The sequence below is a fragment of the Aulonocara stuartgranti genome (assembly GCF_965226115.1).
Source record: "Aulonocara stuartgranti genome assembly, chromosome: 19".
NCBI classification, from domain to species: Eukaryota; Metazoa; Chordata; class Actinopteri; order Cichliformes; family Cichlidae; genus Aulonocara; species Aulonocara stuartgranti.
The window spans coordinates 16604063-16892420 of record NC_138955.1 but is presented as its reverse complement, the minus strand read 5'-3'; the positions used below and the strand labels follow the sequence as shown (position 1 = coordinate 16892420).

At 40.6% G+C, this 288358-nt stretch overlaps 8 protein-coding genes and 2 long non-coding RNA genes across 19 annotated transcripts; 5 read left to right on the top strand and 5 right to left on the bottom strand.

Annotated features, from left to right (window-relative positions):
• Positions 1–15367: 15367 nt before the first annotated feature.
• On the bottom strand, positions 15368–21261 carry LOC309695912 (histone H1-like). The gene has a single exon (XM_082516915.1). It carries the CDS (start codon positions 20666–20668, stop codon positions 20192–20194), a length of 477 nt encoding a protein of 158 aa, XP_082373041.1. The 5' UTR covers positions 20669–21261; the 3' UTR covers positions 15368–20191.
• Positions 21262–69862: 48601 nt separating this feature from the next.
• Positions 69863–73421, top strand: LOC309694851. Of its 2 annotated transcripts, none has more exons than XR_014272967.1 (5): positions 69863–69972; positions 71090–71237; positions 71337–71425; positions 71596–71903; positions 72587–73421. It is a non-coding gene; the product is annotated as an uncharacterized lncRNA (long non-coding RNA). The 2 variants fall into 2 exon arrangements; XR_014272968.1 differs by lacking the exon at positions 69863–69972 and adding an exon at positions 70133–70205.
• A 43347-nt stretch (positions 73422–116768) lies between these two features.
• Positions 116769–135242, bottom strand: LOC309695830. 4 transcript variants are annotated; one of them, XR_014273241.1, is made up of 5 exons: positions 134577–135242; positions 120035–123755; positions 119853–119919; positions 118431–118677; positions 116769–118348 (listed from the first exon to the last, which is right to left on the bottom strand). It is a non-coding gene; the product is annotated as an uncharacterized lncRNA (long non-coding RNA). The 4 variants fall into 4 exon arrangements; XR_014273242.1 differs by having other exon boundaries at positions 135129–135144; XR_014273243.1 differs by lacking the exon at positions 134577–135242 and adding an exon at positions 126370–126431.
• A 3784-nt stretch (positions 135243–139026) lies between these two features.
• On the top strand, positions 139027–153966 carry fbxo33 (F-box protein 33). Its single transcript, XM_082516732.1, has 6 exons — positions 139027–139854; positions 142489–142599; positions 144312–144472; positions 144558–144766; positions 144871–145168; positions 145655–153966. Exons 1-6 carry the CDS (start codon positions 139421–139423, stop codon positions 145918–145920), a joined length of 1479 nt encoding a protein of 492 aa, XP_082372858.1. The 5' UTR covers positions 139027–139420; the 3' UTR covers positions 145921–153966.
• A 6993-nt stretch (positions 153967–160959) lies between these two features.
• Positions 160960–165929, top strand: pnn (pinin, desmosome associated protein). The gene is made up of 9 exons (XM_082516715.1): positions 160960–161113; positions 161524–161604; positions 162642–162713; positions 162987–163062; positions 163170–163264; positions 163412–163487; positions 163624–163779; positions 164028–164166; positions 164276–165929. The coding sequence occupies exons 1-9, from the start codon at positions 161001–161003 to the stop codon at positions 165430–165432; spliced, it is 1965 nt and encodes a 654-aa protein (XP_082372841.1). The 5' UTR covers positions 160960–161000; the 3' UTR covers positions 165433–165929.
• Positions 165930–167434: 1505 nt separating this feature from the next.
• On the bottom strand, positions 167435–170884 carry gemin2 (gem (nuclear organelle) associated protein 2). Its single transcript, XM_082516736.1, has 10 exons — positions 170586–170884; positions 170350–170434; positions 169656–169745; positions 169439–169498; positions 169174–169290; positions 168708–168752; positions 168545–168613; positions 168199–168309; positions 167975–168033; positions 167435–167790 (listed from the first exon to the last, which is right to left on the bottom strand). Exons 1-10 carry the CDS (start codon positions 170708–170710, stop codon positions 167751–167753), a joined length of 801 nt encoding a protein of 266 aa, XP_082372862.1. The 5' UTR covers positions 170711–170884; the 3' UTR covers positions 167435–167750.
• Positions 170885–170959: 75 nt separating this feature from the next.
• mia2 (MIA SH3 domain ER export factor 2) lies at positions 170960–191325 on the top strand. The gene is made up of 29 exons (XM_082515051.1): positions 170960–171429; positions 171520–171653; positions 172114–172200; positions 172327–176326; positions 176455–176703; positions 176948–177048; positions 178854–178961; positions 180596–180727; positions 180885–180906; positions 181072–181160; positions 181417–181488; positions 182038–182148; positions 182256–182327; positions 182455–182559; positions 182711–182833; positions 184211–184390; positions 184539–184629; positions 184784–184851; positions 184943–185013; positions 185104–185205; positions 185291–185387; positions 185523–185590; positions 185905–185990; positions 187693–187806; positions 188246–188407; positions 189126–189410; positions 189553–189602; positions 189683–189839; positions 189927–191325. Exons 1-29 carry the CDS (start codon positions 171309–171311, stop codon positions 190160–190162), a joined length of 7293 nt encoding a protein of 2430 aa, XP_082371177.1. The 5' UTR covers positions 170960–171308; the 3' UTR covers positions 190163–191325.
• An 831-nt stretch (positions 191326–192156) lies between these two features.
• Positions 192157–197997, bottom strand: brms1la (BRMS1 like transcriptional repressor a). Of its 2 annotated transcripts, none has more exons than XM_082516737.1 (9): positions 197840–197997; positions 196711–196872; positions 196394–196484; positions 196173–196300; positions 195157–195236; positions 194845–194941; positions 194636–194725; positions 194435–194499; positions 192157–194052 (listed from the first exon to the last, which is right to left on the bottom strand). In XM_082516737.1, the coding sequence occupies exons 2-9, from the start codon at positions 196847–196849 to the stop codon at positions 193954–193956; spliced, it is 789 nt and encodes a 262-aa protein (XP_082372863.1). In that variant the 5' UTR covers positions 196850–196872; positions 197840–197997; the 3' UTR covers positions 192157–193953. The 2 variants fall into 2 exon arrangements, with proteins under 2 accessions (XP_082372863.1, XP_082372864.1); XM_082516738.1 differs by having other exon boundaries at positions 197927–197997.
• Positions 197998–198276: 279 nt separating this feature from the next.
• On the top strand, positions 198277–280552 carry ralgapa1 (Ral GTPase activating protein catalytic subunit alpha 1). Of its 5 annotated transcripts, none has more exons than XM_082516717.1 (46): positions 198277–198669; positions 205320–205430; positions 205507–205556; positions 207476–207533; positions 207716–207759; positions 207962–208139; positions 208284–208399; positions 208789–208927; positions 209557–209765; positions 209883–210200; positions 210286–210465; positions 210610–210681; positions 210790–210938; positions 211061–211184; positions 211574–211720; positions 211867–211957; positions 212229–212393; positions 217248–219080; positions 222584–222708; positions 222788–223025; positions 223388–223582; positions 225208–225378; positions 225512–225705; positions 225787–225885; positions 225967–226122; positions 226387–226515; positions 226609–226734; positions 228282–228340; positions 230179–230287; positions 236433–236543; positions 236770–236838; positions 236924–237061; positions 237779–237962; positions 239961–240079; positions 240199–240318; positions 240554–241196; positions 241276–241391; positions 242874–242998; positions 247487–247558; positions 247693–247816; positions 248660–248815; positions 251844–252002; positions 253048–253175; positions 273086–273210; positions 277051–277162; positions 277996–280552. In XM_082516717.1, the coding sequence occupies exons 1-46, from the start codon at positions 198564–198566 to the stop codon at positions 278081–278083; spliced, it is 8280 nt and encodes a 2759-aa protein (XP_082372843.1). In that variant the 5' UTR covers positions 198277–198563; the 3' UTR covers positions 278084–280552. The 5 variants fall into 5 exon arrangements, with proteins under 5 accessions (XP_082372843.1, XP_082372845.1, XP_082372844.1 ...); XM_082516719.1 differs by lacking the exon at positions 277051–277162 and adding an exon at positions 275266–275298 and having other exon boundaries at positions 198282–198669; positions 277996–278128; XM_082516720.1 differs by having other exon boundaries at positions 198288–198669; positions 217248–217451.
• Positions 280553–280630: 78 nt separating this feature from the next.
• insm2 (insulinoma-associated 2) lies at positions 280631–287342 on the bottom strand. Its single transcript, XM_082516491.1, has one exon. It carries the CDS (start codon positions 283521–283523, stop codon positions 281595–281597), a length of 1929 nt encoding a protein of 642 aa, XP_082372617.1. The 5' UTR covers positions 283524–287342; the 3' UTR covers positions 280631–281594.
• Between the last annotated feature and the right edge of the window lie 1016 nt (positions 287343–288358).

Here is a 288358-nt window from a genome sequence, read left to right as displayed (position 1 = left end):
GTTCATCGGTTATAGTCAGAGTTTCTGTAATTTCCACTTTTTTACAGTTCTTTTCTTGAAATACTCTCCTGGTTCAGTAAAGCTAATTTAGTGTAGGAAAACATTGTCAACATGCCAGTAATTACTAATACCACCACAATTTCAAGGGAATTTGCAAGCATTCAATAGGAAATATGAAAATGCCTATTTTATTCTTGGTCCTAATAAGTTGTCAATTCTGTTTTACATGGTTGGAACTGCAGCTAGTAGAACATAAACAAATGGATCGGTTTGTGTTGTGTGTTGTTGAGCTAATTATCAAAAACTATATTCACTCAAAAAATACATTTTAGTTTAATGCGAAGTGATTTCCACATCTTCTTCATTAGACTGTGGAATTCACATGATTAACATTTAATTTCTTGTGGAGTTTTTTAAAAATATATTTATCGCCTGTAACTAATGTGAGCGCACGCAGAGCCAGAAACAGAAAGTCTGAGTAAACACTTCACATGAACATGCAGAAATTACTTTTCAGGAGACACAATTGTAATTTATAATAGAAGCATACATTTATTATAGAAACAGCTGATGTAGGATATGTTACACAGCAGGTATGGTCATTCAGATCTGTGGGCTGTCCTTCCCTCCTAATAAAAATGCTTTCTGCTCTTTGTCTTCAGTGTGTTTTTCTGGCTTCTGTGGTTTGGATACAAAAGTAAATACTGGATAGGAAATATCAGAGCAATGCTCTGAGGCAGAATCCATTATCACAACACAGAGTGGGGTCTTGCATCTGAGAGTTTAGTCAAAAACTGCAGATGTAAAATTGAATGTAAAATCATCTGTTTTATTTGGTCATCACCTTATGTTTTCCATCATTTAGAGAACAACTTATATATTATAAGAATTGATACCATCTGTGCCAAATAAAATTACACTGATTGCAAATTGATTTTAAAAATTTTAATGCCAGACCACATTACTGCGTGGACAACCTGTTTTTCTTGCTCTGATGTGCTTAATCTGCTTTACTGCAATAACTAAGTTTGGATACAAAAGTTGAGTGGAATCCATTTTTTTATATTTTCTTGCATTAATCTCGACTGCAAACCAGGAAACCTTAGCATGTCTCTGTGTGAAACCTTTAAGTTTAGGCATCAAAACAAACTGGTTCGGTTTAGAAATAGGTTTTGGAGTTTTTTTGGTTAAAATGTGCGAGGTAACACCTCTGACCTTGCACACTGGAGAATGACCCTAAAGGGTACACACAGCCTTTTCAAACGTGACGCCAGAAGGGCTTGACCAAGCGTAAAAATGTGATGAGTTGGGATTGAGATTGAGCTCGTTATCCAGACAAACATAATGCCCCTCTAACACACACACACACACACACACACACACACACACACACACACACACACACACACACACACACACAGTCTGAGTCGCACCTTGAAGGTCAGCGGGTCATTTTAACCACTGAGAGGATAATGAGAAATCAACACTGAAACAAATCACCGCTGCTTCCAACCTGCAAGCCTCATTATGAATGTTTGTGTGTGTTTGTGTGGAAGTGAAAGTGTGTGAGAAGCACAGTAATGATTTGGCGACCTTGAGTTGCTCAGCAAGATATAAGGCAGTTGACTGCAGCTGGACTATCATTATGCTTTTTGGGTGGTCACCGCATAGGAATACGCAACTATCAAAGTTAGGAACAGTTAAATTTATATGTATTTGACACTATAGAGTGATACAGATTGTATATCACCACATGCTATACACTCTATAGATGTGTGTGTCACACAACATATATTTAAGTGTGATCAAGTGTTAATATCTAGTTGATATATTCTTAATAAAAAATATCAATAAAATAAAACCTTTTATCTAGTTTCTTTATTGTATTTTTTATTTATTATCATTTCATTTCATTTATTTATTTATAAAGCACATTTAATAACAACAGGGAGTTGACCAGAGTGGTGTACAAAATAACAATTAAACAATGACATTAACAACAACAACAACAACAACAAGTAATAAAATTAAAAGAAAATTAGGATAAAAGAATTGGTAACTCTCATACAGTTTCGAAAGCCAGAGTAAAAACATATGGTTTTAAGATGCGATTTAAAAAGAGTAACAGTTGGGGCCTTTCTAATGATGAACACTTTAAAACCCAAGCACTGACTCCCAAGTTAAAATTTGAAAAAAGAGTGCATCCTTACAGCATCTCTCAGATTCAAAGCTAAAAATACAGGAGCCCTTTTTTCTATTTCTGTACACAAATCAGGAAAGGCCAAGTTTAGTTGAGAATCTCTCTAAAGCTCCTTTAAGTCAATGAGGATAAGATCTTTACTCACTGTTACCAACTAGACAGGTGCTATTTCACTCTGAGATAGTAAAAAAATAAATAAATAACCTGAGCTTTGACATTAAAATAAGAAGTAACTGTTATTTGAAAACAATAAATTAATTTAAAAATATGTTTTTTGAAAAAACCTTAATCAAATTTTTGTTTTACAAAGATCTGAGTGCTTTACACACACTGATCTGCCTCAAGGCAGGCTGGATTCATGCAGTGTGATGATTTTATCATACGTTAACGCCACAGCCTCAAAAACTTCTAAAATACATGCAGTTTCTATCCATCTGTATCACACATACACACACATCTCTCTCCACACTTGGTTATCCACTCAGTGACCTTGTTACAGCCTCGTTAATAGAAATAATAATTGCTCCCTAGTCTAATCTCAGCATTCCTCTGGGATTATGGGGTTTAATTTAGCCTGGCTTCTCAATCTTGACTTTCTAAATGGGAGATTGTTCGAAATAATGAGATATGCTATAAGCCATCATATGTTAATTATTTAAATCTCACACGGGTTAACATTCTGAGGCTATGATAACAGTGCCTGTTTGTGTGTTTAATGAGATAAAGGAATCCATAGCACAACCAACTAAATGTCTTAATTAGTCCTGTGTCTTAAGGGATTAGTGATATCCAGCGCAATGTAACTTACACTGCAATGACATGTTGTTATGATGTCATAATTATTCACAGTAATGCCAATCAAAACAGGTGCAAAATTATTTGTGGTGTTTTATTTTTATGTACTTGTCTGTCAAATTCAGTAAAGATGCCCACGTTGATTTTGTGATTTTGGGTGTGCTTTCTATCCTTGCAAGAGAAGAAACCCATCATTTGAAGACACAGTAACTGGATGTATTGATTAATTTTTAATTATTTTAAATAGATATTTACTCCATCTTCTTAATCTTAAACACATTTTTAAAGCAAAGCAACTCTACAGGTCAGTTGAACCTATTCTCTGATATAACCTAGAGCAATGATGTCAAACCCATTTTAGATCTTCGGCAACATGCAGTCCAGTTTAATATTATTGAGCAAAATGTATTATTGTAGCAAAGTTGCACATATAATCAATAGTACATATCAGTGGCTCTAGTAAATGCAAGAAATCTGTCAGCACAAATAAATAAATGTGCAAATTTACAGAAAAAGTTATAGTATCCAGTGTAGTTATAGAAGATTGGGGGGGGAAACGAATTTCTGTGACTTAATTGTTGTTTTTATCTAATAATTACTTTGGTCAGATATGAATGGCAATAATAATAATAATAATAACTTATAAAGTGCTGAACAGTGCTGAACAGCTATTTGAAGATAAAAAGATAAATAAATAAATAAATAAAAGCAACACAAGAAAAAAAATGGTGGAGGTGTTTAGGGAACGTTGTAAAGCCTATAAAAAAATACAGTTAAAAGCCTCCTTCACATCTTCCAAAGTCATCCAGTGGTCCTTGAGAATTGTGAGATAAAAAAGTTAGAAAATCTATTTTGTTGCCATGTTTACAAAAAGAAACATGAACTATATCGTTTTTAGAATCTACTTCAAGCCTCAAGTCACAGCCCTACAACTCTTTACATTATATCAAATTTATGGAGGTGTACAGGACATTTATTATATATATTATAACTGGGCAGTATTTATTTACTGATCATGAAGCAGATCTGTTTTTCAGAGCATGAATAGTGTCTTTGTGCCAAGAGTTGCATCAGACACTCCTCAGTTGTATTGTAAAGGGTAGCTGTGAGATGTATATTGGCTAACATAGTCTAATGGAAATATTTCCAGCTAGAAAAGTGTTGCTTCTTTCTTCTTTGTCTGTTTCCAACTGGCCTTTAAGGCAGGACACTAATCTTTGAGTCTGTATTTTCTGCAATAAATCAAGCAATACTTTTCATGCAAGCTCTAGGGTTGTTATCTGTGAGAGCTAACAAATGAAAGTTATTGTGAGCTAAAATCACAGAGTGGTAATATTTGCAATAAGCAAACAAAGTTGTAAATAAATATGAATATAAAATATAAATAACCAAATAATAATGATATGATGGGCACGGTACTGCCTGTTATGTATTTTAAATTAATAAAATCTAATGATTGTTATGGTACTAATAAAGCCAGGTAGAGCGAAGGTGGAAGACTTCTGACACCGACTGAAATCTGTGGTACTTGAGTTGCAAACTCCATTTCCTCCTGAATCATTTTGAATATCGTTCCTTTTTCTTTTGTATCAAAGCCAACAATGGCAGTTTAATTAGTCCCAGAGCTGGCCAACTCTCCCTATCACCATCAGCCTGTACTCGTTCCACTCTCCATCTCTTTGACTCTGTGTTTCTTCCCATATCTCTGCCTGTCTCATCTGTCCTGTTACAACACAATAAGTCTGTGAACTTGGCAGTCAGATCCACTTTTATGCTCATTTCATCATGCAGTCTCTCATTCTTTTGCCACATATCTACTCGGGGAGGGAGAGCACTGATACAGAGAGAGCTATGGTGAGCACAACCTATTCTAGCACTGAGACAAATTAACTGCCATTGTTGGCTTTGATACTGGGGTGAAGGGAAATGGTGTTGAAAGGGATTCAGGGGGAATGGAGCTTGAGAATAAGAAACTGTAAGCACAGTAGGAGGGTGAAGGGAGGGAGACGGATAGACAGCTTCAAAGCAAATACCGGGGTCTGTCTCATTCCTGTAGTTTTTCTTCTGATCCAAGTTGTTCTGAGCATACAGCGGTGGCAGAACCTTATTAGATCCCAAACCTTGCATTCAGAAATATAGACTCTGTCAACATGCAGCTCTGTGCTGACTGTAATTATAATTCTAATTCTGGGTTTTTTGTCTTTTTTTTTTTTCACCGCAAGCAATTCAACAAACCCCCAGGCATGTGTAGAAACACTATTACTTCTTTGTTAGACATTGGTACGGCCATTTAAAAACTCACTGTATTGGGAGTTGTTGCAACTACAGTATATTCTGTAATTATGTACTTTTGAAGAAAGTTTAATGTAAGGACAAACAGTTTTGTAAAGAACACCACAGACATCTCAGTCCTTCAGTGAGAGCATGTGTTTTATCTGAGCTGGATAATCTGAACCCTGTGTGAAACTTAATGTTACACCTATATTATTTTTACCCTAACTTTAATATTTCTCAAACGTTAACATGGTTGGTGAAGAAAGCAGGATTTTGTAGCAGATAAAACTTTTAAAGGACAAATGGCTAAAAGAGTTTATTGTCAGGGGTTAGGGTGATCAATTCAGGGTGCCAAGAGATCCAAATGGTCCACAACGGCAGACTGCATAATGCTCAATATTGCCATGGGGAACTAAGTTTGTGAGTGACACTTTTGCAAGTACAGTACAAATCGAGTTTACGCTGGTACTTACTACCTCCAGCAAATACCCATAGGGCACCTTACACTCCACAAAAGCTCCACTATATTAACACTTAGCATTCAATAAATATGAAATATAGACTTGAATGCATAAGATGTTATTTTAAACACCGCACAGCCATTTGACCCAAATCTTTAACAGTACAACTGTTTTCAGTCATTAAATAGAAAATATTCCTCTCTCTAGTACCCATGAGACATGTCCTTAACAGCCCTTATTCACTACTGTTGTTGTTCAGTCTAATGTTGAGCACTTTGGTGGTTGTTAAAACCAGCTGGATAGAACAGTCGTTTAATTTGATCGTTGTAGCAGGAACAAATAGAAAGTCAGAAGCCACAATAACTGTAGAAAATACTATTCACAGGGGTGCAATACTGAAATGACGACTCTTAAACTGTAAAAAATTTCTCCCACCAATTGTCACCACAGCTGGGAAAATCTGCAGTAACACACAAAACACTTCAATCCCAACACGAAATTGGCTAACAAGAAAACAATTTCAGGCAGAGTGAATGAAGTGAAACAAAATGGCAATACACTCTGATAAGTGGTCGTGTCTGGCCACTGGGGACTACTGGAGGAAAGGAGGTGCTGGCAGGCACTGAGAGGCATAATAATATAACAGGGTGATACCACATCAGCAACACTGTAGCCCAGTAAAGCTTTCAGTTAAAGGGAATTTGCCTCTGATCTGGAAAAGAGTAGTATAGCATTGGCAGAAAAGAAGCTCCCTAACAAAGAAACTATTCATTTAAAGGGTTGATGTGGCTGAGGTGTCTGATGGTGAAGGGCAAAGATTATTTAATAACCTTGAGCTCATGACGGCTGTAAACATTTACAAGGTGCTTTAAATTACCACCTTTAAGCTTCTGGCTTCTCATCCACCTTTTGAGGAGAAAAATGTGCCAACTCAAGTCACCGCTAAGCCTCTTCATCATCCATCAGGTCTCAATGGAAAACTATTAGCACTGGCAAACAGCAACAGCTGGATCATGTAGCTATGGGCAGAAGAAATGGAACTTTGATATAATGTCCATTAGCAGTAGATGTGTTCACATGTGTTTTATGGGACAGATGAATCTGTTGGTGTCAGTGCAGGCAAGATAAATCAGACTTTGTAGCACATTGTACATTAGATGGGAAAACACAAACAGAGCAAACTGAATTCGAGTCATCTGGGTTTTTTCTCTATAGAATAAAAAGGTGTTTCTTAATGAAAGGCATATTTCATATTAATATTTCAAGTGTTGTGTTTTAATTGCTTATAGCTCTTGCTTTAAAGGAGTAGTGGGCAGGACGCTTAACCCTTGAGTTTTTACAATTTTGAACTCCTCTGTTCATGGTGTTTTGAATTCTTTTTGAGTTTTGTAATCTCTTTCTATAGCTGATGTTTCCTGGTTCATTTCTTTAATTATAGTCTCTCCTTAGATTTTATTTGTCTGATATTGTGATGGATGCAAAGTATATGCTAGAAGAGCATATTTTAAAGCAAACACTCCACAATAACCCTACTACAAATAACTTTCAAAACTGTTGATGTGGCGACAAATGCATTTTTAAAGAGATCCAAGATTATCCAAGAGATTCATTTTACCAAGAGCCACATGACATTTTTTACTTATAGGACATGCACAACTTGGTAATTGTAATCAGAAAATCATATAACTATACACACAGGTGTATATTATATAGGCCCACGGTGGTGGGCTAACTGAGTGATACTGAAAACTATTTCTGAACTGTATTTTTCTACTGTTTATATTTATATGAACCATATGAAAAAATTTTATTTGTCTTTTAAATATAATGAATTTAAATGCTGAATTCTAATGTTGCATCCATTCTCTCCAGTATTTCTTGCATGTAATAGGTTGTTTGGCCTGTGATCACTGACTGTGGATTGTTGAGCAGAAACACTTCTTGTGGATTGTCTATTGGCCTAAATGGTGACAACACATTTATGCTGGTCAGGGTTACACATTATAACAAACATGGGACAATAAGCAATGTTGTAGAAATATTTTTTTTCTATCATTACCTTATGTGACAAGTCTTAAAATATAGCATAATTTCACCTGAAACACACACATGCAGTTGCTCAGGGTAAAATCTAACTGCTTTGTTTCATTTCTTGCTCAGTTTTCTGGAAGGAAATAATAGCTTTCACCTGCTCTGTGTCAGCTTTGTGAGAGGCTCAAATGTCACTGCTTCTTCAAAAGAATTGGCCATTTGTTATTATCCCAACAGCAATGAGAATTACCTCAGCTTCTGAGTCACTGAACATCTTCTGTTCCACTTGATTCAGTGTGCTACTTGATGATGGAGGTGAGCGCTATTGTGAAACATGGAATTGCTGAGGCAATGCTATCACATAAACTCAAGATAAATAAATTTCAAAGAATAACTGAGCGATTTTTGCTGTGAGGATTTCAAGAACGACACCTCTTTTTCATTTATTTTGCCTTTAAATACTTAATACTGCAACAGATTTAGGTTATGAAAATTAAGTGAAGAAGGTATTGAAATGAAGGCTCTTTTATTACACTGCTCAAAAAAATTGTAGGAACACTTTGAAAACACATCAAATCACAAGGGGAAGAAATCCTAGCAGATATCTACACAGATATGGACTGAGTGGTGTGTTATAAATAAAAGGATGCCACATTGTTTGATGGAAATGAAAATCATCAAACTACAGATGGCTGAATTCAACAACACCATGAAAACCAAAGTGAAAAAATGATGCGATAGGCTAGTCCGTTTTGATGAAATTTCATTGCAGCAACTAAAGCAGTACTCAGTAGTTTCTTTGGCCCCCATGTGCTTGCATGCCTGACAACATCACGGCATGCTCCTAATGAGACAACAGATGGTGTCCTGGGGGATCTCCTCTGAGATCTGGACCGTGCCATCACTGTACCTCTGAACAATGTGTGGTGTAACCTGCTGGGTCAAATGGACCGAAACAAAATTTCTCAGAGGTGGTCTATTGGATTTACTCAATGATATCAATTCACATGTGGCCGGGCATCGTCATGCACCAGGAGGATTCCAGGACCCACTGCACAAGTGTAGGGTCTGAAAATGGCTCCAAGGATTTCATCCCAATACCTAATGGCAGTCAAGGTGCTGTTCCCTGTAGATGCAGCAAACCGTTCTCTACAGCTTCTCCAGATGTTTTTACCCTTTTCTGGCACATGTGCTCAGGATGAAGCTGATCTATGAAAAACACAGGGCAAAACACATGACAAGTATTCTTTCCTCCTCTCAGGTATGGGTGCGATTGCCTTAAATGTCAATGGCACACCTGATTTTACTTGCTTGTCTCCTGCTGTGTATAAAACCATCCTCCTCCCCATTCTTCCGTTAATATACAGGGGGGGCATTTATATGGATACACCATAATAAAATGGGGATGGTTGGTGATATTAAAGTCCTGTTTGTGGCACATTAGTATATGTGAGGGGGCAAACTCCTCAAGATGGGTGGTGACCGTGGTGGCCATTTAGAAGTCGGCCATCTTGGATACAACTTTTGTTTTTCCAATAGGAAGAGGGCCATGTGACACATCAAACTTATTGGTAATGTCACAAGAAAAACAATGGTGTGCTTGGTTTCAACGTAACTTTATTCTTTCATGAGTTATTTATAAGTTTCTCTTTGTTCACAGCCATTGACATGTCGAAGAGGTTAACACGTGAGGAGCGGATCGAAATTGTGTTGATATCTGGTGAACGCAGTAACCGGGTCATTGCAGCAGATTTCAATGCAAGACACCCTGCGAGACCACCCATCTCCCATGCTACAGTTAGCAAACTCCTTGCTAAGTTTCTTGGAACTGGTTCAGTGTTGGATTTGCCAAAATGTGGACGCAAGAAAACTGTCACTAATGAAGAAACATCAGTGGCTGTCCTAGCTTCATTCAGCAAGAGCCCACAGCGCAGCACTCGCCGCATGTCACTGGAGAGTGGCATTAGTCGAAAATCCCTTTGGCGGATATTAGCTACTCACAAATGGCACCCTTACAAACTCCAGCTACTGCAGCATCTCAACGAGGATGACCCAGATTGGCACACAGAATTTGTACTGAATTGTTCAGTGATGAGGCAAACTTTTATGTGAATGGTGAAGTTAACAAACAAAACCACCACTATTGGTCTGACACTAACCAACATTGGATGGATCCCTCCAAGACTGTTGGAACAACAAAAGTGATGGTTTGGTGTGGTATATGGGGTACAACGATAGTGGGTCCATTCTTCATCAATGGAAACCTCAAGGCCACTGGATATTTGAAATTGCTACATGATGATGTGTTTCCCTCTTTATGCACTGAAGCTGGCACGTTCCCTGAGTTTTTCCAGCAAGATGGTGCACCACCACATTATGGGTGCCAGGTCCGAGCATTCCTAGATGAACAGTTTCCTGGAAGGTGGATTGGCCAGTTGAATGGCCCCCAAAGTCTCCCGATCTGACCCCCTTAGACTTTTATCTTTGGGGTCATCTGAAGGCAATTGTCTATGGTGTGAAGAAACGAGATGTGCAGCACCTGAAACTACGGATACTGGATGCCTGTGCTGGCATTTCTCCTGCGGTGTTGCTATCAGTGTGTGAAAAGTGGGAGAAGAGTAAGTAAGTAAGTAAGTAAGTAAGTAAAATTTTATTTATATAGCACATTTCTAGATAAAAGATCACAAAGTGCTTTACAAGGTATAGGAACAGATTAAAAAGACAAAGTACAGTCAAAAGTTAACAAAATGCAATTTTAAAAAGATGTGTTTTTAGCTGTTTTTTAAAAGTAATCAGTGAATCAGCAGATCTTAAGTTCTGAGGAAGAGAATTCCACAGTCTGGCGGCCACAGTAGCAAAAGCTCGATCACCCCTAGTTTTCAGTCTCGTATACTGAATAACAAGTAGGGCCTGACCACAAGACCTCAGAGACCTACTAGGGGCATAGGGCTGTAAAAGTTCAATGATGTATGATGGTGCTTGTTCTTGAAGAGCCTTAAATGTCAGAACCAGAATCTTAAAGTGGACTCTGAATTCAACAGGGAGCCAGTGTAACTGTATAAGCAACGGTGTTATATGTGAGTATTTCGATGTTTTCGTCAGAAGCCTTGCTGCAGCATTTTGGACAGTCTGCAGACGCTCCAGGGAACTTTTGTTTAGACATGTGAACAGTGAATTGCAATAGTTCAGTCGTGATGAAATAAAAGCATGAATAACAATCTCCAGTTCAGTATGAGATATTATGGGGCTCAATTTAGAAATATTTCTTAAATGATAGAAGCAAGACCGAACCAGAGATTTGACGTGAATATCCAATGTAAGAGCAGGATCGAAGGTTATCCCTAGGTTCCTGATAGATGGTTTCACAAACGTTGAAAGGGGACCAAGAGCATTCATTATGCTGGGTACATGTCTGTCTGGAGCACATAAAAGGACTTCAGTTTTATTTTCATTTAGTTGGAGGAAATTGTCGGCCATCCAACCTTTGATGGTTTCCAAACACACATTTAAAATCCGCAGCTTAGAAGCATCTTCAGGTTTAAAAGATATATATAGTTGGATGTCGTCTGCGTAGCAGTGGTAACAAATATCCTCAAAAGGGCTCAAAATATGCTGGAGAGGAAGTAAATAAATTAAAAACAATAATGGCCCCAGCACAGAGCCTTGTGGCACACCAAAGGACAGGGACGTAGAAGATGACCTGTACTTAGAAACTGCCACAGAAGAGTATCGTTCACAGAGATACGAGGAGAACCACTCTAAGGCAGACCCAGATACACCGACCCAGTATTTCAGCCTATCAAGCAAAATATAATGGTCAATGGTGTCAAAGGCCGACGTGAGATCCAACATTAAGAGAACAGAACACTTACCTGCATCGTTTTGCATCAGAATGTCATTGGAAACTCTAAGAAGGGCTGTTTCAGTAGAATGAGCTTTACGAAAGCCAGACTGAAATTTGTCAAAGATATTATATTTGTCTAAAACTGCTGTAAGCTGCTTAGCCACAATTTTCTCTAAAATCTTAGCAATTAACGGTATTTTTGAGATCGGTCTGTAGTTGCTAGTGAGAGATGGGTCCAGCATAGGCTTTTTTAACAGGGGGTATATAAGAGGGTTGCATTGACAATCCAACACAATGGGCAGCACATTGAACACATTTTATAAGTGGTCAGAAACTTGTAAAATAACTCATGAAAGAATAAAGTTACGTTGAAATCAAGCACACCATTGTTTTTCTTGTGACATTACCAATAAGTTTGATGTGTCACATGGCCCTCTTCCTATTGAAAAAACAAAAGTTGTATCCAAGATGGCCGACTTCTAAATGGCCACCACGGTCACCACCCATCTTGAGGAGTTTGCCCCCTCACATATACTAATGTGCCACAAACAGGACTTTAATATCACCAACCATTCCCATTTTATTACGGTGTATCCATATAAATGGCCCACCCTGTACACTTTTGTGGTAGTGTGCTAGGACTCATAGTTAGGAAGCTGGTTTTTTGTCATTAAACTGAGCCCCAAACTTACATCTCTTGTTTTTTCTCCATTGTAGAATCTGTTTGGTGTAACTGCCTGACCCACTGTCTGACCCATACGATGAGTCAATTAAATCAGTTCCAGACTATTTGATGCAGGACCTGAGAAGATGATATCACTAATCCTTTTTTGTGGTTTGAGGAAACCAGTCTGAGGAGACACAAAGTCTGGAAATGTTGTGTTTGATCATTTCTGCTACTCCTCAAGCACTTCCAAGCGAGTTTTATTAATTAAAACATTTTAGCCTTTTCCAGTGGGTAATGCATCTTGAGTCCTTTGTGTAACTGTCACATTTTACTGTTATTTTAATACATTCACAGTATGCAAGAGTTTAACCAGTAGATTGATGTTTAATTTGTTTTTATTGGACTGACTGGAAAGTGCACTTGCATAATGATTACAAAGAGCTCAGGTTTGGGTATTAATCAAAGTACATATTGTGCTCTTTGTGAATGAATAAGCCCTACAGGCCTTTTTGTACCCTTTTGCTGAACCTGCAGGGTTAATCATATGGAAAGCACAAATAAATGTAAAAATAATGATTTACATCCCCGCAGAATTGCAACACACCTACAAGCCGCTTTGCAACCCAGCTCCACCTCAGCTGTACGTGACCTGTCGTGTGTTAGCCAGAACAGAGTTCTACTATACATGGCAAACATAAATTACTTTATAGGGAAACATAATGTTAGCAGCACAGTTTTTACTGTTTCATTAAAAGTGTGAAAAGGATACAGAGACAAGAGTTTGAAAACACATGCACAACCCTTCAATAAGAAGAACAAATGTGAACTTTAATAACATAGCTTGAGAAAAATGTGTTTTTTCTATCCGTTTGGCATTACGACTTGCTATTCATGCAAATGTAGCATAATGTGGTGTATAACAAATTACCAAACATATGTATTTCTAAAGTGCACTGCTTTATTAAATGAACAGTGTTTTACTCTACTGAAAAATGTATTCTTTAATTGGCTCATAAACTCGCAGAACAGCTTTTTAGTAATTACACATTGGGTTGGGAGCAGTTGTAGAGCTGCATATGGTACCAAGAAAACATGGCTCAACAAACGTAGTTTTTAATCAGGAATAAAATGTAACATTCACTGCCCCACTCTTTTATCACACATCTCACCTAAAGGTCAGTACTGGAAAATGTGCTCACTGCTTGTCTTGTTAAATTTAAATATAACACCTACATCTCTTCATTAAGTAGCTACTGCTTGCAAACAGGCTCTAGGAGAAGGGATGAATGTCTCATCCTAGTATTACATAGGTTGTCTGACTGGACAGTGTAACAAGCTGTCTGATGGCTTCCACATTGCTTTGTTTCACTTTGTTGTTCATGTGAAAGCCATATTGACAGCCACAGAGATGAAGGAGTGAGATGGAGAAGGTGACAGAGGACAAGAAAGAGAGTACAACAAATGAAGAAATGGAAAATGTACACATTAATGGCTTAAGTATTCAGATGGCATTTATGTACTAAAGACATTTCAGTTTTGATTTCTACGTGTTAGCATTATCTCCATTGTCTAAGACTACAACTATAAAGTTTAAGCAGCCCTGAGTTACACTATATTCTGGTGTGTGTAGTAGTGTGGGTGGTGACATGCAGTGTAGTTATGTGAAGAAGAAAGCACTCCCTCTTTAAATTCTAAGATTTTACATGTTTAAGCCCATAATAAATCATTTTTAAATTAGGTAAACTTCAGATCAACAACTTTGCATGACATACTATACCGTATCATTATTTATTTATTTATTTTTTATTTATTTATTTATTTATTTATTTTTTATTTATTTATTTATCTTTATTTATTTAAAACTAAGAAAAATGTGCAACCAGTCCTGGAAAAAACTAAGCACAGACACACATTTGAAAGTGAGTAAAGGGGTTAGTAGCAGCTAGGTGCTGTTACTATATACATTTGATTAACTGATGATATGAGCACCTATAAAAGCTGAAGTTTGGGCAGTTTGCTGGTTTGGAACACTCAGGTGTATGTGGCCATTTCCAAACATTTTAAAGTCCTTTACTGTGAGCAAAATATGTCATTGTTCAGAAGTGTCACATTTAAGCTGCCAGTCTGACCAGGAGTGGATGTACCAGCCAATTCAGAACAATGTCAGGCCATGCAATACTCAGAGAAACTGCAGAGAACCCAAGAGTCACTAGTCAAACTCTAGAGGCATTAGTAAACATGTTAAATATTAAAGGTGATGACAGTACGTGTTTGGAAGAGTTGCCAGATTAAAGCCTCTTCTCTCTAAAAGGGGCATGATAGTGTGGCTTGAGTTTCCCAAGTTGCATTTGAAAAAAGCTACAAGATTTTTTCCTTTGGACAGACAAAGCCAAAGTGGGAATGTGTGGCTATAATGCAGAGAGAGAAAAAAAATATCGTTTGGCATCCAAGGCATCTTTGTCAACCATGAACCCTGTATACCAAAGTTTCCTGGGGTGCTTGTCCGACAGCTAAAGCTTGGCCAAAACTGTATGATGCAACAGAAACAGTGACAATGAGCACAGCAGCAAATCTACAACAGAATGGCTGGAAAAAAAAAAAAAAAAAAAAAAAGAGTAATCAAGAGGTTACAACAGCCCAATTTTCAGAGCTCAACCTGACTAAAATTTTGTAACAGGGCCTTAAGCAAAACAATGATCTGAAGCAATATTAATCCTATTGCTTCAAAATAGGCGTACTTATTTGTTATTTTTTGTTAAATGATGACAGCATAATTATTATTTGATGTGTTGTCTTCATCGCAGGTTTTATTTAGATCGTTTTAAAAACCTGCAAAGGACCAGATGACTTTTTACTATGCCCTGCATAAAAAAATAAATAAAACCAAGGACTGAAAGAGGGTGTACTTTCTCCTTCACTTGGCTGGAAGTTGTATCCCTTTTGGTATACCGTTATCAGTGAGGTGTGTATGATCTAAGAAGATTACAAAAGAAAAATTCTATTTCACATTGTTCCATAATTACCTTCCTCTTGAGCTTGAGCCCGCCAGTCATGATTAAGCACTTTTTTTTAAATAAGCCCAGTGATAGGTTTGTAGCATAAACCTATTCGCTGGAACGTTAAGACAATATAATTACACTGCAAGCAAGACACAAGTAGGCAAACTTCTTCATGGTACTCGTGCACGGGAGAGAACCGGACAGAGCGCCGTTCCTTCGCTTGACCCCAGTAGCTCTCGTCCGTTCTCCCATACACTGTCCTTTTATTGAGGTTACATGAATATGCATAGGTTCATTAACATACGACGTCTACATACAAACAAAGAGTACCTTGCCTGTGTGTGTGTGTGTGTGTGTGTGTGTGTGTGTGTGTGTGTGTGTGTGTGTGTGTGTGTGGGGACTGCTGATCAAAGGGTCAAACATCCTTGGTCAGGAAGAGGGTAGCCTCCCCCTCACCCTAGATGGTTCATCCTAGATAACACGGTGAGGAAGTCCTGCAGTTCATCTAAACAAAGAGCACTTAGACTAGAACAGACGCAACTACGTTAATCCTACCATAAAACAATAAGACACGGTATGACCTCTCATGCTCCCAAAGTGCTGTCTAATACACACAAAGTTTGCAGACTATCAAGGATCAAAACCTCTACCAATCTACAACTAATTACAAAACTCTAAGCATATATAAGTAAATATTTCTAAGCATAAATGACAATCAACAATACAAATCTAACATTCCCCCGTTTTTGACCTTTATGCTAGAAAGTTCCCAGTTATGAATACCTCATGTCTAACAGTTTCAATGCAAACATTTTTTTACTCAGCATATGTCAAATCACCCTAAATTACTGAAAAGGTACACAGTTTAATAAATGTATTAGCAGTTACCCCATTCATTGAGCTCATCTCATGGCAAACTGCATCTTACGAGCAACCAAAGAAATTGTTAATTTAATAGTGAAAATAAAAAAGTAACATTTTCAAAAACATCTCAGCTTGGTAATGCTTCCTCCAGGTGTGCACATCACATGTCTCTCTGCAGAGTGGTTTGAGTTCTGCAGGGCGTCATGAATGTCTCTTCCAGTTGTTTCCATCGTTGTCCATAGGACCAGAGTCCAAATGTATGTAGAATAGACATTCAAACATACCAGTTGGTTTTGTTGTTTGTCAACATGGTTCTCAGCTATTTCCAAAGCTGCAGACCTCTCAGCACTCTAGTTTTATGGCCTCTTACCAGCCCCCATCACCTGACTTCAGACCTTCGTCTTGTGAGGGGGATATTTATGACTCCTTAATTGTCCACGCTCTGCAGAAAAAGCTCTCTGTGGAAAGGGTGCTGGGTTCCGTCATCTTACTGCTGTTATGATCCCAGCAGCCTTCAGAGTGTCATCGTATGCACAGTATAGTGGCACAGCGTTAGGTGATGTTCATAGGAAACTGCTGTCATCACCACCATAGCTTCTGGTTCCTGTGCTTTCACAGAATCATGATGTCATCCTCGAACTCCTTCTGCGCTGTCGATGGAGCTTGGCACGCTCCCCTCATCCCACGAGTTTTCATGTTCCAACGCTGCTGAAGGTTTAAGGCAGAGCACGTCGTACACCTTAGTCGTCTTCCTCAGCGTCAATATTGAATCTTTCATTTTATTTAAAATCTCCTGGAAGCTCAGTAGCACAGCTCTCTGTGTGATGTCTGCTGTACTGAAGATGATCTCTGATCCTCCTGAAGCCTCTCTCCTGGCCTCAGCTCCCATCTTGTGGACGATCCTCTCCTCTATTTTGCAGGCAGTTTCATGGTCCTTGCTGTGGCTCCAAGGTCTGATCTCATGATGGGCCCCAACCAGCTTGACCTTTGACCTCAACCACTGCCTGGCTGTCAGCTATGCCTGGAATGGTTCACGCTTCTCACTGGGCCTCTGAAGATTTCTCAGGAGATTACTGCTGCACCTGTATTTCCTTGCTAAGAAGAAAAACTTCTATTTGGAGAGCATGTCAACAATCATCAAACCACATTCTTTAGTTCAGTGAACTTCACTTATAGGCCATCAAAGCCTCATCTGAACATGGATGCACCACTTGCATAGGTTTAATACTTGTAAATAAACGGCTAATCACACAAATCACTGCAACAATAATAAAAAACATTGTTTAATGTTAATCCTTGCACTCCACCTCTTGACGCATGGACATTCCCATGCGTCAACTCACCAAACCTGGATCCCTGTCTTAAAGAAAAAGATTAGCTAGATCATGTCCCAGGCAACATCAGGGCATCTCCTCTGGAGTAGCTCCGTAACCCTGCAATAAAAGATGTTAGCGTGTGTTGCATATTAAGTTTGCTTAACACCTGGCTCTCCCAGGAGCCTGCATACACACCATCATGGCCTGGAAAACAAAATCTGGAAGTAAAATCAAACTTCATACCTGTAAACAATTGTATCATAAGGACAAGAAGCATTCAACATCAGCAAGACAAGTGTCATGTGCAGGTTTTCTCAAATCAGTAAACTACAATCATTTTCATAAGTCGCCTCAGACATGGATCATCCCATGTACTCAGGCAACATCAATGTAATTGGTGACTGCTCTTAAGCAAAGTCACTCCACTCATATATTATTTATTATTATTATGGGCTCAAAGTGGCCAGCAAAGAGCCCACAACAAACTATTCCATAAACACGTAAACTCTTATTTGTTTCACTCATGTCACTTGTCCGTTTCAGCTGAATCTTCCACAGCATTCTCAAAGAAACTAACATTAGCAATACACATTGACTGTAGTCAGACAGAGGTCAGACACAGGTCAACAGGTTCCAGAGGTGCCATAAAAACACCATAAAGTTAGCCATCTATAGCTGTGGAAAGAAGTAACACCAGTTCTCAACACAGGAAATTTCACACATGTTATTCACATTACCAAAGTACCCTTCACATTTTCCCATCAACACAATGCAACAGCATCACCACTCATAACCTGTAAACACAGTTTTCCTCACACATAAACCCAGAAATCCTGTAGTAGGAAAAAACATCAACCAGTTGTCCTGGTATAAATCGCATCATCAATTCACATGAAGAACTGGCATGCTGTAAGAAAAGAAAATGCAAATATTAACGCTTGCGCAGGCGTATGCATACTTTGTCACAGTTATCTCTGTGAGCAACACAAGCCTATGAATAACACACCTGATAAATGCACAGACACAGAAAATGGCATTTAAAAGGTTAAATCATCATGCAACCTCGAGTGTTGCTGTCATCTTTCTGCTCCTGTAAAAGGAAACACATGGGTTCATCTGCACCTTTGTCAGGTGGGGGTTAGCTTCACACAATCATGTTCAGTCAGTCAGTCAGTTATTTTAAAATTCTTACTCATTCACTCAGTGGTTCCTTCTTTCTTTGCTGATAGTGGAACCTATCGTCGCATTTAGTTTCCACTCTCAGCAAAATGACGTCATTTCAAAAAGAAAAAGAAGAACTTTAGTTTGGATTACATCGCTGAATCCTTTTGGACTGGGACTGTCATTTAATAATTGTCCCAAATAAGTGGCTTTCTCCAGAGTCCATTTAAATGTGGAGAACTCACTTGGCACAATTTTCTCGACGACGTGTAGCGCTTTTAATTCCCGACGTGCAGATCTGCTTAAAGAACAGAGATTATCAAACAAAACTTTCAGTGCACTGTGAAAGTATCAAAATAAAAAGGCCTTGTTAAGTCATGACACAAGCTCCTCATCTCAGGAGGGTAAATCATACCATTAGCATGGTTTATCATACCATCATACTAATCGGCAGGCTCAGCTTCACAACAAAAGAAAAATCATCAGCTAGATTCACTCCAAATCAACCATCAGCTGCACAACACACAACATAACCCTAATGTCATATTAGCTATGAGTTTAATCACCCGGTCTGTGCTCTTCACTCATTTAAGCCACAGATCTATTTTATTCAATTTTTCCTTTTTCCCTTTATCATAAAACATGTGACATGCTGTCATGCACTTCACAAAACAGTCTGTTCTGACGTATTCAGAGTTGTGTATCTAAATACAGGATTCACTCGCACATCAAAGCAGGAAACTCAGTGTTTTAGAGTCTCCACTCAACACACAACAACTCCAACACATCTCATTCACTCGTACTAGAATTCAGTCACCTTTCATTAATCTAAAACCGATCAACTAATTTGCATATCAGCTATTAACCCACTAAGTTGACAGGACGACAGAAAAGCATGTTCAAAATAGTATCACAAAAGACAATTTCCCTCATACAGTAAATTACTTATGCTGCCTCAATCAAGCAGGAAGCTTCTCCCAATTTACCATTTTAACACTAAATTTATTGTCTGATCACTGATTTATCAAACCAGGATTTTTTTTTTTTTTTTTTCCCACAAAAGTTAAATTGTTGTCCTGCAACTTGTAGAGTCAATTTTTTTCTTTAGGATAAATTCAGTATTTGATAACAAGTGTCTGCTAAATTGACACTATTGTAACACTGATGAAAGATAACAAGCTAATTTTCATTGCATGGGTTTGTGTTATTAGGCAGGTCTAATGCATGTCTGTGGAGCTGCATCTCCAGCAGAGCATGTTCTTAAAGCTGCCTTTCCTACACATTTCTCTGCTATTATTTAATCATTTCTTAACTAATGTGCTATGAGTCTTCATGAGTCATTTTGTGTTTGGAATTGTTAGTAGGGTTAATGCATGTTCTGCTTGTGTGTGTGTGATTTTGTATGTTTCTATTTTCGCAATGTTTCAGACTCCGTCTCAGTTTTCCAACTTAAGCAGTCAGTTTTCTTTTCCCCAGGTTTGCTAACCCAAATTTTGATTTCCCACATTAAATAATTCCTATGTGTTCTCACCTAGTCTTCTCACTCTGTTGTCCTCTCACTCTTTTGTCCTCTCCCACTTCAACAGTCCCGGCAGTTCTCCTTCAGCTTTGTCCTGTCTAGTAGCTGAAGTGCTGCTGCTGCCTTCTTGGGCGACTTCTTAGCAGCTGCTGCCGGTTTCTTGGCTTTGGCCGCGGCGGGCTTCTTGGCTTTGCTCTCAGTAGCCTTGTTCATCTTGAAGGATCCGGAGGTCCTGGTGCCCTTGGTCTGCACCAGAGTGCCCTTCGCCACCAGGCTCTTGATGGCGGTCTTGACACGGGCCTTGTTCTTGTCCACATCGTAGCCTCCGGCAGCCAGAGCCTTCTTGAGAGCGGCCACAGACAGGCCGTTGCGCTCCTTGGAAGCGGCCACGGCTTTCACAATCAGCTCGCCCACGCTGAGGCCGACCTTCTTGGGCTTGGAAGTCATCGTCTTCTTCTTCTTGGCCTGAACCTCGGCGCAGGGCGTGTTTATGATGGAGCCTTTCCCACCACAGCGCTGGCACGTTGAACGCATCATGAAGGGTCCATTTCTTTCATGTCGCTAGCCGCATGTGGCTTGCCCGAGTCACTCAGTCCTTTTTGAGCATTTCAACATGCTGCCGCCGCAGACCCTGGCCTCAGATCCAGCAAGTTTAGCGCGCTGATCTCCAAAAAAGTCCCGAAGGCCAGAAAGACATCAAATAAGTGTCTCGTGCTGAGAACTCAAACAAAAACTCCTCTTCCCGCTGCCATCTTGCTCGCCCCTCCGTGAAATTCAACCAATCAGACAGGAAGATGGGTTTGCTTTCTTCTTCTGCTGCTGTTTATCCACATTGCTGCTGCTTTGCTGGGACTTTTTGTGCTCAGGACTTGCTGCTGTCTCTTTATCATGGAGCTGCATTCCTTATCTTCAGGGAGGAGTGAGCTCGCTTGTGAGGTTGAGAAACACATGGCACTGTAAATAAGTCAGCCAGAAACTTGGCCTGCATGTTTCCAATGATGTTAAACTATAACTTTCTTCCGACTGTTGCATGTGGAAAATTGATACAGGTCTGCTTTTCACCTGAAAGTGACAAACTAAAACATGTTCATTATTATCATCACTGCTTAATCAACACACATCTCTCTCTCTCTCTCTCTCTCTCTGTTTGTGTGAACAATCCTTTCTTAAAAGCAGAAAATGACATTGTAGTTGTTTTTCGGCTGATCAACACAAAACCTTTTTCCTATGATTATTTCTCTTCGTCTACAATGTAGTAATTTGTCTCTTTCTCACTCTTTTTTTTTTTTTTTCTTCACAATAGCTGGTGGTCTGCAAAATCACCGCTCTCACTCACAATCAGAGGCAATCACTTTTGCACAGCGCACAAAAACACTGTGATGTCAGACACATTCACACTCACTTTTTCATCTGCATAAATAAACCATATGGCTGGAGATATGTGCCATGGTGATCCATAAGCATGATCACCAGTTTATTTAATTATTTTTAATCCAACAAAACAAATAAACAAAAACATGATGCTGATGCTACACACACACACGAGTCAAGGTGCAGAAAAACTGCTCATGGAAACGCTGCACACTCTCTGTTTCCCTCTCTTTGAGTAGTTCTCAGACAGCTCTTGATCTGATAATGTGTAGCTTGCTCATCAGCTCAAAAAACAAAAACAAAACTGCAACGCGACATCACACAGTAGTTGCATGCTCTGCCCACAGTGGCAAAGTCTTACACTTACATATTCAACACAGCTTCTCCATCATGTATTTTTAGATGTTTCATACAGGGTTGAGCATATTAGTTGTTTTCACTGATGTGCTCTATATCTCAACAATGGCTCATAATAAGACGACAGTCTTCCACACAGGTCAAGTGCCTCTATGCACTTCATGAGTTTAAATATTTATCTATATCACTTCACCTCACATGTCATTGTACTGAATTTAAGCAACCACAAGCTTAATGTAGATTACTTTTAACAACTATCCACCTCAATTAAATCTATGGTCTGGCACACAGGCTGCTGTCGATCAGGGCAAGCTAAAGAATAAACATTGTGTCAGCAAGGGGTGGGGGGAAAGCCATTCACCAGAGCATATCTTAAGTGCTGCTGATGTGGGCTGGCCTTCTCCACAGCTCTCCAAGGCTGGTGTGTTTTCTGAAAACTTCTAACATTTGAATCTCTTCCATTTATAAGCCTGCGATTAACCGCACGGCTCAGGTCCGCGTAACCGCGCTCGCGTGAACCCGCGCAGCTGTGGAGCCGTCGCTCTCTCTTTTTTTTTTTACATAAATACTTTGTGCTGCCAGGAGCAAAGTCCAGCACAAACGTCTGTCTCCCTCCGACTCACTCTTGGTTGCTTAGAAACCCATGATAACAACAACAGTCGGTGTCACAGACCACATGTTCTGCTCCGCACACACAACAACAACAACAACGACGACGACAATGACAACAACACAAAATAGGCCTACTGTCCAGCACAATCTGGACCCCGCGGAACTTCTCAACACCCCACTGAGCGGTGGAGAACTCACTACAGTACCCCACACAGCGGTCTGTATTTCGCCCCACTAAGACGGCGAACCAAAAAAAGTTCGAACTGCGCAACTCTGCGACTTAATGCTTCTGTACAAAAAACCCCACTGAGCGGCCTTGTACATCGCCCCACTTAGACGGCGAATTTTAGCCCCACTAAGCGGCCACGGACAACGCCCCACTGAGCGGCGAAGACGTAATTTTAGCCCCACTAAGCGGCCACGGACAACGCCCCACTGAGTGGCGAAGACGTACAGTTATAGAGTTGGACTCTAAACTTACTCGGTGTTGCTTAGCGTGTAATATCAGCCTCGAATCCCGCCAATCGCCATTCATCGAGGAGAAAAGACATACAGCGAATCCACAGGAACTTCCTGGCTGACGTCAGTCTTTCAGCGTGTCCCTCCTCCCCTCGGTGAATGCGATTCCAGGGCTCCGGCATCGAAGGACCAATTAATGATAGGTTTGTAGCATAAACCTATTCGCTGGAACGTTAAGACAATATAATTACACTGCAAGCAAGACACAAGTAGGCAAACTTCTTCATGGTACTCGTGCACGGGAGAGAACCGGACAGAGCGCCGTTCCTTCGCTTGACCCCAGTAGCTCTCGTCCGTTCTCCCATACACTGTCCTTTTATTGAGGTTACATGAATATGCATAGGTTCATTAACATACGACGTCTACATACAAACAAAGAGTACCTTGCCTGTGTGTGTGTGTGTGTGTGTGTGTGTGTGTGTGTGTGTGTGTGTGTGTGTGTGTGTGGGGACTGCTGATCAAAGGGTCAAACATCCTTGGTCAGGAAGAGGGTAGCCTCCCCCTCACCCTAGATGGTTCATCCTAGATAACACGGTGAGGAAGTCCTGCAGTTCATCTAAACAAAGAGCACTTAGACTAGAACAGACGCAACTACGTTAATCCTACCATAAAACAATAAGACACGGTATGACCTCTCATGCTCCCAAAGTGCTGTCTAATACACACAAAGTTTGCAGACTATCAAGGATCAAAACCTCTACCAATCTACAACTAATTACAAAACTCTAAGCATATATAAGTAAATATTTCTAAGCATAAATGACAATCAACAATACAAATCTAACACCCAGTTTCTCTAAAAATAATGTTTCACATTTAATGAGTCCCATCCAACAAGTGGATGATGGCCTTGAGTGACTACAAAATACTGACTGTAACACAGACTTTTTTAAAATCATCCAATTCTTGCTAGTCTTGGTAGCCGGGGGTCGCTTCGCCAGGGGCTCCACTCCTGGCACCACCAGGAGTGGTGGGCCTGCAGGAGGATATGCCCATGTCCCTTTTTTCTGGCTGTGCCTTGCCAGGCCCTATGGACTAAGGCCCGGCCACCAGATACTCGCCCTCCAGCACCCTTCCCGGGCCTGGCTCCAGAGCGGGCCCCGGTAACCCTATCCCAGGCAGTGTGAACTGTTCCCTTGGTGTTCTACTCATGGAAAGTAGAACACCATGGTGAGGTGTGGAGTGGGTGAGGTGTTCCAGGAATGTCCCACTGGGAGCAAACCTTGAGGCAGACCCAGGACACGCTGGAGAGATTATATCTCTCAGTTGGCCTGGGAATCGCTTTGTGTTCTCCCAAACAAGCTGGAGGAGGTGGCTGGGGAGAGGGAGGTCTGGGCTTCTCTGCTTAGGCTGCTGACTCCGGATAAGCGGAAGAAGATGGATGGATGGATCATCCACTTTTTTTGTTGCAGTTGTATATTGTCATAAAAAACAAATGGTTGACATATGGTTGGATGGAGCATTTTAAAAACCTGCATGCTAATCGGAGCCATTGTTTACGCCGTTACTTTGTATCCTGCTGCATAGAGTGCACACTACACCAGGCATTGGCATTGGACATAAAACTGGGATGCACTGAACTTTCACTGTGGATCTAATTAAAAGTGCTGAGCAATCAACTTAAATGTCAACCTGCTACTGTCAAAATTAACATGACACATGAGTGTACCGTAGGATGAGTAAGGAGACAGCACGTCTGTGCTCCAGAGTTAGAAAAAAAATGGGAAAAGTTATGAGTGAGATTTTCAGACACTTGTTCCAAAATGTGTTAATTCTCCCATTAATAAAAGCACTTGTCATATCCCTTGTTCTTTGGCAGAAATAAAAATAGAAACTGACAGGATGAGCAGTGGATAAAGATTAAAATGTAACTAAAACACAGGCTGGGAAACTGGCAGAGAATAAAAGCTTCTTTTTTCATTATTAGAACGATGTATTACAAGGAGAGAGAATGTGCAAAATAAAACAACATTTCCTTGTCCTGTTATTAAAAATGGGAAAAGAAACAGATTCAGACTTCTTGAAAATGTATTTGTATGATCTGCTACTTTCTTCCACTGTCTCCAATTACAAATGCCTACTGGGTTTTAAATGAAATCATTAGATCCTAGTCTCTTTTTAATTCACATTTCCAAAACCTCATCATGTACCTATGAGTCATAACAGCCTCCTCATTATGAGAACAAAACCACTCCTGCAGTCTTCAACAGCAGTCATTCACAGTGATTTTCACCCAAGAATAATTTACATTTTCAGTTCCCTCAGTTCCACTTACATTTGTCAACATTGTTTCCCCCTCTCTCTCTCTCTCTCATACACACACACACACACACACACACACACACACACACACACAACATTACATTCATTAGGGAGAAAAACAACTATACAGCTATGGCTTTTCAAGTGTCAATCACTGGAAATAGGGAGGAGGGGAGCTGAGAAGAGGACATTAAAAAGTCTTATTGTGTAAATAACCAAAAATGAAGGAGACTGAAAAAAAAAAAAAAAAAAGAGGAAGACGGGGGGAAAAAAAGAAAAGAAGAGACGACAACATGACAAAGCCACAAGAGAGAGTTTCTGGTGTCAATTACCACAAGATTAAAAAGAGAATAATGGAAGCAGAAGGGTGCAGCAAGACGTGTTTAACATTCTCTGTCCATCATCTTAAAATGTGCTGGATGAATATCTTCTTGCTGCTTAAGTGTTCGTAGGAGATGAGGAGCAGAGAGTTAGGGACCAAAGGAAAGATGTGGAGAAAAATGGCTGCTTAGGATCGAAAATTAGATTTGTAGTCACTTGATAATTTCATGGCAGTATTACCTTGTTGGACTGGAAATATGACAGATGGATTTGGCAGAAGATTAACACACACTTCCAACATATTTACTGGAGTAATTACTTCAATTCAGCAGTCTATATCTGTGTTTCTTGTGTGCTTTTTTGATTATTATTTTTTTACAACAACCAGCTGGGATGATGTTATATCATCGGATTTTTAGTATGATGGTTGTGGCAGAGGGTTTTTCTTCTTCTTCTTCTTCATCTGCTTTTGTTTGTTTGTTTTGATGTAGGGGTAGGAATCTCCTATTACAGGTTGGATGCAACATAACGTATCTCAGTGTGGTTTCATATGTCTAATGTTCCGTCATTAGAAGTCTAATTTGGGTTGATAGATACAGCTGAGCTCACATTTCTACAGTATCAAATAGTTCTGGGATCTTATAGCTATGCACAAGGTAGACTTTGATATTGGTGTTGTGACATATCATCTTCCTGTCATGACTGTGTGCAGACAGGAAGGAATGGTGGACCCAAGAGCAGGAGCAAAAGTGAACTTAAACAACTCCGCTTTATTGCTGGACAGGGGGCAAAACAGAAAACTTGCAAAAATGGGAAAGTAACTAAACTAAACAGGTAGACAGAACACACGGGGGGGGGACGAGAAGACGAGCAGGGAAAGACACAGACACTAAATACAAGAGGTGAACAGGACTAAGAGGAAACAGCTGGGAGACACAGCTGGCACTGATTACACAGATGAGACGGAGGAGCACACAAAACTGAAAACACTGACATAAGACACAGACCTTCAAAGTAAAACAGGAAACTCACACATGAAGAGACAGACTCAAAACTGACAGAACAGGAACAGAGGGAGTACAGAACCGAAACCTAATAGCAAATCTTAACAAATAACCAGAATACACGAGAACGGTTTCAATTGTAAATCTCAGAACTTTCACAGAGCCACCATGACTCAAAGAAGATGTTTCTTTAATGGTTTGACTAATATTGAAATGAAATGTTCCAACAGCTGTGATGGTGCTTAGTAGTTAATTAGATAGAGAATGTTTTATAACAGATCGATATGACTGCAGCCTTTATAGGATCCCACATTACGTTAGTAGTGTTGTGGTCTGAGAGCACTGATAGTGTGCCATTGTGTGTTTGTATATCCAGGTATGCTTTTCATTTTCGTCCTGCTCAAATATGAAACTATTGTCAATCAAACACTTTCCTCACAATACTGAAACTGGTCAGGACTGAAATTTCATGTTGTGCTGTGTGGCAGGCAGGAGATTGGACCCAAATGCAGACTTCATGAAAAATGTAAACTCAAAAAGAGTTTTATTGCTGATCCAAGGGGAAAATGATAAAAAAAACTAGTCTCTGGAATAAAGTAAGCTAAACACACAGAGAAGCTCACAGGGAAACACACAGCAAGAGGGATGATGTGACAACAAGCAGGGAATGACAGAGGACTAAAATACATGACGAAGTAATCAGGAAACAGGAGACAGAAGGGAAACGCAGCTGGTACTGATTACACAGATGAGACAGGAAACAGAGTCTAAACATAGAGAAGAACTGTCAAAATAAAACAGGAAACATGAGACAATTCACAAAGCTGCAGACACTAAGACATGCAAACGTGACAGACCTAACAGAGGCAAGACCAAGACTAAATACAGTATAAAATTACTGGGCTAGGAAATATAAAATACACAGAGAACCTATAGACAATGTCTAAAGAAAAACTTTGGAAGAGCTTCAGGAGAAATATTTCTCATTACCACCTACTTTACAATAAAATATTAAAATAGAATATGACTCTCTCTCTCGGAAGTACAATATGGAGAAATGAGGGGGGACTCGAGACAATGCTGCACCTGTTAAGTGTGAAAGTACAGATTGTAATTTTATCTGAGCCTGACAGAGAAAATCAGACATATCAGACAAAATGGCACAGTTGCTGTTTTGTCACATGTGCAAAAGGTCAGAATAGCTTTCAAGACTTAACGCAGCTGCTGTATGGAAAACAAGAAGAAAACTTTCTAAAGCTGTCAACAATATATCCATCTGGAATAGGTGTATATATGTAGAACAAAATCTGTGTTTGCGCCAGTGTGAAATAAAAGCCACATCACACTGTGTCTTTCCTGTTTTTCAAAAGTTTTTACTGGTGGTCCTAACAGTCCACCAAACTACAGCATTGCTAATAATTTGATTTTTCTAAGCAAAGTTTCATGAGATACATAAGCAATCAACCATTGTGTTATGTTACAGCACTGATTGCACTGAATGTCATAAAAATGCTCAGTTTAAATCAAGTAGCACAACTGTCACAACTGTCAAATTACATTTAATGTTATTTAAGTCTCACTGACTGACACGAGGAAGCCCTCATTAAATGTAAAACTTTGACTGTTAACTAAATTTGACCTTACTTATGCACAGCAGTTCATTTTTTTTTTTGCACTGACAATGCTGCTTCTTAACTGGCAAGCTTAATATTCAGGCCCTTATTGCCAGTGGCATATATAACACATCACTGACATGTGCAGTTAAACTGCAGAAGTCCATAAGAAAAGTAATCAATTTTGAGAAACTTATAGAAATTAACTTCTTTGCATTATCCCCAGCTTGTGTGCATGGTGTGGAACAGTTAAAGTAGCAAAGTTGGATTCTCAGGAGGAAATCCCTGTTCAGCAATAAAATGACTAATGCTTAACTGCTACTTAAGCATCTGCTATTAGGGTGGTCTATAATGTGGGAAATTAACCTCCGAGTTCCCTCGGGAGTCCTTCTTGTACTCGATGTAAATGCATTTAACCTTTCCTCGCCATGTGACCACTTTCTGCAGGCCTCTGAGAACAGACTGCTCGGTTCTGAGTCAATATGGTTAAAACATAATATAAATTTGGATTTGGAACAGTGCTTTAATTTTTAACTTTAAGACTGCTGTTTCCTCAGTACAAATAAACTAATCATTTAGCATCTGTTCAGCTGTACCAGTCCATTGAGGCATTTTAAACAAACATTGCCCCTTGAACGCTTTCTAGACACAATAAATAGCACTGCTTCCTTCACATGTGTTGATTTAAAGCAGCTAATTCTCTTTCAGATATTTCTGTATCTCTGTGATGTAATCAATCAGTGTTAAAATCCTTAAAAATCAATCATGATCAGACAAAAAGACCATATACCTGTCACTGCATTTAATGCTAACACTAAAAAGAAAAGTTCAGTTTATTGAGAGCAAATGTGGTATAGATCAGCTACGGTACTTAAACACATGGCAGAAAAATATTGATTATGACAAGACATCTAACCACAGAGCATCCAAATAAGCTGCAAACAAGATTTTAAAGCACACTCCTGGCACCGTGTCAGACAGCTTTAACAAGGTTGTCATCTCTCATGGTTTCCAGTTAATAGGTGCGCCATGTCATAAGGTTTCATTTATTTTTGTCTTCTCAATATGTTATGAGATAACACCAGGTTGCAGCTCTATGCAACTACCTAGTCACGCAGTAATGCATTTTGTGAGGGAGAACAGTCAATCTCTACATTAGGACATGAAGCCTTGTGAACTCTGGCCCATAGAAGTAAAAGATTTATTATAGTGCCTCAGAAATCACTACTCAAATGCCAAGCAGTGCCTATGTGCTCAAAGAGCAGACACATCTTAACATAAGGCATTTAGAGGAGACTGAGTCAGATCTTCATGGTCAAAGAATAGGATCTGAAGGTGATCAGTGATGAAAAGAAGACTCGTTGTGCCAAGAAACACAAGGACTTGATATTAGACGGGAAATCAGGGCTTGAGTACATTTTCTGCTGCTATGACAGAAAAGGTCAACTCATGGTATCTGCACAGGTTATATTTAGCTTAATTCTGCCTTTTAAATGGTGTAATATTTTCTTTAAAATGACTTGATTGATAAAAGGAATTCACAAAATCTTGCTTAAGAGATTATTTAAGAAGAGCACAGTCGGTTCCTTCTTGGGCGTGGTCTAAGGAGCTTGGAAAGAAAAGCGTCTGGACTTCTTTAGGGTTAAACAGGTCCAGACGCTACGGATTACCACACAAAGATCACTACTCTCCTCAGTGACAACAATACCTACGAAGCCTTAAAGCGAGACCCCACAAGCAGCTACAAAAAGAAAGTTATAGCTTGCCTTCAAGACCTTGAAGAGGACAAAATCATTGACCGCTTTACATATCACGGCCTTTACCCAAGGGATGCCATACCCTGCATTTACGGACTTCTAAGATCCACAAAGGTGTTCCACTCAGACCCATTGTCAGTAGTATAAACTCAGCCACTTACAACATTTCGAAACACCTTTCTACCATCCTAGCACCTGTTGTGGGGAACACCCCACGTCGCATCAAGAACTCCACCGACTTCACTGACAAGGTCTAGAAACTTATCCTGGATCTAGATGAAACCATGGTGTCCTTTGATGTAGTCTCTCTCTTCACTTGCATACCCACCACGGAGGCCGTGGAGACTGTCAGAAAATGACTACAAGAAGACAGCTCCTTGGAGGACAGGACCAACTTCACACCCGATCCGATTTGCACACTGTTAGACCTCTGCCTCACCACTACATATTTCAAATACAACGAGGGTTTCCACAGACAACAACATGGCTGTGCCATGGGCTCCCCCGTGTCACCTATTGTAGCCAACCTTTACATGGAAGAAGTGGAAAGGAAGGCTCTTGGCTCTTTCAAAGGAAGAGTACCCAGCCACTGGTACAGATGTGTAGACAACACCTGGGTCAAAATCAAGACACAAGAACTGGAATCCTTCACTGCGCACATTAACGCTGTGGATAAAAACATCAAGTTCACCAGGGAAGACACAAAGGACAACTGTTTGCCTTTCCTGGACTGCGCTGTGCACATTGAAGAGAATGGCAACCTCAACATCGAAGTTTACCAGAAGCCAACACACACAGACCAGTACCTCCTGTTCGACTCCCATCACCCTCTGGAACACAAACTTGGAGTAATCAGGACCCTACACCACCAGACAGAACATGTTCCCTCTAAGCCTGAAGGAAAAAAGAAGGAACACACACATGTAAAGGAAGCACTCAAAACATGCGGTTATCCTAATTGGGTGTCTATAAAGTCAGCAAAGATGCGCAGAAAAGAAGATCAGACACCAGCGAGGGAGGATAAGAAAGACAGACGCAACAACATTGTCATCCCCTATGTAGCCGGTGTATCAGAGAAACTCAGGAGAGTTTTCTTCAAGCACGACATCCCAGTGTATTTCAGACCCAGCAACACGCTCAGACAGAAACTGGTTCACCCGAAAGACAAAACTCCAAAACACAAACTTAACAATGTGGTGTATGCTGTACAGTGCAGCGAGGAATGCCCAGACCTCTACATTGGAGAGACCAAACAGCCACTTCACAAGCGCATGGCACAACATAGAAGAGCCACCTCCACAGGACAAGACTCAGCAGTCCATCTGCATCTAAAGGATAAAGGACACTCTTTCGAGGATGCCAATGTTCACATTTTGGACAGAGAGGACAGATGGTTTGAAAGAGGAGTGAAAGAAGCCATCTATGTCCACTGTGAGCGACCATCTTTGAACAGAGGTGGGGGTTTACGACACCAACTCTCTGCCATCTATAATCCAGTTTTGAGATCCCTTCCCAGACGCCTTAACGGGGGTCCTTTTTCCCCTCTTTGGGGTGATACTCCCACGGGATTTAAATCTGGGACTCTCCACCATTTGAGTCTAGAACTGAAGAAGCTTCTAGGATGAGAGGTGAAACGTCTTCAAGCAACTTAAAGAAGTCCAGACGCTTCTCTTTCCAAGCTCCTTAGACTACGATGACCTGAATGACTGAGAACCTTCGAAGACTTCTTGGGCATGGAACGATGTAGCGTCTCTTTACCCTTGCAAGGTTACTAGAAAGGTCATGACAGCATATATGTGTTTTGCGGCAGCCCTGTGGGGGTACTGCAGAATTAAAGAGCACTGACACCCTAGTAACAAAGTGAACCAAAGTCAGCTATATGTCTGTCCATATAGCTGACACAGTGTCATCAAACATATCTATCAAACATATTTTACTATGTGTTGCCTTGTCTCAATTTTCTGCTTTGAAGTAATATTTTTTTGCACATGGTTCTTTGGCCTTTATGGGAGGGTGGCATTTGAGGTAGTTTAAGGCCAGTGAGAGGCAGACAAGAGGAAAGACAGCACCTTCAAGTTTAAGTTTGAGGTTAGTTTTCTGCTGGAAAACAATGTATTGCTCCCTTTGGGTTAGAGGAGAGTTGCTGCCTCAAGCAACGAAATGCAATTATTTCAGGATCCTGTGCTTAATGATGATAGAATGTGAGAAGGACAGGTAGATTGGTGGAGTTGGTACAGTATCAGCAGTAATGCTGATGTTGTAGTGGATGTTTTGGTGAACTGGGAACTGGGTTGTGCCTCAAGGCAGAGGTTTAGATTTACCAGTGGGTCTATGCTTCACCTATAATCATGAGCTCTGGTTAGTGACTTAAAAACTGCATTGGTGGATACAAGTGGTCGATATGAGTGAGCTCAGAGTACATACACTGTTCCTCCATGTCAAAAAAATTTGACCTGAGGTGGTTGAGCTATATCGTGTGGATGCCTTCTGAGTGATTTTATGGACATGGCTAGTGTAGACTTTGCAGAGAATACCATGCTACTGTAAGCCAACTATCACTGCAACCTCCAAGAAATCCAGACAAGTGGCTATGTTAATGGCAATTTTATTAATCTCATGCAAAAAACTTTTCCAACAGTGTTACAAAGGAACAGGACACCCCTGATGTGTGAAGAGCAAACTTATCAAATATCTCTTTTATTGTTGTACTTTGTAGGTGGCTGCTGTGAACTTGTCTCACAGCCGGCTGCACTTAGAAACTAATGTTAGTTGTACAGCTCAGGGGAAAGCATGTTTGATGAAAATTAGGTTGTAGCTCATCTACCTTACAATGGTTGGAAAGAGTCATTGTTTGTGTATCAACAACATCTTCCCTAAAAGTTTCTCGCTATAAGCTACACTTTGTGAAAATGTTTCCAGTGAAGTATTTATTGAGATGTTGAAGTGCATCTCATGCTTCAGGGATAAAGGTTTGGTCTGTTGTGCTTCTGACGAGGAACTGATTTAAGTTTTAAATCGAATCAACTAAAACATTAAAATGAATCAATCAAAATGTGGGAGCAAATTATTTTTGTGCACTAAATGCAGCACAGTTGAGCCTCAGTATGCATCCCTTATTTCCAGCCTCTTGAGATAATTGCTATGTACAGTGGGGCAAAAAAGTATTTAGTCAGCCACCGATTGTGCAAGTTCCCCCACCTAAAATGATGACAGAGGTCAGTAATTTGCACCAGAGGTACACTTCAACTGTGAGAGACAGAATGTGAAAAAAAAAATCCATGAATCCACATGGTAGGATTTGTAAAGAATTTATTCGTAAATCAGGGTGGAAAATAAGTATTTGGTCAATAACAAAAATACAACTCAATACTTTGTAACATAACCTTTGTTGGCAATAACAGAGGTCAAACGTTTACTATAGGTCTTTACCAGGTTTGCACACACAGTAGCTGGTATTTTGGCCCATTCCTCCATGCAGATCTTCTCGAGAGCAGTGATGTTTTGGGGCTGTCGCCGAGCAACACGGACTTTCAACTCCCGCCACAGATTTTCTATGGGGTTGAGGTCTGGAGACTGGCTAGGCCACTCCAGGACTTTCAAATGCTTCTTACGGAGCCACTCCTTTGTTTCCCGGGCGGTGTGTTTTGGATCATTGTCATGTTGGAAGACCCAGCCTCGTTTCATCTTCAAAGATCTCACTGATGGAAGGAGGTTTTGGCTCAAAATCTCACGATACATGGCCCCATTCATTCTGTCCTTAACACGGATCAGTCGTCCTGTCCCCTTGGCAGAAAAACAGCCCCATAGCATGATGTTTCCACCCCCATGCTTCACAGTAGGTATGGTGTTCTTGGGATGCAACTCAGTATTCTTCTTCCTCCAAACACGACGAGTTGAGTTTATACCAAAAAGTTCTACTTTGGTTTCATCTGACCACATGACATTCTCCCAATCCTCTGCTGTATCATCCATGTGCTCTCTGGCAAACTTCAGACGGGCCTGGACATGCACTGGCTTCAGCAGCGGAACACGTCTGGCATCAGATTTGATTCCCTGCCGTTGTAGTGTGTTACTGATGGTGACCTTTCTTACTTTGGTCCCAGCTCTCTGCAGGTCATTCACCAGGTCCCCCCGTGTGGTTCTGGGATCTTTGCTCACCGTTCTCATGATCATTTTGACCCCACGGGATGAGATCTTGCGTGGAGCCCCAGATCGAGGGAGATTATCAGTGGTCTTGTATGTCTTCCATTTTCTGATGATTGCTCCCACAGTTGATTTTTTCACACCAAGCTGCTTGCCTATTGTAGATTCACTCTTCCCAGTCTGGTGCAGGTCTACAATACTTTTCCTGGTGTCCTTCGAAAGCTCTTTGGTCTTGGCCATGGCGGAGTTTGGAGTCTGACTGTTTGAGGCTGTGGACAGGTGTCTTTTATACAGATGATGAGTTCAAACAGGTGCCATTCATACAGGTAACGAGTGGGGGACAGAAAAGCTTCTTACAGAAGACGTTACAGGTCTGTGAGAGCCAGAGATTTTCCTTGTTTGAGGTGACCAAATACTTATTTTCCACCCTAATTTACAAATAAATTCTTTACAAATCCTACCATGTGGATTCATGGATTTTTTTTTCACATTCTGTCTCTCACAGTTGAAGTGTACCTCTGGTGCAAATTACTGACCTCTGTCATCATTTTAAGTGGGGGAACTTGCACAATCGGTGGCTGACTAAATACTTTTTTGCCCCACTGTAGTTGTTTGTGTGCTGCATGAGGGCCTATCAAATACACATTAAACTGGCATTATATAACACTGATTCGTGCTTGTTCAGCTGCAAGACTGGCATGTAAAACTGTGATTGTGCATATCAGATGGGGTTTTCATGTGAACAATGTTCAAGATGCCATTAAGCATCGATGAGGTTTTTCTTCTTTGGGGAATTTTTGTTGCCTTGATCACTGCAGCAATATCTCCTGGTTGCCAAGTTTGCATTTAATAGCTAAATCATGTCACTACATGTATTTATTATTAATATTTTTTATGATAGCGCTATATTTTTAAGTATGGAAAATAAAAAAAATAATGTTTTATATTCAAATAAAGCCCTTCTTCAGGTCATAGTTGAAAGAAATCTCCGTCCCGGGTTTCTCCGTGGATCGGGTTTCCTCCGAGGCGTGGGCACCTATAAGCAGAGTTTTGTCTTTTCCCTATAAGATTCAAAATTATTCAAAGTAACACTCAGGTATGCCGTTCAGCAGGTTAGTTACAGCGCCGGGAGTAGCTTGGGAGAACAAGGAAACACAGACTGCTTCAGGTTGCTTTCCCAAAATCAACTCAAAGGTTTATTCATCATACAACAGTTTATATAGAGGAAAAAGGTTCGTGTGTCAGCAGATTCTCAGTTCAGACCGGTACAGACCAAATAAGGAAGCGTCTTCCTGCCCTCTGAGCAAAGAAGTATCCTTTGTATAGTTTATCAGTTCAGCTACAATTTATGATCATCCCAGCGAAATACACTCCTAGACATAGAATACAGAGTTCTTTCATTAGTGAATTCTGAAACAAACCACCTGGCCTTTAACAAGCTCTTTTCTAGGAGATAAAGAAGGGAAGATGGGAGTAAGGGAGTGATCTCTGTGGTGTTTTCGACCTTGAGGTACCAGCCTGTGATTCTTACACATTAATTCTTGGGTCACAGAGAAAGAGAAAAACAACTAGTAAATGGGCCTTATTGAGTAACAGTTTTCCTGTATAATATCACTATAAAACAATATCCTGTAAATGCTACCATGGTATCAAAATATCACAACAATAACTAAGAAACATCTCTTGGTTTTTTTAATTAATTCAGCATTTTAACTCCAAAACAACTATTTTCAGTTTTTTGGGGTTGTGCTCACACATGCTGCAGGCCTATATTATCTTCTCACTGCAGGGACTCCGAGAGGATTTAACAGCATAAGAAATTCAACACTTTCAACACAAAATGAAACTTTCCTTGTCAAACCATTCCCAGAATAAGTGGCCCAGTTTAATTTTCTCACCATTTGGCTTCAGATCCTATAGCGCAGATTGTTCAGGGAGAGAATAATCTTAAGCATCAATGTATAATTAACTCAAAAGGTCAAAGGATCCATCTGGTTTTCAATTAAACTGTTATCTCCTAAGGAAGGAGCTAGTATTTGACTTCTTTCTATAGGATGGGAGCCGCAGAGGTCAGCGAAATTAATGTCTCCCATGTCTACAATCCAGCGAGAGTTTTCATCCTCACTTACTCATTAGGTTGGATATGACATCTTTCCTATAGTAAAGTTTCTTCAGTATTACTTTTACTTCTGAAAATCCCTCCTCCAACTCTGTATCTACACAATTTATTGCGTATGAACATATTTGATGCACTGAATACTTAACAGCTGTAACAGACATATTATCTGATAAATTAAATAGCTTAAGAAAAAGGTGCCCACCATGATAGCAAAGTCTTCACTTTGTGATTGGTTTCACTTTGTGAGCCTGTCTGTGTGTGCACTTGTGCTAACCAGTTTTTGGGCTGTAGAGCATCATGCTGTATATTCTATAACAGTGAGGACATTTTGGCTAATGTCTTAGTATCTCAAGCCCCTTGATAAGCTTGTTTATTAGTTAAGGCATTAAAACTATAGGATAAAATTAGGCCAGGACATCTGTGGACACATTAGAAGTGGTTGTTCTTAATACCATGATCAGTCCAGCTGGAGTCCTCTTGCACTGTCTTGTCTTCACCAACAAATAAACACAATCATAATCAAATTTCATGGCATGCAGGCAGTTTGGGTTACAGACAGACTTTGTCTGTGCAGCATCTATGAATTATTTACAGGGGAATAATTACTGCATGTACATTCTTGCCAATTTGTGTAGTAATTATGTCTTTTTTTACTTAACTGGAAGACCTATATTTAGATCTGCCTACAAGTCTCACTGAAAAATCATATATTAGCTTCAGTTGTTTCTTTTCTGGGGGGAAGTAAATGCTTAATTTATTTGAGCTAGACTGAAAAGCTGTTATTCAAATCCCTTGGTCCATTTAACAAACAAATATGAATACTGCTTTAAACTTGGTTTCCAAAGTCCACACTTGATTCGTTATAAGCATGTGTACTGCAGTTCTCTTGGAGGTTTACTGCCCCCCTCCAAAAAAATAAATAAATAAATAAAATCTAAGCACTGGAAATAGAAATTGGCATTTAAAGTGTTTCTGTCCATCCAGCTTTCATAATTAACTGTCGAGCCACTGGCTAGTTTGATTGTTTCATCGATTCTGATTGGCCCGTATACCCATGGGTTTCCTCTAATAGCCCTCTTTCTCTCTTTGTCATCCAATTGGCCTATCTCGTCTACCATCACCGCAGGCTGGTTGGTCATTTTGGCATTTTGAGCTGTCTGTGAAGTTAGTCTTTGTAGCCACTGGCAACTGCATGTAAGTGTTTGTGTAATACTGTGAACTGAGACCAGGCCCAACAACAGTCCTCAGCAGACCTCATCGCTTCTGCAGTACTGCACATGCACACAAATCATACATGCACACAAGCATCATTTAGCTTTACTCCAGGCTAATGGCAGAGTGTGGCAGATGACACTAAAGTACACCGGCTGGCTCACATAGCCTGGAACACAAACCCTCATCTACACTCTGGACACGGGGGATGAAAAATGCATCTCTGACACACAACAGAGTTGTGTATCAATGGCTTCAGAGGACATTGCATTATTTTGTGGAGGGCTTTTCTAACCACAAAATATTACTATTTGTTCAGTCAAAACCCTGACCCAATCCTATCAAACCTTGTACTCTCGTCACTATAAAATCCAGTAATTTACTTAATGCAATCTTGCCTTTCTGCCCCCGTAATGTGCGCAGAACATGAGTTGTGACATTCGTTTCTGGACAATCTCTGACTTTACTGACAGAGTGATGTTAAACTCATATCTCACTGATGACTCAATGATAGCAAGTTACAATTATATAAATCACAAAGGTTTAATGTCCAAAATCCCATCAAATAAGTATCTCCTAATGAAAGCAGTGTCAGGGTTTGGAATTTAGTTATAGTTATGGATCTGCTCTTTCTTCCTCACGTCTCCCAGTTGCTTTTCAGTGTATTATTTTTCCTTTTTTTTATCATTTGGTCCCCAAGTTCAGTTTGTTTCAGTCTTATTGCTTCTAAAACAAATTCTATGCTAGCTGTCCTGTTTGTAACTATGTTCAGATACAAAACCAAAGTCAAGATGCTGAAGTAACCAGGTGAAGCAAAAGAAATAAAAAGTAGTTCATTTTTTCTCTACCTAAGATTGTGTATGAAGAAAGTCCAAAGACCTAAAAATGGATAATATCCTGGAAAATTTAAAGAGAAGTCTGCACTTCAGTTGAAACCAACACAAAATTACGTTCATAAATATAAAACTATTGTTTATAAACACGAATGTTAAAACATAATATCAAATTAGAAGGTATCACCTAAATAGCTATCCTTTACCTCGATAGCACGATAGCAGTAAAAATGATTTTGAAGTATGAGAAGTTTATTCTTCAGAAAGTTAACAGGATGACTTACTGAGTGCCTCCTCTGTGGTCTGTACGAGGTTATTTTATTCTTCTAGTCCTCAGCCATGCCTTTCACCACCATAAACAAAACTCTCTTCTGTTCAATGCACTGAAGTTTAGGAAAAAATTATGTTGCCCCAGATAGCAATGCCTGCCTTGCTTTTTTTGCTCTTCTTGAACTACATTGTAACCAGAGACCACAGAGGAAAGTCAGCAGATGTGCTGTATCACAGAGGTTAATGGTGGCATGGTAGTAGAGGAATTCATGGTGCCAGATTATTTTATCATTCCTTCTGTGCTGGCCGGGGACTTGCCCAAAGCCCCTCTCATTTGGTAAGGTTAAGTCCTGCCTCCAAACAGGAAATGTCATGTTATTCCTGTCATAGATGGTTAAATGAATCTTTTTATTATCCTTTTTGCCTTGGTTATGTCTCCCTGAGGCTCCGCAGCAGCAATTAAACGAGCAAACTGTACATCATTAGAACTTTAAGTATATGGTCATCAGTGAAGATGGCTTGGGTTGAGGTTCCACCGATTATTTTGGTCTTTTTTCCTTTTCTGAGCATAGATCAAAGATACTATTAGGTTGGGACATGTTGTATCCAGTTTTCCTACGCACTTAAAAATGAAAGCAAAACAGAAGCAAAATTGATATAAGACATGAAAGAAAGCAAACACTCAAAGTAAAATGGGAAATAAAAAGATATGAAAGAGCATGCACAAGAAAAACAAAAGAAATTGGTCAAGGAATAAACAAAATATGATATGAGACAGAGGGAGGGATAATTTCTAAATAATGAAAATAATAATAAACCAGACATAAACCCAAACAAGCTGTTCACTGGAAACAGTAACAATATGAGATGGTATACAGACAGAACTACTAGAATAAAACCGTACTTAAAAGAGGACTCCAAGAAGTAAAATAACAACAAAAATCTAAGCTGCACACTGGACCAGTCCAAAGGATCCCGACATGTATAATACAAAGATCCAGTAAATTCTTCATCATTGGGTTTAAACTTACTGCATATCATTTTGGGTCGAAAATTAGCTGACGTTGCTGAAAATATCAAATTTATTCACTCCCTAACAGGCCAGAGAAAAATATGTTCCATTTATTTTGACTTATAACATTTTCAGTCATACTTTTTCCCCTGTGCAGCTTACAGTGAATAGTAAAAACACGATCCAAATTTTAAAAAAGAAGAAAATGGAATAACCACAAGGACGTGGTCAAATAAGACATAAAATACATAAGAGCGCACATCTGACAGCAAAAAGGTGTTCTCTGTCATCTGAACTCAACCGTGGCTTTTTTAATTCCTCCTGATGTTGTGTCGGCTTTGCGAACAATTTTTCTTATTAGTGCTTGTGCCTTGAGAATTGTGTGTTAATTGAGTTCAGGTAGCGGTGCTGTGAGGTAATTACAATGAATGCCAGCGTTTTCTAAATGAGCATCTGTTGCAACCTGCAAACTGAGCTTTCCACAAAAGGTCTCACAAAAATGCAGCACATGTAATAATAGGTAAAAAGGTGTTTTTAAGCCAAGGGAAATAAGACTTGTTTGGCTGGATGGATTATTAGGAAGACAGCTTAATATTCAAACTGAAACAAAAATTAAGAAGTAAGGAAAAGAGACAGCAAAAGAGAGCAACGGAAGAATAAGAATATGAGTGTTTACATGCTAACACTGCAAACTAATGGTATAACCAGTGTGTGGCATCAGTGCCTGACTGTGTGTGTATGCGTGCCATTTTGTGTGAGAACGAGATAGAGAGATACAGACAGAGAGACAGCGTGTGTGCATGAGCTTTCAGAGCTCAAAATGTCAACATCATGGCATGAGGGCAGAGACACCCAAAGCTGTTTCTCTAATGCCAGCGAGATAATGCTAAGTGTGCATGTGAAAGAGGTAAAACAGCTGTTTGAAAGGTCAGAATTTCTACAGAGAGACAGGCTACAAAGATGGGAGCAGATGGCCAGATGATGGAAGGAGTGAGGGAGTTAAAAAGGGAAGGACCAAGGCATAGTTGGATCAGTCTGTGCATGAAAGGGGAAGAGAAACGAAAATGTGGATCAAATGATGAGCAAGCTTTTATTTTCCCTAAATAGAAGCTTTCATTCTTTCATGTAACTTTCAGCACAAAACAGGTTCTTAAACTCTGTAAAACATTCATTGTTTTTTTTTTCTTCTTCTTCTTTTTTAACTAGAATCCAGTTTGAAGGAAAGTAAATCATTTCTATCTTATATCATACTCCACCCCTGGATTTGATGTTGCTTCTTGGTTTAGTGTGAATGAAATTTGAATCTGGCATTCAGCATAAGTATATACCCTTTTAATTAGCTGATGCATTAAAGTATTTTAAATGTCTTTATATTACCTGTATAGCTATTTTTATTTATTTATTTTTTAGAAAGAGGGGCAATACATATTAATGAACATTTTAACAAATGTAAATATCCCAGATTATAGCCTTGGGCTAATTTCAATCTGCAGACTCTCTGGCAGGTTGGTGTTAAACACAAGTTAGTAAAAACATACAGAGACACTATTTACAGGTCATGTGACAAGGACAAAAACAGTGATCACATTATACTAGAACAAACAATGACAAGGAGAGTGGACACAGAGGACAGTATAGATAACAATAACGGAAACACATCAATTATATTGCACAAACCCCAGTATTGTACATGCCCTGACCATCGTGATATTGCGTTCACCCATTGCACTAACAGTTGTTTCCCTTTTTGTAATACACTAACTCTTTTTCCCGTCCAATATAAAACATGATTATTAAACATGATTACATGTTTGTGTATCTCTCAGCCACCCTTTTAAGTGACTCTTAAAGATGGGTAGACTTGTACTTTCCCTCACTGACAGTGGAAGACTATTCCAGAAGCTCACTCCCTGATATGACAGAGCATTCTGTGAAAAGGTGGTCCGCCTGAGTGCCAGTTCACAATCACCTCTAACAGTGGCTCGAGTCAGTCGAGACCCGGCAACACTGCTAGACTTTTGTTTAATAAAATCACTCATTGGTGGAGGCGCCAGACCATGTATAACTTTGTATATTAGACAGGCAGATTTAAATAATTTGAAATTAGTAAAATTTAAAAACTTGTATTTTTCTAAAATTTGACAATGGTGATATGAAAAAGGTTTTTTATCTAATATTTTCAATGCTCTTTTCTTGCATACATCAATTGGCCCAATAGCAGCAGAGCTCGTATAGGACCAACTTGTAATACAATATTCAATATGAGCCAGTATCATAGAATGCAGGAATGTAATCGCTGCTGTGTCTGTTAATGATGTGAGGATATGTCTAAAGTTCTGTATATTAACATTTACAGTTTTCACTATTTTTTTTAATGTGTTTTTTAAAGGATAATTTAGAGTCTAGTAGCACTCCCAAATACTTAAATTCCTCAACATTAATTAATTCTTGTGCACCCAAGCAGACTTTTACTGCAGCCACGGTTGTTTTAGGTTTACTAAAAAACATTGATACGGTCTTTTTAAAATTAAGGCACAAGCATGAGTCATTCAGCCATTTTTGTAAATCATGTAATGCCAGTGAAAGCTGATGGGCTGCATCATCAGCAGTTTTGGCTTGCGTAAAAGTTACCGTATCATCCGCATGCATAATCGTGTCCACATTTTTGCACACATTAGGCAAGTCATTTACATAAAGTGAAAATAACAGGGGGCCTAGAATTGAACCCTGGGGGACACCTTGCGTACAGTAAAGATAGGGTGACTTGCTATTCTTTATTTGCACGCATTGTTTTCTATCTGATAGATAAGACTGTATCCATTTAATAGTGTGACTACTAAAGTTAAATGTCGACAGTCTAGACAAGAGCTTAAGATGATTCACAGTGTCAAACGCACGCTTGAAATCAAGAAAAACAGCCGCAACATAACTGCTCTTGTCTAAGTAAGATTTCACTCTCTCAACAAAAACACAAACAGCCATTTCAGTTGAATGAAGAGTGCGAAATCCGAATTGTATAGGGTGCAAACCCGGATTGGAGTCATTAAGATGTTTGATGATAGAGTTAGCAACCCACTTTTCTGCTATCTTTGAAAAGATAGGGAGTATGCTAATAGGTCGATAATTAGCAGGGTCTGTTTTATCACCCGATTTATAAATTGGTGTAACTTTTGCCACCTTCCAACTCAGAGGAACGATATTTCTTATATATTTCTTATATATTTTAAAAACTCATCTATTCAAAATAAGCAACACATGCATTCTTACTGTGCATGATTGTGATAGTCTAAAGTCTAAATTAAAAAACTTCCAAAACCAAATATGCTTTTATTTCGGATATTAGGAAAGAACTTATTTGCAGGAAAGGAATATCGTTTTGCAACTCTCTGGGCTGCTTACTAAAACTCTTGATTTTCCTCAGTCACACCATATTGTGTGGCCGCCAAGACTCCACACCACCTCAGGTGTCGTCTGGCCTTTCATAATCCCACAGAGGGCAGAGCGACAATTTGGACGAAACTGTGTGACGGACAGCCAAAACCAGACACTCCCAAATGTGTGACTCCCACGAAAACTTTGAATGGATCAGCTTTGCTGTTTGCCTAACATGCGTGGGATATAAGGGTGGTAAAGTGTTTCCTCATGCTTCTGTTTAAAAAAAAAAAAAAAGGATAGGGAGTAAAATCGGTACCTAGGAAGTTTCTAAGGTGGGTGCGAATCTGTGTTAAATGAAGCGAAGGGTAAAATAACTGAAATCTGTCCATGACCTTTTCAGGGGAGATAAACTCTTGACAAATGCCACCCTGAGTCCAGCATACTAGTGTGTCTGTTTACACGCTTGCATAACTTGTGTGTTCTTCTGTCCGTGCACAGCCAAACTCTAATCCCTAATGTCCTGGACATTGCATCATTAACAGCAGGTGCTCTTAATTATATTTTCATGATTGCCGGCCCATTTGTAAACCCCTGTCTTACTCTAATGTATTAGAAAAATGACCTCATAAACAATTAGTGAGAGTAATGAGATTACATAACCAGCTCCACTGAGGTCTCTGTGCTATATTCAGCACAATGCCACAGAAAGAGTGACTATTTGGCCACAGATTCTGGGAAATAATCCAATCAGTGTAGCTTTTTCACCTTGACACACACGTGCATGCTATGGGAATGAATGGAAAACAATTTTATTGAATCTGATATAGTGTCTCTTCATCTGTGATCAGAGATAATATAAAACTCATGACAATATTGCAACAAATTGCCAAACATCCCTGCAAGTTAATTATTAGTGTGTTGTAGCTGTATGTTTCTTGTAGGTTTAATCTCATGTTTTCATAACCTGTCTTTCTTATGATGCTTATTTCACCTTTTTATTCTAGGAGGCTTAAATGTTCTACTGCAGGGATCTTAGAGAGATAGAGGGGAGGCCACAGCAGCTACCTGGCCCTGCTTAAACACAATGTATGAGACGGTTAGTAGGATGCCTTCTATTGTGCCTCATGTGCTAATGGACTCACGCAGTGGAGAAAACCAGGCCCCGCTGGATGCTATGGCCTCTGAAGGCTGTGGTTCAACAGTCTCTACATCTACGGTAGCTACCTGCTGACCAGCAAGTGAGGAGGAGAATGAGGAAAAGTCAACAGCAGAGGTGGAGATAAGTGTGAAACAGGGGGGATGGTGAATCTGGATTTTAGCCTCTGCCTAACCTTCAAAAATATGGAAAACAGAGTTTTGCAGAAGCTACAGCAGGAGGCAGAAAAGGAAGGTAAGCACTTTGTGCAGCCCTACAGAGACTTTCTGCACCTTCTTCACAAGAGTTAACTTTAAATTAGATTCATTAATTAATCCTCCATTTTTCTTTCAGCAGATATCAGCTAAAGCTTCAATTTATTACACTGTATGAAGTCTCATAACAGGGCTGATAATGAAGTTATTTGGGGTAATCCCTGTTAATATTTTCATCAGAAATAAATGCTGAACAAATTAATTAATGTCTGTGTTCCTATCTCTGAGTCTGTAAGATTGCAGTTTACAAACTGTCACACTAGAAGCGATTTCCTTGAAGTGGCTTTTTGTGCCTAAAAAACAAAAACAAACATTCACAAACACCAGGCTCCACTAAAAACCATTCCACTGATAAATAAGCTTGATAAACACTATAAGAAGATTACACACATCAAATAAATACATCTGCACAAAAAAAGGAAAAAAACTAAAAAATGATGCATAAATACTGTAATACCGTACTACAAGTCAAACGTTTTGACACAGGAGTGGGCTTTGACACAGTGCTAATCAAATCTGCTTCAACCTCCTAAGACCCAAACTCTTTCATGGCATGCATTTTCAATTTCTCTTTGCTATTTGGGCTCATTGGGACCTGATGAATGTAAAAACAAAGAACTACGTGATTTATTTTTTTGACCTGATTTTTGTTTCAGAGAAAAACGAGGTCCACATATGAGGACATTCGCTTTAAATTTTGATAGAACAGTGGCAGTATAATGTCCTCGTAAGTGGATATCAGGCCTTTGTAGAGAAAACTTAGTATTTTGGTCTAGACAACCCTAAAATGTGATGTCCACATATGTGGACACCAGGTCCTAGGAGGTTAATAAAAAAAACTACAGTCCAAACGGGCATTGGGGCAACAGGGGCAGATACCTGAATTAGGAAATATCTATGTAACAAAGCTTTAAGTTCATTAACGTCAATATGTGAGTGTCTAGAAGCAACAGAGGTAGGCAACAATATTTCTTTGTGTTACATGCATATTTAATCAGGCTGGCTGATTCCAATCAGCAATTCCAATATACTCACTACAGATCACAATGTTGTCTGCAATCATCGTAGTCCACAGAGCCTCCTGCCTAACTTCATCTGTCAACCTGTTCATTCACTGAAATGGGAGATGGGGTTCAGAGCCACTCCCTGATGTAATATCACCCCCACCTTGACCCCATCTGTCAGCCCTACTACACAATTCACCACTGTCTTGCTACCCTCATACGCGTCCTCCACCAACCTCACATACTTCTCTGCCACTCCTGTTTCCTCATGCACTACAACAGTTCCTCTCTTGGCATCCTGTAACACGCTATCCCTAGATCCAGCAAGGCATAGCCCAGCTCCTTCTGACATTCTCTATACTTCTCCATCAACACTCTCAAAGCAGGAAACGCAATTGTCTATAACTGTATGAAGCTGCTGTTCACCTGAATGGTGTATAAAATATTTTACCAATAGATATCTTGCAGATTGCAGTCACCTGAGGTCTGTTTTCTTACCAAGTGTGAAATCCTCGCTACGATGGCTGCTATAGGACAAGCATGTTTTAGTCAGCCAAAAAATTAAAAAAACAACAAAATTAGACTTTACCCCATAACACCCATGGCCAGACATCTCAGCTGTTAATGCCAGGTAAGAAGCATCCACCTTAGAAGAGGCTTTAAAATTTCGTAAAAGAAGTGTGATCCAGGTCAATGAGTCAGAGTTTTTCAGGAAATACACTCAGTGAATAAACTCTCATAATATGAGAATCTAATCAAACTGTTTGGCATGGCAGATTCCACAAACCAAAAATACATTAATTATTCATTTATGAGAATGCATAAATTTTATTCAATGTTTATTTATGAGTTTAGTATCTTTTTTTCTATCATTAACCTCACAAACTTACTGATTGTACCTTTAACGTAGCTTCAACAACTCTTTCCCATATTTTCATGGCATTTCTCTTTAACTTTATTCATCTATAGTTACTACAACTCTGCACATTACCCTTGTTCCTAAAAATTGGTATCAGTACACATCTTCTCCATTCCTCAGGCATTCTCCCACTCTCCAAGACTGTGTTTTACTTTCTGGTTAAAAGTTCACTGTCTTCTTAAACATCTCCATACCTCCACAGGTATGTCATCTTGGCAAACTGCCTTTCAGGGTTAAAGCTATGAATTTTAATATGTTACCAAGAACACATCAGCAGTATCATGTGGTGATAACAACAGAAAGGCTGTCAGTTGAGGATAAATAAAAACTTTGAGAGTACACAAGTGCAACAAGTGAATGATGATGAAAAACAGCAAAATAAACTTGAAATGTCAAGGTGTCCCTTTAGGGGAATACTGGTTTTTGATTATTTGAATGTCTCATTAATCATACAGCATATGGCTATCAGCACCTTTTGTTTTCATTGCAGAATCTTAACCAGTGCAACCAAGCCTGTGTAGAAACTTTTTATTCCCACACATGAAAAATGGCCAGAGACAAATTGTAAGCAGAGTGAAATGCAAAATGTCAATCGTCCCTCCCAGGAAAATACTGCACTGTATTCATTTGAAGGACTCATCACTCAAAATGAAGCATTCTGAGGAGCTGTACAGTTCCCTGTATGTCTTTTTTTGGCATTTACAGTCAATCTGGTGACATTTAGAATTTGAACTTTTAAAAAAAGTTTGCGACCATGTGATGCTTCTTTTGTTAAAATTTCTTTGACAATCAGTTCAGTGCTTTGCCAAACCCAGATGTTCATACGCTGCTCTTGCCTTGAGTCACAGGGCATAAAATACTATTAAAAGACAGACAGAGAGGAACCACAAAAATGGGCACCTGTTAAATGATGGTTGATCTAATACATTTTTGGTTCAATTGCATCATCATTAATAACTGCAACCCAGTATCATGGCAAAACATGCAATAGACCACTGTGACCATTTCACATTTCACTAAAGCAGAAATGGCAATACCAGTAGGAGGAGATAATATATTCCAAGTGACCAAGGAAGGTATGAAGTAGCTTCCAGGGTCCTTCGATGGTAGAAAGGATTTAGCCTGGTAGTTAAAATGCATTTACATGTAAATGTGTTATTAAACTCTTTCCCATGATTATTTTCATGTTGGCTTGAAATGAAATCTCTCTCTCTCTGCTGTTATTGCAGTTTCTGCATGCATGTTCATTTCACATTTTGCAGAGGCAAAGCTGCAGAAGAGGAGAGAATCACATGCTACAGTATGGTTGCAAATGTTTCAATAAATTCCTCCACCATTTTTGAGTTTTCCTGGCAAAAACTAAAAACTAAAAACTTAAGGAGTTTTTATTGTTTACTACAGTCAAGCGCCACAATTCTGGGCATCTTTGGGTCGCAGTAGCTTGAAGATGTTGCAGCTGAATCCACATCGTCACAGAGGCACAGATAATACTGGGCCAGTGTGAATAATCCCTTAGAGGACTGCTAGTCCCTGCAGTGTGCTTTCCCATCACATCAGAGATCTCTCGAATACTCAGATGGCATCGGAGTGACAAGTGTTAGCGGGGTGTTTGACGTTTGTCTCGATGTTTCATGTCAGCTTTGAGACAGAGCAGTTCAAGGGTGCCACGTCAAAATGCAACCGTCACTTCAGGTTAAAATGTTTAGCCATTTGCAGTTCTTCAAAATGCCCGTGAAATACCACCAAACACAGGATGCTCAACATACTTATTTGTGTGCGTAGGTGTGTGTGCGTGCGTGCGTGTGTGTTAACAGGTCTCTACTGAATCGTTTGTAGATTATCTGGTGCTAATCTGTATGTTGATTTGTTTCTTGACTGATCCATCAATAAAGTCTGACTGATTGCACTGTTAATCCACATCACACACACACACACACACACACACACACACACACACACACACACACACCTTCTCCAGACTGATATCGCTGATAAAAAAAAAAAACAGCTTAACACCTGATTAAACTCTACTACGCAAAGACCTGCACACACTGACACACATACACGATCATTTGCATCAGGGTGACACGCAGAGACAATAGGTGACTCCTGGTTACTATAGCAACAGGCAGGTGATAATTCCCTTGAAGGTTTGTTTTGGGTTTTTTTCCTCTTCTCATTAATTCTTACTGCTTTTCATCTTTCTTATCCTTTCACTCTCATTTCTTCTTCTGGTCACTTTCCTTTAGCTCCTCTTTCCCTTTCGTGTCCTCTCTTTCTTCTTCTCTTCTTTTGCTATTCATCTCTCATCTGAGATGTAGTCTTCTTTGCCTTCTCATCACATTATTTTACCTGTTTTCTTCAGCCCCTTACTCATCACTGCACCTCCCTTTTCTTTTCTTCCTCCATGCTTCTTCATTCTGTCCTTACCTTATTTTCTCCTCCTCTAATTCGCTCTCACCTGTTTTGCCCTTACCCCCCACCTTTCCTTTGCTTCTCCTCTCCTTCACCTTACCATTTTCTATTGCTATGATTATCATCTTCCTCTTATGCTATTATTTTTCTTCTCCTCTCCTCTCCTCAGCAATAACCTAGCATAGTTGTGTTTTCCCATTCCAAATACTGTCACCTTGCATTACCACAGAGGTTCTCCTCACCATCCCTGCGGATTATTTATGTGCACTTGACCCTATATGTGTGTGCTCCTTCCTCCCTCCACCACCACATGCTCCATACAGCTGCAAAGAGCTCAGGCATTGATATTCAGGCCCTCCAGGCATTTGGTGCAGAAGATATTTGGTGGAATATTGTGTTTAATGTTTATTTTCTATCTGTATTTATTTATTCTTTAGGTGATGGGATTCAGCAGAAATTCATTCAGCGGTAATATTTACGCCCTGAGGCATTCTTAAGAGTTGTTCTCAGATACTGGAGCAATATTGTGGCCTTTTTTCTTTGTTTGGGACAGTGCTCATCTGTCATCCTGCCTTCAAGCCCTTGTATAATCAAATAACTGTAGCGAAAGTAAATATGGCCTGTCGTATACGCAGTGGCTGCTGCTTCACTTCCAAATAGCCTTTCTGGCCTTGTGTTTATGTACGCTTTATATTATACTCAACTAGTGTTTGTAGTTTTTATTTCACCAGAGTTATTGTCCCATTTTGTGTGGTCTTGTGAGGTTAGAAAGATTTATCTGACCTATACTGCCCTCCCACCCCCAGGCAACTATTGTCCAGTCAAAATCACCCACATCTGATGTGAATAAAATTCTTAATGAGTGTATCAGATGTAAAAGAAAGCAATCTGGGGCAGAGTGGGAGTAAATGAATCAGAAGGTCTGGGAAATCTACAATTAAAGCTGACTCAGAGTGCGATCACAAATGTTTCCATTTTTAGCTTTTTTGAAATTACTGTATTTTCACTGGGTGTATCTGGAGCTTGCTACACAGCTTCTGAAGCCACCCTGCCGAGGTTTCCTGTAGCAGCAATACCTCTGGGTTATTCAAATTCATTCCCAGGGCATCAAATACTAATGCACATACAGTGAGTTGAGATTGAGAATGCCTGAACACCTTCATGAACTGAAGCAAAGCTGTATTCTTGGATTTTACTCAATCAATGATCATTTTAAATAAGATAAGGCTGTGTGCTTTTTGTCAGCATTTTGTCTTTGTTCTCAAGGTCTTCAAGCACATTTTTGACTGCTATAAGTTCATAAGTCCAATAAACTGTTTTAGTGCCTCTGCTGTAACTGCAGATCGTACAGATCAGTATTTCTGTTTGATTTTTCTCCATGCTCTCACAAATGCATGCTCAGTTTTTTATATTAGTCATCTTAATCAGGTTTGAAATTATAATGATGTCAAATATATCACATTATCACTGAAATTAATTTTATTTACAAGCAAAATGCATCAAGAGCACTTTATACAGTGCAGCCACAGACTTTTTATAAAATATATACATAGCCACCTTGATATCATCATTGCTTAGTGGGCTGATTTTGTTTGTTTGTTTGTTCGTTCGTTCGTTCGTTCGTTCGTTCGTTCGTTCGTTCGTTCGTTCATTGGCTCCACATCAACTTTATTGATGACACACTGTTTTTTGCTAGATTTAGGTAAGTTAGCCAATTAGTGCTTTGCAGATTTTGGATCAATCCTATTACGCTAGTATTGATCCAATTCCAATACCAGGCTAGGTATCAATACTATTAATATTTAGATCAATCCGTCCACCTCTAGAGCCCATATTTAGACCAAGTTGGTACAACAACAACAACAACAACAACAAGAAACTTTATTTATATAGCACATTTAAAAACCAGTGGTGTACCAAAGTGCTTAACATGCAAGAGGGTAAGATGAAGTAACAGGGAAGGATGTGGGCTATGGCAAGGTACCAAAACGTGCTAGCAGGTTGAGTGGCGTTAAAACACAAGAAGGCAAAAGAATTGCATATAAAAGCATAAAAGAAGGCGAAGTGTAGAGGATAAAAATTTTAAAAAAAAAATTAAAAATGAATTAAAAGCCATAGATAAGAATAAGCGTTAAGCTAACTATCAAGCAAGCGTTAACTGGTAGAAAAGGCGAGGCTAAATAAGTGAGTTTTTAACCGCGATTTGAAGGAATGGATGGAATCAGACTCGCATATAGCGATGGGGAGGTTATTCCATAAATCGGGTGCAGCCATGGCAAACGCGCGGTCACCTCTAGTCTTCAGCCGAGATCTCGGCAGTACCAAGAGTGACTGGGAAGATGATCTTAATGCTCTAGTAGGGGTATATGATCTAAGTAGCTCAATGAGGTAGCTTGACGCTATATTGTTAATAATTCGGAAGGTAAGCAGCAGGATTTTGAATTGAATGCGGTACTTAACGGGAAGCCAATGCAGATCAGCAAGGACAGGGGTAATAGAGACACGCCGCCCACTACCAGTAAGGAGACGAGCAGCTGCGTTCTGAACAGCAGCTGCGTTCTGGTAAAGCGCTAAGGTATCGGACAAAAGCTTGGTCACTTTAAACCAGTGGAAAACTAACTGCAACTTTTGCACTTTACAAGCCGGGAAGTTCTCCCTTGGGTTTGAGGAGCAAATAAGGCTGTTAGAAATTTTACTATGTCTAGTTAAACCTGTTTGATGTGTTGCTTATGACTGCTCATGTGTCTGTTTTTCTCACTTAAATTGTTGTTGTTGTAAGAGGAAATAGTTTGTAATAATATGTAGAAATGGTTCTGCTTCTTTTGTTGTACTTCAGCATTTTTATATTTTGTTTTATTGATGAACATTAATCTTTTTCTTCTAAAAATCATGGGGTTGTAAAAGTGTTTTCTTGGATGTTAAAACCTTATTCTAATATTGGTCTTGACTTTGCCCACAAGGAGAACAGTGAATATTTCAGAAGTGATAACATTAATCGATTGCAGGGCTCCTACTGTGACCTCAATATTGATCATTTTAATATGAGAGAAAATGATGTTTCTAGCCTTGTACGGAGGTCTATGTCTTATGTTTTGCTTTGTTTGGAAACGTGTAATATTTTATGGCATGGTATGGATGCAGCTGTCATGTTTTATAGAGGTGTTTTACAACCAGTGTCAAATATGAAATATAGCCGCATGCAGAATTAGTCTAGGGAATACAAAGGCAGTGAAGATGGAGGAATGATGTTATGTAAGTGGAAGAAGAAAAATTCTATTTACAGTTCTATCTTTCCCCAGATGAACATCCAACGTTACCCTTTTCAACAAATTTGATCAGAATCAATCATTTGTTTCCTTACCCCAATTTGACGACTCAGAGCAAGCAAGAGTGCAGTACGTATTATTCATCTGCCTGTAGTCACATTACACATCAATATGCAATCGTCGTCTGGTGCCCGAGGAGGCTGACTTTTGCATCTTGTGGTTATTTTACCATTTCTTTCAGCTTTGGTGCTTCTTTGGATATGGCCCGGATGTTATCTAAGAAGCTGCTGACAAAAGTCAGCAAGGACAAACCCGACATTAAACTTTCAGCAGAGGAGAGAAAACACTTCGGCAGTGATTCAGTTTAATGTTGTTCTGTTCGAGCTCTCCTCCAGACATATTTCAGTTAAATTATTCTGTAATAATGTCATACACACACACACAGACACACACTGATTCATTGATTATATCATGTCTCCTGCAGTCATGTTTCAGTCAAATGTTCACTCTCTAATAGTGTAGCTGGCCTACTTATGGCCTGATTGAAACCTAATGAAATCTTTTAATGAGCAGTCTCTGTGTGACAGCCTCTGGAGGGCGAGGCTGAATCCACACACCACTTTGGTTGTGTGTCTGTGCATGTAACTCGAGCATACTGCCAGAAGTGAAGTTATTTGTGCAGTGATATGCTGTGCATATATGAGCCCCTGAGTGTATGTACGAGTCTGCGTGTGTGTGTGCGTGTGTGTGTGTGTGTCTAGTTGTATGAGCATCTAGTTTCTTTAAAAGGCCTGTTTTCTGTCACTGAAGCCTGGTAGGGATTCGGAGCAGAGCCAAGAGCCCCACAACACCCAAGACAGGATTAGTTCAACTTGAAGAGAATAATTAAAATATATATTTTTTGTCAATTTTAATCTGTTTCTCTCCAGCAGCCCTGTTCTCTGCTTTGCATGCGACTCGAGTTTAAGATGTTTCTTCCCTGCCCCCATCCACCTCCCCGCCTTTCCTCCTCCCCGCTTCCCTGCATGTAATTTTAGTTTTTTTAAAATGTTTTCTCTGTCTCCACTTTCCCGTGGAGAGCAGGAGCACATAAGTAAAGAAGCTCTTATCCTCGCGCCGACGAGTAGATAAGAATAGGAATTACAGAGGCATTCACCAGAGAGAGAGAGAGAAATGGAGGAGGGAGGTAGTAGAAAGAGAGGGATTGAGTGATCCAGACAGGAGGTAGGGAGGGTAAGAGAAGGTGAGATGGAAAGAGAAGGAGAGGTGGAGAGGGGGGGACAACAGAGGAGAATACACAGAGCTGCACACAAAGACAGCGACACACGAGCTATGGCGCTTTGGGCTCGCTTGTGAATTTACTGAATTTCTTGTGTCTTTTTTTTTTTTTTTTTTACCCTGTTCTGTCTCTCTGCTGGAAGTTTATAGAAGCATGACTGATAACAGGGAACTTCTTAGATGGTTCATTCAAGGACAGGGCCAAGTTTTCATATAGGCACTGAATACACAGGATGTGATGAAACTTTCCCTCATGCAATAACAAGCAAATGTCAGAGACAGAAATAAAAACAAAGCCAATCATCTCTGAGGTCCCTGCAGACTCTAATGATGAAACTGGGTAATGTAACAACTTCGGCATCATAAAATGTGGCTGCAAATGGGGGGAAAATGCTAATTAATTGAATTTGTTTCAATTTAATTCAATAATCTTATTGTCCCGGAAGGGAAATTTGATGGTTCCTGCCAGTGAATGTGTTTTAGATGTAGCCTCTAGACTCTGCATCTGATTGTAGTTGCTACACATGAACTACCACCCTTTGCAATATGTAATGCTTTTGCTAACCTTAAGGACAAGGAAAGCTCCCTGTGTAACAGAATTCATTATTGTGCTTAGAGTGAAACAAAAGAACGAATGCAACAAATGAAAGCTGCCATTTATTTTCTTTATAGTCGAGCCATACTAGCAATGGTGTGAAGAGTACTCAAATGCAAAGCACGGAAGCAGCATGAAAAGTCAACATGATTTACTGGCTCCTGCAAGTCCAAACATTAAGTCAAAAAAGAAACATGAGAGAAATTCAGAAACACCACAACGTGTGGAGAAGAGGGGCTTAAACAGAAGGCTGTACACTCAGTGATTAACAGCAGGTGAAATTAAATCAGACAGACAAAACAGAAATAAAAGACAGTTCTAGAATCTTTTTTCCTAATCACTTTTCCTTAACCTCTATGGAAAACATGAGGTCAAGGAAAGATGTAAAGGGGACTTAGGAAGAGAGAGGTGCGCTGTAAAGAGAATCCGGCAGCACTGAGTCTAGGGACTGCAGATGTCTGCCATATTTAAACTACAATGTCCACAAAATGAAGTACAAAATGCAGTTCTTAATCACTGCATGCATGTTTTTATAGTCTATGATCTTTCTTAATCCCAAAAGTACATAGGTTGGCATTTTAAAGAAAAGGGACTATTTTATTTTTTATCTATATGTTTCAGTTGAGTCAGGTCATTTGTATATAGACTATTAAATTGTCCTGGTATACAGACAATGCACAAATATATATGTGTGTCACACTGACTATAATCTCCAATATTATAGCTTGTGTCTCTGATATGAAATGCTGAGTGTCAAAAATTTCCTTTGGCTCGTTTAACTCAAATCTGAGCTCCTGTTATTCAATTTGACTATTTGATTTGTTTATTGATATACACATAATGTAATAGCAGGCTGAGGGTCGCAGATGCCAACAGACTTAATAAACTGATCCGTAAGGCCAGCAATGTTGTGGGGATGGAGCTGGACTCCCTCAAGGTGGTGTCGGAGAGGCGGATGCTGTCCAAGATAAAGACAATGTTGGATAACACCTCCCACCCACTCCATGACATGTTGGTCAGTCACAGGAGCTCATTCAGTGAGAGACTGAGATTACCGAAAAGCACCACTGAACGACACAGGAAATCATTCCTGCCTGTGGCCATCTCCCTGTACAACGCATCCACTTAACACACTGTTTGCTGCTACAACTACACATGTTTCTTTTCCAAATATTTATTTATAAGTGACTTATGTATGTATGTATGTATATATACGTATATATTGTACTATTCTTAGTTAGCGTATTGTCTGTCTTGTCTTAATGTTGGTTTAAAATGGAGCACTGTAACAAAAAATAATTTCCCCCAGGGATCAATAAAGTATTCTGATTCTGATTCTAATATAGTCAGAAGTTTTCAAGATAAGCATTGCAGTTAAAATCAACAAACAACAATTGTGGTAATAATGTAAATTTTTTGTTTTGATTTTTTTAGATGGATAAAAAAGCAAAACGCCAAAAAAGGTGACTGAGAGAGACAGATCACAATCGTAATATTTAGAAAGCACATCACTGACAACAACAATGTTTGTTAAACTATTATAATTGTGAGTTTTAATTAAGTCACAAGTCTCTATTGCCAACTCCTAAAAAGCTCATGTTACAGGAAGCAGTTTTTGTTACTAAAGGCAGCCATATATATGGCAAAGACAGCACATTAAAGATGGATGTAGCCAACGTGGCATCACCTCCTGGTTTTTCAAAGTTCAGGATTTGTTGCAGTCTTAGTTTTTTGAGTGACAGTACAGGTGAGGATCCAACTAGGAAATCGAGGATACTGCACTGGAGCTACTCGTCTCTCACGCGGTAGCTATACTGTAAAAGCATAACCTTCCTTATTTTTTTTTCCTTCTCTGCCATACTACACACTCAAAATCATTGTATATGTAAATCTGGCTCCTTGCTGGTCATTAGATGCAGGTTTAATGCACTTCATTTCACATGTTTCATATAAACTCACAAAAGTAATTTTAGGATGTGCTTCAGATCCAGTTAAGAGTCGTGTGGGCCTGCAGACTATCATACCGCAAAATGCAGGGAACACCTCAGACTGTTGCAGGTAATAGGGTCTTTATGCTTGCTGTTTGCCAAATGGAAAAAATGAGGTCACATTCACTGGCACAAGCCACCCATTTCCTGTTGTTTCAGCATATCATGCACCTCTCACCTTTCAAGTGTGCAATGATATATCAGTGAAGAAGCTTGGAGATTCACAGATTATACAGAGGGAGATGTTGCAACAGTATGAGAGATGAGATTTTAATGGAAAAAACACAATTTATTTGCGTCTTTTTTAACTTCTCCTCCTATACGAGCACTGATGTGGAGGTCTTGTCTGAATGGTGACATCTATCATTTAGGAGAAAACTGCTGCAGGTACTGATGACCAATGAGCTCGAATAAATGGTACAAAACTGTAATGATGTCACTGTCGGCACACGAAATGATCAGTGTGGCACCCAACCATTTAAGAAAGTTTTTTACTACACTCCTGTTGATTTTCGTGAGTGGTTCAGTCCTTGGGTTTCATAGAGGTGGCACAACAATGCAACTAAACTGAGTTATCATGGCAACATACCTGGAAGTTTTATCTGTAATTGCAACAACAATGCTCCACGGCACTCGACCCGACATTGCATCATTATGTACATCTATAAATAGGAATGTTTTTACATACTTTAATTAAAATTCGTTAAGAAAATAACATCTGTGACTGTAACAACAAATTTGCACCTACTTCTTAATGTGACATCAGTGCCTGTAAATGGAATTTCAATCTGATGATCATATGCAAAAGCAGACACACGGCATGAAGAATCAACCTCCGAACCTGGATATTAATAGGACTATCACCACATGTTCCGCTTGTTATCTCCAAGGCACCAGAGAAGCCAGATAAGCCACACAGGTGCATCCGTATTGTTCATAATTTCAGCAGATTTGTAGATTAGACCATTTGTATGCTGCTTGGTAGTCCTATAATTTCTATCCTGTTCCCATCGGAGCATTTTATCTCTAAATCAGACAATCCTAGGACATACATGGGTTAGACATCATAACTGATACCATGTCTATCATGACCTGGGGCAGTTTGCATGCTAGATAAGCCCATAAGTCTGATCTGCCTCTGAAAAAAGAATTTGTTATCCGCGCCTGGAGTCCCTTCAATTACTATAGAAGCAGATACAGGATAGTGGTTCTTGCACAATATAATGCCACGTGAGTACTGTGAATACTGCTTGTGTGTGTGCGCGCGCGTGTGTGTGTTACTATGATCCATGCTAGCTTTAGTATTATTTTCTAGCAATAAAAAAAAAATAGCATTTGCCAACTGCTTCAATATTGCATCAGGTATACTATCATCTCTCTCCATTTCTCTGTTCATCTCTTCACTGCTATATTGATGGGAGGACAATATTAGAGGCACTTCACTAAAGAAGACAAATCTCGCTGTTTAATCTCGAAGCAGCCCGGATAGCACAACAACAGCACAATGAAATAGATGAAGCACATGAAGTATGTGATTTGGGGGAGATTGTTTTCGTGTCCTTCCCACCATCTCACACTGTAAAACCACATGTTTACATGGTTTGATCGGGTGTGGATCACAACACTTAGCGTATGTCCCCATAGCACTGGGATGAATAATGACCTGCTAAAGCCATTCACCTACAGAGCTATGTGTGTATTCATAAAGCTCAGGACTATGGCATCTGTACATGATAATACATAATGACACACACATTACCTCCTAAAATGTAGGATAATTGTGTTTACCACCTGATAGGTTTCTGTTTGTGAATAAATATAATGCATATAATGAACTGATCTGATGGCTCAAGGAAAACAGGCATAAATAATACGCATTAACACATGCTGTACACACACCAAATGTTTAAAGATGTCCTTATAACCATGTACTGTATATACCTGAATATGCACACACACAATCCCGTTCAAACATTAGTCTTCTTATGTTTGCATTTCTGTATGCACATTAATCTTGTGCCTGGGTCCAGGCAATATCTTTGGTATGCATGAACTGTGAAAAGGCTGCTTATCAGCCTGTTCTTTCTTTTTCATGCAGAGACTCAAGCTACAAAGTGATTAAAAATACATTTTAAGTATATTTGGGGTGTATTTCTAAATGGACTACAGCAATGTTCATACAGAACACACCATGCAGTGTGTCATCTCAACAATCATGTATATGCATTATTAAGTAAAATTTCCACTTAAAATTACAATAATTCCCCAAAAAGTGGCTCTTCAATAATATAAATTCTTATCTCACAAATATTGTGCATAGCTCTTTGTTTTCTGAGTCTTTCTTCTTTCTTGTTCAAGAACTATTTACACTTCATTCTTAATTGATAATCAAATATTTGACAGTTTTGAAAAACTCAGATCACAAAGGATGACGACAAACAAATTGTATGTAAGTAAGCGAATAAAATCAGAATGTGGGTCTATAATTGACAACTAGGTGTAAAATATGAAGTATAGTATCAGGTCAGTCCTGCACACATTGGTTAATATTTCAGTCTTGGGCTGATCTTCTAAATTACTTTGCAAAGTACCTTCCATATTTTAACAAACACACCTGTGATTCTACATCTTTACTTTAAAAGGTCTGGACAACTCTGAGTACTCTTAGCAAGTTAGTCCAGCACTACTTCTGTTCCTTGAATACATCTGATACAGCTAAGTTTGAATAAGATAATGGTCTAGTATATCATTATTATTATAAATGAGAATGTTAATGGCAGATGAAATGTGGGTTAAATGTGTCTGTTGAGCAGTTTCATACAAAGATTAAATTGTTAACCTGACAGCGGATACTTAAAAAGCAGAGCATTAATTTGACTGTCCAGGTTTTGTCTCCTCTATGCAGCCTGCCACATACACGAAGCTTTAATTATGATTCACAAAAACAGTGAAAAGACAAGAAGTGACATTTTTGTTTGGAACATGTACTATTCCTCGTTCAGTGTGTATCACTCATTTAAACCCGTAGAGACAGACTGCACAGCGTTGGATGGTCACGAACAAAGACTTCTGATTAATTCAAGACTTCTACCAAGTGATGGCAGTTACGCAACAAAACACTGATGTAGGGGGGGTTAAAGGCTTCTCAGAGCTTTTCTGGATTTTATGAGGTGTACTCCACAAAGGAGAAGGAAACACTGCTAGTCTAGCGAGCAAATTCTTTAAAACAATACAATTGACACTTGAGGAACAAAGCAATTACTGGTTTGCCTGGGATTTGAAATTCCACTGCTGACAGTGAATTGTATTTTAAGACATTATTCTTTTGTTTTCCAACAAGTATTGGTGGCAATCTTTTGAAACCAATAAGTATGAAAAGGGAAAAAATAAAAAGTTAAAATGATGTTAAAATCCGCAGGAAGGTTTCAAAGTGATAAGTTATGCAGATAAGTCCCGAATGTGACAATCTGCAAGCAGCCAAATAATCGCAAGAGGATTTCACCCAACATGCCAGGTTCCACATTTTTCCCTGACAAGCAGAGGTTGCCAGAGGGTTGGAGGGGGGTTTGGGGTTTTGTTTGTTTGTTTTGCCATTTTCAGATATTTCCATGCTATATGCTATATTCTGTATCTCATTGTACAACTGTATAGTGACAATAAAGTGACAATTCTATTCTATTCTATATTCTATATTTAAAAATATGTATGTATACCCATATGGAAAAGAAATAGAAAAAACTTATAAAAGACTTGCATAAGATGTGGCCTACTTCATATAGTGAATCATATAAGGCTTATACAATTTACTCATGAAAGTGGCCACTTTCTCATTACTTTCATATATTGTTTTAGTAAGTTTCCAAAACATACAAGTTTCATTTATATAATTTTCCAAGGGATCTTATACCTGTTTTCACTCTAGTATGCTTTTCATACAAGTTTCACACAAGACAGATACAAACTTTATAAGATTTATATATATATTTTCCATATGGGTATATATTGTGACTGTTATAAAAATGTTAATAAACATCACACTGTGGTGCCTGAACTGCCCGAATTAAACTAGTTTTTGATATTGTCCTGCTTAAATTTGTAGATTTTCGCTTTTGTACCCTACAAATCGTACTTATGCATCTCCCCTAAGACTCGTTTAGTGCCTGAGTGTATTGCCCAATTATCCATAGATGAGGACAAAAGCATATCTGGAAAAGATTCGAATGGTCTCTTTTTGCAGCTACAGCTCAATATGCTTTAATAACTATTTATACTTTTCCACCTAAATGTTAACTTAGGATATGCAGTAATTGAGAAACTACACCTGTTTTTATAAACAGTGTCGGTAACCATCTGATGTAGCTGTATGGCCCAGGTTGTACATGTGGTTGTATAATACAATGGGGAAAAATTCAAAAGAAAAATTTATATTTACTTGTAAAAAATGATTGTTTAGTCCTCGGATAGTAAATGGAGCTGTTGGTTGATCGTGAGGTGAAAATCAATAATGTGTACTTGGTCAGAGTTTTATTACTGTCACTTGGAAAATGGAGAGTCAGAGGAGTTGAGAAAGGCATAAACCAACACAGAGAAGCCTGAGGCGAGGTTTCAGTTCATGTCTCTGGAGTCTGTTTCCCGTCTCCCTCCTGCCCACTTCTTACCTGCCCATCACTGTTGAGCTGGGACTGCGTATGACACATGGCCTCCATGTAGACACCCATGATCACATTTACTGAGACTTTTGCACTTTGTTTCAGATATATTCTGTGCCTGAAGGCATTGCTGATCAAACAGGAGATTAAGTCTGCAACAGCACACTGCTCAAGGGCACAGGATTAGGTGGAGAAAATAGGGATATGCCCCTATCGATGCCCAGTCGCTAATGAATTAACCTTAGTGAAAATTTTGTTTGAGAAAAAGGCGACCACTGTTTTCCATTAGTGTCTAGCCCAGAAGTGTCAAACTCATTGCAGTTCATGGACTACATTCAGTCCAACTTGATCTCAAGTGGAATGGACTGGTTGGACCACTGAATAATAACCTGCATGAGGTGAAAACACCCCCAACATTTCCCTTTCATATTTGATCAACCACTGATTTTAACAGTCTGTATTTCCTCAGCCAGCCAGCCTACTGTGTTTGCAACAGTTCCTTAGTGTAACCATCATGCTTGAGTTGGGAATGGCAACCCATGTGTTAAGTATTTGTCAGCAAGTAGGCTGTAAAACTGACAATGGCTCAGACCTCTGCTCCTGGCCCTCTCTTTTGACAGCCATTCATGATGTCTTTTGTTGAGCAAAATACAGTGAAAAATCCAAAAACTATTCTCAGAAATTTTCACACTGTGCAAAGCCACAGGTGATCTTTTGTAAGCATCTTTTCTGCAGCACCTACAGCAGTATTCACAAATTGCAACCATTGTCTTACAGAAGTTTTTTCTGTGAATTTTTCTCCAAATGTTTTGCAGTTTCATTCACAAATATCGTTTACCCATTCCACCATTAGTGCAATGACTAGATCTTTTATTCAAACAGAGCTAGACACTATTTTTTAGTTACCTTTCTTACCTCAGCACATAAAATTCAATTCAGTTCAATTCAATTTTATTTATATAGCGCCAAATCACAACAAAAGTCGCCTCAAGGCGCTTCATAGATGCAGAGAAAAACCCAACAATTATATGACAGCAACAAGCACTTTGGCGACAGTGGGAAGGAAAAACTCCCTTTTAACAGGAAGAAACCTCCGGCAGAACCAGGCTCAGGGAGGGGCGGGGCCATCTGCTGCGATCGGTTGGGGTGAGAGAAGACAGGATAAACGCCCGATGTTAATGTGACTAAATTATGTGTAGTGTATTATTTGCTGTGAAAAATCAGGTAAACTGTCTGTTGACAGTTTTAGGCTAGGTTCCATAGCATCAGGTTGCTTACGGATGCTTTTGCTGGAGCTCTTCAGTTCTCACTCTTGCCTGGTGAGTTTATTGAATTTTATTCCATCAGTATTTCAGCAGTCCAAGGCTGTTCATTTGGTTCCTACAGAGCTTGGAAATGGAAATTGAGTACTTTCAGGTGGAAATTTAAAAAGAAAAAAAAGACTAGGACTTTAAATCTATACTAGATGTTCTTTAAATATTTATGTGAATCTTTATGTAAATACTTTATCTTTGATCACATAACCAGAGTAGTTAAGGTTCTGGCATCTTCCTCACAAGACCTGTCTCAGCCTTGCTGTGATCATCCACCTGTTGTGATGCTCTGGGTTATTTCATTTCCTCAAACTCAAACTCCTTAAGCCCTTAAACCATGGCTATATTCCTTTACATTTTCAGCTGTATAAAACATTCCCATAGTCAGTAGCTTAGTCAGTAGCAGCTCCTCACTTGTGAGGCAAAAATAAGCAACCTTGGATTCTATGAACGAGAGGTAGCAGTGGAAATTCAAAATTCAATAAAGCTCCCTTCGCCAGGCCATAGTGCAACTTAGAAAACAGGTGGAATAAGTAACTTTACTTCTGTCTGATCAAAACTTTATTGCCTGTCAATGAGTAAATAAACATATGATAATGTGTCAAAGTTGTTACTGAACCGGTCTCAGCTGTGCCACGCCTGGTGACAACCTAAAAATTGCCTCAGGCTGTGAAGTGTCTTTATAATAGACCCTGCTGTTGATTTATGAAGCCTCGAATTCAGTATTTTGGCTGTTTCCCTCTTCGTATTTTGAAACCAGACAACCAGAGGCCACAGTGCATTGCCATTCAGTAGCCTAATAGCAGAAACAGAAATAAAAACTGAGATACGTTTTTAAAAAAATTGAAGTTAGAAATACCATTGTTTTCCACAGAATGCATGCCTACAATATTCAAGTTATTAAAACATGTTCAGGGTGAAAATGCCTAAATAATGTGTAATAGTAATGAGAGAATAATGCTGTTTATGAGAGTATCCTCAGCTATCCCTTAGCAATAAATTAAACAAATGCATTTCCAGATATGTGTAAAACGATAATAATGACTCAACTGAATAGAAATGGTAAAGAAAAATAACAAAAAACAAGATACATTTTTCATTCCACTTAAGGTGACCTGAGCCAGGATATACACTTATATTGTAAGTTTGTTCTCATTTTGTGCTTAGATACTGGCAATTTCCTCAACAAGTGTGGAAATTATTAGTTAAAGGATCTATTTGTATCATATACTCTTTAACCCTATAAGACCCAACCCATCAAAAAATAGCCAGAAAATGTATTTTTTTATTCTGATTTGTTGGAAATGTGATGTCTAATAAACCTTATAACAAAATCCACAAAAAAAATGCTATATCATATGTGTATCATATGTGTATCATTATATATTTTTTGTATTGCATTTGATACATTGGAGTTTTTGGCAACTTTTTGTTCACAACAATGTTTTGTCCATAACATTTTGAAATTATGGCAAGTATTGATCATGTTGATGAGATAGAGGTCTCAGAAACTCATGTATCAAATATGATACAAAGGGCATATAGGGTGAAATCTGTAGTTTTTAGGATGGATGTCAATTCATTACCTTGTGCAGTAAAGCCATGTGTCATAAAAAGTCTGCTGTTTTAGTAAAGCACAACAGCACGGTGGCATTGGCAATGGACTTTAACTAAAAAGCTAACAAGCCATATATGTCATGGTTTCCTTTTGTTCCACCCCTCTTGTCTCTGTGTCACATTCATACAGTATGTGTTAGTCTGTCTTAGAGCTAGAGCTTAAGTATAGCCAGGACTGAGGCTATACTGAGTTATTCAAAACATTCATGAATAACTGAAAATCGAAAGTTAACAAAGAAAACTAAGAACAAAGGAACCCTAAAGCAACCAATCCGAGAGTGCCTAAAAATTAAATAATTTTAAAAATTTTAAAAACCACGATCACTCACATCACACTGTTAAACTCTGATCGTCCCCTTCTTGGTGAAGCTATTGCATTTATTTGATGTAACAAAAAGGAAAGGCAACAGTTTCAAATGTTCTCTAACAACAAATCCAACTGGCTTGAAGTCAGACTTAGAGAAATATTTGTAAATAATATAGTTGAATATTAAGAGGTGCTGGTTTGAAGGTAAATGCAAAGAAAAACAGTAATTTGTGCCTCAGCTTGTCAGCACTTAATAATGCTCCTGTCAGCTCTTGAAGTTCGAGTTTTGTCAGATTCAAAGAATGTTGAGCCTAAGCACGAAACACTGTAATTAACAAATAAAAAAATGTCCTTGGGAAGAAAACACTTTATCTAACAAGAAATAAGAAAAGAAGATGCAAAACTAACCACTTGAACTACAAGATTGCAAGATTGCATGGCGGTTTACGTTTTTGGTTCATCTTGTGAACCTTTATAATTTAGCCCTTCTTTAACCATGCTCTTCAAAGGTTACGTCTATCCCTGGAATGGTTTTAAAGTGCTATCAGCTGCTGTGAGGACTTTTTCGACTTCAGCCATGATTGTAGTCTCACTCCACAAAAAGTAATTTGTAAGTTATTGCTCTATCTGGTAGCACTGATTCATCTCACAGTGCATTACATTTTTCCATTTCACCACCAAAATGGACAAGGATTGGCTCTTCTACAGCAGATTTTCTGCCCTGACTTGAGCTTCCAGACAACCTTCTCTAGGTGGATACAAATCCCACCTCCTCCTCCTGGAATATAAATCTGAACTGTCTTTATGTGTTATGAAGAGTCTTTTAGTTTTATATTTAATGTACTTTCAGAATGACAGTGGAAGGTCCATACTAAATAAAGGGATGGGGGGACTAATAATAAGTCAACACTGTGACTGAGGATCAGTTTCAAGTTGAAGCCTTAAAAGCCTTGTCACTATAGGATTGGTACTTTGGCCTAATTTCCTAACAGTTCTACAAAGAAAGGAAGATAATTTTCTTGTGAAGATATCTGACTGGACATACATGGAGTGGCAAGATTTAAACTCCTGTTCATTCGGATTAGATTTTTGTCTTTGTAAAATATATTTTACCTGTTTGTCTGACATTAAAAGTGGAATGGCGTTAATCTTCTCAATAACGTATGAAAGAGGTAGGTTCACAGCGTTCTGTGGCTTTTTAAAGTATCTTTCTGAGTACAGCAGACATAATAAACACGTTACATAACTGCTCTAAGAAAGAGAATAACATTCTGGCTTATTTTAAAAACAACTCAAACTTCAAATGTTAGCAGAAATATTATTAGGTTCAACTTAAGAGATGGGCATACTCTATCGGCTTTAAATGGAAAGCTTCAGAAACCCTCACTCTCCAACACCGTTCTTTTGAGGGCTAGGATGGATTAGGGAGATCCGTGTCTGAGCATTTCTGTAACTTTCCAAAGACGACAGTGTGACATTCACACTCACTTCACACTGTGACTGCCTTACTATGTGTCGGCAAGAAGGTGGTTTAAAACTTCTCTCCCTCTGGCTCTTTTAAGGCATTTCTGTAACACCAATTTGTGGCTTTTCATGTGCACCGCTGTCATTTCGTCCAAGGGGAAAATTTCTCTTAATGTGCACAATTATTGTTCAATTACATACCCTGCCTCTCTTTGAAAGTTAGCTTTTTGTTACATTTTGAAGTGTGTACTTTCAGAAGTGACTTTACAGACATTTCTGGCATGGTTTCACAGCACATTTGTACCACCTGTGTCAATCTGTATTAATCAAACACAACCAAATATACTTTTGTGTACCGGTCATTATTAGTTGCCCATGGTTGTTACTTTTTGTCTAAAAGTCTTGAGATACCCCTCATTTCTTATTATTTTAAAGTTTTTTTAGCAATTGTTTTTCAGGATTTCTGAAGGTCACAAACACTAATCCAGATCAATTTGAAAACGGTGTTTTCGTCTAAAAACGCTCCGCGTCCACACTATCGTTTTCAAGCATTTGTTCATCCACACTGAAACAATCGAAAATGCTACGTTACTGGATTGCTCATGGGTGACACGTAAGACAATTCAACCTGCATCATTTCTGTCTGCCGTTTATTTGAAACATCGCGGCAAAATGTCGAGGAAAAGCACCGAGTTTTTTAAATGGACTGACAATGAGGTGGAGTTGTTGCTACGATTAACACAAAAGTACAAAGTTGCAAAAGCGAATGAGAATTACAGAGTTTGAAGAAAAGCTATCTGGAGCAAGTACAAACTGATATTAATCTTTAGTAGGGCTGTCAAAATTGAGAGCAAACAAAACGACTGCTCTATAATGCCCTGCGTAATCTTAGTTTAATTGGTCACATGACTAAAATACGTCATCGTTTTCGAAAAGGCCCAAGGTTCTCGGTCCACACTGAGACGCGAAAACAGCGTTTTCAAATGTATCCGCTTTGGAGAGCGTTTTCAAAAAGCTCAGTTTTCCTTGACCAAAGACGCTGTCTCAGTTTGGACGGAAGGTCAAAACAGAGAGAAAAAGATGCATTTTCAATTATTATTATTGTGGACATGGCCAGAGATGCGTCTGGTCTCATCAGAAATGGTCTCAGTTCAAGGGTGTCAAAACGCCATACTTAAGGTAGGGAAACAGGGAGAATAGGCAGAGGTATGCCAAATTGCAAAAGAACTGGACTGACAATCAGTGGTGTTATTAATCCAAATGTGTTATTTTTGGTTCAATTCATTGTCAATATATAGAGTTGGGCAGGAGAGAGATACAACAATGGATGTCTAAAGCTCTGACATGGTTTGGGGTTTTATTTTAACCACAGGTGCTGGAGATCTTGGTAAAATTGATGGACTTTTGAACACTGAAAAGCACATTAAGATTTGATCCACCATACAATAACTTCTGGAAAGCATGTGATTGGAAACTGCTTAATTTTTCAGCATGATAATGATCTCAAACACTAAGAACACGAGCCTAAGAGAGCCAACAACTTCCAATACTACACACCAGGCTGTGTTGCAGCATAAAGGTGGACATAGAAAATACTCATTTCAAAGTCATTAGAATTGTACAAGCTCTGTTTATGCCTTATACAGGGAGTGCAGAATTATTAGGCAAATGAGTATTTTGTCCACATCATCCTCTTCATGCATGTTGTCTTACTCTAAGCTGTATAGGCTCGAAAGCCTACTACCAATTAAGCATATTAGGTGATGTCCATCTCTGTAATGAGAAGGGGTGTGGTCTAATGACATCAACACCCTATATCAGGTGTGCATAATTATTAGGCAACGTCCTTTCCTTTGGCAAAATGGGTCAAAAGAAGGACTTGACAGGCTCAGAAAAGTCAAAAACAGTGAGCTATCTTGCAGAGGGATGCAGCAGTCTCAAATCTGCAAAGCTTCTGAAGCGTGATCATCGAACAATCAAGCGTTTCATTCAAAATAGTCAACAGGGTCGCAAGAAGCGTGTGGAAAAACCAAGGCGCAAAATAACTGCCCATGAACTGAGAAAAGTCAAGCGTGCAGCTGCCAAGATGCCACTTGCCACCAGTTTGGCCATATTTCAGAGCTGCAACATCACTGGAGTGCCCAAAAGCACAAGGTGTGCAATACTCAGAGACATGGCCAAGGTAAGAAAGGCTGAAAGACGACCACCACTGAACAAGACACACAAGCTGAACCATCAAGACTGGGCCAAGAAATATCTCAAGACTGATTTTTCTACGGTTTTATGGACTGATGAAATGAGAGTGAGTCTTGATGGGTCAGATGGATGGGCTGTGGCTGGATTGGTAAAGGGCAGAGAGCTCCAGTCCGACTCAGACGCCAGCAAGGTGGAGGTGGAGTACTGGTTTGGGCTGGTATCATCAAAGATGAGCTTGTGGGGCCTTTTCGGGTTGAGGATGGAGTCAAGCTCAACTCCCAGTCCTACTGCCAGTTTCTGGAAGACACCTTCTTCAAGCAGTGGTACAGGAAGAAGTCTGCATCCTTCAAGAAAAACACGATTTCCATGCAGGACAATGCTCCATCACACACGTCCAAGTACTCCACAGCGTGGCTGGCAAGAAAGGGTATAAAAGAAGAAAAACTAATGACATGGCCACCTCGTTCACCTGATCTGAACCCCATTGAGAACCTGTGGTCCATCATCAAATGTGAGATTTCCAAGGAGGGAAAACAGTACACCTCTCTGAACAGTGTCTGGGAGGCTGTGGTTGCTGCTGCACGCAATGTTGATGGTGAACAGATCAAAACACTGACAGAATCCATGGATGGCAGGCTTTTGAGTGTCCTTGCAAAGAAAGGTGGCTATATTGGTCGCTGATTTGTTTGTTTTGTTTTTGAATGTCAGAAATGTATATTTGTGAATGTGGAGATGTTATATTGGTTTCACTGGTAAAAATAAATAATTGAAATGGGTATATATTTGTTTTTTGTTAGGTTGCCTAATAATTATGCACAGTAATAGTCACCTGCACACACAGATATCCCCCTAATATAGCTAAAACTAAAAACAAACTAAAAACTACTTCCAAAAACATTTAGCTTTGATATTAATGAGTTTTTTGGGTTCATTGAGAACATGGTTGTTGTTCAATAATAAAATTATCCCTCCCATTCGCCTATTAGAATATAATGAAATGAGGAGGAGGTCAAGATTTTGCATAGTACTGTGGCCATCTGAGTAGCGACTTGTCAACTGGCCCTGTCATCTGGCCTGGGCCATCTTGGTGCAGTTCAAGTGCAAATTTACTAATCTCCAAACAGAAACATGCACGATCCGGCTCTCAGGTTTGGGCATTTTTGACAAAAAGCAATTCTTTTGATTGATAGATAGATAGATAGATAGATAGATAGATAGATAGATAGATAGATAGATAGATAGATAGATAGATAGATAGATAGATAGATAGATAGATAGATAGATAGATAGATAGATAGATAGATAGATAGATAGATAGATAGATAGATTGATTGATTGATTCAGGGTAAAAAAAACTAGTCCCTTATGCCAAACTCCCCTCTTTCATGACCAACCAGGTCCCACTTGACTTTGATATTTATAAGGATGCAGGACTGAGACACAATGCAGGTTTGAAAAGCTGATGTTTATGGAAGTAAGAACTCAACTGATGTCACAAGACACAACACACAGGGGGAAAAACATTGACTTCATTGAATGAATTTAGAATGAGATTCCGTGTGTGTTTGCGTGTGCGCGTGTCTATACAAAAAAGTAAGTATCTGTGTGCACATGTGTGTGTCCAAGAATGAGACAGAGAAAAGCAAAGGTAGAGTATGTTTATGTGTGTGAGAAGGAGGATAGTAGAGAGGGTGAAATCATTAATTCCTGGCATTGAGGACGGGAAGCTAAGCCACTGAGGAGAGAGAGACACACACACACACACACACACACACACACACACACACACACACACACACACACACACACACACACACACACACACACACACAGTTTTTTGCAGATCAACAGTGCCACCTAGGTCTAAAGTATAGAATTGTATCTGTTGAGTCATATCTGCAAGAAATATTCCAACTACACCTCCATCCAGATCTCTACACTCTTAGAAAGGATGTGTTAAAAAATGACACAAAAAATGTGTTGTTACACTATTAACACATTTTGTGTAAATTTTAACATAACATGTGTAAGAAAATGTGTAAACATTGAAAAAATGTGTAAAACGCTTAACACACTTGATGTGTTGCACAGTTTAACACATTTTGTGTGTTATTTTCAGAATCTAACAACAGGACCTAAAATTAGCAGCTCAGTAATTTGATGCTAGCCCTGTGTTTAGTGAAATAAATTGTAGATTAACAATGTATTATAACTATATTAACTGAATAAATAAAATGTTTAGTTATTGTTTGTTTTCCTTAATCCTTTCCTCATTACTTTCAACAAATAAAACATTTTATAATGTAATGTGGACCAAGGTGTGTATGGTGTACTAAAATTCTGAAAGAGGATTAATTTTTTATTTCTCAATATGTATGGCATACCAATTAATGGCCATGGCTATACTATAAGCATAAGTATCCACAAAGAACAGGCTTAATTTTGACCGTAACATGTGAATATAATTGAAGCAAAAGTAGAAAATGAAATGAGTAAGAACACACATGCTTAAAATTGAAACAAATTCTGCCCAGCAACATGACATATCGGCGGCGGGAAGGGGGCGCTATCTTTCGCGCCACTGAGACAAAGGAGACAAAGATGGAGGTTACGTCGCCTAGTATGTTGTCAGACCTTACAGTAAGTATCATTTACCAGTTTATCTTAATGTACTGAAAATATGCCGGGTTTCTGGAAGAATGTGAATTTATATAAAATATAGGAGTTATGTAGGAGTTTAGAGTTTAAGTTAATTACTGCTTAACTATACCTAACTAACCTTAATGTAACAGTCTTGCTAACATATCCTACTCTTAATTTTATTATTAGTTCTTGGATTTCGTGCCATACTCCATTAGAGTTAATGTGTTTTGGTAGTATTTTTATGTATTACTTTATTCGTGTATTTATCTATTTACTTTATTTATGTATTAGAGTATTCAGAAATTGCTCTTAGAACCAGTGTGGTAGTTGGCTAGCGGCTCCGACAGGCATTATGTTGTCTATGAGCAACGCCAGAGTCAGCACCTAACCGTAGCAGTGTTGAGTAAAATGACAATATTGTCGTTAGCTCTGAATATAGCAAATGTAGTTATCACCGCGACCATTCGTTTACTAGCAGAGAATAGGAATAAAGACTGAGTAACTTTAACATGAAATATACCTCATATTGACAGAGATAATTATTTTTTCAAGTAGTTAAAGCAGTTTTTGCATCTAGTATGATTAACTAAAGTATGTGCACATTCTTTTTTAAGGCTTATTGCTGGAAACATGCTCTGATATAGTTTCTTTTTTATGCAGAACTTCTGAGGAAGTAATAGTCAGTGTTATTTAAAAAACCAAACAACAGCAACTTGACCATGCAAATTATCTTACTTATTTAGCCATGTGTTTCATTTTTTCAGCACACATATGACAACTTAGAATCTGTCAAAGTCCTTGTAACCACTTTTATAGATGAGAAAGAAATTTGTAAAAAAAAAAATTCTTATTGTCAGCAGTGCCACAGACATCAGACATCACTATTAGTCAGGATCAGATTTATTCACCAAGTAGCAACTAGAAGATAAAATCAATTTATTTATTATTCAGAATTTCTTTTAGTCATTGCGTTATAATCACGTAGTTAAGAAACCGCCTTCTTCTGCTGCAGCTTTTTGAGTAAACTCGTGCTTTTATGCTCTGTGGAAATTTGCTGTCATGACTTTGAAGATTATTGCAGAGAGGTAAAGTGTCTGGTGTTGCCTTTACACAGTCTACCATTACCACAGAAGAACAAAGTCAACCCCTGAAGTCACTCAGGAAAGCCCCACAGATTCTTAAGGAGTATGAAACCTGTCGGTGCCATCGAGGAGGCTCCTTGTGAAGACTTGCATTGGGGATTTGGTGGAGAGGTGTGGTTAGTAAGTATAGCACTTTACTGTACTTTGTTAAAATTTTGCAATGAATGTTTTCCTTTAAAAATGTTGAAGTGCACAGAAGTAAAAAAGTTTGTTTTCCAGTTACCCTCTTAGTGCAGAGAAGCTAACTGTAGCAAAAAGCATCCTCACCACTTTTCCACCCTTAAGTGGCAGGACAGGGGGAAGGATTTGTAAGTAAATTTAGCATTTTAATAATGTAAATTCCACTACATACTGTAAATTGCACTTGTTCCCACTTACTGTGTATCGTTTAACCTTTATCTAATTATTTATTAGAGCTTTTTTTCTCAGTTAAAATTGCTCAGCTGTTACCCATATACCTCTGTCCTTTCTTCCTCAGGAGCATTATTATGATCCAGTCTCTCATTGTGGATTCCTAGAGACTAAACTGCGCAACCTTAGACGGAATCTCGACCAGGGGCAGAGACGTTATAAGAAGCGAAAAGTGACAGATGACTGTGGTGAAGACAAGAAGCTCAGGCGAGAGGATGGGAATACCAGCAGCACAGATGAGTGGGTCACCCAAGTTATTGCGGCCCTCAGCTGAGAACCTTCCAATTATCATGTCAGGCATGGAGGAAACATACACCAGTCTCAGAGCCTGGAATATTCGGAGAGTACCCACGGTTTTTGGACATGCCAAGTCTGGTAAGTTGCTTGGTTCTCTGGTAATGGTTTATGTACTCCTTCTCCACTCAGTTGTGTTTTGCATACAAAGTATGTAACAGGAGTCGATACATTTGGAGGTATGTTTATGAGCTCCTAGTGAATATTTTGAAAGTTTTATAACTTCAGAGTTTGATCATTACTCCCTGCGCACTGATTACAATGAGCATCACTTTTCACATGGTCCAAAATCTTAGTCGTACCACCAAATGACTATCTAATAGTAGGGACATCAAATGACAATGCAGAAAGTGCTGCTCGTGGAAGTGAAAACCCTACAAAAAAATCACCTAAATCTGTATGAAACTGCTTTCAGCAGCACTATTTTCAACAAAAAAGCTCTACAGGACAAACCGCAGACAGACAACATAAGAAATTGTCTGCCAGAAAGTTGAACATCAGCTAAAAAGTCCTAATTTTTTCTCAGGGTCTGATGGGACCCAAATCATAGCTAAAATTAAGGAATAATGGACTTGTATTCAAATACCACTCCAAGTAAATTGTTGTTTCACTGTGTAGGTAAGCTTGATGTGGAATGGGTAACAGAAATGTGATACTGTAAAGTTTGATTTTAGCCATACAGCTACCAAATGGACAGAATGTACTTTTGATTTAATGTATTTAATGCTTCATTTTAAACGTAAACACTTCTTTTATTTCCGTAGGCTGGACTTGGAGTTTGGCAATCTTACAGGAGGAAAGGTGGACCTCTTTTTGCGAAAATGGGAAGCCAGTAGGGCTGCCACAAACGATTATTTTGATAGTCGACTAGTCACCGATTATTTATGCGATTAGTCGACTAATCAGATCATCATCCACTGGACGTAAAACTACAGCTTATTGCACCAGCAGCATCTGCTCTTATATAACTATCATTAGCTTACAGCTTTAAGCTTTTAAGGTGCTAACTAAAAATAAAGACAAGATGATAGTTTATTCAATTTTAATGAAATTTGCAGATTGTTTCGGTAAAGTTTAATAAACTCCTTGCTATCTAAAATATAACAGGACACCGGAGTATATTCTCCAGCATCTCACACTTCTGATGATCAGCTGTCTGCTTGACGTTTATTCAGCTGTGTAAAAACTGTAACTTTAATCTCAGCCAAACCGATTTACTCAGGAACAAATAAAATACTAAAAAAAAAAAAAAAAAAAAAAAAAAAGCCAAACAACAACATTTTTAATTTATCTAAGTGACTCCTATATATTTAACCTGAGTCGCGAAAGACGGCGGTGGGTTTGAAAACAATTTGCCGGGAGTCCGGTGTTCTCACGGCGCTAGTGACCTAGCCCCCGGCTAGCTATCGAGCTAGTGGGTAACAGACGTCTCCGAAAACGTCGGAGCGCTTTTGAAAATATGTGGTGTCCTGATAAACTGAGCCGATATTTGAGGTTTACACAGCTACATTCTCGCCTGAAAATATGTTAAACGTTTATTTTGTGACCCAGAAAGAATAATAAGAGTAATATTAAAACTAACTAGCTACCGCCATGGTTGGAAACTAAGCTGGGCCGCGCTATGAATTCTGGGACACAGCTGCTTCTTCTTCTTCTTCGGGGTTTAACGGCAGCTGGCATCCTTGTACATGCTGTGCTGCCATCTTCTGTTTCAGTCCGTTATTACACTCTTAAATCCTGCTATTATTCCTGCGTCTTTTGCGATCTTACAAAGCTTCAAACGACACGTCGACTATTAAATCAGTCGTCGACGATTTTGATAGTCGACGTAATCGTGACTAGTCGACAAATCGTGGCAGCCCTAGAAGCCAGTATCATTCCGAAGCTCAAATCAGTAGCTGCCCTGGAAACAAGAACCCCCCCGCCATGTGTTAACACACCTACTCCCACCAGTTGGTGCCAGTCGTTGCAGCCTTTTTTGCACTGGTATGTATTCAGTAAAGTTCTCACGGTATTTACCTGAGGAAAGCATTTGTCTACACCTCACTGAATACTATCTTTATCTTCCCCATCTCCAAGCCTGGAACAAGTATTGCATCGCTTTGCAGTGATCCTGAAGCATCATCCACAACACACCAACCCCAGCTGATATGCATCGGTGATCTAAAGAGGGCAACCAGGCAGTACATCATTGTTGCTAAGAATGACAGAGTAACCATTTCTCTGAATGATGGCCTGACGTGTGCTGTGGATAAGCTTTTCAAACTGTACTGGGTATGTAACTTGTCCTATCCAGCACCACTTGGCTCCGTCTTCACCTTCTTTGAGTTTGTCTATGACCTGCCGCTGTCCACCCAAAGGAAAACCAAAGTACTGGAGCTGATTGCACAGATTAAAGGATGCAAGTAAAATGTTCACCTGTCCAAAATGTAGAGAGTCTCTGTTCACAGAGGTGAGAAACCTCATTTGGCATCTTTGTCAAATACACTGCTTATCAGGACTGACCATTTTTATGCCTATGCAGTGGAAAGGTCAGACAATATGAACTGATTGGCTGAAATTTTTGATTTTCGTATTTAAACCCAAGGTACAAAATTGTATAACCTGGATGCTATATTCGCCAAAATGTATGTTTTTCTGTTTGCATGCAACTGCACATTTGTTAAATGTTGACAATTTGTTGAAGATGACAATTGTTACCTTTAAAAATTTTAATTCATGTATTGTCTGGATTATATCAGAACATTATATATATATTGAAAAAAAGGGCAATCATATATATGAGTCCATAGGACCCCAAAGCGCTTTACACTACATTCAGTCATCCACCCATTCACACACTGGCGATAGCAAGCTACATTGTAGCCACAGCCAACCTGGGGCGCACTGACAGAGGCGAGGCTGCCGGACACAGGCGCCACCGGGCCCTCTGACCACCACCAGTAGGCAAACACGGGGTTAGTATCTTGCCCAAGGATATTTGGCATGCAGCCAGGATGCAGCCTGGGATCGAACCACCGACCTTCTGATTAGTGGCTGACCTGCTCTGCCACCTGAGCTACAGCCACCCATATTAGGTTTCTTTTCTAGTTGATATCCTTGCATGCTAATGAAGCTATCATCGTTTTTATAATAACATCCAGCAAGGCCCTAAAGGCACACAGGAAGTGAAGAGAAAGACCACAGTTCCATCACCTAATTGATGAAGACATCAGTCTGTCCTCTGAGGGGAGTTTGACATTACATTCGAAACTCAACTGCAGCAACCAGGGCAGATAGGCAGCATTGATGAGTATACATCACGTTTGAGGGGACCGGTTTTGATCAGATACTATGCTTTCAATTCCTATCACATTTCTCTTTTTGGAGAAATAATCTTCCAAACTATGGCTATTATGTTAATGGCTTTCAAACTACACTTTGTCTGGATAGTACTTTGTCTGCAATGCCCTGCCAGCAGTCTTTTCTCTGGATAACTCAGGTCCCTGGGTTAAATGGACGCACAAAACTTCCACTACAATAAGGTGATTATTCCAGCAGGGCAGCAGGGATTCCAGCTGAGTTTAAGCATCTTTAAGCTTCCCTGTTGAGCCATTCTGAGACTTGCATTGAATCCCAAGCTGTGACTTCAAAAGCCACTAGAACTTCTACTGCAGTGATTATGCTGGGTGGCAAGCAGTCGTCAGATATCTGAGTATTTATGATCACTGACATGTGTATGTATGTATGTATGTATGTATGTATGTATGTATGTATGTATGTATGTATGTATATATATAAGTACAAATGAGATATTTAGTGTTTCTGTCATTCAGACATGTTTAACTTTATTCAGCCATTCCAAAAGCTTTAGGCCAATTTAATTCATATTTTTTTTCCATTTTACCTTCTTTCGAGTTTAGGGAATTGCATGGATCTGGCTTTAAACTGGGCACCATCACTGCACCAGTTGATAAGGGTTTTAAGTCAGTCTGTGGAGTCTAAATCTAACAAGGGATGGAAATTTCAAGTTGTGGGTGGAACTCAGGCTGAAAAAATAAATCAAAAAAGTAAATTTAAAAATATGAAGGCAAGTCGTTAGGAAGGTGTTGAAAGATTCCAGGTAGAGTGGGTTTGTTGCAGCGTTTTGAATTTAGATGGATAATTTTCCTAAAAATGTGTAGTTGTCACAACGGGGTTTGCCAGTGTATTAGGTACAGGACCCAAAACCAGATGCAGAGAGGTACAGCTGGTTTCAACACAAAGCGAGCCTTTACTCGGGTTGAAGGCAGTTGCAAACTATGAACACCTATGAAGAAACTATGACTGACTTTAACCACCGTGGAGCGTAAAACAGATAACCTGACAATGTGAACAGAAACACACCGACTAAATACACACAAGGTGTGATTAGAGGAAGTGAAAACACATGAGGAAACAGCTGATACACATGAACCTAATGACGCTACTGGGAAGAGAAAATAAAAACAATAACAACGGCACAGTAGGCCCCGCCAAAATAAAACAGGAAATATGAGACGTAGAAATGACAACAGAAGCTTGACAATAGGGAACACACAGAGCTAAATCACATAACAAACTAGACAAGAAACAAAACACAAAAACTCATGAGACAGATGATAATAATGGCAAACCAAAACTCAACTAAACCTTAAATAAGAATAACAAAGGAACTTATCATCACAACTTTAACATAAGTGACTCAAAAATACAAAATAAACCACAAAACACTGAGTCAGTGACCCATCCCGTGACAATAGTCTGTAAATAAGTTCTTCCATTGTTTGAGCTCCAGCTCATGGTGACAGTTTTGGGGTGGAAGTTAGAGACACAGGAAATAATCTATTGTTTCCTTTGTTCAGATGGGTTGTTGATGTGTCTCCTGGTAGACAGTGGGGTGTTGCAGCCGAGGAAGCATGCCTCCCACTATTCCCGTCTACTTTCTTCATCTTCCTGACTGTCCTCCCGTTGTCTTTGCTAACCTCTTTGAATACTTTGCTGTATTTCCTCAATTCACCAGCAACACCAGATACCTTCTTGGTAGTTTTCTTTCTCCACTTCAGTCCTCTGGTATCTCTTCTAGAGATGGACCGATCCGATATTACGTATCGGTATCGGTCCGATACTGACCTAAATTACTGGATCGGATATCGGAGAAAAATAAAAAAAATGTAATCCGATCCATTAAATATCACGAAAGCACCTCACAAAACTTGCAACACGCCGTAACTCACCTCAGAACGTTAGCACTCGGAGCAGTATGCATCACGTGATAGAGCAGCTGTGGCATGCGGGACCTGTCGGTGGTCTGGATAGCATTTGGAGCTTCGCTAGCAACCCGGCATTTCATCTCCGACAAAGTTATCCCCGAGAGAAGTAAAGTAAGTGTGTAAGTCCATCTCTGAATGTTTGTAAAGCATTCCTGCGTTAAGCGTAACAAGCGACTGCCTCTTCTTGCTGCTACTTCAATCATGAAACTGCTTAATGATCAGCTGATCGGCTTTTCTGTCGCGAGTCCGTCTCTCTGGTTTGTTTTTGGCCCACTTTGCACCAGAAAGAGGAAACCAGCGGCTGAACAACAGCAGAACGTTTAAGCTTGATCAGCTGTTGTTAGAATTTATTTAATATTACTTTCTACACCAGGATCTCTTTCTACGTAGCTGACGCTGGTAACTGTGCAGGGGCGGATCTAGCAAAGTTTAGCCAGGGGGCCGATAGGGCATGAACAGGGAAAAGGGGGCACAAAGACATACTTTTCTTTCTTATTCTCATTTAAAATGTCGAGCTTTTAATAAATAATTATCCAAATCTTACACCCAAAGTTTTAATCTGATGTAAAAGGAATAGAAGTCAATTACTGTATATAGTGACTATAAAGTCTAATATATATATACCCTAGTAAGCTATAGTACTTTTTCCTTTGGGAAGGTACTATCTGTGCAGTCTGCAATTTTGTTGAAGAAAGATGTTGAATCTATTTAATATTTCTTGAAAAATAATTGATTTCTGTGCATTTTTTTCACACTGCATCAAATTAAGGTTGATTACGTCGATTAAGCATCATGAGGTGGAGCGTGAGGGGTGGTTCCCTATTTTTTATTTATTTATTTTTGTTGTTGCTGGGAGTTGGAACCCTATTAGTTAGGTTGCTTAATATTTACGCTAAGTACTCTTTAAAATACCAGAATAGGGAGGATGGTGTAGGTTTAAGTTTATTAGATTGATCAGTATTGCTGAACTATGAAAAAATTTTTTTTGCATACAGGTATAACAGAATAGCTTTAGTGTAGTTGTTGTTTTAAACTTGAGTATGAACTTATACAAAATGCAGCAAGATATTTAAAAAACAGTTTTGTTGATTAAAAAACACTATATCGGATTCATATCGGTATCGGCAGATATCCAAATTTATGATATCGGTATCGGACATAAAAAAGTGGTATCGTGCCATCTCTAATCTCTTCACCACCACTCAGAATTTCTACCCGATGTCTGTTCTTCCTTCTTCGATTTCAACTTTAATCTTTGCCTCTTTCACTGACTTCCTCTGCTTGATTTCTAAAACCACCCTACCAGCTGATGCTGCCTAGCTACATGCAGGCTCCTGCGTGCACCTTCCTTTACTCTTACACATCAACATCACTCTATGTTCCTACCTCTTCTTGACATACTTGTTAACCACAGTCATTTCATTTTTTTTCCACAAAATTCACTAATCCATCCTTCCACATTCATCTCTTTAACATATCTACCCAACACCTTTCTTTTACCTCTATTCCCTTCACCTGTGTGTCCATTGAAGTCTTCTCCAGTCACTTCTGCGGATACTCTCTAGCTTCCTCTAGAATTCTTCCTTCTCTTCTAACTTACATCAGAATTTGTGCAGCTTCAAACTCATGATCCTGCACATTCCCAACATTCACATACTCTTCCCTTAAGATTAACCCTACTCAGTTTCTCTCCCTATCTACACCATAGGCAAACAGTTTGAATCAGTCTCCGGACCTGTACATACAAAATACCTACTTTCCTTCTCACCATCATAGCAGCCAGCTCTCTTCTTTTATCAGTCATATTTCATACAGGACTGGACATTTAAGCATGAAGATATGCTGGTTCAAATAATATCTTCAAAAAAAATTGATTGTTTGAATTGATTTGCTACTGTAACTGCTATCGGTGAAATATACTTTAACAATACCTACACAGTGAAGACGAAGAAGAAAGTTTTGGTTGTTTTATTCTAATATCAAATTATAAAAATATGTATTTAAACCACTTACTGGGAGAATCTCAATGTCAAAAACATGGTGCTATGCTCCATGCATTTGTCTTGAGGTGTACTACAGCATGCAGCTACTTATTTGTAAACAGTGTGAAAATGCATGCTAATTGGTTGGGAAACGGATGATGCTGTTTTGTAGTATACACACACACACACACACACACACACACACACACAGCCTGTTAGAGAAATCAGACCATTAAATATGATTGACCTCACTCTGATGAATATAAATTTAATAGTACACTGACCTTCTTCAAACGTATGTGTCTGAAGCGCTAAAGCGACTTTAGCTTATTTAGCAGTTAATCCAGTACAGACTCTACTATAAATCCTCTTTCTGCATATGTAGCTGTCTCACACACACACATTAAATTAATTACCATGCCCAAATCCCAAACTCAATCCATGCTCTGCATTTCTTCCTAATCCCCAAACCTACAGCTTTGTTGAATGCAGGGGTCAGCCTATACTTAAATCCATCAATGGAGTGAATATTGAATGGGTTCTCTTCTATGGATAACTGCCTGAGTCACTTTTTACACATTCAGTGAACGTATGCGTGTAGTTTATGGTAGCTAATTCAGGGGACTTTGGCCCAAACAGCCCAAGCGACTACTTACAGTTTTTGCTCGTTGCTTGAACACTATAAACCCATGCTTATACTAAAGTAACACAACTTGAAGCTTTTGTTACCATACCTCAAACACATGTACCCATACCTTAAACAAAAGTGCTGCTTTGCACTCTGGTTGCAATTATGCAACACACTTACTCCTTTATGCAACACACATGGTCCTGCATACTACACTCTATTTCATACATAAGACACTTCGTTCAAAAATGAAATCTCAGGGTGCCATTTGGAAAACACATGTATCCAAAATACAAAACACATCGGGTAATTGCAACCACTCAAATATACACCTGAAGGCACTTACTTGCAAAACCGAACACCAATTAGCCAACCACAAAAAGCCCTCAGTTTAGCCATTTCAAGAACTTTGCAAGCATGGATGGAGGGAGAGCAAGAGGAAGAGGAGGAGGAGGTCAAAGAGGCCATGCACGGACCCATATTTCTGATGATATAAGAGCAACTTTGGTGGACCATGTCATCAACCACGGCCTGACTATGAGGGAAGCTGGGCAGAGAGTCCACCCACATCTAAGCCGTTTCACAGTGGCATCTGTAATAAGAAAATTCCGACTAGAAAACAGGTCTGTCTTCATCTCACTGCCTTCTACTCTACTCAGATGGTTTTTATAGTACTGTTCTACAGTTACCATATCAAGTGTACAGGGTATTGCAGGGTGCTAATGCTCCTTTTGCAGCCAAAGTGGTAGTTTCTGTGAAACATACCATGATTACTTATATTGAAGTACAGTGTTGTACAGTGGATGATACAGTATATACAGTAAAGTACTGTAAGAAAAATAAGCAAAGCGATGACAATATGTGGTTGTATTTCTCTAGAATGACTCGAAGACCTTCTGGGGGAGGACGCCAACGCCTGTTCACACAACGGCAGGAACTTGCCGTTGTGGACCTAGTGAGGGCAGACAATGCTATCCGTCTCCACCAGCTACGAAAGCAAATACTTGCAGACAGGCAAGTGTTCAACAACATAAACCATGTGAGCATCACCACCATCAGACGCATCTTGGGAAAACACAGCATCACCATGAAGCAACTCTACAGAGTACCATTTGAGAGGAACAGTGACAGGGTCAAAGGACTTCGAGCTGAATATGTACCATATCAGTACCACATGAATACATTCTGAGATTCTGAGAGCTACACAGGTACCCGTGTGATGGGGTGAGGGTTCTGTATGTGTAGCACTGTAGTACAGTAATATGTTCTCTCTTTTTTTTTTTTTTTTTTTTTTTTTTAACAGAGAATCTTGGCCATGGATGGAGCTGCACAGCCTCATGAATTCATTTTCATTGATGAAGCTGGATTCGACCTGTGCAAAACAAGACGACGGGGTCGTAATGTAATTGGCCAAAGGGCAATTGTGCACGTTCCAGGGCAGCGCGGGGGAAATATCACATTGTGTGCCGCCATAAGCCTTCGACGGCTTCTGCATCATCATGCAAAACTAGGTCCATACAATAGCCAACATATACTCACATTTCTAGATCTCCATGATATAGTTGTACAGAATAGACCAGATCAGCCCAGGTTTGTGGTGATATGGGATAATGTCAGTTTCCATCGGGCTGCTCTGGTCCAGGCCTGGTTCTCCAACCACAGTCAACTTGAAGTGGTATGCTTGCCCCCTTACTCACCATTTTTAAACCCTATAGAGGAATTTTTTTCGGCTTGGAGATGGCGTGTATATGACCGCCAACTACATGCCTGCATGCCTCTTCTGCAGGCAATGGAACAGGCCTGCGGCGACATTCAGGTGACAGCAATCCATGGATGGTTTTGACATGGAAGAGGATATTTTCCCCGGTGCCTAGCGGGAGAAGACATTGCTTGCGATGTTGATGAGGTCCTGTGGCCAGACCCCAACAGACGGCGGGATCCATGAGCCCACGTATGCACAATTGTCATGATTTTTTGTTTACAGTATAGTGTTTTTTCTATTACTGTATTATGGGTTGTTTTGTTTTTTTTGCTTTATCTGAATTCATGGTACTGCAATGTACAATATTGAGTAGGCCTATTTGCTTTTTTGGTTGTTTGCAAATGTGTCTCCTGAAAATATGCCTTCTGAATGAACAATGGAAATCAAAGACTGCAGTGCTTTATATAAAGTAGACTAGTGTGTTCCCCCTGCTCTGTAGGTGTTTGCATATGATGCAAGTATGTGTCATTTTGTCAAGGAATGTTAGGTTTTGATAGCAGAGTTTAGGTTTTGAGAGTAGAGTTTCAATTTGGTGCAGATGTGAATGGTATATTTCCCAGTGTTGTGTCATGTTTACTTGTGTTTAGGGTTTTGGCACAATGAGCAAAGTTTTGCAAAATGTGTTCAGGCAACGGGCAAAAACTGTAATATGAGCCTGTTGAGCGGAGGCAGACACTGTGGTGACCTTTACAAGTGTAAAAGTAGGAGGAGACAGTGGAGAGACCAATTAATGTGCGAAATAAATTTTCATGTGGCGAAATAAATCGCCCAGGTTAACAGTAAAATAAATCAGACTCAGTGGGCTGAAAGAAGCTTTACAAACTTCAAAAAAAAAAAAAAAGTCTGAATGAGATTTTTGGAAGTGGAAACTCATTTAGATTTTTTTGGGGGGTGGGGGTTGTGTGGGAGTTTTTTTTCATACAGTTGCCTTGGGAACTATTCAGACCTCTCACCTTTTTGCACTTTATTGTGTAGTATATTTAATGTTATCCAACTTGGGGCTTGCAGAGGTCTCAGCTGGACAGGGTGTCAGTCTCTCACAGGGGTATGGCAATGAAAAGCAGAGCAGCTGACTGCTAACCCTACCGCCTTTAACATTTGCATTCTCACATGCGCCTCGATTGGGAAGTACATTTTTAAGCCCATCAGTCCAGTTTTATTTGCAAAACAGCAAAGTTAATACATATGTGGTAAACTTTTGCCAGGTGTGAGTTTAAAAACTACAAAGTTAATATCTTCAGGGAAAAGAAGATATTATTGTGGGGGTTTATTATTTGGCTGGTCCTTAATATTTATTCATGAGATTTCACGCATTGATGCAAGTTACAAGAGCCTGGAAAAACAGCATACCCGCTGATTTAATAAAAAATATCGAGTAACTGACTCACGAAATAGGAAATATCAAAGCTGCATTTGAGAAAAGGAGAACTTTCTATGATGTAAAATGTTAAGGTTAATTACTACATTGTCCCTTCTCTTGATGGAAATTAGTAATTATGTTTCTGAATAACTACTTTGGATAATTCCCATGCACAGATACAAAAACTATTGTGGCCTTTTAAAAGAAATCCCTCCTCCGCACTTTTAATCCATATTTTTTCTCTCCTGTAGGATGTTTTAAGTTAAGGATGGTGCTGTTAATTATTTAACATTCCTCTATGAATTTTAAATTTCAGACAGCAGTGGTACACACGTGGAAAAAATATAAAGTATAAAAGAAAAAAGAAATAGCTGGTTGTTGAAGGGCTTTCACAAAGCTGTGTATTGAGTTTTTTTCCTCATAAATGTCTGGAGTCTTGTTCATCACACTGCTTACAGATCAAACCAAGTAACTATTATTATGATCCGTCTCACATTGAAGTGGTCAGCCGTAATGACAAAAAGGCTGGTTTGATTAAATGGCAGAGTATTTATCGAAGCAGAACAAAGATGAGAAAATCTGTCATGTAATTGATTTTTTAAAAAATATTTTCTAATGAAAATGTTGGAAATCACTTTAATACAAGTGATGAAAGCTATTGAAGTACTTGGCAGCAGGAAAAAAAATCAATAAACCACATGAAGAGTCGTTATACAATATCGCAATAAGCTTTTATACTAATGCAGGATAATTAACACGTTTAAAGGTTTTCCTCAGGCAGCATTGGAGCCTTGAAAGTAGTTGTTTTTCTTGAATGTTGTGCACAGTTGTATCATGCTGTTCCATTTATTTGCATCCTATTGATTTGCACCCACAAAGCAATTAATCCATTTTCACCCCTTGTACCGACATGGCTTTCAACCTTTTTAATTTTATTTTCCAGTCAATTCTCTGGTCGATATTCTGATTTATTTAAGAGCAATAAATTACTTGTTTATGCAGCTTATTTGCCTAAAAAGTACCAGCCAGAAATTAGTAAATTTCTCAATCAAATTTAATGGAAATCCATTTCAATTAACATATTACCGTCTGTATTAGTGTCTGGACCAACAGGCCAAAACTGCTGCCATCACCAAAACCAAAGGTGGTCTCAGACAGAACACATGAATATATAAACTTGATGACAAAGCCTTTTTCAAACTCAAGAGAAACACACTTTCTGTGAGGCATCAGTGCTGACCACCATTGTCGGGGTTGTTACTCAAAGTAATGTATTATGCTTTAGATTAGTCAATTAATCCCTGGAGAGTCATTTGTTACATTATTAATTTCATTACTTTTGTATTAATCTGTAACATGTCTTGAAATGCATTGTGACATAATTACCAGTTAACAAGATAAACCTTCGACTTCAGCCCCTCACAAATAAACCTCTAACACAGTGTATGTACACAAAGCCTACATCAAAGTTAAAGTCCAGCTCAGATAAACACTACAACTACAAAGAAGGTTAATAAAAAAGGATACAATGTTCCAAGCCTTTCTTTATATTTTATGGGTAACATTCAAACGTGGAAATGCAGCATATAAGGCAAAAACTGAGTTTCTACAATTCTAACAAGCATAAATGTCAATATTTGGTACGTTCATCCGTATTCTTCAACACAACCTGAAGTCTCTAAAGTAGCTTTTTTGTTATTTCTTTCTGTAGTCTTCAGGAATAGTTCTCCGGGCTTCTTGGAGGGCATCAAGGATATTCAAAACTCTTCTGTGGATGTTAGCTGCTTTTAGATTATCCCACACTGCTTCAGTAATGTTGAGGTCCAAGCTCTGGGGAGGCCAATCTATGACTGATAATGTTCCAGATATGCTTTTACTGCACTGGCAGAGTGTTTGGGATCGTTGTTGTGCTGAAAAAGCTGTTGCTAATCAGATGCTTTTGAGATAGTATTGCTTTGATTCCCTTCTCTCACACGATGATCCCACCCCATCATTTGGACTCATCACTGTGATTCAGCATGGGTCAACTGAAGGGCCAGATGCATCTCTCAGCTCATGTGTCAGGTCTTCGCTGGATTTTTAACATTCCTCTGCTGTAGATAGCTTTTTAGGCCTATCATTTGTTTGGTCTTCCACTTGTCCAGTTTCATCACACAGAATAAAAGTAATTATGATATTTCGGCTCATTAAAAGCTGTGGACCACTTCACCTCCTGGAAACTGACATCGTGTGATTCCAGTGTCATACACCAAGTCTTTTTAATGCCCATGGATGGACACCAGTTTAAAAAGCAGAATAAAGGGAGAGCAGACTGCATCTGTTTCAGTTAGAAAAGTCATTCTGCTGTAGACTTTCCATCATCAAAGCTTTGTGTACTTTCTTTCAACATTTTCTTTTAAGTAAGATACTGCACACATTTTCCAGGTAACTTTTGAATAAAAGGACACTCTTCTGTTGAAAAGCTTGTATAAAAGTCCAATAACAGACAGCAAACAACACATCATCGCTAAATTAAATCTTAGACATGTTGAATGTTAAGTTCTATTATAGAGGCTTTCTTGTATTGCGTTAATGTTTAGAGGGAAATGGCCAGCACAGATACTTCTGTATGAACCACTCTGGCTGTAAGCCTCTGAAGCAGGGATGTCAAACTCATTTTACATCATGAGCCAAATATAGCCCACTTTGTTTTTTATCTGGACCAATGAAACTACCCTTTCTGTCGGTATGCAGAAATTAAACTACATACTTAATCAATGAGGTATTTTCAAATAAAAGAAGCATGATTTCAACAATACATTTTGCTTTTTGTACTTGATAAAGAAATGGTGCTGTAGTAAATAAAAGAAACCTGTCAGTATGACTCTTTGGGTTATTGTGTAAAACATAAAAATCAATAACTTTGTTACTTTGTTGTAATGTAAATGGCACCGGGGGAGGGGGGGATCTTATCAGTAGGAAAGCAGTAAAAATATGAAGTCAAAACACAGTTAAAATTCCAAAATTTTTGTCCTCTTTACAACTTCAAAACCATTCAGTGGACTAGATTGGAGGCTCGCCGGGCTGATTTTGGCCTCTGAGCCTTATGTTTGACACCCCTGCTCTACAGAATGATTTGCTATCTGAGGCTAGAGGTAGATTGATGACTGAATCCAGAAGTAACCTAGAATCTCTACACTGTCCATTGATTGCAGACCTAATCAATCATATGACAAGACATTGTTTACTCTTTGTGAGATGATACCTGTAATTAGAGAAAAACAGCTAAAAACACAGTGATCACTACAAAACTGATTTAAAACAAAAGAACATTCCACTAGTTACCAACATTAAGTAGAAATTTCAGTCAGTCTTACATCAGCTTACAGCTGCAAAGTAATTAGAACTGTGATAGATCTCATCTAAACAATTTCCTTCCAGTATTCCCCTGTGTTTTTGTCAGAGATGATGACAGTAAAGTCAGGAAGAAATCTGACATAAGGGAAATGTAATGGAAAGCACCTAAAAAGAAAAAATCCTCAGATCAAAGAGATGCATTATGTTCTTCACGGCCATCTTGCAGGATTTTATTTGAACGTGGATTCCCACCACATGCTGCACACTAAAAGAGTATAAGTGCTGACATCCCTCGAGGGATTCCTAGTTCTGGACAATTTACTTCAACAAAAATTTGCTCAAGTGCTTTATGGATTCCTCTGTAGAGAAACATAAAAGAATAAAAACACGTCATTCGGATGTTGCTTTTAAGAAAGAATACTTTTCAATGACAGTCTGTAAATTCTCCAAATTTTGAATTCAAATCCTGCCTCACAAAGCTTGGGCTCTCTCTCTCTCTCTTGTAGAAATATCATCTGATGTACAGGATTTCCATACGGCTCACTGCTTTGAGGGAAATACTGAACACATGTTCTGTGACTCCAGCTGCTCCAAAAAACTGCTTAGACTTTGTCAGACAGATTAAGCACCATGGGTTCTGTAATAGTTTTCAGAGAAGACTGGATTTAATTTCAGTAAATAGTACACCTCCTGGAACTATTGATTTTTACCGCTGCTTTAACAAGCAAGTCTTTCCACCTGAGAAATATCTCTAGAATCAGTTGTTTATCTTTAGAAACTGATTTAGTGATCCACAAATCCTGCAAACTGTGTTACACATGATCTTAAGAGTGTCAAATTCAAATCTGTACTTTCCCGATTAAAGGTTTTGGTGGCACAACTATAAATTACCTGTGCAAGGAAAAAAATATGAGGGATTGATGGAGTGAGTGTCTGTGTATGTGTTTCTTCAGGAAAGGGGGAGCAGGCGGCAGTTGCAGCTACTTCTAATAGGTTTCTACAGTTTGTCTCTGGAGAAAAAGAAAACACAGAGACTCACCAGGTCATCATTGCTCTCCTACCATTCTCCAGGTATTTTGTAACCTTTGCTCCACCTTGGTGGTCTCACAAGGAAAATAGCAGAGTAGAAGACCGAAGAAAAAAGAGACAAGAAAGGAGAAAAGAAAAGAACAAAAAGAAAGCTCTAGAGACGGACGCTTGGCTCTGTCAGTTTCCAGCTGAAACACTCCACCGGGGGTGGCAGCTGCAGGGAAGCCAATTTTTACAATATTCAGTGTAACAATGGTGATGGATGATGGAGGAGAGGGAGGGATGGATGTTACCTTCAGAAAGAATTAAACTGAGACTCTCCATCCTTGCCAGCAAAATCTCTGTGAAGTGTGGTGGGCGATCGTGGCTCAAGAGATGGGAGTTCGCCTTGTAATCAGAAGGTTGCCGGTTAGAGCCCCGGCTTGGACAGTCGCGATCATTGTGTTCTTGGGCAAGACACTTCACCCGTTGCCTACTGGTGGTAGTCAGTGGTGCCAGTGTCCGGCAGCCTCGCCTCTGTCAGTGCGCCCCAGGTTGGCTGTGGTTACAATGTAGCTTGCCATCACCAGTGTGTGAATGTGTGTGTGAATGGGTGGATGACTGGTTGTGTAAAGCGCTTTGGGGTCCTTAGGGACTAGTAAAAAGCGCTATACAAATACAGGCCATTTAGCATGTGGTACATTTACTGTATGTTAAATACTGTAGGATCTAAAAAAAAAAAATGACAACGGCAATATAATCAGCTCAGAAGGAAATTTTGTACATTTTACTTTTGAATTTATTGGTTAAACTTTTACCCAGAAACTTAGTTTTTTAGTATTTCAGTGGGGGGAGGGGTTCTGACTGTGAGCGCTTTCCTCTGCTGTCAGTGTAATGCTGTTATCAAATGCCCAATGCAATTGTCTCCTTTTGGAGATTTGTCTCCCTCTGTCTCACTCAATCAGCAGCCCTGGCACATGTTTCTCTTTTCGAGATTTAAGTGCAGTGATGTGTAAGTTTCAAATTTATGTTTTTGTTGTGAGTTAAGAAGCGCATACCCAGGATATCTTCACATGTGTGGGGGATAGAAATTTGTTTTTCCCTTAGATCACAGAGGTTTTTACAAAGTCCAGTGTTCGGAAATCTAATCAAAGCTGACATTCTTAACCTTTTTTTTCCTTAAATAAAACACAGACAACAAGTTCAATGTGCTTCTTCAGTCTGCAGGGAGTGAAGTACATCCAACCTTGAATCAAGAAGACCTCAGAAAAATAGAGCCAATCAAATTCTGTTCAATTCATTAAAGATCACCATGATGACAAACACAAATGTGTCATGGTCCTGGGCCATGTTGGCCCAGTATTCTTAGTTTTTGTGTGTTTTTGTATTTTGTTCCCTATTTATGCCTTGGTTCCTAGGTTATTTAGTTAAGATGTTCCTTATTTGGTTACCTCCTGTGTGCCCCTGTGTATCTGTGAGCCCTCGTCTCTCCTTGTGTTTCATTCCATGTTTTCCCCAGCCTGTTATGTCTGTGTTCTCCCCGTGCTCTCTCTCCTCCTGTCTGAACCTCTGTGTACTTCCTGTTTTACTTTGACAGTCTCTCATCAGTATGCGTTATGTTGTGTTCACTCCTGCCCTGTCTCTTATGATTATCTGTGTCAGCTGTGTTCCCCGTGTGCTCCCACTTCCCTCGTTAACCCTCTGTGTATTTATGTGCATGTCTCCATCAGGTCAGTGTCGCGTCGTCAATGTCTCCTCCCCGAACCTGTGTGTGTCTTTCTGTGTTCCTCGGTCCTCTGTTAGTATTCCCAGTTTAGTTCTGTTTCGTTGTGAAACCTGCAATAAAGCAGTGATTTTGAGTTCAGTTCCTGCCTCCGTGAGTTTTGCGTTTGGGTCCTCATCTGCCTCCACACAGCCAGTTCATGACAAAATGTGTCTGTTACTTTTCAGTGACATGCCTAAAGATAACAAGGCTCTTAATATATAAATGAATTACTAAAGATTTAAAAACTGACCTGAACCGAACAAGGAAGGAATAACCCAACGTTAATTCTCTTTTTATTATCTAATTCATTTATAAAACTTTTATTAAAAAGTCAATTTACCAGTCCGCTGCAATGTGCTTTAGGGAAATAACACCAAACCAGTTCACTGAGTTATGGGCAATGAAGGGAAAAGGTAGTATTTGCTTATCTGCCATCAAATAATGCAGAATGCTTCTTAAGGCATTTTGCTGAGCCCTGGGAACATTGTCCCCTGCACTGTTGTGAACAGATGTGATGCATTTAACGTCAGTTTTACACTTGGTGTCACATGATGTGCTTTAAATATGGAGATCATTCACACTCAGGTGGGGTATGCATCAGAGGTGAGATCTAGCTGTGACAAAAATTAGGAAGCGCGCTTTTTTTTTTTTTTTTTTTAGCATACAATGTCACTCTGTTTGCCACATTTTCCAAAATACAAAGCAGTTCTCTGCACCATCTCTTCCAAAATCTGCATATGCTTGCAGATCTCAACTCTTGCACCTGCCTTCGTGCATGACAGAAGATGGTTGAAACGCGTCCGGTATGTTAAGTGACTTCCTTGTGAGCTGTGCTCTCAGAACCAAAGCAGAAATAACATGGGAACATAGCCACTCCGTTGCAAAATTAGTTGAAACAACTGCATGTGGCACAGTTTTTTGGAGTTTTTTTGGGGGGGGGGGTTTGTTGTTTTTTTTACTCAATGATTAAAATGTATAGGGGCACAATAAAATTTCTTTTTCACATAGGGTAGAAGATAGAAAAGAGATTTTTTTTTTATTTCGAACATGCAAATATAACTGAAATAACAAGAAAAAAAAGAAAACTTAAAAATCATGTTTTCATGTAGATATCAGAGCGTTCTCACTCCCGAGGCGTAACATGTAGACGTTTTGTCACGTCCCGCGGCGTTCCCAAGGAACGCGAAAGGAGACCTTCAGCGTTCTTATGGTACGCGGCGGGTTATGGCTGGAATCCAGTGCAATGACGCTCCCGCGGTAACAGACATTCCAGCCCTAAACCTAACCTTATCCCTAGCCCTGACCAGAACCTTATTCCTGACTTTAACCAGGACTTTAATGATGTTAAATAGCGTGTTTCTAAGCGATTTGAAGAAAAAGAGCGAACATGTGTAGATTCAGTCCAGACGGTTCTCATATTTCCTCTTTTTTCCGAGGTCGTCATTTAGGAACGTGGTGGGTAGCCGAAAACGTAATATGGTGACGATTTGTCACCTAGCGTAAAATGTTACGCTTTGGGAGTGAGAACGGGTCGTAGATATCTATGTCTACAGAATGTGTGTGCTTGAAGAGGAGTAGGATGAAGTTTACACTTTTCCTGTTCCTCCCCCTTCTTTCAGATTTCATTGCTTACAAATCCATATCCAAAATTTGAAGTTATTTGATTCATACATGTTTAACTATGTACAAGTCTAACACATTAACATATACAAATAAAACCATTTTCAGCATGTAAACCAAAACAACAACATACTACATTCCTACATGTACTTTTCTTGATTTAATCTGTACAGGTGTTCCACACACTCACTCCTCTGACTGTAATGCTGTGATATTTTACATGAGTTGGGAGTTCGCCTTGTAATCGGAAGGTTGCCAGTTTGAGCCCCAGCTTGAACAGTCTCGGTCGTTGTGTCCTTGGGCAAGACACTTCACCCGGTGGCGCCAGTGTCCAGCAGCCTCGCCTTTGCAGAATGTATATTGGATGGTTGTGTGTTTTATACATCTTTCCCCACATTTCCAATTTTATTTCAGGTTTCAGATACTCTGTCTAATTCAATGTTATTTATTGTCAGTTTACTATTGATAGAATAAGTGCGATTCCCAAAGGTGTGGGTGAAAAGTTCTGTCAATGTACAGGTTTGAAAATTTGCATGACTCATACTGGACATATCCACCCTACAGTACTGTTTGGTCTGTCACTTTGGTCCATTGTTTGCTCATTGTTAGGCACCGTGATGATCCTGATACATATTTACATTCATAAGAACCTTCAGGGGCCTAAAATGTATCTGTGTGCCAATGTCGTTTTTTCAGCTCCTGATTGGGACGAGTTTATGGGCAAATAAAGAGTTCTTGTTGATTACAGTAAAATGTAGACACCAAAAATATAAACTAATCTAATACATTACAAAAAAAGAAATCTGTGTACATGTATACAAACAAATTTACAATTTACAGGCAACACTGCCGAGCAGAGATTTGCTTGTGGGAATCAATCATGTACTCTGGCGTGGTTTTGATTAATCACACAGTCTGCTAGTGCCATGATCATATTTTGTGTTTTCATGCATGCTATGAATGATTATAGATGGGAAAACCAACCCTGCAATGTCCCTTCAGGAGGATTTGATTTAGTTTGTTTTTTTTAAAAAGGTTTCCTGCCTGTTTTGTGACAGTTCTCTGACTCATCCTGATTTTCCTGGATTTCAACAGGGCCTCCAACTGTGAAAATTAAGGTAAAAATTCATCTGTTTGCCTCAAGCTATAAACAAGGGAAACCAAATAGATTAGATGGGGTGCCAACAATGTCGGTGACAGACGATCAACACGGCAGAAGCACAACTGCGTTTCATATTAGAATGACGCAGCAACCGACTGCTGTAATAAATCTCATTAGACATGAGCGACATGTGCCCAATATTTAAAGTAAAGGAACATTAGTGAGTTTGGTTAAACAAAGTAGTGTCATACATTAGAGACATAATTAGAGACATAATGATGATGTGATAAAGATGTGATAGGACACCGCCACAGTGAAGACACCCATTGTTCAGTAGTTCTGATGTAAAGCCTTAATTTGAGCATTTCAGCTGCTTTAAAAAGTGAAGTGGTGAAGAAAGAGCAGATGCAACTGAGTTCGTCACACAGAAACCTGATGCTGTAATTTTTTGGCTGAATATATTCCAAAAGACTTGAAACTAGCAAGTTAGATCATAAACTCATCAGTAAAAAGCTTTCTAGGACACAGAGTAAATGAGCAGTAAGATCATTTTCTCACAGCCTTCTTTACTATCAGATTTCAGAAGCATCACCCGCTTCAGCCTTCCTTTTTCACACAGTTTTCCTGTCCACGAGATACAATCACAAAACTTTGCAGGTGTGTAGTTGAAAAGCTGAGTTCAAAGGTGGGTTGCTTACAGCTGCTCACAACAAAGAGCCTTCACTGAAGCACGGTGCAACATGTTCGACAGCTGGCATTTCCAGACAGACATCTAGATTTTTAGCTGATCCATATGCGTCAATTCCTGGATTTGTTTGGTTCAGGTCATTAATTATGATTTTGCACTCATGCTTGTCAAATTTTGTGCAACTGCTGCATGAGTGCTGTCACAAAGCATCATCTATATAATCACCTAACTCATCCTGTGCATTAGAGCCATGAGTACCTGAAAAAACCTCTTTGTTCTTACAGATATAAGATAAAACGCAAAGTTCAGAAGCTGATCTCTTCAGTAAGAACAAAGAGGTGTGTAAAGGAGAAAGCTGGTCCTTTTTGCTGACAGCCAACAAAGTGGAAATTATTAACCTGATTATGTCAATTCCCAGCTGGTGTAAAAATCTGCATCCGTCCCACTGCTGTGATTGAAATCTTCATGTGTCAATGCGACTGTGGGTTTTGATAATAAGGAACTGACTGTAAAACTGGATGTTTTCATCTGTCTCATAGCTGCAGTGTCAATATTTCCATGTGACAGCAAACTTGGTGTCAATGTGCCTAAAGGCAAAAAAGTGCATGTCTGCCGAAGAAAAAAAACATGGGGAGAGAAAGAAAAAGTAATTCTTAAGATGTCAGGAAACAGGGAGCGAGTGTATTTGAATATCACAGATTGGCGAGATCAGAGTACAGCTCTCTACAATCTGTGGAGTTTTTGTTTAACTTCCTGTTCTGAGACGCAGGTTGGGATGTTTTGTCTGGATATATGTCAAACTTAAATAAACTTGAAAGGCGACATTGAAGCTTTATTGATTTATGTCATAAAGATACCTTTGGCAGCAGTGTTTTTTTTCTCAGCTTACTTCTTAAAAACTACTTCCTGGCACTGAGGCTTCATGCAGCTCTGCAGATACTTCACTTCAAAGGCGTGACAGACATTTTGTTTGTTGAGTTTGACGTCATTTCTGTTTGTCTGGAGCGATCTTCTGTCTTTCATTCCTACACTGTTCACCCAGCTCTATCCAACTTCTCACAAGTTCCCCTTCCTTTTTCTTCCTCCCTGTCCACCATCCATTTGTTTATCCATAGCTGTATTTCATCAGCAGGAACTGTCTCCAGGTGAACAGGAACTTTTTTGAGTAACTTCAGCAGAAGACAAGTTCTAAATTAAACTACCCCCAAACAATTCCCTATTTAGAACTTTCTGAAGTTTCAGCAACTTTCAGGGTAAGGCTTGCAGGTTCTGATTGGTCAGGTTTTCTCCCGCATTGTCAGACAAAAGATTTTTATACAACAAAAATAAGACACAAACATGTTTTGGTTGAGGTTCTTGGTTGACAGCAACCCGAAGGAAACTGTCCAAATAAAAAAAAACATACAGTGAAGTCCAAGCTTTCCAAATACTGTAGTTTTTTTTTATTATTATTATTATTTTTATTTTTTGCAGAGGATGATATTTGTTCTGTCTGTGGAAATAAAAATCATCCTGACATTTTCAGCATGTTGTCCAGCTGAGTAATCAGTAGTTACTGTTGTTTGCAACAATCGATGTAATCATCTCTGAAAAAACATATGAGGGTTTCCAGTTTGGAAAACAAAAAAATCCACATTAGGAGATAGGTAGTGTATTTGTGACTCCACTTATACTGTTTTATAATTTATATTTTAAGTTTCACTTCCACTTGCTATTTGGTTAAAAGTTTCCAAAAAATTACAATAAAATTAGAAAGATCACAGTTTTGGGTTAAATACATCCTAAACATGTAAGTCTCACTTCCCAAGTTACTCGATCACCTCATCCCATGCCCATGGAAGGCCACAATGAGCAAGCCGTAAGTGGGTTTGCCCACACAGAGCTCACAACAGTTTTGACCTTTGGCTTTTCAGTGCTCAAGCCCACAGTTGGCTTGCACAGAAAAGCAAAGTGGTTCCAATGTAGGGATTCAGTGGGCAGCTCACTGTTGGGCCCAGTACAGGTGTGAAATGTGGGGCACATATGGGCCCTGCACTGAGGCCCAGGTGGGGCAGCCGTGTATCTTCTTCAAATTGTCCAATTCTGGAGCAAAGTCTGGGAAACGTTATTGGACTTCAGTTCATGGGAATTTAAACAACCTTTTGGTGGAAAAACAACCAATTTCTGAATTGTTTGTTTCTCACCTTCATTTGTCAGTCTAACCCATGAAACTTTTGCGGAATCCTCCATCATCTCCGTTTCTCACTGTCCGCCTTAAAGACCTGAGCTTCAATTCATCTTTCTGGTGTTGCTTTACAGCCACATAAAACAAACACACACACACACACACACACACACACACACACACACACACACACACACACACACACATACACACACACACACACTGAACAGTAACCTCAGGAGCACACACACTACATCTGTCTCATGGGCAGTCATAAAGCCAACCAATCAAAGCGGTTATGTCACTCAACAGTGTGTGCATGTGCGTATGTGCATGTGTGTGTTAGGAGGGGGGACTTCACTATTGGCAGAGGACACCAGCAAAGCTTTCAGTATATTTGGTGTTCTCTCTCCAAGTTTATAGCACAAAGCACAGGATTCTCTCAGCTCTACTGATTTATTAGTTTTCAGAAAGACTGTAATTTACCCCAAGTGTCTTCATATTGTGTTTTATTTTTAGATTTCTGCTACCTAAAAGTGGCAAATAACCCAGCACACAAACCTCTTAATCTCAAACTTGTTGAGGGACGTTTGTTCTGTGTTAATATGATTTCTGCCTTACCAGGTACAATGAGCATGTCTTCAAGCTGACTTTGACAGTTATATTGATTGATGTTGTGTAACTGTTGTATACACTGTAGTTCCAAGCTTCATGTGCAGACTTGCTAGCTTGAAATTATGTTAAAGGAAGCATATCTTCTTCTGGATTACATTTATCGTTTGTGTAGTGTTTCCATCCTCTTCCTGTGCATGCTTGGGTTCTCTCTATAGACTCCATCCTCCTACAATCTAAAAACATGCATTTAGTTTAGTGATTTAAAAAGCAGCATTTTTGCATTATCCCCTTCTAGTCTCCTTTTCCCCAAACATACAGACAAAGAAGGCAGGAAATCAAACTTTCACTTTTAAAATGTTCCCAGTATCCTTTAAAGCTATGCAAAGGATGAAACCAAACTGTGTCTGAGACATCACCTGCTGTATCCCTAGAGTTTGCTCTATGAAGGACCAGTGACCAGACCTGGATGTTGTCTGCCTCTCTCCCAATGTCAGCTATGATGCCTATCATTGCATGGGGACTGATGCTATGATAGTCTGCTTAGTTAACTAAGAAGATAGAAAACTGGATTGTAACTTTGTTAACCAAGAAAATATGATAAACACTGAAAAAGAGTCACAGGAGCAAGAAATTTGCTTATGTTTGAAGATTTACTTTTCAATGTCATGCTAGGACAGCCCTAAAATAACAAAAGAGGTAAAAATGATACAGTCACTACCTGTAGATATTATACCGCAAGACTTATGGAGAGAAAAAAAAATGAAAACTCATTTTATTCATACATTCAGGTTCAATATATTCCTGCCTTACCAAAACAGGTAAATCAGCAGAATTTCTTCATATCCACAAAAATACACTTACTGTCCATTTATTGTCTTCCACTTATCCAATTCAGAGTCAAGGCAGAGAGCTGGAGCGTATCTCAGCCGTCATGGGGCAAAAGGACGGGTACACCACGGGCAGGTTGCCAGTCTTTTGCATGGCTAACAGAGAGCCAAAGAACCATTCGAACAGACCATCAGTTTAGAATTACCAATTAACGTAAACCCATGCAGGCATTCAGTCTGTTGGTGAAATCCAGAGTATCCACAGAGAACGAACACAGTCACACTGAGAACATGCAAACTGCACACAGAGTAGCTGTGAAAGATATAGAATGGTTTCAGTTGCAAGATGGGCCATTATTAAACTAATATCTAAAATTTCACATAGACAGGAGGGAAACACATCAATGTGGCGCACAGATGTGTTGATATATTGTTCTAAACATCTCTAATGCCATGAAATCTAAATCATTGATCTATTAAGCATGTAAAAACCCAACTTCCCCCTTTCAAGACAGAAAAATTCATGCACTTGTCCAGTTCCAAACTGAACAATTTAAAATATGACGGACGATAGCAATTTGATTGAATACCACAACTCACGAGTAGATGAGTCACCTACACCACCTCAGCTACAGAGAATTGTGAGACTGTAATCGCTCAAGTAGAAGAGCAGTTTTCACACAATAAACTAGTTGACAGTTCATTTTTCCTCATTTTGTGTTCAGCCGATTTCTTCCCTAGAGCCTGACTGATGTCAAACCTCAGCCATTTAAAGCAGTGGGGGGAAAAGTTGAAGTCTAAGTTGGAAACTATGTACCAACACTTAAGTGTGTGTCTGTTATCATCCATCCACAAGAGCCTCTCGGACAGTAGGTTTTGCTGACATTTCCTCCTGTCTGCTTAAAATCACCACAAATCCTATAACCAAGGCTCAGGGAAACTTTTCCACTCTGAAGAGGATAAACTCAAACCTGAAAAACACCACGTTAGAATGCACTGGATCTACTTTCGACTAAAAAAAACAAAAAAAAAAAACAGCTTATTCAGCAGCTACAGGACTTCTAAAAGTGAAGATGGTGAAAGATTTGCCCACGGGAGCAGCTGCTACGCTTCATCATGCCCCCTTTTATGACATCATAGAACCAAAAGTAGAAAAAATTATCTAAAGTCAAGTATTTACAGAAGGATATTCATAAGGATTTGTCATGATTAATACAAGCAGCTACTGCTGGTGTATATACACAACAGAATATAAGGGAAATTGTAATAGTTCTCCTTTTTGAAAAAATCAATATTCTATTTAGAGGTGCAGAACTGTTTTCTTCGCCCGTGGACCCACTGGGTTATTTGTTTTGCATTTTCTTATTTAAGCTAGCAAAAAAATAAAATTAAAATTAAATTGAACACTGCTTCTGTGTACTTTTTTCCTCTCTCTCTTATGCCTCATTTCCTGTATTATACATCATTATATAACTTATAGTGAACCACCTACCCCAAGAAATATTGTACACAATAAAATTGTGTTCTGGTATTTGCTACGTTACAGCACACTGAGAGAAAGCAGTGCCAACAACATGTGAAACAAACCAGTGAAATTAAGCATGGGATTCATTTTATGGAGCTCGACTGTATTTGTGTGTTTTGCCAACACTCGAGTAATTAACAACAAAATCATACTACATTTGGACTTTCCAGTAGTCTAATCTAACATTGTGTTTACATGCTGTTTCAGCCAATGTGCTAATTATCCACAGTGTCTTCAGAAAGGCTGATATCTAATTAGAAACATGACAAAGTTTTATTCATGTGGCAGAAATTGTTAAATAACTTGTTTATGCTATCATAAACCATTAACGGAGAACAGCACATGGCGAATGTGGCTCTGAAATGTGTCCATTTAAGTGTCCACTAACAGAAAGGATGGTGAGATCTGTGTAATATTGTGTGTATATTACACTCAGTAAGACTTCCAAACTACAACTGCCTCACAAAACATGTGTTTGAATATTTAGGTGATAATACATATGACACGTGACCATTCCTGCCATCACTGTGTTGAAGGTTTGGATTACGTAATCTCAAAAAACAGGTTTCTAAATATGAGTATTTAAATCTGTAGGTAGGTGAGTTTCCTGGATTCTGTTTTTAGTTTGTTTGTAGCTCAAGTTAAAGAGTTGAAAAAGTGGAAATGAGGGTGAAAAAATGGACTGAAATCACCAGAATGGGATCTTGAAAAGGTCGACTGTCATTTAACTAACATTTTTTGGTTTTATTAACTTTTTTATTTATTTGAATTTATTAGTAATGATAGGTGGCTGTAACAGGAAGTCTTTGCCTATCATTCATATATATAAATAAAATCTGCTAGCTAAGATGAAGTCCTTAAAAACTGGCCCAAGAGGCTGTGGCAGGGCTGCAGATAGTGCTGGAAGGAAAACTGAGGAATTAGCCGGGCTGGGAAAGGGGTTGGAGAGGAGGCTAACACCAGGTATACTAAGGATAAAACTTCAGCTGGTCCTGAAACCAAGGAGCAGGAAAAGGACATGAGGAGAAACCGGGCAGAACAGCGACAGTATAGTAAGCAAATTTCTGGAATCGCGACTTGCATAACTGAATTTCTGGCAGCATGGTGGCAGCACAGCTAAGGAGGCCTGATTGGAGAAGTGGTTACAACTGGTGATGCTCTGCTCAGGTTCCAGAGCACCTGTCTCCACTTATGCAATCAAACACACAGCAAGACACCAAGAGAGAGAGTAATGCTACAGGAAAGGCAGCACTGGAGACAAAAGCAGAGAATGTGACATATCCAGGCATTTGAGTACAGCTGCACTTTAATTTAAGGAATGCCCACACCTTTAAAATAAAAACAGATGTACCTTCTTTGCGGATCTGCTCTTTATTTGCCCCAAAATAAGTAGTCCTAATATATTAGATATGTTACATCTAAACTATGGTCTAAATATAAGCATAGCGCAGACTTATTGTGGGTCATGGTGAATTATTTCCTTTCTTGTCAGGCATTTGATCTTCTTCATCATCTTCTTTCACCTGCTCATTTTAGAGGTCAGCACAGCACCTGATCTACCTCCATCTGACACTAGGTGTATCTCACATTCGTTGGTGTTGTCCCTCCATCCTCATAATTATGTTGGTCCAGGATCAAGATTACAACTGGACAATCGTCTTGTTGTGATGTCATACCTTTCCAATGTGGGGGGGGAAAGAAAAAGATATCCTTGTTTATATATAACTCTCTTGTGGATCAAGAGAGGCATTTAATATTTTTTAATAAATCATGCAATATAATAAAAATATCATCAAGTTATGTTTCCTGTTAGCCAAAATTGGGTTACTCGTGTTGGTTTGCTTGTGATATTTAGCTGACTTCTTGGCTAATGCTAAAGCTAACTGAATGCTCAGACAACATCAGTGGTCAGTGGCAATGTTGACCCTGCACCAATATTATCCTGATATCCTGGTGTTGCTGTTCCTATATCATTATTATGATGATGTAGGAACACTAACGTGGGATCAGTTCATACCACTTTGTCCCTATCCTCCTCTGTTCCAACAGCCCTCTGCACAATTTTAAATTACATTTTTGTGAAAGTAAAACAGTCAATATATAAGTGGAGACAAAAATGCAATATTTTATAAAAGCACCCTGCTCTTCTGGAGGAACATGTCCAAAAGATCTGATTTGCTTGACAAAAATGTACCGCTTGAACAAGGTCTGCAGGTTCCTTTGGAGACACCTGCACAAAGGTGTCTTGGTATTGAAGGTATTGAAGCACAACATGGGATTGCCCGACATGGCATTCTCAGAGCACAGCTGTCATAAGCAGCAAGTCTTTGACAGCAGTACACGTTCAGAGGGCTTTTTGCACTTGTACATTAAGCAGAACTCCCTGCAGACTTAAAGGCAGCTTAGAATTTTTGGTCAGACTGTTGAATGATCAGGTTAGAAACTGATTTTCTTGTAGATATGGCCATTAATTTATTTACAATTAGACTTTCGGAATTTACAGAAGAGTCACTGAATGATATTTGGTTTGAACATCCAAAGCATATAATTATTGTGGCAAACACTTGTCTTAGCTCTCTTTTTTTTTTCTATTTAATTCATAATGTGAGGCAGTATGCTTTTTGATATCCTGCCTATATTAATCTTCCATATCCCATTCCAACAGTCCACACTTAAACTATTCCACATAATCTTCGTGCTCTCATCTGAGTGTTCCAGCCTTGTTTTTGTCCTGCCAGTTTTTGATTGCCAGTTCTGACATTTTCCTGTTTGCATGGACTTTAAACTCCGCTCAGTCCTTGGATTTTATTGCAATCCCGTCCCACCATCTATCATATTACTGTCTATCCTCAATAATTTCTACATTCAGTCCTTTTCCTAGCATGTTAGTCCTATCTGAGGTGCTCTTTGATGAAACAAGAAACAGACACAAAAGAGCAGATGATGCACCGCGGCATCATCTGTTCATGAGAATAATGGTCTTAAAAGACTACAAAGAATACACATGTGCTTCTGTGCAGCTCTGTCCTCTCTACTTGAATTTCATTTTAAGCATTAATATAATCTTCAAGAGGGTTCATTAAAATAGACAGAAGAGGCATAAGAGAAGCTGCAGGAAGATTACTCTTGTGATACAGCAACCTGTTTTTTCACTGTTAGCTGAAACTACATGACAGCGACTCGTTTAAATTTTTTTACTTTGGTCAGTAAAGTAAAAAGGAGTACAAAGAGACTGCAAGTAGTATTTGTGTTCCTCTTTACAAAAAATGGAAGTCACCCTCCTTCATGGACATTCATTTCCAGCACATGCTGACAGTGATCGGCTGCAGGTCTACTCATGCTGAGTGTCGTCAGTAAAATTAAATATTTTTTGTAAGGCCATGTCCTGGACGTTTCTGGCTATTCATAAAAAAATACCAACATCTTCTTGCCTAAATAACTGGATTCAGTCTCCTAGCATACACACATATATGACACCCAGCAATTGGCATGTTGAATGGGTGAGATCCTTAGCACCTCTACATCAGTGTGCTTGATCTTTCAGCAGTGAGAACAAGTGTGACTCACAGATTCCTGACACTGTGAAGATTCAAAGCATTGGTGAGAGGGTGAAAAAACAAGGAGAGATGGTTGCTTTAGCAAGGTGAAACAACGCATTCAAAGCAGTTTGTGAGCTGCATATTAGGAAGCCAACTCACTGACAATGAGTCACAGGAGTGCAGGGAGGAGAGGAACTTTTGTGGGGAATTCCTAAAAATTGTGTGTTTTGAACATAACATGTGTAATGTATCCCATATGTTTGAAAAGTTGTCTGTCATTAGGAGATTCAAGGTTTAACTTTCGATATTTGGAACTAATTTTTAGCTGTTTCTTGATCCACTCCTACATCTCAGCCACTACATGATGGTTTGGCTCTCATGTCCCCAAGAAGATTAAATTATCTACACACTTTGAACCCCAATGAGGTGTTTTGGGAACTGTTTTCTGTACTGCAAGTAGAAAATTAACTTCTCCCCCTTAAAGCCAGGACAATATTTCAATATTATAAGCCTGATTAGACCATAATTACATTTTATAGTCAAAAAAAAGAATCTAAGCAGCTTCCAGCAGAGAGAGCCCAGGCAGGTGAGTATTACCACAGGTAAATGTACTTTCAGAGCCAGCTGGAGTTCCAGAGGGGTTCAGAAAGAAACAAATCCCACACTGGTGAACATAGCTTTCACCATCAATATTGCTACCCGATATTAACCCACCCATATAAAGCCTCACTGAGCTGCTATCATTAGATAGGCAGGCCAGGTAATAGGCAGCATATTGTGTTACATATTTCAATACTTTCATTGATATCTATGGTTATATCTGAATCAGATGGGAATAGTTTAACAGATCAGTGTAGATTGGAAAATGTATTATGTTTTGCATTCTGAGCATTGAGTGTATCACAGTGTGCCTATTGTGCAGGCCTGCCAGTAACAGCACATTTACAGCTAATGCTGTGTGATGAGATGCTGAAATCAATCATGTCACATCCACATGAAACATGAATCCCCCAACCACACAAACTCACTCCCCTGTTTATTGACCTGGTAAATTTAAGACCCCTATAAACTACCAGTGTGTGCTTAATAGCCTCTATATTTGATAATAACAGGGTACTGAGCACGCATGTCACATAAATATGGTGTTTTATGTATGTGGGTTCACATTCCACTTTTCATATCCTTCGTATGTCCTCTTGTCTTATATTCTTTGGCTGCCTTCCTTCGCTTTTCCCCCCATCAATTAGATTACTTATCCACCACAGGGAGAAAATGCTGTGATATTGCTTTACATTGCTCATAAATAATCACACTCATGCTATCATCTCTCTGTCTTCCTTCGTATAACAGAGATAATCTAAGTACTCATTAAAGGGCCTCACCTCCTAAACATTACCAGAACAAGAGTAGAGCAAGACTACACCCTTTACCCAGGTCTTTAAAAAACAAGTTTACTTGGACACCCAGAGCTTTGAACCTAGCGAAAAAAATATCTTTTAAATCTTTCCCGGTTTTCAGCTCGGTGGAGTGAGACGAAGACGCAGCACGTGGATTGCATCCTGGTGCTTTCATAATATCTTACTGTTACTCTCTTTATATCTTCTTCCCGCTGTTTTGTGGATCTGCAGCTCCCTTGTCATTTGTTTCAGGATGCCTTTTTGAAAGAAGTAATTGTGTGTTTGCACTGTGTCACTGTCTAACCCGCCCAGCCCAACTTTGCGTTCAGTCATTCTTTATATAAGCTGTTTGCTCAGGCATCTCTTTAGGGTGGAAGCTGAGCTTCTAGTCAGAGCTGTCACCAGCTGCTTGTGGATTCGTATTTTCTTAGCTGGCTTTCTGCTCTGCTGCTGTGCTTGTTGGCATGAGCTTGAGACATTCTGATTCAATTTAGGTATTAAAGCCTTTTTTAATACAGCCAGAAAGTTTTAGTCTGAATTGGGTAGCAATAAAATACCTACTGGATCCCACTGACACTTAAATATATAAAGCAAAAATAAATCCTTGAAGTGTAGCACGCACACACGCGCACACACACCACAATCATGTCAGTGAGTGAAACATGTGATTTATACCATACCATTACAAATACGATATGTGGGCTGTATATAACAGATAGTTCACCTTTGCTCTTTAATTATACAGCACAGCAAGAAATAGGCTGCTGAACCTGTCTAGGTACCTGAGGAGTATTTCTTTAGTGTTTCATTGGTACAGTATATTTACACTATAAGCTCCAAGCTGTATTGCAATGTATTGCTGCTTTTTCTTTCACGTATGCTTGTGAAGGATATAGATGTAGATTCTCCTATTTTGAGCATAATTTGCAATGGAAATAACATACAAAAACTTACTATTCATACCCAATTGAATGACAACCCAAAAGATTAACAGATTTGTAATATTAGTTATTTTTATATGTTTAATGGTTAATCACAAGGTCTAATCAAAAAGTCGCAGCAATCAGCCAATAATGATCATTTAGGGTGTTTTATTCTGTCCTGAATCCCCTTTGTTTGGTTTTCTTTCACACAGAAAGCTCCAAACAAACCAAAAGATCTTCCACTCAAACTTGCAATGAGCTTGTCTGCTGCTTGTTTTGTTTTTTAAACAGGCTTGACTACTGTGATGGCTGCACTTACAGCCACACAGTGGTAATACCCACCATGTTAGTGTAGAGGCTTATAAGTAACATTGCATTCACATTTCTTTCTTTAAATATAGGAATTTATTTACAGGACAATAAATAACTGGTTTTGGTTTAGAATTCATTCACATATCCACATAACGCTGCATTCTAAAATAAGTGCGCACATTTTAGTTTACACTGTTATGTATGATTAATCTTTTGTTTTCTGAGTTACCTTAGTTGCAGCTGTTCCAGTCCCTTGATTAAGGAGCCAAGAGGTGGAAAAGGGGCGGAGCGAGCTTTAAAGGAAGGCTACAAATTGGTTCACGCCATAACTCGGGACCATGGGGGGGAATTGGAGTTCATTATGTTTGGTTTAGTTAGGTTTTGTGTGTTTTACCCCTTTTCCTGTTTTTGTGGGCTGATCAGCCACTATTTAAGTTTCCCCTTTGTCTCATTAAGTTAGGTCAGTTTGTTTGAGTTATCAGTTGTGTTGTTAACTTTGAGTAGAGTTTTGTTAGTTTGACCTCTTTTATGGGCCCAAGATTTTGATTCTTTTTGCATGGGTTAACCAATTATGTTTTTTGGGTTAAATAAAAAAATCATTTTTTGGACTTTAACCTGTGCCTAAGTTTCCTTCACTGCTCGGTCCATCACAACTACTTACCTGAGATTACCTTGCTTTGATTATTGAGCATGCATCAGTAGATTAAGACTCTTAAGGATAATCATCAGTGTGAAAATAGTGGTAAACATGTGCTTAAATCTAAAAAACTGCAGTTCATCTAATGGTCACTTGCTGCTGGCTCTGAAAGTGAAGCAATCGACAATCCAGTCCACCATGTCCATTTCATGTTTTGCCTTTCCAAAGCATGAAATGGACAAGTAGGCATGCAGAAGTTGCAGTAAGCTGCAGTACCAACAGAGGGAGAATTCAGTTTCAAGCCAATGTGAAAATACATGTATAGCCACTAAGCTTAATCATTTCTACCACAGAAGGACCCTGAAGGGCACTTCATACCTTCCTTGGTCACTAGCAACTGGCATGTCTATTACACACTTTGCTGTGATATCCAGTAGGATTGTTTCAAAGCTTTGATGGAATTGCTCCAAATGTTTCCATCTTTCACAAAGCCTCATTTTCTCCCTCAGAATAAATAACGGACTCTGATTACAACCCAAAGGATGACAACAATCTGGTAAAGAGTGGAGAATTCAGCTTTATTCCACAATGCCAATGAGTTAATGGCAGACAGGTGTGCTGGCTGGCTCAGCCTTGGGGTGCCTTGCCTCACCCAAGGGTGGAGCATGGCACAAAAGCCTGCCCAACTCCCTGAGAATAAATAGAAGTGGAGAAAGAGGAAGAGGAGGATAGAGGAAGCAAACGTTAAGCAGCTTGCCAGAATTGTGAAATATGAGTGATTTTACTTTAAACTTTTAAAGGTTAAGATTTTAGGTGTGCGAGACACGTGAAGATCGGTGTCTGCTCCCTCACCTTCACTAATTTAATGGACTGGCCTGGTTATTATCTGAGTAATGAGAAGTTAGTGCTTTAGTTTTTGGGCTGAATATTTTGTCTTATTTCTTGTCTGTTATTTTTCACTGATTAAAGGGTACCTGTGTCTGTTCACCATACATATACAGTTCAAACTTGCTAACTTTAACCAGTAATTTGCATCCTCTCCATTGATGATATTCACTTCTGCCTCCATAAAACAGCATTGCAGTGGCCAACAGGCTAATACCAATGCTTCAAAGCCACACTACCATCAGCAGCATACTTATCTTTTATACAGTATGTGTGAATGTAATGCATTTTGCAGTGCAGACCAATTGCTATTACATATTTTTCTGTGATACTGAGTGACACTACGGTTGTTTTGTTTTGTTACAGTAATTTTGTTTCATGCTTGTTTGATGTGTGAGCCTTTTAACCATCCTGACCACATTAACACCAACCCAGTGAACGCATGTTAACTGAAGGCTCTGCAGTATAGAAAAACGTGTCTACAAGCTTTTACACTGTGTGTAACAAAAACCGCAAAAAGATAAAGAAACCTGTAAATGACAGACTTCACACGATGACAACAGCCATTCTGTATTTGACTTGAATGTTGTTTCTTTCAGAATTTTCAAATCCTTCAGATTGATAATTCACACTCGCTTCTAAAGAACAGCTAACAGCTTCCCTGAAGGCTGAAAAAGCTGAAAAGAGGCAAAGCTTTTGCCGAAGCTCTTTTTTTCCCTGTTGCTTTGTTGACAGCGAGCAGAGCAACTGTATGTTCCAATGAAATAAATAAAGTTTGAGATTTTAAATCTGAGACAGTCTACTCCGCCTGTCATCGCCACATACAAAGCATCCCTCCCGCCACAGCTGAAGTTAAACCAAAAACTTTTTTTTTCTTTCAGATTCACTAATACTGAGCAGTTTGTTTCTTTTGTGTCTGGTATTTTCACATCGCTGATTATACCCGCAACAGCAAAGACCTCGCAGCTGATTCTGACTACATCTCCTAAGAAATAAATATTTATTAAGAATATCGCCCATATGGTTTTCACTGCCCTATGCATAGCCAAGAAAACAGTCCTCATGAACTGGAAAAATAAAAATAATCTTAATTCTAACCAATATAGAAATTATCTATTAGATTACATTAGTCTTGATACAGCCTCTGCCACGACATCAGATCAATTGCTCTGGGCTCCTTTGATCAGCTCCATCACCTAGTGGGGGTGGGGGGTCATAGTCTGGTCCCGCCTTCACTGTTGTGATTGGTGTGGGGGTAGGGACAGGCTTAGGGCGTCGGGGGGTTCCCCGGAGGCATCTTCCTTGGGGGGCTCAACCCGGGGTAGCGGTCATGTCCGGTTAGGGGCTCTGTTGGCTCTCAGGTGACTGTTTCCTCGCAGCTGCGTGCAGCGGGGCAAGGGGAGGGTCTGTGCTGACGGACGTGGGTTACTGACCTGGTAGCCTGGCTGCCCCTGGGTGGGTCCGGGATGGGCGTGAGGTTCTGGGGGCGCTCCGTCTCTGGGCTGGGACCCGGACCGGGCCTCGGGGGCTTGGGTCCTGGTTGGTGTGTTGCCGGGGTTGTGGGCGGGTGGGTGCATGGGGGCCCGGCCCTGGAGCGGGGTGCCGCCGGTGCATCGAGCCACCTGGGGGGCTCTTCAACTGGTGGGGGAGATTGTCACATCTTGCAGGAGCTTTCCTCTCTTCAGGAGCTCCCTCTGCAGGAGGGGGAGATACAGGAGAGGTGGAGGAAGATCTCAGCCTGGGTGTTTATTGTCTTATGTAGTCTGGAAGATGAGTGGATGGTGGGGTGGGTGCAGTTTTCTCTGTGGTGGGGTTGGGAGGACTGTCCCGGGCTCTGTGGGGCCGGGAGGCGCTGCTGCGCTGGGCCCCGGTCTGGATGGGCCTGGGCCCCCTTTCCCTGGCTGGTCGCGGAGTATGGGGGTGCCTACTGGGGTCAGCGGGGGAGCTGGCCCCAGGGAAGGGTCACTTGCCCCTCCCTTCCTTCCCTCCCCATCTCCAGCTGCCTCCCTCTTCCCGCTCCACCACAACCACCCACACATGCAGGACCTTGTAGTAGGGGTATGTCACCAGGGTGCAGAGGAGGCTACCCCCCCTCTGTCCCCTTCTGGCTGCCTCTGCCTCAATTTTATCCCACAACTTAGACATTCACATTACTCACACTCTCATTACACATACATATAGGATCTTGGGGGTGGGCACGATACACGGAGTCCAAAGTACCATCAGGGTGTACACCCCACCCCTGGCATCGTTGCCCACCTCTCAATTTTAAATACACGTAGACATTGAGGGCTAGCAGGAGGGACCATGCGCTTACCTGCTGCTCTCTGGCAGGTAGCTCCAAGCCCTCCTGGGTTTTAAATGCACCTTAGAACACACATGCATCAACACTACAATGAGCGGGTGGAGGGAGGTTTGGAGTCTTCTCTCACCCCCATTCTCTGCGACCTGCTGGAGCGGGGGGGCTAGGAGGAGGAGTTGGCCGTCCGACTGCGGTCTGGAGTGTGGGGCCTTCCTGCTGCTGCAGAGTCGGGGCGGTCTGCCTCCCCCCACCGTAGGGAAAAGGGTAACACCACCTGGGTCTGGGTGCGGTTCCCCCCTCCAGGGGCAAGGGCACCTAGACCCGGTTTGTAGAGTACGCTTGGGGAGTGTGATCGTGTGTACAACGTCTCTTTATGTCTGTCTCCACGTTGGTTGTGTCATGGTCGCTGTGTGGCAGGCAGGATGAGGACCCAAAATGCAAACTCACGGACTCAGGGGATAAACTCAAAATGCAGCTTTATTGCTGACAGGTGACAAACGAAAGCAGTGATACCAAAGCAATACAAAACTAAACTACACTGGGAAAAGCTAATTGTAACATATACCAGAAGACACGGGGAGAACCACACACAGCATGAGGGAGAACGCGACGCCGAACAGAGGGAGACGCAGACAGAAATACACAGAGGGTTAACGAGGAAAGTGGGAACACACGGGGAACACAGCTGACACAGATAACCATAACGAGACAGGGCGGGGTGAACATAACACTGACGGGAGACGGGCAGAGTCAAACAGGAAGTACAGAGGTTCAGACAGGAGGAGAGAGAGCGCGGGGAAAACACAGACATAACGGGCTGGGGAAAACATGGAATAAAACATAAGGAGAGACGAGGGCTCACAGATACACAGAGGGGCACACAGGGGGTAAAAGCCACGAAGGGAAAACACTTAGGGAACAACACAACAGGGCGACTCAGGAAACATGGCCTAAATAGGGAACAAAATACAAACATACAAGAAAACTAAGAATACTGGGCCAACATGGCCCAGGACCATGACAGGTTGAGTGTGGAGTAAGTGCATATGAGAGCATGAGGGTGGGAATGGATGTTTGTATATGTGTGTGCCTGTATGTCTGTGTCTATATGTCAGGTTGGGTGTCAGGCGCCACCTCTCTGGGGACATCTCAGGCCCTCCAAGGTATGGAGGCCTATCTCCCCCTACCACCACTTCCCCTGCCAGTGGCGGTCCCCCTCGGACATCGGTGCGTTGGTGGTTCTTTGTGTCCGGGGGTGGGCGTCCAGGTACACACCGGCTCACTCCTTGGCGGCCGCTCATCGGGGCCTGGAGCCTGGGGCTCGCTCGGGCCACTTCGGAGGTGGGGTGCCCCCGGCCTCTCGGCCTGGGGCTCGGTCACTCAGGCGCGGCTGGCTGCCGGCGGAGCTCACGGGCGCGTCACTGCAACTCCCCCTGGCTTCTGCTCCGCGGCTGCTGGGTGAGCCCTCATCTGGGACTCTCCTCAGCTCTTTCTGGGACAGTGGCGCAGCTGCCCCTCTGTTGGTCTTCCTTGGTCTCTTGTGTTCTGGGGGCCTCTGGATGTCTGGAGTTTTGATCTCCTCCATACCTGCTTCATGCCCTGAAGGACGGGGCTGTGGCCCCCCCACACCCTCTAGCAGATTATTACATGAAGGAACCTTTTAAAAAACAAAAAACAAGCGCGTCCATGCTCACAGGTGTACACACGGGTGATCACACCCACAAACTACACCCTTTTTGGCTCCTACCTCAAAGCACACTGTGTTCTGTTGATCTTATGTGATGCACAATAATGTTTAATATTTAGTATTTACTGTCATATTCCCATATATCATTGTGATATTGTTTATTCTATTACTCTTGTTCTCTTCTGCTTGCTTTCTTTTTTCTTTCTCAGCAGGTGATCCAGGTGATCGATATATGCATTGTTTTTTTCTGCCCGTTCTGTTGGTTTTTGTCTTTTGCCCTTCTCCCCCGTCCCTCTTCTCAGCTGTTTCTCTTTCCCTCTTTCTTTCTCCCCTTCTTTCCCCCAGTCAAGTCTGTCCCGTATTCAGTAAGTGAAAATAAAATAAACAATAAAAGGTGAATCAAATGGACCATTACGGCAAGGCTGGGATGGTCAATTTGGTAAAGTAAATCCGTTGGGCATCTTTCTTTGCCTTTAGACAACAATTCTGATGGCAAAAGAGCCAAACGGGACAGGCAAAAAAAAAAAAAAAAAAAGAAAGAAATATTTGCTTCTGTGCCTGTTTCTGCAAATGTTTAAATATAGATCATTATGCAATCCCGCTAACAGCAAGAAGGAAGCAAAAAATGCACCTTAAATAAATATATTGCAACAAGTTGCTATAAAAAGGTTAAAATAACTTCTGCCTCATTAAGCATACACGTTTGTAACAAGATCCTTTACAAGCATCCATAACTGATGACTTACTACTCATGCATCACTTTTAAAATGCCTATGGCAGTGGCAATTTGACATGATGAATAAGAATAGGAAGGGAAACTCTGCGTGCAATGAGTCCTTAAAATTTTGAGGAAATTGGAAACTGGACTAGCAGTCCACAGTGAAGAAAATATATCTACAGCAGATGAACAGTATCTGAAAGTCATGTCCTCAAAGAACAGAAAAAAATTGACAAAGGACCTGAGAGATTCATCCGGCCCTTCAGTTGATCCATCTACTGCTCACTGCCACATCAGAAATAGTCTCTGTGAAAAGGTGGCTGTCAATAATCCATTCTTAAGAAGGGGAAACAGGAGAAGAGGCTGATGAATGCTGAATTAAACAAGAACTGGACTGAAAATCAGTGACCACAGGTCTGACAGTGTGATGAATCCAAATTTGAAAATTCCGGTTCAAATTGTTATCAATATATACACAGGAGGTCAGAAGAGCGGCACAACAGTGAGTGTCTACAGCCATCTGTGAAACACAGTGCCAGCCAGTGGTATCTGACTGGCAGCATTACAATAATCCCAAACACATTACCAATGCTGTAAAAGCATACCTGGACAGAAAAGCACACAATGGGACCCTATCAGTCATGGTTTGTCATATTTTAAATAATACCATTGCTGAACCCGGAAACACATGACAGATTATCTGCGGACTCAAATACAAGCACCAGTCTTAAAGTGAATCGCAGGTGGGGTGGCAGATTGTAGCTTAAAAGGCATTAAAATCAGCAGACGGGGGGGATCATGTTTTTTTTTATTATTTTGAGTATCTACACAATAAATGGCATTTTTTTAATCCTAAACACAAATCCGGTGATATGACGTTATTATATGATGCTGTTTGTGTTTTGTTTTTTCTAGGTCTGCATGTTATTGACTTAAGCAGTCATTCAAAGATCAGTCAGTCAGTGATGTATATGTAAACCTTACATGCACACTGCTGTCTCTGCAGTTCACTTTGATAGAATTTCCTTCAAGTGTGTCATAAGTGACTGGCTTTCATGCTTACTTTGGCTTTCTACTGTGTGTTGATGCTCTAACCCCAAATCTGTTTCCTTAGATATGTCCAGTAAAAAACGATGTTCTAGCTATCAGTGTCTCACACTAGATATTTTCCTCACTTTCGGCAGCAGAAGAGCTTCAACGTGGCTTTCGGCTTGATGGTCAGCTGCCTGTCAGGCCTCTCCACCCAGCCCTCCTGTTTTCAGCTCTTCAGTCCGAGCCCAGTGAAAGAGATCCTAGTTTATCAGGGTCTTCTTGAAAACGATCATCTCCTTCTCTACACCTTTCGCTGCCTCTATCAGGCACTCCCTGATGCTCTTCAAGCTCTTATCTCTCATCCCTCCAGCCCCCTCTCTGCACTTTCTGCACCTCTTCACTATCTTTCATACTTCAGATTTTTTTTTCTTTATATGTTGAGCCTTTTGTTGGTCAAGTAAACTTACTGTGAAAGCGGCACTGTCACTTTAAACTCTTCCTTCTTTTCTCCCTGTTGTGCAAGGTTCACATTAAATGGTCTACACTAGCAGTATGTAGTGCTTTTAAATCTTAGCAGTTCTAAAGAGTACTTTAAAATCTGTTGCCCGCTCACCTATAAGAAACACTTACTGACCTGCCATCAAGATAAGCCTTCAGTTTCTATTCCTAGGACACTTTAGGTATTTCCACTTAATAATAATGCAGACTTCCACTTAACAGTTAAGTTAACTGTTAAGTGGAAATCTGCATTATTCCACAGCAGTTTTATGATGCACACTCTGAAAGCAGCACAATTTTCAGGTGCCACTTCTTTCCAGTAGTTTTCCTTGTCCAGAATCCTACTGTGGATCTTTGTGTATCATTTAAATAGGTCAGCACATACAACATATTCCTTTATTTCAGTGTTGGGAAAAAGGATTTGCCCCCTTCCTGATTAACTAGATTTTGCATGTTTGATTCAATAAAAAATTTCAGACTATCAAACAAACAAATTTCAGTATCAGAAAAAGATAACCTGGGTGGATACAAAATGCAGACAAGGAAACTGTGGAAAAGATTACATTAATGGGACGGTTCCAAGGAGAAACGCGCTGAACTCAAACACTCGTTTCACATTTTCCAAAAAACATCTTGATAATCTGCAAGATTTTTGGCCCAATGCATCTGACATAAAATTAACACAGAATTTCATAAAAATAGCATCATAACAACAGTCAATGACTGTGACACTCAGTCATACAAACATTTAGGCTCGATAGCTGTGTGTTTACATGCCAGTGAAGCATCTTTAGTGCAACACAACTTGTATATACCAGGGAAAGAATATCAAAAGGCACTATAAGAAATTATAATTGATACTGATTGATATAAAGATGCACTTCGTACTCTGTACTGTACCCTGGTTCTTCCATATCTTACATATTGTGTGGAAGTGTGGGGAAATACATATAAAAATACAACTAATCCATTAGTCACAGTACAGAAACGAGCACTGCGTATTATTCACAAGGCTGGTTATCTAGATCATACTCACAAATTCTTTCTTCAGGCAAAGTTACTTAAATTCCAGGATCTGGTTAATTACAATACATCCATAATTTTTTATAAAGCTTTTACTAAACTTTTACCGGCAAATTTACAAACTAGATTTGAAATTCGAGAAAAGGTTTATAATGTGAGAGGCTTTGGAGAATTCAAATTACCCAGAACTCGAACAACCCGTAAAGGCTTTTGCGTGTCTGTATGTGGTGTGAAAATCTGGAGTCTGAGTTTACAATTGAAACAATGCAAAAATATTCATAGATTTAAATTTCTCTACAAACAGTTGGTCTGGTCACAGCTCAATGATGGGTTTTAGTGTGCTCTGTAATGTCTGTCCTCTTACCATTGCTGGTATGGATTCCAAAATAAAAAAAAAATAAATAAAGTGTGCGTATGTATGTACATATATGTACTTGTGTGTGTAGATATATATGTATGTATATGTATGTGTGTTTGTTACTTGTAGTTATTACTGCCTGTTACCTGTGGTAATGCAATTTATAATTTATATATTCTGTATTCAGTTATGAAGGCTCTAATTGTTGGTTGCGAGCTGCCGCTTAGATGCTTGTATGTGCCCGGAGCTGTTGATGGGTCTGTATGCAATGATGGGCGTAGCTGCGGGAAGTTTATTGTTTTTTTTGTTGATGAGTGAGTATAGGGGTGGGATTTAATAAGTTTTCTTCGTCCCACTCCTTTTTCAGGCAATTTTTGTTTTTTGTTTTGTGTATTTTATGTTCAATATAGGTATTTGTTGTGCCTGAAAATGAATAAATAAATGAAAATGAATGAAAAATGAATATTGATATTATTTAATGTTTCTTAGTTGTATTGATCTCCTCCTGTCTGATCTTTCTATTATTCCGCTATTGTGCAGAGATGTGGAGCTCTACCACCACCCAGTGCTTTGTACTGGACCTGCAGGGTGCTGAAACAGCAGATGAATCAGCAACAAAGGGATCTGTTTACCTGCAGGGCTGAGATTCATAGTTTTTTGTTTAAAACAAAAAAACTTCATGTCCACTGAGACTGAGAGCTGACTGAATGCATTTACCACACAATAGCTCACTGAGCTTTCTTTAGTTTCCATTTAAAAATTGTTGAGGGTGAACATTGCCTCCACATAAATACAGGGTTCTTTTTAATCAGTGACATCAATCAAGTTGCCCTTGTTTCTTTTAGCTTTAATTTTCTTTTTTGCTGGCAGGTTGTCAGCTTGGTGGCATAAAAATAGTCCCAGTGGTCATCTAGACAGGTTGTTGTCTGAGTGGTGAAATCTCACAACCTGATGAGTATTCAGAGAAAGACACCGTCACATCTGCAAGCAATCAAAGCACCGACATAGAGTGTGTAAGGATGTCATTGATTAGCAGACTGCAACAAGGGAGCCAGACTCTTGTTAATGCCCACACAGGCAAGCACAACAAATGGTTTTCTTATTGTTTACTCTGCAGTCATTCGATTTTCACCACTTACATGTGGCTGCAATCTACATTGCTCTGGGTTTTTCTGTTTTTTGTTGTTGCTTTTGCAGAAACAAATTCATCACTGGGGAAAGCACTTAACTTTACTACAGACTAACACCTGAAGCATCATTATAGTATCAGCATGAGAGCCATAATAACTTCCATCAGACTCTGCAGGTGTAAATAAAACAGATTATCTCACAAATGCAAATTCAGAGTTTAGGCACATCCCTCCCGCACATTGGTATTCAAACACATTAAGCCTCATTTGATGTGGTGTACTTTAATTTATGAAGGATCAAAGTATGTTTTGCCCTCTGGTTGGGGTGAAAAAAATCAGGCAGCATGTGGGATTAAGTGTCTTGCTCAAGGACACTTCTGTAAAAAAGCCAGGCCGTCTGCTAAAAAGCTGATCTCGCAAGCCACGAGGAAATGCTTCAGCTTGGTTAGCACGTGGATGGAACAACTAATACCCATTTGGCAATTTGCACTCATTACAGGCAATTGATTTGTAGTGGACTGTTGAAAATATTCCCATAGAAAATGCATACAATTAATTCTGTGGATTATCTCTTCAGTTCCATTGTACTAGGCACAAATTCTGAAAAGAGATTATTAATTTGGAACGCTCTGAGTGGCACAAATTCCATTCAGCTCGTCTAAAAACCTAAAAATTAAAAACACTCAAAACTACCTACATGAAAAGCTATCACTAGAGGTCACTTTGATAACTGCCAGCTCAAATAACCAGACGGGAGGGAGGCATGTAATTGATCTGTGGGATTTCTGTGATTTTAGTCCCAAAAAGTCCCAAAAAATGTTTTTCATGGTTTTTGGTTTTTTCACAATTTAACTTTTATTAATTTCTTTCCATTTTTGAAAGCTTTGGTTTTTCTGGTGTTTGTCTTACCTAATATATGTGAAGTTGTAGAGCAGGGGTAGGCAACTCCAGGCCTCGCGTGCCTGTGTCCTGCAGGTTTTAGATCGCACCCTGGGTTAACACACCTGAATCAAATGATTAGTTCATTACCAGGCTTCTGGAGAACTTCAGAAATGCTGAGGAGTCACTTGAGGCCTGGAGTTGCCTACCCCTGTTGTAGAGCCACATTGAAACCACAAGCCACTGTACTCCAAATGCTAATCCCAAACCCAGATAAATGAGAAAGGTTGCATCAGCGAGTTTTAAAATCTTTGCCAAATCAAATATGCAGATCATCACAAATGAGACTTCCATGCTGGGCTCAGATTAACAACATCCACCACTGGAGCTCTTACTTAGCAGGGTGCCAGAAGAAATTATGCTAAGGAAGATGCGTGGTGGTGACCCCCTGAAGGAAGCAACGAGGAGCAGAAGGAGAGGAGGACAAAGACGCTTTGATCTGGATGTCTGTGTCTGAGGGTGGTCTGCATCCACAGGTCACACAGTGTGTTTGCTTTGTTTACTGATTTCCATCATCTGAATAAAAGCAGTTTCAAGTTAATATAACTGTTACAGGTGAAATCTGTCATTTACAAAAGCACTAAGATCATTTCGGTGCTGTAGCACCTGAAAAATTGGGGTCAGATGTCTCCTGCCTGCATTGCCATGTGTCTAAACCTTGATTGGATTCCAACCGGGGTAAACTGGATTAATTGGACATAGTTTAGAAAGACACTAAGCTCTGTGTGTGTGTGTGTGTGTGTGTGTGTGTGTGTGTGTGTGTGCGTGCAACCAAACAGTCACTCTAACAAAGCTTAGCTTTTGCACAGAGGCCTTAATGGTAAAGCAGCTCTGAGTAATAGGTGTGATTGCCCACCAAACAGCATTTGAGAGCACTAGAATAAGAGACTGTCTGGTGTAATAAGACATAAATTAAGCCCTTTGGTGAGAACTCCAAGCAACTCGTTTGACAAACTGCAGGTACAGCTCATTACCTGACAGTACTGTCCCTGAAAAAAGCGTGCTGGAGCAGTATGACATAATGTAGATGCCTCTAAGCAATGACCTCAAAGGGAGGATTATTACATGTTACAGAGAAGGAAATCTGGTCCAGAGTGCACCAGCATGAGACTGAAGTGAAGGTCCCCAATGATCTGAAGCATACAGCTAAGACTGTACTGGAAGGGAAGGCAGAAGGCTCTCGCTGATCAGGCAGAAAGGGATAAACTGCCCGATCCAAAGACAGCTTAACATTGTAATCACTGTCAAATGGGCTTCTAGAAAGAACAAAATATGGGCTCTGAATCTAAAAATTAACAACTCAAATCTTCAACAGAAATGTCCAGAAACATACTTTTACATCATTGGTTGTTAAGTGTAGAATTATAGGGAAAAAGGGCAGTTTTCTACTTTTAAAAGTTGTGTAGTGTTACTTTAATAATAGGGGGTCAATAAAGCACCTTATGTGTCACTCACACGATTACTTTAATGTTTTTTTTTCCTTATTTCTTCTTTCACTGCAGAAAATAACTGCTGTTGTTAAAAAACAAACGTGTCATTTGCTGAACAACATGTAATTTACATTGTAAATGTGTGCCGTTACTAAATCTAATGTGTGTTTTCCTTTCCACTTATGCTTGAATAATCGTATTAAGACAATGTGTAATTACCCAGAAGATGTCCAAACACTAAACTGAGCGTGAGCTGTGGAGACTAAAACATAAGCACTTCATCTTGTTGACAAGTCACCATCAAAGCTTTTATTCCTCTCACGAGAGGAATATTTTAAGGTAGTTTCAGCTTTCATCATTAAAGCTGTGATACAGGGTTTTGCCTTCTCATTATAATACCAAGAAAAAGATGGACTTCAAAGTAAAATAACATAATTAAAATGTTTTATTATTTTATTATAATAAGACTTAACATGTAAAATAAAGTCACCTTTTCTCAGTTTCTCCACTCTGGTCAGTCTTCCCATTATTGAAATGTTAGGTTAAAAAAAATCTTAAGACAGGAAAATTTCTTCAAATCTGAAACAGGCGAAATGGACAGTATGATAGATGAAATTTGCCCATTTTAACATTAAACAAAATAAACTCTGTGAAATTGTTTTTCAAATTAATAGTCCAATGTAACTGAACATAAAAAGTCCCTAAAGCTCCTTTTCATACTCACTTCTGTCTCAGCCTCCCTCACACAGACTTTGGATGCCTGGATGTGGAACTTCCCACCTGAATCCAGTTAGCAGGTGATGTGTTCGGAATTTGAGCCTTCTGGCAGATCAAACTGCTGCCTGAACTCCTGCCACCTATAGAAGCAGCATTCTTTTTTTTCTTCCCCCCCCCCCAGTTTCCTGCCTGACAGCTCCTATGGAGAAATGCGCTGAGTGTCCATGGTCAGGTCAAATTGCTCTCCCTCCTCCAGCAGCAGGTAGGAGCCTGCAGAGGATTGGAAAGATGTGTCTCTTCCAAGATTTTTTATTGAAGTTTGCACATAAGCTGTAGGCTGCTGTGCAGATCCTGCAGGTTTCACTGCAGGAGATCCTGCTGGCAGGGCAAAGGTTTCACTTCTGGCTGCAGACGGCATGCAGACCAAGAGGAGTTCATGAATGGACTGAGGACAGCATGGAGTCCCTGAGCAAAGTGTCTTTGGGCTGGTGTTCAATGTGTGTTTATTTCTGAGTCAATGAACTTTCTAGACATTACTACAACTCTCCACTGTGTGGAGCCAATGCCACTGGATCAGTACTGTCTCAATTTCATGGTAAATCATAGGACATTTAAATGAAGATTTGTGACACATATTGGAGGATTTCTTCACAGTTTTAATTCAAATCACTCATGGATGGAAACTACTGAAAACCTTAGAAAAAAATTTTTTTAAACACCTCTGAAGAGACCTAACTAAATGGTGCAGAACACCAACCTGCCCACTGCTCTCACTCAATGAGCCTTTTGCTCCGTGATCTTCCTCAAGTATTCCACTTTTTTCTTTTGGCTACGATTCTCAGTTTTCCACTGAATAACATGACACATCCATCATCTGGGCTGGTCATTTAGATGGAGTGTTGAATGCACGGGAGAGGCCCTCTGTCTCAACATCCACCCATGCTCAGTTTTTTCCGGAGTCAGCAGCAGCTCCAGGAACAGCCCCAGATCTCAGGGAAACTTTCAGTCATGGAAACAAACGTGAGCAGGTTACTTTAACATGACAAACCAGAGGTCAGTCTGACAGCGACCTCTGGTTTGTCCTCACCTCCTGCTTGGCGTTGTTCTTCTCCATCAGCATCCTGATGTTCTGCTGCAGCTCAGTGACCTGCGTGGCCTTCTCAGCCAGACTCTTCCTCACCGCCTCCACCTCCATCTTGGCCTCGTCCAGCCACCCCACAGGTCGGCCACCTGTCACTCGCGGTGTTGCAGCAGCTCCAGACGTTCCTCCTCTGCCAAAAACTCGGCGCAGACTCACTTCTCCAGCTAAGCCGCCTCCAGCGCTTTGTGGAGGATCCACACCGGCTCCTGCAGCAGGCGGTGTGTTTGTGACTATTTTCTGTGGCAGCAGGGATCAATAAAGTTTTATGATTACCGAACGACTGATCACCTTCTTAGCTTTGACCTCCTCCATCAGCATCTCTTTCTCCTGCTGCAGGTGGTCTCTCCAGTCTGAGGACTGAGACACCATGTCTCTATGATGGACGCGCTGTGAGCCTTCACCCTCCAGCTACAACTCTCAAACAGTGACGGTGATTCCCTGCCATCTGCGAGGGGTACCTGATCAGCTGCATTGAGCAATGGGAGGGGAACGAAGGGGCTCAGAGGCCCAGAGGGAGTGCTGAGGGTGGGAGGAGCTGAGAAGTGAGAGAGAAGGATTAAAAGAAGTCACACGCCTGGATGTTGAAGCGCGTAAAGAAACTGATGGTGGTCATTTACAGGACAAACACAGACCAACAAGCTCTAAATAAAAACCCGATGACTGAAGAGGACCACGGCCCAAATCAGGTACCAAATATTCAGTACAGGTGAGTCACAGTTCAGGCTGATGTTTATGTCTCAGGTCTGAAGTCAAAATGAAGAAGAACCAGTCCCAGTTCAAGTCCAACTTGAAGTCACAGGTAACTATACTGTAGATGCATCTTTCTCCTTCCACACCTAATAGGCACCGCAGGCCTCATCTTTATTTCATCTATCTAAACATCTAAACGTTGCCTTATTATCTCAAAGTAAAGGCCTTACAGTATTAGAGAGACCTCAGTGATTGCATGAACCCCCATGTGGAACACTTTATGACAGAAGGAAGATGCATCAAACAGAAGCAGGATTAGAGTAGGGCAGCAATCTGTCTCAACCAAATGTGGGTGGAAACATTCCTAACATGGTTTGGTTCACTGTCACCTGTCACCTGACACCTACACAACACCAACTACAAGCTTTATTAAAAACAGAAGTCTAATAGTAAAAGCGGAGAGAGTGTTCCTAAATCCAAACTGGGAGCTCGTCTGTTATATTCTGCAAAATTTGGATCAGCTAAAGGCTTTTCAATGAGCTTTAAGAACACCTGACAATAATGAATTCCAACAGTCTATCCTGGAAGTAGAAAATGCGTGAACCAATATTTCAGTTTCCACTTTGAGAGGATGTTCTTAATTTTGGTGATATTGCATATATGAAAGAAAGAAGTCCTACATATTTGTCTAATGTGATCACTAAAGGACAAATCCTGGTTATAAATGACTCCAAGACTCCTCACAGGACTGCTGGAGGCCAAGGTAACACCATTTAGAGTAAGGATCTGTTTGGACACCATCTTTTTGAGGTTGTTATGGTCGAGTAAAATTAAAAAAAAAAAAAAAAACTGTTGAAGGCATTTTTCACACTCAAAATGTGTTTTTTGTGTGAGGGTTACATTTAGGTGTAGGGTCAGTGTTAGTCATTCATTTTTGATGGTTAGGGTAAGCAGCTAGGGAAAGCATTATGTCAATGGGATGTCCCCACAAGGATAGCAAACGAGATGTGTGTGTGTTACCTGGTTGGAGCCTTCAGCTTCTTGCGGATGCCGATGTAGATCTTTAAGGATTCTTAGGTTTGATGCTCTGCAGACACAGACGGTGAGACTTTTGTTTTTTACTGTTCTTTTACTGAGATTTGTTGGTTTTAGGTTCTTATTTTCAAGTCTTATTAGCAATGAGTGGTGAAAACAGCACCTACCACACAGCACTGTCAGGCCACTTGCTGAGCTTTTGAGAACAGAAACTCTAGTAGTTTTAGCGGCTAATGGTGGTGAAATCCCATGTGATGGGTGGATAGAGACAGAATTCTTTTTGGACTGTAACCCTGAAAATGGAGGGGAGGGAGGGAGGGATGTTACCTTCAGAAAGAATTAAACTGAGACTCTCCATCCTTGCCAGCAAAATCTCTGTGAAGTGTGGTGAGCGATCGTGGCTCAAGAGTTGGAGCCACGATCCACGACAAGGCGAGTTGGAGTTCGCCTTGTAATCGGAAGGTTGCCGGTTCGAGCCCCGGCTTGGACAGTCTCGGTCGTTGTGTCCTTGGGCAAGACACTTCACCCGTTGCCTACTGGTGGTGGTCAGAGGGCCCGGTGGCGCCAGTGTCCGGCAGCCTCGCCTCTGTCAGTGCGCCCCATGGTGGCTGTGGCTACAATGTGGCTTGCCATCACCAGTGTGTGAATGTGTGTGTGAATGGGTGGATGACTGGATGTGTAAAGCGCTTTGGGGGTCCTTAGGGACTAGTAAAGCGCTATACAAATACAGGCCAAATCCAATGCTTGTTTGCAGTGACCCTAGTGTTGCACAACTGCCCATTATTGGATTTAATGCAATAGAGGAAGTTGTGAGTAAATGGAGCAAGCAAATGTTAGAAAAATCAGCCAGATCCTGTCATTAAACACTGCTAAATCAGTGCTAAAACTATTGCAATTACCAGACCAAATCCAAAGTGTGGGCAAACTACCAGCAGGAAAGAGGGGACTATGTCTGGCTGCTGAACACATTACTACCACATATGTCCGTGCACACATTGGAGCCCAGTTTTCAGGACAGAGTCTGTTGTTTGTCCCAAATGAACCATCACAGTTGCCTGAGGGTCTTGTCATTCAAGAGGGACTGGTCACAATAACGGAGGGCAGGTCAGTGTACATCCCAGTCGCGATTGCTAATACCAACAAGCGGAATGTCAACTTAATTCCTCACACTGTTCTAGTACATCTGGAAGAAATAAAAGCAGTGTACTCCATTACCCCTGAAAAGACACAAGACTTGGTGGAGCAGATTTCTTCACAACCTCCTATACAGGTGAATGAGGTTATAAACACACCCTCCTCCTGCCATAAGCCACCTCAGTGGGACCCTCCAGTTAAATTGGACAGAGATACCAAAACCATGGTGTCAAACTCAACCCACAGAAATGTGACATTTTCAAGAGAAAGGTACGTTTCCTGGGTCGGATGGTGTCCGAAGAGGGTTATATCATGGACCCAGCAGAAATAGCTCCTGTACAAGCTCTCAGAGATAAACTACCATGCTCCACTACATCCCAAACTTTTCAAAAGTGGCAAAACCCCTGTACCAGTTGCTGACACTGCCTCGAGATAAAGCACTACCACCAGTGCCTAGGAAAAAGGGGAAAGTGGTTAAGGCAAAGCCAAAAGGTCGATCACCGCCGAACTCCAACAGACAAAAAAGACCGTGACGACACTCAGAAGAAAACAATGGAAATGTTCAACATCACAGAAAATAGCATAAAAGCAGTGACCTCAAAGAAGACAGACATCTCCTGAACTTACACAGACCTCTAACACAGTTGACCCCAACATGGAAGTGCCAGCTGGTATTTCACAGAAAACAACAGACAGCGTAAACAACATAGTACAACATTCTTCTGATATAACAACAATAATAATAATAATGTTGATAATACCAAGAATGTCACGATTATTCAAGTTGACCTCCCTAAAAACCTGAGATTCAATGAGGAGCCCAGAACTCCAATAGACAAGAAAGACCATGACAACACTCACGCTGTAGATAAAGCAGGAACCTCTTTGGAAAATGATGCAACTTGAACTCTGTGTCAAATACTGAGCTTCAGTAAAGATTCAAGTTGTTATTTATATTTCCTATCACCTTAAATGTTCACTCAAAGACAAGTATCTTTTTCAGTGTGAATATATATAAGAGACAAATATTGTTCTTTTAATATTTTGGCACTACTAAATTTGGCTCAATGCTTACATATATGTGTAAAAAGAAAATTTACAAGCTGTGATACAGAATAGATATCAGAGCCTTAAACAGGCTGACTTCTGCTAAATGGGTCAAACTGGGCAGAAAGTACACAAACACATAACATCCTTATAGAATAAATGGTAAATGGCCTGTATTTGTATAGTGCTTTTCTAGTCCCTAACGACCCCAAAGCGCTTTACACAACCAGTCATTCACATACTGGTGATGGCAAGCTACATTGCAGCCACAGCCACCGAAGCGCACTGACAGAGGCGAGGCTGCCGGACACTGGCGCCACCGGGCCCTCTGACCACCACCAGTAGGCAACGGGTGAAGTGTCTTGCCCAAGGACACAACGACCAAGACTGTCCAAGACGGGGCTCAAACCGGCAACCTTCCGATTACAAGGCAAACTCCCAACTCTTGAGCCACGATCACCCCGATTGCCTACAGTGTCACAATATCATGTGACACTATAGATAAACTTACCTCAAAATATATAGCGCATATAAACAATTACAGCAATATGATACAACAAACACAGCAGTACCGCTAATCCAAAATACTCAGTTTCATATAACTAAAACATGGACATTTGTTTTTAGGTCCATTCTGCTGCTGATACATACTTTAGGTTTCTGAATATTAAACTTGTTACTGCCTTTCATAGTGTTTAACTTGAAGGCCCTGAGTACTTTCTCCTACACTGAAAACACTTGAATGATAAAATTATTTTTAACATTACCTACTAAGACTGATTTAGGAGGAACAGTCTGTCTATTAAGGGTGGGTTATGATTAAAATCGATTCTAGCTTGGATAACGTGATATCGATTCATTAAAATCCTGAATCGATTTTTAAATATAAATTTATGTTGCCCAAAATGCCAGAATCTCAGGTTAAACCTCACAAAATTTTGACAACCACCAAACAGCTAAAACAGTAAATGAGAGCAGGTACACGGGTTCTGCACAAAGACGTAGACACAGAGCGCAGACCCGACGCATCAGAATCTGTGAGATGTCGGCTTTCTTACCCGACAGCATGTACACGGAAACGCGGTCGGGGCTGAAAGTCGACAGCTCGCTGATTCTGATGTGTGGGGTTCGCGCTCTTTATTTACGTATTTTTTGCGCTAGATTCTAAAACTGCAGGTTTTGCTTTACTCTGCTTCACTTCAGCAGCATCAGGTAATGTTAATATGGTGATTGGTTTTCTTCAGTTTTTGATATACTGCAGGATATTTTTAATGTTATCTGCTATAAAAACCCAGGCCAGGAACATCTCCTTCATGTTTTTCTGTGTTTTATCCTGAGTTACTTTGACACAAATCATGGAGCTGGGCTGTCATATAATAGAAGGAAGGATGGATGGAAAAATGTACCGAGACATTCTTGATAAAAAAAAATTTGCTTCCATCTACAAGGATGATGCAGATTCAATTCAATTCAATTTTATTTATATAGCGCCAAATCACAACATAAGTCGCCTCAAGGCGCTTCATAGATACAGAGAAAAACCCAACAATCATATGACCCCCTATGAGCAAGCACTTTGGCAACAGTGGGAAGGAAAAACTCCCTTTTAACAGGAAGAAACCTCCGGCAGAACCAGGCTCAGGGAGGGGCGGGGCCATCTGCTGCGACCGGTTGGGGTGAGAGAAGGAAGACAGGATAAAAAACATGCTGTGGAAGAGAGACAGAGGTTAATAACAGATATGATTCAATGCAGAGAGGTCTGTTAATACATAGTGAGTGAGAAAGGTGACTGGAAAGGAAAAACTCAATGCATCATGGGAATCCCCCGGCAACCTATGTCTATTGCAGCATAACTAAGGGAGGATTCAGGGTCACCTGGCCCAGCCCTAACTATATGCTTTAGCAAAAAGGAAAGTTTTAAGCCTAATCTTAAAAGTAGAGATAGTGTCTGTCTCCCGAATCCAAACTGGAAGCTGGTTCCACAGAAGAGGGGCCTGAAAACTGAAGGCTCTCCCTCCCATTCTACTTTTAAATACTCTAGGAACAACAAGTAGGCCTGCAGAGCGAGAGTGAAGTGCTCTAACAGGGTGATATGGTACTACAAGGTCATTAAGATAAGATGGGGCTTGGTTATTTAAGACCTTGTATGTGAGGAGCAGGATTTTGAATTCAATTCTGGATTTAACAGGAAGCCAATGAAGGGAAGCCAAAACAGGAGAAATATGCTCTCTCTTTCTAGTCCCTGTCAGTACTCTTGCTGCAGCATTTTGGATTAGCTGAAGGCTTTTCAGTGAGTTTTTTGGACATCGTGATAATAATGAATTACAGTAGTCCAGCCTGGGAGTAATAAATGCATGAACTAGTTTTTCAGCGTCACTCTGAGACAGGATATTTCTAATTTTAGAGATGTTGCGCAAATGGAAGAACGCAGTCTTACATATTTGTTTAATATGTGCATTGAAGGACATATCCTGGTCAAAAATGACTCCAAGGTTCCTCACAGCGTTACTGGAGGCCAAGGTAATGTCATCCAGAGTAAGAATCTGGTTAGATACCATATTTCTAGGCTTTTCAGGGCCGAGTACAATAACCTCAGTTTTATCTGAATTAAGAAGCAGAAAGTTAGCGGCCATCCAGGTCTTTGTCTTTAAGACATTCCTGCAGTTTAACTAATTGGTGTGTGTTATCTGGCTTCATGGACAGATAGAGTTGGGTGTCATCTGCATAGCAGTGAAAATGTATGCTATGTCTTCTAATGATACTGCCTACGGGAAGCATGTATAATGTAAACAGAATTGGTCCTAGCACTGAACCCTGTGGAACTCCATAATTAACCTCAGTGTGTGAAGAGGACTCTCCATTTACATGCACAAACTGGAGTCTATTAGATAGATATGATACAAACCACTGCAGTGCAGTACCTGTAATACCTACAGCATGTTCTAATCGCTCTGATGGGATATTATGGTCGACAGTATCGAATGCTGCATTTCTAGCAGGACAAGCACAGAGATGAGTCCACTGTCAGAGGCCATAAGAAGATCATTTGTAACCTTCACTAAAGCTGTTTCTGTGCTGTGATGAGCTCTGAAACCTGACTGAAACTCTTCAAATAAACCATTCCTCTGCAGATGATCTGTTAGCTGTTTGACAACTACTCTTTCAAGGATTTTTTATTTGAAAGGAAGGTTGGAGATTGCAGAGGTGGGACCAAGTCATTGTTTTGCAAGTCTCAAGTAAGTCTCGAGTCTTTATCCTCAAGTCTGAAGTCAAGTCTCAAGTAATGTCACGCAAGTCAGAGTCGAGTCTCAAGTCACTGGTGTAAAAGTCCAAGTAAAGTCACAAGTCTGAAATTTTGAATTTCAAGTCCTTTCGAGTCTTTAAAAAAAAAACGAAAAAAAGCATGTTGCAGTTATATGCTAAATGTAAATGTTAGACCATGTAATTTTTAAATCTGTGTTTTTCTCAACACATGACAAAATAGTGAACTTAGAAAATATACACAAATTGTGAAATTGCACCTCTTTAAAATGCAGCTCAATTAAACCTAGCTCCAAGAATAATTTTCACCGACAGTTCTGAGATAAGCTGCATGTTATTCTTGGATGCGGTTGCAGGACCGGCTTTAAAATCGCATGACAAAAATATCATACATATTTTAAAAAAAACTGCATCACCAACGTAGCCTGGACAACATTTGCTAGTTAGATGAAGTCAGCTATCTCATCGTAGCATATTTATATGCATATTTATAATTATACACTTCTTGGAGTGAAGTTTAGTAACTTCCGGTCACTGCAACAAGCCCAGGTACAGTTTACCGACGGATGGGTACAGGACCTTGAAATGCACTGTGTAGAAAGTAAAGACCATCGTACGGATCATAAGTTTACCAGTCTCACAAATCGTCGTCATAAATACACATTCGTTAACCATTTATTAATAGGACCTTTGAGCTCAAGGGTAATTAATTAGCAGTGGAAATAATTTCTGGTAGCATCACAGAAATGTAGCAGTGACAATAATATTGTATGCTGTAATCGTACTGGACAATTAGTGATACAAAACAACTGTTTTATCCTGTGAATAAAAGTATATGTTTTTGTCAATGTACCATAATAACAGAAGCGAAACGCAATATTGTGTCAGGACAATTCACTATTTATGCACAATAAACACAATAAATAAAGGAGCATAGCGCGACAATTTCTGTTCAGCACCAGACTTGCTTGTAACCTATATCACCAATTATGTTAAGAAAAATGACGCATTAACTACAACAGCAGACTGACCTCTGTGGAAATGCTTGGAGCAGACTAACCTGTGAGCTGGAGTGTTCTGGGACGTTATAATTGGTCTTTGAATGGCTGCAATCCAGTCGCCTTTGTTACTTCGGAAACATGGCTCGAACAATTTCTCTTCAACGACGTAATCCGATAACAACCGATCTCTTTACCTGTCGGCTTCCCGTGGCTGTCATGCGACCGGCTATTGCAGTTAATAATACAACAGCTTCTTGACATTTTTGTGTTTCTTTTTATCGCTGTATAACTGATTTTAATTGAAAGCCTGCGTGCGCTAGTACCGCTTGCCATGAGTTCCCAGAATCCTTTGCGGTTCTACCCGTGAATGACGTCACATTTTCAATCTCTATATAATATGCATGTTAAATTTTATATTTGGGGTAAAATATCAAGTCTTTTCAAGTAAACCGGTTCAAGTCCAATTCAAGTCCCAAGTCATTGGTGTAAAAGTCCAAGTCAAGTCACAAGTCTTAGAACATTTTTTCAAGTCAAGTCTAAAGTCATAAAATTAATGACTCGAGTCTGACTCGAGTCCAAGTCATGTGACTCGAGTCCACACCTCTGGGAGATTGGCCTATAATTAGCTAAGACTGCTGGGTGTAGAGATGGCTTTTTGAGTAAAGGTTTAACTACAGCTAGCTTGAAGGCCTGTGGTACATAGTTGATCATATTTAAGATCGAAGAATTAATTAATGGCAGGACTTAGAGCTGGCCGATATGAGATTTTTTCATATCACGATATGTTTTTTTCATTTCAGGCGATAACGATATCTATCACGATATAAGCCAAATAACTATATTTGTAAGATTTAAATGTGCCGTTGCTCACAAGTAAAATGTGAAATAATCAGCAGCTTGTTTTTATTTAAATATTTATTTCCCATAATAAGTTCATCCATTAAGCGGACGTGAATGGATGGATGAAGTTCAACAGGGTAGATGTACTTAAGGAACATGAGACTTTTTCAGATAAATAAAGGCAAATATTGCAAACTACACAAAAGGCAGCCGCTAAAGCGTTTAGGTTTCAAAATAGAACAAACGAAACAGACTACTAAATTGTCAATTCCACTTAGAAACAAAATATTAATTCTAAAAATAAATCTTAGTTTGTTTTTACAGAAGAACAGACAAAACTGACTAACGTTTGTCAATATCAAATAAACTGAGAACTAAAAGGAAATTCTCAATCTCTCCTTGTTGTATAGCTTAGCTTTTCAAACAGTTTTAACAGTTACTTTAGTCTGACAAAAGCCGAATGACGAATTAGCGCTTCCAGTCAGAGACTGAGGCTACGTCCACACGTACACAGGTACTTTTGAAAACGGAGATTTTCCGTTTCCGTTTTAAAAAATAATCCCGTCCACACATAAAGGCAGAAATGAAGGAAAACGCTGCTATGAACATGCCAAAGCAGCAGGTGGAGCTAGATTCCTAACCGTGCAGAAATGTTGGCCAATCAGAAGTCTAGAAGCCTCGGTGGGGAAAAGTAAACAAAGCTGGGGCATAGAAGCGGAACCGAGTCGTATATGTGGAGGGACAGTAACTGTGTGTATATGTAAGCATTTAAACACTGCAGAGAGTAGAATTAACAGTATTGTAGAAATTCATTTCACCGAAACAATAACGTGGCGCACAGTGTGACGCATGCACCAGTTTATTGTATTTCCAGACTTGCTTTCGGCACAATTTACAGTGCACGCTACTCTGTTTTTTGTCAGACTTGAAATAGCCGAAATACCTTCACACTACGGAACTTCTTTGGCTCTTCCGTTCGACAATCTCTCCGGCATTGGAACCATCATCTGTTTTCTCTTCGGTAACCTTCGGTCACGCTCGGTTGATTTTTCTAGTCGGCACACTCATTTCCTCCATTACCCGGGCGGTACGGTGGCTGGCTGCTTCCCAAACAAATACACATGTGCGGCTTGGCACTTGTGCTGTACGTAACAAGTCACGCGACGTGACACTGCGGCTGTGATTGGTTCGGCTCTGCGCTACTTAATTTGGATTGGCTGACCTTTTTAAAAAAAAAAAAAAAAAAAAAAAAGAGGACAAGAGCGGCGAGGTCTATCGCGATAGTTTCATTTCTCTATCGAGTAAAAGTTATATCGCGATACATATCGTTATCGTTCTATCGCCCAGCTCTAGCAGTAGCAGCTCTAGCTCTAGCAGGCTGGAGAAACTGATCAGGAAGGCTAGCTCTGTGGTCGGCATGAAGCTGGACACTCTGATGACAGTGGCAGAGAAAAGGACATTAAAGAAACTGATGGACATTATGAACAATGCTGGGCATCCTCTGCACACGGCCATAAACAATCAGAAGAGTCTGTTCAGTGACAGGTTGCTTCTCCCCAAGACAAGAACTAACAGACTTAAAAACTCCTTTGTCCCACACGCCATCAAACTGTTTAACTCCTCTCTAGAGGGGAGAGGGAGGGGAAACAGGAGGACAAAGGAGGGGGGAACAACTAAGCTGTAGTGCCTCTTCACCTCACTGTACAATACCTTGTGCAATACTTTTTGTAAATAGTCAACAGTGCAATAGACCTCAATACTTGAAATGTGCAATTCACTTGTATTTTTATTTTTATTCCTATTTATTCTATTTATCCCCTTCGTATATTTTATTTATATTTGTCTCTGTATTTATATATATGTGTGTGTGTGTGTGTGTGTGTGTGTGTGTGTGTGTGTGTGTGTGTGTATATATATATATATATATATATATATATATATATATATAATATTCTGTAACTCTGTAACTTCTGTCGGTGCTGTGCTTTTTTTGGAAATCGAATTTCCCAGAGGAACCCACCCGAGGGATTAATAAAGTTCTATCTTATCTTATCTTAGCAGGACTTCTTTAAGCAGTTTTGTAGGAATGGGGTCTAAAAGACACGTTGATGGCTTGGAGGAAGTAATTATTGAAGTTAACTCAGAAAGATCAATTAGAGAAAAAGAGTCTAACTTAACATCAATGGTACTAAGAGTAGCTGTAGATAATATTACATCTGTGGGATGATTACTGGTAATTTTTTCTCTAATGATAAAAATTTTATTTGTGAAGAAGTTCATGAAGTCATTACTAGTTAACGTTAAAGGGATTGTTGGCTCAAAAGAGCTCTAACTTTTTGTCAGCCTGGCTACAGTGCTGAAGAGAAACCTGGGGTTGTTCTTATTTTCTTCAATCAGTGATGAATAGTAAGATGTTCTGGCTTTGAGGAGGGCTTTCTTATAAAGCAGCAAACTATTTCTCCAGGCTAAATGATGATCCTCTAAATTTGTGACACGCCATTTCCTCTCCAGATTATGAGTCATCTGCTTTAGGGTACGTGTTTGAGAATTATACTACGGAGTCAGGTACTTCTGATTAGAGACCTTAGTTTTCACAGGAGCTACAGTATCCAGAGTCGTACGTAGTGAGGAGGTGAAATTATTAACAAGATAATCGACCTCTGTTGGGGTAGCGTTCAGATACAGTGGGGCAAAAAAGTATTTAGTCAGCCACCGATTGTGCAAGTTCCCCCACCTAAAATGATGACAGAGGTCAGTAATTTGCACCAGAGGTACACTTCAACTGTGAGAGACAGAATGTGAAAAAAAAAATCCATGAATTCACATGGTAGGATTTGTAAAGAATTTATTCATAAATCAGGGTGGAAAATAAGTATTTGGTCAATAACAAAAATACAACTCAATACTTTGTAACATAACCTTTGTTGGCAATAACAGAGGTCAAACGTTTACTATAGGTCTTTACCAGGGGCCTGTTCTTCGTACCTCGCTAAGTAAGTTAGCTGGATTAGATTGTTGACGATTTCGCGTGATCCTGGATCGTTCGGTTCCCCGAAGCTCATCCGGGACTTGCTGTCATAGCAACAGAGCCGTAAGCGTAAACCTGCTCGGGAGCAGGTTCACTTTATGTAAACAGGATTAGATCGCGGCCACGCAGGTATGTCCGCTTCATTTATACGAAAGCAACAGCGATATTCCACCACTGTTTCACCATAAATAAATAACATCAATGTAACTAAAGATAATGCAGCACCTGATCCTTTTATTGATGTCACACAGATACATACAGGTCATTTCCTAAAAAAGGGAAATGTACTATTAACATTCTATTACATGTATGTGATTATTACAGATGTAATTCATATTTCAGAGTAGTAATTGTAAATTACTTCGTGTAATCAAGATGAGAGACCACGGCTATAAAAGCCAAGGTGGATTTGGGAAGCCTGTCGCAGCCATGTCCTGTCCGTTTACGCGAGCCACCCATTGCGGAAGGTGCAAGATTGATAAGGGGAGTCCTCAGAATTCAGCGTATATTGCGGGATAGACAGGATCCTTTAGCTCAGCGCGACAGTGTGCTCATTGAGAGATATCGATTTCCCCGTGAGGGTATTATTTACTTAACCAACTTGTTGACGAGGGGGTGCAGGACCACCACCTGTCTTTTTTTGCTCTGCCCTTTTCTTGGTTGCTGTTATGAACAAACAAACAGATTATTTCAGGGTCTCTTTCCAAGAGACGAAAAGCAATATAAGTGATAGATATTACCATTCTATAGAATATTCTTATATTTCACTTTTACTTGTTCCCATGTTCTAGTGGGTCCTGTTGTGGCTCTAATGTGAAAGAGGATATAATATAACAATATAATATAATGTAATATAATATTGGATAATATAGTGTAATATAATAAATCTACCCTACCGCCTACTGGTGTTGGCCAGAGGGGCCGATGGCGCGATATGGCAGCCTCGCTTCTGTCAGTCTGCCCCAGGGAAGCTGTGGCTACAACCGTAGCTGCCTCCACCAGTGTATGAATGTGAGAGTGACTGAATAGTGGCATTGTAAAGCGCTTTGGGTGCCTTGAAAAGCGCTATATAAATCCAATATATTATTATTATTATTATTATTATTAAATTACTTACGAGTTTAATTTGTCAGCAACTTTCTGCCAGCCCTCTCTCCTTGCTTTTGCAGCCTTTGCAGTGTTCCCTTGCGTTCTGATTTAACTCTGAAACTCCTGAAATCCCTCACTCAGGAGTTCTTGCTCTGCTGCCGAAAAATACCGAGCCGAGCGCACTCCTTCGACATTTTCGCCGACCAATCAGAGGGTTGCCGATCACTGTTTCTGCTATCGATGCGTATCCCCTTTTACGGCACCCAGTGATCGCACATTACTTCATCCAGCTGTACTAATCGTCAACAGCAGGTGTGTTCGGGGAACCGGATTAGCGCGCTCACGGTTAGCGCGATGGTTTGGTCTTGGATGTTTCATTTGATCTTGGATGTAGTAAGCGACGTACGAAGCACAGGGCCCAGGTTTGCACACACAGTAGCTGGTATTTTGGCCCATTCCTCCATGCAGATCTTCTCGAGAGCAGTGATGTTTTGGGGCTGTCGCCGAGCAACACGGACTTTCAACTCCCGCCACAGATTTTCTATGGGGTTGAGGTCTGGAGACTGGCTAGGCCACTCCAGGACTTTCAAATGCTTCTTACGGAGCCACTCCTTTGTTGCCCGGGCGGTGTGTTTTGGATCATTGTCATGTTGGAAGACCCAGCCTCGTTTCATCTTCAAAGTTCTCACTGATGGAAGGAGGTTTTGGCTCAAAATCTCACGATACATGGCCCCATTCATTCTGTCCTTAACACAGATCAGTCGTCCTGTCCCCTTGGCAGAAAAACAGCCCCATAGCATGATGTTTCCACCCCCATGCTTCACAGTAGGTATGGTGTTCTTGGGATGCAACTCAGTATTCTTCTTCCTCCAAACACGACGAGTTGAGTTTATACCAAAAAGTTCTACTTTGGTTTCATCTGACCACATGACATTCTCCCAATCCTCTGCTGTATCATCCATGTGCTCTCTGGCAAACTTCAGACGGGCCTGGACATGCACTGGCTTCAGCAGCGGAACACGTCTGGCACTGCGGGATTTGATTCCCTGCCGTTGTAGTGTGTTACTGATGGTGACCTTTGTTACTTTGGTCCCAGCTCTCTGCAGGTCATTCACCAGGTCCCCCCGTGTGGTTCTGGGATCTTTGCTCACCGTTCTCATGATCATTTTGACCCCACGGGATGAGATCTTGCGTGGAGCCCCAGATCGAGGGATATTATCAGTGGTCTTGTATGTCTTCCATTTTCTGATGATTGCTCCCACAGTTGATTTTTTCACACCAAGCTGCTTGCCTATTGTAGATTCACTCTTCCCAGTCTGGTGCAGGTCTACAATACTTTTCCTGGTGTCCTTCGAAAGCTCTTTGGTCTTGGCCATGGCGGAGTTTGGAGTCTGACTGTTTGAGGCTGTGGACAGGTGTCTTTTATACAGATGATGAGTTCAAACAGGTGCCATTCATACAGGTAACGAGTGGGGGACAGAAAAGCTTCTTACAGAAGACGTTACAGGTCTGTGAGAGCCAGAGATTTTCCTTGTTTGAGGTGACCAAATACTTATTTTCCACCCTAATTTACGAATAAATTCTTTACAAATCCTACCATGTGGATTCATGGATTTTTTTTTTCACATTCTGTCTCTCACAGTTGAAGTGTACCTCTGGTGCAAATTACTGACCTCGGTCATCATTTTAAGTGGGGGAACTTGCACAATCGGTGGCTGACTAAATACTTTTTTGCCCCACTGTAGCTGCTCTGCTCTATGTTGGTACAGGGCATTGAAGATGATAACAGTGGGTGGATTATATACTTAAACTTAGTTACAGCGCTTTCAGAAAGACATCTACTTTGATAAAGTCTACTCTCCACCGCTGTGTAATCAATTATTGTAAATGTAAATGTTATCAGGAAATGATCAGACAGGAGAGGGTTTTCAGGAAACACTGTTAAATGTTCAGTTTCTATGCCATATGTTAAAACAAGATCTAGAGTGTGATTAAAGTGGTGGGTGGGTTCTTTTACATTTTGAGAGAAACCAATTGAGTCTAATAACAGATTAAATGCCATGTTGAGGCTGTCATTTTTAGCATCTACATGGATGTTAAAATCATCCACAATAATTATTTTATCTGAGCTCAGAACTAAATTAGATATAAAGTCTGAGAAATCAGACAGAAACTCTGTGTAAGGCCCAGGTGGACGATAGATGATAACAAGTAAGACTGGTTTCTGAGTTTCACAGCTGGGGTGGACAATGTTAAGCATCAGGCTTTCAAATGAATTAAAAGTCTGTCTTGGTCTTTCATTAATTAATAGGCTGGTGTGAAAAATTGCTGCCACACCGCCCCCTCGGCCTGTGCTTCGAGATTTCTGGTAGTTAGAATGACTCGGGGGTGTTGATTCATTTAAACTAACATAATCATCCTGCTGCAACCAGGTTTCTGTAAGGCAGAGTAAATCAATTTGTTGATCAATTATTAAGTCATGTACTAACAGAGACTTGGAGGAGAGAGACCTAATATTTAATAATCCACATTTCACTGTTTTACTCTTTGGTTCAGATGTGGATACTTTATTGTTCTTTCTTTGTAATTGTTTATGTTTAAGTTGTTTGTTGCTGGTTTTTAGTTTGTTTTTTGTCTGTTTGGGAGCTGACACAGTCTCTATGGAGATGGGTTTTGGGGGGGGGGGGGGGGGGGGGTAGCAGGAGGAGAGAAGCTGCAGAAAAGCGTGTAAGACTGCAACTCTGCTTCCTGGTCCCAACTCTGGATAGTCATATTTTGGGGGGTTTAATAAATTTGTCCATATTTCTAGAAATGAGAGCTGCTCCATCCAAAGTGGGATGGATGCAGTCTCTCCTAACAAGACCAGGTTTCCTCCAGAAGGTTTGCCAATTATCTATGAAGCCCACATCGTTTCTGGGACACCACTCAGACAGACAGCAATTTAAGGAGAACATGCGGCTAAACATGTCACTCCTGGTCTGATTGGGGAGGGGACCAGAGAAAACTACAGAGTCCGACATTGTTTTGGCAAAGTTGCACACCGATTCAATATTGATTTTAGTGACCTCCGATTGGCGTAACCGGGTGTCATTACTGCCGACGTGAATTATGATCTTACTGAATTTACGTTTACCCTTAGCCAGCAGTTTTAAATTTCCTTCAATGTCGCCTGCTCTGGCCCTTGGAAGACAATTGACTATGGTTGCCGGTGTCTCTAGCTTCACATGTCTGAGAACAGAATCACCAATTACCGGGTGTGTTGCCGAGTGGGGAAAAACGGTTAGACACATGAACGGGTTGGTAGTGTACCTGGGGCTTCTGTTTAGGACTATGCTTCCTCCTCACCGTCACCCAGCCGCCCTCTTTCCCCAGCTGCTTGGGGTCTGCCGGGGAACAGCTAGCGGGGCCTACGCTATCTTCGGCTGCACCAGCTACAGGGGCCTGGCTAGCTATGGGTGAATGAAGGGTGCGAAGCCGAGTCTCCAATTCAGTAATCCTGGCCTCCAGAGCTGCAAATATGCTACATTTGTTACAGATATCATTACTGCTAAAGGAGGCCGAGGAGTAACTAAACATCTGACACAATGAGCAAGAAAGTGCAGGAGGGACAGGTGACGTAGCCATGGTGCTAACGAGTCGGCTACGAGCTAAGCTAAGCTAGCGAAACAGTACAGAGACAGTGAGTGAATACTTTGGTTATAAATTAGGTAGTGAGTACACAGAAAGTGTGCTTCGGATGAAGCACGTGAAGATTATACTATGAAAAAGAATGTATTTAAAAGTTGTTAATTAAATTGCTACGCAAATAAGCTACTCAGAAACACCACTGTGTTTGAGCAGGAACAGGAAGTGATACTCTACCGCAGAGCGAGCGAACACCAAGTGACAGCGCCACCAAGAGTCAGATGAAACGAGTGTGGACGCAAAGTAATGATCCCAAACGCAATCCATTTGTGGATAATAGCGCTCACTGTGGTTCGCTGGAGACCCAAAGCCTTAAAAATGGCTTTATAAGCCTTTAGATAGATGTCACTTACTTTGTTTCTCATCTGTTCTTGAGTTTCTTTAGATCGGGGCATGATGAGTTGCTTTTTTTGACCTTTTACACTTTACACACTGGTGTCACTATGTTTAAGTTAAACAATCATTCATTATGGTTATAAAAATTTCATCAAAGGTAAAATAGACAGTCACAGAGAGATTTTAACTTATCAAATGACTGCAAACAACTACCTTACCCGAAAAGGCTAAGGCATATCCGGAAACTGAACACAAAATAACCAAATTAAACAAAGAAAAGGCAAAAGAAAATTAATGGGGAAAAAATCCGGGACTCTCCACCAATTGCTCTTAGAACTGAAGAAGCTTCTCGGATGAGAGGTGAAACGTCTTCAAGAAAACCTTTCCAGTTAGTATGTCAAAACACATTTCATCTTTTTTCAGGGACTTTAGAGTTTACGTACATTACAGTAGGAGTATATTAACAGTTATATCATTTTTTTTGTCTTCTATAATGACATTATAGAAGGGTTAAAGCCAGGGTTAAAATGTGTTCATCTAAATGTACGCAGCTTATTACACAAGATGGACTTGGTGAGAATTTGGGCGAAATCGACAAACGCGGATATTGTGATTATCTCCGAAACTTGGTTGTCCAAATCTATTACAGATGATGACATCAACATAACGGGATACAATCTTTATCGCACAGATAGGCCTAGGAAAGGTGGAGGCGTAGCAATTTATGTTAAATCAAGATATGAAGTATCCATTGTTTTATCTGTATCTATTCCTAAACAAATGGAATTCTTGGCTTTGGATATTAAAATAGTAAAGTCTCTTTCTATAACAGTTGTTGGGTGCTATAGGCCTCCGTCTGCTGTAAAGGAAACTTTATTATCTCTAAAGCATCTTCTGTCCAAATTAAAATATAACGAACTTCTATTGGCCGGAGACTTGAACTGGGACTGGCTGAATATAGCTTCTGATGAATTTAAATCCTTCTGTGACTCTGTTAATCTTAGCCAGTTGGTCAACCTACCTACAAGGCCAAATATAAAGAGTCCTGACAAATCTACTTTGATTGACCTAATTCTAACAAATGTCCCTCATAAGTTTCTGTCTCTAGGCGTGTTTTGTAATGATTTAAGTGATCATTGTGTAGTTGCTACCAGTAGGAACACTAAAATCCCTAAATGTAAACCGCGTATCATCTGTAAAAGAAATTTTAAAATATTTAATGAGCAAGCGTTTCATTATGACTTGTCTATGGTAAATTGGGAAAACTTGAGTCTGATACCAGACATCCATCTGGCTTGGGCTTATTTTAAAGAAATTTTTATGAAGATTTTAAATAAGCATGCACCTGCCAAAAAATTTAGGGTCAAGGGACGGGAGAACCCTTGGTTTTCATCGGAATTATCAGAGTCCATCCATCAGCGTAACGTGGCATGGGCAAAAGCTAGGAAAAACGATTCCCTGACTGACTGGTTAGACTTCAGGAAATTAAGAAACAAATGCACGACACTTATCAAGAAGGCTAAGTCAGAATATTATTTATCTGTTACTACAGAAAACCTCAATAACCCTCAGAAATTTTGGAAAGTAATTAAGTCCTTATCTATAAATAAAATATCACAGGCTCTTCCAAAATTCATTTTAAAAGATTCTGTCCCAGTTTATGACAGAACTGAGGTCTTAAACAGCTTTAACAAGCACTTTGTAGCTACTGGTTTTTTATTTAACTCTGTTGGAGCAGCCCCCATGATTCCCTGCACAGAACCCCAAACATATATTGGGGAGCTTTTTGATTTTTCTCCTTTTTCTGTCCAGGAAGTGCATAAAGCTCTTAAAGCCTTAGATCACAGGAAACCCCCAGGGCCAGACTTAATAGAGCCCTATTTTCTGAAAATAGCAGCTGATTACATTGCACAACCTCTTACGATCCTTTTTAATCTTTCAATCCAAAATAAAGAAATTCCACTTGTTTGGAAGTCTGCTTTTGTTACGCCAATATTAAAAGGAGGCGACCCGGCCATTTTGACTAATTACAGGCCAATATCAAACTTGTGTGTTTTGGCAAAAGTCCTTGAGTCTCTCGTCAGTGAGCAATTAAAAGAGTTCTTGTACTCTAATGAAGTTCTTTCAAAACTACAATCTGGGTTCAGAAAACAGCATAGTGCTGTCACGGCTGCCACAAAAGTGATCAATGACATACTTGTTGCTCTTGATAAAAAACAGCACTGTGCTTCTCTCTTTATTGACCTGTCAAAAGCTTTCGACACTGTGGATCACGCCATTTTAAAGCATAGGCTTCTTTCTTTGGGGCTGTCTAGACATGTTGTCTCCTGGTTTACTAATTATTTGAGTGACAGGACTCAATGCATTAAATGTGAAAATCTGTGCTCAGAACTTTTGAATATTCACACTGGGGTGCCACAGGGTTCAATTTTAGGACCTCTGCTGTTCATCATGTATATAAATGATTTGGGACAAAATGTGTCCAATGCTAGTATGCATTTTTATGCTGATGACACAGTTATTTATTCCTTTGGCTCAAACTTTGAAAAGGCAATAGAATCGTTGCAGAAAGCTTTTGACGTGGTTCAGCACACACTTCTGGAGCTGAAATTGGTTCTCAATGCTGAAAAGACAAAGCTAATGTTGTTCTCAAACATGAAGAGATTTCCTCAAACTGTCCCCTTGGTGTCCACTCTTGAGGGAAACCTCATAGAAGTGGTGCATACGTATAAATATCTTGGCTTTTTAATTGATGATTCTCTGACCTTTAAACCTCACATAGACAATCTTGTGAAAAAACTCAAACTAAAATTGGGATTTTTCTTTCGAAACAAATTTTGCTTTTCTTTTGAGACAAAAAAGCGTCTTGTAAATGCTACATTTTTATCTGTTTTAGATTATGGTGATCTGCTGTACATGAATGCTTCCGCCCAGTGTCTTCATAAGATTGACTCAGTTTATCATGCCTCCTTACGGTTTATTACAAACTGTAGGGCCTTGACCCATTGTTGTGATCTGTACGCTCGAGTGGGATGGCCCTCGTTGTCCTCCAGGAGGTTTGCTCACTGGTGCATCTTTATTTATAAGGCCCTGCTTGGACAAATGCCCACCTACATTTGCGATCTGCTCACACGGAGAAGTACTGTTTCTTACAGCCTGCGTTCAAGCGATCTTTTATTGCTCAATGTTCCATTTGCCAGAACTGAACTGGGAAAGAGGGCTTTTACTTATGCTGCCCCTTTCACATGGAACATGATGCAAAAAGACTGGAAGATAGCAGATCTTATTTCATTAAATGCTTTTAAGTCCAGATTGAGAGAGCCAGAGAAAAATGTTTTTAAAATGTAATTGTTATTTATAATATGTATGTAACTTTGTAATTTCAACGTGTTGTCGCCTCTTGGCCAGGACTCCCTTGCAAAAGAGGTTTTTAATCTCAATGGGACTTTTCCTGGTTAAATAAAGGTTAAAAAAATAAAAAAAATAAAAAAATAAAACTCCCATTACCATTCAGTTTTTGCTTCCAGACTTTTCACATTGGATGCAGTTCATTGGTTAAAAATATGCTGTGCAAATTATTTTCATACCATGCATTTGTCCTTGTAATTTTTTTTCTTTCTTTTTTTTTGAGTGTGGCATGAACTGGAGGGGGTGTGTCGTGCTGGAAACTTACTCCAAAATAAAGATCATGTGGAGGCTCGGGTTTTTTCCAGCCGAGAAACACTGCCCTCTAACGGAGCACGTCAGTATGGCAAAAATAACAGCACCTTCGGATGAAACCATTCAAGTGACAAGGTATCGATGCGGCCACGGGTTACTCCAAATCTGATGAAAATACCACTAAGTCATCAGCGTGGTAGAATAAAATATTAGTGTTAGGAAATAAAAAAGAAATACCTGCGATGGATGCTTTGATAAGGTTTGTGGGGATTGTTTCCGTCCCCGTGTAATTCGGTGGAGTGGTACGTTCCAGTAGTATTGAAGGCAAAGCTGAAAACGGTTTGTTTTTGCCGAGAGGAAGAAACGTCGCTGCTATTCGCAGCTGCTACCTCGTCGCTTTAATAAACGGTTGTGACATTTCGTTTACGTCTGGTTGGTTTTTCGACAGCAGCTTTTGCCGTTTTTAGCTCGCCATGGCTCTGTGCGGGGGTGTCGGAGCCATGGCTTTGCCCAGCGAGCTTATTGTCCACATATTCTCCTTTCTGTCCGACCGAGACAAGCTCCGGGCCTCGGCTGTGTGCTCTCGCTGGAGGGAGTGTTTGTTCTACCCCGCGCTGTGGACCGAGCTCAAACTGCGAATAGGTGGTGGTGGATGCTCCAGCTCTGACGAAACCCCGAAGCTTGAGTTCCTTATGCGAAAGTTTGGCTCTTTTGTGCGAGACTTGCAGCTAGAACTCGCACCGGTGGAAGGAAACCTTAGCCATCAGAACAGCGACCCGTCGTCCGCCAGAGTGGACCAGCCTCCGGGTCCCGATAGCGACCCGCAGCACAAGGAGCGATGGAGGGATGCCGTGGCCACCTACTTGGACCAGGTGTTATGTGTGTTCACCAGCATCCGAAACAATAGGTAATACTAGAAAATAACCTCTGAAAATGTCTGCTTTGATATTTTTAATTGGAGTGAAAAATTCGCTTGACATGTTCGCCCTGTTTTGTTTTGTTTTTTTTTAATTTCTCGGGTTTAGATGCGTCGCAGTGAGCTAGCAACTGGCTAGCTCAGTTAGCTATAAACAAACCCTGGCATTAGGAGTTACGTAATCATGCCAGGTCTTTGCAGTGGCAGTAAGCGTTATGCATATGGTTTATTAAGGGCACCTTTGCATGCATAAATTAAATGGTGGTGCATGTGCGAGGCATCTGCATGCCTTTTGTCACCTGTCCTATTTTACACTTCTCATTATGGTCTCTCCATAGCAGCAGGTACAATACAGCACTGGTGGAGGCTAGAAGGCTTTGTTGGCTGTGACTTGCTGATATCAGCACTGACACACACACACACACACACAAATATACAGTGTGTGGATGTATTTAGCCTGTTGTCCGTTTGTAGGACGCGATCACTTATATTCTCTCTCACACACACAAAGGATAATTTCTCCTACTCTGTCAAAATTTGACACTGTTAACGCTTCTAATTTCATTGGTGCAGCTGTGTCACACCTTTTTCCACCTTCTCCCGTCTTCTTTACAGTGTTTTGTGATGCTGGCATTCAAAACTGGTTGCTTTGTCTTAATTCTACTAAAGGGGTTGAAATATTTGACATTATTTTGTTGTTTGTTTTAAAGTTGTTTCAGTTTAAGGATAACTTAAACCCTTTCCCACTTCCCTGCTGGTGTACAGCTTTACTAGCTAGATCCAGAAAGTTGCATTTGGTGCCAATGCTGTCTTTTAACTGATAACGTTTCAGTTCAGTAACAGGCTGTTGTTTTTATAAGCTTCAGCGGCAAAGGAAGGATGTTCTCCCACTTCCTACACAACACTTTCACTGACTATCGGTGTGTATCAGGCAACATATAGACACCAATAATGATCTATCTGTGGTAATCCACTTCCAGACACCTGATTTATTCAAACACACTTTTAAAATGTGACAAATTTGGGTTCATCCAGATGTAGAATTGTGAAAGTGGGCTTGGTGGGGAAAGCAGAACTGAAATAAATGGATGAACTTGTTCCACTGATCTCATCATGGTGATGAAGCATTATGAGAATCTAAGAACCATGGTCTGTTTTGTGCATGGTAGTTTTGGAAAGATCAGGACTACAACCTCTAACTTCAGAGTTCGCTATTGGGTAATGAAAAGCCTGTTTTTTGTTTGTTTGTTTGTTTGTTTTTGTTTTTTGTTGTTGTTTTCTGGGGGGGGGGTTGTTCCTTTCATTTAGTGCACTGAGCCAGCTCCACCAGCACTGACATATGTTCCGAATAATGAGAACAGGCAAGTTGTTGTTTCTTTCTAAGGGCACTAAGTAGCTGCACATGAGCCCATAAACCTGAACTCTCAGCTGATACACAGGAAGTGGGTATATCAAATGTAACATGCGCTTCACCTTGCAGGTACGCCTGTGCCATGTGCGGCTGTATGAAACCCTTGTGGTTGCACTGGTGCATGTGCGACACTTATGCAGGGGATATGTTCCCATCAGTATTGAGTTGGCTAATTCAGACATTTAAAAATGTTGGGAAAATGGCCTACAACAGGAACTGTTTTCAATAAATGATGGCACTTTGCGAAGTGTTGATTGTAGGGATGCACTAATTATGAAATTCTGGGTTAATGGAACCTGTTTGACTATTATTTGAAGACTACACATCACCCAGATAAGGTTCATATTTGTTTATAATGTAATGGCTGTTGGTATCTTGTGTCGTTGTACTGTTGGACTATTTAAAGGTCGTCATTATCATTCATAGGGATGCTGACTTTAAGCACAATCATTATGAAAACAGTAAAAATAGTGTTAACTGATTTCTTAAGATATTCATATACATGTTATTGTCATTTGCAGTTATTTGATTGTAACTTATGTCTGACCAAATTAAACTGAAGTGATAAAATGGCTTAAAATGTTAAAATGTAAATTTTCCAATACGTTTATAACATGAATAAATCTATTGCCTCTTAATCCTGTTGGTTCATTTAGCCAAAACAACACTGATGTGAAAGAAAATGTCATCCTATTTGCAGATAAACCTGCCCTTCCCTCTTATGTTTGTAACCGGTCCTATAAAGAAATTCGTCCTTTCTGCTTTTCGCCACGTTTATGTTGGTGATCTTCCAAACATTACTATCAAAAGAGGTGTAGATCGTCTGTTTGAAACAAGGTAATTGGCTGCATTGTGACCACTATGCTTACATTGACTGCATCAGTGTTCGAAAGAATCAACTTTGGCGTATACACTGCTGCTTGATCTTTGCCAATCTATTTTGGGTGCCAGCATATAAAGGGCTTTCAACAGCACTGCGGGAAAGTGCAGGGCAGCCATAATTCTGTGCGGGATAGAAAGCAGCTCAGGAGAAGTGAAGACTAAATTACACTGAACAAAATGGCTGCAGTTTGTTTAACAGGTGAAACCTTATTTTTAAGTTGTTTGGATCGGATGACTCATCTGACTTGCTGCTGTTGATACAGGTGTTCTAGTAATAACTGCAAATTTTTAATTTTTTTTTTCTCTAACTGTACGTGTCTTTGTCTATTCAGAAATCTGCAGAAGCTGAGTCTGTATGGAGACACATTCATTCTCCAGCAAGAGGGACTACTAGACAGCTCTCACCTGCATGTAATCCACCAGGGGGACAAAAAGATCAATGAGTAAGTCACAACATCGAAGCATGAAAACAGGTTTCACTGAAATGACTGACAAATGTGATAATTAAAGCTGCATGTGGGTGTGAATGAGTAATATTTCCAAAACTGCATCTTCTTGTTGTTATGGAAAGTCTGCGGTGTTTGGTGTCTCTAAAGGGCAATTAATTTACAAAATTAAGAAAAGACAGTTTTTCATCACAGGACAGTCTTTGTCCACGTCAAACACTCAAAGTGTGTGTCTGGTTTCCGCCTAGAAAACTGAGTAGCAAAGCAAAGCATTGACTCTCTGAAAAAGGAGCGTTTGTTTTTGTGTGTTGTTGGTGTTTAAAAGACTGAGGGCTTTAAATAGTGGTCATTTACATAACCCAGTATCCAACGTCTATGTATATCGACCCTGATGGAAAATTTTGATTCCCATCAAATCTGAATGCATGTACACACCTCTGCACTGAGCAGACAGCAAATGAATTAAACCAATACGGAAGTGCCAAAAATGCTGGCCACTTGAGGCTGGCTCCAAAAGCAAATCAGTCCCAATAGACTCCATTTTTTAAATGGCCAACTTTACAGCTTTAAGAAACATATTTACAGCTTGAAAGAAAAGCTCCTGGCTTTAGAGAGAGAGTGAGAGTGTGTGTGTGTTAAAGTAAAAAGACAGAAAATGTTATGACTTGAATCCAGTTTTATGTTCTGTCAATTTGTGTTTATTAATTGCAGCAGCCTAAATCAGTCATTGCATTTGAGTTCGGCCCTCCTGCTGCTATTTCTTATTTATTTCCCGTCATTCTGAGTGTTTTTGTATTTGGGACACACGTTATGGTGGATGATGGATAGCCATGCTCTGATAGGTACATGTAGATCCACTCCCTGTCTCAATGATGAGAAGTGGACTATGAAGAAGGTCACACAACCTCGTTTTTTTTAATACAGTGTTTGTGTCCAGTATGCCTCCCAGACAGCTCTCACTTTTTGGGGCATGTACATGGGATTTCTTAGGGTATTTAGAGGATGAGGACAGTGCCTTGTTTTTGTTTCTTGAGGTCCAGAGCGTATTGTCCAGCTGCAGTTTTTACTGATGTACAGTAACATCCACATGAATGCAAGGATCCCAGATTCCTCAGCAGAGTGATCCACTGTAACAGTATGATCAATAGCATTCACTTAACTGGCGAAGAGTTTCATAGTTGGCCGGTTTGTGTCAGGTGTTTTTAATGTCAGTTTAACTTACAGAGCACATGGACTACTGGCTTTTCAGAATAACATGCACATCATTGCCTGCCTTGATAGCTTTTTGTCTCATTCACAGCAGTTGTGGATTTGTTTTGTAGCTGAGCAGTAGTTCAGTAAGTGATGTTTAAATAAAAATGAGATTTCAGTGTAGCTTCTGTGCTCTGTGGTTTGTGTTGTAGACACAATTGGCCATAAAACACTGTGTGAAATGCACCAAGTTGCTGAGCATAGCTCCACCAGTCTGATTGTAGTGTGTGTGTCGAAATTGTTTGGACATCATTACAATAGATCCATTTTAGGCTTACATTTAAACACATAAAGTCGGGACATTTTGAAAGTGTATATACCCTGATGATCTTTTCTTTCTTTACTCCACTGTCAGGAATGATTTTGGGGATTGTTTTGTTTTTTGTTTTTTAAACCAGATTTGACGGCAGCTGTAGTCATTCTGGTTTTTTAAATGGTCTTTCTTTGTCTCTCGATAGAATCCAACAGTTGTTTATGGAGGTCCTCTCCAACAGCAGGCAGCTGAGGTGGCTGTCTTGTAGCTTCATGCTGGGCCTGGTGACTTCCTGTTCTTTATCCTGCCTGTCCAATCCTTCAGCTGAGACCCTACAGCACCTAAGTTTACTGGACCATCAGCTAGGTATGTCTGTTACATCATATAGTTTGTAAACATTATGTGACAGTAATGCTGAATAACTGAAAGTTTTCCTCCGAATTTCCCTCAGGGCCCCTCGTCTCCCCATCTGAGTTGGATCGCCTCTCTAACCTTCATTCTCTGGCTCTCGATTTTACTGACTTTACATCTGAGCTTTGTGGTTTGCTGGCATCTCCACGGCGAACTCCACTTCATCGCCTCTCCCTGCTGCTCAACGGGGCCACCCTGGAGTTTAAATCATTAGAAGGGACCGCTACAGAGGATAACTGGAAGGCACTGGTACTGCTGTGATTCTGTATTGTGGCTTTTATTTCATGCTGAATTGAGGCTCTGTGTATTTAGTAAATTGTAGCATATCAGTAAGTTTACCTGGTCTTCCCCAGGTTCGTGTAAGCGCCAACCTGCGAGTGTACGTCATGGCCCTGGAGGTCGACAGCTCTGAGCTCCTCAGGGTCCTAAAGCCGAGCCTTCCCCTCGAGCGACTTCACCTCGACAGTTACAGCATGCCGGTGACCGACGCCACACTGGAGCTCATCTCCCAGCAGTACAACAAAACGCTGACTCACTTCCTGCTCCTGAGGGATGGCCCTGACTTCCCTGACCTCAGCATCAATCGTAACGAAGACCCTTTGGTCCTCTTGACATGGAGATGTACTCAGCTGGCTGTACTCGTGATACATGGTGAGTTCAGTTTTGTTTCTTTGATAGAATGTGAGCTGTAGTTGGTCAGATCTGTGTGGCTAGTGGTAATAATTCCATACAAAACAGGCCTGTAGTGACTGTTTTCTAAACAGTGCAGCAAGCTGTGGACTTACTGTTGTGACTGTGGACACACCAGTCCAATATTTTTAGATTGCATCCCTGGAAAAAGCTGAATAATTGTATTTTTTTTTAAATATATTTAAAAGCCAGTCTACAGACTATTATTTAATTCAGTGGTATGCTTACTACACTGCGCATCGGCAGTAGTGCACTGGCTGCTAGCAGGAGAGCTAATGTAGCTTGAAGGAAGCCAGCAGTAAAGTAACTGCAGAGTTCATTGGCAGTCTTGCCTTCCTGTAGGCCGTATTAAAAAGAAGTTGTTATGGTTTGTTTCGAGTATAAATCTGCAAAACATGTTCATTATTAGCTTTGAAATCTGAATGATTAATGCCTGAATCCATTTAGGTTACACTGTGTGGTCCCATAACTTGGTGGCCATCTCCCGACTGCGAGGCTCCAGCCTCCGTGTCCTGACCGTCTCCGAGGAGAGCATCGACTTTGATCCAGACCAGTCGGTGTGCGTAGAGGGCGACCCAGTCCACAACCTGGTGAAGGAGGTTTCTCTGGGCCTCGGCCGTGTCTGGCAGCCTTGCCTGGATTCCAGCGTGTTTTTGTCCGAACCCACCCAGCACTTCCATCATGAGCTGCGCGCCTTCAGCATGGGCATGTAGACGGGGGATGGCAAACCCAAGACATCACAGCCTAAACTGTGTCAAGACCAGACCAGACCAAGACCCAACGAAAAATCTAAAGTGGAGCTTAAGAATAGTCTATAAATTATGTGAACTGACGTGAGCTGATTGTTTTTATTTTTTAAATTTTTTTTCCATAATTAAGTCTGACCATTTTTCAACGTCGTCTTGCTTTGCTGCTCTTATTATCCAGTTGGCCAGTTGCTTGAAAAATGGATTCAGCTTCTGATGTTTTAAATATATGTATATTGCAGATAGGAGTATTCACTTAAAACTGGATTGCTAATTACAATCTGAAAAGCATTCGGTTTGAATATCACACAGAGATCTGACAGCTGGCAGGACTTCACAGGTTTTAGTTTGTGGGTCAGCGTGCGGTTTCCAGCGCCCGCTCAGCTCAGTCTGGTCTGGTCTTGCCCACAAGTATTCAGAGCTCTCTCCTTCACCTTAATAACCTCTGGAGCATCTGTGTAATGTACCTTTTGATTTGTTTTGTTTTCCTTTGTTTTTTAATTTGACTGTTTCCATCCCTCCTTGCTCTTTGTATAACCCAGTTGAGGTTTCTTTTTCTTTCTTCCCGCGTGGTGGTTCCCTTGCCTGTATTGGCTTTGTGTGTATTTAAATAGAGATATATTATTATCCTGCTCACTGCTAGAACAGGACAGGCAGGCGGGTTGAGTGATGAACTGTAGGAATTTAAGAAGGGTTGTGTGTTCAGGCACAAGCTATTAGCTTTAGTTCTTTTGTTTCTCTTTTTCTTTTTCTTTTTTTTTTAAATCTTTTTTAACAAACCATTGCTCTGTATCCATCTGTCTGGAGTCTGTAAACTTACTGATTAGTAACTTCCTGGGTAACACAACCATAGCTGCTTCTTCTGTTGCTCTGAAAGAGCATCTCGTGCACTTGTCCACTAGTTCGAGAGCCTTGCCAGCCGGGTGGGAAACGCCACTGTAAAATGGCTGTGGCTGCTGCTAGTGAGTTTTAATGTAACAGCCGTGTCATCACCATGACTGATAATTATTGAGGGGGGGGGGCGACTCAAAGCCAAAATAGTTTAGGGGTTTTGAGATCCTTACCGATGGTGTTGAGGAGAATATTGTTACATGCTTGTTGCCAACACACTTTGCACCCTGCTCACTTGTTGACTTTCTAGGGAAACCTCAGCGTTAGCTAAATGGGGAAGCCCCGTATTCTGACTCGCTTTCAGGGCCAAACTACAAAATTCAGCTCATCACAAAACGACAACTAGAAACTCTTTTTCTACTTTCAGGATGAATATCTCTGCCTTTCTGATTTCAGAGCCTTCCAGTTGTTTGTAAGAACGCAGAAGGGATCAATGACACAAAGTCAAAAATCATGACGCTGGAGGGCTCTGAGGTCAAAAACATCTTCAAGTAGTCCTTCATATTTTTTTTTTTTTTAAGAGAAAACAGGGTTTTGTTCCTTAATGCCATATGTATATTTGTGATTTAAGTAATCTCTTTTGTAACAGCTTCCAAACTCTTGGTGAGGCCATGTTAGAACAGCAGCAGTATTCTGCAGGAGCAGCTATCACACAGGTCATGGCAGCAGTACTGTTGGTAGGAAGAGCTCTTCTTTCTTTTTGAGGGGGAACAAATCATGATTGAGAGCAAGGAGGGAGGAATGGGTGCATTGAATGTAACTTAATTCATTTCTGACGCTGTTGGCCAGCCATTGAAGGCTTACTCTTGCTGAATAGCTGAGTTTTAACATTGTAGGTTTCACTGACAGCCAAGACTGCTCCTTTTTTTTTTTTTTTTTTTTTTTCCCCCCTTCTTCCTCTTCCTCCTCCAATGCAGCAGCACAGTAAGGTTTCGGGTCATGTGACGAAAGCTGCTTCTGTCAGTCTCAGGTAGGCTTTTAATGTCTCTAAGACCAGCAGTGGTGGCAATGTTGTGTAGCTTGTGTGAAACAATCAGTTAATGTGAGTAGAAGTTTTGTTTTTATTTTATTTTCTTTGGATTATTTTCTCTTGAGTCACAGTTGCCTTTTGAAACAGCCCCTTGTTTTCTGGCTACAGTTGTTGTTATTGATGTTGTTGTTTATCTTGCCATCCGATAGACCCTCAGTCGGAGGGGTCAGCAAACCTAATCATACATTTGTTTTCAAAGATTATGGTTGATAAAGACTAAAGAATGGCACAACCATGCTGCTTGCTGCACGTGTCTTATATCTTCAGTAGATGTGAGGGACTGAGAGGCTGTGGGGTGGTTCAAATGAATCTATGCTGTCAATGGGGGACCTGCTGGGCCCAATTAATGTTTGAACTGATGGTCGGTTATCTGAGGTGAAATGCTTTGGCACTGTGGGTCTGGCTGAGCTTGTCCTCATTCATTCACAATTGCATGACTTTGATTAAGTCAGTGTCTTTACTTGTCTGCTTTCAAGTGAATGCGATCACTTTAATACATGAAATGAATGTTAACAGCTAAAGCGAGGCATCATAGACCAAATGACTCCAGATAGACCTGAGCACCATCAGTTGATTACTGGGCTCAGTATAGCAGTGTGATCCTACAGTGCTGTGACTGCTCAGTGGCTATGAGGTCCTATTGGAGTTTTCTGAGCTGAGTTGAGGTTTTAACAGGAAAAATGGAAGTTGGGTTAGACTTTAGACCCAAATTTCGTGAGTAAACGAGCCACTGTCAGAAAAGCTGCCCACCCAAATGGCTTCAGCTCAGGCATGGATTTGCAAAGATCGAGGACAATGGCACTGCACACTGTAAAGGTCCATATCAGGGTCTATAGTTTACAGTGTTGACCTTAGTGATTTTATTCTCTTCCCCATGGACTGATATGGAACCAGTGTGCCAGCACTTTGTTAGTTTCAGAATGAATTAATCGCAGCGACTGGCCCCGGATACCAAATGTTTGCTTGTCTGTTTAAGGGGACCTTGGTGGTTTAGCCATGATAATCTCTATAGTCCTTGGTTCATATCTCAGGATAAATGCACTTTGGTACCAAGAGTTTCTTTTAAAGGCTGTTTGTGGCTGTAAATAGCTCTGTACACTCAGAGGGGAAACGTACCAACATCACACATTCAGACCAAAACGTGTTGGTTTTTTAATGTCATCTTCTTCCACGCTCCTCCTCCTTCTTTCTTCTTTTTAAAAGCTCTTTTATGTGAGAGATGTTAGAGCTGTTAGAGCTTCGTATTGTTCGTAGATGTCAGACAGGTAAGAGGTGTAAAAATGACGGCAGTGTTTAGTAGAATGTAATGTCAAAGTAACTGGTCACCTCAAATAAGCAAGTAGATTTATTTTTTTTAAGAAGCTGTTCCACTCTCGTTTCATCAGCACTTTCCTGTCTTCACAAGTCTCTAGATTTTATTGGCTTCATGCTAGAACTTAGATTTGGCTGTTTATCTGCCAAAATTAAAGGAAGGAATGGTGTTTTTACCAGAGATTAAGCTCAGATAATCAGAATTACAGTTCAGATTTGTTAGCTTGCTGAAATACTTGCGCCACAAAACTAGAAATGGAAAAAACTATTTTAGTGAAGGCACGTTTAGAGAAATCCTGGTTTATCCTTCCAAGGAGACAAGAGGTCAAACAGAAGTGCAACCAGTCCAGCATTGTGGCCAATAGCTAAATATTGAGCCATCTTGTGCCTGAAAGCCTCTGAAGTCTCACTGCTTTTCAAACCTTGCCTGTCAGAAAAATATTGGCTTTGTTAGGTGTTGTTATTATTAGTTCAGTTTTTAAGGGTTAAAAGCTGCAGTGATGAAGGCTTTAGCAGCCATCGTGTTTTGATTCCTCTCGGATCCTGCCTACATTTTTCTGCTCAGCTTTTCACTTGTATGCAGTAGAAATATATAAATAAGATGTTTTTGGCTGTGCAGTCCCATGCGATGTATGCATGCCTGTGTGTATTTGTATTTGTAGGGGAGAGGGCGAGGCTTGCTCGTGTTCACCAGTGTAGTCTTATCACTTCTTCTGCAGCGGGAAACAGGAACAGAAATCATTCGTTCTCAGGGTTCAATCGGTTTTTGGAAAAGGAGGAGGACGATGGAAACCTCAGGCCTGAAGCTGAAAGAATCTTAGGAGTCACTGGATCTGTTCTCCACCCTTGATGTGTTCTTAGCTGCCAAAGACCACAGAGGAACAAACTTAACCCAGACACAAGTCTATCTGAAGTGCCCACAAAGACACACACTGACTGGAGGCTGGTCCAGTATTGTTTTCTCCTTTAAAGCTCCTACTTTTCTGATATTTCTCCACTCCTTTTTTTTCCTATGTTTATTCCACTGACTATTAATAGTCTGTTTGGTGTCAAACTCTGCCCTTCTTACACTTTGGACCATACTGGATGTGATAAAATGTCAACAGTCTCGCCATGTGGTTGGAGTGAATCCAGACCTGAGAGCAAAAGGCTTCCCGTCTGGTCATTGACTGTGCCCTGTGTTTAGAAACACAAGAATATGGGTTTTAAGGCATTATTGGATCAGCATTGCTGCACATCTTGTACAGTGTTACCTCTAAACGGCACTCAGGGTCTACAGTGCATGTTGCTTAAAGTCCAGTCCAGTGCAGGACACTCCTACAGAGGCTTAAGCAGAGTGATCTGGAGTTTTCCTCCTCCTTTCTCTTCCCTGTCCATCGTCTGTTTCACTGTGAGGAACAAATGAATGTAAAACTAAGAAGGTTCAATCTCAGTAAAGTCAGGGACTAAACACTCTCGCAGATGCTTCCAGGAGGAGTTGCACCCTGAAAAATGGCAGAGTGAGGACAAAGGCCCATGTGTCTCATGTGATGTGGTGTTTGGCCAGTAAGCCTGTACCCAAGGTCGAGTTTGAGGGGAAGTGTTTAGTCCTGAGCTATAAAGTGATTTGCTGCTAGAGATCTTCTAGGAACGGGACATTCCACACAGGCGTCGCTCAGGCCGTCTGACATGCAAACAGTTTACTGCTGCAAGGTCTGCAAGAAGATTATCTACAGAAACTATATATTTTTTACTTTGAATGGTCTATGTGTGAAGAGATCAGAGATGCATCTAGAACTGACGAGTCACACCAGATTAGCAGCTGGTCTGAGCAGAGTGGAGGTGTGATAACACTTAGAAATGGTTATGAAGGGTGTTGTTCATTTCAGGAGGTAAATTGAGTTTCTAATGTGTGTTTCTGCGATGCCATGCTTCAGCATTCTGAGGCCATATTGTGTCCGGTACACAAAGTCACAAAGGACAGAGGGGGGGGTGTGACAAAAGCAACTTGACTATCACAGTGCTAAAAAAAGAGGGCTGTGGAATCAGGTGGTTTCACATGTTGAGTCAGTCTGGCAGGTGAAAAACAGGACTGCATGTTAAGGACACAGATGCATGTTCACTTTGGATGCACGGGAGCCTGTGCTGGGCTGACTTTTATAACATATGCAGACGGAGTTTGTTTGACTGACACAAAGCTAGCAGAGCCTTATTTTTAATGAGTCCTGCCATTAAAAATGACAGGTTTGAAGGCTCTGGAGGGATGATGGGATGTCAGTTATTCAGGAGACCATTACCAGCACTTACTGCACATTCAAGTGGCCGCAGCCCTTTTGACCATTTTATACTTTAACTTTTTTTTAATTATTATTTAGCTTCTTTTTATTTAATTTTTTTCTTGTGCTGTTATGTGCATTCAGAGAAATCCTTGAAGATAACTGGGCTCACATGGCCCTTAAATGAACCCACAGAGCTGGCCTCTAATGCACTCTATCTGAGAAAGTTGGCCTTGGTGGCATGCTTGCAGAACTGTAAATATACTGTCCAATCAAGGCTGTTATACAGAGGGATGGGTATGAAACCTCTGTGATAGCCACTGCTAATTCCCTTGACATGGACAGGGTCATGAGTGTGTGTGTTATTTTAGTACCAAAGCAGCAGACTGTGTCAAATCTGCATCCGCCTAAACGCGGGCTCAGAGCCACAGGCAGACACTCATCACAAGTTTCATTTCCACTTTGATCGTTGCTTAGACTCGATGCCGACTCGAGGGTTTGTGATGTTGACTCTCAGAATGTTCTGGAAAATGAAACTTAAATAGTTTAAGAAGAAGAGGTAGTAAGATGGTTCTGGGCCTGAAGCCTTCCCTAAAAGACATTCAGGGCTGGTTCAGTGTTTCTGGTGGATTAACATGAAGAGACAGGGTTTCCTCATAGCAAGGTTGTATTTCTTTTTAGGTTTGTTTTCTCATTTAAATGCTTTGACCACAGACTACTACCAGTACATGCAGGACTGAATGAGCTCACAGAGGGCTGGCCGCATGCAGGAATGTGACAAATCTGATTAGCTTCCTGATGTGTTTCAGTAACTTGGAGACAAACACTGGATGTGCATTGCACTGGTATAAAATCAGTCCTGTAACAGAGATAAGTACATGTGTTTGAGGCTAGATGTACTAGCACTGACAGGAAGTTTGGACACTCCGGCTTTTAGTTTTCCTGCCAGCTGATGATGATGATGATGATGACGATGATGTCAGCCTGGGTGCGATAGTAATGGTGTTATCATTTACTTGCTTCTCTGTAGATGTAGAGGCGAAACGACAAAATGGCACTGATGGCATTAACCTGGCCAAATTCTGTCAGTATCGTTGATGCATGGCGAAATTCACGCAGCGCCTGACTGTATCAGGAACCTGATAGATATTCATGCTCAGTGTCGGCCAACTATCTCCATTTAGATCTCAGCTACTGTGGCTGTGATGTTTCTGGCTGGTAAACAAAGTCGTTCTTGTCAAGTCTGGAGAGCCAAACCTCCTAATTAGCCAGGCAGGCAGGCCTGCTGCCCAGTCCAGCAATACAACTATGCAAGAGGAATGCATATAATCCACACTCATCCTCTTTTTCTTTTTTCTTTTCCTCCTATTTTTATATTTGGTTTTTCTCACTGTCATACAATAGAAACGAAGATGTAAACTAATAAGAACTTGCAATGACAATACTTGGCCTTATGATGATTTCTGAAATCTTATCATTTAGTTTTAAGATCTTTTTGATTCTGGTCAGCCAGCCCAGCGACAGCAGCGGTGACGGCGGGCTCACTCTTGGTCTCTGTGAGACTGGCTAGATGGCCCCAGTTTTATCGTGGTACGAATGTTGTGCATTTGTTTAAAATCAGGACAGTTTGCAATAACAGCAGTCTTACTAGTGGCCAGAAAGGGGGCACAAGCATTGCTGACCGCGCCCGGCTGCATCTTTAGAAAAACCATAGAGGAAGAAATATAAACTATATAGATATCTAAACTCACACAGTGCATATTTGTATAGGTATCAACAATGCATTACCGTGGTATACTCTTATGCAACACATGTCCGGGTTCAATTTATGAACATGAAGTATACTCTGAAATCACGCAGACTTTGTAAATCAGAAGCTCTGTTGTTGTGTTTTTTGCAGAAATGGTTTTACCATCGTTAATGTTGAATATTCTGAGCGTAACGTTCCTGTGTGACTGTGTCGGTTAACGTGAGCACATAGCACCGGGTTATTACCTCCTTTCTGTAAGCAGGGAACCAGACTGAACCCAGAACACAGCTGGATAGACTTCACGTACCACAGAGCATATTTCAGGAAAAAAAAACTTCCAAATCTGTTCTGCACAGAGCTTTAAAAGCGAGTCAATTCTGTAACTCACCTGAGCTATATCAAACAGACCAAGGTGTGATTAAAAGGATGGCTTGTGGATTTTTAAGACCAAGCAAAACAGAGTTTTACCCTAAATGTCCACAAGAAAAGGCACAAAAGTGATATTTGAAATTGTCCCAGCTGTTTGTTTGTTTTTTGGATTAGTCTGCAGGGGAAGAGTCCTCTGGAAGTAAGAGGACAGATTTTATCATTGAACAGTGTTGATCCATGACTCTGTGGTGAAGAAAAGGGAGGACGCGTTATAAACCTCCACGTAAAACCTCTGAAATGACAGATGGCATACAATTGAGGGGTCAACCTGCCGAATGTTGATTTGAATTATTGTGGAATGAATGCTTCTCTTCTTTTAGTCAGTGAATAAAAATAATAAAAAGTCACTTGCTTCGTTTGTCCTTTTTTATTTATTTATTTATTTTTTTTTTTTTTTTTTTTTTCCCCCCCTTAAATCCATTAAAAAACTGGCATTGGAAAGAAGTCACCTGTCGTTCTGCAATCTCCAATCAAACCAAACCAGACCATAGTTATTCTGATTTGAAGCACCACAAAGAAACAAACAATAGCTGCAGATTGTGCATGAATGTCAAGTAGACCCTAAACTAACTTAATCACAATTAGTCTGCAGGGACATTATATGACCCACTGGTTTCCTGTGTGTCTTTAAGTAGTCTATTGTCTCTTAATCCAGTGGTCCCCAGCCTTTTTCACACCTCCACACCCGTTAGTCTAAAAAAACAATAACTGCTCCTAATGACCTTTGGGATTTTTTTTGTTTTGTTTTTTTAAATGGGTTCAACTCAGTTATTAACCATTTCCACACCTACAATGACATAATCATCAGAAAAGATTCCTGAGATGATGGAAGAAGGCGACATGGTCTTGCCTTTTCTTTTCAGGTCACCCATTTAATGCAATATTCAAAAAAAACAATCCTTCAGCTGAGTTATCTATCTGATGCGGCTGAGTCGGGCGGATAAGTGAGAAAGTGCCACTGAAGAATTTGATGAAATAATCAAATGTAAAGATAAAATGTTAAACTGCCTCCCCCTCCCCAACCAGAAAATCCCTCATCTTTACTTGTTAAGTCCGGGCCGACTGAACACCGATATTACATAATGTTATCTTGCCATTTCTTCGTTTACTCAGAGGAAGTCCCTGCAGCGCACTTCCTTTGAGTAAACAGCATAAAGCACTTGCAGCTGGATCTGTGGAAGCCCAGAGATGTAAAACATAACAAGGATAAGAAAAATGTCTCTCCTTTTTAGCTCTTCTACAAAATCCTGCTCCCAAAAATATTTCGCATGTTAAAATATTCCCCTGTGATGATTTCAGTATCCTTCTGCTCCTGTTCTCCTGCTTCCACCTTACTGATCTCACATCAGCCTGTCACCACGGACTTGCTTTTTATCTGCTCAAAAATGTCTTCCAACAATAATTTTAATCATAGTTTCAAGACGCCAATGTCAGAAATGAAACGGACAAGAAAATGCCCCTCGTGTCAGTATACACTCACCTACCACTTCATTAGGTACACCTCTTTAAACACTAGTGTCATACCTGAATGTAATTCAACCCATTTAGGTACGTAGACATGGTCAAAACAACGTGCTAAACTTCAAACCGAGATTCAGAATGTAGAAGAAAGGTGATATACATGATTTTACAACCCACGCATGCACAAGAGCCTCTCTGAAGGCACAGCACATTAAACCGTGAAGCATATGAACTACAGCAGGAGAAGACCGCACGGCCCTACTGTAAGCTAAGAAAGTGGAGCTATAATTCAGTTTTTGTAATATGTTGGACTAAATGTTATACGAGTTTCCTTTCCCAACTGTAATGTACAATTATGCATCACAAATAGCTAAAAAGCAGTCTGCTAACAGTAAAGTTAATTAAAAAGCTTTTTAATTAATGGACAGGAATAACTGTTTTTGCACTAATGCTGTAGGACTCAGACAAAGAGCTCCTTCTCATCTGGATAATGAGACTAGGAGATTATCATTGTGCTGTTTCACAATTAAGCTGAAACAACAACACATTTTTTCCCAACCAACAGTCAGAGGAGTGGGTTTTAGAAGGCTGGGTTCTCTGCTGTGTAATTAAATGCATGATGACACCAGTGTTATTGGACTGGTAGCAGAATGATATGAAAGAATCATCAGCAGAATTGTAGCGCACACTGTTAAAAGCCAGGAAATCAGCTGTGGTTTGATGTTTGGTTTCCACTTTGATATGCAAGAGCTGCAACAGCGGGACTCAGAAGGGTTTTATTTTCAATCCGGGGCTCGCAGCTCAGAGCCGGCTTCCTCAGTTACTGATAGAGATCAAAAGGGGCAGGCAGGCACCCTGAATCTGGCTGTCAGGAGAAGAAAGAGTGTCTGTACTCAGGAGGAGTGAAATAAAAGAACACTTTCTTCATTCCTGTCCTTAATCCAGTCTCGAGAGTATCGTCTGTATCTTTTAAACCTCTGATGAAGCTTTGGTAAAAACATACAAATCAGATGTTTTAAGTCTAAATTTATTCTGCTGATGCTAACTTGAGAAGTAAATCCTCTTGCTCCATGCAGGTTTTGATACATTTTTTCTGGTTTAATTCCTTTGTAACTTTTGAGGATTCCCAGATATTTTGTGCCTTCTTACAACATTTCACATATAGCACTTTTCAGCTCCTGGAAAGGGTCTTAATTTATTGTCTTCTACAGAAGTAAGAGGCTATAACACTGAACCATTCTTATGAAATTAGATATTACGCTTTTCATTTAGTTGACTTTCAGAGAAGATATAGGTGCACTGTTGGCTGAAATAGCACACATTGTGATATGTGATCAGCAGGGCTGGACTGGGACAAAAATCAGCCCGGGCATTTTGACTAGTGACCGGCCCACCATGGTATTATAGGAAAAGCCATAAAGCCTTTATAATAAACTTAAACCTACACCACCCTCCCTATTCTGGTATTCTAAACGGTCTGTAGCAAAAATATAAATCAACCTAATTTATAATTACATATACCTAACTAATAGGGTTGTCCCAGCAACAAAAGAAAAGAAATAAAATAGGGAACCACTCCCCCACCCTCTGTTTCAAGATGCTTAATTGACAAAACTGATTTTAATTTAATGCACGTATCAAACAAATGCACAGAAATCTATTATTTTTCTCCTGTAATCAAATAGATTCAACATCTTTATTCAACAGAATTGCAGACTGCACAGATGGTACCTTCCCAAAGGAAAGAATACTATAACTTACTAGGGTATTTACTAGACTTAATATTTACTGAATACAGTAATGTATTTCTATCCATTTTACATCAGATGAAAACTTGGTTGTAAGATTCTGATAAATATTTATTAAAAGCTAGACATTTTAAATGCGAATAAGAAAGAAAAGTATGGATCCTAGTGTTATTTGTCTCTCAGAAACAGTTAATTTCTTCCCGTCAACTCATTCATGTCACCTAAAATGTAAACCTGTTTCTCCATCACCTGTTCAGCTCTGATGATTCAGTAAGGACATCTCCTGGTTTCATCCTCATGTTTCCCTCTCACCACATATCCAAACCGACATCATGACCAGCAGCTTTAGAATAGAATAGAATTCAACTTTATTGTCATTGCACATGCACAGGTACAGGGCAACGAAATGCAGTTTGCATCCATCCAGAAGTGCTTTAGTGATATAGATATATTACAATGTATATTAGCAATAATATAGATATGTGAGTATATTACAGAAATGGGTCTATTATGGTATGTTATAATGTACACGGTATGAAGTATGTTGTGAATATTCTATAACTATAAGTATGTACAGGCTGTAGTGAGTACAAGCTATGAACAGGATATAAATATGAAAAACTATACAGAATATGAAATAAATAACTTTACAGAATCTGAGATATACAGCTATACAGAAATGGGAACTATGCAAGTTGTAAACAGTTGTAGGATTAAAGATTATCGAATGTACAGAATGATTATTTACACAGAGCTATACAGTAGTGCAGTTAAGATAAGTGAGGGTGTAGATAGTTTCTACAGAGGCTATATAAAGTGCTAGTGGTTGTGAGTGGTGGTTCAGTCCATGTTATTATTGTGTGTTTGAGGGTACAGTTGTCCATTGTGGGTGTGTGTATGTTCAGTCCATGAGTTTAACGTGGGTCAGATGTCAGGAGGCAGAGTTCAGGAGTCTGACAGCTGTGGGGAAGAAGCTGTTCCGGTACCTGGTGGTCTTAGTCCGGAGGCTCCTGTGGCGCCTCCCAGAGGGCAGGAGGGTGAAGAGTCCATGTGATGGGTTTTTTTTTTTTTTTAATTAAACTTTATTTACAAACAACAGTTTAACATACAAGGCACCATCATTAATCCGATTATGTTACATCCTCGGTTGAGCATTATAGCAAAACAAACAAACAAACAAAACGAACAAAAAAAACCCAAAAACAACAACAATAAGTGTTAGGTATTTTAGTACCACGGTTAGCATTTACAGAAGATTGTTTTATACAGAAAAGAGTTGCTCAATAAGGCCCATCTACTAGTTGTTTTTCTCTTTCTCTGTGACCCAAGAATTAATGTGTAGGACTCACAAGCTGGTACCCCAAGGTCGAAAACACCACAGAGATGAGACCACTTCTTTACTCCCATCCTCCCTTTTTCTTTATCTCCTGGAAAAGGCTCGTTAAAGGCTAGGTGGTTCGTTTCAGAATTCACTAATGAAAGAACTCTGTATTTTATGTCTAGGAGTGTATTTTGCTGGGATGATCATAAATTATAGCTGAACTGATAAACTACACAAGGGATACTTTGCTCAGAAGGCAGGAAGACGTTTCCTTATTTGGTCTGTACCGGTTTGAACTGGGAAAGCTGACACACGAACCTTTTTTTCATCTATATAAACTGCTGTGTATCAAATAAACCTTTGAGTTGATTTGGGAAGACAACCTGAAGCAGTCTGTGTTTCCTTGTTCTCCCAAGCTGCTCCCGGCGCTGTAACTAACCCAGCTGAACGGCATACCTGAGTGTTACTTTAAATAATTAGGAATCTTAGAAGGAAAGGACAGAACTCTGCTTATCGCTCACGCCACGGAGGAAACCCGGGACGGCAATTTCCTTCAATAAGCACAAAGTTAAAAGAGTTAGCACAAAAATAAAGAACAGTCATTGAAGGATTCGAACCAAAGGCAAAAACTAACGTGCAAAAAAAGGGCAGTCGTGATTATAAAATAGGGAGTTTTTTGTTTTTTTTAACATAGGTTAAACTCTTTAAATAAAACAACAAGTTTATGGGCTTTCTTGTTATTCACAAGTTTCAGCGATTTAGCCCAGAGTCTAAAGTCATTCAGCCATCTGTTTATACATGGTTTAGCTTTAAAGTATCTGCATTTGTGAATAAAAAATTTTCCCATTAACAAAATCGTCCTAATCAACAGGTCAAAATCTGCATTCTCAGCAAGTATTCCAAATTTTATTACTGTCACCGTCAAATGTGGTAACTGAATTCTCCTGGACTGTAGCCAGCTCCACATGTCAGTCCAGAAGGAGTGCACTGATTCACAGTTGAAAAACAAGTGATCCAGACTTTCAATATCATTTTCACAAAATGTGCAGGCGTTCACATCTAAATTAAATTTCCGTCTTAAGAATTCATTGGTTGGATAAACCTCATTAATGATTTTAAAGTGAACCTCTTTTGCTTTAGGGGAAAGAGGAAGTGAAATATACTTTTTTCTTATCGCCTTAACCTCCATGGTCTCAAATTCTTTAAGGATATAATTTCTTTTAACCGGATTAGGGCAAATTTCGTTTATCAAAATATTCCTGATCACTTTGTTTGTAAACCTGCTGTCACCAAATTCAACTCCAGCTATGCAGAGCTGCCTCAGTCCAGGAGAAATTTTAGAGTGCACAATATCTTCTTTTATCATTGATCTCAAAGGGACTGGAATGGCTTTCACTAGGGATTTATATCTCTTAACAGTACATCTTACATCAAATTTCTCACAAAACGTCTCATGCTTTAATAAGACCCCATTATCATCCATAAAATGAGCTACAGCCCAAATCCCTTTAGATCTCCATTCATCCACGTACACAGATTTCCTACACAAACGGATATACCTGTTGTTCCATATAGGGGTATTGTGAGGAGTAAAGTTATGTTTGTAGATTAATTTCCAGTAGAGAAGGACCTGCTGATGGAAAGCTGAGAGTTTAACAGGTAACGAACTGCAATCAAAGTCACAACGTAACAAAAAGTCTATTCCACCCATTTTGCCAAAAATCACACTGGGAATAATGTTCCAAAAGGAATTTTTGTTCCTAATGAAAGATCTTAACCATTTCAATTTTAGTACACCATTCATAACATCAAAGTCAATGGCATTAGCCCCACCCTCTTCATAATAGTCCATGTGATGGGTGACTGGGGTCTTTGATGATTTTCCCAGCCCTTTTCAGACACCGCTTCCTGTAGATGTCTTTTATGGCAGGAAGTGGTGCTCCGGCGATGCGCTGGGCAGTTTTCACGACCCTCTGCAACGCCTTCCGGTCCGAGGCAGAGCAGTTCCCGTACCAGACTGTTATACAGTTGGTCAGGATGCTCTCGATGGTGCAACGATAGAAGTTCACCAGGATGTCTGGGGACAGGTGGTTCTTCCTCAGAGTCCTCAAGAAGAAGAGGCGCTGGTGAGCCTTCTTGACCAGCTGTGGCTCCAGCAAACATCAGCTGATACTTGAAATTAACATTAAAAAAATTCTACCGACAGCTGATCAAGCTCAAACGTGCTGCCGTTGTTTAGCGCGACATCTGCTGGTTCTCTCTTTCTGGAGAGAAAAGCCGATCAGCTGATCATTGATCAGTTTCATGATTGAATTAGCAATTTTCTAGCTGAAGTAGTGATGAAATCACGTTCCCTTTCACCTCAACTTTAAATTTCGACCTCCTCTGCTGTAACTGGTCAAGCCCAGAGTCGATCATGACCAACTGGCCAATCCACCACCATTCATTTATATCGTTAAAAAATAAATAAATAAATAAAACCCCATCGGCCCATAAAAACGAAAAATCACGAGCGGCCCACCGGGCAAATGCCCGTATGCCCGATGACCAGTCCCTGTCAGCCCTGCAGTGGTGAATAATCCGCTGCTTCTTGCCTTCAGTTGAAGGCCGAGCTGAATTTAGTTTAATCAATTTTAAAGATCCTTCTAAGGCTGGGAAATTAACTTTATTTCAGATACACGCAAACACGCCATTCACCCCCGATTTTAGAACCAATACATACACGTTAGTAAGCATTATCCATCCCCGACCAGAGGGTGGCAGTGATGCGTTGATGAAGAGACAGGATGAAAAAGAAGTCTAGAAGTAGAAGAAGAGGACGAAGACGTGATTCGCGCTAACTGGAAGCAAGATGGCGGTGGCAGTGCGGAGCTTGCAAGACCAGCTAGAAAAAGCCAAGGAAAGTTTGAAGCATGTGGACGATAATATTCGTAAACTGACCGGACGTGATCCTAATGAATCAAGGTAAAAAGCTTAACTGGTTATTTAGTTTTTTAGCGAGTTCCTGGAGTGAAGCTGGAGAGCTGTACTCAGTCGACGCGTGCTAAGTTAGCGTGGGTCGGCTAACCTGCAAACAGCACCGCCTCATTGTTTTGTGTCGCACATATGTTTTTACCATCCTAATTTATTCGCATCAAACGAATAAAAATGAACCAAATCAGTGACTTCTTTAAATATTGAGTTGGGACATTAAATCTGGTAGATGAACAGAGTCGAGGCCCTGCAGGAGGCGTCGTCCGGGCGGCACATCACTTTGTCTTGCTTAATAATACAACGGTTCTGCAGCAACACAAATGCATAATGTTAACGTGAGTCTTATTTGTCAGACTGTATTCTTTCTTTTGTGTTAACCTCGGTGTCTGCTGTGCTTGCAGGCCGGGTCAGATCCGTCGGCTTGGAGGCCCCATGGCAGGCCCTGGAGGAGGTGGTAGAGGCAGAGGAATAAACCTGCTAAGGTAAATCTTTGCGCCCCCCCTCTCGAAAAAAAAGAGCTTTAGATTTTCAACTTTAGTGTGTGATCTGAAAAGTATGTACAACAGTACTTCACCCCACCCCCACCCCTCACACATCTTCCACATTGTATTAAATGTGAGACTTGGCGTCAAGTCACTTCTTAAATAAGCCTTGTTTTGCTATTGTACAAATGGTCATACATGGTCATACATGGCCTTGCATTCTGTAACCAGCAACAAACCAGTTCAAACCTTCACACTTATAATCATATTGATTTCATCAGTTAGACATTAAAAGGGGGAATTGTTGTGATTTTCTTTTTTCATTTTAACGGCTATGGGGAAGTTAATTATCAGAAGCAGAAACTATATAACTTTACAAACTGTAATGGACTGAGAAGCTGCCCCATCTTGCAGGATAATTTGCCTTGGGGGTTTTGTTTTTAAATGTGAACCATCCACACCCACTATAACCGAGTCCAAGAACAAAAACATGGAGTTGGAGATAAATGTTAATCACATTTGTCTATGATGTTTTTATGATTCAGTCTGTAAAGGAACCACTGGTGTTTCAGTTAAATGTTCAAAGAGGGTTTGAAAATTGTTGTTTTTGTCTTGATGCATGCTCAGTCGTCCAAGTAATTAAATCCCAGGAAGTTGATTGTTCATCAGGGCGTTGTTTTTAGTGGGCGAAACTTTTGGCCGCTCATTCAAGTGATTTAATATGCAAAGTGCTATGACCACTTAAGGACAATGAAACTGATCTCAGGGCCCATTGTTGGTCCTTAACGGTAGTTTTGGTCATTATGCAAATAAACAGTTTAAAAGGTTGGGGAAACCTAGAGTGAGCTCAGTCTGAGCTCAGTCACTTGGATGAGTGAAGCATTTCTCCGACAACACGACCAGATGAACAGAATCAGCTTCCTTGGAGTTTCTTTGTGTCTCTCCAAAAAAAGGTAGAATAAATTATTTCAACAGTTTAAAATATTTAAAAATTCAGTCTGTGCATTTCTAAAGTTTTCCTCTTTGTCCTCTCTCAGACGCAGTCTCTCAGACATGGGAAGCGGCGGCCCTCCTGCCAAGCAAAGGGACATCGAAGGAGCCCTGCTAAGGTGAGATCTCGACTTGAAATATAATATAGTGATTGGGTAGTTTCTAGTTTTGGAGCTTGTGTAACACATTTTACCTGAAACCCTTCATTTAATATTAAGATTATTTAACAAGTGTAAGAAAATATGGTTCTTGTTTGGGGTGGGTGGTATTTCTGCACATGTGAGGCATTATTTGAATTAATTCTCAGCTTTCTGTAAGTTTTTTTTTTTTCTCCCTTGTCTTGATTTCAAAGTACCATCTCTTATGAGTATTTGATCTTTGTGTGGCTGCAGGCTGGCAGGGGACCAGAGGGCCAGGAGGGACATGCGTCACGACAGCGACGCCGAGGATGACGATGATGTCAAAAAGGTAATTTTGTCAAAAATACCTGATCAGTATTTGCTTTCTCACAGTGGATTTTTTTCCTGCTTTGAAGTGATAAAAATCCTAACATTTGCTTCTTGTCCTTCCTTCAGCCGGCGTTGCAGTCGTCTGTAGTAGCTACCTCCAAAGAGAGAACGCGCCGAGATCTCATTCAGGACCAAACCATGGATGAGAGGGGAAAACAGAGGTAGCTCTTAAACTCTAGTTTTACATTCAGAGTTGGTTATTAAATAGCCTGAGCCATGATTGGTTTAATTTCATCTGGCAAATGGCAAAACGTGTCTACAGCTGAGAATTAAGTGTGTGATGGTGTTGTTTGTGTTGTCTTGGTCAGGAATCGGCGCATGTTCGGCCTGCTCATGGGGACCCTGCAGAAATTCAAGCAGGAGTCAAATGTCTCTTCAGAAAAGGTGAGGAATAGATTCATCTTTTGCTTGGTTATGAGAACAGTATTTTTGAAAATATAGGTTTCTGTGTTGATGAAGTCATAAATTCCATGATTTTGTTTTCTTGTTCTGCTTCATATTTCTTTTTGTCATCCTGTAGCAAAAGCGGCGTTCTGAGATTGAGCAGAAGCTCGAGGTTCAGGCTGAGGCTGAGAGAAAGAAGGTGGAGAATGAAAAGAGGGAGCTGTTTGAGGAGAGGAGAGCCAAGCAGACAGAGTTGAGACTTCTGGAGCAGAAAGTGGAATTGGCTCAATTGGTAAGACGGTGTATTTGTTTGAAAGTGGGACTAGCATGAAAGTGGTGGAGTTTTGTTTATTTTTAATGAAACTGGATTTACTGATTCGGCCAAACTAAATGTCTATTTCATTTATCACTGCTTAATTTTCACACCAAATTGTAATTTGATAAACATCTAATTTAATACTTAGTCTTTTAAAATCTTTTTTTGTAGCTAGAATGATGGGAAATGTAAAATTTTTTTTTTTTTTTTTTTCCCATCCAAAGCAAGAGGAGTGGACCAGCCACAATAATCGCCTGGTGAAATACATTCGCACAAAGACCAAGCCTCATATCTTCTACCTGCCTGGAAAAATGTGCTCCGCAACACAGAAACTCCTCGATGAATCCACCAAGAAACTAAATGGTGAGTGGGAATTTATTTTTGGAAGTGCACTGACAGTGTTGTGGCGGTGTTATATAGTCACAGGGGATCTGTCTACTAAATAACATGAGGATTTTTTTTTTCTCAACAGCTGTGTTTGAAGAGAGGTGTGAGGCTTTTGCTGAACACCTCAGCAAGATGGAGTCGCGTCCCCGTCGACAACTAAACCGCGAACAGGACGGCAACACAGCGGCAACAGGGACGGAGCAGCCGGAGGAGGGTAAGCCAGCAGGTCAGGTAGTCAAAGTGACAGGTAATAAGGGCAATGTAGAGATGGAAGAAGAGGAGGAAGATGAGGAGGAGGAAAAGGAAAGGGAAAAGGAGAGGGATAGAAAGGTGACAGAGAAGGAGGAAGGGGAGAAGGAAGTGTCTAAGAAGGTAGAGGAAGAGCAGGAAGGGATGGAGTTAAGTGAGGAGAAGCGGGAAGGAGAGGATCAGAAGAAGGGAGACAAAGAGGGTAGTCCAGAGTCAGAGGAGATGGAGGTAGAGCAGGCAGTAGAGGAGGAGGACAGGGGTAAGGATGTAGGGGTGGAGATGGAACGCAAGCAGGGGCCCACAGATCTCCAGGACAGCAAGTCCTCTGAACCAGCTGTAAGCAGCCAGGAAGCCGAAAACACCAGCCATCAGCCCGAGCCCAGCCACGCTGCTGAGGAACCAGCAGCAGAGTCTCCTGTGAGCAATGGGGCATCTAAAACCCCAGAACCCCCGTCAGCCCCTAGTGTGCCTGCACAAGTGTCCACAGTCCCTGGCTCTACGGTCCAGGACTCCACAGTTGACAGACAGGCAGTGGAGGGGAAATCGCAGGAGGAACCCCCACAAAAACTACCTGCTTCCCAGGAGGTCCCTGTTACTGCCCCAGCTAAGGAGGACAGCGGCAGAGGGAGAAAGAAGGAAAAGGAATCGAGGAAAGGCCGCAGTCGCAGTAACAGCTCTTCCTCTTCGTCCTCTGGCTCCTCCTCCAGCGGAAGTTCCTCTTCCTCCTCCGGGTCCAGCCGCTCCTCATCATCCTCTTCTTCCTCCTCATCCTCATCATCCAGCAGCCGCAGCCGAGACAGCGGCAAACGCAAGAGGAGGCCCTCAGATAGAGACAGGAAGAAGGGAGACGAGAGGCGAAGCCACAAGAGAGGAGGGAGTGGCGGAGGAGGGAGGGACTCGAGGGGATCGAAGAGGAGCGAGGAAGGAAGGGGCAGGTCGTCCCGGAGCGATAGGGAGCATAAAGATAGAGACAGGAAGGACAAGCGACGCTAATCTGGTTCTTTTTCAGCTTCTGTAAAAACTGATGGAAAATAAGCTTCCAACTCTTTACTTCCAACATTAACTGTTTCCTCATAAAATAGTTTTGACATCAGGGGGTCTGCTGGTGGCCAGTTCCTCCATCTTTAACTTGGAGGAAAAAGAGTCCATCTCTAATTGAACCCCTTAAACAGTAAAGGTGTAAATTCCAAATGATTTATCCTTAGTCTTAGATTTGGTCTTTACACAGGTCTTTGTGACACAGTGAAGAAGGTTGTGAATGTTCTCTTTTTCATCTTAAGCATAATGAAGAGGGTGGGCTCTTGATGGTGGCCATTCACATACATTACTTTTGTTTCATGTTGTTGTGACAACACTGTTTATTCCCATTTATTTCCACTGTTTTCAACAATGTCAAGCGTGATTTGCTCAAATACTGGATTGAAACTTTTTTGCTAGGATGGGGTTAATGACTGATAATCTGCTTCAAAATAAAGTTGAAGTAGTGAAAATATGCTTGTTTGTGTGAATTCTTATTTGTTTTTATTTATTTTTAAATACATCACACTCTTCAGTTTATTGCACAGTTCAGGCAAAAAATATCCTCAAAATACAAGTTATACTTTCCTAAGGATGTGCGAAGCGCCAACAGTGGTTAAGTTCAAATACATGTACTACAAAAACACAATCATGCTTATTTTAATGGCGTGGAACTGAATTAGTTTTCAAGCATGTAGTTGAACCCTGAAGATGTTTGATCTAGTCAATTTTTTATTTAGACAGCCAAATCACAACAACAGCTGCCTATAGGCACCTTATATTGTAAGAAAGATCCTACAATAATACATACAGAGAAAAACTCAACAATGATATGACCCCCTATGAGCAAACACTTTGGTGACAGCGGGAAGGAAAAACTCCCTTTTAACAGGAAGAAACCTCCAGCAGAACCATGCTCAGGGAGGGGTGGGGCCATCTGCTGCGACTGGTTGAGGTGAGAGAAGGAAGATGGGATAAAAGACAGATTTGGTGTATTTTGTGGGTAATCAGCCCTAAAATGCAAAAACTCATTGGGAGTGACCAACACAAGTAGAGCAAAAAAGGCAAGCCTGAGATGGTCTGGGTATGTGCAGAGGAGGGATAGATGTAGAAGGCTGAGCTGCAAATAAGGAGGAAATCCAGGAGACCTCAAGAGAAGATTCGTGGATGTAGTGAAGGAAGCCCTACAAAACATGCAGAACTGAGCACAAACTATGTCCATGTTGTTTCATTTATTTATTTTTTAGAAACATTTTTTTAAAGTATCTGGGAATTTTTTTTAATTAGGAACCCAAGTGTACCTGATTGGATTTGTCATTGCAGTATATTTGGTTCCACTGTATATCCATGAGGAATTGTCATGTCTAAAGTCATTCTTAAATTGTCATTTTTAAAGAATCTATTTGACATGATCACAAGGGCTTGATGACCAGAAAAAGTGTAATTAGCTTGAGAAAAGAAGGCAACAAGACTTCTTCACGGTTGTGAAGAATTCCAGGTACTAAACACTTAGTGGGGCATTATGCCCCTGAGGGTCGTTGACACACTATTGATCACGTCATCTCAAGTCAAGGTGAGAGTCATTGTCACCTGGGATTAAATGGCCTGCATTTGTATAGCGCTTTACTCAGTCCCTGAGGACCCCAAAGCGCTTTACACTGCATTCAGTAATACACACATTCACACACTATTAAGGATGAAACCAGTGTGTGAGGCCTTGCCCCACCCTATCATGAGCTATTAAGATCACTTGAGGCAATGTGTGAGGGGGTTGAAGCACCTGGGACTGTATTGTAGGTGGCTGATAGCTGGAGTCATTAGCCACCACACCTGTTCAATGATGGTTGTTCACAACAGACATGGCCATAAAATGACCTGGATGACTGAGAACCTGCATACACATAATCAGCAATGATGTACACACACACACACACACACACACACACACACACACACACACACACACACACACACACACACACACACACACACACACACAGTTTTCTTACAAATCACAGATAATAGAAAACTTTTATTTAGAGCTAAATTACACACATATAAACGCACAAAGAAAAGCATAAACCTGTTTGAAAAAAGTAGCCCTGATCCTGCTGCATTTTCTTGTAGTCCCTGTGTGCCAGCGCTGCTCTGTGCAGGTAACCAAATACCTTACAAATAAAAACATGTGTTTTTGTAATCCAGTCTCTTTGTTTTCGAACTTCAGCTTTCACTGCAGCCAGACTTAACAATATGATCCTCCATATGTTGGTGAGGTTAAACAGATCAGGTTGGCTTCACTCCTGCTGATCTGCCAGATCATTCTGTTCAAAGTACCTGCAGTAAAAACAAAAGGAAGTAAGTATAGCTGCATCCTCTGTACACATCCAGACAGCAATATCATGGTATCATCACCCTGAACAATTTAGACACTGGTGGTAAAAAAAAAAACAAACCAAAAAACATTTAGGGGTTTTTCTCTACACAGAGTTCCATATAAGAAAAATACAGAGAACCTTACCTGGCAACAAGACAGATGAGCAGGTTGAGGGCGGGTAGTTTATCATCTTCCTGGCTGTCCTGTGAAGTCATGCAAGCAGGGAAAAGACTCAGAGTAAATAAAATCAAATATCATCAAATTTCAACAAAAAACGAGAAAAACATGGCCTGCTGTGGCCGTTTCAAGCATGGAGTGATAGCACATAGAGATAGTGCTTTACAGGAGATGGTAGGATTGTGGCCTACCAGCGTGCTGCGGAGCTGGGCGCATCTCCGTGCAAGCTGTCTGATGGATGAGTGAGCTTCGGGCAACAGAGGCTTTTCCAAGCAGGCCAATAAAGCATACAACCAGCGCCCCTGGAACAAGAAGATAGACTGCAAACTCAAGTATTTCACAATAACTGCAGCCAATAAACCATCACCTTCTATATCTGAAACATAAGACAGAAGCTGAAGGAATGTTTGGTTTCATGATATCTGTGCGGAATGCATAGTCAGCTCATATCTATCTTGAATGCAACACAGGATGACTATAAATGCGTGTGGAGTTCGGAATCAGCATAAAAATGTGGTGCTAATACATCAAACTCACCAACTGTGGAACAAATTCTCGTTCCTCGAACCAGCCGATGAGGATTTCCAACACCATCAGCACTGTAGACTGTAGACAGGTGGGAAAACGCAAACACACATATCTTCTAATCAGGCTTTGACTGGTTTAGAACATCTTGAATGTCTATAGAGGGATCGTTTACCTGATTTAGCCTGCTGATGATGCTTAGGAAGGGAGGGAACCCCATCTGAACAGACAGAGAAATGCTGAGGTAAATAGAGCAGTACACATTTTGGATCTGAAAAGTAACGCCGATGCTGAAGTGCTTTCACTCTAAATAAAAACACTTCCGTTTACATAGAAATCTGTGGGAAAATGGCCCACAACTCCCTGATGACTCAGTCACTAGTTTCAGCTCACACTGAATACAACATGAAGTGATTTTTTTTTAATTATTGGCATTATTAGGAAGATTTTCAATCACAGGTTGTTACTTGTAAGTGTGTGGTTTCAGGTCCAGTTTCAGTGCTCAGTTGGAGGCTTTGTGACAAAACCTCATTAACCAATAGGTGATAGATGTGACCGACAGCTTCTTTACTGTCAAAAAATCTTACAGATTGTATTCATGATGACACAAAACATTGAGATATAGCCATTACATATATAACCTTGCTATAGTCCAGTGCTGGCTCTGGTTCTGCATCTGTGTGGGAGGATGAAGTGCCCAGATAGACCTTCTCTCCTAAACAAAACCTCTTCCAACCCTCCTCATCCGTTAGCTTCGGCTGTAACATACAAATACGAGCATACATAAAATTTTAACATGAATTCTGTTTTTAAGTTTGCCTCTTGGAGAAAGACAAAGTATTTATTTGGTTATTAGAGGAAAGCATTGCATGCTGAAGCATTAAAATTTACACATTACCACATTACCATCAGCACGTTGTCATCTAGAGTTTGGCTGGTCCAGTGTTTCCTGTGCCTTGTGATACTCTAAAGGAAAAAAAATGTTGTAAATGTAAACAAAAGTTCATAAATTGTCAAATATCCATTTGTACAAATTTGTGCGGATTTAGACCTACAAAAAGTTTTAGTGAATTCTGTTAGGCTTCGCTATTCTATAATATCATAACAGCAAAAAGGCTCTTACCTGTCTGACTTCAGAGAAATTGCTGACTTGTTGTTGTTGCCATCTTAGACTTGGGGAAAAACCCACTGGAGCAGCATGACACCCTGCCACCTAAAAACCAGAAAACAACCCCACAAAAAATGTAACTGAGAAATAATCAGAACAGATGAAGCATTATTGAGATGTATTATGTTTTATTTTGTATAGCATCTTCTTTTCTTTGCCAAATGAACTGCTGTATACTGTTTACATGATCAACGTAAAAATCGAACACAGCACAACATTTTTCAGAGCCTATCATTCATTTCTAACTGTGCAGTGAAAACTATGAAAAGATATTAAGAAAGATTCGTACAGATGTGCTCAGAAGTTTCCATCCACTCATCGTGGGTATGAATGTTTTGACCCTTTGTGGATTACAGAAAATCAAAAGTAAATTAAAACTTGCAATCATTCCATCCTGAAAAAAAATGAAAAATTCAAAGAAATCATTTAAAAGCCCAACATTATGAGGACATTCACACCCATGATGAGTGGGACTGACTGCTCACATCAAGGTAAAAATACTTGAAATGCTTTGATTTGCAGACACCACAGAGTAACAAAGCTAATGAACCCTGTCACTATCAGGGTCAGGGCTTTGTCATTTCCTTTAATTTGTCATACATCTGCAGCATCAACCAGTCTCAATACATTTGCCTCTCAGTTTACTCACAGATGCATTCACTGTTTGCTTCTTCCTTAGTTTTTTGGGGTCAATCTGAGCGACCACCACCTCTGGGCACAATGAAGCCTCCAGCCTGTCCAAAAGGAAAAAAGTTCATTGAAGCAGCCCGACCACCTCAACTAATACATTAACACACCAAAGAGAAAACAGGCAAAGAGAATCTAGGAGTTAATTAGACGCGAGCATTAATAAGAGGTGTGTTCTTCAGGTTGCGATGCACTTACTGGACCTGTCGGAGGTACTCCTGGGGGTTTCTCGGCGGTCCGCTCAGGTCCAGGTCGCCCACGGTACCGGATCCACACTCCATGGGCAGCAGTCTCGGCATTAACTCCTCCACGTCTGACTTCATTGTGACTGAATGTGTAAGCTCGGCTAGCTTTTAACTAAATGAAGCAGTCAAGCTCAATTAAAAATACGGACTCGCAACGGACCAAAACACTAAACTTTTACCAAGAGTAAACACAACCAGACTAGACCGCCATCTCTCTCGCAAAACAAACGCATAGTGATGACGTCGTCTTTGTGCGCGCGTTTGCCTTGTTGCCACAGCAACAGACCAGCTGTCAGTCCTGGAGAAAGGTCGAAAATAATGGAGTGGGTCTGTTTTAAATTGCCATGGCGTTTACCCGGAACCCCGTTTATGTGTGCACGTATTAAAATCTCAATGAAATATCAATTAAAGCAATTTTCCATTAATATCAAGTCTTCTAATGAAATAGAAACCTTTGACCAGCGAACTGATAATATTTGGTATTGCAAGCAGGCCTGAGATGTTAATGATTATCCCCATGCTGGCCTTATATCTTATCTCAGCTGTTTCATTTAGCATTGAGTCTTCAAAAGGCAGCAGCTCAGAGGCAATGTTCACTTGCCAGCACAACGGGAGTTATTTCCACCCCACTATGGACATTTACTACTTATAGCCTCCAGTTAAAAGTCAGATAATCATGGCTATTTTTCAGGTCTCTAGGTTCCTGTGGTCACTGGGTGCAGTTTTAGTGATTTTACCCCACTTAAATATCGGATTATTGTCTGACTACAAGATCTGCGGAGACTCTGAGTGTCAAAGTAAGTCCAAAATCTACTGATAGCTCCTTAAATTAATGACGATAATGATGGTCACCTCACAACTGTGTTCTATTGCTGTGGTGTGTGTAGGCCTCCTAAGCAGAGTGCAGGCTATAAGGGACCACCGTGGTAAGGACTGTCGTTTCCTGAGCTTCAGGCAAGGAGACACAATCTTTGTTTACCACAAATTGACTGGAAAGAGGAATGACCTGTGGGCAGGCAGTGTATGTGTCATATTTCGATCTTTTTTTCCCTTTCTGTACTTCCCTAAATCTTCATTCATGTCAGGTTCTCACTTAGAGACAGGCAGAAGGAAAACCTAAGCCTCTGACCCCTGCACTGTAGTACTGTGAGGTTTGGGGCAGTGTGCTGCCAGGGTGTTTCCCTATGAAAGGGCAACCTCAAATTAATCAGTACAAACTTGTGTGATGACCTTTATCCTTTGATTGGTGGTATTGGTCTTTTCCAGAATAACAGTGCCCCCATTCTCTGTGCAAAGGAAGAATGAATTATTTGATTATTATAAAAGATTATGTTTGCAGTCATCACCAATGCCTAAACAACAAATGACAGAGAATATTTTTAAAGAATGATCTATTATGACAAATGTTTAGATTTCTGGGTTTCTTCAAGGTAGAAAGAAGAAAAATGCTGACAGCTCCTTTGTTTCCTTTTTTATTTCAGATTGACAAAGAGTTTGGATATTTTCCAAAGGATGCAGTGCAAGAAGAAGAGGTTCATACTACTGTGGAGAAAGTAGTGGAAACACAGGTAATTTCATCATTCATATGTAAACAAACTTTAAGTATTAAAAAGTATTGTCAGTATTATTATTATTTCAAATTTTTCTTCCTAGTTTCCTTTCTTAAGAATTAAATTTTTGCCCTTTTTCTGCAGAAATCTGATTTCTTCTGCATGAATGAGTTTGGCTCCACTTATCTGGATATGGATGATGATGATGATTATATTGATCAGAAAATCCAAATCCCGGAGCCAGAAACCACACAAAAAATTACCCAAAGCACTGATGACACGAACGCTGAAAGCCACTTAACAACCTCAGACTCCCCAGTTTCTGCACAGGAAGAAGAAGAACAAGAAGAAGAGAATCAGAATAAAAATGTTGGTGGTTCCGGAGCTGGGTTTCAAGAGGAGACACATGAGATTCCTGTGGTTCCTAATCAACAAGGTGGGTCTCCCTCCTCTTCCTGGCTTGGTTCTTCAGTGACAGGATGGTTAGGTCTGGGTAAAGAGGACCAACCGGACAGTGTGGCTGAAGGGGAGATAGAAGATAAGAGGGAAGACACTCAGTCTGAAACGCTCACATCCTCTGTGACAGGATGGCTAGGCTTCGGAGGAAATGGAAAACCTGACAATGGCAAAGAAAGTGTGAAAGTTAAAGAAGAAACTGCTGAATCGTTAACTTCAACCATGACTGGGTGGCTCAGCTTTGGAGGTGGAAGCAAAAGTGAGACAGAAGAGGAACAAGAAGCAGATGAAGACAAAGAACCCACAGAGAAATTCAGGAGCAGGAGGATGTCCTTGGACCTTGAAGGCAGCCAGTTGCAGGAAGAGGAGAAGAAAGAGATGGGGACTTTAGGTTGGCTGGGGAATGGGCTGTCAAGCACACTGGGGTTTGGTTTGACCAGTCAGGAGTCAGGACAAGAGAAGGAGGAGAAGGTGCAGGCTAATTCTTGGTTAAACATGGAGATTGAAGGTATTCTAGGTTTCAGGAAAGATAAAGTTGGAGATAATGAAAACAAAGAAAGTGAATCTAAGGAGGCAGAAATAATCACAACTTTAGAGCAACCAACAGGATCACAGAATGTGGATCACAGTGAATCAGAGGAGGAAATTATTAAGACAAGCAATAATTCAAAGGAGGTGGAAGAACTGTCAGAAGACCAAAATACCCCGTCTACAGAACCACTTAATGGTCAGAGTGTTGATAGCAACACAGATATTTCAGACAGTGGGATAAACAGCGATTTCGATGAAGAGGCTGAACCCACAGTTGATAACAAAGATATTTCTCCTGAAAGGAAGTTTGAAGAAGAATCTCAGGCTTTAGTAGAATCACCCCCCAGTAAAGATGACGATGACAATATAGAAAAAAGCAAAATAAATGAGGAGAGATCTGAAGAAAGGGAAGGTGAAGACGCTGTGATTCACAAACCAATTGGAAATGAACATATGGATAATAGCAGGGAGTCAGGAGAGGAAGAAAGAAAAACTCCAAGTGCTATCAGTCAGGATTCAACACCACCATCTGAAACACCATCTGAAAGCATTTTGGGCCCTGATCACGTTTCAGTGGATTTAAAGTCAACGTCTATGCTGGTCAAGGAAGATGAAAAAGACCAGATGGAGAACAAGAAATCAGAAAGTGTGGAGGAGGAAGGGGCAGAAATCACAAATCAAACTGATAACACAGAAGAACCCACAGAAATGTCTCTTAAAATCACCAGGGGTGACGATAATAAAGGAGAAGTCAGTAATGAGGATACAGATTTACCTGAAACTCAGACTGAGGAGCTGAACGGTGATGTAGAAGACAGTAGCACAGAGAGCCAGCCTCACTTACCGTCATCTATGGAGAAAAACGATCCAGTTCCAGCTGAGAATGAAAGTTTTACTCCTTGTAGTGCTGAAACAAATAATGACAATTCAGATACAGTAGCTCTTTTTGATAATAACACAGAAGCAGAGACAGTTCATGGGAAGTTAGAGCAGGAGGGAGAAACTCTGAGCTCACAGGAATTTGATTCACAGCATAACCCTGGTAGAAGCACTCAAACTATCCCAAAGGATAGAGGAACAAGTGCACCAACCACAGATCAGACCTCCGTGTCTCCAGTGATGGAGCATGTTAACAATGAAAGCGACAGTGATGCAGGCAAACTAAAGGAAATTGTTGAAGACAACATAAATGAGTCCCAGCAGGTTAAAACAGAGATAGAAGCATCAGGCACTAAAGAAGATGATTTAAATGAAAATGACTTCAAGTCAGCGATCAGTTCTGAATTAGAGGCTGAAAAAGAGGAGGAGTCAAAGGATGGGGGGAATCAAGGGGTGATGAAGGTGGAGGATAACGAGGAATTGGAGGATTTAAAGGAGATAAAAGAGCAAAAGGGAGATGAGAAAGAGAGTAATGAGGCAGAAGTGGAGAGTATGCAGGGAGAGGTGGAAGACCTAAAGGAAGCTAACAAACAGTTGAATGCAGAGGAGGAAAAACACCCCAAGGTGGAGGAGTTAGTGGAAGAAGAGGAACTGGTGGGTCTAGAGGGAAAAGAGAAGAAAGAAGGTGAAGGGAAAAAGGTGAAAGAGCAGAAGGAAGATGAGGAAGAAAAGGAGTCTAATGAGGCAGAAGTGGAGAGTATGCAGGGGGAGATGGGAGAGCTAAAGGAGGATAGAAAACAGCTGCAGAAAGAAGAGTTACCAGAGAAGGAAAAAGAGGCCAAGGTGGAGATGTTACAGAGGGAAGAAGAACTGGAGGGTGTACAGGAAAAAGAGAAGAAAGATGAAGAAGGAAAAACAGTGCAGTCTTCTTATTATGAGGCAAAGATCCCGAGCACCACGAACACACAGAATGGCTCAGGATCATCTTTCACTGAAATAGTCGCACAGGTTGAAAGCCACCAAGATGTGGAAGGAAGAAATGGGGAGGATGGAGAGAAAAAACAAGCCAAGGCAGAGGAGCTAAAGTTTGAAGAGACTGACCGAGCAGAGGTTGAAGAAGTGCATCAAGAGGAGAATGAGGTGGATGACAGCTTTAAATGTTCAAATGAGCTTTGCCCTCAAGTGCATGAAGAAAAAGCTGGAAGTGGTTTAGAGGAAGGAGGTGAAGGAGCAATACAGACAGAGAAGCTAAAGGATCAAGCAAACACACCAGGAGAGAGGCAGATGATAGACTCGGATGAAGAAACAGCAAATAACACTTCAGAGGAGGCAGAAAGCACTCATGCATTAGGCCAGGGAGATAAAACGGAGTCTGGAGACACTGAAAGTAGCAGCAAAGCAACACAACAGTTAAACTCCGATCAACAGACGCACACAGAGAAGGCTGCTGTTGTAGTGGAGGATAAAGACACTGATATAAAAATGAGGGAAAATGATAGTAATGGTAGTGAATCCTGGCATGAGGGAGGAAGGGAGCCTTCAGCCCCACATAGTGACCCTGCTAAAAGTCAGTCTGTGACATCTGAGCAAACTGCCCCAAGTTTGACTGATGATGTGTCTCCACATCCACCCACTGATCAGAGTGGGGAGACAGAGACAGAGAGTAAAACCAGTGGAGCTTTTGGTCTTTTAAAAAACCCCTTTGGTGTTTTCAGCCAGAAATCTACCACCGAATCTGACGGGTCCGCCGAACCAGCCCAGAGCTTCAGTACTAGTCCAGGTGAGGCGTTGCACTCGCAAGACTCGTTAACTCCTGAACAAGAACCAGATTCCACCACTCACCACCTTGAAGTTGTGCACAAAGACTCTCCCACTATCACAGAGCAGCCACAGCTTCATCCTTCCTCTGCTGAGATGACAAGAACTCTCTCCAAACATTACAAAAACCTGCTCACTCACATGGGTGCAGATGAGACAGCTATTTCGCTAGAGCTTTTTGGGCGACACAAGCTTCAGTTTTTGGATTACATTTTGTCCAATTCAGACACCATGTTGTACAAACCTGATGAGGAGGATGAATCTATATTGTCAGATGTAGAGAGACTTCTGTATCATCACAAGGAGACGCTGATTGCTCCTAGCGTGACACTCACTGATGCACTGCAGGAGGACAAAGAAAAGACCCGAATGCTTATGGCGCTTCAAAAACTGGAAACACTGTTGGGAAGAGTGAGACAGACTTTCAACACAAGACAGACCAACGACCGTAATCATCAAGGTAGTTTTTCTCAACATTGCCTCCTACTGGCTTCCTCATGGCCAGCACTAATGAGATTTAATTCAGTCTTTCAAATTCAGGCATGGTTTTGAATTGCATCTGTACATGTGTTTCCCTGTCAAATGCAGCCGAGGCCAGCTGTGTTGGCGTCTCTTGTTCAAATCATAGAAAAAATAAGAAAGCGAACACTGAGGAAGAGTCGAAGACGACACAAGATCCATCCATCCAGAGAGATGACTGGATGATAATGAAAGAAGGCAATAACCAAGTGGGTGGTGGTGTAGGAAAAGATGAGATAAGAGGAAAAAAACAGGGCAGAAGTGTTGAAGAAGCATCCCTTCCTCATGTTCAGCCAGGATCACCAGAGATGCTGAAAGGTATGGATAACCCAGGTATCCATTAATCAAGAAGAGTTTAAAATATTATTAAAAATCTTAAGCAAAAGCTACTCGACCTACCTCGTCATCGTCCTCACTTCACATAACCCCAAAAACCGGATGGCCAAAACAATTTTTTTTTTCATTTTTTACAGTAATGTGTCACATTAAAAGATAAATATTTTTTGAGCATCATAAAAGAGATGTATGTTAAACAGCAGTATGTGTGTTACTTTAACTGCAGGAGTTATGAAGCAAATTCTGGACTTCGTTTATCAGATGGCTGAAGACTCCTACGCCCACACTTGTGCAGTGAGGGAGCTCCTCATATGGCTTACTGTGCAGGTACGCTGTGCCAGTTTCTGAGGATTTATAATCTGCAGAAACAGAAACCAATTTTTTGTCATTTGATTTCCAAATATACCTTTTTGCTTTAATCTACAGAGATTAGTGTTGTGTATGTTGAGAGGGATTCTTCAGTTCATGCCAGAGATTAATCCACAATGGCGATGAAGGGGGGCTGAGGTCAAAGCAGGGTGCAGGGTGCATGCTGCCTAGCCAGAATTTTTTTTTCTGATCTAGTTTTAACATACTTTGTCCAATAGCTTTTGATTTGTGGCTAATTGTGGCCTTGATCATGTTGTACAGGGAAAAGCAAAATGTATCATAGCATGGGCTGCTATGATACATTCTATGAAGGTGAGATCTTATCTTCATTCTATGAATGTTTTGTGAGTTACAAGTCCTAAAACTTTACAGCCACTCAAAGTGTCACAATCTAATTCAAAATCTTGTTTTGTTTAGTATGCTGTTTTCTTGTAATGAAATTTAAGAGCTTAAATATAATAGGTTTATCAGTTTCTATAGCAAAAAACATTAGTGCTTTGCACATTTCATGTGTTTTCTGATCATTCGCTGGGGCAACTTTCAAGCCTCAAAATAGGTTATAGCATAACCTACATTTTGATACCAGGATCATCTTCTAGCCATGATTCCTGATATGTCAAAATAATTCTCTAATATAGTCATTTCACTTGACCCGCCTCTGTGTTTGCATGCCTGTATTAAAGGTGTTAAAGTTATAGTACAAAAATATATATATGGGAGGCACTAAAAATCACCCTCTGCTCTGTCAGTGTGGCATTTTGTGGTGCCTGGTTCTTTAAGATATTACTCTGGTGACATGCTGAGCTGACTCTCCCTCTGGCATTTAGCTTTGCTTACGTCTCAGCCTGTCAAGCTGGCTAGGTTCCTTAAACATTACTCACATTTGGGTCTGTGACACTCTGGACTCACACACCTGTGAAGACAAACTGTCTCTCATGTTTTGAAAGGTGAAAGTGGTTTCAGATGGAGGCCAGACTGGTGAGTATAAGAAATACTGGATGGCTGTCAGACTGTTTTAATTCACATGAAAAAAAAAATATAGTAATTGTTTGAGAAATGTCATATATCTCGTATGAACAGCTTTCCTAGTTATTTCATTAATTCAGTAAAATAGAGCATTTTTATTTTGTTCTGTTAATGCTTTACCACTCCATACTTTCCTACGTGGGTCTTAATTGTTTCTCTTTCTTTTTCATATGGGAAGTCTTTACCTTCACCTGTCTCCTAATTTGTCATTGGCCTAAGGCCGAGCACGCGACACGTTGACAAATACCCGTTCGATGCAAATGTGTTACTTTTTCTTTGAATGAAAATTATCAAAATAATGATAATACAGGTGTCATTTTGGTAACACCTGTTTCTCCTGGTGTCACTTTGAAAGCGCTCCGGTATGCCAGTGTGGCATCTTACAATTGGTGACGTTGCGACTGAACCATTTTCACCAGCGGGGGTGTGAAATCATCCGGGTGAACTTGTGAGGACACGAAACAGCGTGCACGTGATGCATTATACTATACATGCTGTGTTTATATTATTTTATATTTTCAGATTTTATTTGATGTTTGGAGTGTTTACAATGGTTGTACAGCTGTACAGTAGTTTTCGTACTACTCCCTACGACGTCCAGCAGGACGTGGTATAGTCCTAAGCGTCAGTGTTGTGGATAGGATGTGAAACCGCCGCTGACCCGCTTCACAGCTCTAGTTTCTTAACGGTGTAAATATAAAAAATTTTAAGTTTAAATATACGTCAGATGAAATAATTTGGACATGGCAGAGAATCCGGCGAGTGACCAGTCGGGCATCAAAGCGGCCGACTTCCAGGAGACGGCAGAGGCTTACTACAGTATCGCCGTGGAGAAAGTGAAGGATGTACGTTATGTGTCAGGTTTCGTTAGCAATTCCCAATTAGCCGAGATAATGTAACGGGCTTCCATGTAACAGTCATGTTTTTGTATTTTTCGGTACTAGCTACAGCTCTTGGTGTTGTCCATCTCATTCCGAAGTAAGAGTATGACCTGTTGTCAGGATTATTCTTCGTGTTTTCAAAGATGTTTAATTGCTCAAACAGTTAGCTGGTAATAGTTAGCTGGCTAGTTGTCAGTAACAGCGCTGTCTTGTCAGGTGTTAGGATTTAAGTTAAAAATGACAGATATTTTTCCACATTTGTCTGTAGTAGAATGATATAACTATTAACACTGCGCCCTGTTTAATGTGGTCAAAAACTGGGTAACTGTACATAAACCCATCTTCTAAAGACCAGCTGTTTGGTAGTATTTTGTTTAGCAGTTTGACAGATTGCTTTCAGGAAGCCCAAATCCTGGTCCTAAAAACAAAGAACCTTATTAGAAAATATTGACCTTTCTCTGTCAGTCCGGTGCATCATAAATGTTTAATATATTTGTATATTCAAATTTATTGGATATGCATCAGTGAATGTACCGTCAGATGATAAACAAATGCATGGTCACACTTTAACACCATTGCATCTATACAAAAACATATATCTTTGTATATATGCAGTATTTGCCACTCAGATTTTTCTCTGGAGTGCTGTCCTGGTATATTTGTGATTTATTTTAATTTTTTCATCAGTCTGGGGCCTTGTTGTGATCAGTTTACCATTGGTGAATCTTAATGCTCTTATTCTCAAAATTTAGTCACTGCTCATCATTTATCACTGGACCTTCCTTCCTGTGGTACCCTGTCAGTGGGCTGGTTTCGTCATTGTTGTGGGACTTTCACCTTTGTTTGACACACTCATACTCCACCATCTTGAAATGCAGCTGGTAATAGTACTACTAATTTTGCGCCGCTGAGAGCTGGAGAGGTTAATCTAACCAGGAGTTTGAGTCTGTGCCCTCCATCCCCGCTTTCCTTTTAGTCTCCTTTTAGTTCTTCTCTTCAGGATCTGGAGAGCAGGTGTGGCATATTTCTAATCAGCAACATTAACAACACCTCAGCCCATTGTGCCGGTGCTCTACAAAAGCCATTAGAGCTCAGTTGCTGGTGTGGCTCTTCTTGCTGAGATGCCTCTTCTTGGTTTGATTCCTTCCTCCAAAAAACACTGCACACACAATTTCTTTACTCTTACACTCACTTGACCGTGCTACTTATTAACAAACATGGTTAGTTTAAGTTCTTTATTTGCTTCTTTAATCAAAAAAACTGTCTTTTAAATGGCATCTCTTTTTGTCAAGGTGTGTGACCACGGAAAGTTCTACTGAGAGAAAGTTGATACTTGCTGCATTATTATTTGGCACATAGTATATAGTACAATGTATTAATATATTTAAGAAGGCACGGGTCTGTCTCCACACTGGTTTGGGCAGATGGGCTGCATTTTGCCCATGTTCAAGAGGCAGTCATATTTCCTCAATGACAGAAAAGCTAATGTCCTTGAGCATCAGTAGAACATCAGGTTTTTATTCCCGGACTCGCATATCCTATTTAAAAACACACACAGGTTCTAACAGGAAACTGGTCATTATTTTCTCTTTTCTCAGGTGGTGTCGTCTCTGCCCGATGACTTGAGACCTGGGCCAGACCTGTATGGTGTACCATGGGAACCTATCATTGTCTCTGGCCTGTTGGGCCTGATGACACTTCTGTTGTTCACCTGTAGATGTTACAGCTCTGTGAGTGCACAGCCATGCATATTCACTTCAATATCATAAATATTTTTTGCCACCTAAGATGGTTTGATAAGTATGGCTTCTATTTGAACTGTCGGACCTGTCACTAAGCACAGTTCTTTGTTTTGTTTTTCCTTTCATTTCTTTTATTTCCTCACAGATAAAAAGCAGAATTTATCGACGTAAGTTCTCACTTCCTCTTCCTGAGTGTCATTTTATGGACACGTTTAACATTATCACTGACAGTTTTTCTTCTCTTTGACCTGTGAATGTTAACAAATAAACCACTTTTTTTTTTTTTTTTAAATGACACAAAATAAATCTGAAATTTTTTGGCTGTTTTTCAGGTAGAGAGCAGGGGATGGCAGAACAGGTTGCACAGCTACTGGATGAGAAATCCAAAGTCCTTGAGAGTCTGAGTCAGTGTCAACAAGAGGTTAGTAGTTATGCCAGTTCTGTCTAGACACAGATCTGGTCTCACACAATAATTTGAGGTCAGAGATTTTTTTGTTATATATATATATATATATATATCCTTCTATAGATTTCAGATAATTTGGATTACAAGCTTTCTAAGGTGATATCTACAAAGCAGAGAGGTTTACTTACTGAGCATTTGTAGGTGATCAGAAATCTAATGAAATTCTTGATGATATCATGCATGATGTACTGAGAAATTTATTCATCTACAGTATGACAGCCTTGAGAGTTCACAGAGGGACAGCGGTGTCTTGGCTCAGACTCAGAAGACAGAACAACTGGAGGTGAGGCAGAGAAAAGTATGGAAACCATTCTTGGTGTAAAGAAAACCTACTTGAATGCTCCTTAATGAATATGGCTCACACAGTGTTCATGTCTGGTACACTGCTACGCTCCCACGAGCCTCATCTGTGTGAACAGAGACACATGTCCTATTGTTTATTCAGTTGAACAAGCTTGTATTTTTTTTATTTGCTTTCAAAGTCCCTACAAAGAGAATTTTTTTTTAACAGCCATATGTTCACACTTGTTGGAATAATTTTTGAGTGAGTGGTAATGTATAGTGAGGTTTACCATATTACAAAAAGAATAATAACAACATTATTATATTATTATTATTATTATTATTATTATTGATGTACACAATTAAGTACAGCCACTGCCATGTAATTTTTGACACAGACTTGCAGAACTAGTCAAAATGTAGAATATTTGCACTGCTTCACCTCAGATCTATAGTGACATTATTTGTCATGTCTTTACAACCCTTACTCATGTTACAGTGTCCCAGTTTTGCAGCTACTTGAAGTAGTTTTCTGATCTTGTTTTCTTAGGTCAAAGCCAGACAGTTGGAGCACTCCAAACAAGAGTTGGAGAGGGATCTGGAACAGCTAAAGGATCAACTGGACCAGCAAAGGGAGCACAGGACAGAACAAGAAAGGAGGGTAGGTGCACACACTAACAGAAGTACTGTGGAAGCCTAGTTGGCAATCCTGAGTGAGAAGCTGTAGAATTCATACTGAATGAAAGTTGTTTTGGTTTCTCTATCCAGATAGCAGTCCTCGAGGAGAGCATGAAATCCCTTGAAGATGAAACTAAAGACTTTCAGTCACAGGAAGAGCAGGTGCAGTATTCCAAAACTGTCACATTTGCACTTTCGCCTGTCTGTTCTCTTTCCTCTGTTGGTGCTTCTTTTCCACCTCTTCTCTGTTCCACTAGGTTTTATAATATTTCTGTCTGTCCTTCTCTAGGCGCAGACCACTTTGAAAGTGTACAGCATGAACAGTGACAGACTACAGAGGAACTTGGAAACAGCTGGAGAAGAGAATGTAGTGCTAAAGGAGAGCAATGCTCATGTACGATGGACACACACACACACACACACACAAAAAACTTCGTATGGCAGTAAACTAAATAGTGTTTCCAAAATGGGTGCACAAGATTGTTGGCTTACCTTTTTTTTTTTTTTTTCTTCTTCTCTCCTTCCCCCAACTCTTTTCTCCACAGTTGAGGCAGCAGGTGGAGGGATGGGCAGAGAGAGTGAGTGAATTGGAGGCAGAGATGAAAAGGTGTGAGGTTGCTTACAGCGGGATGATGCAGGATGTGGCCACCAAGGATGAACGTATAATGGTATGATTTATTCTAAGGTTAAGTTCTGTGAAGCAGCCCATAAAAATGATAAATTTTAAATTTGGCCAGTTTTCCTTTGAGGTCATCTTTTTGGAAATGCCTGAGTAGCTACCAGCTCAACTTTTATTTTTATGTTGTTCAGTCCATTTAGTCCTTTTCAGGTCTGCCTCTGTGTGAAAACAGACACCCTTTAACCTTCTTTATATTTCGGGAAGGTAGACAAAATTGCAAGTAGGGTGCTGAGTTTAGATTTTGTTTGTGTGGCCAAAAAATAAAGAACACTGGCACAAATCACAGTTCACAAAATTTCCACTGAACATTCTTAGGACAAAGGTAAATTGCCTCTATTGAGGTAATGGTGGATGATTAATCTGATTGTGATCTCAGTTTTAATTTAGGTTTCAGATTACTCCTTAGCATTTGTTTTTCTCTTTTTTTTGTCTGGTGTTATAAAATCAAGACTGTTTCTTTCGTTTACACTGTAGCACTTACAGACCTCCTTAAAAGTTCCACCTCACTTGCTGACTGTAAAAAGATTCTTCAGTTCATAAGATCTATGTAGAAGTATTATCAGTTATTACTTTTTTTTCCCCCCAGATTGCTCTGGGTGTCCAACTGTTTGCTTTCAGTAGTCGTGACTGGTCACCGTCAGCTTTGGCTTTGTATCGTTATCTCCACGGCTGGTTAACTGTTTCCCTAGGTGCCAAAGCCTGGTTCTATCTTTGCCCCCGTTTTCTGGTCAATGCTTGACTCACTATCAGATAAATGTGTGATTTTGTGAAATGAATGAGTAACTGTGCCAGTTGTGTTCAAGGGTTTTAATTTTGTCTTTTGGGGGGCAATAGTCAAGTTGCAGTGAGCATGCTCCTCGTTGTACTTCTAATCTGTCTTCAGGCTTGGAAACTATAGACTGTTTAACCAAAAAGTGCTGCGTTGTAATTGACGAGCCAACTCTCAGCACCAACAACAATTCTCTGCATAGAAGTCGGGTCAGTTTGAAACAGAAGCCGTTTGCTCTGCTCATTTTTCCCACGTCTTTCTTTCTGTTTGCTTTTCTTCACAAGAGAGCAAACAGAGAAAAAAGAGGATCAGCGCACACCATGTTAGTGGCCATAATAGGACTTCCAGGGAGTGAACTGAAAACAGCAGCCATGCTACAAGCTGCCTGGATGTCTATGAAAACACGATCTTAAGGGCAAAAACAGACATTTTTAAATTTCTGATTTTATGTTTTGTTTTGTTTTTTGCTTTTAACTATATTAAATCAGGTCTCAACTACTGTCATGTCTCCAGAAAATGGCAGAATGACAGAAAATATATTAAAATGATTCAGTGAGAATATAATTAACTGTCAGAAAAAAATCTGTTTGCTTCTAGTCCTTAACAGATCGGCTGCTGAGGTTGAAAGGCTGGGATTCAGAGCTGGAGGAAGAGGAAGGAGGAGAAAAGGAGACAGCCAATGGTACGCCAGAAAAAGGAGAGAAGAATGGAAGAGGGGACATAACGGACACCCAGGCCCATCTGCAGAAAGTCCAGAAACTTGTTTATGCTGCTAAGGTAGATGGAAACAACCAAGAACATAGTGTTTAGCATTCAAGTTGATAATGTGCTGGCACGCAAGAATTATAATTATTTATTTATTTATTCATTTTTTAATGTAATCTCTGTAGAGTTTCCCCTTTAACATGTCTTTATTTTTGTATAGCTGAATGCAGACCTCAAATCCCTAGATGAGGATAAGGACAGAGTATTTGCCAAACTGAACGATGAAATCAAAGCAAAAGAAGACCTGCAATGTAAGTAAACTACAGAACATCTATGTCAATGTACTTATTAACCTTTTCCATATTAATGATATGTATGAACCATGCTAGAGTCTCGACATATCCCTGGTAGCGTGCATGTCATGTCTTTTGTTTTTGATTTTTTTGTCCCCCCCCCCCCCTCAAGTAAGCATAGAAGATATGGAGAAAGAGAAACTAACTTTGCAGTCGGACGCCGAGAACTACTCGGATCAGGTAACTGACCTCACCTGTGTCTGACTGTATTTGTTCTATACATGGTCCATATCTGTTTTCCTTTGGATTAAACCTTTTACCTTGTGTTTAGGTCCAACGATTACAACAGAAACTCCAGATTATGACAGAAATGTACCAGGAGAATGAGCTCAAACTACACAGGTATATGCATATGCAGTAAACGGTTTTATATGAACAAATCTATCTGTAACAATCAGATGATGTTAAAACTGTATCATTAAATATTTGTAGACTTCTGACGGTGGAGGAGAAAGAGCGTGTGCAGAAAGAGGAGAAGTTAAACAAAGCAGACAAAAATATTGCGCTGGCGATGGAGGAACTTAACAACTACAGGTAGCTGAAACACAGTCTGTAGCAGCTCGAAAGCATTTGTTAGTTTTTCGTCCTTACAAACTGTCTCATTTCTGCTTTGCTTCAGGCAACGAGCTGAAGAAATGGAGGAAGAGCTGGAGAAAACCAAACAGTCTTACCAGACTCAGATATCAGCACATGAAAAGAAAGCTCATAATAACTGGGTTAGTAAAACTCGACAAAGATTTGTCAAGTTTCTTTCTGAATTGTTACACTTATGTTATAAAGTGAAAGAAACTGTGGTTATACAACTAATTGCCCCTGAAATTCTTGTCTTGTTATGTTTTTGGCATTTCCAGGTTGCAGCCCGAGCAGCAGAACGAGAACTGTCAGACTTTAGAAGAGACAACGCTCTCCTCAGACAGAAGTAAGCATGATGTCAGCATTTTGAGTGAAATACTGAGATGATTCCCTCATCTCCATGTTTCTGCAGAGATCTATGATCCAGTATAGTCCTTTTATTGGCTTTATGTTTGTGCCTTTTTTTTTTTTTTTTGTTAAATAAAAAGTTGTGAACACACATTATAAATGAGCAGTTCTTAAGACTGAAATGTACTGCTACTTTTGTCATGTCAGCTTTTAAATACATTTTCTTTTTAAATATATTTCTTAACAATTGTATTAACATCTCAGGACCAAAAGTGCTTGCCATGTTTTAACTTTAGGTGTGATTGTTTGCAGACTGACGGATACACAGTTTAAACTGGACGCCCTCGACAAAGACCCGTTTGCCTTGAACAGTCTAGCAAGACCAATGCCTTTCCGTGGTACGTACACACACGCACATATAAATCATTAAAACATGACATGAATCATCAAACCTGAAAGGTCAGTCAGTGGAAAAAAAGCGTACTTTTCAATAGAATCCTGCAATGAATTTTCTTCTAATCTGGGGCTTAATCCACGTCCGGGACAACTCACAAAAATGTCTCTGAGGACTTAAAGCTGCAAAGGGTATTTTCAAACTGTTTGGATGAAGAACCTTCTTGGAAGAGGAAGTGAATTGTCTTCAAAAACTTAAAGAAGTCCAGTAGTCACCTTTTAATGCTCTTAAGCCTCCCTGAGCCTGGTTCAGCTGGAGGTTTTCTTCTGTTAAAAAGGTGTTTTTCTTTCCTACTGTCACCAAGTGTTTGCTCAAAAGGGGTCTTTGATTATTGGGGTTTTCTCTGTAGTGTTGTCGGGTCCTTACCTTATAATATAAAGTGTATTCAGGCGACTGTTGTTGTGATTTGGCACTACATAAATAAAATGGAATTTTATTTATTTACCGTAATTGTCGGGCTATAAGCCGCTACTTTTTGCACAAGCTTTGAACCCTGCGGCTTTTAGTCAGGTGCGGCTTTTCTATGGATTGTCCGTGATTTTTGTCATATCGTAAGACGATTTGTTTTGTTTGTTCCGCTGTTGTACGGCACTACGTTGCCTGGCGGAAGGATCGGGGTTCAAGAGTGGTATGTTAGTCACATGTCCGTCCGCCAGGCAACGTAGTGCCGTACGAAGTAGCGCGAAAAACAAACTTCAAAGTAGCGCTACGCATTCAGCGGGAGGCGTGGATGACGAGCGGCGATAAACTTGCGAAAAGCAAGTTATGCCCAACTCCACCGGTGGATTCTGACAGCGTGGAAAAGTGCGAAAACATCCACGATCACCAATGGATTTTGAAGGGCTGGACTCCTGCATGATGGAGAGGAGGACACCGCCACGGCCCTTCTGAGGGTGTTCGACTCTGACACTGACAACGAGGATTTCTTTGGTTTTGAAAGTGACAACGAAGGAGAGAAGCGGAGAGTGGATGACAAAGCCATCCTGAGCCTGTTCGTTTCCGACATTGGAGAAGAGGACTTTGGTGGTTTTAGTGCGCAGGAAGAAGAGAAAGATGGTGAATGACTGACTTTTCTTCTTGTTAAAGCCGTGTCACTGCACCTGAGCCTAAAAGGTAGTCCGAATCTATTTTTCTGGTGTGCTGTAGGTTACTGTTATGTACTACATGTGCAAATATGTACCCATAACTTGTTTTTCAAAATATTAATAAAAGGGGTGTGTCTCCAAACAGCCATCTCTTTCCTGACAATTCGCTTTGTGCATATTCTCTTACATATGATAAGTCAACATTGAAACACCTGCGGCTTTTAGTCAGGTGCGGCTAATGTATGTACAAAACAGGATTTTCCCCTGATTTTAGCTTGTGCGGCTAATATTCAGGTGCGCTTTGTAGTCCGGGAAATACGGTATTTATAAATGAAACAGTTTCGGAATGTGAATCCTAAGAAGTGGCCACCCTGCAAAAATCTCTCTGAAAGTACTATAATTAGAGTGACAGATTAAAATCTCTAGATGTAAATCACTGACTGAAGAAGGTGGTTGGAAAGTTCTAAAAAAGCTGCTTCTTGCCTAAATTGCGGTCGTAAGACTCTGCAGGGCTGCAGATTTTCTTCCATTTGCACTCACCAAACATTCCTGTATTTCCAGCTGAAAGGTCACCGTATGTTCCTTCTCCTCTGGGTCGACCTTCATCGGAAACCAGACCATTTCTCTCACCTCCTACGTTAATGGATGGACCACCTGCTCGACTGTCTCCTAGAGGTAAATGCATTTAAAGGTGCAGCTAGCTGCAGCAAACACATACACGAAGCATGGCCAGATCCTTAGAATGACACACAAACACTACAAATATAAATATACTTGTAATAATTTTATTCTTACATAATTGGGAGAGTACATTTTCTCATTCATACTCATAAATGGTGTAGAAACATGCAGCATGTTGGGGATGACCAGCTGACTATAGCATGACAAACTGCTGAAGCATTTTGTTGCATGGTCTGTGCATGCTAACAGCAATCTTGAATGCACAAAAGACAACAGAATATAATGTGATGAAATCTGGACTTACTGTCATCACCGTCTCTGGGCGTTTGTTCTGCTTGTTCTCTTTCTTCTTCTGTGCCCTTCTCTCTGTCTGTCACTCTTTTTTTTTTTTTTTTTTTTCTCCATCTTCTTCCAACAATCCTTTCCTGCACAGTGTCTCGTGGTCCAGGGGAGCCCCCAGGAGGCCAGAGGGAGATGGAGCGCAGTGGAGGTCCTCATTCAGACAGCGGCTCAATCTCTCCTACCTGGGAGAGAGATCGCAGAGGACCCCCACCAGGACCTTTACCAGGACCACCTGGGCCTTTAGGACCTCCAGGTGTGTGTTCATATGTGAGAGAGAAAAAAACTGGAGAGAACCAGACTGTTACAAGTGCCCACACAGCCAACATCTCACAGATTATCAAGACAATGTTTAGCAAACAGAAACGAAGGGCCAAAGTTTCAAAAAATGAGGTCAGTGTAAGTATGAGTAATCCCTGTGAGACCTTAAAATAGCCACATGGAAGCCCCCTGTGCACCTTTTCAAACCTTTTTTTCAACCCCTTTTTTTTCCCCAGCATCTCCATTAGGTGATAGTAAACTAAGTTGTCACTGCATGGATGACATTCCCCTGCAATGGTTCCAGCACTTGCGTATGAAAAGAATGAATGAGTACATGAATACACAAATATGAATAGAAGTTAGTTGATATTCAACATAGTTGTCATGCATATTATTACTGTGTGCATGTGCATCTTGCATTTTAAATATAATATAAGTATAGTGTGTGTGTGTGGGGGGGCGGGGGGGCTAAAGCATGTTGATGTTGCATGTTCATTGTCTTGAAAGCATTTTGAGTTTTTTTTTTTTTACTCTGGATGCTAAAATTGTCCCTGTGATGAAAGTATTTGTACAACGTATTACTACATTTCTATTTCCAGCTCTTATGTGGTAAACCTCAGACACTCACTCTCTCCTCTGTTTTCTGAATGTCACCACAGATTTAAGCTTTGTGTAGCAAATATCTTCTTACTATCCATCGCTCTCTTCTTCAGGCTATATGTTTCCAGAACCAGGAGCTCCCATGTACAGAAGACCTCTACCTCCTCCAGGAGCTCTGGGCCTTTTGCCTCCTCCTGACTCTCTCCCTCCTGGCGTCCTTCCCCCCGGTGTCCTCCCACCTGGTGTTCTCCCTCCCGGCGCCCTCCCTCCTGGCGTCCTCCCTCCCGGTCCACTCCCTCCTCGTGCCCTTCCTCCTGGTCCACTCCCTCCTCTCCCTCCTGGCTCCCACCATCCTCGGAATGTTCCTCCAGGACCCTCTTACCCTGCAGACATGCCAGGTGAGTTTCTGCTCTCTCTCTTTTTTGATTCTAAATGGGTAAACTTGGACATGTAAACAAAAAAAATCCTCCTTAGCATGTGCTGAAATGCACACGTGACCCTCATATTTCTGTTAATTCACTAAATGTTTTATCAATGCAGATTCCTACAGAGAAAACAGCTTTGGACCTGGTGAACAGGACCATAGAGAGGTAAGTATATGCGTCTGTGTGTGAATACTGAGTGCTTATTTGTGGCTCAGCCTCTCTAATCTTTTTCTGTCTTCCAACAGTCCGGTCCTGAACGCAGGACTCCCCCTGAAGCAGATCCAAGGATGGGTCCACCAATGGGTCCCATGGATGGTCCCTTTCCTCGCAGAGCCCCTTATGGACCCCCACCTCCTGATTTCTACTCTCCCAGGGGACCTGGGGGACTTCCCATCAGGCCTAGTAGGAACTTTCATCCGTCTTTGCACCTTTAACCATCTCCAGATGTCATTATTGTAAACTTGACCTTTCCATTTTTTCCCCCTTCAGTGTGGGTTCCTCAACCTCCAGGAGTGATGGCCCCTCCTCGATACCATCCTAGTGGAGCTCCCCTTCCTGTTGGTCCTCATCCTCACATGCCCTCCTATGCTCCCAATATGCGACCCCCTTCTCCCGACGGCCACCCACCTTCTTCCATGGGCCCTCCCCCACCTCATCAATCCCTCCCTCCCGCACCACAAAGCCAGTCTCCAGAGAACGCAACCTCACCTGAAGACGCCATTTGAGCCTGACTGAGTTTCTACATCAGCTGTGAGACGAAGAACTTCTGGTTAATGTTTAACGTGGACAGTGTAGGGCAGATTGCTGGTTACCCTTTTTCCATAAACATCTATTTATTCACCAGAAGGATGTGTTTATTGAATAGTGTTTGCAGGGGAGAACATCCTCCTTCATTGGCCTGTTTTCTTGCTGCTTGTTGTCTAATGACATTATTTCTTACGTCTTTTGTTATTCCCTCACCTGTTTCTCTCACCATTTACATTCTCTATGAGGAAGCTGATGTTAAAGTAAACTCGGCCTGGACTGCGTGTGTCACATGACCCAAAAACAGCTGCCTGTCGTCTAGTCAGCGTCAGAGGTTTTTGATGGGAATACTTCACTGAGATGAAGGAGAGATTTGAATGATCGTAGCATGTCTGTCATGGCAAAAACACAACTAGCCCTGAAATAGTTTTTGTCTGTCATCATCAGTATAATTTTAAAAAATGTAGCTGGTTAGCATCTTGTCGTTTGATTTTATGACACTTCAGTCTGAACACGTCAAGCCTGGTTTTGCCTGCGACTGAGCTGAGTTGATCTTGAACTCAAATGAGACTGCTTTTGGTGAAATGTATCAGAGTTGCATAATTGAATTTCACTGACTTCCCTGTGGGAAGTGGGATATTTTTCTTCTTATTTCACAGTGAGAGAAGCAGTTGAACAGTGCTTTTGATCATGTTACAGTGACTTTAATATGGCCTAGACTTTGAAAAAGGTGGCTTATAATAGCTGCTCATGTTTCCCTGAATAAACAGTCACAGGAGTAAGTTTAATAGACTGACTGGAACAGAGGATACCTTCATGTGAATTTTGTAAAAAGTGATTATTGCTAGATTAATAAAGACTTGAATTGTCAGTGTCATCATATTTACTAATGTAAGTTGTTATGCATACAGCTGTAAAGTCATCAGGAGAAACAAAACATTATTAAAAAATAGTTACATTTTAAATTTTTAAATTGTTTTGAATTTGACACTTCTGAAATTGCAAAATATGCTTTGATTTATTTTAACCATGACTGTATACAACAGTTTCTCAACTTCTGGTGATTTATCACATGATACATTTCCAGAATATTTTAAAGATGCTCAGAAAAATCTGAAAATAAAGGTTTACTTCTCCAGCTTCAGTCATAATTATGCAAATTTCTCCCTGTAAATATACAGCTTAATAGAAAGTTTGTCAACATTAAACATGTAAAACTTGAGAAAAAGATCTGCTAGCTCATTACCCAGACTGTCCTATAATTAAAGTTTTAATAGGGGGTTAGAACTTTTGTCATTTAATTGTGTATCTCTTAGTATGAATGAAGTCTTTATCAACTGTAAAACTTAAAATGCATTTAAATGCCTGCTAGTCCTCCGCCGTGGAACTTTGAATCAACATGTTTTGATGCTGTAACTTAATCTGATGGAACTTCTTTTGCTTTTAGGAGCTAGTGTAGCCTATTTAATATATTGCTATACAGTATTTGTGTGTACAAATTATTATATTACAAGGGCATATTTATTTGGATTTACATTAGTCAGTCAGTTACATCAAGTAGATTTGAGACATGGGAAAAAAAAAAAAAATTGCAGGGCCATCCTGCCACAACTTAAAAACAGTAGAAGGATATACAGTTACTAAATAGTAACTGTATATCCTCTAACCTGTTGTAATCATTAGGTAATGTAGGAGAATACTGCACGTTCTTCTGAAAGAGGAAATACATCTGCTCTATTATTTCATTAAGAGTACACAGTGTATACTTTGAGAGCTCGACAGGTTTTTCCCCATTTAGTTCCTGCATCCATTGCTGCTTCCTTTAAAGATGTGGAAGCACTCTGTGAGCTCCACTGCAGAAAGTTGCTAAATATTTCATTGGTATTAATGAAGCAATCAGTTGCAAAGATGCGAGGCTGAAATCGAGAGGAAGTAGCTCTGCCGACAGCGCTTTCACAAAGACGCCTAAAGGACATGTTTATAAAACAACTTTTAATTGTAAAATCATCAACATGATAAACAAGAAAAGGGCAAGTGAAAACCTATTGTCCAAACTTTTGGATATTACATCCCCAGAACCTATACATAAAAAACGATGCTATCAAATGGCAGTTTTGTTTCATCATCAACCGTGAGATGACTGATTAAAGGATTTTGTTGGCTTAACTCCCCCCCCCACCACGTACAATTAACATTTCTGCAGGCTTTATAACAACGAAACAATGCCAACAAATTTGAACAACCATGCCAACCACTAAGTTACCTAACGGTGTTCATAAAGATGCCAGCATTTACACGTTCATGAGGAAAAATGTGAACTGTACTTTGAAGAGCATGAGAGAGAGAGAAAAGAGGTAGATGTGAGAGAAGAGGATGCAACACCTGCAGAATGATAACTTTTCATGTGCTGTTTATACATTACATTTAGCCCTCACTTAAAATAGTCCACCTTCTGCTCTTTATATCCACTGGATTATGCTAAAATAACCAAACAGAATTTAATGAAACTTTCTGGTCAGTCTCAGCACAGATCTGGCTCACTTCCTTCAAAGTAAGATCTGGTATTGGTGGATAATTCTTTCAGCACATTACAGAGACCGCTGTTTTAGCATTCCATCACTACAAGCCAGAGGAATGTGCCTTGACTGTCCATAAACACTGTACTGTATGAACAAGGCAGACTGAAAAGAAAAATGCCTGTTTTTACTCTTACACTAATGACAAAAAGTCTTTGTAAGTCAGCTCACTGACAGGAATTCTGTGCATTACTCTTTTCCAAATAACCCCTTTTATTGGTTTCGTAAAATATCTCATGGATGGTCTTCAAAAAGTAAACTGTATTAAATGCAAAAAAACAGACAAACAAAAAAACCCATATATGTTATGGCATCATTGATGAACTTGTATTCTCCCCCCACTTAGTCACTGGAAGCCTGAAATTTGAAAACCTACAGCAAAACACATGGTGAATCTGAAGTCAAACCAAGTCCTCGACCTTGTTGAGCACAGAACGACTGATTTCTTTACCAACCAATAATCGACACAGAGTTTGCAAGCTGTAAAAAGTCAGACTTGATGTGAATTTGATGCTCGGCTGAAATGTTTGCTTAAACAAATGACTCATTTTCATACTCCCGCCCATTTTACCAGCATAAGCTCACCAATTAACTCACTGAAGGCAACCACAATGTGGAGCGAGGACACCAACCTCACCGCATACGACCTTTGAGAAGCATTTAAATTTTTAATGAAGGCCATCTGTGCATCCGAAGTGAATGGATGTATTCAAAATCTAAACACTGACTGAAAAGCATTTTGAAGGAACAGGTTCAGTGATGCTTAAGCTGTAGCATCAATGGCTTTTACGCGCTGAGCCGTTTTCATAACATTTAACATGAGATGTTTGTTTTAATTGTTGTGGTTTTCTTAACAAACTACAAAAACCTGTGTCGGCTGAAACCGTCTACAGAGCCTGAGTGTGAAATAAAGCAGCAATACCCAAACATACGAGCGGTGATCAATAATGCTTCCGTTCCTGTTTATCTATTAAAGTCATGATGGTTGGCAGGAGAGGCAGCTTGACCAATCATCTCACAGACAGGTGGAATCACTGTCAGCTGAGAAGTGCAGAGGATTCTGTGAAGACTGAGAAATGTCCTGCTGTGTGCGTTTTTATGACTGCAGACCTGAATGCCACCATGTGTCATGTAGAGGTTTCCGTGTTGGAGGTCCTTGAGGTGTTTTTTCCTATGCGGCTGCTTGTGTGGGTGTCTCAGCAGTTTAGAATGGGCCTGCTTCTGTCAGGTCTGAATGGGAACGCAGAGCTCTCAGAGTCAGATCTCCCTCTGTGAGGCCCGAGCGTAGCCACGGCCTGGGTGAACACACACATGATTGTTAAATGTTGCCTAAACACACAATAAACCGCCACAAAGAGACAAAGATAAGAGGATTTTCGCATTTCTGAATTTTGTGCCTCCTCATCCTTCTGCCTATGACTTGGAAATCAATCTCAGTACATATTAGATGTCTTAATTCCTAAAATGCTTCTGGAGGAGAGGGACGTACTTTGTAGACAGTTGTTGCTTCAATTTCTCAAGGTGAAAACTGATGAGGATTCCAGATGTGCCACATGTCACATTATGAAAAGATGGCTCACAAGCAAGAGCCTCAGGAGAGGAGGCAAGAAAAAGGAATCAGGAATACACAACCTGAGAAATAAGAAAGAGGGTGGAGTCCTGCACATTAACACATACCTTCCTGATCGCGGTCCAGTCCTCTAGGATGTCCAGATCTGGTAGCATGTAGACAATATATGGACGTAAGCAGAGTTAAGGACAGTGACTGACTGCCAGAGCAGGGATGAAATGTAATCAGACACATGGCTACAGCACAAGTAGTTAAGTTATTTAGGAGTAGAATCATTATGAGCAAGAGTAAAGACATTAGAAGGATATCAGACACCACCGACGGGCGTCTCCTCTTCTTATCTGGACTTAAAGCATCTCGCCTCTTCTTCCTTCCTGACAGCTCATCATTCCACAGCTCTGATAGAAAAATAAAAACAAAAACTCAAATGTTTTGTCTTTGCATTCATTGTAACGTGACTTCCCGTATATGGTGGGAGGGTACAAACGTAATCAAACAACGTGAATGACTGTGTTACCTGATGTAATATCAATGCTGTGCCTGTCCTCCTCTAGTCTTCGGATTTTCTCCTCCAGCTCATTCTGCACTGTATCAAACAGCAGCAGCTTCTCACTCTGCACACACAGAGTCAAAATAACACATAAAACACATAATCATACACACAGACTGGATCAATTCAGTTTTATTTATAAAGCGCCAAATCACAGCAGTAATCACCTCAAAGCCCTTTATAATATAAAGACCATATAATAATACAGAGAAAACAATTGCATTACCACATATCTAAATAAATAAAAAATAGTTTGGTATATTAAACGGTGTGTCCAACCTCCCAGTGTTGACATGCTGCCTGGATCTCACAGTCGTATTTGTTCTTCACAGACTCCAAACACAACTCTCTGTAGATACCTGCCAAAGACGGAGAGAGACACACAATATCCAAATGAATAAAGAGATCAGTGTGTCAAAGAACTTGTGCTATTACTAATAACACCTTTATTTGAAAGGGCGTGTCAAAAAAAAAAAAGAAACTTGTTTTTGCACGTTCCGAGTAATGACACCATCTCTGTGCTATCTAACTTAACCTGGGCCAGCACTTTTCCCCAAGAGTCTGTTTAAGAGGTCCTAAAACACCACTTCAGTGCTGAGGCCAGATGCAAACAGCAAAATTCAAATTCACCACATCGTGTGGTTTCTCACAGTGGGGATTTTGCACTTGAGGATTGCTCCACATTTCCATACTGTGACTTAGATAGCATGCAAAAACTGGCTAATGTAAATCTTTACATAGTTAATAGTTGATATATAAAAAAAAATTCTGAATGGATGCAATGTATATTTAAATTAGGCTACATCTTGCCAGCAGTCTGATATGCACCAATGCACAGGTTATTGATTAAACACACCAACAGCAGTCTTCCTTATTAGAATGCTGCTTGTTACTAATTTGTTGCAGGATGGACTTGCATTATCCACTAGATGTATTTTGCCTATGTGTACTTTAGACAGTGTTTCCCACAGCCACTTACAGCCATACAGTCACTGACCATGTTTGATTAAATAAATACTTTGATTAAATACTACTCCTGGATTTTAAATTGAAAACAACACATTGGCTTACACACTTTTTCTGTAATTACAAAAAAAGGCACACAAAATGTGTTTCTGCAAACATTTCACTTTTAATTCATGTTACTAGGTTACATGTCAACTTTCTGCAAATGCAAAGCAGGCAACTCAACACCCTGCTGCACAAACTGCAACTCTACCAGAAGGCATTGCACAGCTGGCTACATAAACAACAAATGCAAGTGTGATGTGAAGGTGTCTATGCATTTAAGTTACCTGCCACCTTGGTGCGGACCTGCATGTTCTCCAGCAGTACTGCCAGAGGCTCCAGATATTCTGCCGCACGGCCAGCCTCCACCTCTGCCAGCTTGCTGTTAACCTGACTGAGACGCTCACGATACAACCTGTACACAGACGCAGGAGTAAATATGGATGCAACTCACTGTTATATGACTTTCCTAAAACAACTCCCATTTGAAGCAAAGAGTCAGTCTTACTGGTCTTTGAGATCAGTGAATTGCTTCTCCAAGTTGCACATTTCATCCAGACACTCCATTCTTCTCCGCTCACAGTCCACCTCATCCATTTCTAGAACAGCATAAAACAAACACACCTTTGGTATGAAACGAGTCTTTGATGGAAGAAGGGAGCAACTCGGTGGCTATGTAAGAAAACTCTGCTGAGTAGGAATATAATGATATTCAGTTGAAGCTTTGACAACTTTGTAAAATCTGATTGATTCACTCAAGTATTCATTTTTAATGACAGCTGTACAGGAATGTTCTGCTCATTTCCTGCGACCAGTGTTTCTCACCTGAGCTGTCTCCATCCTCAGAGACAGAGGAAGTGTCAGAGTCCTCCTCCTCTGAGCTTGATGCCTCCTGCTCATGTTCCTCCGCCTCCATCTCCTCAGCTGTACTCTCCTTTTTCTCCCGGTCACGGTGCAATGGCATGGCGGCAACTCTGCGTCAGGTTACTGGTGTGGGACAGAAACATAGCCAGGTTGTTTTGCCAGTTGCACATACAATATTCAATTATTTGTTAGGCAGCAGAACTCCTATATTTTACTGATGGTAGTCACTCTCTTCTTCACCTCTTTTGTACACTGTTCATTGCTCTGGATGGTTGACCCCGGTATTTAAACTCATGTCCCCTCCCTACCTCTCCTCCTTGCTGTTTCACTGTTACACCTCCCTCACCATGATCACACACTTCTCTGCCACCTCTGACTTCCTCATGCAGTACCGCAGTTCCTTTCTTCACATCCTACCATATGTTTTCTCTAGATTATTTAAAACACTAAGGGAAATTACAAATCAGCATGCCACAACTAGTAGGTTGATTAAAACGTTAATAGTTCAGTTGCTGCTCTGATTGATGCGCTCATCCCGAATTAATTAAATATCACTAACAAATGTATTGCTAAAGAACATCAACTCTGTTTTTTCCTGCTAATAAAATTATATAACTTCTTAACTTAGAATTATTTCTGGGTTTTTAGTTTGATTACGTCCTTCATATATCCAGCGATCGTTGATCAACCAGGTGATTTTTTTGACTCACATTTACCTGTGTAATATTCAGCTTAACTAAAGAAGCTAATAATGTGGGATATTTGTTTATACTGTTCGTAGTGAACGACTTCTCATACACATTTTTCTTCAGTTAACTGTTTTTAATGGTGGAACTTGAAAAGTATCCTCAAGGTGTTTGAATATTATAGACAATAATCGTACACACTATTTTATTGCTTATGCTAGTTTATTCGCTAAGCTCTCCCTAGCTTAGCTTTGAAATTATTCAATTATTCAAAAAAAACAATACACGACAGCAGTATTAGCATTTCGTTAGCACGTTAGCAAGAGAATATAGTCAAGTAGCAAGAAAAACTATCACGACTTAATTACAAATATATACAAACAAGCAAGCTTTAACTGACTCACATCTTACAAGATAGGTGGTACTTTGCAGGATGTGTTGGGAAAAAATGTTTTCGGAGGGGGAAAAAAAGTAAAAACTTATCGTTATACCTCAGTTACGATTACACTCGTGTGCTCCAGCTAAGCTAAAAACAAATCTCTGCAGGACGCCTTTATTTGTTTTGGGAATTGTAGTTTTTTTTATCTAGAATAGTCTAATGAATAGAGGACCACTGTGGAAGCTTAAACTACATTACCCATGTTTCACCGCTCTAGCTTGAGGCGGAGAGTTCGAACAGAATCCTGCACGTTTAAAACATTAAAAGATTAAAATCCACGTATGTCCAAAGTATGTAAGATCTGTGTGATATTTATGACAAACGGGATAGAAATTTTGCTTATTACTGTGGCATTTTTGCGTTGAATTTATCTGCTATCTATTATTTTGTTTTCCCCCCTCCCCTCCTCCGCCATGATGTTTTCTAACTAAGCAGCTAGTGACTGTTGTGGAGAAGGGAGGTGCAATGGATGGATGCGTTGCCCTGCTACGCTGTACATATTTGTCTTAGTTTAAAGAGAATGAGTTTCTCTGATAATTTTTTACCCGTAGAAATACTCCACGCTGTTGCGGAGGGCTGCTAATGCTCCGGGAGACACGTTTTTCGTTATAGTTTGAAGATTAGCTGGCTACACAGGCTAGCTCCTCCTTGCTGTCTACCATCGCATTCTTGCGTCTCCTGCCTCAGGAATGTTTTCCAAAAAACCTCATGGGGACGTTAAAAAATCCACACAGAAAGTGCTGGACCCAAAGAAGGACGTGCTGACGAGGCTCAAGCATCTCAGAATAGTCATAGGTAAGTTAGAAAGCATTATTAAAGGGCGAACAGCTTAGCTTCTAGATTTCAGTTTACTGCCTTGGTGCATGCCACACCAAACTCAAGTCAGAAAATCTCCAAGTTCAAAGTTGACTCGATTGTAGAGAGACACGCCGGATTTCTTTTCACAAACCAGAACACAGAAGAATATTTTGAAATTGTCTCATTAATTCGGCATCATGTCCGTTTTCTTTCATCAAACATTTTGTAAGGTTATATTATTTTTTCTGAATTGTTTATCTCTGAAGTCATAGTTTCTCCCCCTTTTACCGTCAGAATGATGGATATGTAACTCTCAATATACGAAGTGAATTTTAAAGGAGCCTGGCTGCTTCTGCTGTCGAGTTAAAGGGGAAGCTTTAAGGCTGTTATTTATATTGATTGTTTAGCAATACCATTACATCGTCAGATTTATGAATGGAGTTTGGCATGGGGTGTTTGGATAAAATAAAATCAGGTGTGATGCGCGTTGAACATCTAAACAACCTCAGTGATGCTTCAGGCCGTTTGCCAGGCTTCTCTGGTTGCTGCAGGGGCGTGCCTGTGTGAGTTTTGGGGAAAGGCCTGATGTGTGAGAAATGCTGAATGTTTTCTTAACATGTGTTAAGATGTGTTGCAACACAACACCACATTCAGGGTTATGAATGCGTGGGAGAATAAAGGAAGATAGCAGGGTATTAAAGTGATGGATGAGTGTCTTTCACTGACACACTTACTCCCACACCGACCAGAGAGGGAAATAGCCTCTACTATTTCCTCTCTGTGTCCAGTAGCTCGGCTTCCTGTTTCTATTGTAAAAGTTACTGGTGTCTGTGTTTGTGTATGTGTGTGCAAGACAGAAAAGGAAAGGGGTGTGCCCCCTCCCTGTTCTCTATTGGGAACACAGGACCATGATAAGAGGCTGAGACATAAACACACTTGAAGTGAAATGGTCTGAAAGGAAGCAGATGACTGAATAATGGCTAAAGACATGTTTTGCAGTCAAGTTGCCATATGAAATGAAGAAAGTGGTTTTCATTTGCACAACACTGAAGAATTGTTAACTGCAGCAGTTAAGTATTTGTTCATGTTGTTGTTGTTGTTGTTGTTCCAGCCGTTGTGGGAAGCAGACAGGAGCACTAAGACTCTTGAGCAATTTTTAGGTTTTCAAAACTGGTCACACCTATTATGGCATAATGAGTAAAAGGAGCTGTTGCACTGCTATGCAATCAGGTTAATAAGCAACTGTTCCCAAATCCCTTTTGGCTTTCTTCATTCCAGACCCCCTCTCTCTTTACATAAACGAGCTTTATTTAAAAAAGAAACCTGGTGATAAACTCCTCAGTTAAAACCAGCTGTTCTACTATTCTAATAACTTAACTACAGATGAACAGATGTTTACTGTGAGTTCAGTAGTGGTCCAGTCAGACTTTCTCATACAAGGCAAGAAACAGTGTTCAGATTATTCCAGTTAAGTCCTCAGAGTGAGTCATGAGTGATTTTTTTTTTTATTTTTTTTTTATGTATTTGTTATTTTTTTACTCGTGTCTTGATGAAGAAAGTTTTGTTTGTTTCATTTTATTCAAATTGATAAAAACTTTTCTCTGTTTAAAAGTCCAAAAAGGATGTCCAGATGATGTTGAAAGTTTGATTTTTCACAAAATGTAGTTAAATGGACAAAATCAGATTTAACTTGCAGCGTACTGTGCAAACATCCCGAGCCACTGTCCCTTTCTTTATATTTTGCTTTTTTGTATTTTTTTTTCTAAATTTGGTCCTGAGGTAAAGTTTTGCAGGCTTTCTAAAGGTCTTTCAAAGTTGTTGTTTTTTTGTTTTGTTTTCTTTTGTTTCTTTAAAATTGGCTACTTTTTCACCCATTTTCAGTCCAGTCTTTGTTCCTGGTCATTTTCATATTATGGTTAATGTCGCTTAAAACTGACCTGCAAACCTTCAAGCATTACAAAGGGTACTTAACTCAAGGGATGAACTTTGTGTATACACAAAACAGAAAACTTAGCAAAGAACCAATTTTAAATTGTATCTGTAACAAAAACACACCATTTCTTCACATTTCTCAAGTCGAAGTTATAAAAATGCCAAAGATAACACAATTTTACATACTTGTAATAGGTGTTTGGATCAGTTCATCTGCTGTGTCCAAAAGCCTGATTAGAAGTCAGCTCAGTGGAAGGGTGGGTGTTAAGAAGCCAACTGAAAATCAGCTGCAACAAGTCTGATGGTGTGATGAATCCAAATTTTTTTATTTTTGCTTCAAGTCATTGTCATTAAGTATGCAGGAGGTCATGAAAGATGTACAACAATCAGCTTCTGTAGCCATCTGTAAAACACGATGGAGGCTGTGTCATGTTGATAAATAATAAACACAGAAAGGTGCCATCAGATCCACCATTGGATTGGCAACAGTAGGAAATCATATCTGGATAGAAAAACACACAAATAAACATTATCAGTCATGGATTAGCCTCGCAAAAGCCTGGACCTCAACATTATTGAACCACTGTGGGATCATCTAAAGGTAGCCAACATCCGAAGAAGAGCTTTGAATGTCTGTCAAGAAGTCTGCAGAACTATTCCTAAAGGCTACTTAAAGAAGTTAAAAGAAAGCTGCCTCAGAGCGTTCAGACTGTGTTTAAGAATAAAGGTGGTCGTGCCAATGTTGACTTTCAAGCTCATTAAGATTCTGCAAACATTCAAACAATGTGTTGACTATCCAACTAGGAGTAATGCATGAACGATAACTTAACAAGCAGCGAGGAGAATTAAAGTTTAGACAGACTGGGAAAAATATTAACTTGAAGCTGTACTGCATTGGTGCTCCATCACACATTAACTGATGTCCTCAACTAGTGCAGCCACTTTACAGTCTGTAGTAAGAATCTGTAAGGTAATGAGACTGTATGGCATTACTTAACAGAAGCATTTTTGTTATACAAATGTTTTTAAGGAAATAGAATGGTTCCTAAAAGCTGATTTTGTTTATTTGTTTTAATATGCCATTTAATTGCCATACATTGCAAGGAAAATTCTTAATTAAAAAAACAATTCCTAGAGCCATACATGCCTGCATAAATGATTAAAGAGAATATTGTACAAATATGTCGTTACATTTATGAATATAAGGGTTTGTCTTTCCAGATACAGATTTTGGAGACACTAATTCCTTTGGAGTTTCATCAGGAAGGGTGTCAGGGGTAAAAATCTGCCAAATCAAACAAGCCGCCCCACCCACTGTGGCGACCGCCTTGAATAAGGAAGCAGCCAAAAGTGGGTTTGTCCTGTATATGGAAATTTCTGGGACAACCAAAAAGGTGTTGGCCTTCAAAAGAAGCAAAATCACAAGGACTGTGATTTAAAACTGTTTTACTTAAGCATAAAATTCATTTTTGTTTGTAAAACAGCCAAAAATATCAGCAAAATGCTTAAACTTCTGTTCTGTCCACTAACAAATGAAGGCCTGTTATGAGTTAACACAAGTAATTTTTTCAGTTCTGTTTTTGCTTGTTTAGCGAACTCGAGCTTTAACAGTATTGCACTGTAGACCTGCACCACTGAATTAAGAAAAAATATTATTTATGAACATGTTGTCTGTTTCAAGAATACGCGAATTCACCATAATGATGCTGTGCGTCTTACAACTGTGTTATTGAGCTTAATGAACAACTTCTGAGAAGGTCACTTCTTTGCAGGATCCTCAGTGGGTCATCTGGTGTTAAATTATGGGGCACAGAGGGTCGAAGTTTTATCGTGTGTCATCCATAGTGAAAATATATCCCTGCTGTTTGAATCAGATGAAATAGCAGAAAAGACTCTGCATCATTTGCTAAGAGATTCAGAATCACACCACAGCCTTTTTAAAACTTGTGGTGTGTTTCGGTTTTGCTTTTTAGGCTATGGGGACCAAATTCGTGTTTGTGCATGACCTTCAGCCACAGTGGTGGTTGTGTTTCAATATGAGTGTGTTTAAACCAGCGTGTTTGTGTGTGTGTCTCTTTCAACTGCTGCCATTAATGGTGAGGTGCAAAACGCATCAAGTAAACTTCCTTATTCTTGAAAAGAGACTGTTTGCATGACAAACTGAGCTGTGTGTTGTTTTTACAGCTTCTTTACATAACACGGGTATATTTAGAGCGCCCATATATGGTGGTAGGGTTATTTTATTTAAATATGCTTCCTGTGAAGAAGAGTGAGAATTGTCCTCTCACCACTGTGTTTTCTCCATTTAAGCATGAATTTTGACTTGTAGTTGAGTCGATTTGTGTTTGTATTTCATGTGTAAAGGTTTAAGAGGCTTTACAGGGGTGCACAATAGACAAAAGAAACAAGCATAGGAAAGCTAATTTAAAACGAAATCACACAGAAGTGATACAGTGCACATACAGGCTGATACTGATAACACAAATGTTCTCTGTATCTGTAGTGTGTTCGATCACTAATGTGGCTGAACCTGCTGGTTAGTACCCCTCTGCAGCGGTACTATAAAAAGCACCATTTCCTGTTACCATCATAAACCAACAACACAAGTTAAACGGACAATTTTTTTTAAAAAGTGTCTCTTTATGGGTTTCTGGTAATCAGTAGAGTTTCCTTTCATGACATTTTAGGTCAACTATTCCAGAGATTTGGGAAATAAACAAGAAAAGCTCCAACCCCAGTTTGTCTCTGAGGAATACAGGATGTCTTAGTTTGACAGGCACGTATGAGTGTGAGTTGTCACAAAAAGATAGTTGTGAAGCATTTTATATTTCTCACTATTTAATACTATTTAATATCTGTTTTAAAATCAGATACTTGAAGCCAGTGTCCTATAAGACTTGTTATTCCCCAGTTATTGGTTATTCACAGAGTCAAAGTAAAAAGAAAATCTCTGATTTCTTAAACTAGAGGGGTCGAGTTGAAGATGCACATGCGATGTTTTGTTTGTACAGAGGTGGGATTGTTAAGAGGAATATCCAGGTCTTGTTGAGTGTGTGATGTTTGGTTAATGTCTGTGTAGGTTCTCTGTCATCCAAGTCATGTTAGTCTAAGGAGCTTGGAAAGAAAGCGGCTGGATTTTTAAGCCTCTTGGATGAGAGATTAAATGTGTTTAAGAAAATGTAAAGTTACATTCATGTTAATGGGTGTAAACTAGAGATGGACCGATCCGATATTACGTATCGGTATCGGTCCGATACTGACCTAAATGACTGGATCGGATATCGGAGAAAAATAAAAAATGTAATCCGATCCATTAAATATCACGAAAGCACCTCACAAAACTTGCAACACGCCGTAACTCACCTCAGAACGTTAGCATGTCAGAGCAGTATGCATCACGTGATAGAGCGGCTGTGGCATGCGGGACCTGTCGGTGGTCTGGAGAGCATTTGGAGCTTCGCTAGCAACCTGGCATTTCATCTCCGACAAAGTTATCCCCGAGAGAAGTAAAGCAAGTGTGTAAGTCCATCTCTGAATGTTTGTAAAGCATTCCTGCGTTAAGCTTAACGAGCGACTGCCTCTCGCTCTCCGGCTGCTACTTCAATCGTGAAACTGCTTAAATGATCAGCTGATCGGCTTTTCTGTCGCGACTCCGTCTCTCCTCTTTGTTTTTGGCCCACTTTGCACCAGAAAGAGGAAACCAGCGGCTGAACAACAGCAGCACGTTTAAGCTTGATAAGCTGTTGTTAGAATTTATTTAATATTACTTTCTACTCGAGGATCTTTTTCTACGTAGCTGACGCTGGTAACTGTGCAGGGGCGGATCTAGCAAAGTTTAACCAGGGGGGCCGATAGGGCATTAACTGGGAAAAGGGGGCACAAAGACATACTTTTCTTTCTTATTCTCATTTAAAATGTCTAGCTTTTAATAAATAATTATCTCACACACAAAGTTTTAATTTGATGTAAAATGAATAGAAGTCAATTACTGTATATAGTGACTATTAAGTCTAATATATATACACCCTAGTAAGCTATAGTACTTTTTCCTTTGGGAAGGTACCATCTGTGCAGTCTGCAATTTTGTTGAAGAAAGATGTTGAATCTATTTAATATTTCTTGAAAAATAATTGATTTCTGTGCATTTTTTTTCACACTGCATCAAATTAAGGTTGATTACGTCGATTAAGCATCATGAGGTGGCGCGTGAGGGGTGGTTCCCTATTTTTTATTTATTTATTTTTGTTGTTGCTGGGAGTTGGAGCCCTATTAGTTAGGTTGCTTAATATTTACGCTAAGTACTCTTTAAAATACCAGAATAGGGAGGATGGTGTAGGTCTAAGTTTTTTAGATTGATCAGTATTGCTGAACTATGAAATATTTTTTTTGTATACAGGTATAACAGAATAGCTTTAGTGTAGTTGTTGTTTTAAACTTGAGTATGAACTTGCAGACTTGCAAAATGCAGCAAGATATTTTAAAAAACAGTTTTGTTGATTAAAAAACACTATATCGGATTCATATCGGTATCGGCAGATATCCAAATTTATGATATCGGTATCGGTATCGGACATAAAAAAGTGGTATCGTGCCATCTCTAGTGTAAACGCTGAAGCAGATGTAGGGGAATTTATTGCGTTTTAATTTTTTTCCTATTCTCCTGAATGTGTATGTTCGTTGACCCTCTGATCCTTTGTACCGTTAATTTTTTTTAGAAAATGCGGAGCCGGCCGAGCTGAAGCAATTCTTCGACCTGAACTATTCTCATATCTACTATGTTTTCTTTGAGAATTTTGTCACCATTGAGGTCAGCCTCAAGCAAAAAGGTAAGTATTACAGGTGGTATAAAATGGTGGTTTAACGGGTATTGTAGGCATAAATAAATTATTCTTTGTTTTTCAGGTCATAAATCTCAGAGGGAAGAGCTGGACTCGATCCTCTTCATCTTTGAGGTATTTGAAACCTTACAGATTTTTAGATTATAAGTATTGTACAGTTTGATTTCATTGAGGATATGTCACATTTGCACTTGCACGTCGTTGCCAGAATCTTAAAGCTAACTGTTATATCTGGGATATTTTTTTCTACAACATTCAGTCCTACGAAGCTGACCTCAAAATGTCGGGGTTTGTTGGTAGAAATAAATAACAGGACAGAGTGTGGCTGCACGGTGGATCCCTGACATTTTGTTAAACCACAGAGGTGTTTGTGCTTCCAAACGCTCGGCCTCTCTGTTGGTGTTCTCGATGGATGCCATAACACTGGCTATCATTCCACTGAATAAAAGACACTGGCATGTGGTGGTGCTTAGTGTAGCCAGGATAAGATAGCTGTGTGTGTGTGTGTGTGTGTGTGTGTGTGTGTGTGTGTGTGTGTGTGTGTGTTACTGACCTCCGTTTGCCCCTCAACATATTTTCAATTCAGAGCAGGGCTGGGCAGAGCACATTTCCAGTGAGAATTAAGATAAAGGAAGATGCTTAATGCTGATTTTCTTGAAGAACTTTGGCCAAACAATAAACAGTTGATTGATTAGTTACATTGTGATATTAACTTTCAATAATACCATAAGAGTGCAACTATGTAATGAAAACATAGCAACAATTTTTCCATTATTGCATTGCACGAATGAGAAATTAACCAGCCAACCGGTGAATTCATCAATGAATGGGCAATATCAAGGTCAAGGTTCTTTATTTGTCACATGCATAGTTATACAAGTATAACACACAGTGAAATGTAGCCTGACACGCTCCTCGACATGTGCAAAAAATTGGGGGGGGGTGTAGAGGAAAAACATTATATATATATATATATATATATATATATATATATATGTATATGTGTGTGTGTGTGTATATATATATATGTGTGTGTGTGTATATATATATATGTGTGTGTGTGTATATATATATATGTGTGTGTGTGTGTATATATATATATATATATATGTGTGTGTGTGTATATATATATATGTGTGTGTGTGTGTGTGTATATATATATATGTGTGTGTGTGTGTGTGTGTGTATATACACTGGGTGAATGTGCAGTAGTAGCAGCAAGCAGGTGAATTCTGTACATTAATATGAATAGACATCTGACTATTTTACAGGATAGACAATATAAACATATTTAAAATTAAAGGAATTGAAATGTACATTGTGCCTTGGTTTAGTGTCTGGAAGAGTCCTGTCTCAGTCAATTATAGATGATGTGAGAGGGCGGGTGTGTGTGTTTAGGGCACGGATGGCTTGGGGATAGAAGCTCCTCTTGAGTCTCTCTGTCCTTGCCCGGAAGATGCGGAACCTTCTACCAGATTGCAGAAGTTGGAACAGTTTGTTGCCAGGATGGGACGGGTCCTTCAGTATCTGCGCTGCTCTAGTCCGGCATCTCCTGGTGTAGGTGTCCTGAAGCGGGGGGAGAGCAGTCCTGCAGCAGCGTTCTGCTGTACGGATCACTCTCTGGAGAGCTTTTTGGTCCTTCACACAGCTGTTCCCAAACCACGATGTCATGTTCTGTGTGAGGATGCTCTCCACAGCGCCTGTATAGAAAATCCTGAGGATCTTTGGAGAGACCCTGAACTTCCTCAGTTGTCGTAGGTGATACAGGCGCTGCCTAGCCTTTTTGGTCTGGACCTGAATGTGGGCAGCCCATGTCAGGTCTGAGGAGATGTGGACACCAAGATACTTGAAGGACTGCACCTTCTCCACTGGAGCTCCATTGATGATAATGGGCTTGTAGTCTCTGTGCTGACCCCTTCTGAAGTCCACCACCAGCTCCTTGGTCTTGCTGACGTTCAGCTGGAGGTGGTTGTCTGTAATCAATAATATAGCAAGACTCACTCTTAACGTGAATCTCTTTTTCATTTATTTAGAAAATACTTCAGCTCCTACCCGAGAGAATCCAGAGCCGATGGCAGTTCCACAGCATTGGTAACTCACTTTTAACCAGTATTTTACACTGTGGCCACTCACACGGTTACTCCATATGTAATGTTGAATCTCAAACAGCCTCTCAAAGCATCTTAGTGCTTCTGGCAACTTCTTGAGTTCAAAGAGAGGTAAGAGTAGCTGTGCACTGCAGGTGATGAAGCTGACATGCCTTTCTCTTTCAGGGCTGATTCTGAAGAAGCTGCTGCACACTGGGAACTCTCTGAAGGTACTGCTCAGTGATTCAGTGAAACTCCTTTACCTGTCAGTCATGGCTCTTGATCCAGAGTCCACAGGACTGGATAGTCCTATGGACCTAGAATCTTTTTTGCAACGTTGCCTGAGTTCATTGAGTTTTGCTGGGCGTTCATTTATGCATTCATTTATCCCTCCCGTCCTCTCATTTTTTTTGTTTGTTTTTGTTATTGTAGATCCGCCGTGAAGGTGTGCGCTTGTTCCTGTTATGGATGCAGGCCTTACAGAGTAATGCAGAACGTGAGCAGCTCTGCATGTTTGCCTGTTTGATTCCTGGATTCCCGGCTCCGCTCTGCCACGGGACTCCACGGACCCTGGATACTCTAATCAACCCACCACTGAGTTTGACAGAGAGTTAGTTTTATCAACACACACTCTCAAACACAGTGCATTAGACTCATAGATACATTACTTCTTTTTTTTTTGCACCTCTAATATATTAAAGATATTTCGCAGCCTTTAATGTCATACCATACTCTGTTCTTTTCCTCTCTGCAGCTCAGGTGACTCCAGAAGAGATCACTCCACTTGTTCCTCCCCAGTCAGGTGATAAGAACCAGGAAGATCTCACTGCCTACTTCCTAGAAGCTCTACTGAAATACATGGTAAACCAGGTATTATCTTGATTCTTTACTAACACAGTTAACACAGCATAACTACACATGTTGCAGTGCCTTACTAATGCAACTCACGCTAAAAGCATGGGAGAAACCGAGTTTTGGGTGCATCACTCACTGATTTGGTTGTGGCCACATCTGACAGTGAATTAGGTATTGACCTAGTTCCTTACTGGAATCATTAACCCCTAAAATACAAATTGCATCCCCTGTTGCTACACAGTAACTTGGCGCTTGTATTTCCTCTGCTTGCTGCCATCACACACTGATAACATTTTTCCCCAAAACAATGGTGCTCTTCTCTGCTTGACCCTATTCTGCTCTCCGTGCGACACAGGCTTGGTTGTCTGTCTGTCTAACTGTGTGTTTATGTTTCTATCAAACAGGCAAAGTCTCTAGAGTGGCGGTGTAAAGAGAACCATGAACGTGGCTTCAGTTTCCTCTTTGGTCATTTCAGGAAGTTCTACCTTCCTCACATCTTTCCCAACTTCTCCATGGAAACCAGCCTCTACAGCCCCATGCTGGGTTAGTACTACTAAGTCATTTAGATCTACTAAATAAGCTTATTTAACCAAAGAAACATTTATTTATTTGTGATGTGTACTGGGGAAAACAATGACCCTTCAATTTAGACAAGAGGGAGCCAAATCTGGAGTGGAGTAATGATAAATGAACTCATGTTTTGGTCTTTCTAAACACTTAAAGCACTTTTGTGGTACTAAAAGTGCTGCATTCACCAATTCACACACACATTACACCAATGGACATTCGGCATGGACTCCAGTTAATTAATGATCTGCTCTACCTACTAAAACTGAACAGGAGAAACATGAGCCCCTGAGACCTGGCTCATTATCATGGTGGAGCACCCAGCTGTCGTCGCATCGCCGTTTGAATAGTTTACAAACATTGCTGGACGTTACAGTAGAACTCTGCTCTGACAGTCTCACTTTGAAGGATGCTGTGTTGTAAGCACTGTCCTTTTCTGAGAAGACTGGTGTTTGTTCCACACTGTGCTGCTTTTATTAGCTATGCAACATGACTGTGTTGTGTTCACTTTGTGCACAACAAGAACAGACTCAAAACTCGGTGATCGTACCTCATAATTAATCCTGTGCCCCTTAAATATATATTCCTCTCTCCGTCATCCATAGATGTGCCTCCTATGCGTTCTAAGCCGTACTACAGTGTTGTGCGCAGAGAGCAGGACAGCGGCGAAACGCTGTATTGCACTAAGGAAAGTTTCCTTCAGGCTCGAGTTGTCTTTATCCGCTGGCTGGTTTCCTTCTGGCTCGAGCCACGACCCAACACACATACCCACATCCCAGGAACAGAGGGAGAGAATGTCCCCAAGAACATACAGGTAAGTATGAGCACATTATTATGCATCACTTGGTTCTTGTGTTTTAACTGCTCAATTTGCAGAAGCAAATGCGAAAGATTTTAAAATACCTCTGACCCTGTCTCTGCTTACCTTCAGCGAGCAGCAGCTGGATTTGCAGCTCGCTCCACAGGCAGCTCAGAGGACAGCGGTGGGGGAGGGATTCGATCTGACAGCCACCTTGAAGCAAGCGGAAGCTCAAGTGGGCGAGGAGGAGGAAGCATGGAGCTCTCCGGAGGTGCAGGGACTGAACCTGAACAGAGCCACTCGAACACATCTACACTGACAGAGAGAGAGCCCAGCTCCTCCTCACTCTGCTCCATGGATGAAGAGCAGCTGACAGACATGGAGGTGGTGAGAAGAGTGCTGACCAGCTCCAGAACCAACGTCAACTTCATCACAGAGATCTTTCGACAGGTTAAGGAAAAATGGTTATTTATCATAAAGTGAGAACAGTTTCCTTGTATCTTTCTTGACATGTTCATATTCCCGGTTGCTGCAGGCGTTTCTTCTTCCCATGTGCGAGGCAGCGGCAATGCGAAAGGTGGTCCGAGTTTACCAGGAGTGGATCTCCATGGAAGACAAACCAGTTTTCATGAAGGAGCCAGAGGAGGGCCCTTATCCTATAGTCACGGCCACAAGTATGGATACAGGCTCGCAATTCGGAGACAAAGATGATGAGGTGAGAAATTTTGTGAAATCAGTCATGTAATTAGCTGAAATACTCAGGTAAACGTTCTGTACATTAGCAGCCAACAAGTTTCAGTTCTCAAGACCAGCTTGAGGTAAATAGAAGTGTTTATTTGTGTACTTTCCTTTTTTTAAGGGAATGAATAAAGTGATTGACAGTGAATTGTTGGAATACAGTGTTCATGCTGGAGTTCAAACTACACTACAGGTATGTTCTCACACACAAAAACTGCCAAACTTCCACAATCTTGGTGTTATTTCTTAAATATTTCTTGTGGTTTTGATTGCCTTTCTTCTGTCTCTGTCTCCTCTACAGGTGTTTATCACCCACTCCTCTAACGTTTTCCTGCTGGAACCAGCCAACGACATTAAGATCCTTTTGGAGGAGCATGTCGATATGTGCAAGCGAGTGCTGAACATCTACCGCAGCCTTGTCATGCATGAAACCATGGACCAGAAGACATGGTAAAAACACAAACAGCAGCGTAAAATGCCATCTAATTACATTTGTGTGCTCTCAACTACCTGCTGTTTCTGATTAAAGAAGAAGAACCGTTTAGCTTTAACGAGTGTTCCTGAATTTGTAGGGAGCAGATCTTGCTGATTTTGCTGAGGGTGACAGAGTCAGTAATGAAAAGGCCTCCATCCATCATGCCTCAGGGCAAGAAGAACAACACATTGTCGGGCAGATTAGCTGGACCCATCTTTCAGGTACGTTATAATAATGTCATGAAAATAAGGAGGCTCACTGGAAGGCCCGGCTACGCCGGCTCAGTCACTTCCACACACACAGCCACTCGGCTGGAGAGAGGCCTGGGGTTGGAGCTGGGGCAGGGTCAGGGGGGAAGCTGGGAACAGGGGGTTCAGGTAAGTTTGGCTCTGTGGCTGTTATCAGCCATAGAACAGGCGTACACGAGACATTAGCATCTGGGACTATAACGGATAGCAGTGGGACAGGGGGCACAGCAGGCCTGGAAACCCGGTCATCATCTAAAAGACTTCTATATTTCAATATTATATAATCATGTGTTTTAATATGTTACCACACTCTAGGGTTGCCAGCATGACTTATTTTACTTCATCCCTCTCTTTCTGTACAGACACTGATAGTAGCCTGGATTAAGGGCAACTTAAACGTCTACATAAGCAGAGAGCTGTGGGATGACCTCCTCTCTGTCCTCTCCTCCCTAACCTGCTGGGAGGAGCTGGTCACTGAATGGTCACTGACCATGGAGACGCTTACAAAGGTACTGAACAGGGACCACATATACCTCCGCTCTGCTATTAATATAACTAGATAAATTCAGTTCAACACTTATCCAAGTCCTCCAACTGTTACCACCTAAAACAGTGTGGTAAAAGGTTAAAGCTTTGTTATGTCTCTGTGTCTTAGGTTTTGGCAAGGAACCTGTACAGTGTCGATCTGAATGAGCTGCCTCTCGACAAGCTCAGTGAACAAAAACAGAAGAAACATAAAGGAAAAGGTGAGTCACTTTTACCGACCTTCAAAAGACATTCCTGTGACTTCCTAAGAGCATATCTGGAACACAGCCGGCTGATTGTCACATCGCACTGCTGGAACCAAATGCAGCTCTGGAATATAAATTGGTCTGTTCATGTATTATTTTTTGACTGCAAAAAACTGAGGTCACAGAAAAACTACTAATTTGTAAATTTAGCAGATTTCTAGATGTAAATAGCACACGTGTTTTCAGCTCAGTTCACCGAGAAGTCATTCCTCTGTTCTTACAACAGGTATTGGTCCGGAGAGCCAGCGGCAGGTTGTCGATCGTTCCTTCTCTAAAGGCTGGAGCAGAGACCAACCAGGCCAGGCAGCCGCCATGAGACAGCGAAGCGCCACCACCGCTGGGTCACCAGGCATCGAAAAAGCCCGCAGTATTGTCCGGCAGAAGACTGTAGGTCAGTGTGCCCTCTTCCTACAACTCTGCTCCCTTTGAATGTAAATGTTCATAGCACTGACTCCCAGAATTTGTCTATGCATACTTTGGAGAAATAAATGGTGCGCAACAAAGCCAAACTAGCATGCTGTCTTTCCTCAGTAGATTTTGGATACCGTCACGCTCTTCTCAAGTCAGTTTTGTTTGATTTAATGTCTCTCCTCTGCTTCCCTCCTCCTGCCCATCTGTCAGCCTGACAGGAAGCTGTGGCATATGCTCACTACCATTCCTCTCTGGAGTCATGTTTATGGAAAATCTTTAGCTGTGGCCATTAGTATGAAAGATGTAGTTACAGCAATGCTTGAATAGGTTTAGTATCAGCTGAGATGATGAATAAAACAAATCCGAAAATCAAGTTGGGACTTTAAAAATACATTCACAGCTCTAAATACCCCAATTAAAAATTGTAACTGTGATGCCAAAAATTTGAGTAGTACTATTAAATATTTGATAAAATATTTGACTCTTTTGGTAGAGAATTTTTTTAACCTTGAAATCCATATATAATACTGTTTCCTCCTTTTTTAAGCTATATTACCAAAGATGTTTCAAACGTGAATACACGCAGCCAGCCGGTTTGAATAATCTCAGTGTTATACATTACGATAAAGATGGTTCTGCTCCAGTTGTGAATGCCAGAGTAGATTGAAACTAACCACAACAAAGGACGTTCCTCCACACTCTGCAGGGATTGAAGGTTTGGTTCCAGAAGGGTCTCTACAACCGGATTAGTTTAGGATATTTTTTTGAATGTCAACATGATGATTCCCATTTTCATTTAATTTTATGTAGCGTTCCTGTTTGTCGTGGGCTTATGAAGAGACTTGAGCTGCAGAACTCCCACCAGCTCTCTCACTCTCTCACTCACCAACTTTCCTGCAAAACTAACCCTGTCTCACCCCTCCCTCACCTTCCCTTCCCGTCTCTGTCCCTCCATGCCCATCATGGAGCCCACCTTTTCAATACCATCCTGTCACTTGTCTCTTGTTCCACTAATTTCCTCCAAGCTGTGTTTCTATGCTTTTGTCTTATTTACTAAACGTATTCACTTGCTCTCTCTTTCTATTATCTTCATTTTTTATGTACTCTTTTCCACTTCTCCTTCCTCACTTACCTCTTAACCTTTATCTATACTTTTTTCCTCTTTTTTGTATTTTTCCCTTTTCTGTCCCACACTCTTCCTCTCTTCTGTTTCTCTTCTTCCCACTTCCTCAGCCCTGCGTAGCTGTTCTACAGGGGATTCTCTGCTGTCCTCAGCCTTTATCCGCAGTGCTAAGAGTGCTCCTGCTCTGGCTCCACCTCTTCCTGTCCTCCTCCACCACCACCACCACCCTTTACTACCCCCCCTTGCCGACCAGCTGGCAGGTACACACTCTTTGCACTACCTGTCTGCCTGCCTGCTGCCTGCCTGCCTGGATTAGTCGTCTACACAGACTGAAACTCTGCCTGTTGTCTTGTCTCTGAATATTTCTCTTTTCTTGTTTGTTTGTTATCACTGGATCAACAGTTTTCATCCGCTCCATCAACAGTCATTGACCCCATTCCCAGTTCAACTGCAACTTGGCTAATCTTAAAAGCTGTTGATCAGCAGTGCGCAAAATTTGCATGTTGCAAGTGTAGATCTCTGAATTTTTTTCATCGTTTAACAAGCAAGTTGTTTCTCAAATACGGTCTTTGTTCAGTAAAATGTCAAAAGATGGCCTAAAATGATTATTTGCAAGATGCAAAAGGGGCATATTTTTGTAAAACTGAAAGATATTCCCAAATCATATAATACAAAATATTTATATGCAAGATCTTCCACTGGAAGAACAGAGGTGCTTAAAGGTCTTTTTTTTTTATTTTATTTTTTTTTATCAGACTTAATGTTTTCAAGGAGGTATGCAGAGGTTTCTTTACATCTTTAAAGGAAGAATCACATTGTTAAGTTAAATTAAGAACTTTCTTTTTCTGTAAACAGTAAAAAAAAAAAAAAGGAGCCGATTGGGTCTTTCAGCTAATCAGCTGACAGATTATAGGTGGCGTAACATGAGCTACCTCTCTAGTGACTCTCCTTTTCTGATGTCTTGGGCTGCACTTGGCAGTGGTAGTGCTAGTTCTGGTTCTGCTCTGCAGATGGTGAGAATCCTTCGTCCACCTGCTGAAGTTTGTGGTTACAGAGGTTAGTGACAGCTCACAAAGCAGACAGCACAAGGACAGCCAGTGCAGCTGATTGATATTGAGGAGTACCACAGCAGTAACCTATCCAGGGAGCCAACTGAGAGAAGACTTGAGGGGAGTAGGGCAGAAACTGAACATTAAAGTAAGAGCAACCAATACATAGCCTTGTTTCTCAGATAGAAAAAAACTCAAAAACAAAACACTGAAGTGCTGATATGCTTTGGCAGGTGTTAGTACATCTGGCAGTCACCCAGATGATCAAGTATGTTTGTTGGAATCACTCAACTGTGATTGTATTTGTAGGATGTGTTAAATAATCACCTCAATATATACAGATCAGGCGTAACATTGATTGCCTGCCTAATATTGTGTTGGTTCACCTTTTGCTGTCAACTCTTACCTGCAGGGGCACGCACTCTGTATTGTTGTGCTCCTCAAACCATTCCTGAACTATTTTTGCTTTGTGAAAGAGACCACAGCCATCAGGGAGTACTGTTTCCACAAAAGAGTGCATGGTCTGCAACAGTGCTTAGGTAGATGGTATGTATCCAAGTAAAATCCACATGGATGGCAGGCCCCAGAGTTTCCCAGCAGAAAATCGCCCAAAACATTACACTGCCACTGCTGGCTTGCTGTCTTCCCATAGTGCATCCTGGCGGTAGGTGTTCCCCAGGTAAACAACAGACAGGCGCACCCATCTATGCGATATAAAAGAAACCGGAGTAATCAGGGCAGGTCACCTTTCAGTGGTGGGCAGGGGTCAGCTTGGCCACCCTGACTGGTCTGCAGTTCTGTAGCCACACATAGAAGAAACTGTGATGCACTGTGTATTCTGTATTTAATGTATTCAGCATTAAATTTTTCATTGCTTTGAGCTACAGCGGTTCATCCATTGGATCAGTCAGTGTTATAATGTTATGCCTGATCAATGAATGTCTTCAGCAGCTTGCTAAAATGCTATTTTAAACACGCCTGCATATGTAAACTAGAACTAGTTTATATATGCATATTTATTATATAAATCGAATTCATTCTGGGCCAGCCAGTAGTGAACAAACATGTATGTCATTTTCAGTCTGTGTTCCAAACATTTCACTTAGACTTTAGATGTAAGTGGGATTTGCTTTTCTTGTTGTACACCTGTTTGCATGAAACTCGACATACCTGTTTTCTTTGTTATTTGCTTATCATCTTGCTTGCCTGCCTGCCTGCCCGCCCGCCTATTAGCCTGCACCTTACTCTTATCTGCCTGCACACACATTTGTCTTCGAGGTCTTGCCATTAACTCTACATATTTGCATTTTTTTCTGCGTGTTATAAGTCACTTTATTTCTCTACCTTTCTTCTTGATCTTCCTTTCACCAATTTTTTTGGTGTAAAATTTCATATGATTTGCTTTATTCTTGCAGTGGCTTTTGCTCGGACAGCTCTCCTTTCTCTTTAGTATGAGAGGATGATGACTCGCATATCATTTTTGTTGTTTTTAGTGTGTCTGTGTGTGGTGGTCACTAATGGATGGTTATTGTGCAAGAGAGAAAACCCACTGAAATAATTGTAAATGAAACTTAAGGGGAATTTCTGTGACATTAAACATGATGGTTGTACAACATAGCTTGCTCTTGCAAGTGCACAACAGCCAAACTGGGAAGCAGTCAGCTGTGTTGCTGCATTGTTGCAAGCGAAATGGTGTATAGTATAACACACAGGTGTTGAACTCCAGGCCTCAAGGGCCGGTGTCCTGCAGGTTTTAGATGTGTCCTTGATCCAACACAGCTGATTTAAATAGCTAAATTACCTCCTCAACATTTCTCAGTGTTCTCCAGAAGCCTGGTAATGAACTAATCATTGGATTCAGGTGTGTTGACCCAGGCTGATATCTAAAACCTGCAGGACACTGGCCCTCGAGGCCTGGAGTTCGACACCCCTGGTATAACATATGAGGGGAAAGAGATTTTTACATAAATGATTTTGATCTTGTCCATCTTCTTTATCTTCTTAAAATCAAATTCCAGCTTCATATTCATGCCATCAAACTATGCTAGTTCAGAATTATCCTTATTTATCTTATTCTGGACCTTATTGCAATTCTAAGTTTGTCCTCTGTCTGAAGCAATATCTCTTAGCACGTAGGTTGGGCTTCTGTGTTCACAGGCAGAGCTATGTGCCTGAGATAGTCATATTAGGGAATTATCTACTCTCTTTAAAATCATCTTGAGCCAAACATAGAAAAAAACTGTTCTGAAGCCAGACCTTTTGACTCGGGGAGTCTATTTGTTGATAGTTCGCAGTTTAAAACTTAATTAATAATAATATTTATGAAGATGTAACTACCAAACAGTCAGCATTCAGGCATTTATCCAATGTTTTTTTCTTTTTCTACTAAAACAAGGTAAAAAAGGTCATGGTTAGCACCAGTAGTAGCTTGATAAATAGCCATAGGATGTTTGCTATGAATACATTTTGTTTTTGTAAGCAACATCAGTGAGTACAATCTGATAAAGAACCAGACTTTAGATAACTTCTGCCTAATGCATTCTTTCAGATCTGTGTGTGTGTGTGTGTGTGTGTGCGTGCGTGTGCACATGCCTGCATGCACAGTTTTTAATGTGTCTCCTCCCCTTTCTGCTCCAGCTAATGCCACTCCTTTTCCTTCCAGACCTCGAGGATCCACCAATCACACTGACATCCCGCACGTCTCGGATGCGCCACTCATCCCAGAGCGACGAGACTCCTCCCATCTCCTGTTCTGAGGTCTTCCAGGGTGGGGCTTGTGATCTGGATACCCCAGCCCCATCCTCCCTTGCAAGGAGCAGCAGTGCCTCTGACATCATGGAGCCTTTCATCACAGAGCGGGTCAAAGGTGAAGATCCCCAGAGGGATCCAAATTTGATCCCAAATCCTTCTCCCCATCACCACCACTCCACAACTTCTTCCTTACTCGTAACCAACAGCCACGCAGCTCAACCACCCTCACAGTCCCTCACCTTCTCTTCTCCCACCCCTTTTGCCTTCTCCAATGGTGCTGTTTCCTCGTCCTCAGAGGTAAAAGATGATGGTAGTGTGTGCGATCAATTCTGGCACCAAAGTGTCTCTCGAAGCCGAGGTTCTAGTTCCGATTGGGTGAGTGACTGGGACTCAGCCTTCGCCTTTCAACCTGAAAAGGAAGCTGATGCAGATGAGGGTGAAACTGGGGAAGATGATTTATTCTCTTCTATTAGGGACTACCTCATTAACAAAGAAGCTGAGAGGAAGGGCGAAACAGGCGAGAAAGATAGTCCCGGTCGAGCAGTAGAAAACAGCGTTGCTTTACCCGCACTCGTGCAAACAGGATTGGCAAGAACACAGTTAGAAAACAGAGGGCAGCTCGGAGAAGCAAAGCAGGTGGTAAGGGAGGACAGACAGGTAAGTAAATCAGTGAGACATAGCAGTGTGGATTCTATTGAGGAGAATGAGGCAGAGCAGCCGAGTATCTATGAGTGCTTGGAGCTGCAGTGTCAGTGGCCATCACCCAGTGCTAAGGTGGGCTCTAGTTTAGAAAGAACTACTGCTGAAAAGAAGGTTGTGGGAGGAAATAGTGGAAAGGCAACAGTATTGGAAGGGAAATATGACTTATGGGGTGATACAGAAGAGAAACAAGATGATAAAGAAATGGCAGCAAATGACAAGTCCAGTTTAATTAGGCAAGATACTACTGTGGGTGAAGGAAGCAGTGAATCAGTTCCCCAAACTTCAGAACCCACTAAGACCAAGATGTCCCGTAGTAGCACTAAGAGGCATCATTCTGGGGGTGTCCATGTCAGTTTCCGGCCCTCAACTGAATCTGTCCAGTTCCATAACCCTCTTGAAAATAAGGAGGCCCACTGGAAAGCCCGGCTACGCCGGCTCAGTCACTTCCACACACACAGCCACTCGGCTGGAGAGAAACCTGGGGTTGGAGCTGGGGCAGGGTCAGGGGGGAAGCTGGGAACAGGGGGTTCAGGTAAGTTTGGCTCTGTGGCTGTTATCAGCCATAGAACAGGCGTACATGAGAAATTAGCATCTGGGACTCTAACAGATAGCAGTGGGACAGGGGGCACAGCAGGCCTGGAAACCCGGTCTGGGACTGGAGGGGACAAAGACAAGCAGCATGCTGGATCCTGTGTGGGATCCAGTCATGGCCCAGAGGTTCACTCTGAGGTGTTGTCAAGCAGTTCAGGTTCCTCAGGAGTGCGCGGACGTTTAGGACGTTCCGCCTTGCGATCTAGAGCCTCCCGCTCACGCTCCCAAGAGCCAGGGAGCACTGCCTCACGGCACCACCAGGGGGCTCTTCTTGGTGGTGTTTATAAGACTGTGGTTCACGCTCTGTCGTCCAAGCCTCGGCCCCAAGGTCAGGGGTCATCCCAAGGCTCGTCGCCGCAGCGGCAGGCCCGGGCCACCATGGGTGATGCATCACTCAGGGATCTCTACTCCCATGTCCTGGGCTACTTTGGACGAAAGACGACTACGCCAGGTGAGGATCGCAACGAACGAAGTTCTCACAAAGGAAACAGCTGTGGAAAGACAAATACTCACCACCACACAAACACCAGCAACTTTCTTTTCCTTTTTGGCTGTTTTTTTTTTTCTTTTTTAACTGGTTTGTTATGATGGAATGACATTTTTGGCTGAAACTCATCATCTTGCTGCTGGACTGAAATTCAAACTCCCTGTTGATGTGTTTCCTCTTGAACGTAGCCCCTCCTCCAGCCTGCCTCTTATCAAGGACCCTCACCCTCTTACTTCCCATGCCTTTCCACTTCTCTAGCTCAGAAGCTCCCTCCCTCCTCCTTTCTGCTTCCTCTAAGGGTTTCGGGATTTTTAACCTTCTCACCTCCTTACCCTGTTCTCCACCTCCATCCTCACCTTGATGTTGCATGCAGCCTCCTCGTGCCTCCTTCGTCTCCTCCCCCGGACTCCGGCCCTTCTTCAGCTCTACAGAAGGAAATTGATCTACAGACAAGCACAAATGTCTGTAGAAAAAGAAAACAGCTGACATACACTATACTATTGAGAAAGATCCCAGATATTTTGTAGCACTTTCAGGCTTTGATTCATTGTTGTCAATCAAGGAATATCAGTGATTTTACAAATTGAGTGTAAGCATTTAGCTGTAGTTCATTCTCACACCACTAGAGTGCAGCATAAGACCCTTTGATAAATTGATTGTAGTAATCTAGACAGAATTTGAATGAATATAAAAAGGTATGCACTTTCAAATTGGTAATGGTTATTTGCCTTGGACACTGCTACAGCCTTTATCAGCTATGCTGAATGGTTAAGTGCACATTTGAATCAGCAGCACAAATGCCACCTTTTTCTGTTCATTCTAATCCTTGGTGCAGAAGTGAGGCTATTTTACCTTCGGGTTTGGATTTTTGATAAGAGCACAATGATTCATCACCTGAATCTGTCTTGATGTGGAGTTACTGTTGCAAAACCACTTTTTAAAATCATGTTCTTACATTATTCAGGAGTATTGCATGGCAGCTTGTGTCAAATAATATACTTGTTTGGTTTGTCTACTAATGTTCCAGATGTTTGAGGCCTGCATTATTTATTTGTTTATTTTTTTTATTTAATTTTTTTTATTACAGTAAGGAAGAAATTGCATTTTAGTGTAAATAAGCAATTTTGGGCATTCACGGTTTCACCTGGTACTTTTTTATACCAGATATTATATGCTGTGGCTGGTTAAACTCAGATTGATGGTGCTTTTGCATAATCCATGAGCACAAGTGGCGCCACTTGACCACACTCTTTTATGGTTCGGTTGTGCAGAATTTGCATGACTGAACTGAGTCCATTAGAATGAGCTTGTGCAGTTATTGTAAACTCTCCACACTGAAGTCCTTAAAAAAGGGCTTTATTAGGTCTAGTGTGTTGCATCATTGTTACTGTATTTGTCCATTCACAGCAGCTGGTACTTTACTGAACTGCAGCATGAGTGAGAGAAAGCTTGGAGTGCAGTGAGTCATTGGTAACTCTCCATGTAGAGTAATATATCCAGAATTGTTTTTATTTTTGGATCTCTTCGCTAAGAGTGTTGATCCAGTGGAGACAAGGTCATCCGTAGCTCTTATCTTATTGAGGTGATTTTGGTATCAGGTGCCAGACGACACACACTGCAATTGTTGAAATGACTCAACCGAATGGGCTGAACATGTGAAAAAAATCCACTAGAGACGAGTTGTCAAGTCTGTCAGATGGCATAGTCTGTGTAAGGTCAGCTCACAGCTTGTTTATGGTACTAATAGGGAATGCATTGTATATGTTAGCTTTAATGGTGCATTAATGAGACTAAAAACACTTTTCTTTTTCCATCCATTTTGTGTTGCTATTGGTGATGTCATGGCAAATAACCATTACAGTAAAATATTATTTAACATCTGGGCAAGGGCACATGTCTGAATAACACACTAATTTTGCTTTTGAGTATTCAGGAATGATATCTGTAAGGCTTCAATAGAAGCAACATTAAGTTTACTTAAGTTCTCTCTGTACTATCACGGCCACAGTATTCTGATCCTGCTTAAATTTTTATGGTTGCGCTTACGTTACCTACTGCAGAGGTGGAGCAGATGATGTCTTTGGGTGATGTACAAGTGTACCTGCAGGGTATTCCCTTTTGAATTTTTCTTGTTCGGTGGTAAATTCTGTGTTAAATGTGGCAGTAAATAATTTGGTTGCTATTTTTGTATCCAAGCTAACAGCAGTATAACTCATAGTAACATAACTGCACTAATGTGGGCCTGTGGTATGCTGCTTGTTTGGAGCTAACAGTGTGATACTCTCTCTTGCTCTGTCTGCATGGTGTGTATTAACTCCTGCATTGCTTTCCTGGTGGTTATTGATGCGCCTGCTATTGTGGCTTTTCTTTATTTAAAAAATACAGTTTTAAATAACATTCAGGCCTACAGTATACACACACATCAGGACTGCTCTTAAATCATCAATTTTACCAGTTACTAGTTTGTTTTAGTGATATTGTGACATTTCAGTGTAACATCTGATCACTGTGCTTTAAATGGTGCTTTTAATGCTCTGTGGGCAATGTTGGGATTACTGTTTCCTGATCAAAAACAAAATGTCACCATATCTTTGATTTTTAGATGTTTACAAAGATTATCAACAAGTCAGACCTGATGATAGTCATGTTACACAATTCCTTATTTCTTGGTATGTCTAAGTTTTCTATCATTGAAACTGTTTGCGTGGGTAAGCATCAGTCAAGCCCCTCTCAGGCATCTGCTCCTTTCTGTAAATGTGACAGCATCTGAGCAAGTCCTGTCTGAATGCACATCCTGGTCACTTTTTCATTAGAAAACTCAAGAAAAGACTTGAACTGTTAACTACCTAAAAACTGGATATTTATGCACCTTAAACATCATGGACAGCACAACAAATAAAACTTTGAGACGTCTTAATAACTTTAAAGGTGTGCATTGAAGTATTTTATTTTGAAAGTCCAGTTGCCGCTAACCAGCCAGGCTCGGCTCTGGTATGTAAATTTACTACCTGCTGGCTGGCCTGGGAATGATGTCATTCAGCTTCCTCTCCAGTGAGTCTCTTCCTGGATTTCCTTAAGAGCGGTTGTCAGCTGGACTTCAGGGTTGTGGAGTTGGAAGAGAGACTTGCCGGTGAAGCAGCTGCATGATGTTGAGGATCAGAATAGTGAGCTGGCCTGTTTGAAGATGGGGACAATGTCTGAATGGGTGTATGCTGTCACTTTAACAGGTTAATAGTTTTGTATACAATGTCTGACAGGGGCTTCACAGTCTGTCTTTGTGTGTTTGCTTACTTATATGGCTCCCTATGCTTGTGAATGCTCATTGGTTTTTATCATTCCTGTGTGTGTGTGTGTGTGTGTGTGTGTGTGTGTGTGTGTGTGTGTGTGTGTGTGTGTGTGTGTGTGTGTGTGTGTGTTTATTATAACCTTGTCTACCTCTGTGCCTCATTATGCATTTGTGTTTGTAGCCAATAAAGAGGAGGTGGTCCAGAAGGCCCGTCCAGTCTCCACTGATGTTGGAAGCAGCAACCCAAACTTCTCTGACCTCATGGATGAGTTTATCCAGGAGAGACTGAGGGCCAAAGGAACTTCAGTTAGTACAACACGCACGCTAATTTCAGATTGTGTCATAAGATGGAAGATACGAGCGTCACTTTCTCCTCTGTACACAGGGTCGCCGTGGCAGCAGCCCGGGAAGCCTGGAAGTTCCCAGGGATCTGCCAGAGCTCCTGGAGGCCAGTCATAGTCGTGATGGATCGCGACCCTTAGATGATCTTCGGCCTGTCGATGATCCGGGGGTTCCCTCTGAGTGGACGTCACCCGCTAGTGCCAGCGGTTCTGATGTCATCAGCTCCGACAGCCAGTCAGACTCCTTTAATGCCTTTCAGTACTCCACCTGCAAATTTGATAGTAAGGAACAAGATATGAGCAGTTTATTTATGCTGCACGGCACACATTTATCCTCTTTTTAAAACAATATTAAAGTATAAAACTGTTATCTTGTGCAAAACTTTTTATTAGTTCGTGTAAAATAGTTTTATGTTATTAAATAATCATTTTTTCTGCCAAGAGAAGCAGAAAAACACAAAATTGAGTTTCTTTTTTTTAAGGTAAATTAATCTGTAGGAGTAAGCCATCTCATCTTCTGTTTAACTTTGAAGAAGTTTTTGTGAAGTGTTTAAAAATAATGCATCACAGTTTGTCAGGCTGCTGAAATTAAAAGAGGAAAATCAACAACTGTACAGCAATGATGACTTTTCTTTCTTTTGTAGATTTTACTTTTAGCTCCGAGGCGTCTGCAGGGGGAGCTGGATCTGCAGCAGGAGGGGGAGGAGGTCGAGGCAGCTCGCTGGATCAGGACAGTCTCGGTGGGGGCGTGGCCTGTGAAGAGCAGGAGGTGGCCAGTTTGACGACACTTCACATCGACTCAGAGACGAGCAGCCTGAGCCACACTGTCACGGTTACAGGTAGGGACATAACAGACTTCAGCTCAATGCCTGCTCACCAGAACCCTTAAATACTGTGTTTTTATGCCATCTAAGGGGTTTTCCCAGTGCGTAATCTCCCAGTAGATTAAATGGGGGGGGGGAATATAACAAATATTCAGAAAACATCCCAAAAACTGTGAGAATTTACTCTAATAAAGATAAAAGAAGTTGAAATAAATAACGCTTATGTAACACTGATTTAACGCTTAAATAACGTTTGTTTATTTAGGGGCCATTTGATACAGTTTTTCAAATTTTTTGGTAAACGCGTTGTAAATTAGGTCTATCTGAAATGTAGGTTCTTTGCGTCGATCATGCAAGCACACACACACACACAAACTAACAATGGTTATCAAGTGTTTCTATGCAAGGTTACTTTAATCTAGTAAACAAATGGTTGTGTGTAGGCTGTGTAGCCTCTTAGATTTATCAGTTCGTGTTGGTGTTTGCGATAAGCACCTATTTTGTAAACAGATCCTCGTAACACTAATGAAGGATAAAGTAGGACTGGGCATCTAATAGAAATGTAAATTCAATTTCGGCTTCCAGTGGTTATTATAATAGAATAAGATGGAATAAAATTAATGCTTTTATCCATTATTTTTGCTGCAAAAAATTGATACAAGCATTAATAATACTGCAAAGTGTTGTTTTTTTCTTCCGTTATGAATCGAGGGCGTTCTTTTCCTTTGTAAGAGTCTAGTTTCGAAGGCTCGGCTGTCCCATTCAGGTCTCTGTCGTTTAACTTGTGGCCGCCGTGAAGTTTGCTGTTCACCAGCTCATCTCCCCGCACCTGCAGACATCCAGTGGTTGAATCTTCAGAACAGCAGTTGCCCTAACTCCCTACTGGATTTATGAATCCCTGTTAGATATTAACTAATCAAGATTACAACTTTAAATAACTAAGTGATCATGCCTTTTGTTGTAATCAAGCAGCCCTACTCTGAATAGAATATCACCTTTTTTTTTTTTAAATTTAAGCCCGTTTTTTACTTTACCACCTCTCTACAGCGATGTGCATCCCTAAGAACATTTTATATGAAATTTGAGTGCAGGCTCTCATTGACCACAATGTTGAGTATCCATTTAAAATGATGTAAAAGGACCCAAACAATGATAGGCACTCTGCAAAAGAAACCCAGTCGAGTAAACCTTTTTAGAAATACTCTTGAAGGTACAAGATCAACAGATACTTTGAATGCAGTCTTTTGTTATTGATTAACAAGAACATCTATCATGTTTTCAGGATTTCTTTTTAAAAATATCACAGTGATGAGTGTCAATAAAAAGCATGAGAGTAGTATAATAAAATACATAATAGCTGAAGCAAATAACATGCTTATAAATCACATTAGTGTGATCTAGAACAAAGAGAAAAATGGACTAAACTATCATAAGAAAGTATTTTTCTGATTGTCTTGGTTTTCTATGTGATCTTTAAAATGACGTTTTTTACTATCCACTTAGCACTTAGGTTTTAAGTGTCCTTCTTTGATATAAGTCAGAATAAAAACAACCTCTCAGCCTCACATTCCACCATAAAGCATGAATCTCATCCTCCCGTTGCCTTATCAGGAGTTGATGTTTTCTGTATTCTTTCCCAGGTTCGGAGAGTGCATCACCCATGCATTCACTCGGGGGCTCTCGTTCCCAGACTCCTTCTCCTGCCACTTTGACAGCAGAGCACACTGAGCACACGCATTCCCACTCCCACACCCATTTACAGCTGGACCAGAAACTCCACAACTCTGTCTTACAGACCCCCGATGACCTGGGTAATACTCAGAGGCATTCACTTTGAGATGCTTTTTCCTGTTCATACAAAGTGTAGTACTTTAATCATGTTTGTGAATATGAAATACTTTGTAGGATGACTCAGTCATGTTCTCATTGACTCATTAATTCCAGAAACGAGTGAGTTCCCCAGTGAGGACTGTAGCGTGATGGCGGGCGGCTCTCTGACCGGATGGCACGCAGATGTTGCCACGGTAATGTGGCGAAGGATGCTGGGTATCCTGGGAGATGTGAACAGCATCAAGGACCCAGAAATCCATGCTCAGGTCTTTGACTACCTGTGTGAACTTTGGCAAAACCTGGCCAAGGTGAGAATTGAGACATACAGTGAACCCGCAACTCCTGTGTCAGTGAACATGTTCTCCAATGACGAGCTTTTCTGTTTGCAGATCAGGGATAATTTGGGCATTTCTCTGGATAACCAGTCGTCTCCTCCACCCCCTGTTCTGATCCCACCCCTGAGAATCCTCACCCCTTGGCTCTTTAAGGTATGTGTGATAGAGAGGTAACAATAAGGGTTATAACATAACATGTGTTTCAGTGTTAGTTAAGCAATCTTTTCTCTTTAGGCCACCATGCTGACAGAGCGTTACAAGCAGGGGAAACTTCACGCCTACAAGCTGATTTGTAGGATCATGAAGAGACGGCAAGACGTTTCACCAAACACAGACTATCTGACACACTTCTATAACATCATGCATCAAGGACTTCTCCACCAAGACCAGGTAGAGTGGTCTCAAATTTATACTTGAACATAATATATGAACAAACAGCATATTTTATATTTTACAGATTTCTTTAATCTTGCAGCTGTTAATAAAACATTTTTTAATGTTAAATACTCAAATCCAGCTCTTTAAGCACAGAGTAAGTGCAGTAAAGCAGGGAAATGGGGAGAAAAGATAGTCATGCAGGCAAACATGCTGTGCTACTGTGAATGCACCTTTGAAGCTAAATGTTTAAAAAAAAAACCTGTATTACTTTTACAGGACATTGTGAACACCATCATCAAACACTGTAGTCCCAGGTTCTTTAGTATCGGTCTACCTGGAGCCACCATGCTGATCCTGGATTTCATCATCGCAGCTTCTAGAGTCACTGCCTGCTCATCACTCAATGTAAGAAATCCTCCCATTTGCAATGTTGGTTTCCAGCTTTACAGGAGCTGATTCTTTCATTCCTGTCCTCCTAACAAGTTTTATTTTCCAAAGGCTCCAAGAGTTGAAGCACAGATTCTTCTCGGATCTCTGGTGTGCTTTCCCAACTTTTACGGGGAGCTTCCTGCTCTCCACCCCACCACAGCTGACGTGGTACTTACCAAGTTCCCTGATGTCAAGGTACGCGAATGCCGATCATCATCTTCCACCTTACCTTATCCCTAGTATCCTCCCCTATCACAACAACTCTCTGCATGTCCTCCTTCACTACATCCATGAATCTTCTCTTAAGTCTTTTTCTTTTCCTCCTGCCTGGGAGCTCCATATTCAACTTCCTTTGTTCAGTAAATCCACTATCCCTCCTGTGCACATGTCCAAACTGTCTCAACCTTAACCTTATCTCCAGCCTGAGCTGTCCTTCTAATGTATGTAAATGTAGTTTATGGAATATTTTCAGTAGCAGTGTATTTAGGTGGCTGAAATTATTCTTCACCAGAGGCTCCCCTTGTTTGGATAATAGGGAATTATAGCCATCCTAGCAGTTACAAATGCACAGAAAATTCTTCTTTTTTAATCTTGCAGCATCCTTTCTGCAAATGATATGCAGCGCAGCCTGGTTCAGTGTATTCACAGTGGATAAACTGTTCATCATACCTCATATGCACTTCTCTGGGAGAGTATTACAATACACCGCAATAAAATATTGAGAAAATAATTTTTTTTTTTTTAAAAGAAATTACTTTAATCTTCCTGTAAGTTCGGGGAAAAGCAGGACAATACAGTTAAACTGACAGGTCTGAAAATGTGTTAGTTTTTTTTTTTTTTCCAACTCACACATCAAAAGCTCAAAAAGTTTATCTACATTGTTTGTAATCCAGGTCAGTTCAAACATCGACTGTCCATAGGGGATCTCGAAAGCAAACTAATAGGCTAATGTCTCATCAACCATTCTTGTTTGAGCTAAGGGCGATGGGAGTGATGTTGTTATTGTTGTTGGTGCCATGTAAACTGCTAATGCCATGCGTGGCAGCGCCTCAGGCTCACTCACTGCTTTGTTATGTGGCAGAAGCTTGTTTTGAATCACTAAGCGGTCATTAACACTGACCAGAGGGACAAGACCAGGGAGTGTGTGAACGTGTCTGGGGTGTGTGTTGACCTGTTTAAACTGTGACTATGTGTCCATATTTAGTCCAGCATATCTGTCTACGATATGCATTAACACCACACGGTGTAGTTCCTTGAATCTGTTTCCTGTTTGTCTGACTGGGAACTATTAAGCTTGTCCTCATTTTCTGACATATAAATAGTGTTGAAATGATGGATGCTCATATCAAACATTGCCAAATAATGAGGTTAGCTTAAAGGGAGGGGGAAATTAACTAAAATGGCTTGTTTCAGATACTGGACAAACTCAAGGACTACATCGAGGCCTTGTGTAAGATGGAGGAGGATTATTTTGAACAGTGAATCATGCAAAGCTACTCTAATAGGTCCATTTTAAGGACGCAGTCTGTTTATTATTTATTATACACACCTTTAAGGGCTACTCAATTATGGCAAAAATCATAATCCCAATTATTATCATCATCAGTATTTTGATCTGAGTTCTGTAACAAGACTTTTTATATTAATGCCTATAATAACAATACTAGTGGTCAGCTGATATATTGCTATTGAAAACTCATGTGCTGTATGTTTTTGTTTTTTTGTTGTTTTCTTTTTTTAAGGAGCATATCGTCAAAACCATCCTGACCTCTGCCAGGGATGAACCCTCTGCTCCTGCTAGGTAAAGGGTTTATAAAGTTTATTTATTAATTTTATTTATTTATTTATTTTTTACAGTGTTGCGCAGGTGCCCCAGGTTACCTAAAGTTATCATTTGTTAATAAATTCCTTAAGTATGTAACCACATCTGTTTGTGCTCACCGTTGGCGAGTATTTCTTTATTTTATGCTGGTTCCTGTGTGTAAAATTAATATATGCAGTGATTCCGATAAACTGCATTTATACAGGGAGTGCAGAATTATTAGGCAAATGAGTATTTTGTCCACATCATCCTCTTCATGCATGTTGTCTTACTCCAAGCTGTATAGGCTCGAAAGCCTACTACCAATTAAGCATATTAGGTGATGTGCATCTCTGTAATGAGAAGGGGTGTGGTCTAATGACATCAACACCCTATATTAGGTGTGCATAATTATTAGGCAACGTCCTTTCCTTTGGCAAAATGGGTCAAAAGAAGGACTTGACAGGCTCAGAAAAGTCAAAAATAGTGAGATATCTTGCAGAGGGATGCAGCAGTCTCAAAATTGCAAAGCTTCTGAAGCGTGATCATCGAACAATCAAGCGTTTCATTCAAAATAGTCAACAGGGTCGCAAGAAGCGTGTGGAAAAACCAAGGCGCAAAATAACTGCCCATGAACTGAGAAAAGTCAAGCGTGCAGCTGCCAAGATGCCACTTGCCACCAGTTTGGCCATATTTCAGAGCTGCAACATCACTGGAGTGCCCAAAAGCACAAGGTGTGCAATACTCAGAGACATGGCCAAGGTAAGAAAGGCTGAAAGACGACCACCACTGAACAAGACACACAAGCTGAAACGTCAAGACTGGGCCAAGAAATATCTCAAGACTGATTTTTCTAAGGTTTTATGGACTGATGAAATGAGAGTGAGTCTTGATGGGCCAGATGGATGGGCCCGTGGCTGGATTGGTAAAGGGCAGAGAGCTCCAGTCCGACTCAGACGCCAGCAAGGTGGAGGTGGAGTACTGGTTTGGGCTGGTATCATCAAAGATGAGCTTGTGGGGCCTTTTCGGGTCGAGGATGGAGTCAAGCTCAACTCCCAGTCCTACTGCCAGTTTCTGGAAGACACCTTCTTCAAGCAGTGGTACAGGAAGAAGTCTGCATCCTTCAAGAAAAACATGATTTTCATGCAGGACAATGCTCCATCACACGCGTCCAAGTACTCCACAGCGTGGCTGGCAAGAAAGGGCATAAAAGAAGAAAAACTAATGACATGGCCTCCTCGTTCACCTGATCTGAACCCCATTGAGAACCTGTGGTCCATCATCAAATGTGAGATTTACAAGGAGGGAAAACAGTACACCTCTCTGAACAGTGTCTGGGAGGCTGTGGTTGCTGCTGCACGCAATGTTGATGGTGAACAGATCAAAACACTGACAGAATCCATGGATGGCAGGCTTTTGAGTGTCCTTGCAAAGAAAGGTGGCTATATTGGTCGCTGATTTGGTTTTGTTTTGTTTTTGAATGTCAGAAATGTATATTTGTGAATGTGAAGATGTTATATTGGTTTCACTGGTAAAAATAAATAATTGAAATGGGTATATATTTGTTTTTTGTTAAGTTGCCTAATAATTATGCACAGTAATAGTCACCTGCACACACAGATATCCCCCTAAAATAGCTAAAACTAAAAACAAACTAAAAACTACTTCCAAAAACATTCAGCTTTGATATTAATGAGTTTTTTGGGTTCATTGAGAACATGGTTGTTGTTCAATAATAACATTATTCCTCAAAAATACAACTTGCCTAATAATTCTGCACTCCCTGTAGAGGCCTTTATTGCAAAACTGCTTGCTCACACTGTGCTGTTTTTTGTTAGGTGTGTGGCTTTGTGCAGTCTGGGGATATGGCTGTGTGAGGAGCTGGCCCACGGGACTCAACATCCACAGATTAAAGATGCTCTCAATGTGATCTGTGTTACCTTGAAGGTCAGTTACACCTCAGTACATCTATAAATGGCAATTAAGTTCTGTTCAGCTGGACTTCCAAAAAGCAACCTAAATTTTATATTTGAACTGTGACTCATTAAGACTGAAATGTCAGACCAGTCTGATCGCATTATGAGTTGTGTTATAGTTGTCTGTTCTCACACTTTGTCCCCATTGACCATGGATCTCTCAGTTTCTGACTGTGGTCCAGTGAAATAAGACCAAAGCAGTGACTCTGATTCAAAGGCATAGCAGACTGGCCGCATGTTGCACAGATCTGCTCAACACACTAGTGCCAAAACATCTGCTCCTTTTTAGGCTGAAAGTCTATCATACTGTTTCCATGAGGCAAGCCATGGTATAGTGCAGACCACTTACATAGACAAATAAATTTAATGTAGTGTATGAGAGAACGTACGTCTGTTCTTTATCCTTTTCTTTCTTTTTTTTTAAGACAGACACATTTTCAATGATCCCTTCTCTACATCTGAATGTGAATCCTATTTAATACTTTGTGAACCCTGAAAATGATTGGCTGCAGCCGGATTGCCAATCCAAACTATAGAACTGGTATCTTTGTTGATATATTCCTGTTGTTGTTAAGATAGCCTTTGATAGGAAACTCCTATGTAAAATCCTGTAAAATGTGTCGGTTATAAAAATTAAAGGGTCGCTGTCATCATGCCTCTCACTCCTCTCTGTTCTATACCCTTCCCACTAGACAAGTATGGATACATGAGTGTACTTCATTAAAGAGAATAAAAATTAGCAACAAAGACACATAAACATAGAGACCAGTTAGCGAGGCCCTGGTGAGAATGTGTATTCCCATGGAGGTTGTTGGCAGTCGCTGTGAGATGATTGCAAAGAGGTTGCAAACTAGTGGCTGAGTGGCAATAAAACTGCAATGGAAACTAGAAATTAAGTACCTTCGCTTTCAAAGTAAAAATGTGTCTTACCACTGCAACTGACACGTTTCAAGAGAAGCAACACTTTTTTTTGCCAACTGTGGATGCAGGGATCTCTATTCCTGCATGACTGTTTCTTTATCAGTTGATTTTAAGTAGAGATGGCACGATACCACTTTTTTATGTCCGATACCGATACCGATATCATAAATTTGGATATCTGCCGATACCGATATGAATCTGATATAGTGTTTTTTAATCAACGAAACTGTTTTTTAAAATATCTTGCTGCATTTTGCAAGTCTGCAAGTTCATACTCAAGTTTAAAACAACAACTACACTAAAGCTATTCTGTTATACCTGTATACAAAAAAAATATTTCATAGTTCAGCAATACTGATCAATCTAATAAACTTAGACCTACACCATCCTCCCTATTCTGGTATTTTAAAGAGTACTTAGCGTAAATATTAAGCAACCTAACTAATAGGGTTCCAACTCCCAGCAACAACAAAAATAAATAAATAAAAAATAGGGAACCACCCCTCACGCGCCACCTCATGATGCTTAATCGACGTAATCAACCTTAATTTGATGCAGTGTGAAAAAAATGCACAGAAATCAATTATTTTTCAAGAAATATTAAATAGATTCAACATCTTTCTTCAACAAAATTGCAGACTGCACAGATGGTACCTTCCCAAAGTAAAAAGTACTATAGCTTACTAGGGTATATATATTAGACTTAATAGTCACTATATACAGTAATTGACTTCTATTCATTTTACATCAAATTAAAACTTTGGGTGTCAGATAATTATTTATTAAAAGCTCGACATTTTAAATGAGAATAAGAAAGAAAAGTATGTCTTTGTGCCCCCTTTTCCCTGTTCATGCCCTATCGGCCCCCCTGGCTAAACTTTGCTAGATCCGCCCCTGCACAGTTACCAGCGTCAGCTACGTAGAAAAAGATCCTCGAGTAGAAAGTAATATTAAATAAATTCTAACAACAGCTTATCAAGCTTAAACGTGCTGCTGTTGTTTAGCCGCTGGTTTCCTCTTTCTGGTGCAAAGTGGGCCAAAAACAAACAAGACAGACGGACTCGCGACAGAAAAGCCGATCAGCTGATCATTAAGCAGTTTCATGATTGAAGTAGCAGCCGGAGAGCGAGAGGCAGTCGCTTGTTAAGCTTAACGCAGGAATGCTTTACAAACATTCAGAGATGGACTTACACACTTGCTTTACTTCTCTCGGGGATAACTTTGTCGGAGATGAAATGCCAGGTTGCTAGCGAAGCTCCAAATGCTATCCAGACCACCGACAGGTCCCGCATGCCACAGCCGCTCTATCACGTGATGCATACTGCTCCGACGTGCTAACGTTCTGAGGTGAGTTACGGCGTGTTGCAAGTTTTGTGAGGTGCTTTCGTGATATTTAATGGATCGGATTACATTTTTTATTTTTCTCCGATATCCGATCCAGTAATTTAGGTCAGTATCGGACCGATACCGATACGTAATATCGGATCGGTCCATCTCTAATTTTAAGGTAGCCATGTTAACCTGTGCAAGATTTTTTTTCAGTCTGATTAAAATTCACTGTAGATCTTCACTAAATAACAGAGGTGTGGACTCGAGTCACATGACTTGGACTCGAGTCAGACTCGAGTCATTAATTTTATGACTTTAGACTTGACTTGAAAAAATGTTCTAAGACTTGTGACTTGACTTGGACTTTTACACCAATGACTTGGGACTTGAATTGGACTTGAACCGGTTTACTTGAAAAGACTTGATATTTTACCCCAAATATAAAATTTAACATGCATATTATATAGAGATTGAAAATGTGACGTCATTCACGGGTAGAACCGCAAAGGATTCTGGGAACTCGTGGCAAGCGGTACTAGCGCACGCAGGCTTTCAATTAAAATCAGTTATACAGCGATAAAAAGAAACACAAAAATGTCAAGAAGCTGTTGTATTATTAACTGCAATAGCCGGTCGCATGACAGCCACGGGAAGCCGACGGGTAAAGAGATCGGTTGTTATCGGATTACGTCGTTGAAGAGAAATTGTTCAGCCATGTTTCTGAAGTAACAAAGACGCGACGGATGGTCTGGATTGCAGCCATTCAAAGACCAAATATAACGTCCCAGAACACTCCAGCTCACAGGTTAGTCTGCTCCAAGCATTTACACAAAGGTCAGTCTGCTGTTGTAGTTAATGCGTCATTTTTCTTAACATAATTGGTGATATAGGTTACAAGCAAGTCTGGCGCTGAACAGAAATTGTCGCGCTATGCTCCTTTGTTTATTGTGCATAAATAGTGAATTGTCCTGACACAATATTGCGTTTCGCCTCTGTTATTATGGTACATTGACAAAAACATATACTTTTATTCACAGGATAAAACAGGGTTTTTGTATCACTAATTGCCCAGTACGATTACAGCATACAGTATTATTGTCACTGCTACATTTCTGTGATGCTACCAGAAATTATTTCCACTACTAATTAATTACCGTTGAGCTCAAAGGTTATATTAATAAACGGTTAAGGAATGTGTATTTATGACGACAATTTGTGAGACTGGTAAACTTATGATACGTACGATGGTCTTTACTTTCTACACGGTGCATTTCAAGGTCCTGCACCCATCCGTCGGTAAACTGTACCTGGGCTTGTTGCAGTGACCGGAAGTTACTAAACTTCATGAGTGTGTGCACTCACTCCAACAACCGTATAATTATAAATATGCATATAAATATGCTACGATGAGATAGCTGACTTCATCTAACTAGCAAATGTTGTCCAGGCTACGTTGGTGATACAGTTTTTTTTAATGTGTATGATATTTTTGTCATGCGATTTTAAAGCTGGTCCTACAACCGCATCCAAGAATAACATGCAGCTTATCTCAGAACTGTCGGTGAAAATTATTCTTGGAGCTAGGTTTAATTGAGCTGCATTTTAAAGAGGTGCAATTTCACAATTTGTGTATATTTTCTAAGTTCACTATTTTGTCATGTGTTGAGAAAAACACAGATTTTAAAATTACATGGTCTAATATTTACATTTAGCATAACTGCAACATTATTTTTTCGTTTGTTTTTTTTAAAGACTCGAAAGGACTTGAAATTCAAAGTTTCAGACTTGTGACTTGACTCGGACTTTTACACCAGTGACTTGAGACTCGACTCTGACTTGCCTGACATTACTTGAGACTTGACTTGAGACTTGAGGATAAAGACTTGAGACTTACTTGAGACTTGCAAAACAATGACTTGGTCCCACCTCTGCTAAATAAGGTAATCGTTTTGACATTGACAGAATTATCTAACTTTTAAGAATTGGCGGAAGTTGATTTCTGATGTAAACAAACATCGCTTTCTGGGTTTTTTCTTTAGTGTCACCTTGCTGTGTGCCACAGATTTCAATTTCTCCCTTCTTACTTACTTTTGTGACTTCACGAGAAGGTTAACACATGCACCTCTAATGAGCCTTAAGACTCCTTTTACTCGACATCTAAAAATAGTTCTGGGTATTCTAATTTATTAGAATCAGGGGAATTTATTTGGGGCGATCGTGGCTCAAGAGTTGGGAGTTCGTCTTGTAATCGGAAGGTTGCCGGTTCGAGCCCCGGCTCCGACAGTCTCGGTAGTTGTGTCCTTGGGCAAGACACTTCACCCGTTGCCTACTGGTGGTGGTCAGAGGGCCCAGTGGCGCCAGTGTCTGGCAGCCTCGCCTCTGTCAGTGCGCCCCAGGGCAGCTGTGGCTACAATGTAGCTTGCCATCACCAGTGTGTGAATGGGTGGATGACTGAATATAGTGTAAAGCGTTTTGGGTTCCTTAAGGGACTAAGTAAAGCACTATACAAATAAAAGGTTATAATGCATTTTTGTCCAATGCCAGAAACATGCATACCACAGCTTTAAATTCAGAGTTATAGATAAGGTAAGCAGACCAAAGTATAGAGTTAATACTGGAGGATTAGATGGAGGGTGTGTTTAACATGTTGTCCTTTGAGCAGCCAAAGTACGATGGAAAACGCTGTTGGAGATGAGTGTTGGTGAAATTTCCGTAGTGGGCTTAGTGTGTTTCAGACTGGGAGGCCTTTGGATCACAATAATACGGCCCAACATTTACTGTCATCTAAAGCCAAACACACACACTCACACACACATACCTTTTCCACCTTGGAATCCCTTGCTCGTGTATCGGCAGCCAACGACCCATCACTCACTCACACACACTCACACACTCACACACACACTCACACTCGCATTCACTCACTCCTGGGAGCAAACCCTGGACTGTCAATATGTTTGGTCCTTCTTCAGATAGGAGACTAATCCAGAGGGAATGCTGCAAGCTGTGTCTCTCGCACACACACACTATTGCATGTATACACACATCTTGTCCACTTTTGAATCTCTTGCCTTCATACCAGCAGCCAGTAGCTCCAGCCATTGGCTTTGTCACACACACACACACACACAAAGCTTGAGGGATTGTCATATTTCCATGCTCTTCCTGCTGTTCTCTTTGCCTTTCATCTGTAAGCATTTTTTGCCTTGTCGTCCGTGATCCTCATTACAGCCCGACTAATCTGTAAATTCTCTTTCTCTGTACTTATTATGCTGTAAACACCTTGTTAACCTTAAACAAGTATAGCAAATACTATCTGTGGGATTTCAGCACGGATAACTGATGTGTTAGTTGTGACAGATAAGATATGATACCTGCCAGTATTAATTTGAACAGTGCCAATATGTGAAGGAGAATGTGTGTTTTTAGACTGGCAGGCAACTCAAAGAGAAGCTTTAGAGATAATAAAAATAGATGATTTATTATATGATATTTAGACTAATAATTTACTGACTTCATATCATTTTTTTATATTTTATATTTTTGTTGACTAATTTAAGCCAAAGTTTTAATAGCTTAGAAAAAATGCGCAAGCTACTTGTTTAATCCTTCTAACGGTCCTGTGGAACCATTCATCCTCTTTCCTGGACATGTTCACTTCCTAGAGAGAAGGTTCAAAATAATTTGGCCTGAAATAGGATTTGGTATTAACAAGCAACCTCATTATGGCTTTGTGAAATACAAGACGTGCCAGTGACAGATGTTTGATAACTGATACAGATGGATTTTGCTAAAAATGAATGTGTGTATGAATTTAACCCAGACCGGTGAATTAACATCAATGTTTTTTCTCCTCTGTCCCTCAGTACCCCAATAAGAGTGTAGCGCTGGTGGCGTCAGACATCCTGCACCTTCTGATCAGTTACGTTGATCATCTGCAGAAATTCCCACCCGACACTCCAAAGAAGATCGTAGAGGTGAGACATAAAATACAGAGAACATTTGAGCAACATTAATATTTTAATATTTCTGAATATTGGTTAAGACCGCTATTGCTTTGCTATAACATCGTAATGACTGAAGTCATGCTGTGTAAAGCCAAGGCCTCACAGTGCTGGTAGACATTAACAAATTTTTTATAGAGGTTTTAAAAACTGTGGCTGAGGGATTTATGCTCATTTTAATCTTACTCTCTTCTTTCAGATTTTGATTGCCACCATCACATACTTGCTGCCTACTACTGAGTCTTCACCTCATGAACTGGATAAAAGGGTAAGCTGCTCACATTCACTTAACAACACTTTTTTAAAAACTCGCTGGATTGTTAGTTTTTAAAAATTGTACTTGTGTGTTGCAGCTGGTAGTTTCCCTCCTGTTGTGTCTGTTGGATTGGGTGATGGCACTGCCTCCAAAGACTCTTCTTCAGCCTGTGCAAACACGAAGCCCCCCAGAGAGGGACCAGCCTACCAAAACGCTCCTCAGCTGTATTTATAAGGTATATGCTTGTGTTTATATTCACTGTCATATGCAGTAGCGGTTTTAGATACGGGCGACACGGGCGGTATCGTGGTGGGGGGGCGGCATCACGGGCCTCTGCAAAAAAAATAAAAATAAAAATAAAATGCTCGTACTCATGCTGCTCCAACGTCAGCCAGCGCATATTGGGAATGGTACAGGCACCGATCGGTTTTCTATCGCCCATTTGCTGGGAGTAAGGACACCCTTCGTTTGCGAGGTGCGCCTGCTGCTTGCGGCGCAGAGAGGAGAGGGCGGGGGATTTTCTGACCGGCTGGAGCAGCATCTAATAACCAACTCGCAAAGTAAACAAAATAAAAACAAACCAACAAACACGAAAACACCAGACATCATGATACAGACTTATAATTTGCTCGGTGCACCTTCTCGCTGCTGAAGTCGAAGTAAACTTTATTGTCATCTCCGCTACATACAGTCCAGTACATAGAGAGACGAAACGACGAGGCTCCAGTTACAGCAGTGCAAGTAAACAAACAATATATATAAGAAGAGTAAGAAAATAAATATACACTTTAGGACTGGGGGTAAAGGGATCAATAACAATTTAAAATTTACAAATAGGCTAGGACCGCCACTGCATATATGTCAGTATTAGGCCAGTTTGGCTCAACTGGAGCTGTAAACGATACACAAATGAATCCACTCATCTGCTTTTTTCTTTTAAAAATGTGTCCAGGTATTACATGGCTGTGTGTATGGGGCACAGTCTTTCAGCAATCCCAAGTATTTCCCGCTGCAACTGTCGGACCTGTTGAGTCCAGACTACGACCCGTTCTTGCCTTTAGAGAACCTCCGAGAACCAGAACCACTACACAGTCCGGACTCTGAGCGATCCAGCAAACTGCAGCCAGTCACCGAAGGTAATGCATCAAGCAGTGGAAATGCACTGCTCTGCGGTTAACACCTATTACGTTTCTGTTTTTTCCTCTTGTCGCTTTAATAATCCATGCAATGTGGTGCGTTGGTCCAGATGCATATAGAAAATCTTTACACTATGACACCAAGGTCTCTGCAAAACTTTTGGTTTAGTCTTTACATGTGTACACACCTGTCTGCATCTGTGTCGGAGTATATATCATCTCCTGCTGTGGTTCACTAGGACTCTGTCTAGTTTAATGACTGGAGTAGCCCGAAAGGCCATGCTTCTCTTCTCCTGTCTTCTCTCGTCTAACCACTAATCTTCACTTACACAATTCCGTTTTTTATTCTTTTAATATCCTAAGACTATTTTCTGCTAATGTTCCTCTCACTTCTATTACATTCTGCTGGCTTCATTTATCATTTATTTTTGCTTCCCTTTGCCTTGTCTGCCTCTTTTAGAGCACCCTACGAGGTTCAGGGAGTCAATACATATCTGTACTCTGTGCACAGCCTGTCAATAAGGAGTTGCCGTAAAGCGTGCGCGCGTGTGTGTTTCACAGTGTGTGTGTAATGATGTTGATTAACCAGGATCGGCTGGCAGCACAATGTGTGATGGCATTGGCTTCTTCTCAGCATGGTGCAAACTATGTACGAGCTGAAAGTGTGCTTGTACTTTCTCCTAGTTTCTACAGTGATTCCTTAAGTTAACTTGTAAACTAAAGAACAAGTCAGAGTACCCTTCACACTTTTTCTGTCACTGTGAAACTCCAGGTTTAACACTTTTGTTGTTTATTTTATCGGTGGATGCTACTCGCCTCTCTGCAGTAACACTCCAGTCCAATCAGCCCTACAGAAGGCTGCAATGCAGAAGAATTACTTTGCTAAACCTCTGCTAAAAGATAATGAGAGAAAATTAGTTTATTTTTATTCAATCAGCGCACATTAATCAGAGAGTAAACAGTAGATATAAAGCCTGCTGTGTGTGTAATGAATAGAGACTGAAGAGGGTCAGCCAAAGGCAACACTCTCTGCAAAGTGATTAAAGTTTATTTATATAGTGCTTTTCACAGACAAGCCCCAAAAATGCTTAAAACACAATTGATATGAAAATAGAATTAAAATAAACATAAATAACAAAACAATTTCAGCAGAAGGCCTGAAAAAATGTTTTGTTTTAAAGACTCTACAGAGTCAGCTTAACAGAGCTGGAGTGGCAAACTGATCCAGAGCCCTGCTGCCACAGCCTGAAAGCCTCTGTGCCCCTCTAGTCTTCAGTCTTGTATGAGGAACAGAAACAAGCATGAACTCTTCTAAACATCAATAAAATCTATCTTTTGACAACCAAAAGCTAAATATATATTTTTATATTTATATCAGCACCGATCCATAATTAACCCTTATAACAGAAATATATCTTTAAGCTTTTTGTACATCATCTGGGATGGACTTTGTTCTTGCTTTAATATTTTATTTTATTTTCTTATTTTAAAATGAGCTAAATTTTTGTATATATATTTTATATTATATTCTCTAAAGAACATTGGATCAGTGTTCTCACAGTAAACAGCCTTACTTGTTTCTCATTTTAAGTAATAAAACTATTCAATGTATTGTTGTTTTAATGGTTCATCTCTAAATGTATTAAAGTGTAACAGCAATGAATTATATTTGTATTAATGGTATATGCATTGACTTACATTTAATAGAATTTCTAATTACTAATACTCAGTGTGTTGTTTCTGCGATGATACCAAGCAGTTTCTTTATGATTTCCAAAAACCATAAATATAATTCGGCATTGCTATTGCTTAACCCCCCCACCCCACCTGCTGCAGCTTCCCTTTAAATTTTCTCCAGAGCAATAACACCTTTGTCTTACAGTTTACTTTCTAAATCCTGACAGTCCAATCCCTTATTTTTATTTTTCATTATAGGTGATGAAATGACGATCTGCTACCTCCTTACTATATCTTTTATCATCTGTATTCTCTCTGCAGTTCGTAGCCGTATTCAGCATGGCCTCGTCTCCATTGCAGCCAGAACAGTTATTACCCACCTGGTAAACCATCTGGGACATTATCCCATGTCCGGAGGCCCCGCTACTCTGTCCAGTCAGGTACTGTTACTTTGAGTTTGGTGGGTTAACTAAGTTATGTTAAAGGGAGGTGACTCTGCGAAATGTTGAAAGCTGTTGTTATTTTGCTGCTGTAGTAAATATAACGTCATGTTTTGCAGGTGTGTGAAAACCAGGACAACCCGTTCTGTGAGAGTGCAGATCTTGGGCCAGAACTTTTCCATTCACCAAACCTGCAGTTCCTGGTTCTGAATGGATCCACGCTGCTGTCTGTGCTTCAGGTAAATCTTCATAAATGTTCCACTTGCTTCTAAGTGTATTTGTCAGGGTTAAACGTACATGAATTTATTACTTGAATAATTACTTTTACACCTGGAATACAAATGATGACTACTGCATTTATTATATTATTAACACATTAGTGGGGAAACAATCTTTAAATAATATAAAATATTTATTTTGTGATTTCTTTACTATTTTATTTTATTTTTTGCTTCTTCTGCCGCTATTTCCCAGATCCGATCAGAGTCCGGTGTGCCAGGAGGCGGAATGACGGCTGGTTTGTCCTCTGCTCCCGCTTGTGTTCGCGTCATCATCCGAGATGTAGCTGGAAAACACTCGTGGGACTCCGCCGTCCTCTATGGGCCTCCGCCATGTTCTCCTAACAGTCCAGCGCACACACTTTTAACACACACGCAGTCACCTCACACTACAAATCTTCATTTACGCACCCCACCAGGAGGTCTGCTGAAAAAGATGGGAGCGAAAAGAGAAGATGGCGAAGAGGACGGGCAAGAGGAGAGGGGGGCAGAGGAGGGAGTGAGAACGGATGGTGACAGGCAGGAGTATCAGGGAGAGGGAGAGGAGGAAGCAGAGGAGAGGAAAGCAAGTGAGGGGGAGAAAGAAGATCAGAGAGATGGTGGAGGTGGATTTGAAAGGGAAGAAGAAGAGGAGGAGGAGGAGAAAGATGAACATCGAATGGATAGTGAGGCAGATCCAGCAAAGTCGAGTTTAGAGCAGCATCTGGCTCCGCCATTGGCTAAACGCGTGTGTCGGGAGGCGGTGCCAGCGTGGGACTCACTGAGAGAAGGAGATGATGCACTGGATGAAATGCTGCAGTATCTGGGATACTCGAGTCCTGAGTGTCTGCAGAGAGCTGGTATTTTCTTTAATCTGAACTCTACAGCTGTTCAGCACATTCCTAAGTAGCAACTCTGATTCCTGATTGGTTCCCACAGGTATGCCGCTCAACATCCCAGCACCTCCTCCAGTGTGTGTTTCAGAGAAGCAGGAGAACGATGTGATCAATGCCATCCTGAAACAAAGTGCTGCTGAGAGAGACTTCGTCCTTCATGTGCGTGCTGCCTATGTTCACATCAATAGCAATCATTAAACTCCCTTTAGTTATTGGACCTTCACACATGCAGTACAGCATGTGTTTCCCTATGTGGGGATTTATTACAGTTCTATCGTCAGACTTGTTTTAAGAGTTATTGTTTGTTTTGTTTTTTTCAGCCATTGCTAATATATGTCATGATTTTTCTGTTAAAATAAGTCAACGTGTCTATTGTAGAAAAAGCTTTGTTGTCCCTACTGCACAGAATCAAAGGAACATGCCTCCTAAACACAGAGAAGCTAACTCATAATACCAAAACTGTTGTTTATTTTATCAGTGAATCCAGCATTTCTGAAGGAAAAAAGTTCATCTACACTCACTGGTAAATTTGCTAGTTACACCTTGCTAATGCCACAGAGGGCTCCCCAATTTTGCATTTAGAGCAACCCTAATTCTTCATGGCATAGATTCAACAAGGTGCTGGAATCATTCTTCAAAGATTTTTTTTCCATGTTAACATGATGGCATCACCCAGGTGTGTCAGCTGCACATCCTGTGATGTGAGTCTCCTGTTCCATTGCATCCCAATGCTTCTCTTTTGGTTTGAGAGCTGATGACTGTGAAGGCTATTTGAGTACACTGACTCTTTGTCATGTTCCAAAAAAAAAAAAACTTATTTGAGGTGATATGAGGTTTCTGACATGATATGTTATCCTTCTGGAGATGGGTACACTGTAGTCATATAGAGATGGGCATGTCAGCCTGTCAGTAATACTCAGATCGGCTGTGGCATTTAAATGATGTTCAGTTGGTATTTATGGGCCCAAAGAAATCTTATGCCACACACCATTACACCAGCAGCCTGACCAGTGATAAAAAAAACAGAATAGCCTTCACGTTTACACCAAATCCTGGATCTACCATTGTTATGTCACAGCAGAAATTGAGACTCATCAAACCAGAAAATGTTTCTCTAATCTTTTGTTATACAGCTTTGTGGTATTGTGGTATCATTTTCCTGTTCTTAGCTGACAGGAGTGTCTCTCAGTGTGGTCTTCTAGTTATGGGTGTCTGAGAAAATCCCAGCAGATCAGCACTTTCTGAAATATCCAGACCATCTGACACCAACAACCACTTAAATCACCTTTGCTCTGAATTATGATGCTCAGTTTGAGCTTCAGCAGGTCATATGACCATGTTTATGCCTGAATGCACCGAGTTGCTGCCATGGGATTGTTGATTAGGTATTTGTATTAACAAGCAGCTGAACAGGTGTACCTAACAAAGTGGCCAGTGAGTGTATTAAAATTGATTTTACATCATTCTGATTTGAAAATAATCTGAGAAAAACACTTGGTTTAGTGTAGCGTGATTAAAAGCACCACCATTATGTTTGTTGTCATAAGCCTCAGTGGTGGCTGGCGCTCATTGTTGTATTTTCCATGTTTTATTTAATTTTTTGGTTTTTGTGCATTAAAATGAAGCGATCGAATGTTTCAGAGAGGTGAGGAGCTGAACATGAGAGCCGTGCATCAGACTGAACCAGAGACTCAGACGCCACAGTCGGCCTTCTATTACTGCAGACTACTGATCAACATACTGGGGCTCAACTCCTGGGAGAAGAGGTAAGATCGAGCACTGCACGCTGTGACAATCCGAAATTAAACTGGAATTTTGGGTTAATGATATTTATGTTCGCTTTTTATCAACAGTATTTGTGCCACTTCTAAAGTTTATGTTAATGATCACTTTAAAAGGGATTATTAAGGCTGTGTAATGTACCTCTGTTTTTAAGATGAGTTGTGGTCCACAGGGTAATATCTAAATGTTCAGTTAAAATTCAAATACAAAAGAAAACCTGGATAATCCTCATTTCTAAAATATAAAATGGCCCAAATTTAAAACGGACCTAATGTTTTAAACATTATGACCCAAAATAAGCAGCATAAACTTGTTTGGAAAGTATTTACAGAGGTTAGAGTCAGGAGATAATTTCCCAATGACTTCTTTAGGACCAGAAGTATTTTTGCAGCCACGGCTATCGCCCCCTGGAGACGATTAAAAAGAATGCAGGCTTCAGGAACTTCTCATTAGCTTATTTTCAGCCTGCCTTGTTAAAGACTTTTAAAACTGTCATTTTAACATCAGAGTTAATGTGGATTAAATGGCCAGTAGGGAAACTGCAGTTTTTAGCTTTGTGTTTTAATCCTGGTTGAAACACAACAGTCACAGCACACAGTAGTCGCATTAAAATTCTACTACAGTAAAAATATTTGTCAGTGTATGGTGGTGACTTTGAAAAGAGGTGATTTCTTTTATCGTTTCTACAACGCAGCGGACTTTACCAACTGTTGCTAGATGTGTAAGTGCAACATAGTTATTATATGGTACCGTCACAAAGGCTTTACTAAAAAATATAACACACAATCACACTATATTGATATAAACAACCTTGTTGCATCCCGTATCTCATGAAAATATATCTATAGCCCTTAGATAATGTTACTCCAAATGAGTTTTAGTTTTTAACATGGATATTTTTTTTACTCTCTAGTTTAATTTTATGAATATATTATTCTTTCCATTAAGACACGATGGTTTATTCTGTCATTTAAAAGCCATAAAACATCATTTTTGTACAAGCTATACTAACTAAGAGGCTGTTTTCGATCTGGAGTGTCTCTTTGAGCAAAGCATATTCTTGCTTAATGCAAATGAAACAAAAAAAGATTCAAATTCAACAGAGTGCCCTTTTTTTTTTCTTTTTTCATTACACTTCACATTTTGCCATTCATAATGCACAGCATTTCATCTTCTCAGTGACTCTGGGCTAAAATACACAATGTCGGGGTATCACTTTAAAAGTGCCCAGCCATCTAATGGACCCTCATCGCTCTTTATACTTTATCCAGGGAATTACACTTTCTGCATTCAGCCTGCACAATAGACTTCTTAACACACTGTGCTTGTGTGTGAGTGTGTGTGTATAAAGAGTGTGTGATAATGAGTATAGTGCTCTATTGATCAAATTCAACCCATTTGGAGTTAGAATAAAAGAAGAGGAGAGAATGATCGAGCGTGAAGTGGCAAATCGAAAACAGGATGAAATGAGGCACATGTAAATGTAGACAGTAAATTTAAAAAAAAATGACATGGTGCCAGAAAAGGTGAGTGGATTTGGAAGGTAAAAATGAGAAATTTGGATGTTGGAGAAAAGGGAGAATAGACGGACAAGGATGAAAGAAAAGAAGAGATTGTCTAATCATGTGTTATTGTCTCTCCAGGTATTCATATGGGGCATTACAGATACTAAGATACTGACAGTCACCTACGTGCGTGCATGTGTGTGTCCCCTTTTATGCTTTTCCCTATAATCCAGGGTGTAAATGGAGTCTTTGAGAGCAGAGAATGAGGCCATTACCAAGTATCAGTTTAATAAAGACCAAATTGCTGTCCCCCTCTCGTTCTCTCTCTCTCTTTATCTCCTGCTCTTTCTATCCCGTTTTTCCCCTTTCTCTAAGAGTGAAAAGAGTGACGTGTCATTATCAGTCCACTCCAAGCTTCACCGCTCGAGTCTAGGTTTTATATCAGCGGTGCAGAGGTTGGGGGCTGGTCGCTGGGACACTTTGAACGGCCTCAGGACAAGTTAGTCTGCATGAAAGGCTTTTGTTTTCATTAATAATAATGTCCCTTTTCTTTTATGTTTGGACCCTGAAAGTGGCGTCGACATAAACTGCAGGCCCTGTGATGTGTGGCTGCATTTGCTCATTTATATTAAAACCCAGTAATCTGTATTTGTAAGGCCAGAGTTGAGGCAGCAGCTTCAGAAACCCAGCACTTCCCCTGCCTCTTACACACATTTTGTTTTATATTGAGAACAAAACATAGTAAAAATTGGACTGCAAATACCCCCTGAAGCCATTTTAGACAGACCTACAGGAAAACCAACATGCTATCCTTGAAAAAATAGTTGCTTCACAAGTCCATCTTCACCTAACTGATAATAACCTTTATGAACAGTTCCAGTCTGGCTTTCGTCCTCTACATAGCACTGAAACTGCTCTTATAAAAATAACAAACGACCTTCTTATAGCAGCTGATTCTGGTCTCCTCTCCATCCTTATCCTTCTTGATCTGAGTGCAGCTTTTGACACCATCTCTCATCCCATTCTCCTTAGCAGATTAGCTTCTATTGGTCTCTCTCACACTCCACTAGCCTGGTTTAAATCATACCTATCTGACCGCACTCAGTTCATTCAATTAAAATCCTTCACTTCTCAGCTTTCTCCTTTATCCACTGGGGTGCCCCAGGGATCTGTCCTCGGGCCCCTTCTTTTCATCATCTACCTTCTTCCACTCGGACATATTTTTCGTAAATATAATATTCAGTTCCACTGCTACGCCGATGACACCCAGCTCTATCTCTCTACCAAACCTGACTCTACTCTTCCTCCACCCTCCCTCATCCTCTGTCTAGCTGAACTTAATTCTTGGTTCTCCTCCAACTTTCTTAAACTCAACAGCAATAAATCGGAACTTCTTCTGGTTGGCACTAAACGACTGCTATCCAGAATTAACAATTTCTCTCTCACCATCAATAACTCGCTGGTCCCTATCTCTCCCTCTGTGAAAAGCTTGGGTGTCATTCTCGATAGCACATTATCCTTTAACTCACATATCAATAATATTACACGTGCAGCATATTTCCAACTCCGTAACATTAATCGCCTCCGCCCCTTCCTCACACCTCACGCCACTGCCATTCTCATCCATAATCTTGTTATCTCTAGAATTGACTACTGCAACTCATTATTATTTGGCCTCACACAAAAATCTATCAACAAGCTCCAACGTGTCCAGAACTCTGCTGCCCGTATTATTACTAGGACTTCTTCTACCCACCACATCTCCCCAATCCTGAAGCAACTTCACTGGCTCCCGGTCAAATTTCGCATCCATTTTAAAATAATTCTGTATACATTCAAGGCTATTCATTCTCTCTCTCCACCGTACCTCTCTGACTTATTACAGATGAAGCTCCCATCCCGCTGCCTCAGATCTTCATCTTCTCTTTCTCTCTCTGTTCCCTCTGCTCGTCTGATCACAATGGGAGGGAGGGCCTTTAGCTGCTCTGCCCCTCGACTTTGGAATTCCCTACCCCCGGACCTCAGAAATATTAGTTCATTCTCTCTTTTTAAGTCCACCCTCAAAACTCATCTGTTTAAAATTGCCTATTCTTAAATTTCTGTATGTTTTAACTTTTATCTTCTATTTTTACCATTGTGTATATTTCCAGTTTTTATCTGTTGTACAGTGTCCTTGGGTGCTTTGAAAGGCGCTATTTAAATAAAATGTATTATTATTATTATTATTATTATGTGATTGTGTTTAGTAGTAGCAATTACTGGACAACCACAGCTGTCAACAACAGCTGGTAACCCCCAGCCCACGTTAAAATGATTTAGAGGACCCAAACAGATTAGCCACAAGGGACTGAATGTTAAAATCCTTCTTTAAAATCTGGGTTGTGGTAATTTATGGGTGATCTGTCAGTGTGCGTCTTCCTCAGTCTCCACTCCTCCTCTCTATAGTCTTGTATTAAAATGAGGTTTTTTTTCCTCAAGCGCTGAGTTTGTGGATCTAGAAGAAGCATGTTATAGGGTGTCAATAGAAGAACTGTGGTACTGCATGGGGAAGTCAAAAGTGACAGATGTGAGGCTAGTGCAGGACATTTACTGCATAGTTAAAGGCTAAAAGGTCCATTCAGAGGCAAGAAGTGATCAGGGACTATGTTTAAAGATACCTATAATTCCTAAATAGATCATGCAGTGCAACAGGTAATATTGTTAAACTCCTTGAATTAAAGCTAAAAGTCTCCATTTCAGTCTCACCTTGATTGTTTGATTATTATTATTTTTAAATCCCCTTCAATAGTATGATAGTATGGTCCAAAATGAGGGGGAAAAACAACATTGTCATGCTTTAAACCCTTGTGGACTTTAAACAGCACTTCTTATTTTGCCATTGTGTGAGGGTGACAGCCGGGCAGTGATCAGGCAGTTCAATCTTAATGATGATTAATGGTTCCTGACTTGTGCACTTCTGTCTTACAGGAGTAGTTTTCACTTGCTGAGGAAGAATGAGAAATTACTGAGAGAGCTGAAGAACCTGGATTCACGGCAGTGGTGAGGAGCCTGGAAAAAATCCATCTTTTCTGTTCATTCAGCTTTTTGTCGGATCATACTTTGAACTGGTTTGGTGTTGCAGCTTTAATAGGTTCTCATCTGTTTTGTTTTGTTTTTTCTTCATTCTCTTCCAGCCGTGAAACCCATAAAATTGCAGTATTTTACGTGGCTGAAGGCCAAGAGGACAAACACTCCATACTGACTAACACAGCTGGCAGCCAGGCATATGAGGACTTTGTTTCTGGACTGGGGTGGGAGGTGAGAACACATTTATACATATATTACTTATCATTATTATGGATTTAGCATTATCAGGACCATTTCAAAGTAATCCAAACCTAAACAGTCACCTGTATGTTTTATTCTTTTTAGCAGTGTGTGATGAAGCAAAACACATAATTAATGCAATAACAGTAATATTTCAGCCTATGAAACCAAATACTGTGAATTCTGCTTAAGTCATCTTTAGTGAATACATGTACTCTAAGGTTTAATATGATCAGCTTTGGCACACAGCTGTGGCCCACCTTGTTCAAACCTTCTGTTTGTGAATGGCAGCCAATCAGGAGGATGCCAGGAGGAAAATTCACATTTTAATTAGGCAAAATAAGTTAAAACAGTTTGCAGATACTCATATGCTATGCCTCAGAGCTTGGATTGTTTTTCACTGGTGATTGTTGATAAAAATTGTGGGGGCTTAGAAGGGCGTGAACCACTGGCTTAAAGGGGAAGGAGCTAAAGTGGCTCGTTTCAGACAGAGGTGGAACATTAAGCCGAAGTAAAAGATAAATAGTTATATTTTGAACTAGAATCCATGCAGTGCTATTCCAGCAGAGTTCAAGAATTAAAATCTGGAGAAAGGAAGTTTGAAATTTGGGAAATTAGCTGGTTATTTAGGATCATTTACTGCTACTGACAAAAACTTGTTTTCTTTATAATATGTTAGCACTTTGATTAGATGTTTAGGGACAAGAATATAGCGTGAACACAATCCACAGCATTTATAGCCTTACATAATATGAAATAAGCTAACTGAACGCAGAGGTTATATTTTGCTAAATGGACCTCGCTTGATATTGTTTGTGTGCTTGGGCCATTTAGGTGGACCTGCCCACTCACTGTGGTTTCATGGGAGGCCTTCAGAGAAATCGCAGCACAGGCCAGACCACTCCTTACTACGCCACTTCCACTACTGAGGTCATCTACCACGTCTCCACTCGCATGCCCCACGACCAGGACCTTAACCTCACCAAGAAGGTAACACACTCGACACAGTTTATCTAGACATGCAGATGGATGTATACAGGCTCTCTGTGAAGGGTGCTAGTTCCTCTTCGGTGTTTTTTGTTTTTTTTGTTTCTTATAGAGTGTTAATAGTGCTCCCCACTGTAGCAGTAGTAAATTTATAACCAGTCGCAATTAAGTATGAAATATGTGTCATTAGCAGCACTTTATTTGCTGTTTTGGGCAACACAAAAAACCACTGTGACATTTCAAAAATTGTCAAAATTGCTTGATAGATGGATGGAAACATCTCCCAGACTACATCTGACTGTGTTTTATGTGCTGTGGAAAAGAGTAATTAGTAATAATGAGCATGCTTATTGTTCGAATTTCACTTCTTTTATGTAGTGAGGGGACAAGAACTCCTTAGTCCTTCTTTTCGTCCACCCACACCTCTTTGATGAGCATAGGTACACACTCACACCACTCTGATGTCAGTGCTTCTACCCCACACCAATGCATTCAATAATTCCTCGGAGCAATCACGCCTGTATTTGTGCAGTGTGGCGCGTGGGGTTGTATCAGCCTCTAGGCAGCCAGGTTTATTGTGCGTGTGTGCGGTTGTGTGTGTGTGTGTCTGTGTACACACCTGTCATCCCCCAGGCACTGGGCGCTCTGCACATGGCCATAATGTCCCCATAATCAGATCATACTTCCTGCTTCTCGGCCTATCACGTCGCTTCAGGCTCCTGATTGGATTATCACCGCCTGGTCCGACACCATCAGTCTCCCTGATCAGCTGATGGCCCCATCAAACACGCATAGTCACATACGGACACGCACACACGCCACTGTGAACCCGTTTAACGTGACACAAACACACATCCACGGCAGGTTTCATTCACATCCATCTGCCCAAATAACCGCACAGCCATACATTTGTGTTAATGCTGGACAAAGCGAGTGTACACAGGCTTACAGACACAGTTTGACAAACGTGTCCACAAACAGGTTAAACTGAGATTTATCATTGCCACCCACTGAAAATACAAACAGTGTTGTCCATCGCAGGACATTTTTCCAGGTCTACGTCGTGGTCTGTCTCATCTGTGCAAAACACGATTAAATGATTAAAGCTGCATTACACCAGGTGATCGTGGCATCAGAGATGACATCACTCTGAGCTTCGTCACTGAAACATTTTTAAAATAAAAGTACAGCTCAGAGAGGCATATCAGACACCAAGACTCCAGACTGCCTTAAACTGTGCCACCTAATTGTTCTGACACCCAAAAAATACGACTTGAGGCTCATAACTCTTTCTTAAAGTGCAGTAATGGAAAGAGCATCAGTTCCCAGTATTACTGATGACTGTGAGTATCCTGCAGACACAGGAGGGGGTTTAGATTTATTCAAGGCAAAACTTCACAGATATATCAACTTTATGCTTTTCCCATCAAGTTCTGTCAGGTTAATTAAGCCTATAACTCACTGTATTCAGGTAAATTCAAGTCAGTGCTGCATGTTGGCGAAATCACGTCCAAATGTGTTAAATAATGCTTACATTTAAAAAAAAAAAAAAATTTAGTTGACCCCAAGCTTGTATACGAGCTGAGGATCAAGCGATGAACTCCAGGGTCAATGCAAAAGTGCAAAAACCTGCAATTCCTCCAGTGGCCACTTGATGCTGGCTAAACAAGTGAGTCAGTTCACAAAGACTAAAATAACCCAGTTAATAACTAATATCCCCATCGAAACAACTGTACTGTTGTAACTACGGAGCCCCGCAGGGGACATGGGAGAAAAAAAAATTAAGACGGACTTTTGCGAGATCTCGCAAAACCATCTCGGGATCTCGCAAAACCATCTCGGGATCTCGCAAAACCATCTCGGGATCTCGCAGAACCATCTCGGGATCTCGCAAAACCATCTCGGGATCTCGCAAAACTATCTCGGGATCTCGCAAAACTATCTCGGGATCTCGCAAAACTATCTCGGGATCTCGCAAAACTATCTCGGGATCTCGCAAAACTATCTCGGGATCTCGCAAAACTATCTCGGGATCTCGCAAAACTATCTCGGGATCTCGCAAAAGTTTTAGCCGCATTCTTCCCGTTAGCTCGAAGCTAACGGGAGGTCGAGACCCACTACAGCCGGGAGGAACATCGCTTTCCCGGCAAATCGTGCCTCGACCTCCCGGTCGGCTTCGAGCCGGCGTCCGAAGAATGCGGCTAAAAGTTAGGAAAAAAAAATTAAAAAAATTTTTTCTCCCATGTCCCCTGCGGGGCTCCGTAGTAACTCATCTCTCTGATGGGCAGCAGTAAGCTGACAGTTGACTGTAAGGCCTCACCTTCACTAGTTCCAGTCTTTGAACTGGACTAGCTGATAAGTTATAGGCACTAATGTATGTAACGGGTAGTGTAACATAAATCCCACCATGTGTAAAATACAGTATGTGATGTCTACAAACCAAATTACATCATTAAACTTTGCATCCCGGTGCACTATTTAATTAGTCATAAAAGTAACTGCAGTTATACATTTAAAAGGATCTGTCTTCAGCGTGTTTGTCTCATGGCCGAGGACAAGACTGGCAGCTATCAGAAGGTGTGTACAGAGACCTCTGTACACACCTTCTGGAGGACAACCCCCACCTGCCACCTCCCAGAGGTGGCAGGTGGGGGTGTGTGTTTTGGCAGACATCAAGGTTAATGACTGAGCTGTCACCAGCCCCGACTGTAGTCGGCGTGGGTGTGAATCTCACACACAGTCAGAGGATCACACACAATCCCATCTGTCTTCGAGCCCCTACTCCATCTTTCCGGGGCTTCACTTTGTCTTGTTGTCCACTCTCCATCTTCACACACGCACTCCATCACGGCCAGGGCCACCTAAACCACATATACACACAGACTTCAAAGCCTTGGGGTTATGATGGATACAGCCTATCCAGCTCCGTTTGCAGATCCCTCTCGGTCAATGTTGGTGTTTGAGTAATAATGTATATTTTTCTTCCATTTTGATTCTATTAATTTCTTTTCTTTCTTTTTTGCCTCTCCAGCTCAGACATCTTGGCAACGACGAAGTCCACATCGTCTGGTCAGAACATTCCAGGGACTACCGCCGCGGGATCATCCCCACTGAGTTCGGAGATGTGCTAATCATCATCTACCCCATGAAGAACCACATGTATTCCATCCACATACTCAAAAAACCAGAGGTAAACACGCAGGACTAGGCAGTTGTTCCTTACACACAGACCTTTAAAGCTCATTATTAAAACCTGGCATGGTAATTTAACTGCCCCCTGAGCTTATCACTGATGGCTATCTGTGTCACCTTTTGTGGGAATTGTTGGCCAATCAATGTAATCTTTCCCATTATCAGTGGCAGCAGTGCCAAATTAAAGGAAAAATCGAAACACTTTTCTAAATGCAGCCTTTTTTAGCTGTATTTGTGGCAAAGCAACAATGAAATGTTAAATAAGTGAAATGTTCACTTATTAAAAGTCTTACTTAGTTAGCCATTTTTGTATTTTTTTTATACTTAGACTTGTGTGGATTTGGGGAAAATTTGGTTGGAGAAAAAAATGAGAACAATATTTGGTCCATGATTTTATGTTTCCTACCAGACCCCACAGATATGCATCCAGATTGACTAACAATCCTAGAGAGAGTCTTGCCCCAAGTCTTTCTGATCTGGTTAATGTATCAGTCTAAAGCACACAGACATTAATACCACAGCACTGATGGCATAACTCTATTTCAAACAAGCCCTAACACAATAAAATGCTGCTTTTTTTTTTCTCTGTGACATAGATACCACAGCACTAATAACATAATCGTATTCTCTTTCATTCATTCTGCAGGGAAAAATATTGAATTATCATGAATCCAAAAACAAGTTAGATAAGATATTCCCTTTGTTGTTGTCCTGAAAGCACATGTATTCGGCCACAGAGCGCATGGCTTGGAGACCTGGTCCACAAATAAACTCAATAAAAGTCCGGCATTAGTTTCTTTGGTGGATTCCACAAGCAAAGCATTGAATTATATGGGAAAGTCAAAGCCTGAATCAAATATTGTATCATTACAAAAATCTGTGGCGTCAATCATTACTTGTCAGGGTCGGTTCAGTAGAACTGAGTAACTCCCACTGTTTCATAAAAATCTAGACTTTTCAGGGTTTTCTTTAAAAAAAAAAAATCTAATTTGAACTATATAAAGGAATAAACGTGGATTTAATGCCAGTTTTGTTCTCTGTAGGTTCCTTTCTTTGGTCCGCTGTTTGATGGAGCCATTGTGGACATGAAGATTTTGCCCACCATGGTGAGAGCGACAGCTATCAACGCGAGCCGGGCCCTTAAATCCCTCATCCCTCTCTACCAGAACTTGTATCCTTTAAAACCCTCATATGAAAATTTAGGATAAAAAGGCAAAGGTAGGATGCTGAAAATGAGTTTTCTCTCTGGTTTTTCTCTTTTCTTGTGTTATATTAGCATATTATTTATATTGTTATGTATTATGTTTGCGTTTTAAGAGATATTTAACCTCACAAGACTCTTTTGCCACAAACTTCAGGAAAAAAAACTTCATTCAAAACTCAAAGGTCTGCAGCACGTGGATTTATGCTATTACCAGCTCTCTGTTTAGGTCTGAAGACTTCAGCTATTCCTGCACTTTGCAAAGTTTTAAGTATCAAGGTGAACGAGAGTCACACCAAATACATATCTAATTTCTTTCTTTCTTTTTTTCCAAATGATTGCTCAGAAGAATTCAGGGGAGTATTTTATTATTATTGGCCTGAAAGAGTTTGCAAAACACTTTAAATATCACTGTGTCTAACCTTCACTGAAACAGGTAGGCTTGCTGACAGCTGACAGCATATCGTCCTTTGCAGCCTCGTGCAGAAAAGGCCTTCAATCTCTTTTTCTTTTGTACTGTGGTTGTAGCTTTTTTAGTGTTACATTAAACTCTTAAGTCCACTAAATGCAGTCTAAAACTATTTTTAGCAGTTTTGCATCACCTTGATATTTATTTATTTATTTATTTATTTAATTTTTTATGACTTGCCCTGTCATCCACAATTCCACATGCTCTCAAATGATGAGATGTTTTAAAAACTTACATTGAAGTTGTGAGAATGTCGTTTTGCTGTGTGAGCTTTTGAAATCGTTGCACGTGTGAGTGTGAGAGAGAATGTTGGGTTGGAGGATTAAGAATAGCAGATCAATGTCCAGTGCTGTGCAGCTTTCAGAATATGAGAGCTCGTTTGATAGAGCTGCATTTAGTTGCCTCTGAAGTGCTATATATCAAGTGTGCGTGTTTACCCGTGCGTGGCCAGGCAGAGAAGATTGGGATGCACATTCGGAGGGTGTGTATATGTGTGTGTCTGTGAATCCGTGTGTGCAAGGAGAGAAAGGCAGACAGACAGGTGTGCATGCAGTCTGTCTGCCTGATCCGAAGCGATGGTTTGGAAGAAGCCGTGGTCGATAATTATCGATGACTCTCCTCTCTAATGCTGTTCCTAAATGAGAGGCTTTGCTCTCTGGTCTCAGAGACACACAGCCAGATAAGTATCCACATTCATACACACTCTTGATTACACTTACGTGGACACAAGAGGTACAGAAATCCAAGTGAATCAATATAAAAACATGCAGATTAATTAACATTTTTCAACCAATATTTTTTTAAAGAAAGACTGTGAAACTAAAAAACAAACAAACACAAAAACCAAAACAGTAATTGTCCCCCATGTCTGTGTGCATATCTTTGTGTTCTCTCTTTTCTTTGTGTTCAAAACTGCCTGATGACCAATTAAAGGAAAAACATAATCACTTCCTGCTGTGACAAAACAAATTTCCCACGTGTGGGACTAATAAAGGTTATCTTATCTTATCTTATCTTATCTATTCCCTACAGTGAGAGGATCCGGTGGCTCCGTTTTGTCGTGAGGGACTTTGTGCAGACATGCTTTGGTTCCACTTGTCCCTTTGAAAGAGAATCGTCAATACAAAGTTTTTCTGAGTGATCACCTTCATGCTGAAAAACAGGTGCTTTTAACTTCTAGGCTGAACGATTGTAATTCCTTATTATTATTATTATTTTTTTATGTCTACCAGAATGCTGCAGTGAGATGACTAACATGAAGTGTTTAATTCAGTATTAAATTTGAAATCCTTCTCTTCACATGCAAAGCCCGAATGTCCCCATTATATCTCAAAGACCCCAAAGATACCTTAGTATCGGTGTAGAGCCACTTTGCTCTCAGACTGCAGCCTAACTTGTGTTTCCTATGTTTCCCAAGAGTAGAGCCTTTTGGTATCAGGCAGCTTCAGTTATCAGACTTTGTCCAAGTCATCCAGTTCACCTGGAAGGTGCACACATGTGGGGGATTTGGCACTGAGGTGTTAGACATTATTCTGAGGGAGAAAATCCTTTGAAAGATTGGTGTTCATCCATGCAGTACAGTTCCAGAGCCTCTGTGATTCAGGGTCAAAACTGCTTGGAGCTGTTCTGGTGGCATGTGGCATCACTTCCCCCCCACCTTTACTTTGTCACCTGCCCTGTACATAGTGCAGGTGATGAAAGATGGTGGACCATGTGGATAGACGAGGGAAAGGACAGGGCGAGGAAGCCATTTCGCTCTGCTAGTGATACACAGGCTGTTAGGCTCAGTGTGGGGCTGTAGCTCGTGAGCAAACACCCCCCCTCCCGACAGCTTTGTGTAGGTGTATGTGCGTTTTTGTGCGCCCACTGCTTCTTCCCCACCTTCATGTCTGTTTGTGTTTTTTGTGTTACTCCAGCAATCTTGAGCGAGTGTGCAGACATGTAGACACCTCTGCTAGCGTCCACATGTCCTGCGTTTCCGTGCGAGACTGTGTGTGCATGTCCGTTTACCCACTGCGCACGTTTGTTTGTGAGCATGTGCACTTGGTGACACACTTGTGTCACGCATGCTTGTTTTGGGGTGTTTGTGTGTGTCTGAAAGTGTCCTGGCGCGTATCGATTGGTGGTAGCAGCAGGCCGATGTCTCTGACAGCCTGAATTACAGTAATCAGTCATTATTGACTCCCCATCTCTGTGCTACACACACCACTCTGCTCCTCTTATCTGTCTCTCCACCTCTCCCTCCCTTTGTGTCCCCCACTTCTGTCACTCCTTTCCTCCCTCCCTCCCTCCCTCCCTCAAACTCTGGGACCATCTATCTTTACACTCACATCCCTGTACGTCTTCTTGTGGCCTTTTCCACCTCCTCCTGCTTCTATCTCGTATCTGTGGCCCTCATCATCTTTTCCTCTATCTTCCTCCCTAATTCTGTCCCTGCATTGTCTCTCTTGTCACTCTAATTCCTTTATCTTCGCAAATCCTTTTTTTCTATCTCTGTCGTACTGTCTGTTTTTCATCTTTTTCACATTTATTACTTTTCGTTCTTCATTCAGTTTTTCTCCCCCAGATCTTTTTCTTGTCTGTTCATTCTCATTGTCCTAAAGTGAGGGAAAGTCGCTTCATGATGTAATAGCAACCCTTTAAGACAAACTTTTCTCAATAATATTTCCCTGTTGGCATTTTTCTTCCAGCTAGGTCCCCTCAAGTATGAAGGACTGCAATAATAAAAAATAAATAAAGTAAAAAATGTGTAAATAAATTGTTAATAATAATAATAATAATAATAATAATAATAATAATGGATACTTTTTGCCTTATAGTCTGATTTGTCATAACTTCTCCGTTTTGTGGTAAGCTTTTCTTTGGCTGTCACTTCTTCACCCTGACCTGTCTTATTTGGCTCAGCAGAACTAAAATATATATCTGTCTGTGAAGGTTCTCAATCATCCAGGTCATCGTAGTGAAATATATATCCTGCCGCACTCACATAAGCTCAGCGATTCTCTGCGCGATCAACCTCTCACATGTTTAAGCTGCGGGAGATTTCACTTGTCATGTTTGCATAGTAAGCTAACAATTAATAAGACGATGTCAGAGGAATTGGTGCACAAATTATCATCACTCACAGATCAGTGCTGTCGCTCTCTATACACAGTTCGCGCGATTGCAAAGTGAAAGCAAAAAAACAAGCGCAAATTCAAACACGATTTCAATATGTCACATATTGACAGTGGCTCACCCAATGACATAATTACCCAGCTACATTTCTGAAAGAATGCAAAAGCATTGACATATATTTTTCCTTCCTACAATAGCCCGACAGGCAGGGCAGAGATAGCCCCGGGACGTCGGGCTAGCGATATTGCGAGCCCTGTATCTGATTGAGGAATCACTCATCTTTGGAAAAGAGAGTTTATTACAGAGAAATGTCTCTTTCCAAAATAAAAGCTATACTATCCGCTTCTTCTGGGCTATATTCTCAGCAGCATATTAAACATATCAGGTCTCCATAAGGAGAATCCTGTGCTAACAGCTGTCTAAATGACTCGGCTAAAGTTTGTAGCATGCATGCTTGTTGTTTTTGTCTTTGCACTAGGATGATGTCGGTGTAAATGTGCAGTCATATTCGTTGTGTTCCCACTAGTGCTTTCAGGTTAATCTCGTTGAAATAACCTTAACGCCACAACACGGCAAATCTCCGTTAACGAGCTACCCTATACAGAGGGGCTAGACGGCCAACACGTTAACGAGCTAACTGCGCTAACACACTAGCTCCCACCCATGTAATTGAGCATTGCATGGCACATCCAACATACTGTTTTACTTTAGTCCATGACTCGCTTACCTTCAGGGTCATACGTCACATGAAAACCAAAATAATTCCAAACGCCAGATCTGAATGAGGGTGGGGAGGTCCACTTCTGTCTCGCTAGCTTGCCCTGCGCTCTTCCTTCTGACCATGCTGTCTGTGTTGAGCGCTCAGTGAATCTGCGTTCGACTACTCCGCCTAGGCTGCACTCTCGAGCCTAGGCGGAGTAGTCAAATGCAGATTCACTGAGCGCTCAACACAGACAGCATCGTCAGAAGGAAAGTTGATAAAATAAATTACAAATTTTGTATTGTTCTTTTTTTTTTCTCCCCTTTGGTTTTCTTTCTTTCTCTCCCCCTCTTTCTTTCATTCTTTCCCCCTGTCCTATCCCACAGTCATGTCTGTCCCGTTTGCAACTGAAAATAAAATAAATTCATAATTATAATAAAGGTCAATCAAATGGACCAATATGATGATCCACTTAAAATAAATCCTCTTGGCATCTTTCTTGGCCTCAAGACAACAATTCTGATGGCTATAGATCCAAACGGGACACAAAAAAAAAAAAAAAAAAAAAAAAATTTGAAAAAAAAAAATTTGAAAAAAATTGTATTGTTCGATACATATGCGTACCGAACCGAAAGCACTGTATCGAACGGTTCAATATCGATACGAATATCGTTGCACCCCTAATATATATATATATATATATATATATATATTAGGTAAATTAATACAAAGGTAAATAAATGCAGTGCATTTTTAAAAAGTATGAATATATAATTTATGTTATAAATTAATTCATGCATATTTTTAATTTTTACTGTTATTCATCCGTTTAATGTCTTGTTTATTTGTTCTTAAGGGGGGCTTTACAACAATTACAACATACCTGGCCAAGCAACGACATCTTGGGTCTTAAAAAAAGCCTCTATAAGGGGGCGTAATACAGCACATTTCTAACCTTAAAACATTTAAATGTTACATTTTGCCACTTGAGATCAAATGTAAATCAGAGCAAAACACTTTTTCATGGGTGCAGTAGTTGTTTTGTTGTTGCACTGACCCAGGTCTTTGTGATAAGTTGTGTTTAAAACGACACAACAGCTTGTGCTACGATGAGCATCTTCATCTCTCTGTGGCGGCTGCAGTGATCAAACCTTTTTCCAGCTGCGGTTGGTTTCATTGCTTTGTTTTGTTCAGCTATTACAGAAAAGGAAGCTTCACACAAATATACGGATCATGCCTTTTTCTGTGTTTCAACCATGGTTCCTTTTTCCCCCCTGATTTTCAGCTGTTGTTGAATATTTGCAAGTGGCTTCCTGCTCAGAGTGAATTAAACTGTTTGGAACATTTATTCTAACATGTGGTTTGTGGAACTTGAACTACATCTCCAAACGTTGATTCTGTTCATCTGGACGTAGCGTTTTCAGTGGGAGAAATGTTTCGTCACTCATCCAAGTGACTTCTACAGTCTCAGCTGACTGCAGGTTTCCCCAATCTTATAAACAGTACATTTGCCTAATGACTGAAACCAGCCCACTCCTTCATCATGATTATGCAAATTCTCATGACCACTGATCAACTTGAACTACATTTAAAAAATAATATTAGTAGCCCATGCTTTGTATTCCTGTCATTCAGTGTTATAGAAATCATTTGAGACTCCTAATGTCAAAAAAATTAAAAGAAACTAAAATGCTTGTGATATGTTACATCGAAGATTATGCATTTGTTGGCAAATTTTTGCCCCATATATGAGGGACCAGAACCTATGAAATGGACTTAATATTCTGTTCATTATGACCAGAAATGAGTGTCTGAGCTCAAAAACTCATCAGGAAAGTGTTTAGAGATCAGGGCCCGAGGCCTTTTTGTCCTCATATTCTTCTACAGGAGCAGGAGTTTCTTTGCAACCACAGGTATCTCCCCCTGGTGGCTGTTGAAAGGATTACAGGTTTATTAAAGGTTTAAGACCAGTTTCATTGGCTTCCCTTTTCTGACCTTTTGTACTGAATGTGGTTGGGCATCAAACAGTTTGTCCAGCTTAGCAGAAAGGCTAATGTCAGTTAGCACTAGTAAGTACTGCTAGCGGTCATCGTATGGTAATCTCATTCTTGATCTGCATGTTTTTGTTTTAGCAAAGATTTTACGTCAGAAGACCTTCCTAACCCAACCCTCCCATTGGTGTGAGCTTGGGGCCAACGCTCGCATGTGTACACTGGTTTTCTGACTGTAGAGTAGTTGAGATTTGAAGAGAGATGAATGATTCATATCTTCCTGACATACCTGTGAATTCGGCAACACGGAATACATGAGGCTTAGATGTCCTTGTGTATGAATCTCCTTCAGTTCTGCATAAAGCTTCAGCTGAGTGCTGCATTGTAACATTGACTGATAGGACCTCGCTGAGGGGCTGACACAGAAGCAAAATGAGAGAAGGTTGGCAAGACAAAGTATGTCAGTGTTAACTGGCATTTTTCTCGTCTTTCTTTCCCGTTCTCTCTCTCTCCCGCTCTCTCTCTGTCTGCCTTCTTCCCTCTCTCCCCCTCTCTCTGTCTCTTGGCCCTCAGGGCAGTCCATCTGCCTTTTCTCTCTCTCTGATCTTTCATTCACCGTGACCAGAGCCATCCAAAACCACACAGCACACTCACACACAGGGTGCCAGGCTGCTGGGGCAGCTGTGTGTAAGCACAGCTCTCTCACATATCAGCTCACTGCAGCAGCAGAAGCAGTCCAAAACTCCCCAACACATGCATGCACACACTCTTCATATAGGCCTTACTACACTCGCACGTGTCACGATGAACAATAACACAAAGCTGGTATTAGAAACTTCCCTTCTCTTCCCGCTGATGACTCGTGTTAGCACACACGCAGCCAGTCTTTAGTCACGTAAAGAATAGCCCATCAGATTGGAATCAGTCCTCCTGAACTTATAGATTAGACCAGATAAAAGTGTGGAGCAGACTGCTGGGTATCATCGCTCTTTAAGCGACACCAGCGTGTCGGGATCCAGATGTGATTTGCGTAGCCCTACTGTAGATCATCTCTATCACAATTCCCTTGGATTTATTACTGGGGAAAGTTGCGAAGCTGTTCGTAATTAACTTTAATGTTTTTTACCATTACTTTTAAGACTTGAAAACATGGGTTACAGTGCATGTTTGCAAGAATGCTTTGCTTTTGATATTACCCTTGTGAATGAAGAAAGCATGCACCATTAGAGGTGGGAAAGTCATATGTCAGCCTGCAGCATAAAACCTGCTTTTTTTTATGTGCCTGCTTGTCCTTGACTAAAGTAATGTTGATTTCATGACAAAAAGTTGAAGTAAACCTTTAGATCGTGGCACTTTGAGTGGGTGTAAAATTAATTTGATTCTCATTATTAAAAGATCTTAAAAAGTGTTTCAGCCCTGAAGCTTTCATGTAGCAGTCTCCTGTGTTTATAGTTACGAGTCCTCAAAATGTTAAAAACTGACATGAATTATTTTTTAAAAGCACAAAATTTCAAAACAAACCATAGTAGGAAGGTAAAATTTTGTTTGTTGTACCAAACACAAAATCAGCTGAGTGTGAAAGTGGAAACTTGATCTCTAAATCTGATGCTTTTTATAAGAGGTGACTTGAATCTTTACCTTATTGAGTAAAATCTGTTTTCCAAGCTAAAGTTGAGTTTTGTGACCGTGAGTCCGTCTAAGCAGAGTCATCATGCTGGCCCACTGGTCACCTAGCTGCAACTACTACAGCTGCTCTACCATCTGATAACACCGTGTTGCGGTGTGTGTGTGTGTGTGTGTGTGTGTGTGTGTGTGTGTGTGTGTGTGTGTGTGTGTGTGTGTGTAAGAGTAGGCTGTGGCCATCCTCCATCTGCTCCTGTGTGATTGTGGTTTTTGGGGAACAATGTTGGAGAGACACTAAGCTGCTATACACACACGGACACACACACACACAGGCTGCCAGCAAATGTTTGTGTGTGCATGAATTTTCAAATATATCACCTAACCATTTACACTTACACAAAATGTAAACATGAAGTGCATGTGTATAAACGTTACTTTCAGGATTAAAGGGTGTGTGTGTGTGTATGTGTGTGTGTGTGTGTTGGTTGTGTGGGACGTCCCCTCTAGTAGTTGATTGGCAGAGATAGCTGCACTGAGGCTGGGGTCAGCATATGGCTCAGTATGATAGCGATGCTCTGTTTTTAGTGTGTGTGTGTGTGTGTGTGTGTGTGTGTGTGTGTGTGTGTGTGTGTGTGTGTGTGTGAGCGTCATTGCCTTTCTCTCGCTTTCACACTCTGTTCCCACTGAAATGGTGGCAGCTCTGGGCATGTAGCGCTATTATCCCCCATATCCACACACACACACACAGACACACACACACCAAGGGCAGCCAAACGCCTAGCGGCCTGCCTGGCTTCTCTTTGCCAACTCCCACAATAGAGCCTATTGTCCCAGTAAGGCTACAATCTGCTGTGTGTGACAAGGATGTGTGTGTTTCTCACCACGGTAGAAAGGTGAGGGCAGAGCCTTACAAATTGAAGACATTTTCTTATTGCTGATGCTGAAATGGGGTCATGTTATCCTTAACCTCCCGCAGGCTCCGCTGCACCCGTCAGACACTGGAGAAGCATTTCTTTTGATCTAAAAGAAAGCTGCACCAATGCCTGCGTCATGCTCTCACTGATAAATCTATCACAAACGTACATTTAAAACACTTGGTGAAAAAGTCTTCCATGAGTAAAGCTGCTCCATGATTTAAAATCTGGATGTAAATGAGCATACAACTCTGCGGTGCATGAGGAGCTTCTGCTGGCAGATTGACAGAAATCAGTGCCACACATTGAGTGGCACATACACAATCAGGATTAGGCTAAGGGTCTGTGTATTAGTGCGGGTTAGGGGTAAGGAAATGAATATAAGTCTGTGTGTATGCTTGCAGAGGGGGAGGTGATGGTGGTTAATTGTTTCCCGTCGGGTAGTTAGAGGAAATGAAAAGGGGTGAGGAGGAGGGGTCATGGCTAATCTCTTTCCCATCTCCTTGGGGAAGTCTGTGTGTATGTGTGTGTTGCTTCTAGGATGACTGCCTGCTTCACAGTCACATATTAGCGCTATGATTTCCAAACACTTGAAAGTGGACAGATGTTACAGTTAACATGTGGCCGTGTTTGAGTTAAAGAGAAGTTATTCCCAGGTGTTTTTCAGTTGAATTTCACTGATTATTTTGAAAGCTTAATTTTGTACTGTTGACTGCTTCCTTATTTCCCAAGAGGTCGCCACTGTGGATGGATACACATATTTGATTTTTTGCATCCTTCCTGATGCAACCCTCCTGTTTATCTGGACTCAGGCTGTTCTGGCCCCCTGAGGATGGATGTGTGTTTCCTTCTAGTCTCGAACCAGAAATCTTTTGCATCTCAGGCACATACTTTTGCTGGTTTTGGTTGTACCTCATAGACTATGATATTATGCATGAGAGAAAAAACATTTAGAGACTCCTAAATACAGAAATCTATGTGGTATTTCTCCCTATGGGTGGAGGGATAAAATGATCTTTACATCAGCAGTTTAGGTGGCTTTTAGCAAATTTGACTTATTTAGATGACGTTTAAATTTACAGTAAAGCCTTTAAACTTGAGAGCATATTTCAACACATTTTATATTTCTATTCTAGACCTTGACTAAACTAGGTTTGCTTGATTAGGAGCTGTTTTAGTTCCTCCTCCTTTAAGGCTGCTCACACTTTAAGCTACACCAAATGAATAATTGTTTTGGGATGAACCGCTTATACTTTGAAGTTGGATTTTTTTTTCAGTCCCACAGGTGCATGAAATTAAGAACCTAAAAATGCAAGCTGCCTTTACAAACATTGGTGGAGATATGATTTGTTCTAAAAGAGCTCACTGAATTTTGTGGTACTGAATTAAGATGCCAGTGTTACAACAAGTCAGTTTGTAGAATTTCTAGGAGGGAGTAAATTTCACAATCAGTTGTAAGTAAGACAGATCACATAAAACTACAACGTCCTGTGTATCTGCTGAGTTCCTTTCTGTGGTCTGCTTGTAGATCCACTAACCACTAAGCATTGCCGTTATGGGTTGCGTCCTTCTCCTATATGCTATTCCAGTATTGCTCTGTCTCCAGCTTTGGTGGGGTTGTTCTCATAGTGTTCCCCTGCTACTGGGAGTACACCATAGATGGCTTAGTAGAGTACAGCTGGTTTATTGTCCTGCCTTCCAACTTTCTAGTATACCTCTTTAAGCTGCTGTGAGTGTTTGGCAGTTTTTAAGGCCTCAGGTTTAGGCAGCTTGCTGTGCTTCTTAGGCACCTTCTTCATCTCTAGTCTTCTTCTCCATGGAGGGTACTGCTCCTTGTGAGGTCATCTTGAGGTCATCCGAGCATTGTCGCGGTGTAGATTTTGATGATGGTCACAGTAGGGATTGTCCGTAGTCATTCACATCTTCTAGTAGACCTTCAGACCTTCACGGTCCACTTGAACCATCCTGTAGTGAATGGCCACACGGTAAATTCACTACAACAGCACATCAGAGAATCATAGCACCATATTCGAGTGCATTTTACTTTCCCATGAACAATATAATTGAACTCTTTAAATGTAGTGATTAAACAATAATACCTGGGTACAAGTCTTTTTTTTTGTAATTAACTTGCAGTTCTCATTAAACATTTTAAGAAACTGCAGCTACTGCAGCAAGTTGAATATTACCATGAATCATGAAGACTGTCCAAGTTTGTATTCTTGCGCTCGTAAGCTGAAGCGTTTTGCACAAGCACAAAGCAGTGATGTTTCTTCTCAGCTCTTTAGTAAACTCTCCGCAGAGCAGCGTGACTAGCAGTCAATACATAGGTGTCAATTATCAAAGCTGATGTGCATTACTTTAATGTTACTCCTGCCTCGTGATGGGTTTTTGGGCCTAATTTCCAACATTCATGATTCATGTCGTGACTGACTGAGCGGGCGAGTGTCTGTGTTTGTGTGCAAGCATACATGCTTGTCACCGAGAGCTGTGCAGACACATGAGCCGCAGCCATCAGTGGCTTGATCACACCTTGCTGGAGCAGGCCCCCCTCTGACTGGTAAACAAGCTAATCTGCAGTTGTGTGTATGTGAGTGTGTAAGTGCGTGAATGCGCTTTGTGGCCGGGTGTGTGAATGTAAGTTTCTTTATGTGATAAGGTGTTTAAGATTCAGGGTGGGTTCCCTCACGGATGACCGAGACAAAGTGCAGAACAGCAGACTGTGTGTCATCAGCTCTAACAGGCGTGTTGAATTTAGCCTTAAAGAGGCAGAAAGAAAAAAGTGTTCGTGAGCACAGACGGGGGTGTTGGCGAAAGATTAATTACTGGTGATAATTGGATTAGAAGGAAAAAAAATATTTTTACCCAGCTAATAAGCGCTAAGTGGGGCAGGATTTGTGTATCTCAAGGGCACCTGCAACATCCTAGCAGGTGTTTTAAGTCTTACCAATAAAGTTTTCAGACTTTTTATTCAAATTATTTGGTAACTTTAAGTCCCCTTGTTCTGTCAAGTTGATTTTTTTGACATTTTAATTCTTGATTGCAGAAAGACATCAGTCTGAAACATAAGCATCTTCTTTTGAGATTTCAAATGATCTAAAAATGGTTTGAATTTAATCATATTGTGTTTCTAAGGAAGTAACAACCTCTGGCATTGCACATTTTGTCCAATCAGTAACCCAAAGCCTCAAATAAGATGAAGGACAAGCTCCATATATTCACATTTAATAAGCAGGAGCATTTTATTATTTGTCCAAAATAGCGTAATTCTTTTGGTTGACAAATATTTGGCAGTCAATCCACCCTTATTGCATAGACTGTAAATGAAAGATGGACATAGCTGTTGAGCTGTTCTTTTGCATTTGTTGTGTTAGTTTTCATGACATGTGTTTTTGTTTCTATGTAGTTTTTTTTGTTTGTTTTTTCACATCCAGAATGTGAAGTCATACCTTTTCGTGAATATTAGCAAGTTTGTTTACCGAGGCATAGACTAGTCGGGTTCCTTTCACAGATACAGATACTTGTTAATTAGTGTTAAGTTACACAAAAACAATGAGGAGCCTATGGGGACTTACTCGCTTTTGTAGTGGGCCTCAAGCGCCCACTTAAGGATCTGCAGTTTTTATTTTTGACACTTCCTGTCAGCTGTGTTTTGTCATTTCAGCTAAAATGTTCATTCTGTTTTATATATAACATGCCAGGCTTTTACTTTTCACCTTTCAAGGCTTATTATGAACAGATTATATCGGCCGCTAGAAGCAGAAAGATGTACAAAAACTAGTCCTTTACTTTGAATTTAACATCTGTGTGATGCATGCGGGAGGTGAGGAATTACTTTCTTTGTCAGCTTTTATATCCATATTATGAGGATTCATATCGGTGATTGTAAAGATATATGTGTGTGAGGAGGGGGGGGTTTATTGTGTAACCGCCTGCAGATAAGAAGCGGATGTATCTCCTTAATAAGGGAATTATTATTACGGCCTTGGTGACAATCACCAGCACCCATGCTGTGCCTGTGTGAACTTTAGTGTCTCTGTGCTGGTTAAATAAAGCTTGTAATTGCACTGGCAGCTTTAAGGCTCCCCTGTGGTGACAGGGAGGTAGGTGTGTGTGTGTGTGTCTCAGTCAAAGGGTGAAATAGTGGGGTGACAAGGGGCCAATTAATGTATCACGTCTGTTTTTTCTCCTCTGCCTCTGTTTCTGCATCAGGTTAAAGAGCAGATGAATAGGGGCAAATGCGATTGTCTGATGTGAGTGTGTGTGTGTCTTTTCATGCACGTCGAGCAATAAGTAGTGCATTAGACTAACCTATCTCTGTCTTCATCTTTGGCGTACGTGGACACACACACACGCTCATAATGAAATCACAAAGCCCCTCCATATCATTGCTATCACAGAAAGATATAAACCCATTAGCTTGTTCCTTTGGGCGTGGACGCACACACATACACGCACAGGTTTATCATTACACGCTGTAAAGCTTTTCCAATTGTATTATCCCTCTGATGTCCTTCTCTCTGTTGTCTGTTCCAATGCCCGGGGTGCAGAGGACAGATAGGGGGGGTTGTGTGTGTGTTTGGGAGATGCTGGGTGAGATAAGCTGTGTGTGTGTGTGTGTGTGTGTGTGTGTGTGTGTGTGTGTGTGTGTGTGTGTGTGTGTGTGTGTGTGTGTGCGCGCCTCTGATGAGAGGTGTCTCGTAGACAAGAAAACGGACAAGTTGTGCTGCTTTTTAATGCAATTTTCTCAAAATAGAAAATCATAAAAAGTTGTTAGTACAGCAGGAAAAACAGGATGGGCAGCCGTACTTCATGTTCACCCTTTTTAAATTAGAGTGTAAATTAGAGTCACTTGTCTGACCAGAGGAAATTAGCTATTCAGATTCAGCATCAAAAGGTTAAAGAACGTTTCTAGCTTTTCACCGGCTGTGCTGCTCTTTCTTAATTTATTTTTAGTCGATTTAATACTCTAATTTCTGTTACTTATTAAAACAACAATTTTTATTCATTTACAGGAAGAGATGACCTTCAGCAAACACTGCCTGTTCCTTTTAACACTTTAAAACCAACATTGCTCAGATGTTTTCCCCCTCTTTAATCCTATTCAATAAGACTGATTGGAGGCATTTTTTTCCCATCCTCAGTTGCAAAGTGCAAGGCAGGGAGGTCATAAAGTGTATTTAAAGGCTTGTTGGTCTTTCTTCTTTTTAGTGAGAAAGTAAAGGTAGCTGGAAAACACAACAGTGCCAGTCTTAGCCTTAGCCTGGGAAGTTGGAAAAGAGCAGAGTTCACCCAAAGCCCCTGCATCTTTTGGCATACGGGTTACCTGCTCAACCAAGTGTGCCACAGCAGGGCCCCCATTTCTTACTGTGGATGCAGATATAGCTCAATATCAGCTCAATAAGTGGGGTTAAGCCACATTTCTGCTGACAAGAGAACCAATGGCATAACGTCCTTTAGGGATGTAATAACACGTTTGTTGCTGCAGCTTATTTGTCGATCTTACGGTAAATCTTAATAAGACTAAGTTAAAGTCCTTAGATTTTATTCATAGCAAAACAAATTATTTTAGAATTGGTTTTTTTTTCCCTTTTTTTCTTTTTTCTTTTTAAGGATCTTAATTTTTTTTTTTTTTTTTTTTTTTTTTTTTTTGTGTGTGTGTGGTTATTCCGCTTCTCTTCAGGCTCTTTGTGGTTTATTTGCTTCTCTTGTTTTGGTCGCTTTGTGATGTTTTTGTATTTTAACACAATGTTCAGAAACCTTTTGTTACATCACTCATATTTGGAACCGCTAATCAGCCTAACGCACGTGTTTGGACTGCAGGGTAAATCCAGACTACTCGGACAAAGCCTACATGAGCACAGGGGGAACATGCAAACTTCACACAGGAACCAGTTCATTTATTTCCATGGGTGTACTTGCGCCACTTAACATCTAGCAAGACTACCTGGCTGAGGATCCATGATGATCCACGCAGCTCGTCCTTCTGTTATTCTGAGCTTGTGCCTCATCATTGTATATCGACAAACATATTTTTCACTTTTTTATTACTTTTTTCAATTACCTCTTGCCCAGTATGCCTTTAGAACAAAACTTTATTTCACATGATGTTAAAAAAAAGGTCGTTATAGGAAAAAAGCTCATGTAGTAAAATTCATGTCTTGGGTTAAAAATTTCATGTTTTTTCAATGCACAAACAAGATAAATGGACTGGTTCCTGTACAGTGCTTTTCTACTCTACACTCAAAGCACTTTATCTAAAAGTCATTCTTTCCCAAGGATGCTTTGGCATGCGACTCGAGTGGCCAGGGATCGAACCACTAAACTAAACAATACTAAATAATTCATTTCAATTTTATTCATACAGTGCCACAACAGCAGTCACCTCAAGGCGCTTTATACTGTAAGGTAGACCCTACATAAAGAGAAAAACCCAGCAATCATATGAGCCACTATGAGCAAGTACTTTGGCAACAGTGGGAAGGAAAAACTCCCTTTTAACAGGAAGAAACCTCCGACAGAACCAGGCTCAGGGAGGGGCGGGGCCAGTTGGGGAGAGAGAAGGAAGACAGAATAAAAGACGTGCTGTGTAAGAATAATGGCATTAATAATTATTAATTACATTATTGATTGACAACCGGGTTTTGATGCTCTCTGTAGACACCATACAGTCACATTTCTACCTCTACAGACTTTATATATAGTCTCACAGCACACACCCCCTACATACAAACATTGCCATACACACACATCCCAGCAGTGGGCCCAACTCCTAATGCGCTAACAAGCTCCCTCTCTCCTCCCCTCGCCTCCTCTCCTCCTCCAGCCTCCCTCCGTCTCAAGTGATCACAGGAGTCGAACACCGCCACAATGAGCAGCGCTGCGGGAGAGAAAAGGTCTGAAATGGGGAGAGAGAGAGCGACAGAAGAGGGGGAGAAAGAGCAGGAGGAAAGCACGAACACTTCACTCTCTCCACTCCTTTCAGCCACGCACAAGAAAATGAGTTTCTGACTCGACACAAAAGAGCCTCTTTATCCGCCCCCTCTCTCCTCCATGTTTCTCCTGTCTGCCTTTCTCTGCTATGCTTTCTTTTTCTCCCTCACCAGCCTTCCTCCCCTCTTCTTCCCCTTATAATTTTCCCTCTTTCTTTCCCCTTCTCTCACTGAAAGAGGGATATTTTTCTGCTAATGACTTAATAAGAGGAGCCATCTGAAATTCAATTACAGCAGATTTCATAGTTGCGACTGCCATTTGGATAGAGGGATGGATGGAGGCAGAGATGTGCAAGCGCATTTCAACTCTATTTTCTATGACCTCTCAATGGTTTCTACTTTTTTTCTTTTTTTTTAATACCAATAATAATAACTTTATTTCAGTACTGTGCTTCGTGCAGACCAGCCTCCTGAAATGCTTCACAGAGGAGGATTAAAAATTTGGGAAAATAAATAACTAGAAAACCTAAAATCGTTAAATCTCAGTCACAGTTTCTGTTATTGAGACTTAATTTTCAGTATTAAATAAGAGAAAAATGTTTGTAAAAGCTGAAGCAGAAAGAGACACACAGGACCTGTATTTAATTTGGCTTAAAGAAGTCATACAGATAAATATTTTGCTCTAAATGTTGTCACGTAAAGAAAAGTGCTAAAGTTTGCTTCGATGGCGAAGTGTCTCGAAGCAGCGTTAACAGGGTTTCTCGAGGTTCCCAAGGCAGGACAAGGTGTCGAGACCACACGTGACTTCATTAAAAAAATAAGAAAAAAGGTTTAATATGCAGTCGATGTTGTAGAGACATTAATTATAAAGATGTAAAGACCCCATGTGGACATCTTCGTTGCTAGAACAGCCCGGTGTAGCCGACGTTCTCCGTGCAGAGTGTTTTAAAGCTTTCCACCGCTGATGAAGGTGAGATTACTGCTCGTGTATGTTTTGCACATCGGTCCGTCGTCCCTGTCCTCCTCATGTCGCCTCATCCCAGTGGGGAGTTGGTGTTTGTGACACGATGACACAACCCACACTGAGAGGAACAAAAAGGGAAGGAGGTATAAAGGAGGCAGACGGAGGACGAGGGAAGAAAGAGATGTTCCCGTCACTTATCTCAGCAGTGGTACTGCGTCTCTGTATGTATTTGTCCTTATTCTCCCGTCTCTGCAGACATCTTTCTTTCCCGCGGGTGTCCTTTAAACCTTTTCACCTCCTCAGAAATGAGGAAATGGGAGCCTTTTATGTGCCTTTTTTCCCCTCCCCCTTTCTCAGACACACATTATTAAAACATGATATGAAGATGATTAGGTGTTGTTTGCCTGACTATATAATAGCACCTCTATCTCCTAATTGCATTACATGCACACCTCTCTTCCCCCTCCGACTCGCACAAACACACCTTCGTTCACCAAAGGGGGAGGTGCGATGGCGGTGAGGGGGAAGCAGGAAAGGGCAAACGGCGAGATCACACAGAGACTCGGCGTGCGAGGCGCCGGCTCGACAGTCTTTGTGCGCCTGCCGCACCTCTCCCGGCTCTCGTGTTGTTACTTAAACATCGCCGTCGCTGCCTCGCTTCCTCTGCGGCTCACCGCAGGATTCTCACCCCTCCTTCATCTTCACCTTCGCTGCTTCCCTTTTAACAAGTTCTCTTCCTCCCTCAGCATCTCACTGCATTTGCACCTCCGACCCCCGTCCCTCCTTCTGAGGTTTCGACAAGTTTTTTGGGTTTTTTTTGTTTTTTTTGAAACAATAACAGCTGTTTTTAGACGTTGACGTTCCCGTGAAGTCAAGTCTGGTAAATGTCAGAAACAATCTTTGACAAACCGTCACCCTGTCACAAGTTTATATAGATTTCCTCCTCTCTATTTTCCCTGCTTTTTTTCCGCTTATCTGTCCCCCTCCTTTCCCCTCTGTTGTGCCAGCGCACTTTAAAGCAGCCATATTGTTGTTATTATCATTGTCTGTAACTGAATCAGTTACCATTAGACCTGAATCTCTCTCCTTCTGAGGCCCATAGACCAGCTCTCTAACCCAATAGAAAACCCATGGGTGCTGTTACAGATGGCCGAGCCATTCACAACGTGCACTCACACACACACAGATTTCATTCTGAAGATTCATTGGCTTAATCCCATCACACACTCGAACAGCATCACGTGCACACAACCACACTGTGCTTTCTCACATCCAAACTTATCAAACCCGGACACACACACACACACACACACACACACAAACACTGTTTTCTCGTTGAAAAGCCCTTGTTATTGGAGCTCACTGAGCAAATGGTCATTCTGTTGGGAGATGATGGGACTGAACTGTGTGTGTGTTTATATCTGTGTATGGGTGTGCGCGTGTGTGTCAGGAGGCCGTAACAGCTGTGCGTGTCTGTCATTATGGGGGGGATGTATGAGAAGGACTAAGCAAGAGAGGGTAAATGTCATTCTATCAATGAGGTTATCTCTAATAGATGGACAGTTGAAGTCCTGGTTTCCATTTACTCTGCTCTCTGCTGAATCGCTGCGCCTCTCGTTTTGAATAATAGCAAGTGATAAATAGCAAGGTTTTTTTTCTCTCTTTCTGTCTCTGGCTGGATTATTCTCTGTAGAGTCACATGGACATGAAGGTACATGGTCATTCAATAAACACGTGGTATTTCAGTTTTCTTGTACTGGGCTCCAAATTAGGGTTTGAGTTCTTTTATCATTTATATTATATTAAACCAGAAACTATAATCTTTTAAAAAGTTTACTCCCTTTTTATATAAGTGTTCGTTTTAGGGCACGGCCGGCTGATATTTGTTCTTCCAGAGGGCCATAATAAGTGAGAGAGCTCACTTTGGAGGGCTGAATTGAAGCATGACGCACACAGTACTGAATTATGTTAAACTGCATGAATTTGGAGGACATTGCAGATTATTTCACAATGGGTTATTTGCCGGCCTACAAGGCCTACGCAGCCTGAATAAGAGATGCGGTGGATTTCTATTGAGGGTTAAACTCTTGACAAATAATCCACATTTAGCACATTGAGCTTTGAATGTAGTTTTTTTTTATCTCTCTCTTGGAACATCAAAGGTTTTTCATAACCATGCAATGTGTTTAGAAAAGGAGGGGGGACTGAAATTGGAGAAAGCTTTGTTAAAGTAGCTCAACTTCATTTTAGTTTCACATTTAATCGTATGAAGTATGCAAACAGTTAATTAGCAAGGTTGTTTTTTTTGTTTTTTTTTTTGTAATGATTGGCCTCGAGCAGTATTGTCCCCATAAATTTGAAGGATTTTCATATTTACAACAGAAACAGTTATCCTGGTCTTCAGTCCCCCAGTTGGCCGGTGTCCTTTGTAACACCACCCATTTCAAGCTCCGCAGCACCAGTGTGCAACTTGATCTTGTATCTTTATCACCTCCATATTCACCATGACCAGTAATTTCACCTTAAATGTGTATTTGTAAGTTTGACTAAAAGAAACAAACATAATGGTTATTTTGTGTTTTATTCCTGTCCCATTTTTGTGTAGCGGCAGTTATAGATGTAGGCTCGAACCACAGGACCTTTTTAGGTATATTGGTATCGGCATTTATAGCGACTGATACCGATGAAAATTTAAAAATAAATACAATAAGACCCAGAAACACTGGTGTATTTCTCTCTGTTGGAAGGTGATTGGATGCTTTTGTTTTTATCTTGTTTTTGTGTTATTTGAATTATTTTGTTTCTGTTGACTATGATTCTGGAATAATTAAAGATTTAATCAGTTATCATCAACCATGGTACAAGTGCTGATAATCCATATTTGTCCACAACAACAGGCAGCAAATCTAAGCGGACTCTGGCTGAGTGTAAACAAGCTATTTAATTTCTGACATAAAATAAAAATAAAATAAAATATTGGTTGATGTATCGGATATTTAAATCACCAAATATCAGTATTGGAATTGATATTGTTCCTAAAAATCCTGCATTGGTCGGCCTCTAGTGGTGGTTTTAATAACTTTTTAAGGGCAAGTTAACCCATTGTGCTTCTTTTTGTTATTGTCTGTGTTTCTGCTCCTGTTTGAGTTGTCCTTGACCTTTGAACTCAGCTATGAGGAGCGCGCCCGATACTTAGAAAATATCGTGCAGAACCACCAGGAGCCAACCACGTTTGAGGATTACGCAGCCCGAGTCTACAGTCCTGCTCCTTGCACTCACCTGCCCTCTGACACAGGTGAGACCACAGCAGCAGCAGCTACACCTGTCAACAAATGTATGAAATAGGCTATAAATCTGGGTGTTAGCCATAACATGAGATGGTGTTAAAATTAAGGTAAAAAGGAGCCACATGTCCCACATGGTCTCCTGACCCTTTAAAGTGTATGCAAATATTGCATTCCAGTGAATTATCTGGAAACAAGTCCAACATTCAGGGTACCAGAAAAAAGTGCAGCACACAGTAATATGTAATATGTCCTGTACTTTTAACGTTTCAAGGTCTCAGAAATTCTGTGCACACCCCTGTGAAATCAGAAAATATCCACAGTATTCATGAAACACACTTAAGTTCACGATAATCAACTAATTCTAAACGACCGGGTAAATATGGGTAGAAAAGCCTAATTGGTTTCTTTATTACACCTCATATGAAAAATAAACAGTTAAACCAAAAACTGCAACTATTCTCAGATAAGGTTCTTTTAGTTTAGAGGGGATATATTTGGCACATCAGTAGTTGGACATAGTAGAAGAAATGCACTCTGACTCATTCGCTGAGGACTAAAGTTAGCATTAAATTATGGACCAAATAGTATTCTATTGGTATTCTATTCTAGTCCTTTTGTTTTATGTCCTCTTCTCAAAGGAAAAACAGGTAAATAAAAAGTAAAATGTACAAAAAATATTAAAATCCTATGAAATGGCTAATTTTTTTTTTTTTTTTAAAAAGAAAAGTACTCAGTTCCAAAGGACTACACGTATGGAAACCCTCCCTACATACAGGAGGCTTGACTTTTTAGTTTCAAGTGTGGCCAAAGAAAACATCAAACGCTGCCCTGTTACAGGGATCGCTGCACTGCTGAGCACTTTACATTTCTACATTGTTCACTTCTAATTAAAAATGTCTTAAAATGGCAGATTTTGATTCTTAAATTGGTGCCGGAGCCCCGACGATAACAGCGTGACATACTCAATAAAAAATCCCACATATTTTGTGTTTGTTGTGTACAGATTGTATTTTGCTGGCACTCATTGTCCAGATTTGATAGGATGAACTTCAGAGCACACACACACACACACACACACACACACACACACACACACACACACTATAGCTCACAGCCTGAGTATCTGCTGAGCTCTGTTTTGTATCCAAAGCTGCACTCGGGCCCTTTTTTCTCTCTCTAGAGCTCCTCTGAGGAATTAGCTGACATCTGATCAGCCGTAGAGATGCCAGGCACGCACATGGGACTTAAATATGACTCTCATATGTATCCTGTTTAAGTTTATTAAATCGATACAGATCATTAGTCCTTGCAAATTATCTGCTTAAAATGGTGGTCTGTCCTTTGGCTCCAGTTTAATCTAATTAAAAATTAATTAATTTTTGTAGGTAAGCCGCATATTTTCTTCTTAAAGACTTATAAATGTGTGACCTGAAGGAGCAGAAGTGCGTGGTGTAATCAAATGATGGTTTGTAGGGACACGTGACAGGTGTGACTGTGTGCGTTTGTCTTAATATTTGTATAATTGATGCCTGTTTCCTTTCCTTAGCCACCTGCTCCTCATCTTACCAGCTGCTGTGTCAAAATATTAATAATAATACAACAATAATCAACCTGCTTTGAGGTTAAATAAATCTGGCACAACACCCCCGCCCACCCCACCCACAAATTTTCACTCATTCTTATTAAATGGCATTTAAATGTAACTTATTAAAGGCTCTGTTTTGGTTTGTCATGGGTTGGGCCCCAAATTCCCTTTCAGAGCGCAGGATCAGATCCCAGTAATAAAGCCTGCTTGATCTTTAGTCACGATGAGTGTGTCACATCTAAAAATTGTGAATTGAGATGCTGCTTTTGACAAACTTTTGATGATCCCGTGCTCTGAAGTCAACCCAGAGTAATTCACTTCCTGCCCTCCCCCTCCTGTATTTACTCACAGGTTCACCTCTCTTAACAAACACAATGATCAATCATTCTTCTCTCTGTTCTTATTTTATTTTGTTTTATTTCAATTTTTCCCACCCATTTTATTTTCTTTTTGTCCCCCTCCCCCCCCCCTCCTTTAGATCGTATTGTCTCACTTGCCTATAGCTAAAAAGGTAAGCCTGGTCACATGATTGACACGCCCACTTCTGACTGGCTCTTCCTAAGGACGTTACAGTCTAGCTTTTACACTCCTGTGATTTCTCCATCTCTCCGTTTCTTCTTCCTCCTGTGTTTTCGACTGTTTAACCAGGTCTGCATGTATTAACAGCTGCCTTCACTTTAAAAGGAAGCCTCACTTTCAACTTGTGGTTTGGTGTGACTTTTGTTTTATGGATCATTATCAGAGGCAGTAAGAGGGCAAGACACTTGTTTTTATTCTTGAGTGTCAGACACACAAATAAGTCCAGTTTTAATTTATTCTTAAAAACAAAACCATCGCCTGGTTTAAATTTTAAAGTGTCTCTTACTCAGGTTGGTCTCCTTATCTAAGTGCTAGTTGTTTGTCTTTTCCTTGAAGTCCTTTTCTGTCCAAGCAGCAACTTTCTGGGGCTAAAACTAAAACTTTAAGCTGCTTCCAAAAGCTGCAGTCAGTCCCTGCAGACTCCCGTGCTAGAATGCACGCCTTTCCAGCAGGAATGCGCTTGTTCACAGCCTGATCTCCACAAGTAATTTCCCCAGTTAATAATGGTAATTACCCCCACTGGTGACTGGATCTGTATGCTGTTGGTACCTTTTATATAATTGTTAATCATTAAAGTGAAAAATATAAGGGCCTGCTGTGTTATAGTTGAACTAACAGACCATCCAAGCAACCCAAGAAATGGGTTGCATCCATCTTTTGCAACTAACACAGATTTCCTGAGACTTCTGAAAAGGAGGAGTCATTGCAGACCCCCTGACCTGTGGTGTGAGCCCTTGTGAACCCAGTCAGCACACCGTTTGTGCTTTTTATCCACACCATGTTCACCACATGCTATATTCGGTAGATTTAGCTCCCCATAGCTTCTACATCTGAACTTCAGGTTAAAGATTTAACACAGGCAGCTGCAAGTGGTGAGAATGGGACTTCCACAGAGCGATCTACAAATTTTAAAAGTTTTGCCGCAAAGGTGAGTTTCACTCATCACAGGCACAAGAAGACAACCTTAGAGGGAAACATTTTGTCTTCCTCTTGAGATGTCTGACTCACTGGCTGTCGGGATGAAAATAACATCTTGATTTATTAACGTACCCACTCTGCATCCTGATAAATGTTCCTCAAACACAACACGAACATCATAGCAAATCTCTCTCCGAGGCTGGGTGAAAGTGAGACGTCCTTTTCTCCTGTCTGTCCACTCGATCCATAACTTGGTCGTTCTGTTAACCTCCGATGTCATGCTCACCTGGTGAAACTTGACCTCTAACCTTTTTGTATGCTCCTCTCGCTCTCTCTCTTCCCGGTTGTGATATGATGTAGTGCCATAGTGCTGCTCAAAAATATGCACTCTGACACCCTGTTAAAAGTGGTAAACCAAGCATAGGTTTGCACATGTGCACAAAAGCTGTTTGAATGTTGGACTAACGCTGTTTTCTGTGTTTTCAATTGTGCTCTTTCAATGTAACAGGGATGGGACAAATTAAGTGAATATGCTCTGTTATATGTGTACTCATTATGTACGTGTACGTATTGTAAGTGTGCTTGTGAAGTCTGTCATGTGTGTCTTTCTGCTCCTTTCTGTTACACGTGTGGCTTTTTCTTTTTTCTGTTTTTATTCAGTTTTCTTTTTCTTCTCTCTCCTGAACTGCTCCTCTTCCAATACCTTCTTTATTTCTTTGTCCTTCTCTCTTTCCTCCTTTATCCTCTCCTAACTTCCACTCATTAGAGGAGCATAGTGCAATGTATCTGATGGTCCCGAAACCACTAGACAGCTTTAACCAGCTCAGGGTTAAAGGGAAAGGTCTTAAGCAGAAGGTTCTTCATGCTAGCTGTGAATGGTATGCACTAGAGATGGTGAATAAATTGTGAACTTTAAATTGCACTTTAAAATACTTTAAATTACAGGACAGTCTGTGCAGGGAGTTACCAGAAGTTTCTCTGCAATTTTAAACATTTATTTTTTGCAGGTTTAGCCCAGATGTCGTTCTGTTGGAACATTTCTTTATTACGTAGTAAACCTGAGACCTACTATTTAATTTGCACTTCTGTTTCTTGTATTAAGATGTCTCAGGGACTGAATGTTTATCTAAACGTCTTTACACTGGCACAATGGTGAGTTTCACTCGTCCAGCCCACTTAACATCAAAGTGAGCTGTACGTGAAATGAGTTTGGCAGCCTTGCTTTAAACTGTATCATCCAAAGCTATCCTGATAGAGGTGGTACCTGTTCTATAAGAGGTTCAGCTGCAAAGCAGGAAAAACTTTAAAATGTCTTTGTAGTCACTAGTAAAGGGTTAGTATGTCCTATCAGTGAGGCTCGCTCGCTAGCTCAGATTCACTTAATTTTGGTTGGTTTAAATAATTACTTTTCTGTTTCACATTAAGTATAGGTCATGCACATGTCTAGTGGTTTTGGGGAACCTTTAACTTAAGGAAATAGAGCTTTATCAGGTTCCTGTCTCTAGCTGTGTGTCTGTGTGTCCGTTTATCTGACTGTCCTGCTTCTGTGACTGTAGGAATCTGTGCAGTGTGGCTTCGTAGATCACAGTGGGCTGAAATATAATTTTATTGTTGTCCCTTCATCCTTTTTCTCCTTATTTACCTCCACCCCCTCACCTCGCCTGTCTTCCCCTCAAACCCCCCTTCTCCTCCTATTCTTCTTCCTCTTCAGGCTCCTGCCTAGAGATTCTTCGGGGAGAAAGTCCGGCTCTTGGGGAGGCCGGGAGCGACACGGCGTCCCCCATGTCTCCTCGGACTAGCAAGAGCCGCATGTCCATGAAGCTGCGACGCTCCTCCGGATCAGCCAATAAGACCTGAAATCCCCAAACTGCAGGACTCAGCCAGAACTCACACTTGATATCACATTAGGAAACAAAAAGCTTTCATATCAGCCAATCGGAGGTATCAGGATCCTCAAAAACAAGCCATTTTAAATTGGTCCGTTTACAAAGCACACAAAATTAGGTATGTAAGCAAATTAATATAAACTCTTGAGTAGGCGCTGATTCATCCCAGCATGTTGTATTTCTGGTTGGACCCTGGGCTTTAATGGGCACACGTGTTCTCTTGTACTAAATATATATAAAAGTATTCTATGGGCAATACTGTAAGTTTTATTTTGAAAAATACTCACAGATGCTGCTCTGTATATCTACAGCTTTGCTTGGGAAAAAAAAACAAAAAAAAACACACACACACACACACACACACACACACACACACACACACACACACACACACACACACACACACACAGAGAGAGACAAGTCAAACCAGTGTTGCAGCATGTTGAGTAGTAAAATTAGCAGTGCAGTATTAGTTCATAACAGCCTGTGCCATGTTAGAAAGTGCACACAATGCCAGTCGGTGTGAGCAGGACTGCAAAGAAGAAGAAAAGTGTCCTTTAAGGAATCTGTATATTTGTACTATTTTGTGTGTGTGTGCGTGTGTGTGCGAGTGTGTGCGCGTGTGCTGGGGGGGGCAGAGGTGGGAGTGGAGGCTGTAAAGAAAGCGATAAGTCTATTTTTATTTTTTTTTGTGCGCAGCACAGACCTGAAATGATAAAGAAAGTTAGTTTCTCAAGCCAAAAAAAAAAAAAAAAAAAACAAAAAACGTTCTCCGTGTTTGAATCCAGAATAAAAGTCTGAACTTCCTCTGATGATCATTAACAGGACCGACCGATGGAAGAGGAGGCACTTGCATATATCATTTTGTTTTCTTCTGATGCTGTAAAACGAGCACTGATATTAATATTAACATGTTGGGGTTTTTTCTTTTAATTGACTGTAAACTGAGTTTTGACCCGAACAGGAATGTTACTGTATTTTTAGTCAGTCCTTCATCTGAGGCAAAGAACCACAGCTTTTTCTTTCTTTGTTCCTTCGAGTATATGTTGTATATCTATATGAGTATAAATATATATATATATATACACATACATAGTAGATATATGAATATCTATAAGAATGTGTACAGTGTAAGGAAGCTTGTTGTGCGTGTGTACATACGGTTATAGCTGCCAAAGCCAAACTGTGATTGAAATCCAAACCACAGACTTGCTAGAAAACAAAACAAAAAGTAGGTTAGCGCTACAAGATTTCAAGCTTTCATAACCAGCTTGCTCTTCATCGTCCAGGAATTTAAATTCATTCTACGTTGTTCTTCCCGTGATGGAGCTTGTAAATCTGTATGGAGGGAATCATCATTCTCATGAATTACTGTAAAAGGCTGGTGGGTGGGGGGAAAGGGGACTGGTATTTAAAACACACTTCCGCGTGTTGGGATCTGGGTCCACAAAAGTCCACTAAGAGTTGGTTTAGTGCTTCATTTTCAGTGTTTTGTAGGCAGTTTTCAGGGTTGGGGGGAAAAAAAATACAAAAATGAGAGAATCACCGCCAAAGAAGGGGAAGAAAAAGAGGTGTCATTGAGGGAGGGGGCATCAGCATGCAGTTGCAACACTACCACTTTTTTTTTTTTAATGTATTTAACATTTTCAGTTTCTCTTTCTGTGAGTTTAGAGGAAAAAAGGTTAAACGAACGCTCTTCCCGTGTCTGTTACTGGTGAAAGTTTTGTTACTGTTCGTTTCAGCCATATACTCTATAGATTAAAGGGATTGTGTAACAATTTTCTTTTATTTCAAACTTAATATTTAAAAAGGAGGAGATCAGATTCATGTGCACTTACTTGAAGTCAGCTGAGGTTTGAGTCTTCCCTTTAAATTATTTACTCTTGTTACTTTTGTCACTGAGGTCAAAGCACCATTGAATGGTTGAGAGGCCCCACTGCACCCTGATCTCTACATGCTGCGTGTATATATATGTGTGTATGTATACTAGAGGTCACCGAGCCTGCTCAGTTCACACCCCAAACTCCGTCCCAGCACCGAAACCACACGACGGCACCATGTTTACGCGCGCTAGTGGATTAGCGTTCAGATGCTGCTTTAAAGATCCACGGGTTGTACATACTGTTCTTTTTTTGTCCCCTACAACTAGTTTCCACCCAAAGAGCATGAATAAGTCATATCGGCGTCACTCTTCATCTGAAGAGGAGAAACAGTGTAAATCCCCCACCTGATGGATACTACTGATTACACACACTGCATGCTTTGACTGCGCACACACTCCACAAACTGTCAACTGTGTGAACATGTGTTAACGCCGGCCACACGGCAAGCGTATGGATGTGCTACGATGGAGTTTGACAATAAAACAATTCGTACCAGTAACTGCCAGAGTTGTGTGGTTAATCAGCTTCAAAACAATAACAGCAGCAGGCTGACAGCGCAGTGTTGATTGGACTCTACTCACATTTATTCACAATTGTGTCATTAGTTTCACATTCAGCCATATCAAAATAGGACCGTACAGTCTTCATAGAACCACACGTTACATTTTTAGCATCATAAAGGCATTTAGCAAATATCTCAACATGAATAATCAAAGACAAAAGACCTTTTTTTAATAGCAGTATAACATTAACTGTTTCATTTCTGTATGAAAATATTTTATAGCTGAGAAATTAATGATTGTTTTCTCTTTACTCTTATTCATTGATCTCTGTACATTTGTGGTTTGAAAATTTAGTTTTTTAGGATGAGAAGGAGGAAGATCACCCATTATGGTTACACTCCTAAGCTTTAGTGAACATAAAAACAAATGCCAAGTTCAAAATGACTGGCTGTTGGGCCCGTTTTACTCACTCTGGTGGTGGCATTAATGAGCTTTAGTGCCAGGTTATTTGCAAGAAAAGCTGAACTGTAAGTAATAAGAAGAAATAATTTAATCGGTTAACATTATTCTGGATTATTTGTTTTGTCCGGTAACTTAAAATATCCTCTTTTCCCTTTAAGGAAAAGCGAGCTAGGATGGTTGTGTAGAAGCCAGTTTCCAGGCAGGGTTTCAGCACCTTGGACAGTTACAGGTCATCTTCAGCATCTTTTACTCATAGCATATAGTCCAAATATACTTCAGCAGAACTATAAATGTGTTATTTAAGCACCCAGAGAAGAATCAATCAGAGGTTTGTGGTAGATTGATAGCTTTGTGGGAGAGAAAAAAAAGACATTTTGAGATGTTATTTTATCAGATTTTAGTATCTACGAGCAGTTTTTGTGTCCAGGTGAGCATTAAAATTAATTCAATATTTTAAAATAAGTGCCCGGAGGTGTTACCAAGATGGCTACCGAGTGGCGAGACTTGCTTCTGAAAGGACTTCTTGATAAATAAACTTTTTCCCCCTCTTTTCCAAACCACAGTTTTGCGCGCGACTCACGGCCGCACGGTCATCTGCAGCAGCATCACCTGCCGGTTCTCGGTGGGGTGAGACTTGTTGATGTGTCTCGTGAGTCCCGGGGAGCTGAAGAAAGTGGAGGGGCAGTGTTTGCACGTGAAGATCTGTTGCTGCTCCTGCTGCTGCTGGTGGTCGCACTCCCCGCCACCGCTCTCCTCTCTGTGCGCGTGGAAAACGTCCCCTCTGCGTCCTCCTCCCAGAGTCTCCGCCATCAGCTCGTCCCTCATCGCGTGCCACAGCCGGTGCTTGTCCCTGATTTCGACCGACGGGAAGCGCGCGCCGCACAGGTGACAAAGGCACACCTGGCTCTGTCCGGAACTGGGCTCGCGCGCTTGGCCGTAAGATGCAGCGGGCGGAGACGCTCGCGATGTCATCTCGTGCGCGGCCAGGTGTTTCTTCAGGTAAGCCTGCCGCCGGAACTTCTTCCCACAATACCGGCACTCGTACACCTCCTCCGGTAACGACTGAACAAACGGCAGAGGCGGAAGCTGCTGCTGGGGCAGGTCCGCGCGCTCCTCTGGGTTCAGCACGAGGAGACTGGACGGCGGGCTGTCCGCGGCTCTCACCTGCGGCTGCAGGTCCAGGCAGCTCTCGGCCGGGTTCCGGTAACGCGAAGAGGAGTCGTAGCGGGGAGGCGCGAGGCCGTCGCCGTCCGGGCTGTCCCGGGACCGCGCGTGGAGCAGCAGCAGAGACTGCTCGCGCCTCATGCGGGAGCTGTCCAGCGCCGCGTGGTGCTGATTGGTGTTCACGCGCAGCAGCTCGTTCTCCTTGCCCTCCAACTCCACCGGCGGCCTCTCGTGCTGAGCGAGCCCTCGTGCCTCTTTGAGCGAAAGGTTCTTGTTGGGGGTCGGGGTCTCACCTGCCGGGCTGCTCACCGGGCGCGGCTTGTGCCAGCGGCGGTGAGAGGCCAAGTTGGCCGGGCAGCTGAAGACTTTGTCGCACTCGGGGCACCGGTACTCCACACGCACTATGCGGGAGCACTTGTGCTGCGCAAGGGAGAAGGGGTCGGGGTACTCCTCTTTGCACAGCTGGCAGATGAACTCCCCCAGCGGCTGATTCCCGCCGGGGCCGGACGACTTCTCCCGGTGCCTCCGCAGCTCGGGGCTCTCCTTCTTGATGCGCAGACCCAGAACCGGGGAGGTCGTGACCTCGTCCTCGAAGTTCAGCTTCCGGTTCACTTTGGGTTTTTTCGTGGGGTTGCTGCACGCAGACTGTTTGCTGTGTCTGCTGCTGCTCGGCTCGAGGAACGAGCGTTTCCTCGCCACTTCCTGGCTCATCACGGTGAGATGCGGGAACAGGTGCACGTGGGGAGGGTCATACTTGTCACCGTGACCGTAGGACGGCGCGTGGTGGCGGCTGCTGCTCGCGAGGATCCTCTCGATGGAGGCGGACACCGAGGTCGGCGTGGAGCTGACCAGGAACGGCAGGTCCGGCAGGTCGGGTACTGGGGAGGACGGCAGACACCTGCCCGTGAACAGCAGCTGTTTTTCTCCTTCCTCGCGCTGCTCAAGAAGTCTCGTGCCAACCGGTTTAACGGGGCTGCAGGAGTCTGTGAGTGGCGGAGGCGGCGGCGGGAAGAAGCAAGAGAAGTCACCGTCGGGGCTCAAAGCGTCCAACTCGCTCTCAGGTAACTGCGCGCGCCGGTCCGCCTCTGCCTCCAGAGCGGACTCCACGTGCGGGCTCCACGCCTCCCTGACACCAGCGGAGTCCTCGCGGGACACTGGGAACTCTCCGTCCTGCCGCTGAAACGGGAAAACACTGAGCACGTGGCTCTCTGCTCCGGTCGCTTCACAGCTGTACCCCCCGCCGCCGCCGTTCCGGTCACCCTCCGGGTTGTTGTTGTTGCTCCGTGACCGGTATGACGCCGAGCCTCGCCGGTGTCTCTTTACCAAGAATCCTCGAGGCATTGTGGCGATGACAGCGCGTGGCACAAGCACAGCGGAAAGGACAACAACTCTTGTCTCGAGCCCACTTTCAAGTAGAGCTTTGAAGTGGCGGAAAGAGAGAGAGAGAGGGGGGCGCGCGCAGGTATGATGAGTGAACGAGAGAGAGAGAAAGAGAGCAGCCTATCCGCGTTAACATTTTTTTCCATCCAGCCTCACGGACACCGATAGCTTTGACTGAATGCTGAAATTCAACATTAGACTAAAAATTATAAAAGCACAACAGCGAAGAAAAAATAGTGCCAGGCAGGGGCGTGTCCAGGTGGAGGTGGCACAGGGTGGCACCTGCCCCATGAGGTATGATTTTAAGTACTTTAAATGTTTTTTTATGCTAAAATTTCTGTAGCCTACTATAACTTAAGTAGAGTCCAAGTATGGTTAAATGCTAAAGTGTGTTTAACCTTCAGGTGTTGAATATATTTATCTGCGCTGCTTAGTTTTAATCATAAATGTTTCCTGCCACAAAATTTCCAGTAAAACGGTTTTGATTACTGATTTAAATTGTAGTAATTTTTTTTTAAACAGCAGTAAACCAAATTACTCTAAACTGAAAGCTCTAATTGAATCTTATTGTTTTGTTTCCATAAACAGTCACAAAATAATAAACAAATCCATCCACAATTAAAACAATCATTGGCTGCAGCTCTGTAGAAAGCAATCTCCTTATTAGTTTTTTATCCTCTGGAGTGGATATATATGCATGTTTTTGTTTTAAAATATAGGGTTTGATTTTTATTGTAATTCCCGTGTAACTGTTTCATAATTAGGTATCAGTAATTGGGATATTTTGAGTGGTTCTGCACAAATATTTGAAGTATTACTTGTCTTCAAACAAGATGTTTACTCAGATTTTCTTCAGACTTCTGTTTCAAAGTAAAAACAGCCCAACCATGATGACTTCACTCTAAGTAGTTATTGATTAAAACATTACGACGTCACCACTTCATCTATAATTTGGTACTGATGATACTGTAATAAATAATTAATATAAACCTACCTTCAGTTGTATTTATTTTTTGCAGTATCAATTGTGTTTTTAACTCTTTGCATAAACAACATATATAATGATAAAAGAATGTTTTATAGGTAACAGAACAGGTATGATAGACAGAAAAAAAAGTATTTCTGTATAAATTTTAAAGATCCCCGTTGGACATTTTAGGGTGGCCACTGTAACTCTTATGAAGCACCACTTACAGTACATAATACTGCAAAACATGTGCTCAGTGTTTCCTATGCCATTTTTGTCTGCACTGCATTTATTTATGATCAGATACTGTGCCACAACTGGTGCCACAACGTTAAAAGATCCATGGAATGCCTCCTGCATAATGAGAAAACCTATAACTTCTGAAAAGGCTGTTCTTGGAGTGAGGTAGGTCACTAGCAAGACCTTTTTTAAGTAAAAGAAAAGTGTCTGGATTACCTCAGGGGATAAATTTGTCCTCTTAAAAGGTAACTTAGTCAGGAAGATCAGGAGACCCCTAAAGTCAGAGTAGCGGGAGCCAAACTTCACCTTTTAAAGTCAGTGCCCACATTAGCAGATAAGGGCTGTATCCCCGATTAAGATTAAGTAGGATTTACTTTCCTGCTTTCCTGCTTTTCAGACTTTTAACACTTGTATTGACAGTACAATTTTTTTTTTAATATAATTAAATGTCCTAATGTTCATTTCCTCTCTTCCTTTTACAGGCTGACTTGAATAAATAACATAGCCAGAGGCAATTTTTTGCCAATTTCACATTTCCCCTTCAACATCCCTTCACCTCACAGCACTGACTTTCAGCCAGCGATGATCTGTGTCGTCTTCATTTCTATTTCTCTTCTTGCCATCCAAAAATCAGAAGCCAACCCAATATGATCTCCCTTTCTATAAATGAAAGCTCACATTCTACAGTACTGTGCAAAGTCTTCTTTACCCATTATTCCTTTAAAATTTGCTAGGAAAATGGGAAATAGATGAAAACAAACATGGCAATACACTTTGTACAATGAAAGCCAGCCATTATTCTTTAGCACAATCTGAACCCTGTCAAGCAGCTTTCTTGTAATTTCTTTGAAGAGTCTTCAAGAATAGTGCTCCAGGCTTCTCTATGGACCATCAAAGTTCTTCTTTGGGTGTTGGCTCCATTTAGATGATCCAACATTTTCAATTATGTTAATGTCCGGGTGCTGCAGAGGCCGATCCATGACTGATAGTGTCCCGTCGTGTGTTTTTCCAGGTACCCTTTTATTGCATTGGCAGTGAGTTTGGGACCGTTGTCACATTGAACATTTAAACCATTGTAAGATGGTTTTCAGATGGTATTTCATGGTGGATCAAAATCTTTTATGGATTCATAATTCTATCAATTTAGAAAATCTCCTACACCATGACACAGCCTCCACCGTGTTCACAGGCAGCTGTAGACACTCACTGTTGTACTTCTCTCCTGACCTTCTCCGTACATACTGACAATAAATTCAATTAAACATATCAGTGATTTGAACTAAAATTTTTCAAATTTGGATTCATCACTCTATAATATGTATTCACATTTCAGTCCAGTTCTTTTGTAATGTGCATACCTGAGTCCTTTCTCCCTGTTTCCCTTCTTCAAGAATGGGTTCTTGTCACTCGCCCTACCACTGAGACCATTTCTGATGAGGTTTCATTGAACAACTGAAGGATCAGATGCATCTCTCAAGTCACGTGTCAGGTCTTGGCTGGATTTTTTAATTTTTTAAGGACACAACTTTCAGATAATATTTATCTGCTGTAGATAGATTTTTAGGCCTGAAACTACTTCTTTTATCTTCCACTTGTCCAGTTTTCTCAGTTTTATGAAGCACACACCGCACAAAATACCAAGAGATACCAAGTCAGTGCTAAGGGGCCTAACACGCAACAAAACATTCATCTGGAAATGGTCATGCATTAGTACTGGACTGAAAGTGAGTGAAAAAGAAACCCAGAAACCCTGGAGAACGTTTGCTCAAGACCAGTTAAGAACAAATCTGCAAGCCTGGCTCTTTGGGAGCAAAACACAAAGAAATGAGGAGTGACTCAACACTTTTGCACAGTAGTGTACTACTCTAGGGTCTAATTTTTAGTACACCAGAACATTTACTAGTTCCTAATGATACCTAATATATTTATATACAAATTATTATTAATATTACTATTTAATTATTACTATTAAATTATTTCCTCAAAACTTTGCTCTGTATTGAGAACTTCCAAACTCTTTCCAGAGAGATAGAAACTAGTGTCATCAGCAAACAAGGTTCAGGGCTCATGTTTCCACCTATTGGTTCATTAACTCTCTAACTCTTAAGTAGTGTTTTATTACATTTGGTGTTTTCACATTAAAATGCCAATAAAATTCCTTCACCATAGTTTAAATCAAAAGAAAAATTATGTTTTAGCTGCTTCTGTTCATAGTTTGTTTGTTTTATAGCTAAATTAAGAAGAAGCTGAAATAAAAGCTGTCTGTCTGCTGATAAAGTGCTAGATCTTTAAATTTGGTAGATTTCTTGTAAACTTTACTCCATGGAGTCTAAAGAGGGGCAGAGCATTTACTCCACTACATTTCTATGAAAGTTTTATTTAAAAAAATTTCAAATACGGATTTATAATATAAAATCTAAGATATATGATTCTAAAGGTATATAAAGTAATTAAACTGGCTTTTTTGTGGCACTGAAAAATCAGATGTACTGGAACAATATTTTAGTAAATAAAATACATTTTTATTTCTAATTTTACATACAATATACATACAGAGCCCAACACTGAACCTTTTATAACCCCAAAAAAAACACCCTTCAGGAGGTTGGATTTACGAGTATTTATTTGTACATATTGATATCCATGGTCAGTGTAACTTTTTAGTGTGATACCTTGTTGTATTTCTCTATGTTCTCCATTAATAATCTGTGATCTATAATGTCAAATGCTTTTTAAAAAGTGGGCAATCACCCCGCAGTGTGAAATACATGGAGTCCTCAGTGTTAAAACAAAAACCAAAACTTTAAAGAATAATTTGAGAGGTAGTTTTTGGTGAAACCGTTAAAGGAACTTGAAGATTATTGTTTAAACTTTCAGAAGACCCTCAGGGAGCCTTTACAGAACATTTCCTGAAGCTTTAGCAAGATGCTAAATATTTGGTACAATATGAAACTCGAGCTATTGTAAAATCTTTGAGGAAGTGATTTTCTGAATGTGCTCAGAACTTAAAGACCACAACTTGTGGCATAATTTCCCAACATTTATCTCACATTTCTTCTGAATTTAGAGTAAATTTCAATACATAAAACACTCACAGGTTCCAAATAATTCTTAAAATGCATCGAAAGTAAAACAAAGGGAATGAAAATTGATAGTTTTAGATGATGGAGTTGCTGCAGCAGTTGATCATGTGCAAAAAATAATCTGCTTTGAGTTTGTTTGGAATGTGAGAGATAAAGTAAAAACTGTTTAAAGAAGACGAGATGAACAAACATAAAACATGAATAATTTGTTCTTTTTCCATTTAAATCAACTGTTTGTTTTCAGTTATTTACTTTTACTGACATTCTTTGGTTGATGTAATTTTTTAAAAACTGTAAAATATTTAAAATACAATCAACTAGATATGACACATTTGTGTAATGCTGCGACACTCTTGGAAAAGTGAACTTAGCAGCCTCTTTATTAGTGTTTTCAGTTTGCACCTTTAACCAGTGAACACGCACAGGAGGCATTTTGAGGAGAACAACCTGATCAGGTTCGTGCATATGCACTGGAGTGGGTGTAATTAGAAATTGCCTCCCTGCTG

Excerpts from the sequence above, each read along its gene's own strand:
- LOC309695912 (XM_082516915.1), bottom strand. The coding sequence starts at position 20,668 with ATGATGCGTTCAACGTGCCAGCGCTGTGGTGGGAAAGGCTCCATCATA.
- fbxo33 (XM_082516732.1), top strand. The coding sequence starts at position 139,421 with ATGGCTCTGTGCGGGGGTGTCGGAGCCATGGCTTTGCCCAGCGAGCTT. Across the intron at positions 139,855-142,488 it reads ACCAGCATCCGAAACAATAG|AAATCTGCAGAAGCTGAGTC; the intron begins GTAATACTAGAA and ends TTGTCTATTCAG. Across the intron at positions 144,767-144,870 it reads AGGATAACTGGAAGGCACTG|GTTCGTGTAAGCGCCAACCT; the intron begins GTACTGCTGTGA and ends GGTCTTCCCCAG.
- pnn (XM_082516715.1), top strand. The coding sequence starts at position 161,001 with ATGGCGGTGGCAGTGCGGAGCTTGCAAGACCAGCTAGAAAAAGCCAAG. Across the intron at positions 163,063-163,169 it reads ATGACGATGATGTCAAAAAG|CCGGCGTTGCAGTCGTCTGT; the intron begins GTAATTTTGTCA and ends TCCTTCCTTCAG. Across the intron at positions 163,780-164,027 it reads AAGTGGAATTGGCTCAATTG|CAAGAGGAGTGGACCAGCCA; the intron begins GTAAGACGGTGT and ends TCCCATCCAAAG.
- gemin2 (XM_082516736.1), bottom strand. The coding sequence starts at position 170,710 with ATGAAGTCAGACGTGGAGGAGTTAATGCCGAGACTGCTGCCCATGGAG. Across the intron at positions 168,310-168,544 it reads GAGAATTTGTTCCACAGTTG|GGGCGCTGGTTGTATGCTTT; the intron begins GTGAGTTTGATG and ends TTCTTGTTCCAG. Across the intron at positions 167,791-167,974 it reads CTCATCTGTCTTGTTGCCAG|GTACTTTGAACAGAATGATC; the intron begins GTAAGGTTCTCT and ends TTTTTACTGCAG.
- mia2 (XM_082515051.1), top strand. The coding sequence starts at position 171,309 with ATGGCTATTTTTCAGGTCTCTAGGTTCCTGTGGTCACTGGGTGCAGTT. Across the intron at positions 180,907-181,071 it reads AAAAAGCAGAATTTATCGAC|GTAGAGAGCAGGGGATGGCA; the intron begins GTAAGTTCTCAC and ends GCTGTTTTTCAG. Across the intron at positions 182,560-182,710 it reads TAAAGGAGAGCAATGCTCAT|TTGAGGCAGCAGGTGGAGGG; the intron begins GTACGATGGACA and ends TTTTCTCCACAG.
- brms1la (XM_082516737.1), bottom strand. The coding sequence starts at position 196,849 with ATGCCATTGCACCGTGACCGGGAGAAAAAGGAGAGTACAGCTGAGGAG. Across the intron at positions 196,485-196,710 it reads TGAGGATGGAGACAGCTCAG|AAATGGATGAGGTGGACTGT; the intron begins GTGAGAAACACT and ends ATGCTGTTCTAG. Across the intron at positions 194,726-194,844 it reads CAGCATTGATATTACATCAG|AGCTGTGGAATGATGAGCTG; the intron begins GTAACACAGTCA and ends TTTTTCTATCAG.
- ralgapa1 (XM_082516717.1), top strand. The coding sequence starts at position 198,564 with ATGTTTTCCAAAAAACCTCATGGGGACGTTAAAAAATCCACACAGAAA. Across the intron at positions 236,544-236,769 it reads CTCCAAAGAAGATCGTAGAG|ATTTTGATTGCCACCATCAC; the intron begins GTGAGACATAAA and ends CTCTTCTTTCAG. Across the intron at positions 240,080-240,198 it reads CCGCTACTCTGTCCAGTCAG|GTGTGTGAAAACCAGGACAA; the intron begins GTACTGTTACTT and ends CATGTTTTGCAG.
- insm2 (XM_082516491.1), bottom strand. The coding sequence starts at position 283,523 with ATGCCTCGAGGATTCTTGGTAAAGAGACACCGGCGAGGCTCGGCGTCA.